This window comes from Narcine bancroftii, chromosome 2 (genome assembly GCF_036971445.1).
Source record: "Narcine bancroftii isolate sNarBan1 chromosome 2, sNarBan1.hap1, whole genome shotgun sequence".
Lineage (NCBI taxonomy): Eukaryota > Metazoa > Chordata > Chondrichthyes > Torpediniformes > Narcinidae > Narcine > Narcine bancroftii.
The window spans coordinates 49,383,329-49,613,543 of NC_091470.1; the positions used below are offsets into that span (position 1 = coordinate 49,383,329).

General features: G+C 40.1%; 1 protein-coding gene and 1 long non-coding RNA gene across 6 annotated transcripts; one reads left to right on the forward strand and one right to left on the reverse strand.

Annotated features, from left to right (window-relative positions):
• Positions 1 to 39,088: 39,088 nt before the first annotated feature.
• LOC138753518 (RAS guanyl-releasing protein 1-like) lies at positions 39,089 to 214,904 on the forward strand. Of its 4 annotated transcripts, none has more exons than XM_069916636.1 (17): positions 39,089 to 39,245; positions 127,902 to 128,075; positions 164,784 to 164,889; positions 170,215 to 170,277; positions 180,843 to 180,974; positions 183,180 to 183,333; positions 186,517 to 186,690; positions 192,582 to 192,698; positions 194,631 to 194,906; positions 198,295 to 198,375; positions 202,664 to 202,768; positions 203,539 to 203,648; positions 206,961 to 207,105; positions 208,023 to 208,059; positions 209,731 to 209,874; positions 213,798 to 214,168; positions 214,660 to 214,904. In XM_069916636.1, exons 2-17 carry the CDS (start codon positions 128,000 to 128,002, stop codon positions 214,816 to 214,818), a joined length of 2,250 nt encoding a protein of 749 aa, XP_069772737.1. In that variant the 5' UTR covers positions 39,089 to 39,245; positions 127,902 to 127,999; the 3' UTR covers positions 214,819 to 214,904. The 4 variants fall into 4 exon arrangements, with proteins under 4 accessions (XP_069772737.1, XP_069772734.1, XP_069772739.1 ...); XM_069916633.1 differs by lacking the exon at positions 39,089 to 39,245 and adding an exon at positions 117,573 to 117,720; XM_069916638.1 differs by lacking the exon at positions 39,089 to 39,245 and having other exon boundaries at positions 127,856 to 128,075.
• Positions 130,447 to 169,047, reverse strand: LOC138753519 (uncharacterized). Of its 2 annotated transcripts, none has more exons than XR_011351214.1 (3): positions 168,748 to 169,047; positions 133,188 to 133,291; positions 130,447 to 130,753 (listed from the first exon to the last, which is right to left on the reverse strand). It is a non-coding gene; the product is annotated as an uncharacterized lncRNA (long non-coding RNA). The 2 variants fall into 2 exon arrangements; XR_011351215.1 differs by lacking the exon at positions 168,748 to 169,047 and adding an exon at positions 144,958 to 145,020.
• Positions 214,905 to 230,215: the final 15,311 nt, after the last annotated feature.

The window sequence follows — 230,215 nt, forward strand, 5'->3', positions numbered from 1 at the left end:
AAATAAATTACCAAATACCAAAACTAATATTGACGCAAAATAAGCTACTCCCTTTTACAATAGACAACCTTGCCTTTAGAAAATGGGAAAAAAAAGGGATTAAAAGAATAGAAAATTGTTTTTCAGGAAGTAGATTCTTATCCTTTGAACAAATGAGAGATAAGTACAATATAACTGGAGATACAGCGCTGGCATATTACCAACTGAGATCCTACTTGAAAGATAAATTAGGAAGCAACTTGAGTTTACCAGAGGGAAGTAACCTTGAATATGTGATTACAGATACAATGTTAATCAAAAGATTTATAAAAAATATGTATATTAAACTGCAAGAAAAGGAAAATGAGGAAACAAATGGTAAAACTAAACAAAAATGGGAACAAGATTTAAATATAAAGATAAAAAAGGAAACATGGGAGAAGTTATGCTCTGGAACGATGAGAAATACAATAAATACGAGGCTGCGTATGATACAATATAATTGGTTACACAGACTATACATTACACCGCAAAAGTTAAATAAATGGGACCCAACAGTATCTGATAGATGTTTTCGATGTAAAAAAGAAAGGGGAACAACAATTCATGCAATCTGGACATGTGGGAGAGTAGAAAAATTTTGGGATGATCTCAATCAGATATTAAATAAAATAACAGAAAACAATATACCAAAGAATCCAGAGATCTTTCTCCTAAGTAACATAAAAAATAAAGAATTTGGAATTGACTTGGAAGATGCACAAAAAAGATTTGTCAAGATAGCCCTAGCCGTAGCAAAAAAATGTATTATGTCAACCTGGAAATTGGAAGATAATTTGAAAATACAACAATGGTATATAGAAATGAATAAATGTATTCCATTAGAAAAAATAACATATAGTTTAAGAAATAATATTGAAATATTCGAACAAGTATGGGAGCCTTACATTAAATACAATAGCGAAAACCTACCGGGAACAAACATTACCTAAGTTGATGGAAGGAGAAGAAAAGAAAAGAATGGACTCAGTAGAATTTCTGGTGTATTTTTGTTGAATGACAACATTGTCTAACTGAATTAATGCAACCTAGATTGTATACCTAAAATGGATGAGAGGGGGGGGGTGGGGGGGTGGCTTGGGAGGAGGGAGGGGGGAGGGAGAAAAAGTCACTGTAAAGGTGTGGAAAAGAAAAAGTGTATATCATGGCTATTGTGATTTATGGTGTGAAAAATAAAAAATTAAAAAAAAAAAAAAAAAAGAAAGCAGCTTCTATCATCAAGGACTCTCATCACCCAGGCCATTCCCTTTCCTACTGCTACCACCAGGAAGGGGTTACAAGAGCTTGAAGCACACACTCAACATTACAAAAACAGCATCTTCCCCTCTGCCATCAGATTTCTGAACGGTCAATGAACCTATGGACAATAATTTGCAAAAAAATTATTTTTAAAATCTTCTATTTACAGAATTGTAATTTATAGCAATTTTGCACCTTGTTCTGAATAATACTGCTGCCACAAAACAATAAATTTCGTGACACATGTTCACGATAATAAACCTGATTCCAGTGCATCATGAGAACCAAATTATCAGGCAATATTAAAACAACCCATGTAGATTTTACACAAAAGTTCAAGCCCCAATTAGACCAGCATGTATTCTACATTGCAAGATGGTGCAAGCAGAAGAGATATTTACATAGTGTTAATACAGTTAAAAAAAACACTTCCATTTGTGAATATCTTTCAGAGGATTCAATGTGTTTATGAGCTGAGTATGCAAAGTTTTAATGGCATTTTTCAACATTACTCAAAGAATATAAACAACACACTGTAGGATGCTTTTCAGAAACTCGTACAAGCAAAATACTAGAGATAAAAATTAAGAGGGGCAGCTACTTGCTTAGGCAAAGAGGAGAGTTTAAAGAAAATGCAGACTGGCAGACTTTCTGGGCTAATTCTATTAATACCCCAAGATACTTTTAATTCACTATTTAAAAAAGGCATTACAAAGTAAGGTATTAAACGTATACATTATTGGTATGCTGAGAGAGGGCACAGAAACCAAGGCCTCACTAAGTTAAAATGGGCCATCGGAAACATGCCCAGAGGCTGATTCATTTGGAGCAAATTATTAGAACTTTTTTTTGCAAGTCTCTCAAAAGCACGATAAATTTGCTCCAACCATTCAATCCAAAATTTATCTTCATTGCTCTCTCACACACATCCTCTTCCAGTAGGATTCAGTATTCAATTTTGTGCAGAAAAAACAGCTCTATTTACAATGACATGACACAAGGTCAAGATTTTAAACAAGCTTGAGGTTCAGATCTATATTCCCAACCAGACATCCAACTACTTTTAAAAATCAAATCACTTCTCTAAGATGTTGTGACATTTCTTGAGCAACAGTAGGCATTCTAACTCTAACCTAATTGCAAGTGGAATAGCGAGGGTTGAAGTTCCCCCATTTATCTATAAAGGAACAGCAAGCCAATATTCCAGATCAAAATTCTAATCCACTATATTAGCTAACTCCTCCATTTCAACCGGTGAATAATCTTGGCTTTCAGCATTTCCATACCACGTCTAGGGAAAAAAAATTGGATTTGAAGTAAAATTGAAAATAGTTTCTTGTAAAGGCGGATCGCATACCTTGGTTAAGGTCATGAGTACTGTACAAGGATGAGGAAGTCATGTTGCAGCTCTGTAAAAATTTGGCGAGACTGGACTTGGAGCATTGTGTGCAGTATGTGGAGGCTTTGGAAAGAATACATAAATGATTTACTGGATTGGAGGGTACAAGTGATGGGGAGAAATTATTATTTTCTGGAGTGAAAGAGGCTATAAAATTATGAGAAGCATTAACAGGGTGGACGGTCAAAATTTTCCTCTCCCCCTGGGTAAAAATGTCACATACTTGGGGAATGCATTGGCAGATGGGGTGGATAGAAGAATGTAAAGGAGGTGTGAGGGGCAAGAGTTATTAATATAGAGTGGTAGGTGCCTGGATTTGGCTGCCAGGAGTCCTGGTGGAAGCAGATAATCATAACCATATAACCATTTACAGCACAGAACAAGCCAGTTTGGCCCTACTAGTCCATGCTGTAACAAATTCCCACCCTCCTAGTCCCTCTGACCAGCACCCGGTCCATACCCCTCCAGTCCTCTCCTCTCCATGTAACTATCCAGTCTATCCTCAAATGTAACCAATGATCCCGCCTCAACCACGTCTGCCGGAAGCTCATTCCACATCCCTACCACCCTTTGCATAAAGAAATTTCCCCTCATGTTCCCCTTATAATTTTCCCCCTTCAATCTTAAACCATGCCCTCTAGTTTGAATCTCCCCACTCTTAATTGAAAAAGCCTATCCACATTTACTGTCTGTCCCTTTTAAAATCTTAAACACCTCTATCAAGTCCCCTGTCAATCTTCTATGCTCCAGAGAAAAAAGCTCTAGTATGCACAACCTTTCCCTGTAACTCAAACCTTGAAATCCTGTCAACATTCTCGTGAACCTTCTCTGTACTCTCTTTATTTTGTTTATATCTTTCCTATAATATGGTGACCAAAACTGTACACAGTACTCCAAATTTGGTCTCACCAATGCCTTGTACAATTTCATCATAACCTCCCTACTCTTGAATTCAATACTCCGATTTATGAAGGCCAACATTCCAAATGCCTTCTTCACCACACCATCTACCTGAGTATCATCCTTGAGGGTACTATTTACCATCACTCCTAAATCCTTTTGTTGCTCTGTATATCTCAATAGCCTACCATTTAATGCATATGACCTATTTAGATTTGCCTTTCCAAAATGTAGCACCTCACATTTATCTGTATTAAATTCCATCAGCCATTTCTCAGCCCACACCTCCAGCCTTCCTAAATCACCTTTTAATCTACGGTAATCTTCCTCACTGTCCACAACACACCAATCTTTGTATCATCCGCAAACTTGCTTATCCAATTCTCCACCCCTACTTCCAGATCGCTAACATATATATAACAAACAATAGTGGACCCAGGACCGATCCCTGAGGAACTCCACTAGTCACCGGCCTCCAATTGGACAAACAATTTTCTACCACTACTCTCTGACACCTCCCATCCAACCATTGCTGAATCCATTTCACTACCTCCTTATTTATACCTAATGCCTCCACCTTTTTTCCTAACCTCCTGTGGGGAACTTTGTCAAAAGCTTTACTAAAGTCTAAATAGACAACATCCACAGCTTTCCCTTCATCAACCTTTTTTGTAACCTTTTTTGTAACTCAATCAGGTTTGTCAAGCATGATCTATCCATGACAAAACCATGCTGATTACTCCCTATCAATCCCTGTACCTCCAAATATTTGTAAATACCATCCCTCAGAACACTTTCCATCAACTTACCCAACACAGACGTTAGACTCACGGGCCTATAATTCCCAGGTTTACATTTGGACCCTTTCTTAAACAGCGGAACCACATGCACCACCCTCCAATCCTTTGGCACTATCCCCGTGACCAGTGACATTCTAAATATCTCTGTTAATGGCCCCATTATCTGTCCACAAGCCTCCCTGAGTGTCCTTGGGAATATTTTGTCTGGTCCCAGAGATTTATCCACGTTTATCTTTTTCAACACAGCCATCACTACCTCCTCGGTTATCCTTATATGCTTCATGGCCTCCCCACTATTTTTCTTTACTTCAACTGTTTCAATATTTTTTTCCCTAGTGAATACCGAGGAAAAGAAATCATTCAAAATTTCCCCCATTTCCTCTGACTTCTCACTCAGCCTACCTTCGCTATCTACAAGGGGCCCAATTTTATCCCTCACTAATCTTTTACTTTTAATGTACCTATAGAAACTCTTTGGATTTATTTTTACTGTCTGCCAAAGCCTCTTCGTGCCTTTTTTTTGGCCTTTCTAATTTCTTAAGATTCCTTCTACACTCCTTGTAGTCCTCCTTCAAACTCTCAGCTCCCTGCTCTTTATACCTCTTGTACACCTCCCTTTTTCTCCTAACGAAATGTTGCAATATTCCTCGAAAACCAAGCATCCCTACGATTTCCAGCCTTTCCTTTGATCCTCACTGGGACTTATCTACTCTGTACCCGCAAAATTTTTTTTTTGAATATCCTCCATTTTTAATTTACATCCTTACCTTAAAATATCCTATCCCACTCAATACTCCCCAAATCCCTTCTTATTCCTTCGAAATTTGCTCTTCTCCAATCCAGAACCTCAACTTTATGCCCCTCCTTGCTCTTCCCTAAAACTACCCGAAAACTAACAGAGTTATGATCACTAGACCCAATTTGTTCTCCAACATTAATGTCCGATATCTGACCTAGCTCGTTCCCTAACAGGAGATCTAGTATTACACCGTCCCGAGTCGGTTCTTCTACTAATTGATTTAGAAAACAATCTTGAACACATTTAACGAACTCTAGCCCATCCAGCCATCTAACTGTATGGGTATCCCAATCAATGTGAGGGAAGTTAAAATCTCCCACGATCACTACCTTATGATTCTCACACATATACGTTATCTCCCTACAAATTTGTCCTCCTTAACAAGCAGAGCAACTCCTCCCCCTTTTTTACCCCCTGCTCTATCACATCTAAAACAAATGTATCCTGGAATATTAAGTTGCCAGTCCTACCCCTCCTGTAGCCAGGTCTCACCAATTGCCACAATATCATGACCCCAAGTATCTGTCCATGCTCTAAGCTCATCTACCTTGTTCACTATGCTTCTTGCATTAAAATATATGCATTTCAGAGAATGACCCTCACCTATACATGGTTAGCATTTAAGAGGCTGCTAGATAAAACAATATGCAGGGAATTTTTAGTTTAATTTAAGCATTCGGTTTGATGCAGACATCGCGAGTTAAAAAGGGCCCGTTCCTGTGCTGTACTGTTCTATGTACTGAGAATACTCAGCAAGTCAGGCAGCATTTGTGGACAGGGAAAATTAGGTGTGACATGTGAAATGCTTTTCTCTCCACAAATGCCACATTGACTTGCAAAGTATTATCAGTGTTGTATTTTTATTCCAGATTGCACATTTGCAGTATTTTGCTTTTGGACCAAAATCACATTTGAGCTCCCGTCATTTCCAGGTATCAAACAAACGCAAAACTAGCTCTTTTTCCAATGTTCACTCACTCTTTGCACAATTTCTTTTGGTAACCACAGATATTGCTGAAGAAAGCAAAAAAGAAAATAATGATATTGATTTCAAAGCACAATTCAGCCAGAAATTTGACTGAACCAAATTGGGGACATACTTGTCCCACTCTGAAGTTAGGTTTACAAAAATGTAATTTCATGCATGTTTAAGGGTCCCATAATTTCCAAAGTGGTTGCCCTGTCACTGCTTTTCAAACTTAGTCAAGTCTGCCGTGAGCTTTAAAAGCTAATGCCTCAAGACAGTCTACCCATCGCCCAAAAAGTAAACAATGTGCAAAGTCTGTCTTTCGGAGTGTGCATTTCTTTAGATTTTAAAAATTATCACATCTTTGATAGTTCTTACTTTTCCTTTTAACTTTCCCTAAACGGTCCCTTTAATTACTTTTCTGCATCTTATTTGGCATTGAACTCACCCACACCAGGATTAATTTCTTAGTCTATGCATCATTAAAAATTCAAAGAATTCAAAGAGATATGCTGTTGTCTCATTGGTGACCAAGATCATAACCTAGGGGTTGAGTTTTGTCGCATTGTAACAATGGGACAAGCAAAAATACTTTTGAACATAAATATGCATGAACTAGTGTAACAAGCTAGACCAAACCAAGTAAAAACAACTAATTAATAATCTAGATAAGAACAATACTAAAAAATTGGTCTGTTACCTCAAGCAAACAGATAATATGGGAAGTTCTTTAAAAACCCCTCCAGTGGTTGGTCCAGTTTGTTATTTACTAAGTAGGCTGAAACACTGAAAATTATATAACCAGACGGAAAGCATGTAAGGAGGAAAAAAATAAGCAAAGTTTTAGTTTTTCTTTGATAACCTTTCCTAACACTAGCCACTTTCAGGTGCATCCTCTGCCTTAGGGGCGGGTGCAGGAGCCGATCTCAGCCTGAAGACTTGCCTTTCATGTGGCAGCCCAACTGAAAGGGCCTGTTTTCCAGTGACACCTCGTAGCGCCTCTGCATCTGAAGGAGGCGGGGTGACTGGTGCTACCCGTCATAAATATGCGGCATAGCAATGGCGGTCTTCCTTACCCATAACCCCATGCAGGTGGAACTGCTGTGTTTCCCACACAGTTCCCAGCTGTGTGGGAGCTTATGGGGAGGCAAGACCACCATTTCTATGCCGCATTTTGAGCAGCACCAGTGCAGGAGCGGCCAGCCAGGATGTGACAGCCTGCACCAGCCACTCCTTGACATCCCCTGCCCCTGCCCCACTGTCTGACAGACTCTGCCTTACTGGGGAGGGGAGGTCAGCGGTACATCAGGGCAGGGGCAGCAGACGGGGGACACCGGGGCAGTGGCAGCAGGGAGGGGGGCTATCAGGCAGCAGGGAGTTGGGTCGCCAGCTGAGAGGGTCATCAGCCCGTCCCTCAGCAGCTGCTTTCAGGCGGCTGCATTCAGGTGCGTTGGTGAGTGCACCTCGGAGGTGCGTCAGCCTCTTTCAGATGGATAGCCCGACAGCCGCATAGGGGTAGAATATGTGACTTTACATTGGGGTATTCTGGCCACCTGAAAGAGCCTATAGATATGCCAGAAGAAACCAAACAAAAAAAATTAAGACATAAATCATACATGTGCAAATCCACAACCAAGATCAATTACTGTAAATCAATATACACCAGCAATTCAACATTTTTGTCTTAATGGCTTTTGGCTAGTGTTATTCATCTGCTGAGGAATTAAAAATATTTATCTCAAGCTCTTTATTATTAATACCCACTGTTCTGCAATTTTGTGAATCATGTAACAACTGTCAGATTTCTCAATTTTGAACCTATGTAATATTCAAAGAATAGATGCCAGCAGGATTCAAAGTTCTTGATGAAGATACAGCATACACATTTGAGTTGCATTCTGCATTTTTTATTCTCTGTGAAACAGGATCACCATTGTGCATTAGTGTTGAAATACAGTACACAGCTCAGGCAGATCATCTGAAAAGGTTGAAGCAAATCCACATTTTTTTTTTAAGCGTGCATATAAACACGACTTTTTGAAGCAGAAGCTTGAGGCTGGAAGACGTTTAAGAAAACAAAAAGAAATTGGCTCAAGCATGGAAACGAAAGCCAATTTAAGTTTATTATCATTTATTATCCACAAAAGAGATCAATAACAAACTGGTTATGTTAATTTCTTTTTTAACAAGTAAAATTAATATGGATTTTTTTTCCTTTAAGCCTTGTGCAGCTCCTTTGTGATAGTACAGATTCTATCACCAATGTGTATATGTACAGATTGTAATGTAGGATGACTGTGATTGACTGAGAGTGTAGCCACACCTACTGGCAGGTCTTAAAGGATTGCTCCCAGCCAGACCAGGTCATTCTGGACTGGTCGACCTACTTGTGATATGCTCCAGTCATTTAGTTAATAAAAGCCTTGGTTTGGATCAACAAGTCTTTGGTTCTTTCGACGTGCATTACATCCTGTTTATTAGTTGATGCATGAATCATGCTAAATTCATCAGAAAAGGACATTTTATTTGTGTGATCTTCTCACACAAAAAAATACAGTTCTCAATAAATACCACACATTTAAAAAAATATTTCTAATTTGTACAGCAGAAAACACAAAACAGAACAATGCGAAGATCTCATTGCCTCTTAAATATTATTCACTAAAGAACTTTGAAGTAACAACATGGTTTAAAGTCAACAGCCAGTTAAATCTAAAATGCAGGTCATATTTTTCGTTTAACATGCATAAAATTTGACTTGCTTACAGTGTAATCAGACAACATTCAATAATCCAAGCATTATACAGATTTCCAAAACAGAATTAAACAGTAAGTTTTAAATGATGTGACTCTATGGCCAAGGATTAGTAAAACAGATAACTTTAAATGGAATTTGTGACAGGAGGGCAGCCATCATTGAGTGTTTGATTTCAACTACACTAATCGTAAAGTAGCACCAACACCTCCAAACAAACATCAAGTCAAAAGAGCAGTGATTGAATAATTCTCAAAGAAATGTAACAAAAAAAGCAAGAAAACACAAATTACATACCAATGGCTTCAAAATGGTCAATCAGTATGTGCACTGTTGCAGCTTGAAGGTGAAGGCGCTTCTCCGCCAATGAGGTTAATTTTTCACTTCCATCTACAGAATGGAATAGATTGGGTGCAAACACTACAGCAAGATTACTGGCATCCATTTTGTTATCTTTTGACCTAAATCGGTTGGGGGAGGTGGTGGGGTTTGGAAGAAAACAGTTCATTATATTGGCTTTAAATATTTGTTAAATCGCTACTGCCTTTCTATTCTAGTGTTTTGCATTTAATTACCTCTTCACAGCCAAAACTACCTGTGAGACCAAGTTCAAAGCAGTGTCATAATAGAAAACACCATATAATACATAAAATCTGCCCATAATCAAATGTGGCTTCTTTTATCTGAGTACAGTATATGTCTCTTAAATAGAAATCAAAAAATAGTGCAAATTAAATCTCAATTGGCCATAATATATTTTCTAGCAGAATATATAGTGAGCTCTTTGCCAACTTGGAAAGGAAGTACAACATTTGTTCTATTCATAAGTCTATATCTGTGGATTTTTATCCATCCCAAAGCAACTAGATTTTATAGACAAAAGCATTGCATAAAGAGTACTTAAGAAATAGACTACAATTGTACAATCACAAAAGTCAACAAATGGCCAAAAAAAGATGGCAGCCAGTGTTATTTTTAAACTAAATGGGTCAGAGCTTGTTGGCTTGCAACAAGTTTCAAATAGAACCACTGTTAGGATTTGACTTAATTTATCCATTTAAACATAACGAGCCTGGGACTTCCAGCCACATGGCAAACACAAAAAAAACAGTTCTAATGAAGAATCTTCAACCTGAATCAGTTTTTATCCCACAAATCTGCCTGCCTTGCTAAATGCTTCCAGCAATCTCTGTTTTATTTTAGATATTCTGCACTTGCAATGTTTTGTCTTGGTTTATTAGCTGATTTGGAATGTTGAATCAGGCAGAACATGCCCCTTCTGGACTCCTAAGACAGCTCAGAATAATTTCATCCTCCGCCAGGTTAGAGCAAGAAAGGTAGAATCAGAAACTCCATTGATTTGAAAAGATGATTTGTGGGTTATGGATCAGCAAGTGGAAGCAACAGTCCTTATATTTTACACTAATTTAGTGTTTTCAAATTGCATAAAAGTGTACTTAAGTCTAATATTTTAATTATTTATTTCTCTTAATAGTTTGCAAGTGTCTGACACTTGGAAACATAGGAGTGGTACGGTCCAGATGGTACCAGTACAGATGTTAGGCCACAATGGATGCAGGTTCAGATTGAGGGTAACAAGACAGCAACATTTAGTCTTTTGTCCTTGACAGAGAATTCTGAAACACAACATAGAAATGATCACGGTCAAATGAGACCTACAAAGTCAAAACTTCATTCATTCAAGAAATGGCAAACTATAGACTTTTTTTTTTTTTAAAAATCCAATCATCCAATTTTAAATTTAGAATCCTTTTGTTTTTTTAAAAAAACTCCCTCACACACCTGCCCCTTTCAGAGTCTGTAATCTCTCAGCCATTTGAGAAATTTACAATAACTTAAATATCAAAATCTCCTTGTCCCCCAAGCATAACATTCTATGTTGTGCCATAAGATTTACAAGGTATCCTCAAACTTTTCATCAATCCTTTTAAAAGTTCCACCAAAACTTGTCACTGATACAACTTTAAGGTTTACTTTGCCATTTTAGAAAGTAATTAAGAGCAAACTGTAGTCAGTCTGTTATCACATGGTTATGCAATTAACGTGAGCAGATTTTCCTTAGGGATATCAATTATTCAGATTTAATAACAGGGTACAGTTTCACTTCATACTCAATATGATCAGCATTGAGATAGGTCAGTTCTACTTGCCATCCTTGAAGCCCTATTTTTCTCTTGCTGCTGATAATGCTGCATCCCCCCCCCCCCCCACCCCCTCACGCACATTGGGACTGTAACCAGGGATTAGATATGCAGAGACCAATGATCCATGGGCCAATATCATGTGTGTGGCAGTATTGATGGACATAGATCCATTAGGACTGAAGTGGACTGGCAAGGGAGCTGCAAAGTAAATGGCATTTATATTTAAGCAAGGCTAAAAATATTAGTATCTAGCTTTGTAATTAAAATTGCATTTCTCAGTAAATGCCCACATAAGTGGTCCTCACTGTAAAAATTATTAAGGCATCTAGATTAGCTAGCCAACTCATGTTACTGACCTCTTGTATGTCTAAAGGAATATGTAAATGGCTGAAAGACAATTTGTAATGTACAATGCATATAATTTTGTACAAACTATTCTATCATCGCTTTCAAGGTTGACCAATTTAGTAGCAGTAATAATCAATCGGAGCATGAAGCAGAACCATTTTATCAATAAAGTTTCAATAATATTTCATAAAAAAGGTGCAGATTAAGAAAGAAATTCATTCAGAGAAATCAGTCAACCAAATATAGTGCAAGATTAAGGGGATACAAATACTATTATCCATTAATGGACCAGAAGAATTTAAAAAAATTGTTCCCAGTCCTTTGCTAACAAAGCTACAATTCACCTTAAGACCTCATGCTTACAAAGGATGCTCAGTGCTAAAATAAAGCACTCAATAATAAGACAATGCATTGAAAATGAGGCCCATGCAATAAAATTATTAATTTCTCAGTGATGTACCACACTTATCTACAATACAAACCTGAGGGACACATTTTTAAGGAAATTCAGAAAATAGTGCAGTATATCAACAGTTTGCTCAGGTAGCAAACAGGAAAGAAGAATTGTGGCAGAAATGCTTTCCTCATTTCGTAGTTGTTGTGCTCTGAAGAAGGCTTCGTGCAATTCAACTGGAAGCACAGGCTCAGGCAGCTCCCGAAAAAATTGTTTTATGAGACCTGCCACATCACAAGGGGGCGCCAGAGTAAGACATTTTTCACCTTGGTCTACTTTAGTCTGTAGAAACAGTAACATTGTACTTATTATTGTGAACTCCAAGAAGTCAATGGAACAGAATGACCACAACAACCTAATGCAACCCAACCAAAAAGAATGCACTCTCCTTCCTTCTCCCCACCACCACCCCAAGAAAAATCACACTAGTTACAAAAAAGGATTTTAAACATGCAAGAATTTTAAAAAGGCCAAACCCATTTCTGAAAATATTACATTCAGCAAGAAAATTAAATGCACAACTTGTACTTTAGAAATACATTACTTTTTTTGATACCAAAACTGGCCAGTATCAATTTAATTCTTAAGTTTAAAATAAGTGCTTGATCACCTATCAAAATAAATCCAGTTCACTTTTAAAATGGGCTACTTAAACAAATGTAACTGGAATTCAATCAGTAGACTACATTTTAAAAAGATTATTACTGAGCATTGCTTCACAAGTTTAAGAAAACAAAAATCCATTACCATTGAGAAAGCAACAAGCAAAAATAAATGTAAAAATGAAGTTTTAAAAGTTCATTGAAGGAAATCAAAGAAATGGGGAAACATATTAAAATTTAATATAAAGAATGAAAATTCTCAACCTGAGTTGGCAATTCATTATTTCTTAACCTCTGTAAATTAAGGGGGAGAAAGCTGGAGAAATTAAGTTTCCTTCTACTACTTCATTTATACATGCTCTATATTGATTCATGTACTGACCTGAGCATATTTAAATATTTCTTTCAAGTACAAATTTTAAAAATCTGGGTTAGAAATATGGATAAACTCAACAAAAATCATATTATGGAGCCAATAAGCAGCTTTAAAGATAAAAGCCATCTCAATATTTTACCCATGTAGAATTATAAAATCCTAATACTGTTGTCTTTATAATTCCTCACTGATCTGGTATCCACTTCATTATTTTATTTCTCATTTTTCCTACTTAATGTTGAAATAGAAATGTAACAGAAATATATGCAGGTTAATTTCCTTATTTCTGCCAGATATCAACATTCTCCAAGGACAGATGAGAGACCACTTTAAAAATCTGCACACATTCAACCACATCCACAAAAATTTAACCGCTTGTAATTCCTTTCATGCCATTCATTTACGAGTATTAAATAGAAATGATGTTTTACACAAGTTTATTTCATTGGTAGAAGTTACTATTAACCCAAAGTTTAACTGATCCTTCTCAGAGCTATGCATTTAATGACTTTGAGATTAAATCTATAAAGTAATGGAATCTGAATCTTACATATATTGTTGCATTGCAAGTAAGAAATAGTGGAATTCTTTTACATAAATAGGTCTGATTCTATTTGAATCTCATATTTTATTATCCTCAAAATGGATGGAAGAAGGTACTTGCACATTTTGAACAGTGTGGAAGAAGGAGTACTGAAGAAAAGCTTTCATTTTACAATTACATTGTTCATTTGGCAAGATTGGAGAACCCAAGATTCTTTGGTCAAGGAAAAAAAAAAGAAAAAGGCACATATCAGTGCTAGGGATTTGAAATCAAACTGCTTGAGCAGTGCAGAGGATGTAGTTTACACAAGATGAAAATAAGGAGTACAAGGAGAAGGTATGAGGTGGCTCTGGCAGATATACTTAAGGTGAAACCCAAGAAATTCACAAATACAGTATATTAAAGACAAAAGAATAATTAGGGAAATAGATCCACGTGGGCAGGGTGGGAGATGTGTATGCATGTGGCACAGAAAATAGGTATGGTCCTATATGAGCATTTCTCCTCTATATTTAGTGTGGAGAAATAGCTGAAGGTGATGAATCTCAAGGAGGTAAATAGAAATGTCTTGAAGGGGTTCAGTATGAAAGGAGGAGATGCTGAAAGTGTTAAAGTGTATCAAGGAAGGGAAATCCAAAATGCCTAATCAAGTGTATGCTAGGAAATTTTGGGAAGGTAGTGAAGAAATTATCAGAGTCCTGCTTAGATATTTGTATCACCATTGGGCATTGGCAATATGCCAGAAGATTGGAGGGAAGCTGATGTTGTACCATTATTTTAAAGGCTCCAAGGACAAGCTGCAGAACTCAAGGCTTTTTAACTTTTCAATTACAATTTCTTCAACTACTTGGTGAAATGGAGTCTTTTTTTGAAGAAAGTGACCTTGAAGATTGACACTGGCAACACAGGTCGCGTTTGGTAGACTGGTCTGGAAGGCCAGATCGCATAGTATCCAGAATGAATTAGCCAAATGGATAAAGAATTGGCTCGATGGTAGGAGACAGAGGGTGATGATGGAAGGATATTACTGTGGTGTGAATGAGGGATATCTGCTGAGTCCACTGTTGTTTGTCATTTATAATCAACAACTTGGACGACAATTTAGTTACATTGGTTGGTAGGTTTACAACTGATACCAAAATTACTGCTATTGTGATCAGTGAAGAAGGTTGTCCAAGATTACATTAGTATATAGGTGAACTGGAAAGGTGAGGTAAGAAATGGCAGATAGAACTTAACTCTGACAGGTGCACTAGGTGTTGCACCTGGTCGGTTAAACCAAGGCATGACTTAGACAGTGAATACATGTGTCTTGGAGAGCTTTGAAGAACAAGGACCTTTGAAAGTACACGAACATAGTTCCATGAGACTATCAAAGCAGGTAGACAAGTAGAGAAGATGGCATTTGGAATACTTGCCTTTATTGGACAAGGCATGTTAAAGATGATTTCAGATATATTGCCAGAGTACATACATGACATCACATACAACCCTAAAATTCCTTTTTCCATGCAGGCACAGCAGAATTATGATAATTGGTCGTATAAAAAATAAACTGTACTCCCTGATGGAGTTTGCTGTTGAGGAGTCTGATGGTTGAGGAGTAGCAGATGTTCCCGAACCTGGAGGTGCAAGTCTTGTGGCACCTATACCTTTTTCCTGATGGCAGCAGTGAGAACAGAGTGTGTGCTGGGGTTCATCTTTGATGATTGCTGTTACATTCCAACAGCAGCATTCCCTGTAGATGTACTCAATAGTGGGAAAGGTTTTGCCTGTGATATCCTGGGCAGTGTCCACTAGATATTGGAGGGTTTTTATGCTATGGGGTATTGGTGTTCTCATACCAGACCATGATGCAGCCGGTCAGCATACTTTCCACCACACCTCTGTAGAAATTAGGCAGGGTTTCTGGTAACATACCAAATCTCTGCAAACTCCTGAGGAAGTAGACACTGACTGGCTTGCATCACGATGCCACTAGTACGTTGGGCCCAGGAAAGATCCTCCGACATATCTACTCCCAAGAACCTAAATTTGCTCCACCTCTGATCCCCCAATGATCACTGTATTGTATTCAACCAAGTTTTCAATGCTGACTCATCCCCTTCCTTCACACAACCCACTACCGTAGTATCGCCAGCAAATTTGTAATGGTGTTATTGTCGTACCAAGCCACATAGTCATAGGTCTAAAGTGAATAGAGCAGAGGGCTAAGAACACAGCCTTGTGGTGCTCTAGAACTGACGGAGATTGTGGAGGAGAGGTTCCTACCAATCTTCACTGATTATGGTCTGGAGGTGAGGAAATTCATGATCCAATTACACAGTGGGGTGTTAACTCTCAGGTCTTGGAGTTGGCTCATCAGTTTTGAGGGGATGATGGTGTTAAATGCCAAAATGCAGTCAATAAAGAGCATTCCGATGTATGCATCTTTGCTGTCCAAGTGTTCCAGGACTTTGCATTGAGCCAATGAGATGGTATCTGCCGTAGACCTGTTTTATGATAGGCAAACTGGAATGTATCCATGACACCACTCAGACAGGAGCTGATATGCTTCATCACCAGCCTTTCAAAACATTTCACCACTGTCAATAGTCATTAAGACATTAAAGATGCCATGTTACAACTGTAAGACATTGATGAGAGCATGATGAAGCATTGTGCAGTATTGGTAATCCAGTTAGAGCAGTGGTTCTCAATCTTCTTTCCACTCACATACCACTTTAAGTAATCTCTATGCCATCGATTCTCTATGATTAGTAAGGGATTGCTTAAGGTGGTACGTGAGTAGGAAGGGAAGGTTGAGAATCATTTCTCTAGACCCAATTATTACTGAAATATTATGCTTGAGAAAAATTGTCATTGGCCTATTTCCTTTGGTTTCATGAAACCGTGTACATTAACGAGTCAATTAGGTTGGATTAAAACAGTGGTATTCAAATTTTTTCTTTCTACCCACATACCACCTTAAGCAATCCCATACTAATCATAGAGCACCTATGCCATAGGGAATACTTAGAGTGGTATGTGAGTGGAAAGAAAAAGGTTGAGAACCACTGAGTTAGAGGAAAGTTATTAAGGTGGAAAACATGCAGAAAAGATTCACGAGATCCTTTTTAGATGAATTATAAGTAGAGGCTGGATAAGTTGGAATGTATAAGGCTAAGGGGGAAATCATGCAGAAGTTTATTAAATCATAAGGGTCATAGAGAAGGCAAGTAGTCACAGTCATTTTTTCAGGACATGGGAATTTAAATCCTGAGGGTGTAGATTTAAGGTGAGAGGGAATGGATTAAAAGGGACCTGAAGGTACCATCTTCCCACAGTGGGTGGTAGGTGTATGGAACAAGCAGCTAGGGAAAGAGGTAGAAGCAAGGATATTTAGATAGGAATCAGGATAGGAGAGGTTTTGAGGGATATGAACCAAATGCAGGCAAATTGGACTTTGTCAGCATGGACAAATTGAGCTGATAGACCTATTTCCATGCTGTGTGACTTCCTAAACTATGTGCTACAAAAAGTAGCATTTACAATTCCAAAATTCTTCAGTTACTTCAATGAAGCAATGCGAAAATTAAACTATCCCGACTTCAAAATAAAGTAGCTGCAGGGTTAACAATTAAAATTAAGAAAAAAATGAACATTTATTACCGTTAAAACTTTAAGCCGACTCACAGATCCTGATTTCCTGAAGAGTCCTTCTGTGTGAATGTGCTTTTCCAAATAGCTACAGGCATCGACAAGAAACCTAGAAGTTCAGATCATGAATGAACAGTCACATTTACAATTCATTATATTTTCAAGATATTAAAAAAATATTCAAATTAATCATTAAATGAGATACAACCAGAATGAAAGTGGGCATCTGAACAATTTTCACTAAAATGCTAACATCAAAAAGGTTGTCTAAGGCTACAGCAGGATACAAATCCGCTAGAAGGTTGCAGAGCATGGTAGATGGATTTTAATCCACGGTGGTGCATTTGGAAAAGTCAAATAGGACATGTACAGTAAATGGTAATGCTTTAAGGATTTCTGATGAACAGAAACCTGGGGGTTCAAGTCCAAAACAGAAGACACATAGCATGCTTTCCTTTATCACTGGAGCACAAACTACAGATGGGACATAGTGTTGCAATTTTACAAATTATTGGTTGTCAGAAATAAAACTTCTCACACATGAGTCTCTTTAAAACTGATGACACGACAAGCGTTATTTACAAGTCTGCAGAGTTGGACTCAACTGGCTTCTCACCAGTTAAGCCCCGATACATGCAGTGCATTGATTTTTATACCCTTGTTGTTTGCCCTTCCCCTTCTTATTAATACTGTTTTAATTGGTTAGTATTGCAAAAGCATTCTAAGTACAACTGCATTTTTAATTATCACGTTCGTTACGTACGCTGTGAACTCTACATACACTAAATTCTGTTTCTCACCCTTCTTATCAATCTTTTGTCTCCTGCATGTCTCTCACTATGACCATGAAAAGATATGTTTAAAAAAACATATCCAGCTGAACTTTTTGTCCTTGGCTGCTAGTAAGCTCCCTGTCCATTCTGGCTTCCCTTTTTATGATTAATCATCACATTTTAACTTAAGCCATTTTAACCTAAATTCTCTATATATAACAATCCACCCCTTTCTCTCTTTAAAATGTGTGTATTATATGTATATATGAATGGGGATTTTAACTCGGGGAAGAGAAACGTTTCATGATAAATTAATCTCGTGCTGAAGTAAAATTCTAACGGGGTCTCCCAGTCCCCCTGGTTGCATAGCCTGTTGGACCATGGAAATCACCAGGCTGCGTAGACAGGGAATAATACAGGGCAAAACAAGTAGGAGGAATAAAATACCTCCGATGACCCACAATAAGGTACGCCACCAGGTTCCTCCAAACCATTTGTCTATCCAATTTAATTTTGCAAAAGGATGCCAGGTTTGAACCGGTACATGGGACAAAGTACGAATATTATCAGCGATTTTTCGAATGGCTTGGCCATTATCATCAATCTGTAAGCAGCAGTTAGTCAAATTAAGCTTTCCACATACACCTCCTTCTGTAGCTAGGAGATAGTCTAGGGCCAGACGGTTCTGATATATAGCAGAGCGCATTTGACCTTGCTGGGATGCAAGTAATTGCAGGGCTAGAGCTGTTTGATTTGTAACAATTTCAAGGACTGCTTGCAAGCGAATAATGCGATTTAACATATAAATAGGAGTACGATAACCCCAGGATCCATCTTGAGCCCATGTAGCGGGACCATAATATTGAATTATGCGTTCTGGAGGCCAATCATCTCCCCATTGTCCCAAATGTACCGTACTAGAGCGGGGCTGACGGTGTAATGTATCAAAAATCTTCACTCCTAATTTATGACCGTGATCGTGGGGTAGGAGGAAAAATTCTGGGCGGATTATTCCTAGGAAACAAGTTCCGCTCCACTGTAAGGGGAGACGAGTATAAGCTTTATTACCACATACCCAGAATAATCCATTTGGGGATACTCCATATCCCCGTTCCCAAACTCTTTTAAGAGTGGGGTTTGATTGGTATGGTCCTGTGATGGTGGAACTGGTACAATTCCAAAGCTGAATACTGCTATGAGACAGGGGCAGGCAATTAGTTTTAAAAACAGTGGATAAGAACCAAGTAAGGGGTTTAGGAAACCAAGTGAAAATACTAGGCGAAATGCGAATCCATACAGCCTTGCAGGGACTTTTTCCTACTGGGTATTTGCCGGTTCGTGAGAGACAATAAAAACCAGAGGGGACGTTAGAGAGAGACCAAGTTTCTCTTGATCTCGTTCGGTTAGTTGTCCAAATTCGGGAAATCATGGTCAATGAATTGAGGGACTCCCCCCACCAAGGCCATTGCTCTGACATCCGTGGAGCCCGCAGACCCAACAATTGGTTACATTAAAAGTTCCTGCAATTCTAGTTGCAAGATCAACAAAAAGGTTATCTCCCCCAACTGCGTGACCGAAACTTTCATGGTTATTTGGATGGACTCGAACTAAGTCCGGCTGTCTTAAAGGGGCAGGCACTTTCGAGTGTGGAGTGGAATTTCTTATTGGAACAGTACGCTGGTGTATGCAAAACCAGAGTCCATCAGGGCATGGTGGGCCTGAGTCACCCTTCCAACCGTTAAGAGGGAAAGGAGTGGTATTAGGAATCTGTATATAATGACCCATCTTATTTCCTTCTTTTTCCACACAAGGGGTATATGGATGTTGGGTGGTATTTTCTGCCCAGCATTTCTCAGGAACTGAGGTATGGGAAATAAAATTACCCTCCTTTCTTCCCCAGATGTGGTCCTGAAACAGGACCACTGTGTCTCTGCATTTCTTACATTTCACACCTGATAAAGACATAGGCAAACTAAGAAAAATCAAAGAACATAACAATAACATTGTGAATCAAGTCTTTCTGCGAAATCGCAAGGTAAGAGGTTTTTCTCCAGGAACACAAGTCCAATCTGAGTTCGTATCAGGGTCCTGAGGCGCCTCTACAGGTCCCTTAAATCTGGATGCGTGCGTCCACCCATTCTCTCTTGTTCGTGCTGCAGCCTCTGTAGTTAAGAGAACTTGGTATGGACCTTCCCACTGGGGCTGGAGTTTTTCAGTTTTCCAGGTCTTGATGAGAATCCAGTCTCCTGGTTCCACTTTGTGTAAAGAAAAGTCTAGAGGCGGTGTTTGTGCCAATAGTCCTCTCTTTCGTAAATCTGTAAGAGAGCGTGACAGTGCCTGTAAATAGTTCCTAACAAAAATATCCCCTTCCCCCAAGGTGGGACACCCCTCAACTGTACTCCAGAAGGGAAGTCCAAACATCATTTCATAAGGGGACAACCCTACATCTTTTCGTGGGGCAGTACGAATTCTCAATAAAGCCAGGGGCAGACACTTTATCCAAGGCATTTTAGTTTCCACCATTAATTTTGTCAATTGCATTTTTAGGGTTCCATTCATACGTTCAACCCTCCCTGAGCTTTGTGGATGCCAAGGGGTATGCAATTTCCAAGAGACCTGTAATGCATTACAAATCAATTGCTGGATTTTTGAACAAAAATGTGGACCCCTGTCTGAGTCTATAGAATCCATTATACCATATCTGGGGATTATCTGCTCTAGGAGGAGGCGAACTACTGTAGTGGCTGTAGCATTTACTGTTGGGAAGGCTTCCACCCATCGGGTAAAGTGATCTATTACCACCAACAGATACTTCCATCTTTGGACTTGAGGTAACTCTGTGAAGTCGATCTGGATACTTTGAAAAGGGCGTATGGCTAATGGTTGACCTCCCATGGTCCCTGTCCTCATTATCTTCTTATTAATTTTTGTGCATAGGTGACAGTTCTGCACCTCCTGTTGGGCCAAGGTGTAGATTCCCTTACACACATATTCTCGAAGCACTGTGTCACATAAGGCTTGGGTGCCCCAGTGGCTCTGATGATGCAGGTGTTTTAAAATATTGCGAGTTATTTCTTTATTTAGAACCATTCTTCCATCTGGTGTCTTCCATGTTCCATCAGGCAGCTGGCTTGCGCCCAGCTGAGCCATGTCCTTTTCTTCCTTAGCAGTGAAAATGGGAGCCTTCTTTATGCCTTGTCTTATTGGGATTAAGGTCAGCAAACGGACTTCTTGTTGCATGGCTGCCCTTTTGGCTTCTTCATCAGCCAGTCTGTTTCCAATTGCTGTCGGGGTATCTCCCCTCTGATGGCCTGGTATGTAGACCACTGCTATTTCCTGGGGTAATGTCAAGGCTTCTAAAGTCAGAGTAATCATCTGTTCGTGTGCCAATTCCTTTCCTCTTGATGTAATTAGACCACGCTCCTTCCAGATCTTACCAAAGGTATGCACTACCCCGTATGCGTATTTGGAATCAGTGTAAATCGTTCCAGTTTTCTCTGCCAGTATTCTGAGGGCTCTCTGCAAGGTATATAGTTCACAGGACTGTGCTGACCAGCTTCCGGGTAGTCTCGTGGATTCTACTACTTTCCAAGTATTTCCTTCTATTATAGCATACCCACTTCTTCTCATTCCGTCAACACATCTGGCGGAGCCGTCAATGTAGAATTCATATCCTTCTCCCAGAGGAGTATCGCAAAGGTCTTCTCGGGTCTTGGTCTGAAGATCCGTCAACTCGACACAGTCGTGCTCCACCTCTCTCTCTGTTTCACTGCCGTATAAAAACTGAGCTGGGTTGCAGCTATTAATCTTTGCAAACTGTAGATCTTCTCCGACCATTAAAATGGTTTCATACTTTAATATGCGAGAATCAGTCAGCCATCGATGGGCAGTTTGTGTTAATAAAACTCTCACAGAATGGGAGGTGTACACAGTCATCTTTCCTCCAAAAGTAAGTTTACGTGCTTCCTCTACCAACAGAGCAGCAGCTGCTACTCCCTGGATACACGTCGGCCATCCGCGAGACACTGGGTCCATCATTTTGGAAAGGAAAGCCACTGGGTGTCGCTGACTGCCTTTTTCCTGTGTTAAAACTCCCACAGCTGTTCCTTGGTTATGAGTGACAAATAGCTGGAAGGGCTGTTTTAAAGAGGGCAGAGTGAGTACCGGGGCTCGTGTCAGGCAATGCTTCAAGTCCTCAAACCATCCCTCCTCCTCCTGGGTCCATTTCAATGGATATTCATTTTCATTTGTCAGCTTTTCATACATAAACTTCACCAACGCTGAGTAGTCCTCTATCCATAACCTACAGTAACCTAAGAGTCCCAGGAATTGTCTTATTTCCTTCTTATTACGGGGTAACGGCATTCTAGTGATTCCCGCAATCCGTTCAGGGGTAATCCGTTTCTGTCCTTTACTTATCTGGTGTCCCAGATATACCACAGTTCTCTCAACGAACTGTAACTTGTTCCTGGACACCCGTAGACCCTTTTTCCCCAGATAATTCAAGAGTCTAATTGTATCTCCCCTCATTTCTTGTTCCTTGGGTCCTGATAATAGTAAATTGTCCACATACTGCATTAGTTGGGAATCATCAGATTGTGGATAGTCCGCCAGGATTTGTTCTAGCATTTGTCCAAACGGGTTCGGAGATTCAGTGAACCCTTGGGGCAATACAGTCCACCGAAGCTGTCTCCGACTACCTGTCCATGGATTTTCCCATTCAAACGCGAACATATCTCTACTTTCCTCTTCTAATGGACACGTCCAGAAGGCATCCTTCAAGTCGATAACACTAAACCACTCATGGTCTGGGGGAATCCGACTCATAATAGTATAGGGATTAGGCACCACTGGGTGGCGGGTCTGAACAATAGCATTCAAACTTCTTAGATCCTGAACTAGGCGATAGGATCCATCTGACTTTTTCACTGGGAGTATAGGGGTGTTATAAGGTGACATGCATTCTTCTAATAGTCCGTCTCGTATTAGAGTCTCAATTACCGGCTGTAGCCCTTTTCTCCCTTCCAAAGAAATAGGATACTGACATTTCCTTACCAGCTGATGACCTGGTATTAATGTGACATGTAAAGGTGGGATGTCCAGACCTCCTCGATTTCCCTCCTTATACCAGACTCTCTCGTCAATCTGCCGTTCATCCTCTTCCTTTAGAGCACAGAGGTGGACTCGCACTTCTCCGTCCACAGGGAGAGCACCCAAACCTAGGAGAGCCTGTAAGTCCCTTCCTAGGAGGTTAAATCCAGCCGACGGTAACAACAAGAGGTCTTGTACCCCTTCTCTTTCTTCCAGTTTCACTGTTACTTGGGGAATTATTGATACCATTCTGGGAGCCCCTTCTATCCCAGAAATTTTCAAATTACTTTTTACAGGTTCAGTCCCGATTGGCACAGTTATTACACTACTTCATTCCGCTCCTGTGTCCACCATAAACACCACCTCTTCTCCCTTGGGACCAATTTTTAGTTTTACCAGGGGTTCCCTCTTATACTTGGTCCCCAACATTTGGAACCCCTGACCCCCCTAATCTTCTTCCATAAGTTCGAGGGCACGCAATTCCCTCTTGTATCGGGGGCATTCCCTCTTAAAGTGTCCTTCCTCATTGCAGTAATAGCACTTAACGAACCTCCGGGGTCTTCCCTCTCTTGGATATCTTGGATTGTTTAGAGGAAGGTTCTGTTTTCTTTCCCCTCTGGATTCGGCATTCATCTGTCGGATAGTCTGTACCATAACCTTTGTCGCCCTCTTTTGATCTTCTTCTTCTCTCTGCACATATACTTTTTGCGCCTTTTTTAACAGGTCGCTTAGGGGTTTTTCGCTCCAGTCCTCCTCCTTTTCTAGTTTCTTTCTAATGTCCTGCCATGATTTGGAAACAAATTCAATTCGAATAAGCTGTTCACCCATTGGTGTACTAGGGTCCACGCCCGCATACTGTTGGACATTCTTTCTCACCCTCTCCAAGAAATCAGTAGGGGACTCGTCTTTCCCCTGGTGGTTCCCAAATGCCTTGGTGAAATTGTGACCCTTTGGCACAGCCTCCCGTATCCCTTTAATTGTCCACTCTCATACTTGCCAATCCCTCGGGTGTTCGTTTGTCCCACCTGGGTTCATTTAAGGGATATTTTTGTTCATGGGGTCTGGGGTCCCCAGGTTGTTCATATTCCCACATGAGGAGGGCAGCCCGTCGAATCATCTGCCTCTCCTGGGGTGAGAATAATGTTCCCATTATTGCCTGCATCTCTTCCCACGTATATGTGTTTGGTCCCAGGAATTGGTCGAGCTGTTCGGCCAGTCCTATAGGATCTTCCAATAACGTTTTCATTTCTTTCTTAAATCCCCGCACCTCTGTACTAGTTAGGGGAACATTCACATATCCCGTTCCCCCTCCCGATCCTCCCATAGGAACTTCCCTCAGGGGATTTAGGCTTACTGAAAACTTTGATGGTCCTGGACCAGTCTGGGATCTTGTCCAGGGTCGGTTTACCGGTGGAAGTTTAGGGTCCGACTCCCTTAATTCATTCTTTTTTCCCCGGCCCCTTTCGGGGCAATCAGATTCATCACCTTCCCCCTCCGGTAATGAGCTTTCCTCGGGCGCAGTAGGCACCGGGGGAATACAAGGAGGGGGAAGGTTGTCCAGAGGTTCCCACTTCTTTTCTCCCGCTACTCTCAATTTAAAACATTTTGTTAAGGATCCTGGCCAGGGAACCCAACAAAATGCATATGCTGACTCTTCTTGATTCACCTTTGGTCTCGAATTTACATATATGTTTAATGCTTGTCTAACCCAATCCTCATCAGATCCAAATTTCGGCCACCAGACCGAGGAACCTTTAATAGGTTGCTTCGACCAAAGAAGACAATATTGGACCATCTTTTTCTTGTTTTTGTCTCGCTATCTTTTACTATCCCAATTTTCAAACATTCTCCCCAAAGGGCTGTCAAGGGGAACTCCCAGGAATTGTCCTGAATTTTCAGACGAGCCCTTAGATTTTGATCCTCCCATTTTCCCAACTAGATCCGTTTATCGTTGCTGAGGATCCTCTCGTTCTGGACCCTACTCCCTTCTTCTCAGACGCCTCGTCGGAGGTACTGTCCCTCCTTCGGTTACCGCTGAGGTTTCCCTGGGGTCGACCCCTCTCTTCTCGGCACTTCGTCGGAGGTGCTGTCCCTCCTTCGGTTACCGCCGAGGTTTCCCTGGGGTCTATCCTAGAGTCCCACGACAGGGTCCTCACGCCACGACAAAAGCTCTATACCTGATCTATTACGTTAGGTTTTTTTATCCAAACAGGTGTATCCCGTTACACCTGTTACCCAATCCCCACACCACAATCGTAAGTCGTCACTTACCGGTGTCTTCCCGGGGATTGAACCGTCACCCTTCTCCTCTCCGTCTTGTCGTGTCACCTTGTCCGGATACCACTCACTCAAGCCGCCCGAAGCGACGAGCAAGGGACTAGGAGCCGCTGAACTCAGCGGGGTGCACCACCTCCGATGTCCCTCTTCTCGCCTCCCCTCACGGCCGGAGTGTAGATCCCGGACGATCCCCCATTTGTCAGAAATAAAACTTCTCACACATGAGTCTCTTTAAAACTGATGACACGACAAGCGTTATTTACAAGTCTGCAGAGTTGGACTCAACTGGCTTCTCACCAGTTAAGCCCCGATACATACAGTGCATTTATTTTTATACCCTTGTTGTTTGCCCTTCCCCTTCTTACTAAAACTGTTTTAATTGGTTAGTATTGCAAAAGCATTCTAAGTACAACTGCATTTTTAATTATCACGTTCGTTACGTACGCTGCGAACTCTACATACACTAAATTCTGTTTCTCACCCTTCTTATCAATCTTTTGTCTCCTGCATGTCTCTCACTATGACCATGAAAAGATATGTTTAAAAAAACATATCCAGCTGAACTTTTTGTCCTTGGCTGCTAGTAAGCTCCCTGTCCGTTCTGGCTTCCCTTTTTATGATTAATCATCACATTTTAACTTAAGCCATTTTAACCTAAATTCTCTATATATAACATTGGTTAGTAAAATATAGAGTACCATTCTAGTCAACAAATTTTAGGAAAGATGAGAATGTACTGGAGAGGATGCACCAGGGATTCAATGAGATGTTGCCTATATTGAAGGTGTTTATATATACTTTTGAATAGAGGTACAGTATATGAAATTATAAAAGCTATTGATGAGGAAGCTAGTTAGAATCTTTACCCTATATACAGACATAGGTTTAAGTTGAGGGGGAGAACATTTAAAGGAGTCCTGAGAGAAAATACTTTCCTGAAAGTGATTGGTGTCTGGAGCGCATGGCCTGAAGAGATGGAAGAGACAGATGAATTCATAACATTTGAGACATTTAGATAAACATATGAATGGGCAAAGCACAAGAGGAAATGGACTCAAATGAAACAAATATAGATAAGCACAATGGTCAACTTGGATTTAGTAGATTAAAGGGTCAATTTTTTGTGCTGCCTAACTCAGATTCTCCACGACTCAATTGGCCAAATGATCCACCAAAACATAATCCATTGGGATTTGGAGTAAAAGTTTCCCAATGAATATATCCAAAGCTATTTTACCTTTGTAAACAAACAAGTGCAGTACTCAGGTCATCCAGCATTCATAGGAAGTAACAATTAAGTTTGCCCCAAGTTGCTCATCAGAAAATCTAGACAGACAACTGAATTAAAAAGGTGGGGGGGGGGGGCACATGAAAAATCTGGACCACTGCAATTTATGACACAAGTCATATAGCTAATTTGTATCAACTATACAATACAATACACAAAAGTGCTGGAGAAATGCAGGTGGTCAATTTAAAACAGAGATGCAGTAAAATTTATTTAGCCAGAGGGTCACAAGTCTGTGGAGAGTGTTGCCACAGACAGCTGTGGAAGTGAGGTCATTCCTGTATTTAAGGCAGAGATTGACAGGTATTTGATTAGTTACAGGGAAAAACCCAGGCATTAGAATGGTGGAGCACACTGGATGGGCCAATGGGCAAACTTCTGCTCCTCTATCTTGTGATCTTCTCATATAGTGTTGATATGAAGCAAAGGGATAAGCCTGAAACATTGGTTTTATCCCTTTGCTTCCCATAGATGCTGCATGACCTGCTGAGTTTCTCCAGCACTATCATGTATTGCACTTCATGAAATCACAGCATCTGCAAACTTTCCTATTTAACATATGGTTCTTCATTGGCTGTTCTTATTCTTGATTTCCAAATTGGCTAATAGTGTACCACAGACTAAAAGTACCAGCTTAATCATCATTTCAACATTAATTTGTTCCAAAAGCAATAAATCTTGTAAACCTTACCCATGCCTGATAATTCAGTCATTGTTGCACTAAAGACTGAAGGGATGTAAATCAGGATTAAAAAGTTTAAATTATCTGGCAACCAAAAGTAAATTGGATTTTTAAACAAGTAGCCCAAGTACAAAATGTAGGAAATGTTTTGATCCAAAATATTCAATAAATAACATTTTGAAACATTTCAAAAATACAAACTTGAAAAATAACAAAATTCATATTCTGAATTTTTCAACCATGTGAAAAAAAATGATTTAGACTTCTGTCTACTTACTGGGGAATGCTGACATGATCAAGGAGAGTGCATTGTGGTAGAGCATGGAGAGGGGTGCCAAACACTCCCTCGTACGTTATTTTCTTGTCCTAAATGCAATCCAAAACAAAACACGTGAGTTCACAATTCCCATCACATTGAACAATATCTGTAGGATCATAATGGAGCAGAAGACCATTAAGCCTTCTCCACTAATGAGAAGATTCAGGGGAGCAGATTTAAGTCTGAGATAGAGGAACTGCTTCATCCAGAGAGTAGTGAATCTGTGCAATAATCTGTTCAAGGAAGCAATTGCAGGATGGCTCATCTGGCTATGGACAGCTCCACTTATCCACCTCTTCCCCACAACCCTTAATTTACCTATTATTCATGAATCTATGCCTTGAATATGTTTAACAAACCATCCTGCAATTGCTTCCTTGAACAGATTATTGCAGATTCACTACTCTCTGGATGAAGCAGTTCCTCTATCTCAGACTTAAATCTGCTCCCCTGAATCTTGAGGCTAGGTAATCTAGTTCTAACATCACTGGTCAGTGAAAACAAACTCTGTGCATCTATCTTATCTATCCCTTTTATAATTTGACATGTTTATACAGTATGTCCTTATCCTTCCATCTCCAATGATCAAAGTCCCTGATCACTCATCACTTTTCATAAGCTATCTACCAAATTTCCAGAATCCACCTAGTAAGCTCCTCTGCAGTGCTTCCAAGGCTTGCTTTGAAGTCAGACACCAGAATTGAACACAGTACTCCACGTGTTGCCAAATTGGCGTTTGCACTGCACGAGTGTGGAGAAGAACGACACACACACACACCAAAGCCTTGGAATCGAGGGCCCCAGGCACTGACGTCACAGCCCCGCATCATCGGAGCTCTGGCTGGGGATTGGCCAGCATTTCCGCCATAGTTCCCCATCTTCTCGTCATGAAGGAAGTCACCTGGGATGACGGCCGGTATTACCCCCAGGTCTGTGTGGTCGCGGCAGTCATCTGCCATTTTGTGGGCCGGTCCGCATCTCTGTGCGTGGGCCACTACACCAGGAAAAATATTTATTTAGACCTATCCATCCTTTCCACCATCCACACCATTACAATTTAATGTTTTCCTCTCTCTGACCCAATTTGACAAATGACCTTCAACCTGAAACACGTTTTCTTTTCACAGATGCTACCTGACCTGCTTAGTATTTCCAGCATTACTGTTTGTTGTGTTAGACAGTCTATTCTTTGAATTGTAGCTAAAACCATCAAAGTAAATGGAACATACCAATTTTTTATGGCACCAGGCTCAACTGAATGCCAACACTGACAAGTTTTCTACAAACATATGCGAGAAGGGCATTAGACTCACATTTGGAATATATTGTGGCTGTCATTGGCATTTGGCACAAAAAAGGTTATTTTTGATAAAAGATCAGTCATAACTCTGTTGACTTACGAGAGTCCAAATAGTTGATTCCTGGTCCTATTTCTTCAGTTATTATGTTATGAATCTGACAAAGACTGCATGAAAGAAGATAGGCCCTGCAATAACTGAATGAGATCTGGGTGTTCTTAATAACACATGGTCTTGTATGTCTAGTCTGTTAGCACACAGGACCACCCACCATGTCTCTTTGTAGTGGATACTTTAAAAACTGCTGGAGCAAGCATTTCAGCAACAGGATCATGGAATCATTCCTCTGCTAATAAGTGCACATAGTCCTGCAAAGGAGGGTACAAGGATTTAATTAACTCATTACTGAAGCATCATGCTGGGATCAAGGATTGGAGTGGGCAAGTGAAAAAGTCGGCAAGTAAACAAGAAAATCTGCAAATGCTAGGGTCTAGTGATGTGCACAAAAAGTGTTGGAGAAACTTAATAGATCATGCAATATCCATGGGAAGTCAAAGGCAGTCCATTTTTATACACATATATACCTGGAACATTCCAAACTAAAGCAAACCAGAGATGAACATAACTTGATTGGCAAAATAGTTTAAAGAACCATTTGAATCCCAGCATGATTTCACCCACTTTCATAAATGACTACCGCCCAAAAGCACTGACCTATGAAGTGTTTTGAGATACTGGTAATGGAACACATCAAATCACACCTTTCAACTACATTGGATCTGTTCCAGTTTGCCTACTGTCCAAACCAGTCCACAGATGATGTAATTACCTTGACCCTGCAGTCAGTCCTGACCAGAGGCTGGTGAATAAACAGTCCTTGCTGGATCTGAACACCCCTCTCTGCAACTGGATTCTGGACTTCTTGACCAAAAGATCTTTGGCAGTCTGGGTTGGTAGCAAAATCTCAAGTCCCATCACACTGAGTACTAGTGCACCTCAGGCTGTGTGCTCAGCCTGCTACTTTTCACACTGCTGACTCACGACTGCTCTGCCAGGTTCAGTTCACACAGAATCAGCAAGTTTGTGGATAATACAACAGTAGTTGGCCATATTGGCAACAGTGATGAGTCAGCTTAAGAGAGGAGATTGGAAGGCTCATCAAATGGTGTGAGAGCAATAACCTACAAGTTAATGTGGATAGGATAAAGGAGATGATTGCGGATTTCAGGAGGATGAAGGTCAACCACTCTCCATTACATATCAATGTACATCAATGGTGAGCACAAAGTCCTTGGTGTGCATATAACAGACAACCTATTCTGGTCCCACAACACCCTCTCTCTTTAGTCAGGAAAGCTACTCTTCCTTAGGAGATTGAGGAGGGCAAAGCTACTAGCCCCTATCTTGACATTTAGAGCATCCTGTCTTGCTGCATCATTGCGAAGCACAGCATCTGAAAAACATCAGACCAGAAGTCAGAATAGTGGATCATCAAAACAGTTGAGATAATCACAGGGATCTCCCTTTTTTTCCTGACATTCACTAGTTTTGCTTGAACAGGGATCAAAAATGTATTGAGGAGAGCCTTTTCCACCCAGAACTCAGCATCTTTGAGCTACTAACATCAAGCTGGTGGTACATGAGCATCAAAATAGGGACCGCCAGGCTGGGAAATAGCTTCTTTCTGCAGGCTGCGAGATTGAAGAATCAAGTATATCATTCCAAATTATTTATATTTATTTTAAATTATGCCTTATTTATATATGTGCTGTGTACACTATGTGCTGTGTATCATGTATGTGTGTATACCGTAGTCCAGAGAAACACTGTCATCACATTGTATATGTACTATCAGATAATAATAAACTTGAAATTGAAACCATAAACATAAAATTTTCGGACTCCTCCTTCCTAATATAAACAGTGTCCTGATGTAAGACCATACAGCATAGGAACAGAAATAGGCTTTTCAGCCCATTGAGTCTGCCCTGCCAATCAATGAGCTGATCCATTTTCCCACTCAGACTCATTGCCCAGCCTTCCCATAATCCTTGATGCCCTGGCTATTCAAGAATCTATCAATCTTTCCCTTCAATACATCTAACAACTTGGCCTCCACAACTGCCTGTGGCAACAAATTCCACAGTCACCACCCTCCGCTTTTTTGTTCTAACTGGATGCCCTTCAATCCTGAAATTGTGCCTTCTTGTCCTGGAGTCTCCCACCATGGGAAACAACTTTCTACGTCTACTGTCCATGCCTTTCAACATTCAAAATGTTTCAATGAGGACCCCTCCCCCCACCATTCTCCTAAATTCCAACTTGTACAGACCAAGATCCATCAAGCTGGACAGGTAAATGGATGAGAAGAAGGTGGAGGGTTATGGTCATTGTGCAGGTAGGTGGGACTAGAGAGGAGTGTTTGGTTCGGTGCGGACTAGAAGGGCCTAATGGCCGGTTTCCGTGCTGTAATTGTTATGTTAAAAGTTCCTCATATGACAATACTCATTCTCAGAGATATCCTTATGTACCTCCTCTGAACCCTCTCTAATGTCAGCACATCCTTTCTTAAATTAAGAATCCAAAACGAATCACAATATTAGAAGCGAGGCCTTATAAAGGCTCCACATCACATCCCTACTCTATTCCTCTTGAAATGAATACCAGGATTGCATTTGCCTTCTTCACCGCTAACTCAACCTGCCAAGTTTAACTTCATGAGGACTCCCAGGTCCTGTTGCATCTGGGAATTCTCTCCCCCCCCCCCCTCCCCCTCCCAACCACACGAGAAAAGAGTCTGCCTGCTTATTTCTTCTACCAAAGAGCAGGACCATGCACTTTCTGATGTATTTCATTTGCCACTTCTCTGCCCAATCTCATCTTCTGCAGCCTTCCTGTTTCCTTAAAGCTGCGACAAACGCTCAGCCCCGAAACAGTGGTATTTGCTTCCCATAGATGCTGTATGACATGCTGAGTTTCTCCAGCACTTTAATCACAGCATCTGCAGACTTTTCTGTTGAACTTGTATTAACAATGGCTCTCTTATTCTTGATTTCTAAATCTCCAGTCGTGTACCACAGACTAAAAGTACTGGCTTAATCATCAGTTTAACATTAAATTTCTCCAAAAGCAACAAGTCTTGCAAACCTTAGCCATGCCTGATAATCCAGTTATTGTTGCACTAAAGACTGAGATACACAAGCAATCCAAATCAGAATAAAAATGTTCAAATTATCTGGCAACCAAAAGTAAAATAGATTTTTTAAACATGTCACCCAAGCAAAAAATATATCAAAATAGTTTTGACCCAAAATATTCAGTAGATGACTCCTCTTTGGAGTTTTCTAGAGGGTCCTTCAGTAGGACCTTCCTGTTTCTTCAGCTCTACCTGCCCTTCCTTCTATCTTTGTATCATCTAAATCATTAAAATACAACATAAAAAGAAGTGGCCCCAACACCAACCCCTGTAGAATACCACCATCAACTGGCAGCCAACCAGAAAATCAGCCTGCATTCCGACACTCAGCCAATGCTCAATCCACACTCATATTTCCTGTTATACCATGGACTCTGATCTTGTCAAAGGCCTTCTGAAAAATCAAACACACATTAATTGCATCTTCTCTACATAACCTGCTTAGTCACTTCTTCAAAGAATTCCAATATGTTTGTCAAGCTAGATTTTCCTTTAAGGAAAGCATGGTGGTGTAAATATATTCTAATATTGAAGATTTTATTATGTATATTTAAGAAAAAAATTTAAAATATTTAAAAAAAGGATATTGTAACGGGCTGCACCACCGCTTGGGTGGACGGGCTGAATCGCCAAAACAGTTGGCACTACTCGGAGCGGACTTCCTTCAGGCACACGGACTGCTGCTGGACATGATGTGATGCTGGTTAGTGAATGCTACCACATTCCAGTCTTTCCCCCTCACCCTGCAGCACTGTTCCTTTCTGCTGTTAGGGATCAACGACCCGGACAGAGATGAGTGTGCCCATCTACTGGCCAGGTATCCAGCCTTACTGGCTCAAAATTTCCATGACTCTAACCCGCCACATGGCGTGGAACACCACACAGAGACCCAGTGGATGGCAAGGGCCTGGTGCCTCCCACAAGACAAGCTCCAACAAGCCAAGGCTGAGTTTGCCACCATGAAGGAGCTGGGGATTGTCCACCGTTCAAACAGCCTGTGGGCCTCCCCACTCCACATGGTACAAAAGAGCTCTGGCGGTTGGCACCCTTGCGGTGACTACAGACAGCTGAACGAGGAGACAGTCCCAAATACTTCATCCCACATGTCCCTGACTTCACCACGAGGCTACAAAGCTGCTGAATTTTCTCCAAGGTGGACCTCGTCAAAGGATACCACCAGGTCCCGGTACACCCCATTCCGAAAACGGCAATAATCACACCCTTCAGCCTTTTTGAGTTCCTGTGGATGCCCTTTTGACTAAAAAACATGGCTCTCAGATGTTCCAGCGACTAATAGATGTGGTTGGGAGGGACCTCGATTTCATCTTCATCTACTTAGACAACATCCTCATTTCCAACCCTGACACCAGGACTCACAGGACTCATCTGACCCTCCTGTTTGACAGACTGCAGCAATTCTGTCTCACGGTGAACACCTGGCCAAGTGCCAGTTTTGCCCAGAGACTATAGACTTCTTGGGATACGCATCACTCCAGAGAGAGCCACGCCACTGCCCGACAAGGTAGAGGCTAATGAAAATTTTCCCAAGCTGAGCACAACCAAAGGCCTGCAGGAGTTCTTGGGGATGGTTAACTTCTACCTTCGCTTCCTACTGGGAGCAGCCACCCTCATGCAGCCCATTCAACCTCGCCAACAAGACACTCCAGTAGATGCTGGATGCCATACCATGAAAAACCGCACTGGCAAGGGCCACAGTGCTGGCGCACCCAGATTCGACCTTCCCACCCCTCCAGCCCTAACAGATAAGTCAGTGGGCACAGTGTTGGAGTAATGGGTCGACAAGCACTGCCGCCCCTTGTTTTCATCAGTAAGCACCTTCGAATGCCAGAGCTAAATACAGCGCTTTGACCGCAAACTGTTGGCACTGTTCCTGGCACCACATGGCATTTCCAGTACATTCTAGAGGGAAGGGTTTTCACAGCCTACATGAACCACAAACCATTAACCTACCCACTCAGCAAGGTCTTGGACCCATGTCAGCGAGACAACAGTGGCACTTCTTCTACACCTCAGAGTATACCATGGACATTCGCCACGTCACAGGCAAGTCCAACAGTGGCCGACGCACTGTTCAGACCCACAATCGCCACAACCTCAGGATGGCTTAACATCGCCCAGCTCGCCAAGGGCCAGACAGAGGACACGGATGTCTAACCCTACCGGACGGCCATCACCAGCCTGAAGGTCAGTGATTTCTGCCCCTCACCAGGAGGCCTGTCCCTGCTGTGCAACGTCTCCACAGGTTTTCCCAGTCTTATCCTACCCGCGACCTGGTGATGGTGGGTTTTTGACCAAATCCACGGCCTATACCACCCATCCATAAGGTTCACGGTCCTCCTGCTGTCCGACAAGTTCATGTGGCATGGCCTCCGCCAACACTTGACCCTGTGGGCCCGAACCTGCTTACAGTGCCAGCATGCCAAGGTACACGGCACACGAAAGCCCCAATCCAGACTTTCTAGGCGACACAACACCGGTTCAAGCATGTCCATGTTGACATTGTTGGCCTACTCCCTATGAGCCAGGGAATGTGGTACTTGTTCAGGACAATTGACCGTTTTACCCACTGACTAGTAGGTTTTACCCACTACCTACGCCTGTGTGTGACATGGAGAAATGTGTCAGAGCTTTCCTATCCACCTGTGTCACACGCTTCAGAATCCCGACCCACATCACCTTGGACTGAGGGGCACAGTTCACTTCCTCTCTCTGGTCCAACCTGATTAAATTCTGCAGCAATCAAGTACACCACACCACGGCCTATCACCCCCAAGCAAACGGCCTGGCTGAGCGTTTCCACCACCACATGAAGGCTGTCTTGAAAGCCCAGCTGCATGGCCCGAACTGGGTGAATGAGCTACCGTGGGTACTCCTAGGCATTCTCATGGCACCGAAGGAGGACCTGCCAGCCTCGACTCCAGAGATGGTGTACAGTTTCACACCAACCATTTCCGGGGACATCCATTTCAACACCACCCCCCCCCCCCCACCCACAGCCCAGTACCTTAGACATCCTCCAGAGGTTGAGGGTGCAAACGGGTGAAGGCCCCCAACCCCCCACCACCATCTCGACACAGCTCACCGCCTAGCCACATCCCCACAGACCTGCAGTCCTCCCACTACATTTTTGTAAGGAGGAATCAGCAGGGAACTGTGCCCGTACGGAGACCCATTCAAGGTACAACAAAGAGACGGTGTCGTGTTTATACTGGATATTGGTGGCCGACCAGACAGATTCACAGTTGACTGTCTCAAAGCCGTGCACCTGGACTCCGACCTGCCAGCCTCAGACCCCCAAGTCGGATGCAGAGGCCGATTGCCCAGAGACTGTAAGCTAAACTGCTCAGGGGGGAGCAGGGTGGTATAGCAGGCTGAGCGACTGCAGGTGGATGGGCTGAATCGCTGCAATAGTCAGCGACTCAAGATGGCACGGGCCCTCCTTCATTACAAAGAAGCCCGTGGTTGACGTCACATGCAAGCTAAGGGAACCCCCCCCCCCCCGACCCCCCGCTTCCATGTGGTGTACCACCAGCTGAGGAGTGTCGCAGCAAAGCACTAACGTCACTTCCAGAAACCAGTGCATACGTCACCGGAAGTGGACGTTCCCCGCGGGGAAATGCAGCGATTTCAAATAATAATGTCAGTTTTTGGTTCACTCCCGTATTGTGCGGACATCCCTTCATTTCGTAGTACTGCCGCAGCAGTCACTACAATATCATGCTATCTTTGGCCTATCTTGTTTACAAATTGCATAGAAATATTCCATAACCTCAACACCTTCCCAACCACCGACATCAGGCTAACCAATCTACAATTTTCTTTCCACTGCCTCCCTCCCTACTTGAATAGCAGCCAGACATTTGCGTTTTTTTTTCAATCCTCTGGGACCATGCCAGAATCTATTGATTCCTGAAAGATCAATGCCTCCACAATCTCCACCTCTACTTCTTTCGGGATCCAAGGGTACAATCCATCTTATTCACACTTAGACCATTCAGCTTTCTGAGCACCTTCTCCTTTGAAATAGTAGCTGCACTCATTTCCCTTCCCCCATACCTTTCATTTAGTTCCTCTGCCATGTCCTTAACTCCAATTATTAATTTCTCCAGTGTCATTTTCTAGAGGTCCTATATCTACTCTTAATATTCTTGAAGTTTTTTTTGTATCTTTTTGACATTATTTGCTTGCCTAGTTTCATACTTCATCTTTTCCCTCCTTATGTTTTTTTTGTTGCCCTCTGCAAATTTTTAAAAACTTTCCAATCCTTTATCTTCCCACAAATATTTGCTTCTTTGTATGCCTTCTTTTGCTTTTAAATTGGCTTTGACTTCCCTAGTCAGCCACAGTTTGTGGCAATTTTCCATTTGAATACAGGTACACCCCACTTTACGAATACTCGAATTATGAAAATTTGCTTATATGAAGAAACCAGTGTTTGCTTTTTAAAGAAATTATAAAAATGGGCTTTCACTTTTATGAAAATTCCCTCCAATAGTAGTCAATGGGTGTTTGGCTTACGAATTTTCCGTTCATGAACGGTTTCTCAGGAATGCTCTACTTATACCCAACTTTATGAAGTTAAACCGAAAACCCATCGACTACCATTGGAGGCAATTTTCTTAAAAGCGCAAATCCATTATAATTTCTTCATAAAAGCAAACATGGGTTTCTTCATATAAGCAAATTTTCATAAAGCAAGTATTCATAAAGTGGATTTTACTTGTATTTATCTTGCACCTTCCTCATTTTTTGCAGAAGCTCCATCTATTGCTGCTCTGCTGTCCTCCCTACTAGTGTCCCTTTCCAATCTACTTTGGCCAGTTCCTCTCTTATTCCACTGTAAATCCCTTCACTCCACTGAAATACTGATACATCTGACTTTAGTTTCTCCTTGTTAAATCTCAAATAGACCTCAAGTAGATTGTGATCAATGCCTCCTAATGGTCTCTTTACCTTAATATCTCTAATCTCCTCTGTTGCATGACACAACACCCAATCCAGTAGTTCTGATCCCCTAGTGGGCTCATCAACAAGCTGCTCCAAAAAGGCATTCTACAAATTCTCTCCCTTGAGAGCCAGTTACAACCTGGTTTTCAGAATCTACTTGCTTATTAAAAATCTCCCATGACTATCATAACATTGCCCTTCTGACATACCTTTTCTATTTGCTATTGCAATTTGTTGTCCACATCCCAGCAACTGTATGGAAGTCTGTATATACCTTATATGCCAGCATATAGGACAATACTCAAAACTTAAAAATGTCATCTTTGCCATCTTCCCACCAGCTCCAATGCAATCTTGTCAGTGTCCTGTTAGTTATCAACTAAATCTCAGCGCACCCCATGGGGTCCATTTGCCCGGTCCAACTGCTGTCAGCTCCATACTGGCTTTAAATGGCCTGTTACAGCAGCCGACAGTGGTTTTCTTTAAAATATGTTGATAAAATTAAAATCTTTACAGGGTAATTTAGTATTAAAGTATTGTGATTTGCTTTTAAGTGCCAGATTTTTTTTTGGGGGGGGGGGGAGGGAGGGTGGAGGAATTGTCCTATACAGAGTCATCCAACATGTCAGCATATATTGTAACTATCAACATTGTTGTTTTACCCATGTCATTTCTTAACTCAACCCACTGTGACTCTTTAACATCTGATCCCATGTCACTGCTTTCTAATGATTTAATGCTATTCCTTACCAATAGTGCCATACCACCCCTCTGCTTACCTGCCTATCCTTTCGATACACTGTGTATCCTTGGACATTCAGCTCCTAATATCATTCATCCTTTCACCTTGACTTTGTGAGGCACCTGCCAAACTGTTGCTGTACTACAAGGTCACCCACTTTATTTCTATTTCTTGTGCTGTATGGATTAAAATACAAAACCTTTAGCCCTGCATTTGTTACTTTTTAAAAAAATTTACTGTGTCCCTATTGTATTGCAACTCATCCCCATGGCTGCAATTGTGTCCCTTCTGCTTGGCTTTCCACACAAACTACCCACCAGCTGTCTCTACTTGTTTGCCAGCTGTCTCTCCACTTTGGCTCTCACCCTCCGCTAATGTAATTTAAACACCCTCGCCCAAACATCATCAGCAAACCTCCCCTCGAGTTAGGGTGCAAGCCGTCCCACTGTACTCTGCAGCTGCAAAAGTTCGGCAGCGTCTTACCCGGCCCAGCGGACGACTGTGGCAGTTCATCCTGTTCCAATGTTTCACTTTGATCCCGTATTCTCTGAGGTGCTGCACAACTGCAAGCCTCAGCATGTTCCTGTCGGTCTTCATTCTAGCGCTGTGATCAGTTGGCGTACCCTGCTCCGGTTCCCAATCCCCCTCACCGGTTCCCAATCCCCCTCACCGGTTCCCAATCCCCCTCATCGGTTCCCAATCCCCCTCACCGGTTCCCAATCCCCCTCACCGTTTCCCAATCCCCCTCACCGGTTCCCAATCCCCCTCACCGGTTCCCAATCCCCCTCTCCGGTTCCCAATCCCCCTCACCGGTTCCCAATCCCCCTCACCGGTTCCCAATCCCCTCACCGGTCCGTTGTCCCTTCGCCCACGTTTCTCCGGTTCCCAATGCCCCGACCCACCGGCCTGTTGCCCTTTCTTTCATCCACCCAAACCACTGTTCAGGACTCCCGGCTGCTCCTTGGCTTGACCCCCCCCCCCCTACCCCTACCCAAATCCCGGCTCCCTCTCCTCACTCAGTGCCCCTTCCTCGACTTCCCTCTCCTCACTCAGTGCCCCTTCCTCGACTTCCCTCTCCTCACTCAGTGCCCCTTCCTCGACTTCCCTCTCCTCACTCAGTGCCCCTTCCTCGACTTCCCTCTCCTCACTCAGTGCCCCTTCCTCGACTTCCCTCTCCTCACTCAGTGCCCCTTCCTCGACTTCCCTCTCCTCACTCAGTGCCCCTTCCTCGACTTCCCTCTCCTCACTCAGTGCCCCTTCCTCGACTTCCTTCCCCTCACGTCCTCTCCCATTCGAACGGTGGCGCTCTCTGAGCGCGCTCCTCATTGGTCAAAGCTATTTCAAATGTGGGGTCCTGCCGACCGAAGGCGTCTTCGACGTTGCCTGTGGTGTTTTGTGCGCATGCGCCTGTTTGTGTCTCGCTGATTCTGCAACGGTCGGAGCTCGGGGGACCAGCGAAAGGCGGGTAATCCAAAGTCAGGGAGGTACGAGTGCAATGGAAATAGACGACGGTGGTGCTCAAGTTCTATAAAAGAATTACTGAAAGAACCATAAGCAGCTCCACTTTTTCCACGGTTTGGAATTGGTTAGTTGAAGTCAATTCGAGTATTTTATTTCTTCAAACATCGACGATATCCTTTTCCCCATTACATAAAGGGGACTCCACCAAATTGCTTCCTACTCACTGTGGTCCGACCTTTGGGGATTGTTCTTGGTCGTAAAAGTTTAATTGTGTGTTGTTTAAACGCAGTTGTAGATGGATTTGGGATAAATCGCACCAATTTAGTCAATGGAGTATGTTAAAGGGTGGCTAGACTTTGCTGAGGCTTTTCCTGCCACAATTTTATTATCTTAAATTTAGAAATTCCAAGGTATTTTTGCCAACTCACAAATGGTTCCATATTGAGAAGGGTCATTGGACAAGAAGGCAGCCAATAACCTTAGAAAAAAGGTGCAATGGACTAATATATTACAACAGATTTAATATGAAACACAAAGATACATGGTTACTTCATCTATCCTGAATATGGTTTCTCAGATGGAAAAGCAACGGGGAATTATCACTTGGTGCTAAATGCGTTCATTTAATGCAGAGGAGCAATTGACGGAGTCACGAAGTGCTGGTGTACCAACAGCTAGTTAAATGTTGCAGAAATTAAATAAAGTGTCACCTGCCCATCACTTTGAGTTTGAGATTAACAAGGTTTCCAGCCCACTCTGGCCTCTGCTGTTATTAAGACAGAAGATATTTTATGAGGGAGGGGTATGGGACCATATAGATGGGTCATGTACTCGTGAAGAAAAATAAGAACTGTAGATTCTAGAGTTGGAAGGAGTCAACAGTACAGGCAACAGCCATGGAGAGAAAGGGATAGTCAACAATTTGGGTCCGGACCCTTTTTCAAGACTCAGTCAATGTTTTAGAATGGGACCCTTTTTGATAAATGGTCTTGATCTGAAACATTGTTCATTATTCTCCATGTATGCTGCCTGACTTGCTGAGTCCCTCCAGCTCCTCTTTGATTACGTGCCCTTCTGTTTTTACTGGGCTTTCTACATTCATTAGATCAGTGGTTCTCAACCTCTTTCCACTCACATTCCACCTTAAGCAATCCCGATGCCATAAGTGCTCTGTGATTAGTAAGCGATTGCTTAAGGTGGTATGTGAGTAGGAAGGAAAGGTTGAGGATCACAGTCTAGTCCCATTTATTACTGAAATATTTTGCTTGAGAAAAATTGTCATTGATCCATTTCCTTTGGTTTCATGAAACTGTACACATAATGAGTCAATTAGGATCGATTAAAACAGTGATTTTCAAACTTTCTTTCCACCCACATACCACCTTAAGCAATCCCTTAATAGTCACAGACTAGGGAATACTTAAAGTGGTATGTGAGTGGGGAAAAAAGGTTGAGAACCGCTGATTTAATCTTTGTCTGGGTTTGTGAATTAATTGTGGAAGAAAATAGCCACATTTGCTGTCTTTTTGAAGAGGGCAGATTTTTCATATGGAAAACCTGATTGTGAGGATATAATCTTTAAAAGTGCTTTATAATTATTTATGAACTGAGAATTTAAGACCTTCAAGCAAGACTAAAATGATGCTGCACTTTTAAAGATTAACATCTTAGAGTGGGGCTTTAAATCACACTCCCAAAGTTTAGAGTTAAGTATGTTTAGAGATAAGTAAGTAATGTTATGTTGTTAGTAGTTTAATAAAAAAAATTCCTTTGAATTTGCCATTTGTGATAGTACAGATTCTATCACTACAACCAGAGTGGCAATTGGGCTTCACACGAGGCACTGTGTTTGACAGTGGCCATTTTGGAGCGAGACTAGAGCAAAGTGGCCGTTTTTAAGGCACTTCTGGCACCTGGCTTTTCTCACCGGGCACTGGGACCTGCTGTGCTTGCTCCTCCCGCAGAAATAACACTTCAGGTTGTAGTGTAGGATGACTGTGATTGGCTGAGAGCATAGCCACACCTACTGCAGGTCTTAAAGGATTGCTCCTAGCCAGACCGGGTCATTCTGGACTGGTCGACCTGCATGTGATATGCTCCAGTCTTTTAGTTAATAAAAGCATTGGTTTGGATCAACAAGTCTTTCGACGCGCTCTACAATTTTATTAACTAAAAAGCTTTGAAGGGTTGGAGCATATGCTACGGCTAGAATGCCTCGACATCAACCCACAGTCAGCTACAGCCTCGAATAACTTTAAGCACTGGGTGAGATGCTTTGAAACATACTTACAGCTCTCTGACCCTGCCGTGATAGAGGACAGCCATCGACTACTAATATAACCATATAACCATTTTGATGACTATGGTCTCCCCGAGAGCCTACCAGAGCATCCAGGATGCGACCACTTATGCCGCAGCCATGAAGGTGCTGAAAGGGCTCTACGAGCGACCGGTGAACAGGGTCTATGCTCGGTACAAACTTGCAACAAGGAGGCAACAGCCCGGTGAGTCCTGTAGAGCTTATATTCAGTCACTAAGGGCAATGAGCAGGGACTGTTCCTGCTCAGACAGAAGTGCTGTGGAGACCACAGAAGATCTCATTCGGGATACCTATGTGGCTGGGGTTCGATCGATTGAGGTGAGGCAGCGCCTGCTAGAGCATGGGGGAGAAAACCTAGAGGACGTGATCCAGATCGCAGAGACAATGAAGGCTGCTGTCTTAAGTATGGATGTGTACTCTCGGGGCTGGACCCCATGCTCTAATGTGAGTAGGATGTCCTCCCTCTACCCTACTACCCCCCGGCACACCGACGGCCTGTCGGCTGCCGCTACGCTGCCTGATGCGACCCTGAAGTGTTATTTCTGCGGGAGGAACAAGCACAGCAGGTCCCAGTGCCCGGCGAGAAAAGCCAGGTGCCAGAAGTGCCTTAAAAACAGCCACTTTGCTCTAGTCTCGCTCCAAACACAGTGCCTCGTGTGAAGCCCAATTGCCACTCTCCATTTCAAACACTTCTTCCTCAGCTCTCATCCAATGAGAGCGAGGACTCCATGGAAGGTACAACCCACCCTTGCCGCAATGACGTTCACTGTCCCTCACGAAGCAACTTCTGACCAGGCCCCAGCCCCGACCTCAACGGCCGCTACCGCTGAGCCCGCCATCACCGACCGGGGACCCGCCACCACAGAGGCAGCTGACCTAGTACCCGCCGCTACGACCGACACTAGCGACCCGGTACCCACCGACACTGCCGACTGGGGACACGCTTCCATGACCGACACTACTGAGCCGATACCCACCGCCACGACTGCCCAACTGACCACCCCACCGCTGACAGCAAGCGGCGACCCCCAACACTTACCTTTGGCTGGCTGACACCCCCAGCAGGCTGCAGACAGCAACACCAACTCAATGCTGTCTCTTCAGGCCCAACTGTTTGTGTGACATCGTCACGCAGGACTCCACTGTCCCCATTACAAGTCTCTGCATCAGTAACCCTAGACTAGAACTTCCCCCATCCCCTCACAAAAGCAATGGAACGGATTAAAGTGCATGGACACTATACCAATTGCTTATTTGACTCGGGGATCAACTGACAGTTTTATCTGCCCAGACCTTGCCCACCGTTGCAGACTGGGTATTCTCCCCACTGCCCAGAGGATTTCATTGGCGACCAGATCGCACTTGACTGGGTTGAAGGGGTTTTGCGTGGCGACTCTGAAAGTCCAGGGCATCACGTTCAGACTTCAAACTATTCTTCTTCTTCTTCTTCTTTGGCTTGGCTTCGCGGACGAAGATTTATGGTGGGGGTAAATGTCCACGTCAGCTGCAGGCTCGTTTGTGGCTGACAAGTCCGATGCGGGACAGGCAGACGCGGTTGCAGGGGAAAATTGGTTGGTTGGGGTTGGGTGTTGGGTTTTTCCTCCTTTGCCTTTTGTCAGTGAGGTGGGCTCTGCGGCCTTCTTCAAAGGAGGTTGCTGCCCGCCAAACTGTGAGGCGCCAAGATGCACGGTTTGAGGCGATATCAGCCCACTGGCAGTGGTCAATTTTGGCAGGCACCAAGAGATTTCTTTAGGCAGTCCTTGTACCTCTTCTTTGGTGCACCTCTGTCACGGTGGCCAGTGGAGAGCTCGCCATATAACACGATCTTGGGAAGGCGATGGTCCTCCATTCTGGAGATGTGACCCACCCAGCGCAGCTGGATCTTCAGCAGCGTGGACTCGATGCTGTCGACCTCTGCCATCTCGAGTACTTCAACGTTAGGGATGAAAGCGCTCCAATGAATGCTGAGGATGGAGCGCAGACAACGCTGGTGGAAGCGTTCTAGGAGCTGTAGGTGATGCCGGTAGAGGACCCATGATTCGGAGCCGAACAGGAGTGTGGGTATGACAGCAGCTCTGTATACGCTTATCTTTGTGAGGTTTTTCAGTTGGTTGTTTTTCCAGACTCTTGTGTAGCCTTCCAAAGGCGCTATTTGCCTTGGCGAGTCTGTTGTCTATCTCGTTGTCGATCCTTGTATCTGATGAAATGGTGCAGCCGAGATAGGTAAACTGGTTGACCGTTTTGAGTTTTGTGTGCCCGATGGAGATGTGGGGGGGCTGGTAGTCATGGTGGGGAGCTGGCTGATGGAGGACCTCAGTTTTCTTCAGGCTGACTTCCAGGCCAAACATTTTGGCAGTTTCCGCAAAACAGGACGTCAAGAACTATTAGTCCTTCCCCAATTGTGCGCCCCTGCACTGCTGGGACTGGATTTTCAGTGCCAGTTTCAAACCGTTTCCCTGCAGTTTGGGGGGGCCTCACACTCCACTCTCTGTCTGTAACCACTCCACCCGGAAGCCTCCTGCCGGTGGCAGCCCGAGCCACCCACCCCCGCGCCCCAGGGCCTCATCTGTAGCCTCTCCACCCTCCGAGTTGCTCTGCCTGCGCTCTTCGCAAATCTCACCCCTGGCTGGAAGCCTGTGGCCACCAAAAGCCGGCAATATAGTTATGAACACAGGAAATTTATCACAAGCGAGGTATGCAGACTGCTGGACGAGGGCATTATCGAACCTAGCTCGGGTCCCTGAAGGGCCCAGTTGGTGGTGGTTAAAAACGGGGAGAAGCTGTGAATGGTGGTTGACTACAGCCAGACAATCAACCCCTTCACGCTTTATGATGCATACCCCTTCCACGGCTCACGGATGTGTTGAATCAGATCACCCAATACCCCGTATTCTCCACCATTGACTTGTGTTCGGCCTATCATCAGCCCCTGATCCTCCGAGAAGACCGACCTTTCACAGCGAATGGGCGGCTGTATCAATTCCTCAGGTTACCATTTGGGGTCACAAATGGCATGGGGGTCTTCCAACGGGAAATGGACTGGATGGTGGACCAGAACGGGCTAACAGCTACTTTCCCATATCTGGACAATGTCACCTTCTGCGGCCATGACACGGAGGATCATGATGCCAACCTTGAGAAATTTTTTCAGACTGCAATTCGGCTGAATTTGACCTATAATTTCGACAAGTATGTCTTCCGGACCACTTGGCTCACAATTCTAGGCTGCGTGTTAGAGAAAAGGATGGTCATGCCAGACCCTGACCGCATGCATCCCCTCATGGACCTCCCACCCCCACACCCAGAAGGCACTCAGACACATTGCCTGGGCTTTTACTCCTACTATGCCCAATGGGTTCCACGCTATTCCGACAAGGCATGGCCACTCATCAAGACCACCTCCTTCCCCCTGTCAACCGAAGCCAGAGTGGACTTCGACCCCATCAAATCGGACATTGCTTCTGCAACGCTGCATGCCGTCGACGAGTCCATCCCGTTCCGTTGAGAGTGATGTGTCCGAATTTGTACTGGCAGCCACTTTGAACCAGGCCGGCCAGCTGGTAGCCGCATTCTCCAGAACCCTCCAGGGTCCTGAGAGCCGACACTCCTCTGTCGAGAAGGAGGCCCAGGCCATAGTTGAAGCAGTACATCATTGGAGACACTACTTCACTGGCAGGCGCTTTACGCTGCTGACCAACTAATGCGCGGTCTCCTTCATGTTTAGCAATACCCAGCGAGGTAAGATCAAGAATGACAAAATCGGCAGGTGGAGAATAGAACTCTCCACCTTTAATTATGACATACTGTATCAGCCTGGTAATCTCAACGACCCACCAGATGCGCTCTCCGGGGAACTTGCGCCAACATACAACTGGACAGACTGCAGAGACTCCACGAGGAGCTCTGTCATCCAGGGGTCACTAGGTTCGCGCACTTCGCCAGAGCTCACAACCTGCCCTACATGGTCGAGGAGATTCACTCCATGACCCGAGCCTGCCCATTGTGCGCTGAGTGCAAGCCCCACTTCTTCTGTCCGGAAAACACCCACGTCACCAAAGCCACCCACCCCTTTGAGTGTCTCAGCGTAGACTTCAAGGGGCCCCTACCGTCTACCAACTGTAACACCTACATCCTTACGGCCATCAACGAGTAATCCTACTTCCTGTTCGCTGTGCCCTGCTCGGACATGACTGCCTCCTCAGTTATGGAGGCCCTGCACAGCATCTTCGCCATTTTCGGGTACCCCAGTTACATCCTCATTTATGAGCTCAGAGTTGCGGCAGTACCTTCTGGAGCGTGGTATTGCTTCAAGCAAGACCACCAACTATAACCCACGCGGTAATGGGAAGTCGAAAGAGAGAATGCCACCATCTGGAAAGCAATTACGCTTGCCCTCTGGTCCAAAGGTCTCCCCACCTCTCGCTGGCAGGACGTGCTCACTAGTGCCCTACACTCCATCTGCTCCCTCCTATGCACCACGACCAATGCCACCCCCCATGAAAGGATGTTCTCTTTCCCAAGGAAATCCAAATCGGGAACGACCATACCGGAGTGGCTCACGGTTCCCAGTCCGGTCCTCTTACGACGCCACATCCGATACTCAAACAACAACCCCTTGGTTGACCGAGTGACTCTGCTCCATGCAAACCCAAATTATGCCTACGTTGAGTATCCGGACAGGTGGGAGGACACAGTCTCGGTAAGGGACCTAGCCCAAGCCGGTTCAGGCTCAGCAGTGCCTTTAACCCAACCTCCCCCTATTCCTTCTCCCCCAGGTCATGTGCTTGAACAGAGGGACCAGCACCACCTCACCAGCTCAGGCCAGACTGTCGACAATGCCGTTGGGGAATTGAGCGAAGCAGTGGGTGCACCCTACGAGCCTGACGGCAACACGACTCCAGCGAACCCCAATCCTGGCACCACGGCGGTCATGCCGGATGGTCAGGCGCCCTGACCGGTACAGCCCCTAACCTCCACTGGGCCCTTTTTGTTTTGTTTACAGCCCTACAACCACTCCGGGGTCAGTTCTCAAAGAAGGGGTGAATGTGATAGTACAGATTCTATCACCAATGTGTATATGTACAGATTGTAGTGTAGGATGACTGTGATTGGCTGAGAGCTAGCCACACCTACTGGCAGGTCTTAGAGGATTGTTCCTAGCCGACCAGGTCATTCTGGACTTGTCGACCTGCATGTGATATGCTCCAGTCTTTTAGTTAATAAAAGCCTTGGTTTGGATCAACAAGTCTTTGGTTCTTCCAACATGCATTACAGTCCCTTAAAAGGTTTCTGATCCAAGATGTTGACTGACCTTTTCTGCCTAAAGATGCTGTTAGACCTACTTGAGTTGCTCCAGAAGTTGTTTGCTTGCCTCTGTTCTAACTATATTTTGATTTCTGTGGTTTGATATAACTTAAAAATTTGCTGGGCTATTTGAGCAGAGCTGAGAATCAACCATGTTGCCATAGGTCAGAAATTACACAATCCAGGCCAGATGTACTCAATAGTAGGGAGGGTGTTGCCTGTGATGTCCTTGGCTGTGTCCACTACTTTTTTAGAGGGCCTTGTGCTCAGGGATATTTGTTTCCATATCAGACCACACACTTTTTAACCACACCCCTGTAGAAATTTGTCAGGATTTCTGATGTCATACCAAACCTCCACAAACTCCTGATGAATGAGAGGCACTGATGTCCTTTCATCATGATGCCATTTGTGTGTTGGGTCCAGGAAAGATCCTCCAAAATAGTGTCTCCTTAGAAATGTGCTCAACTTCTCCATCTCTGATTTCCCCATTAATCACTGTATATGCCTGGCTTTCTCTTCCTGAAGTCAACAATCAGCTCCTTAGTTTTGGTGAGATTGAGTGCAAGGTTGTCGTTGGTGCACCATTCAGCCAAATTTTCAATCTCCCTACTATATGCTGACTCATCCCCTTCCTTTATACAACAACTACCATGGTATTATAAGCAAATTTGTAATGGTGTTATTGTCGTTCCAAGCCACACAGACGTAGTTGCAGAGTAAGTAGAGCAGGGGCTAAGAACACAGCCATCTGGTACTGATGGAGATTGTGGAGAAGTTCTTACCAATCTTCCCTGATTGTGGTCTGAGGTGAAGAAATCCATGATCCAATTACTCAGTGGGTTGTTAACTCCCAGGTCTTGGAGTTTGCAGATCATTTTTGAGGGGATGATGGTGTTAAATACTGAACTGTAGTCAATAAAGAGCATTCTGATGTATGCATCTTTGCTGTTCAGGTGTTCCAGGGCTTTATGTTGAGCCAGTGAGATGGTATCTGCTGTGAACTTGTTACTATGGTAGGCAAACTGGAATGTGTCCATGTCACTGCTCACACAAGAGCTGATACGCTTCATCATCAGCCTTTCAAAACATTTTATCACTGTTGATGTAACTGCTGCTGGTTGATGGTCATTAAGGCAGGTTACTACACTCTTGGGCATCAATATGATTGATGCCTGTTTGAAACAGGTGGTACCATGCCCTGCTGGAGTAGAGTACTGAAGATATACATAAATACTTAGAAAGTTGTTCTGCACAGATTTTTAATATTTGGCCAGGGATTCCATCCAGACTGGATGCTTTCCTTGGATTCACTCTCCTGAAGGCAGCATGCACATCATCCTCAGATACAGACAGGATTGGATCATTAGGGGATGTGGGGGTGTAGAGGGGTGATTCTTCACTCCCACAGTCGGCAATCAGGTGTTGAAGATGTTGTCTTCCTCTGGGAGAAGCTTTGCTGTCTGATACCTTACCGGTTTTGGTTTTGTAACAGGTTATGGCATTTGGCTTGTGCCACAGCTGTCAGGTGTCCCCTATTGTTTCCATTTTCATCTGGAATCTCCACTTCGCCCAGGAGATAGCTTTCTGCAGGTTATGCGTATTCCTGGTGTACTGATCTGGATCTCTGGACTTAAATGCTTGTGATCTGACTCTCAGCAGATTTCATTATTTATCCAAGATTTCTGGTTGGGTAAAACCCTGAATGATTTGGTGGAGATGCTCATTCACAGCTATTTTGGTAAAGTGTGTGACAGCCTCGATGTACTCATTGAAATTCTCAGCAGAGTCCTTGAACACCTCATAATCTGCTGACTCAAGGAAGTCCTGTAACTGTTCTTCAGCTTCCTGTGACCATGCTCTAGCTGTCCTGACTTCCAGAGCCTCCCTTTTTAGGCTCTGTCTGTATGAAGGCAGAAGGACCATAGCCAGGTGATCCAACTTGCCAAAGTGTTGTCTTGGGAAAGAACAGTTGGCCTTCCTTATCTTGGTGTAGCAGTGTATATAGTAATGTTGTAAGATGGTTATAATATGAATATTTGAACTATGAATCTCCTGCAAACACTGAATCTCATGGATTGTTCATTATTATAAATTCTGATTCTGATCAAGTGTGCTGGAACCTCTGGTACAGCAGGTTACATGCTGGTGGTAATTAGGCAGGATTTTCTTGACACAGGCCTGGTTGAAGTTGCTGACTAGGATTTGTAGTGCATCAGGCTGGGCCGTCTCTTGTTCACTGATCATCTCATGCAGCTCTGCAAGTGCCTGCTTGTAATTGGCATTAGAAGGGATGTAAACTCCAGTGAGAATCACAGATGAGAACTCTCAGGGTAGATAGAAGGGTCTACATTTAATTATTTTATTGAAAAAGTGAGAGGATATGGATAAATCAGCAGAAGTGGATTGTGGCAAGTCAATGACAGCAGGACTTACAATTGCCTAATCTGTTTTATTTTCATCAGCCTGGTCCCATTGCAGTAACTGAAATGCTGCACAAAGGAGTTAATAAGGAAGATATCCAGGATCCTGAAAACAAAGTTCTTTTCAAATGGTGCCTCAAAGACAAGCTGATGACTTCCAACAAACAAGAGCTGGGGACATTTCACCCTAATTGGATGGTTCTAATCCCCAGGATAATCCTTCTCTGCGTGGAAAAGCAAAACTAATTCTTGAGAATTATCAGGAGTAAATGAATAATTCCAAGATTGATTTGATCTAGAGGAGGAAAAAACCCAGCTCTTCAGGCATCTAAAAGCTGAGGAACTACCAAAAAAAATTGTGACCTAAAGAAAAGTGATGGATAAAGCTCAGGATGTTTTGCTCCCAAGTCAGATTATATGGTACTTGTGTCAGGGGGGAAAAACACCATGATTTCTTTATCTAGATGTGATTAATTAGAAATTGGAGAGATATCTAGGTGGTTGTGGTAGTGCAGGAATAATGATGTGAATTTTTTTCAGGGGTCAAATGTAGAAACAACAAGAAAGTTGATTCTTCTGTCTGGAAAGAATTTGCAGGTGAAGTTAGCATATAGAAAAGAGTAAATGAAATTGAAAATAGATTTTTGAATAATAAATTTAACTGGCAATATGATTTAGGAGGCTTGCAGCTCCCCAAATTTATGAATTATTATAAAGCAGCTGAGTTGATATTTATTAATTTAATGTATAAATTAAATATTGTTCCAGCATGGGTAATTATAGAGCTTGATAAAATAGGAGAAACAGATTCAGATTTTATATATAAATAGAATGCAAGATTTTTAACAGCAAACAGAGAAACACCCATGCTGAAACATTTAATTGAACTTTGGAATAAAATTGATAAAGGGATTGGAGGAAGGAAGTTTACTGTCTGGAAGAACACCTTTATTTCAAAATAGACTTATTCTATTTTCTATGGAAAATAATATTTTTTAAAATTTGGAAAAATTGCAGTATTAAGAAAATTAAAGATTGTTTGAAAGATTTATTACTTTTAGTAGAATGAAGGAAAAGTTTAAGATTGGAAAATACAAAATGTTATTAACAAATTAAGAGATCTTGTGAAATTTTTGGTCAAGATTTAGTGTTACCAGTGGAGACAGAAGTAGAATTAGTAAGTACTAGGATGTAAAGAAATTCATTTCAGGAATGTATAATTATAAAAGAAGGCTCGAAAATGAGTTCGTAAATCAAGACAAAAATGGGGGGTAGATTTAAATAAGCAAAAAGAATATAGATCGATTCAGATATGTAGAGAGAATGAAAATTACATTAAATGTGAGATAGTGGTTAGTTCAATTTAGTTTTATTCATCAACACAAAAATGTCATAATATGAATTATATTTATTCAGATTTATGATTTAGATGTGGCAAGAAATTGGTACTTTGCATTTGAGTTGGCAATGTTCCACAATTAAACCTTTTTGGCTTGATTTGGGTAATTTATTAGAACGAATAACTGGAGTAAGATTCCCACAGGATCCAATGTTATTTTTACTGGGAGGTGTTGGAGGAATTACACCTAAATTAAAACTGAATATGCTTCAAGTAAAATTTGTACATATTGCCTTGGCAATAGCTAGAAAATTTATTGCAATAACTTGGAAGTTAGATACTGATTTGGGAATGGATAGATGCCATGCAGAAATTAAGAGTTGTATTCCACTTGAGAAAATTACTTAATTTAAGAGATAAATATCATACATTTTGTGAAATATGGAACCTATATTTACAAATTGTTTGTATTAAAATTTAAATGAATCTCAAACATAACCTCTTAAACATAAATATTTATAGAACACTATAAAAGTATCAGAAAGTGCAGTACTCCTGTTGTGGTTTAGGGGGGTGGGGGGGATTTATAGGAGGTTTTTCTTTCTTTTGTATTTCTTTACTTTTTTATAAAATACCACATGTATTTGGATTAAGTTTGAAATATTGTGATGTTTGCTAAATGGGTTTATATTAAATAAAGTTTTTTTTTAAGTTAAACTCTGACCAGTCAAAGCAGACATTAAAGGTAATTTTAGGATAGAAGATGTCTTCACATTAACATAAGAACTTGGAGGAGGCAGAAACTTTAAGAATTTTAATAATTTAAGAAACAATTTTCACTTTATGATGGGGGAATATAAAGCTTTTATAAATATCTTAAAGTAGATCTCAAAACAAGAGCTGGAGTTAATTCTACACACCAGAATTCCCTCTACATTGTCAGTGTGAAAGCATAATTAATTTTGCTGCTGGTCACCAACTTTGTTTAATACGCTTGTGTTTATGTACATGTGCTGTCAACCTATTCTAAACCATGTACTGTGCTTCAATGATACATATCTAGAAACTGAGAGATCTAGATAGAACATTGCTATTGTTAATGAATCTAAAATAAGAGGATGCTGGAAATACTCAGCATGTCAGGCAGCATTTGCTGCACAACTCCCTGTCCACGCTTAACAGTCATATCCCACCTCTTGATATGTTCCTGTGCAACCCTTGTTCTTTTATCTCTGATACTCAGGTTCAAAAGTTCCGTTGAGTAAAGCAAAAATTCATGGCATACTTGGTATACTGTAGTAGTGTGTGCTCGCAAGTGCAGTGTGAAGAACAAAGACAACCAGCTGTAAGCTCGTTAAGCACAACTAGTTTACTTAGTTTCACGCTGTTGCCTTGAAGGCCCTCTGGTTCGCCGCTACAAATATGTGCTGCCATACAACCGTGTGAGGTCTCCTGATTCTATGGTCAACCCCTGCGTCTTGCCAGTGAGGCTGTCACCGGCTGTGACAAGTCCAAGTGTGCTGGTTTGAAGCGGTCCAGGGTGAAAAGTTCTTTTTTTTGTCCCCATTGTCAAGCATGAAAGTGGAGGCATTCCTGTGAAGTACTTTTTAGGGTCCCTTGTAGGGACGCTGGAGGGATGGCCTGTGTGCGCCTCTGTGCACGAACACATAGTCGCAGATATCTAGGTCAGTTGGGAAAGCTGAGGGGGGCGGATCACAGTGTCATGATGGCAGTGGTGGTTTGAGTGATCCCAGTTTCTATCTTTCCTGTACAATTGCGGTGCTGTTGTTCTGCACTGGTGATGAAGGCAGGATGTGTCCAGAACTGCTAGGGGTTCACTGTAGACCAATTCAGTTGAGGAGGCTCGCTGGTCATCTTTTGGTGCTGTGCAGATTCAGATGAGGACCCATGGCAGTTTGTCCACCCAATTTGGCCTCTCTCGCCTTGCCATCAGTGCTGACTTAAGGTGGCAGTGAAAATACTTGACTAATTCATTGGTCTGGGGATGGTAGGCAGTGGTGTGGTATAGCTGCGTGCCCAGGAGTTTGGAGAGTTCATTCTAAAGGGTGTAAGTGAATTGGGCCCTGGTTGGTTTTTATGTGCACTCGGACTCCAAATCGGGAGACCCAGGCAGAGAGCAAGGCCTGGGCACAAGTGTCAGTGTGGTGTCTGGGATTTGGATGGCCTCTGGCCAACTGGTAAATCTGTCCACCATCGTGATTAGGTAGCGTGACCCTTGGGAGACTGGCAAGGGTCCTACTATGTCAAGATGGACATGCTGGAACCTGCAAGTCAACGCATCAAACTGTTGAAGGCGGGGCTTGGTGTGCCAGTGGACCTTCGCAGTTTGGCAGTGCATGCAGGTTTTACACATTCACTAACCTACTTGTGTAGCCCATGCCAGAAGAACCAGGAGGATATCATGTGCACTGTCATTCAGATGGAGGGATGAAAAAGGCCATGCAGCGTGTCAAAAACTATTCGTCGCCATTGGATAGGGTTGACCGGTGGAAACATTGCAGAGCAAAGTCATGCCATTAGTGTCCAGTGGGAAGTCCTGGAGCTGCAGACTTGTGATCGCTGTCTTGAAGCTGTGGGTCTCGGTGTCATCTTGCTGGGCTTGTGCCACTATGTAGTAGCTGATGCCTTGCAACAGGGTGTGAACACCTGGCCTGGACAGTGCTTCAATGGCTGTTCTCTTCGCCAGAGAGGTGGCGGATGGAGGTGGTGAACTCCGAAACATAGGATAAGTGCCACTGCTGCTGGGCAGGCCATGGGTCAGAGGACTTGCAGAAAGCAAATGTCAGCGACTTGTGGTCCGTGTAGACTGTGAAAAGCTGCCTTTCCTAGAAGTAGGAGAAATGGCAGACAGCGAGGTAGAGGGCCAGCAGCTCTCTGTCGAACACACTGTACTTCAGTTCAGGCGCTCGTAGGTGATGGCCGAAAAGGGCATGGGGGCTCCAAGAGTTGTCCATGAACTGTTCCAGGACACCGTCCACCGCTGTGTCGGATGTGTGAATGGTGAGGGCTGTGGTCATGTTCATGCATGGGTGGACAAGAATAGTTGCGGCAACCATAGCCTCTTTGGTTTCCTGGAATGCAGCCTGTGCTTCCTCAGTCCAGTTGAGGTCTTTCTTGGAGTCCAACATTAATGTTAAGAGTGGATACATGATGCTGGCAGCTGCGGGGATGAACCTGTTGTAAAAGTTCACCATGTCCACAAATTCTTGCATTCCTTTCAGGGTCATTGGCCTGGCGAACTGTCAGATAGCCTTCACCTTATCGGGTAAAGGAGTGGCGCCGTCCTTGGTGATCTTGTGGCCCAAGAAGTCTATTTCTTCGAGGCCGAACTGGCACTTCGCTGGGTTGAAGGTGAGGCCGTATTCAGCTTGCTGGTCGAAAAGCTGGTGGAGGTGGTGAACTCCGAGACATAGGATAAGTGCCACTGCTCCTTACATGCCTTGCTCGCTTCTAGGGTATCATCCAGGTAAATGAAGAGGAACTGTAAGTCTCTGCCAACTGCATCCATGAGTTGCTGGAAGGTCTGGGTTGCATTCTTTAGGCCGAATGGCACGCAGAGAAACTCAGTCGAAGGGGATGACGATAGTGGTCTTCTGGAAATCTGGTTGAATGGGGATCTGGTGGTATCCCCAGATCAGGTTGACTTTGGAGAAGATGCGCACCCCATGGAGGTTTGCAGCGAAATCCTGAATGTGAGGGATTGGGTAGCGGCCGGGCGTCATTGAGGCACTTGTAGTCTCTGCAGGGTCTCCAGCTGCTGTTGGAGTTTGGCAGGAAGTGGAGGGGAGAGGCCCATGGACTGTCAGACTGGTGGACGATAGAGTTCCTCCATGTGCTTAAACTCTTCCTTGGCGAGGATGAGCTTGTCAGGAGCCAGGTGTCAGGCTCGAGTCTACAAGCGGGCCTGTGGTGGCAATGTGGTGCCAGACATTTGGTCGAGGAATGCTTGCTCGAACCCGAGGCTGGGCTTGTGTCCCTCTGCCAGGGTGAGCATCTTGTCCCCTCGGCTGTCCAGGTGGAGGAAGCTGGTGGCCCTTTCGTGTTTTAAAAGTCCGTAAGTGTTTATGAGGAGGGTCTTTAGAGCCATATATTTACCTTCCTCTGGCAGCAACTGGATGAGGTCATCGACTCGTGCGGTGGCCTCCTGGTCCAGTGAATTGATGACATGGAAATATTTTGTTGAATCCGAGGTAATCTGTTTGATTTGGAACTAGGACATAAGCAGGGTTTCCCTGTACTGCATTAGGTACTCATGATGAGGTTTCCTTGATGTTGAATAAATCAAACACTGCTTCAGAACACACCTGAATTTCAGAAAGCCTAGATGATGCTGAGCTCCAACTTCCTGTTACTTTCATTCTCCATTCCACTTCATTTGTACCTTAGATTTATGCACTCTTATAATGAAGATCAGCATATACTTGAGGAATAGCAACTCCTTTTTCATCTTGGCATATTGTAACTATCTGGACTGAATATTGAATTCAGCAATTTTAGTTGACTCTTATTTTCTGATTATTCTGTTGACTTAAATTTTAAATTTAGACATACAGCTTGGTAGCAGGCCATTTTGCCCCATCTCGGTATGTTTTGAATGGTGGGGGGAAACAGGCCCCTGGGGGAAACCAACACAGACACTGGAAGAACATACAAACTCCTTACAGACAGCTTGGGACTCAAATCACAATCGCTGATGCTGTAAAAGCATTGCACTAACCTCTACACTAGTGGTTCTCAACCTTTTTCTTTCCACTCACATATGCCAACCATGCCGCCCCACACTTGTTTGTCATCCAAATCGTTATAGCCAACAAAGTTATAAATGTGACTGCTAAATTTGCAGATTACCCCAAAAGTGGTTTCCTTGTAGACTGAGGAAGGAATGTAAATTTACAACAGGATTTATATCATTTGGGAAGTGGGCCAAGGAATGGCATTTCCGATTTATCTCTGCCAGTGTAAGATGTTGCACTAGCATCTAAATGGTAGAGTGTGGTGGAAGTGAGAGACCTAGGAGTGCAGGTTTTTTATCCGGAAAGATGTTCTGCTGGCTATGGTGGTGGAGGCAGGTGCAATAGGATCTTTTAAGAGGCTACTAAATAGTGGAATTGAGGAAAAATAGATTATCTCATAGGGAAGTTTTTAGAGTAGATTATTAAGTCGGCACATGGCTGAGGGCCTGTACAGGGTGGTAGATTTCTATGTTATATGGAAGAGAGGAAACCATTATTTGTGGTTACAAAAAAAATGATGCTGGAGCTGCTGCAATGGTAGTGCTGCAGCTGATGTTAACCTGCTGAGATTTAGGAAAGGAGACACAGGATTTCTCCACAGGGTTTTACTGCCCATTCCAACCACCGACAGCTCCATACAAGCTTTAAAAGGCCTGTTAAAGGAGCCAACAGAGGTTTATTTTAAAATTCTGCAATTGTGGGGTCTGGGCCTAAGATGGTGGTGCCCATGTTCAATTGCAGCCTTGAGTGCTTGCAGACTCTGGGGAAGCAGAAGACTGGCACAGGGCATCAGAAAGCATGGAGTCCACCCACCCCCCACACTTTTTTTTTTTTACCCCCCCACCCCCCCCCACCACCCCCCCCCCCCCCCCATTTGAGAAGTAGAAGCAGAGGAGACAATCCATTGGATGGTACCTGTGGTGCCGGACCAGTAAGGGGCTTTGCAGCTGAAGAACACACAGGTGGCAGTGTGTTGGCGTTTCAAGGTCAGGATCCCACACAGGCTCTGGCCTGCTGGAGACTGGTTGAAGGGGCACTAGATATCGGAACCGATATGTGAGAGGATGCTGAGGGCGCTGAAGGCTCCCTGATTGTGTTGAAGGTACGAATCTGGAGCTCGGGTTACCGATGTTTTGGACCGTGGCTGTGGAAACTGCAGGAATGCTGGAGGTGAATCCATTGACGCTCGTTGACTCTGGAAGTCTCTTTTACTTTCTCTTGACTCTAAGAGGTACCTGGTAATTTCTGGTGATGGCAAATCTGTCTGACTTGTGGCAGACTAAAGCAAATTTCATATAATATTACACCTGTTTTATTACATGACAATAAAGGTATCTTGAATTTTTAAAAAATATGTAATTGGGCACACATGGGTGGCAGGTCAGAAAATAGATAGAATATTTTTAAAAAGCATTGAATAGCTAAATGGTTAATAATGAAGGAAAAGTCAGGATGCAAGATAAAATAATGAGGATTGTAAGAATAGTTAGTAACCATTTCTAGAAATATTTAAACCAAAAGATGAACAATTAATAAGAAAATGAGGAGATGGCAGATGAATTAAACTGAGCCCTGGTTATTCGAGTAAATGGTTCACAAAAAAGCTAGTTTGCAGTTGGCATTTCCTAATTACTTTATCATTTACTGTTAAGATGACTGAATACAGGTGGGAAGTAAGAGGAGTTGAGAGGACAGCAGAGGTTGCAGCAAGCAAATCTGAAAGGAAGGAATGGGCAAATGAATACAGGTATTGAGACTGATAGGCTGAAGTATGTTTGTTTCAATGCAAAGAACATTGTAGGTAAGATGGATGAATTTAGAACCTAGATTAGTGCTTGGAATTATGATGCTGTGACCATTAGAGACTTGGTTACATAAGGGACAGGACTGGCAACTTGATGTTCCTGGGTTTTGTTGTTTTAGACACGATAGGAAGGGAGGTAAAAGAGTTGGAGCAATTGCATTACTAATTAGGTAGAGTATTACAGCTGCAGTCAGAGAGGATGTAATGGAAAGCTCTTCTGAGACACTGGGTAGAGGTAAAAAATGAAAATGATAGGGTTATACTATAGGCCTTCCAATGGTCCTTGACAGAGAGAGAACAAGAGATGAGTAGATTCTGGAAAGATAATAAAATCAACAGGGATGATATAATGGAAAACTTTAATATCCCCAGTATTGACTGGGATGTCCTTCATGTCTGAGGGTTAGACTGAATAAAATACAAGTAAAAATTGAGAAGGGTGCAGGATAAATACATACCAAAAAAGCAGAAAAATTCAAATGGAAAAATGTCATAACTGGCTGACAACAGAAGTCAAAGCCCATGTAAAAGCAAAAGGAAACAAAAATTAGTGGGAAAATGGAGGATTGGGAATTTTAAAATCTCGTGGAAGGTAACAAAAAAACTTAAGGAAAAGTATGAAAATAGGCTTGCAAACATATCAGAGGATAGAGAAAAAACTTCGTATATAAAAAGAGGTGAGAGTATACAGTATATGGGGCCGCTAGAAAATGATACCAGAGAAACAATAATGGGAGTCAAGAAGATGACAAAAGAGCTCATTGAGTATTTGCGTCAAGCTTCACTGAGGAAGACATTAATAGTGTGCCAAATGTCAAAGGGTATCAGGGAACTGAGTGCAGTTACTATTTCAAGGTAGAAGGTGCTCAGAAAGATGAATGGTCTCCGGATGGATAAGTCTTCTGAACCAGATGGACTGCACCCTCGGGTTCTTGAAGTAGTAGTGGTAGAGATTGTTGAGGATAATGATCTTTCATGAATTATAAGATTTTGGACCCAGAGGAATAGTAAATTCCAAATGCTACCCTACTATTCAAGAAGGGAGGAAGACAGCAGAAAGGAAATTATAGATTAGTTAGCCTGATGTCAGTGGTTGGGAAGATGTTGGAGTGAATTGTTGAATATGAGATTACAGAGTACTTGAAGGCACATGACAAAATGGGTCAAATCCAACATGGTTTACTTCAGGGAAAATCTTGCTTGACAAACCTATTGGAATTCTTTGAAGAAGCCACAGGCAGGTTAGGTAAAGGAGATACAGTAGCTGTTGTGTATTCGAATTTTCAGAAGGCCTTCGACAAGGTGTTGCACATGAGGCTACTGAACAAGAGCCCATGGTCTAACAGAAAACATACTAGCCTGGGTACATAATTGGCTGATTGGCAGGAAGCAGAGTGAACACGGGGATCATATTCTCATTGGCTGCCAGCTACCAGTAGTGTTCCATAGGGGTTGATATGGGGGGGGGGGGGGGGGGGAGGGGGGCAGCACTTTTTATGTTGTACATTGTGGATCAGTGTTATCAAACTTTTTAGTTCCATTCACATACCACATTAAGTAATCCCTATGCCTTAGGGCAGGGGTGGGAAACATTTTTTTTTAAATTTGCATTCCACTTAAGTATTCCCTGTGCCCTAAGTGCTCTGTGATTGGTAAGGGATTGCTTAAGATGGTATGTGAGTGGAAAGGTTGAGAACCACTGTTCTACACCCAATTGTTACTGAAATATTTTGCTTGAGAAAAATTGTCATTGGCCCATTTCCTTTGGAGTTATGAAACCGAGCACATAACAAGTCAATTGGGTATGATTTAAAAAGAGAGGTTTTCAAATTTTATCTTTCCACTCACATACCACCTTAAATAATCCCTTACTAATCGCAGCATCTATTACTTAAGGTACATGAGTGGAAAGAAAAAAAAAATTAGATTATTGGAGTGAATGGCTTTGTGGCCAAGTTTGTGCATGATATGAAAGTAGGTGGAGGAACAGGTAGTGTTGAGGAAACTGGGAGGCTGCGGAAGGACTTTAATTAGGAGAATGGACAGAGAAGTGGAAAATATAATGTCATGGAAATACAATATCATGAAAGTGTATGGTCATGCACTTTGATAGAAAAAAATAAACGGGCAGATTATTTTCTAAATGGGGAGAAAATTGAAAATGTCCTGATGCAAACAGACCTGGGATTTCTCAGCAGAATAGGCTAAAAGTAAACTTGCAGGTTGAGTCAGCAGGTGAAGGAGGCAAATGCAATGCTGGCATTCATTTCACGAGGAATAGAATACAAGAGTAGGGATGTGATGTTAAGCTTCTGGTGAGACCTCACTTGAAGTATTGTGAGCAGTTTTGGGCTCCTCATTTAAGAATGGATGTGCTTGGAGTGTAGTTTCTTTCACTTCCCTTATTCAGAGGAGGTTCACAAAGATGATTCTGGGAATTAAATAGTTATCGTATGAGGAGCATTTGAAAACTCTTGGCCTGTACTCATTGGAATTTAGGAGAATGGGGAGGGATCTCATTGAAATATTTTGAATGTTGAAAGGCATGGAGAGAGTAGATGTGGAAAGGTTGTTTTCCATGGTGGGAGAGTCCAGGAAAAGAGGGCAGAACAGTGATGCTTAATAATTTCTTTAGAGGGTAGTAAATCTGTGGAATTTGTTAATGGGTAATTTAGCAAGTCTATGAGGAATAAGTGAATAAACCTGTTTGTTGGAGATGTGATCCAGAATATTGTCTCAATTTTTCCACACTCAGTTATGGGTTGTTTGATCCTCTAATAAGATGAAAATAGAATATCATGAAATGTTTTGGATCAAAATGTCAACCATTCTTTTTTTCATATTGATGCTGGTTGACTTGTTGAGTACCTCCAGCAGGTGGTGTTTGGCATCACATTCCAGCATCAGTAGTCCCCTGTGTCTCCTTGTTCATGCTGTGGGTCTGGTGTGAATTATAGAACAGGTAATGCTGACATATTTACTTCCCTGAAGAATATTAGTGAAAACTGATGTTTTTTTAGAAAAAATATTTTCTGATTTCCATGATCAGAGTAAACTTTTTAAATTCAATTGTAGGCATTTTTAATTAACTAAATTTAATTCTTCAGCTGTCATGGTAGGATTAGAATGTGCATGTCATATTGTAACCTAGATTAAAATAAATATATTTGTCTGCTGTGGTTCAGAGGTAGGGTCCCTGATTTTAGATTATGTTGGAAATGTGCTGCACCCAAATTATGTATTTGAATTTTCATGTTTATAGACTGAATGTTGATCGCTGAACTCTATTATGAATCCCATATAGTTTCTTTCGCTTCCCTTATTGCTGGACGATCAATATTGATGAGATGGAAAGATGCTGTCCCTCCTACTCAGACTCAATGGTTATATGACATGATAGCATGATAGCATGTCTAACTTTGGGGGTGGGGGGGGATCAGAATAACTTCAGAAGGGAAGGGGATAGAATTTGTAGTATTGTATCAATTTATTTTTTTCTTTGTCAATAGGCCATATGTTATAACTGATTAAATAATTAATTGATTATTTTTTCTTTGATATATCTAGTTTGCATGTAACAGATTTTCTTATACAAGTATTTCTTTTGTATATTTCCTTTTTTCATATTACCTCTATATTTAGATAAATATGGCTTCTACTTTTATTATTGTAAAATGTAATAAAAATATTGAAACCGAATTCTATGGTGAAAGATGTGGTTTACATCTATTTTAACAAAAAATAGAAAAGCACATAAAAACGTCGGAAATGTGCACCAACGACAAGCTGCTTGCAGCTGCTACACTGGCTGATTTGAAACACACCCAATGAAGTAAACCTTCTATTGCACCTGTGGTAAATGATGAAGACCTCCAGTCTCTTCTGACTTCCTGCTTCAGCGAAACAAATCAATAAATAACTGCAGTATTTTTGAACTGAGAAAGACATGGTTCATTTTTGAGTTTTGAGATTTTTAATGATGTGACGGTGCTGCTTATTTTAGTAAAAATGTTGATGCCTCTTAAGAAAATTGCTATGCATTGACTTATTTGGCAGTGTTGAGTCATGGGTGGAACATTCAGTGACAGAAGAAGCCTTTGGGGATTATAAATAACCACAGTGAATCATGGGAAATCGACAACAGTGTCCACCAAACCCAACTGTTCAACATTATAGACAGTTCAGAGTTCAAGATTACATTTGGATTGACTCAACATAATTTAAAACTAAATGTAGTTGTATGGAACTTTACACAGGTCAAAGGTTTTAAACCACAGAAGTGCAGAGTCTTACCACAGACTGAACACCTGACTAGTTTTATTTTGCAAGTAATCGGAGTTAGCAGAGCAAAGAATGGAACTGTAAAAAAAAAAGGGTAAGAAATCTCTTCAAAATTGATAAAACAAGAACTTGTTCTTAAAAGCTTCAGTTTTTCAATAGATTTTGACACGAACTGCATTGTTTCTTTTACTATTGACAAAGGTTCCATGCTAAATAACCTTTACATAGTGATGTAGATGCATTTTATTGTGGTTGTCTAAAATTAAGAACACACATGTAAAGACAAAAAAGTGAAATAAACTATAAAGATCACTCAAATTGGTAAATGTTAAGGCATGTAGAGACCTTCCACTTTTGGATGTTTTGATTCGGCTCCTCTCTATAAGCGAATGTAATAGAATGAGCAGAAGTAAATATAAACAAGGTATGTGTTTAGAAACATTTGATAATTATTTTCAAATTTAATTTCCTTCGTAAGTTACAGCTAAAATATTCTGTTTCTGAATAAATCCTGTAATGAAGTCCATAACAAGTTCTTGAATACACAGGCAGCTCAAAACACTTGTGTTGAAAAATAAGTTTTAAATACAGCTTGAATCAAGTGCGATTTTGAATATCTTTATATGGCTCCACCTTGGAATGGCTCACTGGGATTTTTTTTAAAAAGCGTATTAATTTTGTAAAGGATAGTTAGGGCTTCAGTCTCTCGTTGATCAATGATGTGTGAATACATTTAAAGCCAGAGTCTGCATTTATTGATCAGGAGATGAGGAACTTCCGGAAGACTAGGACAATCAGCTCCTCATTCCTGCTCTGTCATTCATTTAGGATTATAAATAATTTGCAGCTCAAGTTGTTTTACCAATGTTTGTTATATATCCCTTGGAATTGGAGAAGAAGAATGACTACCTTAACAGGCTGAATTGTGCATAGGCATTGAATCAGTTTTTTTGCAGGAAGTGTCAGCACTAATATGAGTAGACTGATCTGAGAATAACTTCCATGTTCATATATTCATATCTGAATCTAACAAACACAAAGCACAAATAGTATTCTATCTTTATTTCAGCAATTTAACATATTTGGATTGCTATTAGCCATTGAGATCTGAAATGTTTCCTGTCTGAAGACTGGATGGGCTTGGCAAACAATTTTCAAAGGAGGTGTAATGAATGTCTGTGGAAACCAAACTTTATTCTTTATTGAAGTGATGTCAGCTTTTTCAATTGGATGTGAATCTCTAGGTGCTAGTCATAACCATTAGCCATTTAATTTTATACTCCACTGATTTTTTTTTCTAGAATATTGTGTTACGAGCCCAGAGGACCCATAAACCCAGCAGCAATAGATATTCACCAAGACAAATGGTTACTTAAACAAAAGTTGCTTTTAATTATCTTTAAACATGAAAACAGAATCATGCTTTAACTATTGACTTAACTAACCTAACTTAACTCCCTTCTAATTCTAAGCGCATGTGTATGTAATCTGTGTAAATTCACAGTCCAATCTCACTTCTCATTCCTCCAAGTTCACTGGTTGCAGGCAATTCTTATACTGTGCACAGAATTTAACATTTATAAAGTTCACCAGGGTTTGGTGCTTGAAAGGTAAATGGTTACCACTCAGGAAAGTTCTTGTCGGTTTTCACAGAGAGATTAGTTGTTCCAGGAGATCCACAACTGATTCCTTTTTAATCAGCCACTCCAGTGTCTTGCTGGCTAAACTTGCCCCCTCAGGGTTCTCCAGTTGATTAACCTTTTTCTTTCAGGTCACCACAGAGTGCCTTTTTGTTTCTGTTATTCCAAGTGAAACATTAGATAGCCAGTCCTCTCCTCTTGCATGAACCACAAGGGCTTTGACCAGGCTGAAATAAGAACCCATCTTCCAAATTGGGTTTTCCACAAGCTTGTCAGCTTGTCCTGTTCCAGTCCCAGTTGCTTTTGCTGACTGTAACACTGTAGAAGTGATCTCTCTCTCTCACTCACCCTGTTTTACTCTCTCTGCTTGAAAAACCACCTGACCCTCTTAGAACAGCAAGTTCCCTTCCAGACAGAAGGCAGCTCCGACAAGCTCTGTTATCTGTTACCTTTTTGTAAACAACAATGCATTAGTGAAGTCTCTTGGGCACTCTCCAAAGCTCTTGCAAAGGCTGTGAGGCCGATATGTCTAGCATTAGCAGAGCTCCAGAATTTCAAATAAGATCCGTTTTAAGTGTTTGTATGTGACCTACTCTAACAAACCTTTCCCAATTTATCTCCCAAAAAAAATACTCTGTCAAATTGATGGTTTAAGTTTTGCTCTTCCAGAAGTGATGTGTCAGTAAATGTTACACAGGTGGATATCATTGCTTTTACATAAGATCTTGAATGAAATGCCCCCAAATCATTTTGTCAATTTGAATAGCTTTTTAATGACTTTAATATCTAGTTTGATTTCTAGATATTAGCAACAATGAAATCCAAAAGGATTATTTTTGATGTGCAATTATGTGTCAAATATTTAATCATTTACTTATGATACCAACATTTCCAATTGTGAAATAAAAATAAACTTATTAGTATTAAAATACTGAAGAATGTAAAACTTGCAACAAATATGAAAAAGTAAGTCAACTTACTTTTATTCTGTAACTTTTATATTATGTAATTCCAATGTAGTTAGCAAATTCACAATGTTGTGCAATAGAGTGAGTGTTCAATTAGCATCTTAAGAGGCATAATTGTGAAATATCCCCCAATGCTAGAAAATGGATTCTAACATGTGCCTTGACAGTACTAGTGAAAAGTGAGCTATCTTAAAGGGTTTATGCAAACATTCCTAATTGACAGCACCCATGAAGTGGGTTAAAATGCTAGTAATAGAAATATGCTAATACTGACATTTTTGAACTGTAGAAAACACTGAAATAAAAATAAAAAAAAACAATGCTGGAGAAATTAGAAGTCAAACAGTGTCCTTAATATAGCAAAGGTAAAAATACATAACTGACGATTCAGGCTTGAGCCCTTCATTAAAGACAATGCTGAATGTTCTTGACCTCACAGCTATCACAATGTAAAATGGAGAAAAACTAGAACAATTTAAATAATTTATAAACTAATTGCATGTTAGTTGGATATTTATTTCCTCTAGATGATCTTTGCAACCTTTCCATATTTGAATTACAGTTTGAATAGTTTAGAGTGGTTTGGCTGGAACTGAAGTTCTATTCTATTAGAAGTTTGTACTGAAATTTAAAAATCTCAAAACAGACGGTCAACATTGTGGATCTAAATATTTGTATATCTGGTGCTTTTCTAGTCAGTAATAAATATATAGATAACATCTTGAAATTTGAGTGTGAAGGTTGCATGACAATGAGGTTTACCATGCAAAGTAAGGTGATTCTCTTCTCCCTTGCCAGAGAAAAACAGATACACAGGTTAATAGATTGCAATCTTTCCATTAGTCCAAAGGAGGAATTGATTCCAGTCACACATCTCATTAATTGTATGTTTACATAATTTAAATTGGATTTAATTTGAATGTACAACTATTCTGTAACCAGAGACAGCATCTGTGATGTTGATACAAGTATCTGACAATTATGTAAATCATGACTCCAAATGAGGAAGAAGACCAAGTGTCACGTAGTGTGTTGAAACAAAAAGGAAGAGAAATCACAATGTAGAGTTTTTCTCCCTGAGCTACACGCTATCAAAATATTCATGTGCTGTTACCAGCTTCAGCTTCTACCAGTTACAATCATACTGACGGTTCAAAAACAAAATCAGATGATGGCTATCTCATACAATAACTTGAATCACTTGTTTAAAAATGTCACCCTTAGCTTCCTATAGATGCAGTATGTCCTGCTGAGTTTCTCAGCACTTTTGTGTATGCATTAGTCACAATGTCTGTAGACTTGCCAGTTTAACTTCATTTATTCAGCTTTGTGCACTTCCATAGATCCTCTCATTGTGCCCTTTCCTCTTCTAAGGTCCACATAAAGTACTTTCCTTATAGGTGTAGAATGAATGGTAAAAAGCTACTGATCTTTAACTGTGGAGGTTGTAGATATTTGTTAAGCATTATTTTGAACACATCTGAGCTCATCATCTCTGGCTTTGGATTCCTTAATCTCTCAACTAAAGTAGCAAGGAATTCTTGGCTGACTTGACAGCAAGAGCAAGAAGGCTAGTATTTACAGGGTCCTCTGTCATCCCAAGCTCCACAGATGCTGTTCTTTCAGGATGGTCCTTTAGCCCTGGCTGAAAACATTAATGGAATGTTTTGGTATCCAGGAACACAGAAGCAGCAACTTGATCTTGCAAAGCAGATTACATCATCCAGACTTTTGCTGGACACTTGTGCTAGCTAGATCTGGACAAGATATTGCAATCCATGCCTATCCCAAAAGCAATGGTTATAGAATTGAGACCACAACAGTACTGACCACAGATCTGCTTTTCTCATGACACCAATAGCAAGGATGATAGTGGGGATTGAGAGAAATCTGGTCTTAATATGACCATGACATAGAGGAGAAAGCATTTGGCTGGGATCCTGAAGTAATTGATTTGTTGATGATGCACTGTAATGATACTATTTTTTTTTAAATAGGCAGAGATGATGATGATTTTCCCCTTCTAGCAGTAGAAATAGCAGGACAGGAAGACATTACATGTTCTTCCTCATAGTCTCATTGTACATTGCGTCCACCTTTCCATCCTCTGACCAAAAACTCTGGTTCCCATCCCCCTGACAACATAGTTTAAGCCCTCTCCACCTTTGCAAGCTGAATTTAATGAATCTGCTCATTTATATTCTAAACCTCATAAAAATAGTATAAATGCAGGAGGAAATTCTCTGAGACAGGTTATGCAAGTAACTCCAGCTAACTATTATTCTCTGCGGGGTACTGGCAGTGTTCCAAAAACTCCTTTGTTTGAGCACTGTATTACAGTCCATTAATTGGCAGGTGAGAGAGCAAGTGGTAGCATGGAAAGGCTCACCAAGGATGGGATCTAACTCCTTCATTGTGGCGCTTGTCTCATCCCAATGACAATATGGATGCTGATTGTTTGCATTCCTGCAGTGAATCACAACTTTTATTTTTCTCTCTGCTCTATAGAATGTAGCAATGTACAAAGTTAGAATTGGGAGCAAAATTGCTTTTGATGATGGTGCCTACTTTGGTGTTTCATTACACCTTTTTGCCTCTGGCAGCGTGGTAATGGGGGCAGACTCCTCGTCTAATCTTAAATGCTGCCTTACAGTTGTGTATTTGATGGAAAGAAATAAGCAGAAGCATTTTTTTGTTAATTCATCAACAAAAAAATTTCAACAACCACCCGTCCTCTCTTCTGCTGTTCAAAAATACAAAATGCCAAGAGCTATTTGGAGACAACCATCAATAATAGGAGAAGCAATAAAGTTCAAGTGCAGAATGCTGTGTCTTGGAGGTAAAGCACTATATTAATTAACCAGTTGCTTTAATATCCATTTTTAGCAATGATGTTCATTGCAAGGGTGATGCAAAATGAATAATTTCATCAAGGTGCTAGTAACTGTTTAAATATGGGCTAAAAGAAACAGGGTTTTAGGACCAAAGGACCAATTCAAACCCCATTAGATCATAACCAGCTTATTCCTTTTTCAATGTTTAATAATCATTTAAAGAGATGGAATTCTCAGGGCATAAAGATAATTTAGGACTGTTTTGAAGAAGGCCAGTTTCTTTTATTCAATTGAGGGAGAAATTTGATGCATCTGTAAATTCTCTGTTTGTATACTATCAACTCAGCTTTGATAAAAGATAATTATGGTGAAGAGATGAATTTACCCATGTTGATGAAATTTGAGTCTTTGATTTCTTCTGTACCTAAGAAAGATTATGTTTCAGATATGTACCAATTATTACAGGATAGTATGAATAAACCAGAATTGGAAAAATCTAGGCTTAAATGGGAAAGTGATTTAACCTAATTTTTCCAGAAGATAATTAGGAGGTTATGTGTTCTGATAGTGTAACTAAAGTGACGGATGTATGTTATGGAATGGTTAATTATAATTTTTTACATCAGTTAGATTTGACTCCAGAGAAATTGAAAAAATATGGATTTAGTAATTCGGATTCTTGTTTTAGATGTGGACTATGTACTGGAACTTTTTTACATTCTGTTTGGTCTTGTTTTAAAGTAGAACCATTTTGGGAAGGACTTAGTTGGTTTTGGAAAAATTATTTAAGATTAAATTACCGTTAGACCCATCAATCTTTTTGTTGGGATGTATGGTTTCTTTGAAAGGACTAGGGTTGATAAATTTCAAATTGCATTTGTATGTCTAGTGTTATCTGTAGCACGAAAATGTGTAGCTAGTACGTGGAAGGATAATGTGGAGGTTAATATAACATATTGGCATATTGAGTTGAGAAATTGTATTATTATGGAAAAAAATTACATATAATCTGCATGATAATTATTCATTTTTTGTTAAAATATGGTCTTATTTGGAGTACATGAACTTTGAAATACTTTGAAATATTCTTTATAATCACTATTATCTTTATATTTGGCTCCCTTAAGGGCGCTGCCTGAAGGGGTGGGAGGGTGGGCGGGGTTTTTTATATACAAAAAAATTGTTTTTTTTTTCCTGTTATGTTTGATTGTAAGTTGTCTAAATTCTTTTAAATAAAGTTTTCAAACAAAAGGTGCTATTAAATGCAAGTTTTTTAATTTAAGTAGCAATATTTTTCCAGTACCATTAAAACAGAACAAGTTGCGCAATATCTGATAAAGAGGGACAATTTTAAGAAATACGCATTCAGAATAAAAAACAAATATGTGTGGGTGTTTCCATATGGCCCTGCTTTCTATAGGCAATAGGTGCTGGAGTAGGCCATTCAACCCATCGAGCCAGTGCCATCATTCATTTAGATCATGGCTGATCTTCCACTATCAGTACCATGTCCCTGCCTTCTCCCCATAACCTTTAATTCCCCTGTCCACAAGATCCTTATCTAACTCCCCTCTTGAACTTACCTAGAGAACCCACCTCTACCACCCTTTGTGGCAAAGCATTCCATAGACCAACAACTCTCTGGGTTAAAAAAAATTCTCATCTCTATCCTAAACGACCTTTTCTGTATTCTTAAACTATGGCCTTTAGTCCGAGTCTCCCCAACATCAGGAACATGTAATCAGTTTATATTGTGTCCAATTCCTTAATAATATATACATCAATTATATCTCCCCTCATCCTTCTAAATTCCAATGTATGCAACCCCAGTTGATCCAACCTTTCGGCATAAGTCAATCCTGCCATTCTGGGAACTAACCTTGTGAATCTATGCTACACACCCTCAATAGTGAGAATGTCCTTCCTCAAATTAGGAGACCAGAAGTGGACACAATACTCCAGGTGTGGTCTCACCAGGCCCCTGTAAAATTGCAGAAGGACATCTTTACTCCTTTACTTTATTCCCCTTTTTATGAAGGTTAACATGCCATTTGCCTTTTTCTCAGTTTGCTGAACCTGCATGTTAGCTTTTAGTGACTGATGTACAAGTACAACTAGATCACGTTGCACTTCCCCACTCCCTAACTTGACTCCATTAAAAAAAAATAATCCGCCTTCCTATTCCTGCCACCAAAGTGGATAACTTCACATTTATCTACATTAAACGGCATCTTCCAAGCATCTGCCCACTCACCTAACCTGTCCAAACCCTCCTGCATTCTCCTAATATCCTCTCCACACTTCATACTACTACCCAGTTTTGTCATCTACAAATTTGCTGATGCTATTTATAATTCCCTTATCTAAATCATTAAACAACTAAGGACCCAGCATCGACCCTTGTGGGACTCCACTTGTCACATCCTGCCATCCCAAATGTGACCTGTTAACCCCACTCTTTGTTTCCTGTTTGTCAACCAATTTTCTATCCAAGTCAACACCCTACCCCCAATACCATGCTCTCTGATTTTGCCTACTAATCTCCTATGTGGGACCTTATCAAAAGCCTTCTGAAAGTCCAAGTACACCACATCCATTGGCTCACCCATGTCCACCCTCCTTGTCACATCCTCAAAAAAATTTCAGAAGATTAATCAAGCATAATTTGCCCAGGGACTTATCAGCCTTCAGTCCATTCAATCTACTCAAAACCACATGCTTCAGAATCTGGATTTCCATCATTACTGTTGTTGGAATTTCTATCAATTCTTTCGATACCACAGGACCTCTACCCCCTATCTGACCGCTACCTGTATCTTCCCTGGTGAAGACAAATCCAATGTTTCTGTAAAACTCTTCAGCCATTTCCTTGCTTCCCATAATAATTTCACCCGTTTCTGTTTTTAAGGGCCCACTCTTGGTCCTAACAATTTTTTTTTCTCTTTACGTAGCTAAATAAGCTTTTATTATCCCCTTTAATATTACTTGCTAGTTTACTCAATTCCTCATTTTTTTCCTCCTGTATAGCTTTCTTAGTTATCTTCTGTTGCTCTTTGAAGATTTCCCAATCCTCTAGCTTCCCACTCCTCTTTGCTATTTTTACTTCCTCTCCTTGGTCTTGATACTGTTCTTGACTTCCTTTGTCAGCCACGGTTGCCCTTTGCTCATCTGAGAACCTTTCTTCGTCTATGGAATGAACTGGTCCTGTACCACCTTAAAAAATGCCCAGAAATTCCTGCCTTATTTATTCCACAGTTCTCCCAGCCTTCCATTGTATTTTGGTGAGCTCCTCCCTCAAGGCTGCATAATCCTCTTTATTCAACTCTAATACTGATACTTATTTCTTCTCCCTTTCAAATTGCAAATTAAAACTAACCATATTCTGGTCACTATTACCTAATAGCTCCCCTATGTCAAGGTCCCTTATCAAATCCAAATTGTTACACAACACCAAATTCAGAATTGTCTTACCCCTGGTGGGGTCCATCACGAGCTGCTTGAAGAATGTATCCCAGAGACATTATATAAACGCACTTTCTTGCAGTCCCCCACCAGCTAGATTTTCCCAGTCTACCTGAATTTTGAAATCCTCTAAAACGAATGTATCATTTTCTGACATGCCAATCTTAACTCTTGACTTATTCTGCCTCCTATATCCGAGCTACTGTTTGGGTGCCTGTATATGACTCCCATTATGGTCCTCTTGCCCTTGCAATTCCTCAACTCAATCTAAAAGACTCTATTCCACCTGCTTTTATGTCGCTCATTTCAAGGGACTGAAAATCGTTCCTCACCAACTAAGCCACCCCACCCCCTCTACTCACTTGTCTGTTCTTGCAATAGGAGGAATACCCTGGAATATTAATTTCCCAATCCTGGAACTCCAGCAGCCATTTCTCCATTATTCCTATAACATCATACCCTCCAATATGCAGTTGAGCTTCAAGCTCATCCATTTTATTTCTCGTACTCCGTGCATTCATGTATAATGCCTTTAATCTGTTACTCCCCACACCCTCACCTTGTTACCTAATGCACTTGGCCATACTCTCTAATCCCTTTCTGCTCCTTCTGCCCTTTTAATTTCACTGCCTATCTGAACTTTTCCTATTTTCTCTTTCCTATCCCTCTTCCCCCCCCCCACCAAATTAGTTTAAACCATACCCAATAGCTCTTTTAAACCTGCCCGCCAGGATATTGGCCCCTTTTGGGTTCAGGTGTAACCCGTCCTTGTAGAGGTCATGCCTCCCCCAGAAGAGATCTTAATGGTCTATGAATCTGAAACTCTGCCTTCTGCACCAGCCACACATTCTTCTGTCTGATCCTTTCATTTTTGCCCCCACTTGCACTCAGCACAGGTAGCAATCCAGAGAGAATTACCCTGGAGTTCCTGTCTCTTAGCTTCCATCCTAACTCACTGTAATCCCTCTTCAGGTCCTCATCCCCTTTTTTATCTATGTAATTGGTACCCATGTACCAAGACATCAGGCTGCTCTCCCTCTCCTCTCAGAATACTCGACCCAATTTGAGAGATCCATATTTGATTCAATTTCTAATTATTAAAAAACCTGTTTATTCCAACTACTGTACTCGAGATGGCAGAGGTCGACAGCATCGAGTCCACGCTGCTGAAGATCCAGCTGCGCTGGATGGGTCACGTCTCCAGAATGGAGGACCATCGCCTTCCCAAGATCGTATTATATGGCGAGCTCTCCACTGGCCACCGTGACAGAGGTGCACCAAAGAAAAGGTACAAGGACTGCCTAAAGAAATCTCTTGGTGCCTGCCACATTGACCACCGCCAGTGGGCTGATAACGCCTCAAACCGTGCATCTTGGCGCCTCACAGTTTGGCGGGCAGCAGCCTCCTTTGAAGAAGACCGCAGAGCCCACCTCACTGACAAAAGGCAAAGGAGGAAAAACCCAACACCCAACCCCAACCAACCAATTTTCCCTTGCAACCGCTGCAATCGTGTCTGCCTGTCCCGCATCGGACTGGTCAGCCACAAACGAGCCTGCAGCTGACGTGGACTTTTTACCCCCTCCATAAATCTTCGTCCGCGAAGCCAAGCCAAAGAAAAGATATACACTATATAACAGTGTAGTATTCAATCTTATGAAAAAAATTTGACACCACCTTTTTTTGGACCAAAAATAATGTATTTTTGTATATCCTGTGTAAAAGTTGACCAACACCACCCCCCCCCCCCGCTTATTTTTGCCCTGCCTACTGCCCATTTGAACTCCCAACGCCCTGAACGCGAACCCTCACCTAGGCTGTCTGCCCATCTGAGCTTCTGATGCTTGTCCACGGATCGTCACTCGGCCTTCTGTCCGTCCGAGCTCCCGGTGCTCCGAATGCAGACTTGCCATGCAGTCCCTGCCATCAGAACAACACAGGTATGTACTGTAGACAAAAGTAGTATGTGTATAAAAGTCAATCTGTCCCCCAAAATTTGTCCAGAAAACTCTGTTACATAATGGGCAGTAATCAGCAGGACGACACATTGTTTCCTGACTCTTGACCTATTTGGGACTTGTCTTCCTTCTCCACTTTCTATCTTAAGAGCTTGATTTTTTTTTTTGGTTTAGTATACTGCTTTCCAAAATGCACAGGTTATATTGCTGCCTTTGCTGCAAGAATGAAATCACAAGAATGAAACTTCCTATCAACTGGAGAAATGTAAAGATCTCTCACAATAGTGCATCTGCTTAATTCATTGTTAGATCAGCAGAAGGAAAAATGGATTATGGATGAGAGAAAGGGAGAGGAAATGATTGGTGATTAAAAAGAGGGGCGGGGGAATTACAAAGTGTAAAAAGGCAGAAATTTATATCAATGACAAGCAAATACCTGACTAGCGTTCCAGGTATTTCTTTGAAAGAAGGTAATGTTACGAGCCCAGAGGTCCCCAAAACACAGCAGCAATAGATATTCACCAAGACAAATGGTTACTTAAACAAAAGTTGCTTTTAATTATCTTTAAACATGAAAACAGAATCACGCTTTAACTATTGACTTAACTAACCCTAACTTGGCCCCCTTCTAATTCTAAGCGCATGTGTATGTAATCTGTGTGTAAGTTCACAGTCCAATCTCACTTCTCATTCCTCCAAGTTCACTGGTTGCAGGCAATTCTTATACTGTGCACAGAATTTAACATTTATAAAGTTCACCAGGCTTTGGTGCTTGAAAGGTGAATGGTTACCACTCAGGAAGGTTCTTGTCGGTTTTCACAGAGAGATTAGTTGTTCCAGGACCTCCCACAACTGATTCCTTTTTTATCAGCCACTTCAGTGTCTTGCTTACGAAACTTTCCCCCTTGGAGTTCTCCAGATGATAACCTCTTTCTGGTCACTACAGAATGCCTTTTTATTTCTCTTATTCCAAGTGAAACATTAGGCAGCCAGTCCTCTCCTCTTGCAATGAACCACAAGTGCTTTGACCAGGCTGAACTAAGCACTCACAACCCGTCTTCCAAATTGGGTTTTCCACAATCTTGCCAGCTTGTCCTGTTCTAGTCCCAGCTGGTGTTGCTGACTGTAACACTGTAGAACTGATATCTCTCTCTCTCACACACACACACACACACACACACACACACACACACACACACACACACACACACACACACACACACACACACACACACACACACACACACACACACAAAAAGCCGGTTTTAGTATTTGTATGTGACCTACACTAACAAACTTTCCCCAATTTATCTCCTCAAAACATATCTATATTTTGTCACACCTTCCCCCTTTAAAGTAATTTTAACTCTCAAGGATTGTGGTCAGTAAATATCACAATTGGTTCATGAGAAGTGTCAAGATGTACATCAAAATTCTGCTGAGCAAATATTATAAACAACAGTTCTTAATAGTGGAATAGTTCCTTTGATGAACATTTAATTTTTTTGAAAAGTAGGCAACTAGATGGTCAATTTCATTGTTTTTGTAATAAAACTGCACCTTCTGCTCCCTCACTGGCATTCACTGCTGAAGAAAATGGTATGTCAAAATCAGAAGATTTTTAACACAGGGCAATGGCATAGCATCTCCTTTAAATTTTCTAAAGCTGTCTGACAAACTTTAGTCCACACAAATTTCTTTCCTTTCTTCAAAAGATTGGTGAAAGGAATGGCAACCTCAGCAAAATTTCAATATCCTGCCATTTCTATAAACCTTCCCACTCGTTTCTTGCCATTGGGAATGGGAAACTCAGAAATTGCATTCACCTTAGCTTAAATAGGTGCAACTTTGCCATGACCAACTACATGACCCAAGTATGTTACAGTGGCTTTTGCAAATTGAATTTTTGCAAAATTAACGGTTAAGTTTGCTTTGGATAATCTTGTGAACAACTTGTCCAATTGCCTTAGATGTTCTTCCCATCTGTCACTTTTTGTGACCAAGTTATCAATATAAGCATCTGTATGTGTTAACCCTTGGATTGCTAAATTAATCATCCTTTGGAATGTTGCAGGGGCATTTTTCATGCCAAAAGGTAACACATTATACTCATATAAACTGGATGGAGTAACAAAAGATGAAATATTCCTTCCTCTCTGTTAAAGGCACACACCATTAATCCTTCAACAAATCTAATTTAGTAAGAAATTTAGCTTTCCCAAGTTCTGTCCTTTTCCACCTTACTTTCAATCTTTTCTCTTAACATTCTCCCCATATTTAATTTCAGGTTTACTAGTCTGCTCCACATTAACCTTCTGAACACGCTTACTAATCTGTTCCACATTAACTCAGGCTTACTAATCTGTTCCACATTAACTCAGGCTTACTAATCTGTTCCACATTAACTCAGGTTTACTAATCTGTTCCACATTAACTCAGGTTTACTAATCTGTTCCACATTAACTCAGGCTTACTAATCTGTTCCACATTAACTCAGGCTTACTAATCTGTTCCACATTAACTCAGGCTTACTAATCTGTTCCACATTAACTCAGGTTTACTAATCTGTTCCACATTAACTCAGGTTTACTAATCTGTTCCACATTAACTCAGGCTTACTAATCTGTTCCACATTAACTCAGGCTTACTAATCTGTTCCACATTAACTCAGGCTTACTAATCTGTTCCACATTAACTCAGGTTTACTAATCTGTTCCACCTTAACTCAGTCTTACTAATCTGTTCCACATTAACTCAGGCTTACTAATCTGTTCCACATTAACTCAGGTTTACTAATCTGTTCCACATTAACTCAGGTTTACTAATCTGTTCCACCTTAACTCAGTCTTACTAATCTGTTCCACATTAACTCAGGTTTACTAATCTGTTCCACATTAACTCAGGCTTACTAATCTGAAATGTATTTTTGTGAATTAAGGCAAATTCGTCCACTAATCTAGCCATTTGCCGTTACGTTCCCACATTCCAGGTATCATTTAATCTCATTTGGAACAGACATTTTTTAATTCCTCAATTAATATCAATTTCCTCAATCTATCAAAATCATTATTTATTTCCTTTTGAGGTGCACCAACAGTCAAAACATTGTTTTTTTTGAGAACAAAATTCATATAAGATTCATTCCATATTTTCACCAAACTCCTAATTTTTTGTCTATATGCTTCTGGAACTAACTCATAGGCTTTCAATACTGAAGGTTTAACAGTATCATAATTTTCCACTTGCTCTGTAGTTAAACTAGAGTATGCAATTTGTGCTTTTCTTTTAAATACACTTTGGAGCACGAGGCAATTTTGCTTTTGGCCATCTTGAGCACTCAGCAACCTCTTCAAAAAGCTGGAAAAAAAATATATATATATATCTCCCTCATCAAAAGGAGGAACTAGATTTACCTCTACTAGCCAAAAACCTCTCCCCTGGAGTTACAGCCTCAATTTTCTTTCTTCTCTCCATCTCAATTTTTAACTTCTCTAATTGAAACCGTCTGTTCCTTTCAATTTCCTCACTCCATCTTTCAGCCACCTCTAACTCATATTTCCTCCATTTTTCAGTTTCCTCTCCCTCAAATATCCTCAGTTTTTCTCTTTCTTCTTCCACCCTCAATTTCTCCAATTAAAACTCAAAAGATCTATCCTCCGGAAAATTATCTGTCTTTCTCAGCAAATTTCCCTCACCTCCACAATGTTTCACTACAATCCTCTGTATTTGAATTTTCCTCATCCAATACTTGACTTTAGTCAGCTTTAATGCCTTCGAAATAACCATCGGTTTCTCTTTCTCTGCAGCTGATGGTTGTGACAAAAATGTATCAACATCCATTGCTGCTGATTTTCCAGCTTTAAATTAGCTTGAAAAAAATTAACGAATAAATCATAAAAACTCCAATTTTCAATCCGAAAGGGCGAGCCCCCATAAAATGTTACAAGCTCAGAAGACCCCAAAACCCAACAACAATAGATATTCACCAAGTCAAAAGGTTACTTAAACAAAAGTTGCTTTTAATTATCTTCAAACATGAAAACTGAATCACACATTAACTTGTCACTATTGACTTAACTAACCTCACTTAACCCCCTTCTAATTCTAAGTGCACATGTATGTAATGTGTGTGTAAGTTCAGAAAAGTTATTTGGTTCACAGTCCAATCTCACTTCTCATTCCTCCAATTTCACTGGTTGGAGGCAATTCTTGTACTCTGCACAGAATTTAACATTTATAAAGTTCACCAGGCTTTGGTGCTTGAATGGTAAATGGTTACCGCTCAGGAAGTATCTTGTCGATTTTCAGAGAGAGATTTGTTGTTCCAGGACTTCTACAACTGATTGCTTTTTTTTTAAAATCAGCCACCAGTGTCTTGCTGACAAAACTTGCCCCCTCGGAGTTCTCCAGATGATAACTTCTTTCTTTCAGGTGACCACAGAGTGCCTTTTTGTTTTTCTTATTCCAAGTGAAACATTAGACAGCCAGTCCTCTCCTCTTGCATGAACCACAAGGGCTTTAACCAGGCTGAACTAAGCACTCACAACCCATCTTCCAAATGGGGTTTTTCCACAAGTTGTTCCAGTCCCAGCTGATATTGTAGCTCTGTAGAACTAATCTCACTCACATAAAGAGAAAGCTTGTTTTAAAGTGTTTGTATGTGACCTACACTAACAAATTTTGCCCCAATTTATCTCCCAAAAACCTATCTATATTCTGTCACAGTAACACTACTTTGGAGTAGTGGGCAATAGGGGGAATAAGTGGGGGAATGAACTATGATACAGACAGAAAAGCTTTTATAACTGTACATTTACTGTATATTTTTCATTGTACACTGCATAAATCTTTTCCAAACTTGAGACAGGATTCCTAATGGTGTAGCAGAGGAACATTTATTACTAGCTTGCAAGAAATTAGGGCAAATACTTGTTGTTTTTCTTTGTCTACAATTAGTGCTGTTACCTTTGATCCAAGTTTCTGAGTTCAATTCAGAATTTGAGATCTGTATGTGTGGAATTTGTATGTTGTCCCGCTGACCACTTGAAAGCTCCATGGAAAAGGTTGTGGGCGTATAAAAAGAGGGGCAATTGGAGATATTACTCCATGCAAACCCAGCATGAACCTGTGGACCAATTAGATGGCTTTTGCATCACGATTAGAAATTACCATGATAAAGTGGGTACAAAATAGAGATTGGCACAACTGGTCTCCCATTATTTTAATTAACTAGCATCATTGCTGAAACATTATTCACGTAAACCTTTTTTTATTGTGTATTAATTCCAGAATATGAAAGGACTATAATATACAAAATAAATGTGATATTCTGAGGGAGGGTATCTTTAAATCTGTCTTACTAAGGGCTGTACGGAGTTGAGGTGAACTTCAACAAAAATTTGCATCTGAGTTGTGGGCGAAACAGACAAAGTTAAGGAAAATACTGACTGTTAGCAGAGATAAATTACAGAAATCGGTAGAGATATTCATCAGGGAACTGTATAAACATATTGAATGTATTTTAAAAGCATTTAACCAAAAGCATAACACACCAGATGCAGAGAACAAGCAGCTTCCTTAATCATTACCCATCATTCCTCAATGAGGGCATGGAATTGAGTGGAGAAATACACTATTTGGCACTGATTTCTCAGAATGAGGCTGCTCTACTCATCACTGGAACAGGGAAGACACTACTCAAACTCAATCAAGTAATGACACCAGGACAGCAAATTGCCAGCTGTCTCTTGCTGGCATGATGGGTTAACATCTAAAAACTTTAAGCAATTCTCCATTTCCAAAAATGTATCTGCTTTCTGGCCACTGATTCATGACATAGTCCTGAATGCATTCATCCTTCTGTGTACTTTCTCTTGCAACCTTAGCACTCATTGTAAACAGGACATTCTAAACAGGACATTCGGGACAGAGAATCTGTGCAAGTGCGTAAGCATTAATGGCTGAGGGAAAAAATATTGTGCTGGAGAATCCATAATTTCCAGAAAATCACGATGTCGAGTAAAACTTTGTGCCTTTCCATATTTGTATGTTTAATATTTAGATTTTTTTCATGCTATCACACTTTCACTTCTAAGAAAACTTTCTACCATCCATTTTATGCTTAGTCAGTCACTGGCACCAACCTGTCAAAAAGACAGCCACCATCATGAAGGATTCCCATTACCATGTTGCTAATCTCTTCTTGCTGCTACCTTCAGGTCTCTGGTGCAGAAGCCTGGAGCCTGGCACCTCTAGGTTCAAGTATAGTTGTTTTTTCTAAAACTATCAGGCTCTTGAACCTCCTTGTTCTAGCAGAATCATAAACTACCTCACGACCACCAAAAGATCTTTCGAGTCACTTTTTTGTTGCACTATCTGCGCCTGGTAATATTTATGTATATATTTCAATTTTGGGGATTTTATGGCATTTTAAGTTAATTTCATTTAATACTTATTATTGTTGTTATTGCAACAATAGTATTAGATGCAATAAGTAATAATTTCAGTGCATATATACTTTGGACATGGCAATTTATGCATATTTTTAAGATTTTCATTGCATGTTAACTTCCTGGTCAGCTGTATTGTTATGAATTAGGTATATTGTTGGTCTAAGCTAGCTATAAAGTTCTAGAGTATAAAGAAAATAAATCTTGTACAACGCACCATTGAATTGGTCTTGAATCCAAATTCAGATTTCATTTATGCTTCCATTATCTTTGGATCATATCGATATGTAGAGGATGTGCCTTTGGCTTGGGAGTAAAGAACTAAGAAATACAATGGCCACTATGGGTCACTTTCTTAATCAAAGATGGCAAATCTGAAATTCTCTACCCCACAGCTCTGTGAAGATTCAATTATTGATTATTTAAAGAAATGGATAAATTTTTTACACACTGAAGTAATTCAGAGATAGAGGTCGAGCTGGAAAATGTGTGAGAAGCCATGACCTTGTTAAATGGCCAAGAAGGCTCAAGAGGCCAAACGTTATCCAGTTTGTGTTCAAAAGGTTGAGTTCAGGAGATTCACCAGGCTAATACCTGCAATTAGGGGGTTGTTCTAACAAGAGAGGTAAAATAGCTTGGGGGTCTATTCTGCGAGGTTTAGAAAAATGCACAATTGCTTCATTCCAGTAGGGTAGATATTGAGATGTTTCACCATTGGGAAGTCTCAAACAGGATAAAGGGCCAGTCATTTTCAATTTCTCACAGGAGTACTCAATCTCTGAAATTCTCTTCCCCAGTAGTTTGATGGAAGCTGGACCATGAAAAGTATTCAGTATATAAAGTGGAGATAGTAATAGATTGAAGTAATAGATTGAGGAATAGAGGAGTATGGAATAATGATGCAAAAGAAGAGGTAGGCCAGTGTAGATCAGCCATGATCATCTTAAATGGCAGGTTAGGCTTGAAGGGCCATTTCCAAATGTTGAGTAAAGGAAGGAGCTGTACTGTATGCAAGCAACCTTTTTCCCTCTGCCCTGCTCCTTAAATCATACTATTTTTTAATTACAAAATTGTAATCACTGTACAGGCCATTCCTGGAGTTTTGTGTGCACTTCCTTGCTTGATGTACTGGATTTGCAAGTAGTGGAGAAGAGGTTCACCAGGTTGATTCTAGAGATGCCAGTAGCCTATGAGAAGAGATCGAGTCACATAGGTCTGTGCTCACTGGAATGCAAAGGAATGAGAGGGGGTCATCTAGAAATGTATAAAATTATGAAAGGGATAAATAAGATAGAGACAGGAAAGTTGTTTCCATGGTAGATGAGACTGGAACTAGGAGACTGCTTCAAAATTCAGAGTAATTGAGAATTTCCATTGTGGTAGTGAATCTGGAATTCTCTGCCCAAACATCCAGAGACTGTTTCATTAAATATATTTAAGGCAGAATTAGACTTTTGCAGAGAAGGGGAATTGAGGATTATGTAGAAAAGGTAATTAGGTGGACTAAAGCCCATGGTCTGATCAGCTATGATGTTATTCAATGGTGGAGCAGACTCAACAGGCCAGTTGATCAACTCCTACTATTGTTAAACAAGTATATCTGTGGATGGTGGAGTCAAGTGCAATGCACAAATGCCCTGGAGCAACTCAGCAGGTCATGCAGCGTCCATTAGGAAATGGCGTGTGAAATTAAAATAACCAAGCATTTTATTCAGGCGTATACCTGTTTTTTTCCTTATTCCTGACGAAGGGATCAGGCCCTAAACCAGGGGTGTCAAACTCAAATTCACGGAGGGCCAAAATTAAAAACTTGGACTAAGTCGAGGGCCAAACTAAATATTTATTGAAAATTTTCAACAACATCTGCATGTTTTCTCTTCTTTCAACATATGTCATGTTAAACTTTTTCTTATTAAAATAAATGTTTAATAATAGTTTGGGATAAACTCTTTCCAGAAGCATTAACAAATGAGAAATAAAATATTCAATAAATAATATTTCTCTATAGAGAATTTGTCAAATGTTGCTAGTGTGCTGTCGAATAGTAAAATCTGAGGGCTATTGAGAATGTGGGAGAATAACATGATTCCTGAAACAATCAAATGGGTGACTGATTGTGGGCATGAACTCTAGCAGGGTTATTTGCCATGCCCTTTTTCCATTGGTACAGATATCCTTTGATTTACACACTTTTCAAGTTTTATGCCTAATGAGCTTGTATCCAGGTGCAGGACCATTTTTAACCAGGAATATATTTATCACTGTGACATGAAACTATTGGAAGATCGTTTTATCGTGAGATTAAAGTTCATAATACTTACTCAGGTCTATGTGCGGGAGGGCGGGGTTTGCGGGCGATCGGGTTGAACAACGACAGTGCGGGGGCATTGGCTCTCGCTGCAGGGTGGCATCTCAGCGGATCAGCGGCCCCGTCACCGTGAGTCGCTGGTTGGCCTGCGGCAGGGAGGGGGAGTGGGCAACGGTCCTGGCGAGGTCAGGCCCCCCCTGAGTTTCTGCCAGACCCCCCTTGACCTGCTGAGTTTCTCCTGGACCCCCCTTGACCTGCTGAGTTTCTGCCGGACCCCCCTTGACCTGCTGAGTTTCTGCCGGACCCCCCTTGACCTGCTGAGTTTCTCCCGGACCTCCCTTGACCTGAGTTTCTCCCGGATCCCCCTTTGACCTGCTGAGTTTCTCCCGGACCCCCCTTGACCTGCTGAGTTTCTCCCGGACCTCCCTTGACCTGCTGAGTTTCTCCCGGACCCCCCTTGACCTGCTGAGTTTCTCCCGGACCCCCTCCCCCTTTTACCTGCTGAATTTCTCCCGGACCCCTCCCCCTTGACCTGCTGAGTTTCTCTCGGACCCCCCTTTGACCTGCTGAGTTTCTCCTGGACACCTCTTGATCTGCTGAGTTTCTCCCGGACCCCCTTTTCTTTCCCAGGACCTTTCCAGGGCAGTCTCCGCACTCAGGACCGTGCTGGGATCCTGGTCAGCGGTGGAGGAGCAGGTGAGCGCGGCTAATCCCGATCCAGCGCACGCCACTCCCGAGATTGGCGGAGGGTTCCACCCTACCTGCCCGACCAGCCTCGCTCTCCACGTGTACTCTGGGCACCCGCCGCTGGTCCGGTGGGAAGGTGCAGGGTGGCCGGCACCCCCATCACCCGGCGGGGAGCCCCAATCCCTCCGGCGTCCCGACTCCATCTGCAGCTCCAAGAAACGCTGTGCCACTGGGGTTCCGGGCGCTGGGAAGCGGCCTTGGCTTCCCCTGACACCGGCCAGGCCGCGCTGCGGTGGGGGGGTGGGAGGGGGGACATGACAGCGTGTTTATAAAACCACCCACCACTACTTTTCAAGGACCAGGATTTTTCTCTCTCACCCTGGGACACAGCGGTTACTGTGCATGCGCTATACTGGCGCGGCGGCCAGCGGGCCACCTCTAATACATTTTTGATATGATCTTGCGGGCCAAATATAATTATATCCGGGCCAGAGTTTGACATGTATGCCCTAAACGTTGGTTATCATTTGCTTCCTACAGATGCTACATCACCTGCTGAGTTTCTCTAGCATGTTGGCCTACTCCTGCTCCTTGTCATGTATTTTATACAGTTCAGTCTCCTTGCTTCAACTAATAGAAAATTCCCCATGTAAATTTTTAATCATCTTTTAGTCTTATGTCCCATTGTTCCTTCACAACATTTAAAATATCACCTCACACTTTTTGCATTAAATTCTTTTGCCCTTTTTCTGTTCAACTGATCAGACCATTTCAGTTGTGTTTATATAAATGAAAGCAGTGGATTAACTTCAAACCTAGTTTATTAACTATATATATCTAGGATGCAAAGTAACAGAACATGTGTGCCAGCATAAAGAACCCCTCAGAACCCTAGTAGCCTGGATATACAGGATATGAACACAGTGATTGATCTACAATTTCTATTTCTGCAGTCTTCAAAAAATATCAATCACGGAGCCATTTTTTTCTATTTGCGAACTACTTTACCATGCCCATCTTGTTGACGCCTGAACCCCCTAAGTATATAACAAAAGGGTATAGAGCCATATACAACCTTTTTTTTTTAGGTAATTAAGTTTAATAACTACTGTATAGCTTTACAGGCCTTTGGAAATGTACAGTTGACCCTGCAGCTAGATGTCTGGATTTTCCTATTTGTTAAAAAGATACACATGCCTCATGAAACACAGAAACAATACAAATCTGAATATTGAATGAGGATCTTTGTTTGTTTATATATCCTTCGTGATCAAATTATATTCTCATTATCACCGTACACAGCGTTCCACTGCAATCATGATTCCTAGCCTGCAATCTCTCCCCAACTTGTAAGCCCATAACAAAATTTTTGTCATGAAATTTCTACTTGCTCTTAATACCACCACAATGACTCCAACTTCCAAACACTATTTCTCCTGAGCCATGATCTTCCAAAACCCAAAGATTCATGAACATTTGATAAACTACAGTCTTTCCTTCTTCTAACTATTAAATCTTGTTTAGATTAGACTCACAAGAAAATATATTTGTAGCTGCACTTTAATCAGCTCTTTATGGATTTGGGTGGATTTATCACACATCTTTAATGAAGCCATTGTATTTTTGATTGCATGGCTTTTAGAGTATATGCAATGCATCATCAGTTCAGACCAAGCTTTTAAAACATCATTATACTGATATCATGGTGTTACTAATTGGTGAGTTGAGAAACCTTGTTTGATGTGGAATTTAACTCTGCTTTCGTTTTTTTTAAAAGAAAACTAGTAGCCATGTTGATTTAGATCATTGCTGAAAGCCAATAAAATTATTCTATCCATTCCGCACATAAAAAATATAGAACACGAGTTTTCTACATTTTTGTTTTGGTCTTGATAGTGTCAAACATCATGGAGGAATGTACAGTTGTACACTTTGGAAGAAGAAATAAGCAGATTATTATTTAGATGGGGAGAAAATTCAAAATTCGGAAGTGCATGGGACTTGCGGGGAGGGGGGAGTCCTCGTGCTGGAAACCCGAAAGGTGAACCATCAGGTTGGATTGGCAGTAAAGAAAACAAATGCTATGTTGGCATGCATTTCAATAGGAATAGTGTATTAGAGTAAGGAGGTATTGATGAGGCTCTGTTGGGCAAAGCTGAGACCTCACTTGGAGTACTGTGTGCACTTTTGGGCCCCTTATCTGAGAAGTGATGTACTGATGTTGGAAATTGTTCAGAGAAGATTTACAAGGATGATTCCTGGAGCGTTTATCAACTCTTTGACTATATTCATTGGAGTGTAGAAGAATGAGAGGGGATGTCATAGAAACATTTTGGATGCTGAAAGGATTGGACAGAGTAGATGTGAATAAGGTATTTCCTTTGGTGGGTGAGTCCAGGACAAGAGGGCACAGTCTTAGAATTAGAGGGTACCCATTTAAAACAGAGATGAGGAGAAATTTCTTGAGCCAGAGGGTCATGGATTTGTGGAATTCGTTGTCACATACTGCTATCATGGTCATTGGAGGAGATTAATAGTTATTTAATTAGTCAGGGTATCAAGGATATGGGGAAAAGGCTGGAAATTGGAACTAGATGTGAGAATGGTTGTGGCTTATGGTGGAGAAGACTTGATGGGCTGTTCCTTGATCTTGTGAATTTCATGTAATTTTTAAATTTCATATAATAAAGGTTTTTGATATTTTTCCTTATCTCATCGTGCATTACAATTCTCATTTTTTGGAGGGAAAAACAAACTTTCACAAACTGGTTAACCTGATTGCACAAAAATAATAATTTGATGGTTTGCAACTCTAATTTTCATTATGCCAACGAGCCATTAAAAGAGGAACGCAATGTTTGTTTTGACCGAGGAAAATGCAGAACAATCACTTAGTATTCCTGTACCATGAATTCCAGAACGCCGCAAATATTCAATGAGGATAAAAGTGTCTGTTTTTGATGGTAAAAATAATATTTCAACAGTAATGCTTTCAATTGAATGTAGAATTACTGAGTCACTTGCATGTGGTGTATTCGGAAGAAAATATTCAATCCCCTTAAATATATCCTTGTGTCCAAAATCAATTTGTACTGTTTTAACATCCACTAATTCCTCACAAATTCCTCACAATAGTATGTTAACCTGGTTCCCTTGCTAAATGTTCTGGTTTATTTCACTTTGTCTTTTCCTACCCTTGATCAAATTACTGTAATGTTGAAATACAATATTGAAAATGCATGTAGGTTTGCTGAGAGGTTTAATCGTACCAAAACACAAAAACATCCATGTAGTACATCCTGTATATAGATTAACTTATTTTCACTTGTCATACGATTTTGCTAAAGTTCAAGAAATTAATTTCTATTTAATTATCTCGGATAAATTTGTCCCCAGTTTAATCTGATTGTTCTATTGCCAAAACCCTATGTGGCTCTCCACATGAGCTCCATCCATGCAGTGCAAAAGGCTAAAGAATATAATTTTATTGCATATGAAATGAAATTCCTATTGTTCACTAATGTTAATTGACTCTGCCTTAAAATTAAAGAACACAAATTTCTCAACTATTTCCAAGGCCCAAACAACTTCAGCTGTCTCATCAATCAAATGTTTTTATTATACATTATAATTGTGTTGCCCATTGTTACTTATGACATGTCCTGTTCACCTGTGTTTGAATTGAAATATTCCTGAAAAGCCTAATTTCAACTAAAGAGGGCATTTAGTGGAATTCTGCTCTCCTGTGCATTCCATCTGATGTATACTGTGATTTTTAAGTCATGAGATTTTCTGCAGGGAGAGTGATAATTCCCTGAATCACTAAAGCCTTTCGTCACCACAATGCACAAATCCGGAGTGTCATGGCATAAAGCACAGTTACTTCGATAAAACGAACTCCAATAATGTTCATAATGCTAGCACCATCTGAGACAAAAAAAACTATTTGATTGCACCCAGTGCTTGAACAACTTATCCACAATCTTAAACGTTCAGACCTTCACCTCTGCTTATGTGATGGTTTCTTTAACAAACCTCACAAATTGACAGCATCTATTATCTGGAAGGATCAAAGATCCATAAAAGTAACAACATCTGGAAGTTCACCTTCCAAATGATGCAACTTTGACATTTTTAAGAAATGCAGCATGGTAACAGGCCCTTCCAGTGCATGAGCCTGTCCTCCCCAAATATACCAATTTACTGACAAACCCCACACCTTTAGGAGGATAGGAGAAAACTGGAACACCTGGGGGAAACTCGCATGGTTACAAAGAGATTGTACAAACTCCTTACAGACAGCGCTGGAATCAATCCTGGTCACAGGTGCTGTAATGGCTTTCCGCTAACTGTGCCCCCTTAAATCAAAATCTGTATCTTCCTAGTTAACTGAATTACCTTCACACAAATTGCAGTGGCTCAAGAAATTGATTCGCATTTGGGCAATGGTAATAAGAACATGATTGTGAAAAATAGGAGCAATAGACCATCTGGCATTTGGAGCCTGCTGCACCATTTCAATAGAATCAGGGCTGATCTGGCCCCCTATATGCCTATTCCCCATAACTCAAAATACCATTACTATGCAAAAATCTATCTAACTGTGTCTTAAATATTTTTAATGAGACAACCTCTACTCTTTCCTTGGGCAGAGAAGTCCACAGATTTGCTAGTCTGGCAAAAGCATTTTTTCATCTGAGGCTCAGTTCCCTCTATCTAATCTCACCTACTCATGTAGACCACTTTCCAGCCTCTACCTTATCTATGCCTTTCTGTTTTATATAATTATAAAAACATTTACTATCAGTTTTTATATTTTGTGCTAATTTATTTTCATAATCTATCTTTCCTTCATTGTGTGATTAAAGAAAATGGAAGACCCCAGTGAGAGATCTTTTTGAGACATTTATATTAATGTGGCAAAGTCCCCATTCTATTGCTGGCTTTTTTTGTCCCTTGGTTCCAATAGATTTCTGTATATCCAAACTTTCTCATCAACCACCACAATCCTGAATAGCCAGAGATGTAAGATTTTTGCTTTTTGCAGATACTGTCTAAAAATTATCCATTATCTTGACTCTTCTGTGCTGAAAGTCTGTCTTCACGAGGAATTAAATTTAAAAAGTTCTTGAAATATTATGACATTGAATTGATCGCACATTATACACCATTTTATTTTCCCCTTTCAATAGAAAGGAAGATTGAATGGAGTATAAATTGACCAATTCTCTTTTGTCTGTTTATACCCTCACCAGATCTTTCATGAGAAATTGAATGGGAAAAGATGAGTTAATTTTAACCACAAATAAACTTGGACAACAGAACTGAGAAATTTGTACTGGAAGAAATGAAGTATTACAGAACATGTAATATTGCACAAAATTGCCTTTCGCCTGCCGTAAGGCAGAGTCACCATTTAGTGTCACTTAGCACCCTGAATAGTAAGAAAGAGAAGTGTAAGAGAGACCCTTCAGAGTCAATAACTGCTGTGGATTTGCCTCCAGCTCTCCCACAGTCATTGCAGCCACACAGATTCCAGTCCGATTCACTGGCAATCCAAGCTCCAGATCCAAACCTCTGACACTACCAGGAAACCTTCAGTGCCTGAGGCCCTTCTTGCCCTCAGCATCCTCTTGAATCCTGGCTCCGATCCCTGGTTTCTATGAGCCAGTCTCCAGTGGCCCACTGCTTATGGGTCCTTCAACTACAAATCATCCTCAGCCCCTGTGTTGTGCTCATATCATGAATGTATTTCATGTAGAAAGTAATATTGGTCTATAAAACCATTGCTCCCCATGGTCAATGGTTGCTTAGAATGTACATGTACGAAATAAGCTCCTAGAACAAATTTCTACAATGAAGCTACCTCTGGGCAGATCAGCAAGACTGTATAATACATGGTTTTTTGCCAGCCAGGCATCCCTCTGCTGTAAGAGATAAGTTGCACTTTGGCTAAACCAGCTGTGAAATCCATCTAAGGACTTCAATGTTTCTGTATATTTGTATTCCATTTTTATTAAAGTCTTTCACACTTATAGTTATCAATACTGTCAGTTCATAACCCTGCTGGGAAAAGATATAAACATTATCATGGATTCATTTGTTAAATTTATGCATCTCATCAAATGATCAAAGCATTCTGGGTTGGGCTTGGAACTGAACAGATGGTTTGTTTATAATAAATGGCATGTTCACAAATTAAGCCATTAATTATAAATCAGGTCTTTTGGTGAATACAATAAATTCTATCCATAGCATTGTCATTTAATTCCAAATCCTCAACTTTCTTCTTGTCAGAGAGCACACTTTTTGATCGCTGACACATACAATTATAATGGGAAAATGCAATTGCTCAGAGAAATGGAGAATAATTTTATTCTCAAGCAGTACTGGATGTACATAATAAACTGCTACAAACATGATATCCAGAAACAAAATCTGAGTTCACTCATTAAAAAATAATCATGAATTGAAACCTCATGTTGCATTACCAGTAGTGTAGTGAGAAGGAGCTGAAGACACAAAAAAAATCATTGTTTTTATACATCATTAAACAGATTCCTTTCCAGTAGCATCTGTTGGAATGTTCATTTGTGTAGCTGTCCGAAATTTGACTTTGGTATAATGACATTTTTATGAAGTGAGCATTTCCCTAGTATAGGGACAGGGGAATAGTACATCAGGATCAACTAGAAGTTTAGTCAGTCAGTTTAGCACCTTCTTGATGTATGAGAAACAACAAATGGCAGCACAGGTTGACGTAGTGGTTAGCGCAACACCTTTGCAGCACCAGCGATTGGGACCGGACTGGAGTTCGAGCCCTGCACTCTCTGTAAGGAGTTTGTGCACTCTCCCCATGTCTGCGTGGGTTTTCTCCAGGGGCTCCGGTTTCCTCCCCAACGTTCGAAATGTACCGGGGGATGTAGGTTAATGGGGTGTAAAATGGGTGGCATGGACTCATGGGCCGAAATGGCCTGTTAGCATCCTGGATGTCTAAATTTAATACTTTAAAATTTAAAAGGTTCTTAATAATAGCAGCACAATCAAGGGAAACCCATAAAACTAAAATGAACAATGAAAGCTGGTCAGAGTTAAACAAGAAAGTCTGCAGATGTTGTGATTGAAGTTTAAGACACAAAATTGCTGGAGCAACTAAGCAAGTCATGCTGTATCCATAGAAAACAAAGATACATAACCAATGTTTCGGGCCTGGGCCCTTTGTCAAAGAATAAGCAAAAAGCAGGCTCCCTGAATGGAGAGGGAAAGGGGTGGGGAGCTGGAGGAAAGGAGACAGAGGGATTGAGTGAGAGAGAGACACAAAAACTAGAGAAATCAATGCGAATGTAAGCTAGAAGTAAAACACGTATTACGAAATACAAGCTAGTCTATTGCAATTAAAAAACCATTTTCATTTTAGATGATATTAGTGACATTTATTGTATATGGTGGCTGGAAAAAAAAATTGAGCCTCTCTCAATGTCAACTTTTTTTATAAGCAAACAATGAGAAACTGGAGGGATAGCAGATTAGGCTGCAGCCAAAAATAGAAATAGTCAAACTTCATTTTCAGTCCTTTTAATGCAAAAAATTGGAAGTGGTGTTATCAGGTATATCAGGGAATGGGGAGAGTGGGAAATAAGCAGGGGTGAGTCTAAGAAGTGATAGGGTGCTAGATAAAAGGTGGGAAGAGATCACTGGGAGAGGGGAAAGCTTAGATAAAAAGTTAAGAATGAGTAGTTAAAGAAGAGATAGAAATAATAGAACGTGAAAGAAATGGGAGAGGTACTTAAAATTAGAAAACATACTGTGAGTTGACTGTCCTGGAGGAATAAGTTTTTTTAATGTCTGACCTCACCCTGGCAACGTATGAGGCAAAGGACAGGCACGTCTATGTGGGAATGGTAAGGGGAATTAAAATGATTGGCAACTGAAGTCCAAGCTTGGTCCCAATGACAGCGTTCAGGTCTTCAATGAAGAGGTTGTGCAATATATGTTTGGTCTCATCGATGTAGAGGAGGCCACATAAAGTCCAATGAATAGAATAGATTAAGTTGGATGACATGCATTAAACGCTTTGCCTCAACATTTGTTGGGGCCCATGTGGGTGCCCACAGCTTCAATGCGGATCTGGAGTAAATAGGAAGAGTCCAAGGGAAAGTTTCTAACTGTGGAGTTCTTTCTGCATGGAGATAGAAGCTGGTAGTTCAGAGATGGTTGACTATCTGTTGAGAGGCATTGACCAGGGAGATCACTTGAAGCTTCAGTGATGGTTTGGGAGATGATATTCTGATGAAGGTTAGTGAGGTTTTGGTCTTGGGGTAGATACAAGGAGGTGTCCAAGAGCCAAGTCTGATTTCTGCAGCATAGTGGCTTCTATATCCGACCCAAAATTCACAAATTGAACTGTCATGGCAGATTGTTTCTGCCTGCTCCTGACCCACTTCACTCATTTCCTCATCCCTCCACACCATCTCCCCCCCCCCCCCCCCACTTATCCAGTCTTTTCCCATTGACATCCAGGATGCTACTCGTGCTCTCAAGCTCTCTGAAGAATTCCAATTCCACAGTCCCTACCACCTCATCTTCACCCTGGATATGCATCCAATCCCCATCAGGAAGATCCAGGGAGTTTGGCTTCTTTCTTAAATGAAGAGGCATTCACTGTTAGCATTCTTGTCTGCTTAACAGAACTTGCCCTTGCCCATAGCAATTCCTTTTTGATAATGGGTCCCTGAAACTTTGCCTTACCATTTCTACCCATTGATCCTGCCTGACCTGCTGAGTTCTTCCTATTTCTCATTGTTAGTTAGGATTTCAGCTGCTTCTCTAGCAATCTGTTATGCACTATTTTGGATGTAAATAGCTTTGACAATGTTGCACAGTTTTTTTAATGAGGGACTTGCCATAACTACTACTAAATAACTATTCTGGGCTTTGAAATTTATATGTGAAGTATATTCCCTTAAAATAATTTCAAAGTTAGTGGTTAGCACAATGCTATTACAGTGCCAGTGACCCAGGGTTGAATCCAGCACTGTCTGGAAGGAGTTTGTATCTTCTCCCCACGTCTATGTGGGTTTCCTCCAGCATTCCAAAAATATACTGTGTTAGTAGGTTAAATGGTGGCCTGGCCTCAAGGGTCGAAGGGCCTGCTACTATGCTGTATCTCTGTTTATTTTGCCTTCTGTAAAATATTTGAAGGTTTTTACATTTTTTTTAAACTTCCTGGATTCCTATCAGAATTATTTACGTTGCTTGGTTCTTCAGCCAATCGAATCTCTGGATTACTCCCTGTGCCACGTGACAGTGTGAATAGAAATAGAATGAGGTGGAGGATTAACACGTGGCTGAAGGGGTGGAGTAAGGGGCAGGGTTTTAAGTTTCTGGATAACTGGGACCTTTTTTGGGGGAGATGTGACCTGTACAGTAAGGACGGGTTACACTTAAATCCCAGGGGGACCAGAATCCTGGCAGAGGTATTTGCTAGGGCTACTCAGGATCCTTTAAACTAGAATGGTTGGGGGGAGGGAACAAAATAGTACAGAGCAGTAAGGAGAAGGTTAGAATGCAAACAAAGAAAGTTTGTAGTAAGTATTTGAATATGGATGGGCAGGCGATAGAGAAGGGAAATGCTCTGGAAGAAGATGAAGGGCAATTGGCAGGAAAAGTAAATAATGTTGTTCTTAAAGATGAGGGAAAACAGGGATTAAAAATTGGGAAATCTCTGAAATTCATATATTTTAATGCCAGGAGTATTGTAAAAAAGGTGGATGAGCTGAAGGTGTGGATTGATACTTGGAAGTATGATGTGGTAGCGATTAGTGAGACATGGTTGCAGGAGGGATGTGATTGGCAACTGAATATCCCTGGGTTTCGTTGATTTAGGTGTGATAGAGTCGGAGGGGCAAGAAGGGGTGGGGTTGCATTGCTTGTCAGGGAAAATATTACAGCGGTGCCTAGGAAGGATAGATTAGAGGGCACATCCACGGAGGCTATTTGGGTGGAACTGAGGAGTAGGAAAGGAGAGGTTACACTTGTAGGGGTGTATTATAGACCACCCGGAGGGGACCGAGACCTAGAGGAGCAAACCCTGTGATAAGCACAGGGTTGTAATTATGGGAGATTTTAATTTTCCACATATAGATTGGGAAACACATTCTGTGAAAGGACTGGATGGGTTAGAGTTTGTGAAATGTGTGCAAGATAGTTTTTTACAACAATATGTAGAGGTCCCGACCAGAGAAGGAGCAGTGTTAGATCTACTGTCGGCAAATGGGATGGGTCAAGTGACGGAGGTTAGTGTTGGTGAGCACTTCGGGTCCAGTGATCATAATGCCATCAGCTTCAGTGTCATTATGGAAAGAGAGAAATCAGGGCCAAGGATTGAGGTTTTTGATTGGGGAAAAGCTAGATTTGAGGAGATGCGAAAGGACTTGAAGGGTGTGCATTGGGACAATTTGTTTTATGGGCAGGATGTAGTAGAGAGATGGAAGTCTTTTAAAGATCAGATTTTGAGAGTGCAAAAGCTTTATGTTCCTGTTAGGTTAAAAGGAGGGGCAAAAGGTTTGAGAGAGCCGTGGTTTTCAAGGAATATTGGAAACTTGGTTCGAAGAAAAAGGGAGGCGTACATTAGATATAAGAAGCATGGAGTTAAGGAGATGTTTGAAAGATACATTGAATGTAAGAGGAATCTTAAGAGAGGAATTAGGAAAGCTAAAAGAAGGTACGAGAAAACTATGGCAAGCAGGGTGAAAACTAATCCAAAAGAGTTCTACAAATATGTTAATGGTAAGAGGAAAGCTAGAGACAAAATTGGTCCCTTAGAAAATCAGAGCGGAGCCTAGAGAAATGGGGGAGATATTGAACAGTTTCTTTTCTTCAGTATTCACTAAGGAGACGGATATGGGGAGATGTGAGATAAAAATGCAAATTGGGTAAATATGGGGAATATAGAGATTACAAAAGGTGTAGTTTTAAGGCTTTTTAAGAATATAAAGGTGGATAAGTATCTGGGACCAGACGGGATCTTCCCCAGGACATTGAGAGAAGTGAAGGAGGAAATAGCAGAGGCTCTGGCGGTAATTTTCCAAATGTCATTAGATATGGGGATAGTGCCGGAGGATTGGCGCATTGCGCATGTGGTTCCGTTATTTAAAAAGGGTTCAAGGAGGAAGCCTGGCAACTATCGGCCTGTAAGTTTGACGTCTGTGGTAGGTAAATTAATGGAGAAAATTCTTAGAGATAGTACTTATAAACATCTGGATAGACAGGGTCTGATCAGGAGCATTCAACATGGATTTGTGGGAGGAAGGTCATGTTTGACCAATCTGATTGAATTTTTTGAAGAGGTGACTAGGAATGTGGATGAGGGTAGCGCAGTGGATGTTGTCTATATGGACTTCAGTAAGGCCTTCGATAAGGTACCACATGGAAGGTTAGTTAGGAAGGTGCAGTCTTTAGGTATAAATTTTAAGATAGTCAAATGGATTGAACATTGGCTGAAAGGGAGAGGCCAGAGAGTGGTAGTGGATAATTGTCTGTCAGGTTGGAGGCCGGTGACCAGTGGTGTGCCTCAAGGATCTGTATTGGGCCCATTGTTGTTCGTTATATACATTAATGATCTAGATGATGGGGTGGTGAATTGGATTAGTAAATATGCAGACGATACTAAGATAGGTGGAATAGTGGATAATGAAGAAGGTTTTCAAGGATTGCAGAGGGATTTGGGCTGCTTAGAAAAGTGGAATTTAATGCTGATAAGTGTGAGGTGCTTCATTTTGGTAAGAAGAATCAGAATAGGACATACGTGGTAAATGGGAGAGCATTGAGGAATATAGAAGAGCAGAAAGATTTAGGAGTAACGGTACATCGTTCCCTGAAGGTAGAAACTCACGTGAATAGGGTGGTGAAGAAGGCTTTTAGTATGCTGGCCTTTATCAATCATTGCATGGAATATAGGAGTTGGGAGGTGATGTTGAGATTGTATAAGACATTGGTGCGGCCTAATTTGGAGTTCTGTGTGCAGTTCTGGTCGCCTAATTATAGGAAGGATATAAACAGAGTGGAGAGAGTGCAGAGAAGGTTTACCAGAATGTTACCTGGGTTTAAGCATCTAGAGTATAGGGAGAGATTGGACAGATTAGGTCTTTATTCTTTGGAGCGTAGAAGGTTGAGAGGGGATTTGATAGAAGTATTTAAGATTATGAAAGGGATAGACAGAGTGGATGTGGATAGACTATTTCCGTTAAGAGGAGGAAAGATTAAAACAAGAGGACGTGAGTTAAGAATTAAGGGGCAGAGGTTTAGAGGTAACATGAGGGGGAACTTCTTTACTCAGAGAGTGGTAGCCGTGTGGAATGATCTTCCGGGAGAAATAGTGGCGGCGGAGTCAATTGTATTATTTAAGAAAAGGTTGGACAGGTATATGGATGAGAAGAAGATGGAGGGTTATGGGCATTGTGCAGGGAGGTGGGACTAGAAAGGGGTGTTTGGATCGGTGCGGACTAGAAGGGCCTAATGGCCTGTTTCCGTGCTGTAATTGTTATGTTATGTGATTCTGGGAGAATATTCTCGGCGACACTAGGTATTATTCTATTTAGGAGAATCCTAGCGAAGATTTTGCCTGCAATGGAGAGCAGCGTGATTCCCCTGTATTAATATTAATGTGTGCTAAAAGGTTGAATTATCAGAAATTTAGTATATACTGGCACCAATAAAAGTATTTCAGTAGACCTTCCTGGAGCAGCCTAAAAATTCAAAAGTAAAAACAAAGTAATGTGAGCAGTTGTCCGAAGTAAAAGAAACATAATTTCTTCAGTTAAACAAGAAATTTTCCCACTGACCACACAATCCTTGAAACAAAGATTGTATTCACATTTTTGATAATATTGCAAAAAAAATATTTTTTGTTAAATAATTTTTCAAAAAGCATTTTAATTTAAAAAAAAACTGCATTATGTAGTTGCACAACCGATTTATCAAAAAAAATGAAGTGGCTTTAAAATAACTTTTTATCAATTAAGTAGATTCAAATAGTTTATAGAAAATTAACAGATGACCTAGTGAATCAGGACAAAATAAAGCATAAAGAACATATGGAAGGATAAAATTAAAAAGAACTTCCTCATTCAAATTGGAATTATTCTCAAGCAATGGGAGTAAATGTATTTTTTTAATTGTTTGACCTCCATAGATTTTATCCATAGGTTTGTGGATCTCAGCAGGTGAGTTGGGGAGAAGGGAATGCACATTGAAGAAAAGTTAGTATTTTTAAATGCTTGCCTATGAATCGTCATTCTGGTCAGACTTGAAGATTAACAGTTTAGCAGCTCGTTCATTGAGAGCTCTTCCTCTATGGTTCACTCTCTGGTCACAGAATTTGAGAAGACCTGAAAGGATATACATTGAGAAATAAAGTTGCAAAATTGATTTTGATAAACCGAGTGTTATGAGCCCAGAGGACCCCCAAAACCCAGCAGCAATGGATACTCACCAAGACAAAGGGTTACTAAAACAAAAGTTGCTTTTAATTATCTTTAAACGTAAAAATGGAATCAAACTTTAACTTATCACTATTGACTTAACTAAGCTAATTAACCCCCTTCTAATTCTAAGTGAACGTGTATGTATTGTGTGTGTGTAAGTTCAGAAAAGTTATTTGGTTCACAGTCCAATCTCACTTCTCATTCCTCCAATTTCACTGGTTGCAGGCAATTCTTGTACTGTGCACAGAATTTATTTAAAGTTCACCAGGCTTTGGTGCTTGAATGGTAAATGGTTACTGCTCAGGAAGGTTCTTGAGGGTTTAAAGAGAGATTTGTTGTTCCAGTACATCCACAACTGATTCCTTTTTTTATCAGCCACTTCAGTGTCTTGCCAAAGAAACTTGCCCCCTTGGAGTTCTCCAGATAATAACTTTTTTCTTTTAGGTCAATACAGAGTGCCTTTTTGTTTCTCTTATTCCAAGTGAAACATTAGACAGTCAGTCCCCTCCTCTTGCATGAACCACAAAGGCTTTGACCAGGCTGAAATAAGAACCCATCTTTGAAATAGGGTTTCCACAAGCTTGCCAGCTTGTCCTGTTCCAGTCCCAGCTGCTGTTGCTGGCTGTAACACTGTAGAAGTTTCTCTCTCGCCGAGAAAGCCTGTTTGACTCTCTGCTTGTAAAACCACATGACCCTCTTAGAACAGCAAGTTCCCTTCCAGACAATATGCGGCCCCGACAAGATCTTTCATCTGTTGCCTTTTTGTAAACAACAATCCATTAGTGAAGTCTTTTGGGCACTCTCCAAAGTTCTTTCAAAAGCTGTGGAGCCGATATGTCTAGCATTAGCAGAGCTCCAGTATTTCATCTAAGATTTGTTTTGAAATGTTTGTATGTGACCTACTCTAATAAACCTTTCCCAATTTATCTCCCAAAAACATATCTTTATACTCTGTCACACTGAGGGATAATTAAAACAACCATTTTTTTAAATATTAATCATTTCTAGCAGAGTAAGAGAGTTATTTCATGTTCAAGTAAACAAGTCAGTTAGTTTGTATAGTAAAATTGAATCAATAATGAAATAACTTGCAACTCCACCACTCGTCCTGGAATAATAAAATCCACAATTAGTTGCAAGGCATAGAGCAGGCAGGAGTGTACAAAATTGCGGATCATGAGCCACATTAGGCTCTTTGACATATAATGTGTGACTCACAGAAATATGCTGGCTGAGACTGGAATGGTACAAGCCAGTGTTCACAATGCTAGTTTTAGTGGATGTGACTTGTGAATGAAAATATTTGGTATGTATTCCATATATACTTGTGTAATGCCATGTAAGAGTCAACCCCCTATTTTTGGCCTTGGCTGCCCATCCACCCAAGCTGAAGCACTGAACTTGAACTCGGTCCCAGCTGCCCACCCATCTTAGCTTCTGAAGCCCCGACCGTGGACTCTTTCTTGGCTGGCCGTCTATCAAGCTCCTGATGTCCCAACTGCAGAATTACTACCCAGTCCTGGCTGTCCATTTGAGCTCCCAATACCCTGAACATGGACTTACCACCTTACTGCAGTCAAAAGTAGTATGCATGTCATAGTTGACCACCCCCCCCCCACCCCCCCCCCCCCCCACACACACACACACACACAATTAGTTTCCAAAATTGGACTAATTCTGAGGGCATATATATGGTATGTGTACTTTTTGATTATTGAAACTAATACAAATTAGCAGCTTAAAAATGACATACATGAATAAATATTATTAGATACATATAGTTCTTAATAGTTATGTAAAATATTTGTAACAAAATGTGTAAACATTGTATGTAATACCTTTTCATATCTCGCCACACTCAAGCATCTGAAGTTTATCGTATGTGGTTCTTATGTTAAGCAAGTTTGGCTACCCCTGACATTGAGATGCAGTATTGAAATCAAAGGTGTTCTATGCATTCATACACACACAGTATGTTTTTTTTTAAAATAACATTTTATTAGATTTGGTATTGCAAAAACAACAAATGCGCACACACACACACACACACATAGAGATAGATATATATATAGAGAGAGAGAGAGAGAGAGAGATATATACATACACTTGCTACCATTGAACAGGTACTTTTTAAAAAAATTACAAAACAACTAATATTGTACAGTATTTAATTGAATTAGGAGACAATAAATACAAAAGAAAACTTGTCCATTTTCCTGTTTTAGGCCCATATTCCTCTAGACCTTTCCTATCCATTGAACTATAGAACACTACAGCACAGAAAGCAGGTCATTTGGCCCTTCTCGTCTGTGCTGACCTGCACCCATTCCACAGCCCTCCAGACCTCCTCCATCCATATATCTATCCAATTTATTCTTAAAACTTGAGAGTGAGCCTGCATTTACCATGTCAGATAGCAGCTCGTTCCACCTCCCACCACCATCTGAGTGAAGTTCCCCCTAATGTTCCCCCTAAACCTTTCCACTTTCACCCTAAAACCATGTCTTCTCATATTTATCACTTCTAATCTCAGTGAAAAGAGCCTTCTCACATTTACTCTGTCTGTACTTCTCATAATTTTGTCAACCTCTATCAAATCTGTTCTCATTCTTCTACACTCCAAGGAATAAAGTCCTAACCCTGTAACACCACTCCTGAAGACCCAACAACATCCTAATAAATCTCTGCACTCTTTCAATCTTATTGATCTCCTTCCTGTAGTTAGGAACCAGAACTGCATACAATACTCCAAATGTGGCCTCATCAATGTCTTTAACATGAAAAGGGATTGGGAAAGTCAAGAAGGTACTGGATCTCGGGAGAGGGTGTTTGTAGAATGCCTATGTGATGGTTTTTTTGGAGCAGCTTATCGATAAGCCCACTAAGGGATTGGCAGTTTTGGATTGGGTGGTGTGTAATGAACCTGAGGTGATTAGGGAACTAAAGGTAATGCAGCCCTTATGAAATTGTAATCATAATATGATTGAGTTCAGTTTGAGATGAGAGCCCATGGAATTACAGGAAAGGTATTAGATTGGGTGGAGCATTGGCTGATAGGCAGAAGGTGGGAATAAAGGGATACTGTTCTACTTGGTTACTAGTTACTAGTGGTGTTCCGCAGGGGTCGGTTTTGGGGCAATTTCTTTTTTCAATGTATATCGATGATTTAGATTATGGATTATCTGGTGTTGTGGGTAAATTTGCAGATAACACCTAGATGGATGGAGGAGCAGGAAGTGTTGATAAAACCGAAAGGTTGCAGAAAAACTTGGACAGTTTGCAGTTTGGGAGAGTGAGAAAAGAAATGGGAGATGAGATACAATGTTGAGAAATTTACAGTTGTACATTTTGAAAGATGGGGCGGGGGGTAAATTCAAAATTCAGAAGTGCATAGGGACTTGGGGGTCCTCGTGCAGGATATCCTAAAGGTTAGCCACCAGGTTGGATTTGCAGTAAAGAAAGTGAATCCTATGTTGTCATTCATTTCAAGATGAACAAAGAGTAAGGTGGTGTTGATGAGGTTCTATGTGTCACTGGTGAGACCTCATTTGGAGTACTGTCTGCACTTTTGGCCCCCTTATCTCAGAAGAAATGTTCTGATGTGGAGAGAAGATTTACGAGGATGATTGCTGGAATGCAAAGGCTAACATATGAGAAGCGTTTATCGGCTCTTCGACTATATTCATTGGAATGTAGAAGAATGAGAGGGGATTTCATAGAAACATTTTGAATGCTGAAAGGATTCGACAGAGTAGATGTGAATAAGATTTTTCCTTGGTGGGTGAGTCCTGGACAAGAGGGCTTAGTCTTAGAATTAAAGGGTATCCGTTTAAAACAGAGATGAGAAATTTCTTTAGCCAGAGGGTTATGGAATTTATTACCACATATAGGTGTTGATGCGAGATCATTGGGCGAGTTTGAAGAGGAAATTGATAGGTATCTAATTAGTCATGGTATCAAGGGATATGGGGGTAAAGGCTGGAAATTGGAACTAGATGTGAGAATGCTTTTAGCTCAGGGTGACAGAGAAGACTCGATGGGCTGAATGGCCTACTTCTATTCCTTTATCATGATCTTTTACAACCTCAACATAACATCCCAAATCCTATACTCAATACTTTGATTTATGAAGGCCAAGATGCCTAAAGCTTTCTTTACAACCCGGACACCACTTTCAGGGAATTATGTATCTATATTCCCAGATCCCTTTGTTCCTCCACACTCCTCAGTGCCCTACCATTTACTGTGTATATTCTTCCTGGTTTGTCCCTCCAAATTGCAGCACCTCACACTTTTCTGCATTAAATTCTATCTGCCATTTCTGGCCCATTTTTCCAGCTGGTCCAGATCCCTCTGCAAGCTTTGAAAGCCTCCATCGCTGTCCACAATGCCTCCAGTCTTAGTGTCATCAGCAAACTTACATTATCATCCAGATCATTGATATAGACAACAAACAACAATGGTCCCAGCACCGATCCTTGGGGCACACCACTAATCACGGGCCTCCAGTCTGAGAAGCAATCATCCAGTACCACTCTGTCTTCTCCCATTCAGCCAATTTCAAATCCAATTTGCAACCTCTCCATGGATACCTAGTGTCTGAACCTTCTGAACTAACCTTCCATGTGGGACCTGGTCAAAGGCCTGACTAAAATCCATGTAGCAACATCCACAGCCTTTCCTTCATCTACTTTCTTGGTAACATCCTTAAAAAAAACTACAAGATTTATTAAAGACGACCTACCATGCACAAAGCCATGCACCTGTCCAAATATCTTTGGAATGTTACAATTGTCTTTGTTCCTACCATTCCTGGTAGCCCATTCTATATACCCACTAACCTCTGTTCAGAAGGTGTTGGCCAGATCCCTTTAAAATGTTTCTATCTCAACTTAAATCTACACCTTTGGATTCCTTTACCCTGGAACAAAGATTTCTCCCATGATTTTACAGATCTACACAAGCTGCCACCACCATCCTTGCCACCCTTCGTTCCAGAAAGAAAAGTCCCGGCATATCCAGCCTCTCCTTTATAATTCAAGCCAACCAGAGCTGGTTACATTCTTGTAACTTTTTTCTACTCCCTTTCAACTTGATGATCTTTCCTATAGCTGAGTGATCAAAACAGCGTACAGTACTCCAAAGTACAGTCTATTAACCTCTTGTACAATTGAACATGATGACCCTGCTCCTATACTCTGCTCTGACCAATGAAGTCAAGATTGCCAAATGCCTTCTTCACCGTCCATCTGCGGCGCTACTTTCATGGAACTAGATACCTGTATCCCCGAGTCTTTGTTTTGCAACTCTCTCCAGAGCCCCACTATTCACAGCACGAGTCTTACACTGTTTAATCAAACAAAGTGAAATACCTCACACGTTGATGTTAAATTACATTCACAATTCATTGCCCCACTTTTCCAGTTCATCTAGATTCTGTTGTATTCTTGGATAATGTTCACTGCCCACTATACCACCAATTGTGGAGTCATTCACAAACATACCTACCTTACCAACTACATTATCATCCAAGTTATTTTTCAACATGCTCTTTCTTTAAAGGTTCCATTATTTTAATTTGTCTTGACATCATCTTGGATATATTCTATTATGATGCTATCTAACATACAACTTCAAACTTCAGCCTTTGTCAATTTCTTTGTCATGCACATGCTGTACCATCATTAACAGTCAAATGATAGTCTCTGTTCTGTTAAGTCTCAGTGTATAATCTACCTTGATATCTGATCTCAAGATTTACAAAACCTTAAAGACATAGGACTTTGCCATCTGCCCTTTCAAGGCTGCTCAACATTCATCAAAATCATGGCTGATATTTCATCTGAGTGCCATTTGTGACAATATAGATGTTTTTGGGAGATAAATTGGGCAAGGTTTGTTGTGTAGGTCACATACAAACACCTTAAAACATATTTAAAATATTGGAGCTATGCTAATGCAAGACATTTTGGGGCCTCAGAGCCCTTTACCAAAGCTTTGGAGAGTGTCCAAGAGACTTCACTAATGGATTGTTGTTTACAAAAAGGCAACAGATGAAAGATCTTGTCGGAGCCACATATTGTCTGGAAGGGAACTTGCTGTTCGAAGAGGGTCATGTGGTTTTGCAAGCAGAGAGAGTAAAACAGTATTTGTGTGTGAGAGAGAGAGACACACACAGATCAGTTCTGCAGTGTTACAGTCAGCAACAGCAGCCGGGACTAGAACAGGACAAGCTGGCAAGCTTGTGGAAAACCCCATTTCCAAGGCGGGTTGTGAGTTCTTAGTTCAGCCTGGTCAAAGCCCTTGTGGTTCATGCAAGAGGAGAGGACTGGCTATCTAATGTTTCACTTGAAATTTGATAAACAAGAAGGAATTCTGTGGTGACCTGAAAGAAAGAAGTTATCATCTGGAGAACCCTGAGGGGGCAAGTTTCTTTGGCAAGACACTGAAGTGGCTGGGTGTCCATTGTACAACAAATCTCTCTCTGAAAACTAACAAGAATCTTCCTGAGTGGTAACCATTTACCTTTCAAGCACCAAAGCCTGGTGAACTTTATAAATGTTAAATTCTGTGCACAGTATAAGAATTGCCTGCAACCAGTGAACTTGGAGGAATGAGAAGTGAGATTGGACTGTGAACTTACACAGATATGTGCTTAGAATTAGAAGGGGGTTAATTTAGGTTAGTTAAGTCAATAGTGATAAGTTAAAGTTTGTTTCCATTTTCATGTTTAAAGATAATTAAAAGTACCTTTTGTTTTAGTAACCATTTGTCTTGGTGAGTATCTATTGCTGCTGGGTTTTGGGGTCCTCTGGGCTCATAACACATTTCACAGTTTATTCCAATTATCCCACATTCCTTCTATTTTGAATGAATGCAATGATTGTCCAGAGTAAGAATGCCTAAAATTCTAACTATCTTTCCACTGAAGAAATTTCTCCTTGTCTCCATCCCAAAGAGTCTTCCCCTTATTCTTCTGTTCCAGCCTCAGTTAGAGCAAACATTCAGCCTGTCATTGCAGTATAGTTACATTACTCTTTATGAATCAGTGTAGCATCTTGAATGCCTCATACCTATTAATTATTTAAAATAATATCAGATGTATGGAAAATGTAAACTGAAAGAACATCACCCAAATTGCTTTACTGGTTATAAAGTCATATAGCATGGAACAGGCCCAGTTCAAGTAACATAAAAAACAAAGAATTTGGACTCGATTTGGATGGTGCACAAAAAAGATTTGTTATGATAGCCCTAGCTGTAGCAAAAAAATGTATTATGTCAGCCTGGAAATTAGAAGATAACTTGAGAATACAACAATGGTATATAGAAATTAATAAATGTGTTCCATTAGAAAAAATAACCTATAATTTAAGAAATAACATTACAATATTTGAACAAATATGGGAGCCATACATGAAACATAATAGAAAAAACCTACCGTGGACATCTACCACCTAAAATGACAGAAGGAGAAGAGAATGAAAAGTACTGACTCAGTGGAATTTCTTGTTTATTTTTATTGAGTGACAACATTGTTTGACGGGTTTAATGTATCTTATATTCTGAACTTTAAATAAATGGGAGGGGAGGTAGGGAGAAAGGGAGGGGAGGAGGGAAGGTGGGAGAAAACAACACTGTATATATTTAAGAAGGAAAATGTATGTATCTTGATCAATATGGTTTATAGTGTGAAAAATAAAAAAATTTTTAAAAAAGAACAGGCCCAGTTGGTTCCAACTAGATCATATTTTATCAATATTTCTTTTTTGACATTGATGATGTCTTCACAGGGCTGTGATGGAGAAGAGAAATTAATTGTTTACTTTCTATGTAAAAGCACGAGTACAAGTTTGGTGGTTGGGGGAAATTTACTGATGGGCTATTTTAAGAACAAAGGATTGATGATTTTGTATTTTTTTGCAGTAAGTCTTGCAAGGTCATAGAAAAGAGTACATATTCTGTTTAATGTTGTTGATTGAGATAAAACAAGGACTGGCCAGGTCCGTCAGGGAGAACTCGGCATCTCTTCATTAAAATGGGATAATTTAAATGAACCTGAGAGAAAAATCAAAGCCTCATGTTAGTTTCTCTTGTAAAAAAGACGTCATCAACAATACAGCATCTCCTTCGGCACTATGCTGGAATATTAGCATAATTTTTTTCATCTCAAATGATCCCTTTTACTCAACTGCATGAATGCTACCACTGATGTTCATTTGACCCATGGAATCTCTCTTTCTCTTTGGCTTGGCTTTGCGGACGAAGATTTATGGAGGGGTATGTCCACGTCTGCTGCAGGCTCGTTGGTGACTGACAAGTCCAACGCGGGACAGGCAGGCACAGTTGCAGCGGTTGCAAGGGAAAATTGGTTGGTTGGGGTTGGGTGTTGGGTTTTCCCTCCTTTGTCTTTTGTCAGTGAGGTGGGCTCTGCAGTCTTCTTCAAAGGAGGTTGCTGCCCACCGAACTGTGAGGCGCCAAGATGCACGGTTTGAGGTGATATCAGCCCACTGGCGGTGGTCAATGTGGCAGGCACCAAGAGATTTCTTTAAGCAGTCCTTGTTCCTCTTCTTCGGTGCACCTCTGTCTTTAAAGAGAGCTCGCCATATAACACAATCTTGGGAAGGCGATGGTCCTCCATTCTGGAGACGTGACCCACCCAGCGCAGTTGGGTCTTCAGTAGCGTGGATTCAATGCTTGCGGTCTCTGCCAGCTCGAGTACTTGGATGTTGGTGATGAAGTCATTCCAATGAATGTTGAGGATGGAGCGGAGACAGCGCTGATGGAAGTGTTCTAGGAGCCGTAGGTGATGCCGGTAGAAGACCCATGATTCGGAGCTGAACAGGAGTGTGGGTATGACAACGGCTCTGTACACGCTGATCTTTGTGTGCTTCTTCAGGTGGTTGTTTTTCCAGACTCTTTTGTGTAGTCTTCCAAAGGCGCTATTTGCCTTGGCGAGTCTGTTGTCTATCTCTTTGTCGATCCTTGCATCAGATGAAATGGTGCAGCCGAGGTAGGTAAACTGGTTGACCGTTTTGAGTTCTGTGTGCCCGATGGAGATGTGGGGGGGCTGGTAGTCATGGTGGGGAGCTGGCTGATGGAGGACCTCAGTTTTCTTCAGGCTGACTTCCAGGCCAAACATTTTGGCAGTTTCCGCAAAACAGGACGTCATGCACTGGAGAGCTGGATCTGAATGGGCAACTAAAGTGGCATCGTCTGCAAAGAGTAGTTCACGGACAAGTTGCTCTTGTGTCTTGGTGTGAGCTTGCAGGCGCCTCAGATTGAAGAGACTGCCACCCATGCGGAGGCTCTAAACAGCGTCTTCATTGTTGAGGTCTTTCATGGTTTGTTTCAGCATCATGCTGAAGAAGATAGTAAAGAGGGTTGGTGCGAGGACGCAGCGTGGCTTCACGCCGTTGTCAATGGAGAAGGGTTCAGAGAGCTCATTTCTGTATCTGACCCGACCTTATTGGTTTTCGTGCAGTTGGATAACCATGTTGAGGAACTTGGGGGGGCATCTGAGGCGCTCTAGTATTTGCCAAAGCCCTTTCCTGCTGACGGTGTCAAAGGCTTTGGTGAGGTCAACAAAGGTGATGTAGAGATCTTTGTTTTGTTCTCTGCACTTTTCTTGGAGCTGTCTGAGGGCAAAGACCATGTCAGTAGTTCCTCTGTTTGTGCGAAAGCCACACTGTGATTCTGGGAGGACATCTCATCAGTGTCTATGCTCCAATCCTTCAGGCGGAACCAGCAGAAAAGGACAAGTTCTATACTGATCTGCGCAGCCTCATCCAACGCACCCGTTGGATGACAAGGTTGTCATCCTTGGCGACTTCAACGCTTGCGTCGGCAAAGACTCAGGAATGCTTGGCAAGCATGGTGTTGGCAAGTGCAATGACAACGGGCGCCTCCTGTTGGAACTCTGCGCAGAACAGCAGCTTGTCATTACTAACACCCTTTTCCAGCAGAGAGACAGCCTGAAGACTACCTGGATGCATCCCCGATCCAAACACTGGCACCTCCTGGACTACGTTCTGATGCAAGGAAGAGACAAACGAGATGTGCTCCATACCAGGGTCATGGCCAGCACGGAATGCCACACTGACCACCGGCTTGTTCGCTGCAAGCTCAACCTTCACTTCAAGCCAAAGTTCAAGAACAGTGGAGCCCCCAGAAAGAGGTTCAATGTTGGAAAATTGCAGTCAGACGTAGTGAGAAGAAACTTCCAGGCACACCTCCAAGCAAAGCACGAGGATGCAAACTGCCTCACGGACACGTCTCCTGAAACCCTCTGGGATCAGCTGAAAATGGCCATACTGCAATCCACTGAAGAGGTACTGGGCTTCTCCTCCAGGAAAAACAAGGACTGGTTTGACGAAAACAACCAGGAAATCCAGGAGCTGCTGGCAAAGAAGCGATCTGCCCACCAGGCTCACCTTGCAAAGCCTTCCTGGCCAGCGAAAAAGACGAGCCTTCCGTCTCGCATACAGCCATCTTCAGCGCAAACTCCGGGAGATCCAAAATGAGTGGTGGACTAGCCTCGCCAAATGAACCCAGCTTAGCGCTGACATTGGTGACTTCAGGGGTTTTTATGAGACACTAAAGGCAGTGTACGGCCCCTCACCCCAAGTCCAAAGCCCTCTGCGCAGTTCAGACGGCGAAGTCCTCCTCAGCGACAAGATCTCCATCCTCAATCGATGGTCAGAACACTTCCAATTCCTTTTCAGTGCCAACTGCTCAATCCAAGAATCCGCCCTGCTCCAGCTCCCTCAACAACCCTTGAGTCTAGAGCTAGATGAGGTCCTTACCCGGGAAGAGACATATAAGGCAATTGAACAACTGAAAAGTGGCAAAGCAGCAGGTGTGGATGGAATCCCCCCAGATGTCTGGAAGGCTGGCGGCAAAGCTCTGCATACCAAACTGCATGAGTTTTTCATGCTCTGCTGGGACCAAGGAAAGCTGCCTCAGGACCTTCGTGATGCCATCATCATCACCCTGTACAAAAACAAAGGCGAGAAATCAGACTGCTCAAACTACAGGGGAATCACGCTGCTCTCCATTGCAGGCAAAATCTTCATTAGGATTCTCCTTAATAGACTAATACCTAGTGTTGCCAAAAATGTCCTCCCAGAATTACAGTGTGGCTTTCGTGCAAACAGAGGAACTACTGACATGGTCTTTGCCCTCAGACAGCTCCAAGAAAAGTGCAGAGAACCCATAGAATAATATTCATGTATTTAACTATCATCAGTTAAAACAAAAAAAAAGGAATCTTATCAAGCACAATCATTTTATTTATTCTCTTTTGCATTTCGCCTCAGGCAATTCATTTTTTTTTTCATTGATGTCCTGATCTGCTCTTTAATTAAAGGCTATACAAGGCAAATAACAATGTCATTATTTTAAAGGAATTGATCTTGGGTTGCCTTTCAGATCTCAGACTTCAGGCTATTCGAGCAAAATTATGCAGTTTTTACTGAAAGGTGTCAACATTAGGTCTCCGTTTAATGCACTTAGAGAATAATATAGTGAGTAGCGCAGCCCATCTCAATTCATTCAGTCATTTTTCTTATTACCCAATGATTTCAAATATACAATTGAAATAAAACATTGAGCTACTTTTCATATACATTTGCATAGTTATCAAAATGAAGCCCTAAAAGTGAATTTATAATATATTCTATATTAGTGTAGATTATATCATGATTGTACAAGACCATAAGATCTAGGACCTGATGTAGACCATTCAGCCCATCAAGTCTGCTCCCCCATTCTATCATGAATGGAAAACAGATTCTGGTCTCTGAGTGAAAACATTGTAAATGTATTCATATAAATGTATTCTTGAATGCTTTTAGAGAAATTGAAAACTCCTTCTTAAATGCTACATAGTTTGAGATAGTAATTAGCAGCTACTAACTGATACAACCGACATAAAGATTGAATGTTAAATATTGGCTGGGACAAGGTCTTATCTTGTCATTAAATGGATTTTGAAGCAAATTCAGTTCAAGCATTTGTTGGAGAGCAGCACCAATCATCAAAGACCCACACCACCCAGCGCAAGCTCTGTTCTCACTGCTGCCGTCAGGAGAGGGATATAGGTGTCACAAGACTTGCACCACCGGGGTTCAGGAACAGCTGCTGCCCCTCCACCATGGGATTCCTCAATGACAAACTCAATCAGAGACTCATTTAAGGACTCTTACTTGTGCACTTGATTGATTTTTCTTTTTTCTGTATTGCACTGTCAGCTTGTTTTCATTCATTATTTGTTTACATGTATACATTGTGTTGGTTTTTTTTTTGCACTACCAGTTAGTGGTAATTTTGCTGTGCCCACAGGAAAAAGCATCTCAGGGTTGTATGTGATGTATGTACTCTGACTATAAATCTGATTTGTGCTCCATACCAACTTTCTTTCTGAAGGATGACTTCATTTTACCCTTTTGGCATGTCTATCTTTCGATTTCTCCTTCATATCCTTTTTGAACTTCTATTTAAACAAGTATGAACAAGTATTTTCTGGCTGATCCCTCAGAACAGTATCTTTATCACAATACCTTAATTATAAGATTCGACTGTGACTGGCTACCTTTGTAAACCAAGAACATGACTGAAGAGATTGAATAATTCACAATAACAACGTTTGTAAAGACTAGAGGCAAGAGTGTTCTTTTCTATTTTATGCTTCCTAATCCTTTTCTTAAGTTGTAGCAATTTTATAGCTTTGATGTTTCACAAGGCACAGAATTTATCAAACCATATCATATGATATTTGAATCATATCAAAGAAGGTCTGTGTGGCATCATTCCTTAACATTTAGATATTAAGGATACCTATAATTAGAGGACTATTCATTAGACTACAGCTCTGCTTTCAAATAGACCCAAGTTAACACATCCCCAAAATTTGGGATCTAGGCCATTGTATACCCCAACTCCTTCTTCAACTGTCCTTGACTTCCTGCAATTTACTGAAGATGGGTAACAATATCTCCTCCATGATAACGCTCAACACTGGTGCTCCTCAAGAATGGGTTGTAAGTTTCCTGTTATGCTCCTTCTATTCTCATGCTTGTACAGCCAAATACTGATCCAAATATATCTTCAACTTTGCCAGTGATGCTACATTGTAACCAGGTATCAAATAATCCTGAAACCGAATACATCAATGAGATTGAAAGACTGGTGGCTTGGTGTCAAGATAACACCTCCCTCAATACTAATAAGACAAAAATATAATCATTGAACAGGAGGGGAGATGGAGACCACATCCTTGTCCTCACCAAAAGCACTGAGGTGGAAAGTATAGATAGCTTCAAGTTACTGAGAATAAACATCTCTAGCGACCTGCTCTGGTCTAAGCAAATTGATGTGATGGTTAAGAAAGAACATCAATGGCTTTAATTTCTTTTAAAAAACTTAGTAAGTTCAGAAAGTTTTTCCTCAATCACTTGTCCCTCAACAACTTTTAAAGGTGCACCAATGGAAAACATACTTGCATGGCAAAAAAGCTACTCAGTTCTATGATTGGAAGTTGTGAATGCAGCTCAGAACATCATGTAAACTTCCCTTCCCTCCATGGACTCCATCCACTTCTCCTGCCTCCTATGAAAGTCAGGCAACTCAATGAAGGACCCATCAAACCCCAGACTCACTTTCTTCACCTCCTTCCATTGGGAAGAAAGCTCAAGAAAATGAAATTGCCCACCCACAGACCGAAAGACTGTTTCTTCTCCAAAATCATTTTAGTCCCTTGAATGAACCTCACATCAGTGCTACCATGCTTGGAACAAACCAATCTTTTATTTTCATTGTAACTCTATAATTGTGCTCTTGCTCTTTTTCTTCACACAGCTGTGTGTATGTTAGAAATAACCTGTTAGACTGCTTGCAGAAGAATCCTCATTGTAGTTGGGATGATGTGAAAATAAAACAAACTCCCTTGACATGATTAAATAGCAGACATATTTTGATCCCTACCATGCAAAAAAAGATTGACATCATTTTTTTAAATTATAATTTTTGTTCCATAAACAATTTTAAAATTTGGAGAGCCAACAGCACAATCGTTAGGTTAATAAAGTTACAAGCTGAGGAAATTCCAAATAAACTGCAGATGCTGGGAATCTGAAATAAAATGCAGGAAACAAAAATAGCAATTGTGGAAGGAAAAAAAATTAAAATGTTTCAGGTCAAAGTGTTGATGTCTGCTGGGTGTATTCACCATTTTCATTTTTATATTTAACTTTTCAAGCCATCTTGAATAAATAAAACTGGAGCTGAGAATATTCCTTCAACCTTTTGAAACTGAGAGGCTGCGGTGTGGGTAGCAGCGTCGTGTCGAGCCCGGGCTTCAGCGCGTCGCGGGGAAAAAAAAATTAAGAAAACATTTTGAAATTGTTCTACACAATGAAACACCCAGTTTCAGCACAGTTTCATCAATCTGTATAATTGTGCCCAGATTCAACCAATTTCTCTATTTTATAATGGGCCAAGTTGAGTTTTAACCAGCATTCAACCATTCCAATGCAAAGCAAGTCCTGCTGTTGTTGACCACCACTGCTCAACCGATAGACTCCACATGGACCCTTCCAGCAGAGTCAAGGCAGCTGTGCTGTCAGTTTTCTGCATTTCATGATGATTGTGTCGCTTGTTCTTCTAAACTTGCCGGTATGAGGCCCAGTATTGTTAATATCTCTTTGTGGTGAAATCCGAGTTAATTTAATTGAGACAAACAGCACGGGAACAAGCCCTTGTGGCTTACAAGCCCATGCCACCATAATACACCCATTTCATCTGCATGTTTTTGAAGGGTGGGAGGAAACTGGAGCACCCGGGGAATTCCCACGCAGACACGGGGAGAACTTACAGACTGCATGATTTGAACCCCCCATCCCAGTCACTGGTGCTTTATGAGCTTTGCACTAACGGCTACGCAAACTGTACTACCCCTAACAATATTTAAGAAGTGTCTGGATGAGCTCTTAAATTACTGAGGCATAGATGTCTATAACTAAAATGCTGGAAAATGGGATTAATCCAATTGGATGACTACTGGGTTGGCATAGACAGGATGACTAGGATCAACCTGTAATTTGGGGAATCAATCTGGCAAACATTTGCTGCCCTTCCTCATTTGGAAGCGTGCCCTTCCTCAAGGAGAGAGGCCAGATTGCTGCACAATATTTTCAGAAGTGCCTCTCACCTCATTCTATACAATGCAGTTACATGTCTGTAGTATTGTACTCAAATACTCTTGCAAGAAATGTCATTTTTATTTTCCTAATTAGTGGCTGTACCTGTACAATAATTTTCAGTGATGTGCATACAAGGAACCCCCTCTGTTAATATGAAGATATCGGTATGGAAAAATATCCTAATTTTTAATTGCTTAATTACTCAACCTCGATTGGAGTTCATGTGCTACAAGGTACTTAATTTTACTTGTGAGTATTTTTTGTGTAGGTGTGGCAATACTACTTTAAATAATGCAGGATACTCCTACTATTTGAAGGTAAAGCAATGACATTAATAAAATGGAAAGTTTGTGTCATTGTGTGAAGAGTTATGGAAGGTTGAGTAAAATTGTTTACCCTTAAACACATAGTAGGCAGAAAATGTCAGTCTGCTTTGCATAAGCAATTCTGTCAACATTTTATGTTCCAATGATCTATTTAAAGGTCGAGTGAGAACTAAAAAAAACAGTTAGCTTTCAATAATCAAGTAAACCACTTGAATAACTTAATTGCATTTTTTTGTAAAAAGAAAGCAACAATTTATTATTATTTTCCCAAATATCTTCAGAGCAAAATGATTGAGCAGCAATGAATCATCATCCTTGATAGTTTGGTTGATTCATCAAGAGCACAAAATATTTTCAAATCGAGCTGATGAAATTTTCCAAATGTCCTTTAAACCAGTTGATCAGATACACAACAGCTCTAATGGAGCCACAGTCCTACAAGACGATGTGAATGATTTGCGTCATCCTCATTCATGATGGGTCAAAATATTCAGAGATTGATTGCAATCCTCAATTTTAAATTGTACAGCAGCTTTAAATAGAAAATAGATACGTGACTGGAAGAGAGTATGTTAAATGCTGTCCAATTTGTACTGCTAAGCCATTAGCTTTGAGTAGATGGCAACTTGATGTATGCCTCACATACATGAAGCTGAAGATTCAAACTAAATACTGCAGAAATATTTTGTGCCCAGTAATTAATTGAGCACAAAACTATTAATGATGTGGTAATTGACCATTAACACATCAGATTTTGAATTTGAGACTTTTTAAAATGTTTCCAGTTTTTACTTTCTGACTACTGTTTTTATCTTTTTATTTCTGTTTTGAAATTGACTTTAGCCCCTTTTGATAGCCCTCTAACTGTTCACAGACTGCTTTTTATTGCACTGGTATGCCTTGTCCAATTTCCCAATTTTCTTTGGTGCCGTAAACATCACTTTGAGCAGTGTTGTGAAGAGTGCACGATACATTGTTAAGTAATGGTAGAATATTTGGCCCACTGTACCCTCATTGAGAAGGATGTTTCCACAAGGAAATGGAAAATTGCATTTGCATGAATAAAATGCATGGGGGATTTCCACGATAAATATGTAGCACAATCATGTGTGTGTGTTTCAAATGCATTCATACAAAGCTCAAATAAATAAGTTGGATTATTCTGAGAACTATTAAAAGCTCGCAACAATGCTTTTGGTTCATATACTCTTAACAAAATCATCGCAGGGCGAGACACTGAAAGAACTTTTGGTTTTCATTGTGACTGCTATCCCTTTTAGTGTAAGATATGCATTTGATTTTCTGAAGCTAAAGTTAAGCTAAAATCACCACTGGTCACTGACTTCCATTGCAAAATATAAACCATCTACAACTACCCTCTGCCTTCTCTGGGCAAGCCAATAATGTACCCACAAAGCATTGGATTCTTGGATTCCATGCCTTCTTACTTTCTGAATGAGCTTTGCTTGTGGAACCTTATCAAATGCCTTACTGAAATTCATGTACGCTATATACATTGCTGTACCTTTATCAATGTTGTTTGACGTGACCTTCCCCTGATGCAGATTATGCCTCAAAGTGCTTGTAAATCCGGTCTCTTGGAATCTTCTCCAACAGCTTGAAGTAATATTCACTGGTCTATAATTTCTTGGATTATCTTTACTTCCTTTATTGAATAGAGGAACAATATTTAGAACCTTCAAATCCTCAGGTACTTCTCCTGTCCGCAGTGATGACATAAAGATCTTCACCAATAGCTCAGCAATCTCCTCCCTCACTTCCACAGTATCCTTGGGTAAATCCTCTAGTTCTGGTGACTTATTTAACTTCATGCTTTTTCAAAATCTCCAACACATGCTCCTTCTCAAGTGTCATGCTCTCAATTTCCAAGGTCCTTTGCTCTGGTGAATACTGAACCAAAGTTTTTGTTAAGAACCTCCACTACCTCCTCCAGCTCTACTCACATTTCCACTAACATCCATGATGGGTCCTATCCAGACACGACCCATCCACTTATTCTTCACATACTTGGAGAATGCCTTGAGGTTTTCCTTAATCCTGCTCGCCAAGATATTCTCATGGCCCCTTCTAATTCTCCTAAATTCTTGTACCCTTTTCTGGCAATTTTATAATTTGTAGAGCTCCATCAGTTCCTACCTTCACAAACATCTCGTAAGCTTTTCTTAATTAGATTTTCTACTTCCCTTATACACCATGGTTCTTTCTCTGTACCAAACTTTCCATGCATTCATTAAATATTCACGTTCAGAGTGCCATGCAAATATTCTCTGAACATTTGCCATATTACTGCCAAACTTTTCCCTGAGTATTTCCCACTTTATCCTCCCAAGCTACTGCCTAATAGCATAATATTTTCCTCTATTCCAATTAAATGTGTTCCCAAATTGTCTATTCTTATCCTTCTCTAGTGCTATGCCATTGAGAGATCTGACACCTGACCTGGTTTATTTTACAATATCAAATCAACTATAGAATCTGTTTGGATTTTCTAATGTAGAGGAGGCAGTATCATAAAACTTGATTGAAAGAAGTGCAAATGAATTACTGCTTTACACCGAAAGATGTGTGTTGGGTCCTTGGATGGTGGTAAAATAGCAGGTCGAATTTCTCTAAAAGTGCCTTGAAAAGTAGAGTATTTGCTGAAGATGGAAGAATGAACCAGAGACAGGCAAAAGTAACTATCCTTTTGGAATGATGGGAGGGGAATATGTGACTGATAGTGGAATCTAATGCAAGATGGTGCAAATTATGGATGATCTGAAAATGGAGGCTGGTGCACTGAGATGAGATGTGGAAAGTAAAGGCTGGAGAACTCTGTCCATGTTGCATCCAGGAGGAAATGGTGTGAGAGCAAAGTTGTGGGAAATAAATGGGACATACAGCACAGTAACAGGCCATGTCAGTCCATGAGTCCATGGTGCCCAATTTACACCCAGGTACATTTTTTGAATGGTGGGAGGAAACCAGAGAAAATCCATGAAGACACAGGGAAAATGTACAAACTCCTTTACTAACAGCAGGGGATTCGTACCCCAGTCTGTTAGGACTCTGCTGATTATAATTATTTCCTCCTTCATCAATGCTGTTAAACTGCTGAATAACTCCAGAATTTTGTATTACCCACAGGTACATTCTTAATTTTCTCCCTTAAATAATGTTTGTGAAAGGAATTTCTATTGAATTAGACTATTCCAAATGGACATTACCAAGTCCATTTGGTAATGTCCATTACCAAGAGCAAAAAATCAGATATGGAGTTACCCTCTGATTTTCCATCCTTATTTATTAATCTCCTTGCAACTATCAGAAAGTTTAGATGAAAAGAATCAGATGGAAAAGATCATAAGGTAACAAGATAAAGGAACATAAGTAGACCACTTGGCCCACCAAGTCTATTCTGCGACTCTACCCTAAGCTGAACTCTATTCACACCTAATTCCAATTTCCAGCCTTTTCCCCATATCCCCTGATGCCCCAACCAATGAGATACTTATCAATCTCCTGCTTAAACTCTCCGTTATCGGGCCTCCAAAAGGTGCTGGTGATCCCAGTTGAAGCAGAGTGCAGGTTCAGTTTACCCATACATAACGATGCTCAGTGGTTAGTCCACTGGCTGATAGGCTGGTTTCTAGAGATAGAGTGATCCAGAAGAAGAGGGAAGATATGTTCCTAAGAAAGTGAATGTTACAAAAGTAATAGAACCTGGCAAAGACCCTCTCTCCCATTCATTAAGATTGTGACTGAACTTTGCCTCAGAATCAGTTTTCCTGCTTTAAACCCTTATGGCTTAAGATACTCTTAATGGCCAAATATCTGTCAATCTCTGACTTGAAAATGGTGATGACCTCGAATGCCCCCTTGGGTAGAGTATTCCAAAGATGTTCTGCCCTCTGATTGAAGAAATTTTATCCATCTAGAATAGATGTCTTATTTTGAGATTATGACATTGAGCAACTGCAATTTGCCAAAACTACATGGGATTCTACTTTGAAATGTGTTCACTTCTCTTTGTGCTAGGCATTCATAATACAATTTAAAGAGGTCCATCGGGCCACTTTACTAAAGTTCAGATAGCTAAATTTTATCCTAATATTTCTACTAAATGTGATAAATGCATAATGGAGGAAGGTACTTTGTATCTTATGTTTTGTTTATGCCCTTCTCTCTTTAATTTCTGGAAAGGGGTATTTTGCACTTTATCATTTGTTCTTAATAAGACGTAACACTAGTGTCACCCAGTGCCCCTTACAGTAAGAGAGAAAGAGAAGCAAAAAAGGGTCCCTTCAGAGTCACTGAGTGTCCGTGGATTCACCTCCAGTGCTTCTGCAGACACACAGACCCCCCCTTCTATCTGTTGGCAATACGAGCTCCAGATCCAAATCCCCAACATGATCAGAAAGACTGCAGTGCCTGAGGCCCCTTGGAAGCCCTTCTTGCTTTCAGCACCCTCTCGAATCTTGGTGCCGAAACCTGGTCCACATGAGCTAGTCTCCAGCAGTCCATAGCCCATGCGGGACCCCCAACTGCAAATTGCCCACAGTGTGGGTGGGTCCCTCAACCGCTGATCCCCTTGCTGGCCTACTAACATAGTCACCATCCTGTAGGGTCATCTCCTTCACAATGATGGGTGGGGGGTGTAGAGGGGTGGTGTTCTCCCCTTTTCTGGTGCCCTGCACCGAGTTACTTGCTTTGCTGCCTTGTTATAATCAATTCCCACCATCACTCCTTTACCCATTCACAATGAACACATTGCTTTGTTATCTGAAAATAATCTGTCAAGGTTGTGCTTGATAGACTCTGATAGCTCAGTGGTTAGAGAACTGGTCTTGTAAATCAGGGGTTGTGAATTCGGGGCTTCATTTCTGTGAGGGGCACTGAAGAAAGTGGTGACTCTGTCTTCCTTATGGCAGACAAAATTAAAGAATTTCATATATGTTACATTCTAAATGTAGTATTACGTGACAATGGAACCTTTACCTTTCTTTCTTCTTGGATTCTCATCGTTCATTAGCTGATTGACTAAGGGCTGCCTGCTGATGACTGTTGATTGGATATTTTAAAATTCTACTCCAGTGAGAACTAACGCAGAGTATACATTAAATTTACTAGAACAATTATAATGAGGCCAAGGGCCCTTTACTAGGTATGTCATGAACTTATCTACATTTTATCTACAGAATACTGATTTATACATGATCAAGTATCCTCCACTATTGTCATTCTAAACCTCAAAAAGTTATCAATGTATAACTTGAATCAGTCTGGATGTGACAAAATTTTAAACAAGATTCAAATGGGATTGCACATTTAGAACTCTTCAGCAAAAGCAATTTGTGTTTGGATGCATCATTTACTTATATATCATCCAGCCATAGGATGAGAAGTGACTAGAAATATTCAACGCAAAAGTCCTCAACAACTCTTTCTATCCTTAAGATTCAAAGACATTACCAATGCCCACTGCCCACCAGAAATACAACTGGACTAGTTGCATAAATACTGTGACTGCAGGGGCGGGACAGGGGCTAGATATCTTGTGATGAGTAACCTAACTCCTGACCTTACTAAGTATATTTACTGTTTACAAATGTAAGCTGATCGTGGTGGAATATTCTCCATTTAACTGGAGGTGCTCCATTGATTCTCAAGAACCTCACTAATGAAGCATCTCCCATTCACAAAATGCATTGTCGGCTACTTTGACTACATCTTCCAAGACTGCAAGCTTTGCCACCAAGAAGAATAAAGAGGGCAAGTGCATTGACAACATCACAACCCATGGTTTCCCTCCAAGTTGTGTTCTATCCCAATTTAGTATTGTCTTGTCAGTTCTAAATTCAAAAACTCCCTCTCTGGCTCGTCTTCGCTTTCATGTGGTAATTGTGGATAGAGAATAAATGTTGGTCTTGAACATGAAGTCTAGAACCGAAAAAAAAATAAAAAAGGAGACATGTGGCCAAAAATTAAGCCATTCTATTTGCAAACATGATTGGATAGCATCTGAAACTCTTAAGGTTATAATAACTACACTCAATAATAAAGTGACAAATGACATTAAGTAAAATAGGATTGTAGAGGAGACCTTTTTAAAAGAATGTTAAAATCTAATTGTATCCTTGAGGTAAACAGATGTAGGTCTTTTGGAAACAATTCTTAAAAATAATTATTTCCAATAAATCTTCATGAGCTATCTTCAGGCTAGACATAGTTTATACTAAACTTACTTCCTCATATATTTTTATTAAACACCATTTGTGCATCCATCACTTTAAAACCTCTTGTCAAAGTTTACAAAAATAAAGCATGGTTGGCATAGCGGTTAGCACAACGCCTTTTACAGCGGCATCGATCAGGACTGGGGTTCAAATCCCACACTGTCTGTAAGAAGTTTTATATAATCTCTCCTTGAATGCGTAGGTTTTCTCCAGGGGTTCTGGTTTCCTCCCACTGTTCAAAATGTACTGGCGGTGTGGGTTAATTGGGAGTAAATTGGTCAGCATGGACTCATGGGCTGAAATGGTCTGTTACCGTGCTGTATGTCTAAATTTTTTTAAAAATTAAAATTTTAAAATTTAAATTTAGATGAAATGAACTTCCATAATATTATATTTAATACAATGATGTTCAATTTCACTGAATATGATAATGCTATTCCATCTTGTGGTAGGAGCTTAAGTATAGATGATTATCTCTGCTTGTTAAGGCATGTTTTCTTTCAGCAGGCTTATTCGCATATCAAGGTTAGAACAGGACTGGTTAATAGTTCTCCACCCCTCAGACAAGCAGTTACCTCCTCACTGTGGAATGATAAGATCTCAATTCATAGGTCGGAAATATATGCCACTCATAAAATAATGCATTTCCTTTCAGAGACATTTATAACAGCAGTGGTGTGACAGAGAGTAGTTGTTGCACAAGAAGAATGAAATGAACATTTTTTTAAATGTTTCTGGTACTTTGTGAGCAATGAGATATCGACAGAATGCAGCATGTCAGCCTTTGGACAATATACAAACATTAGTTGGAATCAAAGAAACTCTGTGAGTCACAGTTTGCTTGTATTTCATGTAATTTCTTATTTAAATAATTTGACTTATTGTTGTTTATCTTTCTAGCAACCATTTTACATTTACTATTTTTTTCTGTCTAGTATTATCCTTTGACTAGTTTCTCCCCCCACAGCTTTATAGTGGCTTTTCGTCAATATTCTACAAGAATATTTTATTGTCACCCTTTTCATGCTTTAGAAAAATAATTGCACTTATGATGACTTACACATTGCATAAGAATGAGAGTGGACCATTCCAGCCCTCGAGTCTTCTCCAAAGTAGTCAGATCAAGCCTTACAGTATATCTCTATACACCAGGCCTATTTGGGAGTTTGATGGTCAGTATGGAGTGCCTCTTCATTGATGTTCCATTGTTATTTTAATTTACTGTGATCTGTGTGAGTTGTTCCCTTCAGACAAACTCAAAATTTAATTACACGTGCTAAAGCTCCAGGCAGTGCCTTAGATGGGTATGTTTGAACTTGGTGAGAGTTAAAGGGCCTCTCTCACTGGCCTGATGACTAGGTGGAGACCTGCTGGCGACTCGAGTCTCCGCTGGTTGCAGAGACTAGCCGGGTCTCCTGGGAGTCACTGGAAAAATGAACATGTTCGATTTTTCTGGAGACTTCTTCCAGTCTCCAACAGGTCTCCACGTCGTCTCCATCAGTCGCGGTGACTAATGTTGTCCGCGACTGGGGAGACGTCTCCGCAGCGTTGCCGCAACCTCTCCACAGTCTCCTTGGTCTCCAGCAGGTCGTGGCGATGTCTCCCCAGTCGCGGACAGCATTAGTCGCCGCGACTGATGGAGATGTCGCCCTGGCGTCACCTTGATGAGAGCAGAAGCCATTTTTTGGTCGCCAGAGTTGCCGCGACTGATCACAGCGGTGACGTCTCCACCAATGAGATACTACCTTTAGACACAGGCAGCAAAATTTTGCATGACCACGTTTTTGGATAAATGAAGTTGATTTTAGTCATTAAAAAAGACATGGATAAGGATTTTTGGCTGTAGATGAGCTGGTGCAAAGCTAATATTGAAAAGAAGGAAATGGTAATCATGATCATGCAATCTGAAGCTCTTCATAGAACCAAATATGAGGATGATATTATGCACACTTTGGTTAAGTGTCTCAATGTTTCCATGAACTGGATTGCAATTACTCATTAGTGAATGAAGTTTGTGTTGCAGGAACTAACATTGATGAGCGAGCTTTTCCCTATTTTTTAAGAAATGATTTCTAGTATTAACGTCTTTAGAAAAATTATGCCATTCTTTCAGATAATGTTACCAGAATCAGCACGTAAAAGAGAAAGGGAATGGGAAGAGATCGAGGGCATATCAGTTGTTAGGGATACAAGAGCATCAGTTGTAGATGGTTCTCTATCATCACAAGTTAAGTGTAAAATCAGATGAATGTGGATGGACCTAACAACTGGAGATGTATTGTTGAGGATATGTGTCAATTCTGTTATAGGCTGCAGATAACTGAAAAAGCACAAGGAGGAATTTATGTCTTGATCAGTTTGAGATGAAATGTCAACAATTCCTCACCAAGCCTCCACCACCACCCTCCCCGCTCCCCCCCCCCCACCCCGTTTCTCAAGGAATTTTGTAACCTTTGTCATGTACCCAAAACATGCCATTTAAAATATTGTGTGGATTGCTTTGGTACAGTGCAGAGCTCGAAAATGAAACAAATTGTAGAGTTCAAATTATAAATAACTTGAACCAGCTCCCCCTCATAGTTCTGCTATAATGCAAAGATTTTTTTTAAAATTTAGACTATTTCCATAATTAGAAATATTTGCTTTCATCCATGTGATGTGGATATCACTGGCAAAGCTGGTATTTATTATCTGTCTTTTGAACTCGGTGATTTCCTGGACTATTTCAGAGGGCAGTTGTAAAGCAACCGCGTTTCTGTAGGTGTGGATGAAGCCAGATTTCCTTCTCTGATAGTGAACCAGATTGCTTGATACATGAGACACAGGAGACTGTAGATGATGAAATCTGAACACAATCCATTAGAGGAACTCAGTGGGTCAAGTAGCATCGAGGGAGATAAAAAATGCTCAACGTTGCAGGCTGGAACCCTTCGACAGGACTTACTACATTCCCGTTTTGTTGCTGATACTATTTTTTAAATTTACAATTAATTAACCAAATGAAAAAAGTCTTGCTAGGGTTTGTAACTAGGCTTCTTGGTTTATTAATAAAATTATGTAACTATTATGCTTCATTTACTTTTCAAATCTATCCCAACCTTAAAAACTCAGTCTCTTACACTGAAGTAGAAACAAAACAAACAGCTCTATGTATAATTCTAATATCACACAACCAACTGCTCCATAATTTAGCTATCACAGCCTATTGAGTTTTGTAAATTTTTCATAATGTATAGAAATTCCATTGCTTAATTTTGAATGTTTACTTTTAGTAAGTCTCAGTATAAAGAACAGTATGAATTTCTGTTTGGTTAGCATATCACGGCAATTATTTTAATGTTGTACCAGAGTTCAATGTTTTTTTTTTCTATAAAGCATCTTGCTAAATTTGTTTAGTAATTTTACTTTCCCTGGCAATGGTAATAATGATGTTAGTCAAGGCTTTGTGGAATTTCTGCCATCTTGCAATTGGGTTTAATTTTACCAGTCGGCAGAATTTCTTGCACTACGTAGGAAATGGCTGAGCCATCTGCAGTTAATATGTGAGAAGTGTGAACTGCACCTTCATTGTCGCATTTGGGGGTCAGTATTTCTTCTCCACCCCCTGGAGTGGTATTCCTTGATTATACTACATGTGTAAAAGGCTGATCTCACTGAAGTTTGAATACTTTCTTTAGAGACCAAGTTTAAATTAAATAGTAGTCTGATGATAGGGGTGATTTCTGCGGTTTTTTTTTGATCAGTGGACAATGCTTATTGTTAGCAATGATGGTCACTTGAATTTTGCAGGTGCCTTCTTGGTCATGTTGTTCGTTCTGTATTTTTTTTAAAAGGGCTCTGGAGGAGGTTACTTCATGTACTGTCACATGACTAATATCTAAAAGATAACATCAACTTAATAAACTGTGGTACTCTATTTAGATGTCACAGTGGGTTAGATGTAATACATTTCCCCTTGAGAATATGAAATAATTTATAATATAACAAAAGAATAGGTGCAAAAAGGAAATTATCTGTACAGAAATGCTGGAGGAACTTAAGGGGTGACCGTTGTCTATGGGAGGTAAAGATATATAACCAACATTTTGGGCCTGAGCCCTTCTTCAAGGAATGAGGAAAATGCAGGCAGGTGCCTGAATAAAAAGACTGAAGGAGAAGGGAGGAATAATGAGAATTGACTGGGGAAGGGGGTTGGCTCTGTGGATGAAAGGAGACAGAGGGAAGTAGTGAGAGAGACAGACAAACCCCTTTTATAGTGGGGGGGGAAGCAATTGTAAAAGGACTTCCGCTGAATGCAACTCTAAAGGGGAGAGCTGATAACCTTGCGATGACGCCATCAGCCCGCGACCCAGGGGTATGGATTTTTTAAAACCCAAAGGTTAATAGAGACTGTTACATTGCGCAGGAGATTTGAATCAGTTCCAAGAATGCTTACACTGATCTCAACTAGCGCTCTTACCTTCTCTTCGGTCACCATTTTACAGCATAGGCTGATTTCCCTTCTCAGTGTGTATGTTTGAGGTCACGGTGCTCCTTCAGTTCTGGAAGCGGCTCCTGACTCACCTCTGCATAAAGGCATATGGGATCCACATATAGGTTATCTCCGTAAAAGGTTAATTTGTCTTTTTTTTAACTTGAGCTGGCTGCAATGCAGGGTTTCACCATAAACAGGGCTACACAAAGCTAGAGGAAAGGAGAAATATGAATAGGGGAGGGGAGGGGGGAATAATGGGAACCAGAGAAGTTGATGTTAATGCCATCTAGTTGAAGGGTGTCCAACCGGATGATGAGGGGTGTTGTTCCTCCAATTTGTGGGTGGTCTCAGTCTGGCAGTGCATGAGAACATGGACAGATATGTCGGCTTGGGAATAGGGAGGAGAAATGAAATGGGTTGCCATTGGGAGATCCTCACTATTGTAGTGGACAGAGAGAAGATACTCAATGAAGTGATCTCCCAGTCTGTCTGATGTAGAGGCCACAATGAGTGAAAAAGATGCAGTAGATGACCGCTTTGATTCACAAGTGAAGTTTTGCATCACTTGGTATGACTGTTTGGGGCACCTAAAGGTGCCACTATAAAAGGGGTGTAGGTACAAGTGTAGCATTTCTTCCAGTCAGAGGGGTTGCTGCCAATGGGAAGGGAGGAGTGGTCAGGGAGTTATGAAGGAAGAGGTCCCTGCGAAAGATGGAGAGGGAAAGTTGTATCTGGTGGTAGAAATGGTGGAGGATGCTATGTTGGTTGGGAGGCTAGTGGGGTAGTAGGTGAGGAAAAGAGGAAGACGTGCAGTAATGGAAGATATGGGGGTGAGATGCCACCGTTTCTGTGAGTATATTAAACAAACTAACGAGCCTGCAGCTGACGTGGACATTACCCCTCCATAAATCTTCGTCCGCGAAGCCAAGCCAAAGAAGAAAGAAGAAGATAGTTCACCTATCCAAGTCAACAATACAGTCAAACATCAGTTTGGGTGGTGCATCTCTAACTTAATTGAAGTTGGGTTGCTTACTGAGAAAATCATGGGGCCTACTGTGCTGGTGTTACGAATCCAAAACCAAACAGCAATAGAAATTCACCAAGACAAATGGTTACTTAAACAAAAGTTGCTTTTAATTTTCTTTAAACATTACAGGATCAAACTTTAACTTGTTACTATTAACTTAACCCCCTTCTAATTCTAAGTGCACATGTATGTAATTCTAAGTGCACATGTATGTTCAGGAAAGTTCTTTGTTTCACACTCCAATCATTCACTTCTCACTTCTCCAGGTTCACTGATATCAGGCAATTCTTATACTGTGCACACAATTTATGAATTCTCACTTGGCTCTAGTGCTTCAAGTTAAAAGGTTACTGCTTAGGAAGGTTCTAGTTGGTTTCAGAGAGAAATTTGTTGCTCATTGGACACACACACAAACTTCAGTGTCTTGTTGAAAAAACTTGCCCTATCATGGGTTTTCCAAATGATAACGCAGGTCACCACAGAGTTCCTCTTGTTTCCCTTATTTCAGGAGAAACACTCTAGCCAGCCACTTCCTCTTGTAAGGACCACAAGGGTTTTCAACAGGCTGAACTCAGAATTCACAACTTGTCTTCAAAATGGGATTTTCAACAAGCCTGCCAGCTTGCCAATTTGTAGCTTCAGCTACTACTGTAGAACTCAGTTCTCCCTCTCTCTCTCTCTCTCTCTCTCTCTCTCTCTCTCTCTCTCCCTCCCTCCCTCTCTGAGAGAAGAATCCTGTTTGTTTTCATCTCTCTGTCTGCTTGTAAAAACCAAATGCCCCTCCCAAGGCTCCAAACCCAATCTTTGAAAGATCTTATCAGTATGTGAGCCTGGACTCTGTTCAAATTTGCACCTCCTTTTGAAATTCTTTCCAAGCAGTTCCATTGGTCTCTGCAAAATGAACTGGAGCCTTAATGTCTAGCTTCAGCAAAGGTCCTGCATTTTAAATAAGGTCTTTTGTGAAGTGCTACTCTGTGAACTGACCTACAGTAAACCCCCACCCCCCACAATCTATCTCTTATAAAGACATATTGATCCATAACCATAATAATATAACCTGTAGCCTATAACCTATAGCGTCTAAAAAAAAATTTTTAAAGATTCAAATGAGGCTTTTTTTTAACACTAGAACTTTAGTTATAGATGCACAGGTAATGCAGACAAAAGGAACTGCAACGCTAATACAATTAGATTAGACAATGATAGTACAAAATTAACAATGATCTCATTGGTGTAGTAGATCTGTAGATAAAATTAATTACTCATACATCCATTAACCCCATTTAAAATAAATTAATCCATAGCTTGTTATGATTGGGGTGGAATGTAACAAAGATGGCTGTTCAGGTGGGTTTCTTCTGCTGTTTTTTTTATCCCTCTCACTCTTTGTATCTAAGCTTAATCTTTTCTTCCTGCAAGTGAAAATTTCAGGCATATGTACGTTTTTCATTGTGGACAACTAAAACCTTACCATTCCAATGAAAGCTATCGTCTTGAAATGTAATCTTTACTTTTTCTAATGTTGTTATGTGAAGTGGTGAGTTTTTTAAGCACTCTACCTTTTTGTTCCAGGAATTTTGACTTTGAAGAAACTCTTGCTTATTTTTGCCAACATATTTCTCCTTGTCTTTTCATGCATTGCTTTGCATAAAAAGACAAGTCACCACTGAATATAGTGTTTTAAACAGCACAAGGCCCTTTTAGATAGGGCAAAAGTCCAAAATGCATAATGTACCTCTCTGAATGTGCGGAAGCCATCTCCAAGCCGCATAATCCAACCCCTCTTGGAGAGGGATAATTGGCAGAGCGCAGCGCTCTGCCGATTGATCTGAATGTACAGCCATGCTAAGCAGCTGTTTAGGGCGGGCTGATGATTCCGTCAGCCTATGACCCATCTCCCCACTCACCCCTCTCTCTTCTAGTCAGGGGTAGGAGGGACTGTTGGGGCAATCAGGGCAGTGGGAGCTGTCAGTGGTGTCTGTTGGGGCAGTGGGGACCATCGGGGTAGTCAAAGCAGCAGGGGCTGGCTGGGCAGCAGGAGCCGGTAGCGGGGGGCCATCAGGGCAGTAGGAGCCGTCAGAGGGCAACCGATGCAGACTGTGACAGCCTCACCATGTCGCTTCAGTTTCAGTGCCACTCTCTGCGGCTCAAAATGGGGTAGAGCAATGGCATCTTCTCTACCTATAATCCCCCACACAGCTGGAACTGTTATGGGTACCACAGGGGAGTTCCAGCTGTCTGGGGGATTATGGGTAGGGAAGTCTGCCGTGTTGTTATGATAGGTTGTGCTACGGCACCAGTCTCACCACCTCCTTGGAATCTGGAGGGTATGATGAGGTGCCTCTGGATTTGAATGGGATGCTGGAGCAGCCTTTTAGGGTTGCTGTCTGAAAGGTAAGTTCTTAGTTTTCCATCGGCTCCTGTAGCCGGCCTCAAGTTGGAGGCCTGACATGAAATAGCCTGCAATCTCAGTTTCACAATACCCCTGGTTCAGTTTCACTTCAACTTTTGCCTCAGCTCATAGTGACTTAAAATCCTTTCTCTTACCAGTTTCAAAGATTTTACTTCTGCCTGATATTTCAGTCTATTCTTGTCCCACATTTTCTCCTATTTGAACTCTTATTTCCCCCTACACAGTTTTATATCTATAACTGTTAAGATAAACTCTGCCATTTTAAGTTTCCAGTTTCTAGCCCTGACTTCTGCAAAACCCCTGTTATCTGGAATTCATGTAACTGGCAGCCTCAAGCAACCAGCGAAAAATATTGCAAAATATAAATAGGTAAAAAAAATACGGATGTTTAAAATTGGCACGCCTCACTGTCAGTTTTCCAATCGTGCAACACACAGTCTTAAGCAACTGGAAAATTCACTTATCCACCATCTATCAATGTCCACTAACCAAGTCCCTGGGTGTCAGCATCTGACTCCCAAATCATATTCAATAACATTGATAAGAATACCTTCATTTTCTGGGTCAGATTTTGATTACTATCTGGAAGCCTTTGAAATCAAGTGCAATGCATCATAATTTAATAATGTACTTAAAGCAAATATCTTGAAGGTTATTTCCCTTTGGAGAACAAGAGCAAAATTACAAAAGCTTAAATGATTAAAGCGATATGAAAACATCCAGGAAATGTGCCTTTTGTGCTCTGTTGTTCTATGTTCTACATAATCTCTGAGTGTAAGGTTTAATATTTATGTTCTTCTCACCTCTATTTCCTTTCTTCCAAATACTTTCAGCCTCCCTCCCCCTTTATAGTCGTAAACATCACAGACATTTAACGTAATATTCATATTAGCATTAGTTACCGCACCTCATGTTCATCCAGCACAACAAAATACTGCAGATGCTGGACAACCCTCATCAAAGCAAATTATAGAAATGCATAGGTGGCCAGTCTGCATCTGTCGAGAGAGAAAACAATCTTTCCTGTCCACGACCTTTCACAGATCACATCTAGATCACATCAGCGTCAAGTATAAATGATCATAGAAATACAAAATCTGGGTTACGTAATATAGTAAAATCCCTGTTATCCAGAATTCAAGCAGCCGGCAAAAGAAACTGCGGAAAATAAAGAGGTAAAAAATATCAAAGTTTAAAGGTGGTGCCCCCTAGCAGTAAGGCACACCTCTTCCTTTTCATCCCATGGATGCTGGTTTCCAATCACGTTTCTATGTTGAACAACAATCACCAACTCTGAAACGGTGTTTTCATTCTCCAGGAATTTAGCATTAGTCACCAGTATATTGTTCCCAGAAACCTGGGGCATTTTCATTTTCTCTGAATACTTTATTTGTTATTAAAATATGAATATGGTATTATAGACAATATGACATTCAGAAATTAACAATTTGGTTAATGAATGGTGTGCATAAATTGGCTTTGCATTTGCATTTGTCCAGCTATGTATTACAAAAAAAAGCACATCACCCAGCTGAGCAACATCATGTAGACTTTAAACCATTGGCCAGCATTTACCACAGCCATTTGGAATATTTGAAATTGAGAATGAGACCATTTAAGTCAAATCAGGCCACCATGTAACATACGTTAAACCTAAAATATTTCCTTATGCCTACAAGGTCAACATCAAGACATAAAATACCAGAAACATTCTGGAAGGAAAATACACTATTGGTCAAACCTGCTCCAATGTCTAATGCTGCTTGATCCAATGAATAGTTCCAGCTATTTCTGATGATTGCCACTTTGATTATTTCTGAATTTATTTTATTTTAACTAGGTGATTTTGAAAAGCGTGTGCAATTCTGATCTGTCACATTCTAGACAAAGTTAATGGTCAGCATAAATGAAGGAAGCTGGACAATACATTTTCATATCTTGATTATAATTATCTTTATTTCTGAGGTCATCATAGGAGTTATTGATTCCTGAATTATGCTTAGAATTTACACCATAAATTGCACTTGCCAATAGCTGCCTGCACTGTAAGAGGACTGTTAAATATGATTTGGATCCCAATCTGGGGATTTCAAATCTTAGCCACTGGAAAGGTGGAAATCTGTCAGAACAGTAAAGACCAATATTTTAAAATGTAAATATCTTTTGGTGCCTGGCACATTGACCACCGCCAGTGGACTGATATCGCCTCAAACCGTGCATCTTGGCGCCTCACAGTTCGGCGGGCAGCAACCTCCTTTGAAGAAGACCGCAGAGCCCACCTCACTGACAAAAGACAAAGGAGGAAAAACCCAACACCCAACCCCAACCAACCAATTTTCCCCTGCAGCCGCTGCAACCGTGTCTGCCTGTCCCGCATCGGACTTGTCAGCCACAATCGAGCCTGCAGCTGACGTGGACTTTTACCCCCTCCATAAATCTTCGTCCGCGAAGCCAAGCCAAAGAAATATCAGTTATTGACTTAAAAAAATATTTCCTGAAAATGTTTGAAAACTTATCATATTAAAGAGATGAGAGTCAAATTTAGATTCTCCATCCTTAAAACGTAAATACTTTGGAGCAGCCTCCACAATGCTTCACTTGATAGCTTAAATATCAACAGCTGAACAGTTAATTTCTCACCTTTTGTGCTGGATTATCGGTTGCTTAAATCTTGGCTAAAAAAAATTGCACAATTGATGTGTGAGTTGTGACTTTTAGTGTGTCATTAATTGCTTACAACAAAGGTCTATATTTTTAAGACCTCAAAATTAACAAATGTTTCATGAGAATCATACAGTACATAAGGTCTCTGGTGTATAACCGGCGTTGTACACTGCTACTGTTTCTATGGCTGGTTAGTTTGAAACAACACGTCTGTGTTCACCGGTTACAGAGAACTTTTTTTAGAGTGGTTTAATTTGCATATGAAATACAGCCTCCACAACGTGTCTTATTTGCTTCAGTTGCCATTGGGTGATGGCTCCTACCAGTCCAGCTCGAGGGGGTTTTGCTTTTATCTTTTCTGTTTGGCCCTGATGAGATTCAGTTGAGCAACCTGACACCTCTCCAACTGCTACTGTTTCATCTTCCAGGAAAGCCCAGCAAGAATGCAGAAATCTTGAAGTTGCCACTGCTCCTCGGCAACCACGGTACATCAAGCTTAAATCTTGCTCTGATCACTCGAGTAAAAATGATGATGTCTCTTGGTCAGCTCACCAAAGGGGCCAGCCTGGATGAACTATTAGAGACCTGCATTCAGTCTTTTGGTAAGATTTACTTTTGTTACTGTAGAGTTCATTGTTCTCAGCAGATATGAACTTCATCATTGTACCTTTGCCCCTGACAACAGTTATTTTAAAATGAATAAATGTTGAATTTATTGTGCAGACAGTGGATTTTTAATGTTTCAAATAGTCTGAGTTTTAGAATGCATTTTAGAAGATTTAATTCTACATGTATGAATAAGGTGCCCATCACAATATGTTTTGAAATTTTGCAGAATAAACTAGTGGGTTTCTAAAATGAAGAAAGCCCTGATTTATTCTCATTTTAATATACCTATACTGTTTTAATATAGTCAGTGTAAGACTATCTGAATCTGGTTGCACATAAAAGCCCATGCAGTCAGTTTAAAAAAAACTAAACTTAAGCCAAAAATTAAAGTGTGTGGATTTATCACTAAAATTCTTGTTTTAGTCTCACAAGAAAAATGTAGGGATTTAAAAATAAATGAATTTTTCATACCATTTCATTTATTTCTCCTGATTCAAAGAAGACTCGAAAGATTTTGTCTTGTTTTTCCTTCATGTTACTAAAGGCTAAAGAATTATTTTGAAAATGAAGGGTTGTAATTAAGTGTTCATGAAACTAATGAGGCCCAACAATGTATTTTGCCTGAGCTTTTTGAGAGAATTATTTTGTCTAGTGGTAGAAGAGTATGGGAACTATTTATGAATCCTATTTTTGTGTTAGGTTAATCGGACAGAAGTGAGTAATTGACAGTGATTTTAGAAAATGCAGTATGATCAGCTCACAAGAGTTCATGTTTCACTTTTATTTTTACTTGTCACTTTAGCTTCCTTCCTGTGAGGGTTAATGATGAAATATTTTAGCATTGGGGGTAAAATGCATATGTAATTATTTAAGAACTTTACCCATAATCTTCTGCACTGTGTACCTTGATATTGTAAGCCATCTTATTCTTATCAGCTTCAATTTGATGGACATAGAAGCCAAAACTTTTTATGAGTACATTAATTGTCCTAGACATTGATGACATTTTAGCTATTTTTTGAAAATTGTGCCAAAGACATTCACACCATGGAAGTGAAGTTTACTTTGTATGGGTCCTTTCAAGATTATTCTTACATTATCCCCAATTCCAGCAAACAAGATGTACCAATTTGGATTACAACTTCAGACTTTAGAAATAATCCCAGATGTACATTAGACTCATGAAGAAAATGATTAACAATTAATGTATAATTTTAGCTAAATACAAATCGCAGCAGAGCATTCTTCAAAGAAATTGATCACAGAACTTCACCCTAATTAATTATTCCAAGTCTCTCACCTTTTAACATTTTTTAATTACCCACTTTTGGGAAGAATTTTCTTTTGCTCCAGACAACATTACTTGTTTTTATTGCATTATTTTTCTACTTGATGGCTGCATATTTACCTCATGATGTACAACTACCCCACATTCAACATTACCGCATTTCTTTGTACTATTCAACTGTTAAAATTAGATTACCATTTACTTCTATTTTGGTAAGATTCTTTCGGTAACAGGATGATAACATACGTGAAACAAAAGATGATTTCTGAATTAGCCATCAGACTTTACTGCTATTAATACAAAGACACCTGCTGCAAACCTTACAGAGACTTTTTTTTGATTGATATGATTTTCAAAGCATCTTTAGCATTTAGTATGGGTAAATAGCAGGATTTTCATTGTGGTATGTTGATCACATTTAACATAGTGCTGCCATACTGATTAGCTGCTTCAAGATTGCTGTATCTGAAATAAAATTCCTGTTTTATCCCATAACAGCATTTCTCGAAAAATCCTTCCTTTTCAATGTTCTTTAGTTGGGATGTCTTCCAGTTGCATTCATACTATTGCAGCCAATCTTCTCCCTTCTTCAACTGCATTTGGTTAATTACACCATTATTTACGTCTTGATATGACTTCTTTCAGAAGTGTGAATTGCACAAAAAGTGTCTTGGCTAATGAACTATATAAGACCAACAATGGATGAGACTATCTTCGATAACTATAAATTATAAGAAATCAGCTTTTGTTATTCTTCTAACTTTCATAATTAGATGGTGCTTAAATTGGATTTTAACTTGTGTTTGGGGTTTTAATAGCATGGTCTGGCAAGAACAAAATCCAATGTGACCTAGTTCCAGAAATTTGACTATTCCTGTTTGCAACTAATTTGATACAGAGAACAGTAGTTTCCCTTTTTGTTCTCCTATGTAGGTTGATTGTAAAGGAAACAGAGAGATTTTATTCCACAGCTCCATTTATCCAATACACTGTGACTTCATCAATCATTCATTGCATTATTTGATGGAATATAAACCAGAGCATAGTTTGCACTAACAAGCCAAAGATTTCTCCAGAATCACAGTTTATCGGATTTTGTCAATCAGATTACCTGATTAAGATAGTTTCCATGATATATTCACTGAAGATGGCATTGTGTGGTTTCCCCTTGTAGAAACGAAGCTCAGATTTGGATATTGCCAGGCAACATTTTGCCTGATTTGCTGGTCTTTTTCCAACTCATTTGCTGAGCATAGCACAATAGCGTAGATAAGGACAAAAGCTGTTCATCCCAGTTTCCATCTATGGACACCCCCTTCTGATGGCAACCATAATATCATGAAATTCTTTGAATAATGAATTAAGGGTGATGGTCCTTTCATTCTACAAGCAGAAGATAAATATTAACTTGTCAAGAAATTGATAAGATTGAGCATATTAGATTAATTTAACACCCTGGCAAACTTTATGCTCCATTGAAGTAAATGAAGTGGTGAGGCATCAACCAGTTCCCAAATAGCAAGATAGTTTTTAAAAAAAGTTAAATCCCCTAAAGCCAACTACGTCTTATTACTGGATAATTTCTGGGTCATTAAGGAAACAAAATGCCTGTTAGTCCATAAAAAGATACTGTTACATTTTTGAATTTTAAGAATTGATAATCTATTGGAGCATTGCATTTTTACTGAGATTAGTTGCATAGATACTCTTATCTATATAGCATTATCGATTTTACTTAACTTTCAACTAATATCATTGAAAAATTTTTAGTTATCATCATGTTCGTATTGCTGCACATAAATTGAAAGTTATGTTCCTTCCATTCATGAATTTTGGAAAGTTTTGTCATGAAAACAAGCAAATTCTGTGGAATTCACAGCAATGGGCACTGTACACCACTCCAAAATCCTCAAACAGGATTGACCTGGAAGAGCTATTGTTTCTGCCTCCTCTTGCCACACCACACTTATCTCCACAACTCAACTCTGTTATCTCTCCCCTTGACCATCCAGGACACCTCTCATGCCCTCCACCATTTTGACAACTTTCAATTCAATGCACTAACCACATCTTCACCATGGACAGTCTTTATACACATCTGTCCCCTATCAGGAAACTTGGAGGACCACACCCATGACTGTGTGGCCAGGCACAATTCCAATGCCATCTACAACTTTGCCGATGACAATCGATACGAACATGATGATGACTAAAAATGTTTCAATGATATTAGTTGAAAGTTAAGTAAAATCAATAATGCTATATAGATAAGAGTATCTATGCAACTAATCTCAGTAAAAATGCAATGTTCCAATAGATTATCAATTCTTAAAATTCAAAAATGTAACAGTATCTTTCTATGGATTAACAGTTGTAAGCAGAATCACAAATGGGAATGAGGAAGCGTACAGGTGGGAGATAGATCAGCTCGTTGAATGGTGTAACGACAATAACCTTGTGTTCAATGTCAGCAAAACCAAAGAGATGATTGTGCATTTCAGAAGGAAGTCATGGGAACACAGCCCAGTCCTCATTGAGGGCTCAGTAGTGAAGAAGGTCAAGAACTTCAAATTCCTGAGTGTCAACATCTCTGAGGATCTGTCCTGGAGCCTCCATATTGATGCATTCACAAAGAAGGCTCACCATCAGCTATACTTTGTGAGGTGTCTGAGGTGGTTTGGTATATTACCAAAGTTTCTCGTAAACTTCTACAGGTTGCATCACTGCCTGGTATGGAGGCGCCAACTCTCTGGACAAGAATAAACTCCAGAGAGTTGTTAACCTGGCCTCCAACATTACAGGCACCAGACTCCACTCCATCGAGGACATCTACAAGGTGGTGTCTTAAAAAAGCAGTCTCTATCCTCAAAGACCCCCACCACCTAGGCCATGCCCTCTTAACTCTGATACCATCAGGAAAAAAGTACGGGAGCCTAAAGATGAGCACTCAGTGGCACAAGGACAGCTTCTTCGCCGCTGCCATCAGATTCTTCAATAATCAATGAACCAAAGACACTGCTTTACTTTTCATGCACTATTATTATTATTTTATATTTTTTGTTTAGTCATGTCATAAGATGATTATGATATATATGTTTAAACCATGATGCTCCTGCAAAAGACCAAATTTCATGACTTAATCATAGCAATAAATTCTGATTCTTCTTTCTGGAACAAAGTCCCAATCCGTTCTCCACCACTAACACTCTCATCTAATTAGCAGAACTTATTCTTACCCACAATAATATTTCTTTAGATTCTTCCCATTTTCTACAAATTAAAGGTATTACATAGCTGCCAGTTATACCTACTTTTTGTTGGCTATGTTAAATAGTCCTTGTTCCAAAACTACCCTGGCACCCCTCCCAACTCTTTCTCCACTATATTGATGACTGCATTAATACTGTCTCCTATTTATGCGTGGAATTTATCAAGTTTCTCGCCTTTGTTTAAAACTTCCAGCCTGCCCTCAAATTTACTATTGACTATTTCTTCTCTCCTTTTTCTGGAATTCTTGCTATCTGCACCTTAGGAGATATACTGATAATCTACTATAACATTTATGTATTGCCTTTTATTAGAGGCAAACACATTATTTATTCCCACAGTTACCTGGACTATACCTCCTCCAACAGCATATCCTGCAAGGACATCATCCCTTTCTCTCATTTTCTCTGACTATTGCCAAATCTCTTGATGAGTCTTCCCATTCCAGGACTTCTGAAATGCCTTCCTTTTTCAGGAAATGTGGATTGCCTCTACCACAATTGATGGAAGCCCCTCTCATATTTCCTTCGTTTTAGTTATCTGCTCTCACCTTGCTCATATTTCAATGCCCAGCACTTGGTAAACACTCTTTCAATTTCATTATAAGATGGTTCTTTCAAATTTTGCTGTTGTTTCTTCAGCAAACCAAGCACACTAGAATTAAAATAAAGCTTTGTGAATTTATACTTGAAGCAAGTGAAAGGATGCAAATACTACATATACTACATAATACTACATATACTACATAACGTTCGAAAAACACATGGCAACCAAAATATGTAAATACAAACCTTTTTCTGAGAAGAAACAACTATGACAACATAATTGAAACAGCTATTTTACATTGCTTGTGCTCTGTAAGGCTCTAATTAATATTTACATACCATGATACACAGTGATTAAATCTGAGAGAACAATTAATGTTCATTTGGGATTTGTTCAGCTTTTCAGTAACCTGTTTTAATTAATAATACAAGTTAACTACCCTGACTTTGCTCTGTTATTATAAATCATAAATGTTAAACATTCTATTTTCAAGTCATATGGCTATACGGCACGGAAACAGGCCCTTTGACCCACCAAGTGTGCAACAACTATCAAACACCCTTTTATGCTAATCCTGCAGCAGTTCTATTTTATTCTTTAGTAAAGCAAAAAGTCTGCAGACACCGTGGTTGAAGTAAAAACATAAAGCTGGAGAAACTCAGCAGGTCAAACAGTGTCTTTTATGTAGCAAAATTAGAAATACATAATTAACGTTTTGGGCTTGAGCCCTTCATCAAGGTATGGAAAAAATGTCGACAGGCGTCTGAATAAAAAGGTAAGGAGGGAAGCGTAGGGGGAGGAGCACGGTAGTAAAGGCAGGAGGTAATGGGTGGAGAAGGGAGGGAGGGCACAGCAGCAAGCAGGGGGAGGAAGGATGGCTAGGTGAATAGGGAGGGAAGGAGGTGGAAAACTGAGTGAAAGAAGACCAGAGGAGGGGGAGAGCAGGTTAGTAGAATCCGGAAAAGTCAATCTTAATTTACTATTTTATTCTCTCCTCATTTTCATAAAATCCTCCCAGATTTAACCTCTCACCTACATATTATGGATCATTTTTAGCGGCCAATTAACTATGAACGAGCACATCTTTGAGCTATGGGAAGAAATTAGAGAGCATGGAAGAAAATCTTGCAGTCCATGTGCAAAGTCCATACTGACTGAACTGGAGGTCAGGATTGAACTTGGGATGCTAGAATTGTGAGACAGCAGTTTTGCTAGCTGCATTTTTGTATAATCCCAATGAAATTTAAAGCTTTGTTTCCTTCCAGCAGAAGTTGTAACATTTCTAAAATTGTTTTTCTACCATTAAGTAGGCCTCATCATCTGACTCTAGTGTGTTGTGGAATTGAATTAAGTTTTGATTCAGATCTTTAATGACTTTCTAGCCCATGAAAATAATGGGCAAAGAAACTGGTCCTCAAAATATTTTAAATAATCTATTTGAAGCTCCAAGAAAGTGCTTAATATCAGTCCACAGAGGATGTTTGTAAGTTTGATCATGGCTGACACAGGTATCATTTCACCTGAACTTTATAAGTATATTAATAATGCTGTTTATATTATGCAGGGAGGAATGGGAACAAAGGAAGCCATAAACTAAGACAACTTTATAATTTTCAACTTTATTGTTGAACTAATCTTGAATCAATATTTAGTACAGACCCACCTTCCTTTATACAGTTTGCACATTTTATGTGGTCAATTTTTATCAATTTAATTTAATCAATTTAATGCAACCTCAATGGAAAGATGAAGCATTCTGTTCCCTGCATTTTGCAGATCTGCAAGATTTGTTTTTTCCTGCTGGAAAATTTCGCAGTTCTTCTGTAAGATTATCTGTGATTTTGCAGGCAGTTTATGAGGACGGGCAAAGGGAATTGATTAGGCTGCTTGTTCAACATCCATTCCAGGATGAACCACGATTTCCTGTGATTAAGTATTGGGAAGTTATTTTCAATCCATTCTATAATTCTTCTATGCAAAAAAAAATGTCAGGAGAGCATTAAATACATCGCAACATCTTGTCAACACCTGTATTAGAAGAGAAAGTGGCGCAAATGCTTTTATGTTGCTTTTCAAGAAACTGGAAAATTAATGTTCTTCTGTTCTCTAAATAATATCCAAACATCATCCAATATATGAATGTTCTATGGATCTCCTTCTAGGCCTCTATAAGGAAAGGGAATTCAGTTATATATTCATTCCAGCGTGCATTTCCATTCAATGCTCACTTTGGAGACTGATGCAAGATTTTTCTAATATTCCTCTGCTTCTCCCAGCCATGCAACTCCTATTTTCCATCTGTTGTGAGAGGAACATTGAGCTACGAATTCTTCTTTAACCATATATTGATCTGTAGCAGAAGGAATGGTGTCATAATATGTTGAGCAGAAAATTAATTCTCATCTTGCCAGTTTCAACTGCCTCAATGTTCTGTTGCCTCATGTCTGACAAATCGTTCAAAAGCCAAATGGGCATATGTGTCAATAAGAGAGTTTGAAACACTTTAAATCTGATGTTTAAAGTGAAACACTTTAGCCATTAGAAGCATCAACCAGGTACTCTTTGGAAAGGCCTTGCTTGATGAGAGCAAACAGTTAAGAAATAAACAAAATAACTGACAAATAAATACATGACTATTCTTAAGAGGAAAATGTTCCTGCTGTGCTGCAACACATCAGAGCTGGCCTCTGTGGTCCTGGGGATAAGCTGTCTTTGGATGTTGAGATCTACACAGACTCCAATTGCTACTTATTTATGGGGAAAATGCGCTAACACATGCAGAGCTGAAATGTCACTTCATCAAATGAAGCTTCTGAGGAACGTGTTCTTTGCTTTGAAATATCAAACACTTTGAGAGATCAAAAATATTTGACAGAAAAAACCTGCACCATGCACACTCTGAACTTCAATAACTTGGTGGATGATGACATCCATTTTGACCATTAGAATGATGGGACAATCTTTGTTTTAAATCTAAGAGAAAATGATGCAATTTAATACAGTCTTTTAGGTCTTCAAGACCAAAGCTGCATTCCCATTTCTTTCCAAAAACACATTTTGTTTTGTGCAATAAGAACTTTATGTATAGGTGTACATAACTTGAGATTAAGATGGGAAGTTGATTTGAATAGATAAATAGATGCAGCTATATTTCTTCTTTTCTTTGGCTTGAAGAAATATAGCTGCATCTATTTATCTATTCAAATAGATGCAGCTATATAGAGATAATATGAAAAAGGCTATTAATGTTAGATATAATGTTTTGCATCAGTTATAATTATCCAACTCTATCAGATTTATGATTTAGATGTGGTCAAGAAGTTGGATCTTTTCTGCATTCTACTTGGGAGTGCCTAAAGTTAAACATTTCTGAATGGAAGTGTTTAGCTATTACTTAGGGATGGAGAGATGGCATGCAGAATTTCGTAGCTGTATTGCACTTGAGAAGATTACTTATAAATTACAAAATAGATATTATGGAAAATATGGCGCCCACATTTGCAAAATGTAGGTATGAATGTTTAACAGGCTCTCTGAAGACCCCATTGGTTGGTGACTTCAAGCATCATTACATTGTTTAAAAATTCTATGTTAAATTGTTTATTCTTTTGACATTCTCCAGTTTTTCTTTCTTCTATTTCTGTTTATTCTTTTTCTTTTTATATTTTTTTGGGGTGGGGGAGGGAGGAGGGAGGAAGATTTTGTATACCACATATAATTTTTGAAACTTTTTATTGAAATAAATGTATTTATGGTTGTGATTTTAAAATTGTTAAGTAAAATATTTTTTTTAAAAACTTTATATATGTAAATCTTGCTGCAGACAGTAGTTAATTTATCCAACTTCTTTCAGAATGCTTTGTCAGAATGTTTGGTTCAGCTTCGTTACAAAGGTTCAAGTTCAAAATTATGAAGGTTTGTTATAAAATGTAGAGAAGTTTAAAGCAATGTACTTTTTTAAAAAAAATGCAGTCACAAGAAAAATGTTTGTAAATTAGTGCAGTATTTTCCTAGTTTGACTGACTCCAATTGTAAACCGGTCACTTTGTACATTGTTCTTTCATCATACATTGCTCTTCCAGTGCCGTCCCACTGTTACTACAATTGATACTTGATTCATTCTTTAGCTATATGCAATACACTTCACATACAAGGTTGATTGTGTGTTGGAGTACACTATAATTTGCCTATCATTTCAATGGGTCCACAACAGATGCCATCCCTGTGCCTCTGCACCTTGAAACAACAAGGCAAAAAGGATACCCAAGTCTGACTCCTATTTATTGAGCACAGCTCTGCCTTCAGTGCCATTATCCCAGTCAAATTCATCTCAAACTGAGATATAGTATCAGCAACCTCCACCCTCTGCAACTGGCTCCTCAATTTCCTGATTTGTGGACTATAAACAGCAAGAATGAGTGGCAACCTCCTCCTCCACAATAATCCTCAACACCAGTGTCCTGCAAGGCTGTGTAGTTAGCCCTTACTGTACTTCATATACACTCATGACAGGGTGGCCAAATACTTCTCCAACTTAATCTATGATTGCTAGTACACGATCATTTTGGGCCAGGAAAGAGATCGGCAGAACTAGTGGTATCATGTCAGAATAATGTGCCTCCCTCAATGTCAGCTGATATCAATTTTGGGAAATGGAGAGAAGAACATAACCCAGTGTATGTCAATTGTGCTGAGGTGGAAATGGTGGAGAGCTTCAAGTTCTTGGGAATACATATCACCAGTGACCTATCATGGTCTAATCATCTTGTAATGGCAACAAGAAAGTGCACCAGAGGCTGCCCTGAAGAAATTTGGCTTGGTCCTGAGGTGTCTACCAACCTTTACAAATGCACCATAGAATGTATCCTGTCTGAATGCATCACAGCTTGTTATGGGAATTGCTTTCCCAAAGACCGTAAGATATTACAGAGAGTGGTAAATGCAGCTCAGTACATAGTATAAACCAACCTCTCCATTGACTCTTGTCAATACCTCTCGCTGTTTCAGGAAAGATGCTGAAATATTAAGAGACTTATCCAAACCCAGTCATACTCTCCTCACCTCTTTGTCCACTTGATTTAGTACACTAAATTTAACATGTTCACCATGTTGAGTCCTACCCTGGTTTATCTTTCCAAAGTGCAACACCTCATACTTGTCAGTTAAATTCCCTTTGCCATTCCTTGGCCTATCCTTCCTCATTGTAGACCACACAACTAATTTTGATGCTTTCTGCAAATTTAATGATGCTAACTATGTTGCCATCCAATTCGTTAATAAACAATAGGGGACCCAGCACCAACCTCAGCAGCCCACTGCTAGACATGCACCTCAAGTCAAACATTCTCCCTCCCTATGACTTTCCACAAAGCCAATTTTGATTCCAATGGGCCGGCTTCCCTTGGATCATAAGTGATCGAACCTTCCAGACTAACATGCCATGCAAGACCTTGTTAGAGGACGTACTAAAGTCCATATATACATTATCTATGCTCCTACTTTCTTCAATCCTCTCCATCATTTCTTCAAAAACCTATCAGAATTGTGATACACAACCTCCCGTGCACTAAGCCATGCTGACTACCTCCAATCACTGGGAGAATCGTCTCTAGCAAATTTTGGATTCCTGACATCAAGCTTACTGGCCTGTAGTTCCCTGCCTTGTCTTTGCTGACCTTTTTAAATAACAACACAGTATTAGCCACCCTTCAGTCTTCTGGCACTTTAAGGCCAGAGATGATGTAAATATGTGAGCAAGAGCCTCCACATTTTCTTCCCTAGCTTCCCACAGGTGTGAGGATGTGAAGATCAAGCCCTTTAAGGCTGCCAAGACCTCCTCCCTGCCATTAAAATGGTCCAGGACCTTGCAACTTGTTTCTTTCAATTCCTTAGCTTTCATAATCCTCACAGTAAAGAATGATTAAAAAATATTCGTTAAAATCTCATCCATCTCCTGTGGTTCCTCACAAAGATGGCCATGTTGATCTTTAATGGGACAGATTCTCTCCTCAACCATCCTTTTTACTTGTAATATACCTCCCAGGGTTGATTTTGCTTTATTCTAACTGCCAGCCTAGCTTCATCTCATGTCCTCTATTTGCTTTTCTGGTTTTTCTCTTTAAGCAATTTGTTTGATTTCGACTGCTTAAGTCTGATCTATGCCACTTCTGTTTTACCTGACCAGTACCTTGTATCCTTTATTAACCAGGGCGGCTTCAAATTTCCACCCAGGCCCTTCACCTTAACAGTAACATGCAATGCCTAAACTCTTGTTCTTTCACCTTTTAAAAATTGTCCCATTCTCCAACCATCCCCGGACATGTAAACATCCTCTCAATCAACTTGTGCAAGTTCTTGCCTAATTGCTCGAACATTAACCTTGTCCCAATTTAGGACTTTTACTTCTGAACCAGTCCTGTCTTTCTCCATAATTATTTTAAAACTTATACAGTTGTGGTCACTGGTTCCAAAGTGCCCCCCCTCCCTCCACCCCTCAATTTAATTCCCTAAGAGGAGGTCCAGTGTTGCATACGGTCTAATAGGGGCTTTAATACTCTCTTGGACACACTTAACAAACTCTGCCCCATCCAAGCCCTTAGCACCATTGGTTCCTCAGTCAATAATAGGGAGGTTAAAATCTCCCAGTAATACTACTTTATTATGACAGCTTCGAGAAAGGATCTCACACTGGCAAAAGATTAAGGATTCTATGTATTGTCATAAACACAAAATGCAAAAAAGTCTTTTTCCCTTGAAGCCCTTGCACTGGCTTTTATAATTGTAATTTTTCTGTGGCCTGCCATGTTTTTTTGAACATTTTCTATTCCCTGCATTATTTAAACCACTGTTGTGCTCCTTCCTACATTTGTTGTCTTATTTATTTGCCTATTGTTTTGTTTATTTTTTGAATTATTATTGAACTACCTGGTGTAAAAGTAGTATTTCTTGGATATTATGGAAACAAAACATTTTCCTGCATTTTTGGTACATGTAACAATAAAATAATTCATTCATTAGATTGTCTGGAGAGATAGACAACAAATTGCATTGATAAAATACATATAACCTTTCTCAAAATAACAAATAAACATCTTTGAGTTTTTGATGTTAAATATTTCAAAATATTATGATCAAGGAAGAGTAAAAAAAAGTAATTCATTTCTAGATAGTTCAGAAGCCAAAATGCACCCAATTAAGACAATATATGTTAATATTAATATAATCAAGGTCCTGTACATTTTTTGTGTCCGATTTTTTAAAAAATATTTTGCAAATAGATCTATTGCCTGATGGGGCAAAAACAATTGCTTTTCTTTGTTTCCACTGTGAGCCTAGAAGTGTTCATCTCAATTCTAAATGGGTGGAACATTTGCTTTGTCTCTGGTGTCCATAACTTCTCATCTTAACCCTGTTAAGATAACCCTGTTAAGACTTGCGAACAGTTGCTCAGGTTCTCGGTGCAGATCTTCCATGGCTGAAAACCATCCTTTTGGATGCAGGCATGGGCTTATGTAAGCTACCAGGGTTCCTGTTGCTGAGTTAAGACTTTGAATGGAGGACTGATGGCTTCCTTGACAATTTCTGCTGTGCATTAGGATTTGCTTAATTTACCATAATAAAAATTTGGATCTACCAGACTCTACCATTGCTTCACCTCCCCAAGAGATGACAGTTGAAATTGCAGTCAGTAAGCTTTACTGCCAAATGTGGGCTTTTCATTCACTTGAATAAAATCATATCCAGGGCAGAAAATCAAATTGGGTAATCAATTCTCCCAAGAATAAAACTTATTTGATTTATGATGTATGTGTTTGCTCTTCCACCCCACCAATCCCTGCATACCTGCTTAGACCCAGAGATTGTATAATATCTCCTTCACATGTGCTTCCATAACTGTGACAACAGCCAAATGTGCAAAATACACAACAAAATTATACAAAAGGCTTGATTTTTAAAAAAAAAATCAGGGTTGATAAACTGAAAATACTGGGAAGCTTCACCTTTGAATAATTATAATTATTGCAATATATTTTTCTGTGAATATACAAATAAATTTATGAATATTTGTAGAAACAGGAGTAAACAGTATGACTCCTTACCTCTTCACACTAATTAATGGGATGTTGACTGATGTGGCTTATGGGTTAAAGTCCATAATCCTTGATTGTCCTGTTCACCTTCCATTCTTCTGAACTCCATAATGTAGAGGCCCAATATGCTCAATTATTCCTTATAAGAAAATTGAGGAATGGGAAAGGGGAAGTTACAATTATAGGGGTGTATTATAGACCACCGAATGGGGAATGCGAATTAGAGAAACAAATTAGTAGGGAGATAGCAGATATTTGTAATAAGCACAGGGTAGTGATTGTGGGGATTTTAAATTTCCGAATATTGATTGGGAAACCCATTCCATGAAAGGGCTGGATGGGTTGGAGTTGGTGTGCAGGATAGCATTTTACATCAATACGTGGAGGTACCAACTAGAGAGAGAGCTGTGTTGGATTTACTGTTGGGGAATGAGATGGGTCAGGTGACAGAGGTATGTGTCGGGGAGCACTTCGGGTCCAGTGATCATAGTGCCATTAGCTTCAAGGTAATTTTGGAAAAGGATAGGCCTGGGCCCAGAGTTGAGGTTTTTGAGTGGGGGAAAAGCTAGGTTTGAGGAGATGCGAAAGGATTTACAAGGGGTGGATTGGGACAATTTATTTTCTGGGAAGGATGTAATAGAGAAATGGAGGGTCTTTTAAAGGAGAGGTTTTAAGAGTACAAAATCTTTATATACCTGTTAGGTTGAAAGGTCAGGTCAAACGTTTGAGAGAGCCATGGTTCTCAAGGGATATTGGAAACTTGGTTCGAAAAAAGAGGGAGTACTACAATGAATATAAGAAACAGGGAAAAAAGGAGATGTTTGGTACTATATTGAATGTAAAAAGAATCTTAAGAAAGAAATTAGAAAAGCTAAAAGAAGGTATGAGGTGGCTATAGCAAGCAGGGTGAAAATAAATCCAAAGGGTTTCTACAAATATGTTAGTAGCAAAAGGAAAGTGAGAGATAAAATTGGTCCAATAGAAAATCAGAAAGGACAAATGTGTGTGGAGCCAAAAGAGATGGGGGAGGTCTTGAACAATTTATTTTCCTCAGTATTTACTGAGGAGAAGGACATTGAACTGTGCAGGGTAAAGGAAGCAAAGGGGGTATATATGGAGACTATAGTGATTAAGAAAGAGGTAGTACTGGAGCTTTTGAAACATATAAAGGTAGATAAGTCTACAGGTCCTGACAGGATTTTCCCCAGGACCTTGAGAGAAGTTGGTGAGGAAATAGCGGAGGCTATGGCAGAGATTTTTCACATTCGAGACGGGTATAGTGCCAGAGGATTGGCGTACTGCACATGTAGTTCCTTTGTTTAAAAAGAGTTCAAGGAGCAAGCCTAGCAATTATCGGCCTGTAAGTTTAACGTCGGTGATAGGTAAATTGATGTAAAGTGTTCTTAGAGATAGTATATATAAGTATATGGAGGGACAGGGTCTGATCAGGGACACTCAACATGGATTTGTGCGTGGAAGGTCGTGTTTGACCAATCTTGTTGAATTTTTTGAAGAGGTGACTAGGAATGTTGATGAGGGTAGAACAGTGGATGTTGTCTATATGGACTTCAGTAAGGCCTTCAATAAGGTTCCGCATGGGAGGTTAGTTAGGAAGGCTAAGTCCTTGGGTATTAATTTGGAGATAGTCAAATGGATTCAACAGTGGTGCCAGAGAGTAGTAATACTAGATAATTGTTTGTCTGGATGGAGGCCGGTGACAAGCGGTGTACCTCAGGGTTTGGTATTGGGACCGTTGCTGTTTGTCATATATAATAATGATCTGGAGGATGGGACAGTAAATTGGATTAGTAAATATGCAGATGATACTAAAGTAGGGGGAATTGTGGATGATGAAAAGCGTTTTCAAAGATTGCAGAGGGACTTAAACTGCTTAGAGGAGTGGGCAGAAAGATGGTAGATGGAGTTTAATGCTGATAAGTGTGAGGTGCTTCATTTTGGAAAGAATAATCAAAGCAAGACATATGTGGTAAGTGGGAGGGCATTGAAGAATGCAGTGGAGCAGAAAGATCTAGGAATAACGGTGCATTGTTCCCTGTAGGTAGGAGCGCATGTGGATAGGGTGGCGAAGAAGGCCTTTAGTATGCTTGCCTATATAAATCAGTGCATAGAATATAGGAGTTGGGAAGTAATGATGAAACTGTACAAGGCATTGGCGAGGCCAAATTTAAAGTACTGTGTGCAGTTCTGGTCACCGATTTATAGGAAGGATATTAACAAGATAGAGAGAGTGCAGAGGAGATTTACAAAAATATTGCCTGGGTTTCAGCATCTGGAATACAAGGAAAGATTGAGCAAATTAGATCTTGATTCCTTGCAACGTAGAAGACTGAGAGGGGATTCGATAGAGGTGTTTAAGATAATGAGAGGGATAGATAGAGTTGATGTGGAAAGGCTTTTCCCATTGAGAGTAGGAGAGATGGATACAAGATGTCATGAGTTGAGAGTTGACGGGCAAAGGTTTAGGAGTAACATGAGGGGGAACTTCTACTACTCAGTGGTTACTGTGTGGAATGGGCTTCCGGGAAATGTGGTGGAGGCAGGGTCAATTTTGTCATTTAAGAAAGAATTGGATAAGTATATGGATGGAAGGGGGATGGAGGGATACGGGCAGAGTGCTGGTAAGTGGGATTAGAGGAGGGTACTTGGATCAGTGCGGACTAGAAGGGCCAAATTGGCCTGTTTCCATGCTGTAATTGTTATATGGTATCATTCCAATCAAGCCTTTATTGTATTTGCTCTATCCTTTCTTAACAAAGAAGACCATATCCGGGCACAGTTCTCTGGATGTAGCCTTGACAAAGCTATGCCCAGCTGTTCTAATGTTACTTTATTCTCATTCTTTTCCCACCAATCTCCTCTACTCTGTTTTATCAATATGAATTATAGGCTTCTAAAATTATCCAATCATTGCATTTTCATTCAGTTTAATACAACTCTTAATCATGGATAAATCACTTTTCCCATTAAAAATGTTTCTTAATGGGATTATAAGCTATTTCTTGAAATGTGCTAATCTACCATCATATATAATTTAATCTAATTTTTCAACCTATTAATTCACCCCATTCCCGTATTGTGTGACTTTATGTTTAATGATCTTGCTTTAGATTTAAATTTATCACAGTCATATTCTATCATATTTATGAGCACCTGCCCCAGAGGATCTTTTCCCCTGTACTGGAGCTGATGATTGAGAAGTGAACACCTTATCTCCCACATTATCTTTCAAGCCATGTGTAAAACTCTCTGTTATGTTAGATCATATGCTAAAGATATAAAGGATATAATGCAGATAGTTTTGCCCTTGTTGTTCTTGTTAATTTAAACATTAGTTCCTCATGTTTAACACTTCTGCTTTGAAAATTCTATGAAGTTTGTTGGTTCTCACAGCACCATGATATGGATCCTATCCTTCCACCAAGTTCTTCCATGTCTTGAGAGATGCTGTTTGCCCAGATCTTCCTGGCTTGCAGCTGCAAATAATAGCTTTTGTCTCCCTGACAATACTTTCCCCTTTCACTACCACTTTCCTTTGGACTACTGTCTCTAGAATGTTCTCCTGTGACATTGTCTACTTTCTCCATCCCTTTAATATTTGTTTGGGCAGAAACTACCTAGTATTTAAGACATACTTCACTAAATCTTTGATCTCCATATACCTACTTTGCATTTTCTGTTCTTTTGTTGTTGACCATTGCCCAAATTCAGGGTGGCATTAGAAGTGGCAGCCCTAAGGTAGAAAATGGGGACTAAGACAGTTAACTGGATCAAACTAGACAAATAACTGCACTCAACAATTTTGCACAGGATGTAAATGCTGCAGTTGCGGTTGCTGGGGTTTTCTCTTATCTCTAACATGTTGTTAATACAACATTTTACCTGTCCTAACAGCCCAATTAAATTTTGTTTTGAATATACAATTACCGGTAGTTGAACTTTCCATGTGTTTCATACCTAGATTGTTCCAACTAGCTAGTTTATCTCTTAGAAGTTAAATAGTTCACATTACTAAAACCCACTTTTCAATTGTTAGTGGAAGTTAATGTGTTTTTCCATTAAAACTCTACAAAGTATTAGAAACATTTAAATTTTCTTCTTGAATCTGTTGCAAACTACCATGAGTGTTAGAAACAGAAAACAAAGCACCTACCCATCACCTTGCTATCTCAATTCCCATGCTGACCCTTTGTACCTTCTTAAATCTGCATGTTATTTAATCATTTGTATGGGAGTGTAAATAATTTTGGAAGTCCAGCAATTGTGTACGATGTTTCCCAATGTTAGTAAAACTTACTAGAGTTTTAAATAATTTGAAATTAATTTCAGTTGGCAAACATTAAAAGGCTTGCAGGCAACTACATTGATAGAAGAAACATTTTTATTGGACAGTTAAGACTGAATAAACAGCAAAAATAAATCTCAATTCTGAAGTAAAACCTAGAGGGATTTAAATTCTGTTGAGTGGTGATTTTTAATTAACAGGTAAGGAACTCTTGTTCTAGTCTAATAGATTTGTTTATTTTTAAATGGCTAACTTAATTGAAATACCGCACAAAAAAAAATTTGTCCAAGTGGTTTAATCAGTAGAGCCAAATATTATTTGGTATAAAACTAATCTTTAAAGCATGCAAAAAAAACATTGTAGGGTCATGAAAAGAATACCTGTCTAAACTCTATCATGGTCAAGCAGAATCCTTTTACATCTTTTACATGATAGAGGAATTAGGGGATATGGGAAGAAGGCAGGTAGGTGGAGTTGGGTCATAAATTAGATCAGCCATGATCGTATTGAATGGCGGAGCAGGCTCGATGGGCCATTTTTGGCCTACTTCCTATGTTCCTATGTTCCATTAAAGCAATTCTCTGTCCCAGCTTGCATAAAAAGGCCAGCCATGGTACTGTGAGTATCTAAAGAAGCATAATATTACAATGACAAAGGATGACAAACTTAAATCTGTGGATTGCAAAAGATCTTATGGATGATGAAATTAAGTTTGAAGTACAGTTGGAATTGATTTCAAATTGAAATGAAAAAATGGTCCCAATTATGCATTACAATTTTGAAGTTATATAACTAGGACTTGGAAATTATTTATATCTTGCAATCACATGGGAATTCCCATTATAAAATATGTGATTTATGTCTTAGTATCTGTAAAACATTCACTGTCCAGTCATTATACTGATGTGCTCCTAAATGCTATTCAAAAACAATTTTATCTGTACATCAATTGTCAGTACCTGAAGAGATAACTACATAATCTATGGTTTATAAATGTAAAATACTAGACTCTTTCAGATTAAAATGCATCCAAATTGCCACATTGACAATAGTTGAGGTTGTCATGGCAACTTGCTTTTTCTGTGATCCTTGGATATAAAATGCTGTACACAATTGTTCTTATGAATTTCTGCATCAGCCTTTATTGGCATTATACCCTGACATAGATTTCCTGAAGTGGGAGACTTGCAGCTATTACTGGACTAAAAGTCTCTTGCCATTATTCAGTTCGTGAGGCAGCTGGAAGTTTCATCCAAGTGATGAAAGGGATGGAAAAAATGGCAATTGCTAAAGGTTACCATGGTGACAAAAAGCAACCATTCAAGCAACATGCTGTGGCCAGCACAATTATTGAGAATGGAGTTGAGGGCATCAAAACTGAGATCAAGTCTTGTAGCTAAATTTCCATTTCTGTTCATTGCACTAAACTTTGAGCTTTGCTACTCAATGGAATTCTACAACTGAATTAACAGTTTTATTAAAAGTGTAGATGAAATACCTGGAGAGCATTTTCATACATTAAAAAAAATCTTTTCCAAATAGCATTTTTATGACATCACCCTCAAGAGTACAATAAACAAAATTTTAGGTCATCTTATTTGTTTTGCATTCATGAAAAAAAGTTTAAAAATGCTTCATCTTTTACTTTCCATATTAATTTGTCTTGCAATAACATCTTGCTAATATGCTTCATAGAATATGTATCCCACCCAAAAACAAAAATTCATCGGATTCAACACAACTAATTTCTGGAAAGGCTCCATTTACAATATGTGTGTATATGTAATATTTCAGTTTTCATTCTGGAAAGTTCAAAGATTGGTCAACTTATTTGTGCTAAATTGACCTCACCAGAGGAAAGGTGGGAGCATTGTGTATGAACATGCACACAAACTTCCAACTCAGGTGTGAGGACAGGACTTAAAGCAGAGACTGCGTTGCATAATAGTTGTGCAGAATATGAAAATATTGGGGATTATACACAGCAGTTTCCTCCAGTGTGATTGTTCCTTTGTTGAAAAGGAGAGCTATATTAATGCTCCTTTAAACCTTTGCCAAAAAATGGAAAGGACCTACTATGTCTTAAAAACATTAAAAATAGTGTGATTTCAAATATGTTTCATGCAGGGAATGCAAAATATGTAGCCTTCCTAATGATATTAAATCATCTGGATGTAAGTTAGTTGGTTAAATCTGATGTTGCAATCTTTATGCCAAATACAGATAAATCTTTGATGGTGTATGGATCACAGTATACATTCTCTGGCCAAACTTATCACAATTTTTTTTCCCTGATGAATCCAGTCAGTACTTGAAGTCTTTAAATTTCTGATTGTTTTCCATACAGTTCATTATATTTATGATAGTAAAGCAATAAATTAGTTGGTCAACACATTATACCTTTAAATAATATTTTCTTATTTCATGGGATGTCTGTGTCACTAGCAATGACTTTGTAATTATCAGAAGAGGATAAAAAATCTGATTGCTGAAATATGAGATACAGGACAAGAATAATTGATTATGTAAAATTGCTGAGTTCAGTGTTAAAAGTTCAAATACTTTGTTTTTCTTGATTACAATTTGTTTATTAAGTATTTTAACTGATCTAGTGCTATAGCCAGACTGAAGAGCTTCACTATCTTAACCTGTGCCATCATCCCTATGCATGGTTTTTGGACCCTAAGGAAACATTTGTGTACCACTCTGGCGTCAATGTATGACCACAATCATCCCTCAGCACTGATAACTCACATCCATTAAATTAAACACTTTGTGGTATAATATTATGTAGTCAATGAAGATGAAGTTTTAGATATTGCTGCTAAACAAATTAAAAGAATATTAACACTCAGTGGATGGAATAACTAAATTACAAGATTTCTGAATCACTACAAACACTTCAATTGTAACTGTCCAAGGAAGACAGATATAATTCTGATATTAAAAAAAATTCTTGGTCAGAGATAATCCACCTTGAACCATTAACTCATTTTCAGCAAATGTAGCTTTTTGCCTTTAGATATTACTTAGATCTTCCAATATTTTGTTACTTTGTGATGCCTTATTGCCACCAGCATTGTCTCCGCTCTATCCTCAACATTCATTGGAGCGACTTCATCTCCAACATCGAAGTACTCGAGATGGCAGAGGCCGACCGCATCGAATCCACGCTGCTGAAGATCAAACTGCGCTGGGTAGGTCACGTCTCCAGAAAGGAGGACCATCGCCTTCCCAAGATCATGTTCTATGGCGAGCTCTCCACTGGCCACCGAGACAGAGGTGCACCAAAGAAGAGGTACAAGGACTGCCTAGAGAAAGCTCTTGGTGCCTGCCACATTGAACACCGCCAGTGGGCTGATACCGCCTCAAACCGTGCATCTTGGCACCTCACTGTTCGGCGGGCAGCAACCTCCTTTGAAGAAGACCGCAGAGCCCACCTCACTGTCAAAAGACAAAGGAGGAAAAACCCAACACCCAACCCCAACCAACCAATTTTCCCTTGCAACCACTGCAACCGTGTCTGGCTGTCCCGCATCGGACTTGTCAGCCACAAACGAGCCTGCAGCAGATGTGGACTTTACCCCTCCATAAATCTTCGTCCGCGAAGCCAAGCCAAAGAAGAGATTGCCATTAGATTGTGTCAAAATCAAGTGCTCCTCATGCCAAAGGCAGTCCAGAGATCCTGAGCTATTAAGAGCTGGGTACCAAAGTGGAAACCACTTTGTTATACGTTTGAAATTGAGAAAAAAATTTGCAATAACTGTAATGGTGACACAAGTGGCCTCAGATGCTAGGGTCTGGAGCAATCTATTGCCTTTGAACTTCAAGATCTACCAATAGGCAGAGAAAGTATCTTCAACAAGTAACCTCAAGATAGAATGACTAAAAATACAAGATAAATTCATCCTGCATTATCTCTAAACAGCACAAGCCAATCTAAGATCTTACAACAATCAGGCCTTAGATTTTCTATTTATTGTCAGAGTACATACATGACATCACATACAATCCTGAGATTCCTTTTTTCTTGTGTACATGGCAGAATTACCACTAATCGGTAGTGCAAAAAATAAACTGTACACAGCATAAATATGTCAATAAATAAAAGAACTGTAAACAGATAACAAATGGACTATGCAATACAGAGAGAATTTTAAAAATCAATAAAGTGCACAAGTAAAAATCTGATGGTGAAGGGGTAGCAACTGTTCCTGAACCTGGTGGTGCAAGTCTTGTGGCACCTATATCTCTTTCTTGATGGCAACAGTGAGAACAGAGTACTTGCTGGGTGGTGTGGGTCTTTGATGATTGTTGCTGCTCTCTCACGGCAGTGTTCCCTGTAGATGTACTCAATATTGGGGAGGGTTTTGCCTGCGATGTCCTAGGCTGGGTCCACTTATCTTTTGGAGGGCTTTATGCTCAGGGGTATAGGTGTTCCCATATCAGAGTGTGAAGCAGCCGGTCAGCACATTTTCCACCACGCCTCTGTAGAAATTTGCCAAGTTTTCTGGTGTCATACTAAACATCCGCAAACTCCTGAGGAAGTAGAGGCGCTGATGTGCTTTCTTCATGATGCAATTGATGTATTGGGTCCAGGAAAGATCCTCTGAGATGGTGACTCCCAAGAACCTAAATTTGCTCACCCTCTCCACCTCTGATTTCCCCCAATGATCACTGGATCATATACCTCTGTCTTTCCTGAAGTCAACAATTAGCTCCTTAGTTTTGGTGCCATTGAGTTCAAGGTTGTTGTAGGTGTACCATTCACCCAGGTTTTCAAGGTGTACCAAGCTACACAGTCATAGATGTAAAGTGAGTAGAGCAGGGGGCTAAGAACACAGCCCTGTGGTGCTTCGGTACTGGTGGAGATTGTGGAGAAGTTCTTACCAATCTTCATTGATTGTGGTCTGGAGGTCAGGAAATCCATGACCCAATTACACAGTGGGGTGTTAACTCGCAGGTCTTGGAGTTTTCTCATCAGTTTTATAGGGATGATGGCATTAAATCCCAAATTGTAGTCCATAAGGAGCATCCTGATGTATGCATTTTTGCTGTCCAGGTGTTCCAGGGATTTGTGTAAAGCCAGTGAGATGGCATCTGCCGTAAACCTGTTTCTACAATAGGTGAACTGGAATGGATCTGTGTCACTGCTCAGACAGGATCTGATGTGCTTCAACACTAGCCTTTCAAAACACTTCAACACTGTTGATGTAAGTGTTACTGGTCGATAGTCATTAAGGCAGGTTACTACACTCTTCTTGGGCATTAGTATGATTGGCAAGAAGGGATTAAATAAATGGCTGAAATAAAAAAAATCTTCCCACATTAAAGCAAACTGATGTAAGAATAAGGAATATACTGACAAAAATGAGAAATCAAAGCTGATTGTTTTTGTGTTCTTAAGGGCAAGTATGGTGGGCAGATGAAAGAGAGACTAGAGGGAAAAGGGGGATAGGATGGGAAGAGATAAGAATGAGAGTTTAATGTCCAGTATATTTTGAAGAGTTTGAATTGACTGTTTCAGTTATGTGGTTCATTTTATAATGGACCTTGTTAGCGTTGAAACCACCACATGGACGAAGAGCATCGTCTCTTCTCCCATCTGATAGACGCTCCAGGAGCCTTTTCTCTCGAAAGAAGAGTTTTTTTTCCCCGAGGCTGTGACCCTGCTGAACCTTAAATCACAGTGCTGAATGGTACTGCACTCACATTATACAGTCAGTACTTTTATAATTGTTTCCTTGTTGAATGTGCTTGTTTTTATTTGCACGTAGTTATTTGTATTTAACTTCTGGTTGGATGCTAATAGTATTTCAATGGCTTTGTATTTTTCTTGGCACAATGACAATAAAGTTGAATCTAATCTAATCTTAAAAAAAATCAGAATAGAGCATTCATAAAGATGTAGAACAGATATAATACAGCAGCTGTCTCATGACTCCAGCCACTTTGGTTCATTCAACACCTCCAGTGCTGTCTTTGAATTTGCATGCTTTCCCCCTTTTCATACATATTACCCCCAAGTGCTCTAGTTTCCTCGCTTTTCCCAAAAAAGTGTGGGTTGACCATCTTAAATTTACCTTTAGGCTGTAGATGAGTGGTTGAATATAGGTTGATTTGATGGGAATTTAGGAAAAATAAAATGGGTTAGAGTAGGATGAGGGTAAAAATGGGGGTGCCTGATGGGCAGTGCAGACATGATGGGCTAAAGACCCTGTTTCCATGTTGTATCTCTTTGACTTTAAAACAAGGTTTAATATACCACACAAGAACGATAAAAAGCAATTAAAAAAGGAGGATCTTTAATGAAGGAACTGAATAAAGGCTGGAACAACAGCTGTAATTCAGTTCCTGCTCCAAAGATCCTAATTTTTTTCATGAATAAAGTTGTTTTGAACTGCATTTGGATATGCTTTTAAAGAACCTGTCAGACTTTTAGTATTAATTTATTCTTGAACATGGTTTTAAAAATAATCAAGATCATGAACAAGATATTTGGAAAAAATATTCTTTTTTTTGTTCTCTCGCTGTAGCAAATGTAAAACTCAAAAAAAACCAATGCCTGTTAATATTAATGAAATCCAAAAGTACTGTACTCTTTGAGTCTCACTGCTGAAAGATAAATGCCATGCCCCAGCATGAGTCACGTGACCATCACTTGTGCAACAATGACAACCTATTCACTCCCACATGATACTCAGCTTTCTACTGACTCTCGCTCTCCATTAAACCATGAAAATACCAAAAGATTGACTAGAATATTCTGGATTCTCAGCGAGCATAATCTTGACAAAACAAAAAGAGGTATTCATGACTTTAAATAGACAGTGGTATTGCATCCTTGAGTCTCAGAGACACTTTATAGCTTCTACATATTATGGTTTATATTTTTTTCACACGCTCTGTAATGTATTTCTGTTTGTTTTATCTTGAAAGTAATTGTATGGATCACAATTTTTTTGTTGAAAATTTTATTTATAATTTTACAGACTCATACTTTACAATATTATAAGGGATCAATCCTTCCTTTTTACAGATCATTCATTATGAGTCTTTCTCTCACCCCACCCCCCAACCCCTTCACCCTCCCTCCCACTCTAACATCCACAAAGGCAAATATATCATTTACTAAAACATGAGAAAAAAAAGGGCGGGGGAAATACCAGTCAGATCTCCAAATTATCTCCTTATTCTCAGCATTTCAGAACTTGTGTGAGCCACTATTGTCACACTTGATCAATGTATTGTAATTATGGCTGCCACACCTTAACAAATGTGTCGAACCTCCCTCTTAAATTATGTAATTTTCTTCAGGGGAACTCGGCTTTGCATCTCCATGTTCCATCATGCTGTGCTTAACTGGGAGTTAGATCCGCCAAGGCTACTTTTACAAATTGGATTTGGTGCTTGAACAATCTCGGATTCAAGTCCATAATAATCTCCAACAGAAACAGCGCTGGATCCTGTGGATATCCCACCCCTGTAATTTTTTTCCAAAATGTCCCCTAACTCTACCCAAAATGGTCTCACCTTGGGGGAAAATGCACCTTTTGATGATGGTCGACTGCTCCACAAGGTGGCCAGAAGCTGTTCCACTGGTGGAATCAACTATTGAGACCTGTGGCAGAGGATTGATCAATACCTGGGTGGCAAGGTGTGGAGTGCCAGAGCATATGATTTCTGATAGGGGTGCACAATTCACTTTGGGGCTCTGGGCAGCACTGGCCAACCTTCTAGGAACCCAACTCCACCACACAACAGCATATCATTCACAGGCCAACGAGTTGGTTGTCCAGTTCCACAGACACCTGATGGCAGCTCTGATGGCTCAACTCAAAGGACTGGATTTGACAAATGAACTACCGTGGGTCCTCCTGGATATCCGCACAGCACCAAAAGAGGATTTTAACGTCTCGGAGGTGGAAATGGTGTACAGCGCTCCATTGGTCTTATCAAGGGGGTTCTTAGCCGCTGCCAAGGTCCAAGAAGAACCACCAGCAGCAATGTTGGATAAGCTAAGGGAGTGACTAGGCACCTTAGCCCCAGCACAGCCCTTATCACACAGCCAACTAAAGACATTTATCCCCAAGGACTTAAAGACATAAATACGACTTTGTACAATAGTGAAGTTGGGTTCCTAGAGGGTTGGTCAGTACTGCCCAGAGCCCCAAGGTGAATTGTGCACCCCTATCAGAAGTCATACTCCAGCACTCCACACCTTGCCACCCAGGTATTGATCAATGACCATATGAGGGGCCCTACCAAGTGGCCAGGCACAACGGGTCCATGTGCATGCTGGATATCGGTGGTAAGGAAGAGACTTTCACTACTGACTGTCTCAAGTCAGCACACATAGACAGCAGCTAGCTGGTCACTACACAGGCCCCATGACGCAAAGGCAAAGGTCAATACTCGAATCACCGATTCTGAGGGGATGCAGGGTCATGTAGTGGCCTGCTACCGAGAAGCGGCCTGACACACAAAATGGCGGTCGAACGCGGCGATTGCACAAGGCCTGCACGGGCTAATGGCCTTTTTCCTTGGCCGACTGCCTGCACAACGGGAACATCAACCAATCAGTGACTGGAATGCTGCTGAAGTTATTTCCACCAACAAATGCAGGAAAACTAGGCCCAGTGGCAGAAAATTGGGCCTATATGAGCCGAGGTAGAGAGTGCAATAAACCATATCGAGTGTGTCGATCTTCCACTCTGTTGTAGCAACATGCTACAATCACATTAATATGACATTTTCAAGGATGCTCTCTGATTCTTAATTTTTTATTCCTTGTTTTTAAAAAAAAAAGTACTTACAATGTTCCTCAAAAGCTCATTTTCAAAAACTTCGAAAATCAAGTTGTTTGTATCTGACTTCCTTAGATGATAAACACCAACTAATTGTTATCAGATATTTAACCAGCATGGTTTAGTACCATGCTGGGACGTCTATTTTACATACTTGACTCATTTTCTACTCAAGCCATTTTTCTAATGGTGATTAAAGCTCATTTATGAAGAAACAGCTGTGAAATCGGGCATATTTCCATTGCAGAGAGATCACAATGTAATGTTCTCATAGCTATAGATGTTAAAAACATGCCTATTAGTATTCTATTTACAGTTTAAAGTTCATACTTCATTTTAAAGTGTTTGTGTTTATGGAGTAATCTAAATCAACTTTTTTTCTAAGCTAACTTTGTAAATTTTTAAAATCTGACTTGTGCTAGTTTCTTTATTAGATCAGAATGCAAAATATGAAAAATTCTCTGGCTACGATTCTCTGCAGCAGGAACAGCATAAATGAGCAATATGTATTCACAGTGCATTAAAGAACCATTCCTTTCAGACCAGAATGGCAAACTCAAAGTTATTCTGTACAACAGAAAGGAATTTTTTCATGACTAGAGTTTCTACAGGTCAAATATGTAAAAATAGAGATTTTATTGTCTGAAAGACCACGCCAAGGTTCAGGCTGATCTGCATTTAGACTGTACTGTGGCTCAGTGTACCTATTAGCAATGGTGACAATAGCGGCTTCACAGATAATTGATCTGGTCAGGCTCTGATGTGGATATTTTGTTGCCAGGAGCATTGCTACGATGCTCTTTTTTATTTTAAATTTTTAATATTTAGCACAGCACTGTAACAGGCCCGACCAGCCCTCAAGCCCGTGCTACCCAAATATGCCCAATTAACCTACAACCCATGTACGTTTTGAAGTGTGGAAGGAAACCAGAATACCCAGAGAAAACCCATGCAGACATGGGGAAAATCTTAAAACTCCTTACAGACCATGTAGAAATTTGCCAGGGTTTCTAATGTCACACCAAACCCCCACAAACTTCTGAGAAAGTATAGGTGCTGGAGTGCTTTCTTTGCAATGTCATTAGTGTATTGGGTCCAGGATAGATCCTCCGAGATAGTAACTCCCAAGAACCTAAATGTGCTCACCCTCTCCACCTGTGATCCCGCAGTGATCCCTGGATTGGACACCTCTGGCTTTCCCTTCCTGAAGCCAACAGTCAGCTCCTTAGTTTTGGTGACATTGAGGATGAGGTTGTTGTTGTTTTCAATCTCCCTCCTGTCTGCTGACTCATCACTTTTCTTTATACAACCCACCACCATGGCAGAGTCAGCAAATTTGTAGATGGTGTTATTGTCGTAGATGTAAAGTGAGTTTACCTATCTCGGCTGCACCATTTCATCAGATGCAAGGATCGACAACGAGATAGACAACAGACTCGCCAAGGCAAATAGCGCCTTTGGAAGACTACACAAAAGAATCTGGAAAAACAACCAACTGAAAAACCTCACAAAAATAAGCGTATACAGAGCCGTTGTCATACCCACACTCCTGTTCGGCTCCGAATCATGGGTCCTCTACCGGCACCACCTACGGCTCCTAGAACGCTTCCACCAGCGTTGTCTCCGCTCCATCCTCAACATCCATTGGAGCGTTTTCATCCCTAACGTCGAAGAACTCGAGACGGCAGAGGTTGACAGCATCGAGTCCACGCTGCTGAAGATCCAGCTGCGCTGGATGGGTCACGTCTCCAGAATGGAGGACCATCGCCTTCCCAAGATCGTGTTATATGGTGAGCTCTCCACTGGCCACCGTGACAGAGGTGCACCAAAGAAAAGGTACAAGGACTGCCTAAAGAAATCTCTTGGTGCCTGCCACATTGACCACCGCCAGTGGGCTGATAACGCCTCAAACCGTGCATCTTGGCGCCTCACAGTTTGGCGGGCAGCAACCTCCTTTGAAGAAGACCGCAGAGCCCACCTCACTGACAAAAGGCAAAGGAGGAAAAACCCAACACCCAACCCCAACCAACCAATTTTCCCCTGCAACCGCTGCAACCGTGTCTGCCTGTCCCGCATCGGACTTGTCAGCCACAAACGAGCCTGCAGCTGACGTGGACTTTTTACCCCCTCCATAAATCTTCGTCCGCGAAGCCAAGCCAAAGAGAAGAGAAAGTGAGTAGAGAAGGGGGCTAAGAATGCAGCCCTGTGGTGCTCTGGTACTGATGGAGATTGTGGAGGAGATGTTCTTACCAATTTTCACTGATTATGGTCTGGAGGTAAGGAAATCCAGGATCTAGTTACACAGTGGGGTGTCCAGTCCCAGGTCTAGGAGTTTGCTAATCAGTTTTGAGGGGATGATGGTGTTAAATACAAATGGTAGTCGATAAAGAGCATCCTGATGAATGCACCTTTACTGTCCAGGTGTTCCAGGACTTTGTGTAGAGCTAGTGAGGTGACTTCCACTGTAGACCTGTTACTATGATAGGAGAACTGGAATGTATCCATGTCACTGCTCAGACAGGATCTGATGTGCTTCAACACCAGCCTTTCAAAACACTTTATCACTGTTGATATAAGTGCTGTTGGTCGATAGTCATTAAGGCAGGTTACTACACTCATCCTGGGCGCCGGTATGATTGATGCCTGTTTGAAACAGGTGGGTATCACGCCCTGCTGGAGTGAAATATTCTTTCTTTGGCTTGGCTTCGCGGACGAAGATTTATGGAGGGGGTAAATGTCCACGTCAGCTGCAGGCTCGTTTGTGGCTGACAAGTCCGATGCGGGACAGGCAGACACGGTTGCAGCGGTTGCAGGGGAAAATTGGTGGGTTGGGGTTGGGTGTTGGGTTTTTCCTATGAATACCTTAGTACGTTGATCAGCACAGATTTTTAATATTCAGGTGGGTACTCTGTCTGGGCCTGATGCTTTCCTTGGATTCACTCTCCTGAAAACAGGGGATGCACATCATCCTCCGATTATGGACAGGATGGGGTCATCAGGAGCAATGGGGGTGCAGAGGGGTGGTTCTTCGTTGTTACTGTGGCCAAATTGAGTGGAGAAGGCATTGAGTTCCTCTGGGTGCAAAGCTTTTCTATCTGCTACTTCAGCAGATTTGTTTTTGTAGCAGGTTTGTGACATTTAGGCCTTCTGTGAAGGCATTTAATAAAATGCTGCATCGAAGGTTATTTTGGAAAATAGTGCAGGATGTCACCTATCGGCATGAATGGATTGTCTGACCAGAAAAAAAAAGCTATAAATCTCTTTCTTCTGGGGAGGATGCCATGAATATGTGCCATAGGGATCTTTGCTAGGACTCGATGGGTTACAATATGAATAATTAACCTAGATGAAAAGATCAAAGGACTGGTTGTTAAATTTACGGTTGACAGAAAGTCAGGCAGTAAAATAATCTATGAAGAGAACATAAGGATTAAGTGCTTGAGCAAATATCTGGCAAATGTGGAATAATGTGAAATTGTTCACTTGAGTTGGAAAAATTAATAAAGCATTAAAGTTCAAACTTCAGATTTATTGTCAGAGTACATATATGACATCACATACAACTCAGATTCATTATCCTGCAGGCCAGGCTAAATTTCTACTTATTGGTAGTGCAAACTGTACTCAAGAAAAAAAAATGTATACAAAGGATAGAAATATAAACAAAGAAAGAAATGTAAACAGTCTGTTCAATACAGAAAAAATAAATATTCAGTAATAAATACTGTGCAAAGTCAGAGTCCTTAAATTAATCCCTGATTGAGTTTGTTGTGTAGGAGTCTGATGAGTGTTGTGGGACTTGTACTTCTTTCCTGATGGCTGCAGGGAGAACAGAGCATGTCCTGGTTGGTGTGGATCCTTGATAATTGCTGCTGCAAGCACCGAGAACCAGAGAACACTGATTCGTTGGGTTGTGCTTGTGCAATCGGAAGACAATAAATTTGACTTACTCTCCATTAGCTGCGTTCCATGTAGATATTCTCAATGGTGGGGAGAGTTTTGCCTATGATGTACTTACTGGGTTATGTCTATAATCTTTTTCAGGACTTCAGCTCAGAGATATTGGTGTCCCCATTACCAGGCCTCGATACAGCCAGTCAGCTCACTTTTTTCCACTGCACATCTGTAGAAGTTTGCCAGTGTTTCTGATAACATACCAAACCACTGCAAACTCCTGAAGAAGTAGAGGTGTATGATGACTTTAGTATGTTGGGATCCAGGAAAGTTCTTCCGAGATAGTGACTCCTACAGCGATGTAAGATTGCAAAGCTTTGAAATAGAGTGCGATCTGGGTGTCTGAGTATAGAAGATCAAGAGTCTTGGAAACTCTCTTCCTCAAAGACATAGTTTATTTTAAAAACTGAGATAGACGCTTGATAATCAAGGGGGTAAAGAGTTACCACTAATAGACAAGAATACAGCATATAGGTATCAGTCAGATTTTATCAAATGACATTGTTGGCTTGATGGGCTAGGTGGCTGTGGTGAATGTCTGCCAAGCTGCCTGTCTCCCCTCTGGCGAGCCTTGCTGCACTAACATTGGCTGTGCATTATCTCTACTGTTAAGGACACTCCCCTTGGGTATAACTGTGAATGCACCTATTGTCTTTCATTATTGTACCATGAGTTTCTGCTAATAAAAGCCATGATTATTGTTTGACCATATCGTCTTTATCTACTTCATCAACTGGCACTTCAATTTTATTAGCAGAAATGAATGCAGCACTCAAGCCAGAGCGGATGATAATCGACCAGTCTGCCCCGAGGGCCAGAGAAATTTTCAACCACTGGATTGCTTGTTTCGATTACTACATAGCTCGAAACAACATGGTCGATGAGGCGTTACAGTGGGGCCACCTGAACTCTCTTCTGGGTGAGGTCCCTTTCGCCATAACACAAGGAGCTACCACTCTGGTTATAGCCCGGAAACGTCTGGCTGCTTACTATGTAGTGCCACGGATTGTGGTGCTTGCCCGACACCAGTTGCTGACTAGATGCCAGAAACACGGGGAAAGTGATGCTGCCTATGCATTAGCCCTCGACTCGCTGGCAAACGAATGTGATGTCAGGGCAGTCAATGTGCAACAACACTGCAATGCCTTGAAGCTGGATGTTTTTGTCAATGGGATTGACTCCAGTTACATCCGACAGAGGCTGCTGGAGACAGAGTCCTTAACCTACGACCGGGAAGTCACTCTAGCCAAAACACTGAGAAGAGCCATGCGGTCCAGTGAAATGGTAGAAACCGAAAAGGAAACATCCAGGAGGGCTGGAACCCCGAAGGAAAGAGAAGGGCGAACTCCTGAAAAATGCTACTTCTGTGATGAGAGCTGGCACCTCAGATAGAAGTGCCTGGCTCGATTTGCTACCTGTAGCTATTGTGGGAAACTCGGCCACTTCGCTAAAGCGTGTAAGGTGAAAAATACTCCCACTGATAAAAAGAAGAAGAGAAGCACCAAGAAAATGCATCCTGGAGCTGCAGGAATGGAAGATAACTGTGAAAAGGGGGAATCTTCAGACGATTCAATCTTGAATTGACTTCAAGTGACAGCGAGGTGAGATCCCCTGTGATGGCTCAATTGACTGTAAAGCTTGGGGGATGTTACGGACTGAAAAGGTTGACTATGAAGAGGGAGGTGAATGGTGAGACTCTTGATTGTCTAATAGACTCGGGGAGTACTGACAGCTACATCCACGAGAAAGTTGCCAGAGCCTTAATTTGTGGAGATATCCAGCGAACCGAAAGATATCGATGGCTTGTAGTGAACTTACAAAAACTGTACGGGACAAGTGTAAAGTTACTTTAAATTTGCAGGGACATTGCCTTGCTGATGTGTGGCTCTATTATGCTGGAGCTCTGCGCCCCTTTGTTACTGGGGTTAGATATTCAATCTCAGATGAACAATGTAGTGTTAAATTTCGGTGGGCCACTATCCACACTTACCATCCCCCACGCTAGTTACTGCGGTCTGTCCGTATTAAAGATCAAAGCTCCTTCCCTTTTCAGTGATTCATCCCCTGAGTGTCAGCCGATTGCCACTAAGAGCTGTTCTTACAGCAAAGAGTATCGTGAGTTTATCAAAGCGGAGACCAGAGACTGCTTAAAGAGGGAGTAATTGAACCTAGTAAGAGTCTGTGGCGGGCCCAAGTGGTAGTCGTGAAAAATCACTCTAAGGGATGACTGGCTATTGACTACAGGCAGATAATCAACCATTACACTAACCTGGATGCCTACCCCCTGCCATGCATCAATGAAATGATTAATCAGATAGTGCAATACAAAGTGTACTCCACTATCGACCTCAAAGCAACTTATCACCAAATCCCCATTAAGAAAAGCGAATGGCCCTATACGGCTTTTGAGGCTGATGGGGGGGTTATACCAATTTAAAAGGGTACTTTTTGGGGTCACTAATGGTGTGTCCATGTTTCAGAGGGAAATGGATAAGATTGTTGGGACGTATGAGTTACAGGGTACATTTCCTTATCTGATAAATAGATTTGTGGAAAAACACAGGCTGAGCACGACTACAACTTAACAAAATTTTTAACAACAGCTAAAGAACTCAACGCAACAGAGCTACCCATCCTGGGCTACATTTCGAGAGAATGAAAGCTGATATTGCCAAAGCTGCATTCTCGTCCATTGATGAGGATGTCCCATTCCAAGTGGAAACTGATGCCTCAGGTTGTGCCTTGGCAGGAACCCTTAATCAAAAGGGCAGACCTGTGGCATTCTTCTCCCACACATTAGGCGGACTTAAACATCCTGCCATTGAAAAAGAAGCCCAGGCTATTACTGAAGTTGTTCGCTACTGGAGACACTTTCTAGCCGGCAGAAAATTTACTCTTGTCACTGATCAGAAATCTGTAGCCTACAAGTTCAGTACTAAACACAAAAGTAAAATCAAGAACGATAAGATGGCACGCTGGCGAATAGAACTCTCAACTTATAATTAAGAGATCCAGTACAGACCGGGCAGGTTAAATGATCCCTCTGACGCATTGTCACGATCTGCTGCTGGTGCTCAGCTGGAGGGGCTAAAAGAGATCCATAACAGACTGTGCCACCCAGGAGTCACAAGGTTCTTCCACTACATAAGGGCTAATAACCTTCCTTTCTCTCTGGAAGAAGTCAGGAAACTGATTAAAAGCTGTCCCATTTGCGCAGAATGCAAACAGCAATACTTCAAAGCTCTGGAGGCCACTCTCATCAAGGCAACCCGACCTTTTGAGAGGATTAGCTTAGATTTTAAAGGACCGTTACCTTTCAACAACAAAAATGTATATTTCCTTTACTGTAATTGACGAATATTCCAGGTTTCCCTTTGTGATACCCTGCCCTGACATCTCGTCAATGTCTGTCATTAAGTCACTTGACAGAATTTTCAGCATTTTTGATTTTCAAAATTACATTCATACACCGATAGGGGCTCAGCATTCATGAGCGCTGAACTGTGGCGAGCCCTGCTATGGAAGGGGATTGCCACCAGCCGTACCACGAGCTACAACCCACAGGGCAATGGGCAGGTCGAAAGGGCTAATGCTACAGTCTGGAAGACTGTTAATTTTGCTTTAAAAACACATAGTTACCCTGTTACCTGGTGGCAGGAGGTGCTGCCTGAGGCGCTACATTCTGTTCAGTCATTATTGTGTACTGCAACAAATCAAACACCTCATGAACGTATGTTTGCCTTTTCTAGGAAATCAGGAACTGTGATGGACTGGCCAGCCTGTTTATCTGAACCTGGAACCATGCTGCTGAAGAGCCATGTTTGGGCATGTAAAACAGAATCCCTCGTCCAACCAGTTCAGCTACTGCATACTAACCCCAACTACGCTCATGTTAAATTCCCAGACGGGAGTACTGACACTGTACCCCTAAGAATCTGGCCTTGCCTGGTTCGCCCCTTCCTCACACCCCTATTCAGAGTGAGCCTGAGAGTTTGGGCTCACACTCCCAGCCTGTGACCCCTAGTAAGCTTTCAAATGCCCATGCTAAGGCTCCACTGTCTCTCGCTGGCGATTCTGGAGCGGGTTCAAAAGTCAGTCCTCCCCACACTAGAGACCCAGGAACTGTACCAGTTCCCAAAGTTGCAAAGGAGCCACCTGTTTTGAGAAGAAGCACCAGAATTCGTAAACAACCTGATCAGCTGACATATTCATAAAACATCTCATTATATTTCGATTGCTTGCTAGATACTAGCGTATTTTGACTGTTAGAGTATTCTCAATGCCAAGCATGGTATCCATGTAACGCTTGTTTCAGTCTTTCCTAGCAGCTGTCCTTTTGATTTTAACCCTTCTTCTGCTGGGGGGGAGACTGTGGTGAATGTCTGCCAAGTTGCCTGTCTCCCCTCTGGCGAGCCTTGCTGTACTAACATTGGCTGTGCATTATCTCTACTGTTAAGGATACTCCCCTTGGATATAACCGTATATGCATCTATTGTCTTTCATTATTGTACCATGAGTTTCTGCTAATAAAAGCCATGATTATTGTTTGACCACTTCGTCTTTGTCTACTTCATCAACTGGCGCTTCAGTGGCCTTCTCCTAATTTGTACATCCCTTACATTCATGTGGATTTATTTATGTCTAACCTGTTTCAGTTAAATAGGCTGCAAAAAAAATCATACTTAATAAAGTGATTATTCACAAGAAGACGCATGTTAATTGATGGTGACAAATATGGCTTATGAGTCATGTACAAATGAAGCTTTATTCTTTTGCTATTGAAAAATAATTGCATCAGTGACCAGTATAATACTGTATTAGCATTTGATAACTGAACATTTTCTTTAATTTTGCATGCAAAATGCCCAGTTGACAAATCGACAAAGGCATGGTGATAAATGCAGTATACCTGGACTTTAGCAAGGCCTTTGGCAAGGTCCCATGTGTAGGCTTGCCCAGTAGGTTAAAGCACAAGGAATCCTCACTGTGTTAGTAAAGTGGATCCAAAATTAGCTTGGTGTCAGGAGTTAGAGGGTCATAGTGGGGGGTGATTTTTTTTTTCTGTCTGGAAGTCTATAACCACAAAGATCATTGATGGGACCTTTGTTATTTGTCATAACTTGGATGAGAATGTAGATAATCTGATAAGTTTGCTGATAACATAAAAGTAGGTAGAGGTGTAGGTAACAAAGAAGCTTGTGAAAGGAAACCAAGCGACATTGATCACTAGAAGGTTGGCAAGGCAGTGGCAAGTAGTATTTAATAACTGACAAGTTTGAAGAAATGCATTTTGGGATGATAAGATGAGTCTGGACCTTGTGAAGACACTTGGGGATGCAAGTTCGTAGATTCCTGAAAATAGCAGTACAGGTGGATAAGGTGGTGAAGATCACATTTGGCATGGTTGCCTCATATGCCACAGCATTGAGTACAAGGATTGTGATATCATGTTGCAGTTGTACAAAACAATTATTCAGCCACAATTAGTCCAATGTGTACTGTTCTGGTTGCCTCGCACACAGAAAGATGTAATAACATAAGAAAGAGTACAGAAAATATTTGCTAGGATGTTATCTGGAATAGAGGGCTTAGATTACAAGGATTTGGCTGGATGTGTTCTTACTGGGCTAGAGGAGGGTTAGGAAATAACCTGTTAAACAGTTATATTAAGATTATGAGGGATGTTAACAGGATAAATGGTCGGAGTCTTTTTTTTTATCCAGAATCTAAAACTAGAGGGCATAAATTAAAGGTAAGGGGGGAAAACATTTAAAGGATATCTGAGGATGGTGATTATTGGAATGAGTTGCCATTCATTTTTAAGTTTTGATGTTTATTATCTGTTCCTAGTTGCCCTTGAGAAAGTGGCGATGAACTGTTTTCTTCAGTTGCTGCTCCTCGTCCACCTGTACTGCTATCCAAGATTTAGAATCGGTGACATTGAAGGATGAATATATTTCCAAGTTAGGATAGTGTGTGACTTGAAAAAGAACTAATTTTCCTTGTGCTCGTGATATCTTTTGGACAATCATGAATTTTTTTTAGAAAATAGTGATTTCAGAACACACAGCAAAATACCGAACCACGTTAAAAAGAAACTTTGTGCGGAGTTAAAATAAAACCAGGCTTTCTCGTTGCATGAAATCTTGTTCACTTTTATTTACAAGTCCAATTGTCCCATATGATTATATCATCTATATGCAATAATACTATTATTTTTCTCTACAATTATTTAGCAGTTTGGAATGGATCTAATTCCATGTCTCTGTCTTTGTACTACAGCTAAGCATTTCCACTTGAGCAGCAGCATCTCTCCTATTAGAATGCACAGAGCATTGAATTTAATGAAAGGGCATACCAAAGATAAATACCTATTTGCATAAATTAAATGGAAGATCTCATTGAGCCTGTATTTCAATTCATGAAGCTCTTCCCTCTTCCAACAGATGCAGATGGGAACCTGTGTCGAAGCAGCCACCTGTTGCAGGTGACTCTGTCAATGCACCGCTTCAATGTATCGTCAACGGAGCTGCTGCAGAAGCTCATCACATTATATCCTTTTGCTTAAAGCAAAAGCTTTAAAGCTTAATGCTTAAATTGCAAAGCAGGCATTGCCACTGGAACATAAACAGGATGAGCAGGCAGGATAAAATTTACTTTAATGATTTCTCAAAAATCCCTTTTGTTTGTGAAATTAAGAAGTTGGAAGTATGTTCTCCCTATCTTCACCCTACCCCTTTAATGTCAACCCTTGTCTAGCAGGTAGTGCCATAAGATAGAGGAGCCATAAGATAGAGGAGCAGAATTTGACCATTCAGCCTATTGAGTCTGCTTCTCAATTCAAATCATAGCTGATGTATTTTTTCCTCTCAACTGCATTCTCCTGCCTTCTCCCCATAACATTTAACACCCTTACTAATCAAGATTAAAACACCAAAGTCCGCAGAGATCATGGTTGAATTAAAAACACAATCCTGGAGAAACTCAGCAGGTCAAACAGTGTTCTTTATATAACAAAGATAAAGATACTTAACAACGCTTCAGGCTTGAGCTCTTCATAAATAGACTCAATGATTTGTCATTCATCTGTGGCAACATATTCCATAGATTCACTACTCTCTTACTGCAGGAATTTCTCTTCGTATCTGTTCTAAAGGGACATCCTTTTATTCTGAGGTTGTGCCCTCTGGTCTCCCACACTGGAAACATCCAGACTTTCCCATGAAAGAAATGTCTTCTCCACATCCACCCTATCTAGCTCTTTCAATGTTTGGTAAGCTTCAATGAGATTCTCCCTCTTCCTTCTAAACTCCAGTGAGTACTGGCTGAGTACCATCAAACACTCTTCATAAGTTAACCTTCTTATTCCTGGATCATTCTTGTAAACCTCATCTAGACCCTCTCCAATGTCACCACATCTATCCATAGATTATGGGCCCCAAAACAGCTTCCAGAACTCCAAATGTGGTATACCAATGCCTTATAAAGTTTCAGCATTACATATTTACTTTTATATTCTAGTCCTCATGAAATAAATGCAAACACTACTGCAAGTTAACCTTTATGGAATCCTGTATTGGGACTTGCTGAATACTTTCTCTGTTCAGAAAATAGTTGTCTTTACTCCTTCTTCAAAAGTGCATGACCATACATTTCCCCAAGCTTCATTCCATCTGACACTTCTTTGCCCGTTCTCCCAACCTGTCTAAGCCCCTCTGCAGGTTCCATGCTTCCTCACACTACTTGGTCTTCTCCTTATCTTTGTATCAACTTCAAACTTGGTACCAAGCCATTAATTGCATCACCTATGTTCAACGTGAAAAGTAGCGGACCCACACTGACCCCAGCGAAACAGTCACCTGCAGCAACCAGAAAAGCTCCCTTTATTCCCACTCTTTCCCTTCTGCTAATCAGCTCTTCTTCTATCCATGCTACTATCTTCCCCGAATTACCACGGCTCCTATCCTGTTTAGCAGCCTCGTGTGTGGCGCCTTGTCAAAGGCCCTCAAAAATCCAAATAAATCCTAGTCAAAAGGTAGAGCTCAAACCCCACTTCAGACTACAAAGATCAAGACTGAACATGCAGTGGAATGCAGAGGGTGATTCAGACAGTTCAAGGTGGATGTAATGTTTAATTGAGGGTGAATTTGGCCTCTTGGCTACATTTAAAATAACCCCATTATATTTATTTAAAAATAGTTGGAGTTTCCCCAAGTGTAATGTCATCACAGTTTAGGGGTTACCATTTACCTGCACAAGCTCCATACTTTGGCAATTCAAATAGTTGTCCGTTTGTTTAAATGTTGTCGGGGTACTTGCCTCTGGCACCTTCTGAGGCAGCACATTCCAGAATGAGGCTAACCTCAAGGTGAAAAAAATCTTCCTTAAATTCCTGCTAAACCTCTTACTTCTCACTTTAAACATACCTTTGCCATGGATAAAGGATTTTTAAAAAACTATCTACCCTATCTATGCCTTTTCTAATTTTGTATACCTCTGCCAGGTCCCCCCTAAGTCTGCCTCTAGAAAACCAAGGCCAACCTCTCCTTCCCAATCTCTCTTAACTGAACCATTTCAATCCCAAGAAACACTCTTTCCAGTGCAATTGCATCCTTTCTATACAATAGTAACCAAAAGTGCACTTAATGTTTTATACAAGACATCTCTGCCCTTGCTAAAGACGGCAAACATCCTATATGCAGTCTTCACTGCCTTACTTAACAGTGCTGTTACCTTCTGGGTTCTCTAGATTTATACACCAAGGACCCTTGTTTCTCAACACTAACATTCTTGTTCCACTCTTATGCCATGTGCACAGAATGGATCAACGAAATCTGACAGGAGTAAATTGCTATTTTCATGTTCAATTCATATTATTCTGTATTCTGAGACTACCTTTCCACAATCAACATGACTTTTTTTGTGTGTCATCTGCAGACTTACTAATCCGACTTTTTATGTTGACATCTAAGTACATGTAATAAACTACAAAAATCCCAATGCTTCTCCCTGATATTTGATATCTCTGATACACAAATCACAAACATTTCAAGTATATGTATCTGTATTTATCCCAGCAGCTGAGCTCTCCTGATGATTTCAGTCACATTCGCTGAAATAAAGAAAGCACATAATGGAGGTGAACAAGGCAAGAGTAGTCTTTCACTCTTCGATTTAATGACAAATGACACCAAACTGACCTTTTTCTGTGTACTGTAAACATCTCATGAATATTTATTCTTAAGTAGTTCTCATGCAATTTGTTATACACTTAACCTGGTCCAGCATTAGTACAAAAATTTCAATTGCATCAGAGTTGCAATATTGACCCTCACTCAACTAACAAAAATACTAAAAACTCAGCTGAATCTGACTTTAATGATAATCGTATCTGACATGATTAAGTGGAAACAATAGTTTTTGATCATCAAACAAACTAGAATTGTCCAGTTTCAATTTTAGAACATTGTGAATACCCCATGTAAAATTCTTATTGTCTCAGCCAAAAGCTGGATAGATGGACAATTGTGCAGAAATCTTGCAATCGAAGCAAGGTTGTAAATAGTAAAATGAGAACTATATAGTTGTAATATTGTCTGTCAGTACTGAATAAGAAAGAAAAAAATTATAACCTACCTTTGCTTAGAATATACATTATAATTTCAATTTCTGTTCACATTTGAAGAGTTAGCAAGCATTTTAATTTAATATCCCTATAGTACTCTATTGAGTTGCAACAGTTTAAAAATAGACTCTAATCAGTGAGACCATGTTTAAAATAACCCAGGCAACAGAAGCTACTTCAGAAGACACATTAACTATTATGATAATTAGTCTGTCATCTGAGAGAATGAACAGCAGGCTTGTAGAGAGATGAAAAGCTTCCCAGATACTTGAAAAGGGCACACCAGTGGACCTATTCAAAGTGAAGTATGAGTGGCACTGCACGCTATTTGGTTACATGACAGGCACCATGTTAGAACAAGGATTTTTATTCCCCCTGTTGCTCTCACACCAGATTAGAAAAGAAATAAACCAACAGTGCCAACATTTTGAGAAGACAAATGTTATATAATCATTAACCATTTTCACCCTAGAGATTGGAAGTTAATGCAATTTTGTCAAATTATTGGTTCTGCATGAAATTGCACTTGTTATTATCAAGTCCATCACACACTTCCAAAGTCATCCTTTTAGCCCTTTTAGTTTTCTGCAACTACCCCAATCCCCAACCACTCGCTTGTAATTTGATGGTCAGCAACACTTACTTGCAAACCAGCATGTGGTCATTGCTTAATTGTAAGCCTGCATTGCACTGTGAACAAGAACAGGTCTGTTGATTACACCCAATGTTTAAAATTGTTCATTCAGGAAATAGTGGATCACAACCACATGACCAAAAGTCCATACCTCAGATGATATTCTTCTCTCTTTCAATTGAAGCAACCTTCATTTTGCTTGGTCAAATTCTACAGACTAGCCCTTAAGACCTTCAACGTACTCTTGGATATATGATCCATTAAAATTTTAAAATAATACAGCAGAAAGGCCTAAAATTGTGACAAATTAAATGAGCAAGTGCAATTGGGGATGGATAATTAAATGTTGACTCAGCCTACAAAGTCCATAATCCCTGAATTAATAAAAAAAGATAAATTTATAGTGAGGTTGCTAGCTCAGTTATAAACACTTATTTGTAAGTAGCAACATTTGACAATACTTGTTAAGGAAAAGCTTCAAAACATGAATAAATTTCAACAATTTGGTTGCATAGTGTTTGTGATGTCATTGGCACTTTTATCTTTCTGTCACCCTGCCTGAAAACTTGCTTGGCTCCTGCATGCAGTATGAATCTAATCCTACACGCCACCACGTCTAAATCTCCTCCCTCCAAATTGTCAAACTACTTATCTGATATCTAATTTGTGGATAAGGAGAAGGTTCCCTCAACTAAACATTGGAAAGCTGTTGTGTTTTGTGTCTTCCACAAACTTCAATCTCTTCCAGTCAAGTGACTGAATCTAAACTGTATTGTTTGTAACATCAGTCATATGTGTCGCTAAGTTTGTCTTTTTCTATATCTGTCTCAGCTCCTCGGTTGCTGAGATGTTCATATATGGAGATAAGCAGGTAAAGTGGAGTCACCTTTAAAATTTGTTTAGTATTTTTAATTATTCCCAAATAATTTCATGTGTTTTAATTAATTGTTTAAATAAATTAAGCTCTTATAGTTTTCTTCATATTACAAGTTTTCAATGTCTGGATGTGGGAAAATAAGTTTATGACAGCTTGGGTAGACTCCCAACATTGCCTAACATCAAAGCATTGCAGGGTGTAAACAGGGTCTCCATACTATGCTACCTGAGGTTGAGCTGCCTTGACTGAAGAGTGCAGTGAGGCATTGCAAATCCATATTAAATACATGTGTAATTTTGTGGAGACTGGGCTGCAGGTACAGCAAAGTTTGGCTCAAAATCTTCCTGCCCAACAATACAAGGGTGGGGGGGGGATAAAAAGACATCAACTAAAGAGTCAGCTTAAAAGTGGCCAGCTGTTCAAATACCTAAATGCCACAGTCTTTGTCATAATGAGTCATATCCAGTATAAAATTAATTCTTTTGATCAGCTTCTCATGACTGTAATTCAAATCCATAGTAACATATTTATTTTTGTTTAATGGTTGTACCTCTTTAGAGCTCTGAAATAACAGTTGAGAGGAACATAGGTGGTGTGATGTTCAAGACAATTTAAAATACAAATGGCTCGTATCTTATTGAGCAATTGTCCTCCAGAAAATATCAATAATGCTCTCACCAAATATAAGTAAGGATAGTTGGAGACTTCAGATAAGAATGGTTTACCTTAATTATGACTTACATATCAGAATGCTTTAGAGCGAAATTGTGCTGCAGCTTGCCTGAAGATCTGTTACTTCATAAGGTGAGGCTGTTCCTGGAAATGACAACCACAGCTAAGTAAAGACAAAAAAAAACATGACAACCTGGAATCGCACATCTCAATTTGAAATACTATGCTCAAGTCTGGCAGTCCTTTTCCTTTAAATTTTTATTTAAAAGTGATAATATATATTTTACACACTTACAAATGCACGCTCACACACACACACACACACACACACACACACACACACACACACACACACACACACACACACACACACACACACACACACACACACACACACACACACACTTCACTGAGAATTGTCTGAAGTTATATGGCTTGATGATGCATGTCTAATATTTCAAATGACAGTGCAACAAATAATATCTTGGAGAAAATACTCCTCTTTACAAGTTAAGCACACAAAAAAGAAAGCAAATTTTAAGAAATCAATATAGAAAGATATTATTCTGCCCATAGGCTAGTTCTTTGAAGTGGCAGATGGCTGCTGCTTTTATTTAGACATGAATTCCTTAGAGATGCTGCATTTTATCCGAACTGCTCATACAAACCCTCTGTAGGGGTTAAAATGTGTTTTATGCTTGCATTTGTCTGTAAGTAGTTTTTGTTGACATATTTCATGCTGAGTCCTGGTAAAGGTCATTCTGAAGGTCAAAGAATGCTTTCTAGAGCCAAATATGCAGTTCAGTTTTTATTTTGTTCTTTAAAGATGGAGGGTTTTGAAATGGTCTGAAAACTTTTAGTGACCATTTTAAGTATCATTTAATAGTTTAATCATAGTTTTAGTACTGAATAATGTAGTAACCTATATAAGATTTAATAAAATGTGGAAAACTCAACTCAACTTTGATATAGATCTCTTTTTTGAACGAGTCATAAACAACGACATTCTAGTCTCTACAGGTGATAGTCGCAACATTTTAGTCAATAAAAGAGGAGCTATTGACTTGTTAGTGAATAAAGGATGGAATTTAAGATGATAGAAAGTTGGAAATTGCATTTAGAATTCAGATTGGATCAATCGGACTCTGTTTAGAGCATTTCGAACAAGGAAGTATGATCATTAACAGCAGCACCAAGGCCATTGAAGAAGCAGTAAGCCTTACTAAAGGATTCCTTCTGTGTGTTTATTGCAAGTTAGAACACAGTTTGGAGAAACTTCTGCTTGTCCTTTGAGGACTGTTTTGGTTTTGGAGTTATTGTTGTCAATGTTTGACATCTGAGTGCCACGGTCAGCTGAATAAATGAGATGGCAGCAGGCCACACCTAAGGAGCTATGTGTTGAGAAGATGAAGGTCATGGAACTTTAGAATTGCAAAGGCGACAATTAAATACAAATGGAAACAAAATGGCTCTTCAAGCAAGACTGAATGAGGAAATAGCAAAAGGTTTCAGCTGCTGAGGATACAGATCCCACAAAATACCCTCCTCAACAGGAACTACTGCAAAAGACATTAATAGAAACTAAGATCAGCCACAAGAAAATGGCTGAAGCTGTGCCACAAAATGGTGGTGAGGAGGATGGCCAATCCAAAATGGAGACGAGAGTCAGATATTAAAGCAACATCTGATTCACAGGATGAAATAGGACCCAGCGATAATGTGTCAAATGCTGGAAGTAGGAGAAATAAGATTAGTTCTAGATCAGACTCCAGAGCTTCAAGTACTGGATCTAAATGTCTAAAGATTCAGGCAGACACTGCAGCTCTTTAAACGGGAAAAAACAGTGCTTCAAATTAAATTGGACAGAAGAGTGGGAGGAGCAGATAAGAATAACATGGGTCCAGCTATGGAGAGAAGAGGAGCAGAAATGGCAGCAGCTGCAGATGGAGAAGGAGCTGCAGGAGGAGCAGCTATGAAGGGAGAAAGTGTGGCTAAAAAGGCAAAAGGAGCTACTGGAACTGGACAAAAGAAATGTTAATCAGGCCAGGTCGAAGGCATCAGAAGGCTCAGTGGTATCTGGTGCTCAAAGTAAATTATCTAAGGCATCACATTTTTTTTAGGAAAAAAGAAAATATTTGATACCAAGGCTGAGATAGTGCTACGGTCAAAGGATGTATATGGTCATGAACTAGACAGGGTAAGGCACGGTGCTGAGACAGTGCTATGGTAACAGGATGTGTATCGTCATGAACTAGACAGGGTAAGGCACGGTGCTGAGACAGTGCTACGGTCACAGGATGTGTATCATCATGAACTAGACAGGGTAAGGCACGGTGCTGAGACAGTGCTACGGTCACAGGATGTATATGGTCATGAACTAGTCAGGGTAAGGCACAGTGGTGCCAGATCTCAAAACCCAATGATGACCCCATTGGACAGATATGTGAGCCTACTGCCTTCTTATGTAGGAGAATACCACCCACTACCAGCAGGTAATAGAAATCCAGGTGAACAAAGTAACCATCTTCCAGGCATGAATTGGGTGTGTCATTAATTTAGTTACAGACTCTCTTTGTCCAAGAGAAAGATTCAAGTTTTTGATGGTGACCCACTTGAATTCCAAGCATTTATGAAAAGCTTTGAATGCAGTATTGAAATTAAGGGTCAAAACTCAAAAGATTGTTTATATTATTTGCAGCGATTCACAAGTGGACAACCACAAGGTCTTGTAAAGAGTTGCCAACATATGGCTCCTAATGAAGGATTCAGATAGTATAGTTTCTAAAATACTATCTGGGCTATGAATTATAGATATATATTTACAATTTACATTTGTTTTTGATATACTAGTTGTTTTATTATGTAATAATATCATCTTTAATTCATATAAATTCATGATAATTCATATCATCTCATTGTATTTTATAATTATTACAAGGTCTTAATTAAAATCAATTAAAAATTTTTTTTTAAAAATAAAAGAATGGATTCAAACAGGCTGTCACTACTAAAGAAGCATTTTGGCAATAACTATAACATTTCTACAGCTAATGTACAGAACGCTTTTTCATTGTCATCAGTAAGACCGGATGGTGAAGGATTTACAAGCTTACGCCCTCTTTCGAAGAGGATATTGCAGTGTCATGACGGAGATTGGCCACCTTCAAGAGCTTGACAACTAATAATATGCTAATCATTTAAATAAATTACCCTTACAGATGAGAGACCTATGGAGAAGTCAAGTTGTTGAAAACCAGAAAATAGGTGATGAAATGACTACTTTTAAGGCTTAGGTGGAGTTCATTGAAAGGCAAGTGGACATTGTCACACATCCAGTGTGTGGAATTATCAAAGGTACTCAAACAGTAAGTAAAGAAGTTGAAAAATCCATATTGTATCCTCAACCAAAATTTTTAAGAAGTACATTTGCCACCTCACTGACAATGGCGGATAAAGAAATTGAGGAAAATGAAAATTTCCCTGTTGTGAAGAAATGTTTGTTCTGTAATGAGAAGCACGATTATGAAAATTGTTCACAGATGGAAAAGAAGATGTATAATGAGAAAATCGCTTTCTTGAAGGAAAATGGAATATGTTTTGGCTGTCTGCATAAAGGACACATCAGCAAAAACTGCAAAAAGAGACTCAGCTGTGACGTATATAGTCAAAAGCATCCCAAAATGCTACACATCTTCCAGGAAAAGAAGAATATGGAAAAGGAATAAATGACAAGAAAAGAAGCAGTTGAAAACCATGCTGAAGCCTCAGTATTGACAAATGGTCTTACTGGGGCCGGTGAAAATAACTGCAACCTTTTGATCTTACCTGTGCAGGTCAAGGCCAAGAATGGAAGTGCAACAGTGCGTACTTACGCATTTCTTGACCCAGGAACCACTTCGTCATTTTGCACCATGTGGTTAATGAATAAGCTTAATCTTCAAGGAAGAAGTACAAAAATTCTATTGAGAGCTATAGTTCAAGTTAAACACATTGAAAGCAATGTAGTTTTGGGCATTTCATGCTACCTCCTGGTAATAGCCATTTTTTTTGTGAACTCAGAAGATTATGCCTGTGCATAAAGGAAACATCCCACATCAAAACGACACTTAACCTTAGACGCATTTGAAAAATGTTCGTTTCCATGAAATCAACTCTGAGGTGGAGTTGCTGATTGGTTCATATGTACCAAAAGCTCTGAAACCACTAAAAATGATAGAGTGTGGGAGATGGCCCATATGCGGTCAAAACTGCTCGGTTGGATGATTAATGGACCATTGGGAGAAAGAAAAGAGATTCAAAATTAGTTGGCTATAAGTATCAACAAGATATAAGTTGTTAAGCTTGATAAGCTGAGGGAGCAGCAGTTCAAGAATGGCTTTCCCAGGTGCACCAGGGATGACCAAGTACCTTCAAAGGAAGACCAGCAGTTCTTGTAATCGGTATCAAAATCTGCCAAGCTAGTTAATGATCATTATTGCTTTGAATTACCTTTATGCCTGATAATAGAAGTGTTATTGAACAATATACACTGAATTTAAAAAGATTCAAGAAAGATTCTTCTTTTCATTCAGACTATACCAAATGTGAGTCTGATATGATGTCCAAAGGATATGCAGAGAAAGTGCCAAATAATATTTTGGAACATCGTGATGGCAAAAAATGGTACTTACCACACCATGGAGTTTTGCATCCACAAAAGAAGAAATTGTGGAGCAATCTTTCAGGGAGTTTCACTAAATTTTCAACTTTTACAGGGTCCTGATTTACAAGACATTGATAGGAACTTTGACTAGATTCCATAAAGAACCTGTTGTCATCACTGCAGATATTGAAGCGATGTTCCACCTGGTGAAAGTACCGAATGAAGACCGTGACTTGTTACGTTTTCTTTGATGGCCTGATGGAGACTACGGTCAGGACATGGTGGAATACAGAATGACAGGGCATTTATTTGGTGTGACTTTATCACCAAGTTGTGTGAATTTTGCCCGTAGGAAGTGTGCTGAGGGCAATATGAAACAGCTCTCAAGCTATAAGCATCATCAGGAATAACTTCTATGCGGATGACTGTCTCACTTCTGCAGCCACTGTTTAAAAAAAAAGCAATATCTCATTATTATGAGTTAAAGGTGATCTGTTTCAAAGGGAGGCTTTCTTTATACCTACCAAATGGACAAGTAACAATCACCAAGTATTGACTGCCATTCCTGAAAGAGAGAGGGTAAAAGAAATGAAGAATTTTGACCTAGACCATGGCAACCTTCCTATTGAGAGGGTGTTAGGTGTGTTCAGTGTAATGTTTTTAAGTTCAAAATCACTTTGAAGGACCGACCTCTCACAAGAAGGGATTCTATCAAGAGTCGGTGTAAAATATGATCCTTTAGGGATGTTGGCACAAGTTGTCCTGACTGCTAGGAATCCTGCAAGATTTGTGTCAGAAGAAGATTGGTTGGGTTGATGAGATACCAAAATCCATTGTACAATCTTCATAAGCTAGGAGTCTTCAAGATTGACAGGTGTTTCAAATCCATAAATTTTGGAACTGTGGCATCTGCTTAATTTCGTCATTTTGCTGATGCACGTGAAGAGGGTTACGAAACTGTTGTTTACCTGTTACTGCATGATGACCAGGATCAGGTACATTGTGGATTTGCAAAGGGAAAGACCAGAGTGACTCCATTAAAGCCAGCCACTATTCTACAAATGGAGTTGATGGCTGCTACCATGGCGAGCAGAATGGACACAATGTTGAAAAAAGAGTTGCAGATAAAACTAACAGATGCCATATTTTGGACTGATAGCACCTCTGTGCTCAAATACATCAACAATAAAACAGAATCACTGAAATTGATGAAGTCTCATGTTCAGTACAGTGGAGGTACATTAACACAGTTAACAATCCTGCCGATCTGACTTCCTGAGGTTTAAAAGTCTGACGAAGGAAATGTGGGTGACAGGGCCTCGATTTCTTCTACAGCCTCAAAAGGAGTGGCCTGAAAAATCGTGATAAATCAAAATAATTTTTACCAGAAGACCCTGAATTCAAAAGTAAGACTGCAAATGCTGTTCAGATAATGTCTGAACAAATGGATTCAATTAGCAGCTTAATCCATTACTTCTCCTCGTGGAATAGTTTGAAAAGGGTAACAGCATGGATGCTCAGATTTAAAAGATGTCTCCCTGCTATCATTCCGAAACCAAGTAATCTTGAGACTCAAGAAAAGGTACCTCTTACAGTTGAGTTGATTGATTAATCAAAAGAATTGGTTAATGCTGAGATGGAGATAATCTACTTTTGCCAGAGGAAGAGATTTGAAGATCAAATTTGAAAAAATGAATGAATATCAAGAGGACAAGCCACATTTGTAAACTCAATCCTATTCTTGAGAATGGCGAGGACCTTAGTAGGGCAGCAATGCCAGAAGAAATTAAACCTCTTGTTATTTTGGCCAAAGATTTTTTGCATTTCCAATCTTAATTCTTAAGCACAAAGAGAGAGATCATGGTGGTTGCCACCACTTGTTATCTAGACTACGAGAAAAATATTGGATTTGTGGTGCCACTAGAATAAGCAGAAAGATTGTAATGAAATGTGTTATTTGTCGGTATGTAAATATTCATTCTGGACAACAGCTAATGGCAGATTTGCCTTTGGACAGAATCTTTCCAGATGGATCTCCGTTCACTTATGTGGGAGTTGATTATTTTGGTCCTTTTGAAGTGAAGCGTGCAAGGAATGCTATGAAACGCTATGGTGTTATTTTCACATGTTTAGCTATAAGAGCAATTCACATCAAAGTGGCATCAATCACAATACAGATTCTTTGATTAATGCCCTTCAGCATTTTATCATGAGACATGGACAAGTGAAGGAACAACGATCTGACAATGGTACTAATTTTGTGGGAGCTCAACGTGAGTTAGGAGATGCAATCGTAAACTGGAATCAGACTAATCCATAATGAACAAGTTCAGAAAGAAATTAATTGAATCTTCAATCCCCCTTCTGGCTCACACCATGGAGGTGTATGGGAAAGATTGATAGATCAGTGCAAAAAAGTTCTTAATTCAATCCTTGATGGATGAAATCTTAATGAGGAGGGTCTTCAGACAGTTCTATGCAAAGTTGAAGCTATCCTCAATGGTCATCCAATCACTAAGACTTCAACAGATCCAAATGATATTGAAGCTCTTACCCTGAACCATCTTTTGCTTCTTAAAGGTAAACCTTTGTTGCCACCAGGACAGTTACAGAAGGAATATATGTATATGTGCATCACAGATGGAAGCAGGTACAATTTGTATCGGATTTGTTCTGGAAAAGATAGGTGAAGGAATATCTTCCACTGTTGCAAGAGTGAGAGAAATGGTTTAAGATCAGACACAGTTTCACAGCTGGGGATGTTGTGATAATCATCATTCATTCAGTGCCTTGAAATTCCTGGGATGGGGAAGATTATTGATACCATCCAGGACAAAAGAGGACTTGTATGTCAAGTTCAGATTAAGACTAAAACTGGCTTTCTGAAAGACCAATTACCAAAATCTGTCTTTTACAAGAAGCATAAAACTTTGATAATTGACTTTCACTTTCTTTTGAATATTTTAACAAAAATGTACTACTAAGTTTGATTATTTCTTTATAATGGTAATTATTATTTTTTAGATAATAATTAGGGGTGGTATTGTAGGGGTTAAATGCGATTTATGCTTGCATTTGTCTGTAAGTAGTTTTTGTTGACATATTTCATGCTACCTCCTGGTAACAGCCTTCTGAAGGTCATAAAATGCCTGCTAGAGCCAGATAAGCAGTTCAATTTTTAGTTTTTCTTTTGTTCTACCAAGATGGAGAGGTTTAAACTAGGTTTGACTATTTAAAATATCATTTTAATGATTATTTAATTGTTTAATCATAGTTTTAGTACCGTATATCAAAGTTGTAATAATGTAATAACCTATATAAGGTTTAATAAACCTTGGAAAACTCAACTCAACTTTGGTATGGATCTTTTTGAATGAGTCATAATCAATGACATTATGGTCTTTCCAGGTGATTATAAAGGATGATAGTCATGACTTGTCTCAACTATTTATTTAACAATAATATTTATTTATTTTAATATTTATAAATAAGTTCCGTGCATATGTATTGTTTATCTAGATGTGTGTTATGTCCAGATGCATGTTTGCAGTGTGTTCCACTGAGGACTGGAGAATGCTGTTTCGTTGGGTTGTACTTGTATAATTGGATGATAAATAAATGAACTTAAACACAAAAAGGTGTCATCAGAAAAAATGATAAATTCATATGCACTCACTGTTCTGACGTTTAGCCATCTAAAAGCTGAACTGTGCATTCACAGCTCACAAAGTGGAATGAGGGAAGAGAAAAATTTGAGGGAAGGTGTTAAACTGTTTAATGGCAATGAACCCATTCCCCAGTTACCCTTGTACAGTGGAGTTGCCCAGCTGGACCATTTTACTATGATATTCAAGATTTACATCACAGAATATCATATGCAGATGCAGAGATGTAAAAAATATAAAAGACAGATTGTTAACTTCAGTGTTTGGTGGGGGGGGGGGGTGTATGAGGAAATTGCTGAAAACTAAAATGATGTCCCACTGGGGACCCACTAATTCACATGTGGTTCCCACTTTTCTGTATGATCTACTTGTTCGCTTATTTCACTGGAGGTTATCTAAGAAGATTGCAGGTCACAAGCTTTTGAACTATTGGTAATCTCTGTTCCAAAACAGATGTGACTGTGTCATTACATGAGTGAAATTCATTGGGGAGATGATGGCCACATTCAAGTGTATTAGGACAAGAAATGCCTGATATAATTTCCAAAAGGACAGGGCTTCAACAGAAAATGTGTGTAAACTCATCAAAATATGCAAAACACTTTTTGTAATTTATGCATGAAAATCAGGCATAAATAATTTTCAAATTGATTTCTGGGTAAAATTGTGCTGGAAGGTAAGAAGTCGAAGTTCATGTTTATTTATCATCCAATTGTATCAAGTATAACACAACAAAACAGCATTTTCTAGTCCTCAGTGCAATATACTACAAACACGCATACAGATATAACACAAGTTCAGACAAATGATGCATATGCACAGTACAATACAGTACACAAATATTAAAATGCATATTATTGTTTTATAAATGGGTGAAGATTAATATTTAAACATCAAAATAGTCCTAATAGTTTTGAATCCCTGCAAGTCGATGCTATAAATACTAGTAACTAGTAAAATATATGATGCACAGTTTGGTCTCTGTTTTCAAGGAATATTTGTCTTCACAAGCAGAGCGGTGAAGGTACTTTGCTAGATTATCTTACAGAGAAAGATTGGGCAGGGAACTTATTTGGATATTTATGATTCTTGGAGGGATTTTGCAAGGGTAGATACAATGAGATTTCTACTGATTGGAGTGTCTGGATCTCAGAACACAGTCTCAGAATAAAGAGTTGATAATACTGAGATGATGTGGAATTTCTTCACTGATAGCCACAAGTCTTTGAAATTCTCTTGATACAAAGTTGGTAAATTCAAGAAAGATTTTTTTGAATACAATGAAATGAAGGGCTACAGAGATTGGATAGAAAGTTAATTATTTAGGTCAGATCAACCAAGATATTAATGGCAGAGCAGGCTCAAGGGGTCACTTCACCCACTTTTGCTCCTTTCTTCGAAATTGCTTCATGTAAAGTTAAGTTGTGTAATAAATTGTAAATAAAGAAAATAAAATGTTATGTATGGTTCCAATAGAATTCAACATTGGAAATAGCTTTCAGATCCTGCACAAGGTTAGAACTGATACAGGGTCCTTGACCGCATTAATTTCAATGGGGATTGGAGACTAATGGAGATGTACAAAATGATGAGAAGCTTTGATCATGTTGATGGCAAGAGGCTTTTTTTTTCTCCCCAGGGCTGAATGGCTAACATGAGGGGGCATAGTTTTAAGGTGCTTGGGAGGAAGTGCAGGGGGGGATGTAAGAGGTAAGTTTTGACAATGGTAGTGGAGGCAGGTAGGTACATGGAACTTCAAAAATGGAGGATTATGCAGTAGGGAAATTCGAGGCAGTTGTTAGAGTAGGTTATTAGGTCAGCACAAAACTGGGCTGAAGGTCCTATACTGTAGATTTCTATGTCTTAAAAGAAGACTGGGAGTTCATTTTCAAAATTATCTATGTTTTATATGATGTTTCTTATCACAGAAATTTTTTTTTAAACTTTTTTATTTTAATAAATCCTGGCAGCCATGACAGCTGGAGAGAGGATTCAGTCACTTGTCAATGCTTTCAAGTTAAATTTGGTGATGAGGCTTCTCGAGTCCATGCTCATGCCAGTCACCTCTCAGGCCTCATTTCTGGTTTCCAGGGAACTTCCAGAGAGCAGCAAAGCCTCTTAGGATCAGGGTTAAAATAGAGGTGAACTGGGATGGCCATTGCAGGCAAAACCCCCATGTCAATAAAAATCCAATTTGAGATTAGTATCTGTGATGTAGCTCAAAGTCCAGTTATGCTGATACCAATACATAGAGTTATTTTCTAAATCATGTTGCAACTTTCAACGAAGTATGGTAACCCTGACATAAATCTGAGTCATGCTGATATACTGATACATGTTCAAATAAAGTCATTATTTGTGCTGATGGGTAATTGTTGGTTATGTTGCAGGTACTGGATTACAGAGTTCTGGATTATGTTTAAAATAGACAATAGTCTTTCGGAAACAATGGAACATTTTCAAGAGCTGGTGAGAAAGAAGGGTGAAGAGTCACATTCCCAATTTATCGATACCTCACAAATGTAAGACATAAGTTTATTGTCCATTTCTAAAAGAAAAATATGATGAGTAAACCATCAATATTATGAGCATAATCATACGATCTTAAGAATCGATATTTTAGAAAAGAAGAGAAATACAAGAGGGAAAATTGGGAAAGTGGGGGATTTTTCAACCCACAATTAGAGTCCATAAAAATTCTCAACTTATGAAAGATTCAAGATTATTTTATTGTCATGGAACTAAACAGATCTTGCATTACATGAAACTGCCTCATACATCATACAAAATTATTGCATTTTTATTGAAACATGATTGTGTGCTTTATTCAGCCTTTTCTGAGGAAAAGAACTCTCAGTTAAACAACAATTTAATTGTCTCAAGTTTCCATGAAGTCTTCATTGCCAAGGAAATAGTTCAGCAGCTTTGTGATAATGGCAAACTAACAGCAATTGCCACTGACTCTGTTAAATGAATGTAACCCTGATTTTTGCAATTTGCCCTATAGCAAAAATTGTGAAAATTCTCTTGAGTGAGGCATTCTGAGTTGTAGAGGGGCAGATAGATGAAAACAGTATCCACTCAAATAACTGTTATTGGTCCTGCGTACAAAATGAGAGAAAAAAAACAACTTTTGGCCAAATTTTCTAGTTTCTTTTGCAGATTTTAAAAGCAGCTTAATATTTTTGAATGACAAACCAAAACTCAAAAATTAAAATCTTTAAAAAGAGAGACTGCAAAAAACTGAAATATAGATCAAAAACTGAATATTAGAAGAAATCCGTAAGGCAGGCAGAATCTGTCGCGGCAAAACTTTTAAGTCAATGTTTTAGCCTGAAGGATGACCACACAAGTTCTGCTCAACCTGCTGGATTTTTCCAGCATTCTATTAATGTTGCAGTTTATATCAATTTTAGCTATAAATCATGGGAAAAACAGTTTAAGTGAATACCATTTATTTGAATATTTTGTTCTTGTTCTATTGAGAAGATTCATTTGGAGTTTCATTCCTTAAAAGTTTTAATCAAATCTTTTACAGCATTTAATGTGAAGCTTATTATCCACAGTTTATCTACTTTGTAGGCTCAAACTACTTCTTCACCTCCACACAAGCATATTATTGAGTAGGCTTGTTTTCCTCCTGTATAAACAGAGACTGACTAGCCTCTAACAAAGTTTTTTTTTTGATATTTGATGTGCTGGCATTATATTGTTATCCTTGTAAAGTTGTAAAATTCCACCACTTTAGATAATAGAAGAACAAAATTGCAGCATCATAGATTATGTAATAGGCAGTAACACTGAGAGAGTTTCCTAGCATTGGGTCCTTTGGCTTGGCTTCGCAGACGAAGATTTATGGAGGGGTAATGTCCACGTCAGCTGCAGGCTCGTTTGTGGCTGACAAGTCCGATGTGGGACAGGCAGACACGGTTGCAGTGGTTGCAAGGGAAAATTGGTGGGTTGGGGTTGGGTGTTGGGTTTTTCCTCCTTTGTCTTTTGTCAATGAGGTGGGCTCTGCGGTCTTCTTCAAAGGAGGTTGCTGCCCGCCGAACTGTGAGGCGCCAAGATGCACGGTTTGAGGCGAGATCAGCCCACTGGCGGTGGTCAATGGGGCAGGCACCAAGAGATTTCTTTAGGCAGTCCTTGTACCTCTTCTTTGGTGCACCTCTGTCTCGGTGGCCAGTGGAGAGCTCGCCATATAACACGATCTTGGGAAGACGATGGTCCTCCATTCTGGAGACGTGACCTACCCAGCGCAGATGGATCTTCAGCAGTGTGGATTTGATGCTGTCGGCCTCTGCCATCTCGAGTACTTCGATGTTGGTGATGAAGTCGCTCCAATGAATGTTGAGGATGGAGTGGAGACAACGCTGGTGGAAGCGTTCTAGGAGCCGTAGGTGATGCCGGTAGAGGACCCATGATTCGGAGCCGAACAGGAGTGTGGGTATGACAACGGCTCTGTATACGCTAATCTTTGTGAGCATTGGGTAGAATGCAAGAAAAAGTATAAGGAGGCTCCTATCATAAGGGAAGAGATTATCAGACAAGAATATATGTATTTTAATGGAACAATAAGAGGAAGCAGGTGAGGATATTTGGTTATTGTGCTGCAACAAGGAAGATGAATCAATCATATATGAGAAATGGCAAGTCGTTGCCATACATGCCCCACTATGATAAAACATTTTTGGAAGCAGCGCCTAAACCTTTTTTTGTTCTCTGGACAGAAGTACACATGAATGGTCACGGAAAATCACTCAACGGATAAAACCAAACTGCAGCAAAAAACGAAAAGTTTCCCTTCTCTTTGATCACTTGGAGCCAGAAGAGCTGGCTGAACACCTAACCTACCTCGAGTTCAAGTCCTTTCGCAGGATATCTGTAAGTCTGATGCCAACTATATTAGAAAAAGGATAATAGTCTGATTTTTTTTTAATATTGTCTCCTTTTAAGATTCACATACCTACAAATAAACTATACAGTAAGCAATTGTGAGAGTTCTCTAAATGCTTGGGAAATTAAGTACTGGCAACAACAAAAAATCTGAAGACAATTATCTGTTTACAGTACATTCACACTCTGATCATCAAATCTGCAGTAAATGTGCCCCCACCTCACTTAGGATTTCAAGGATTGCTTTATATTGCCACTTCTAAAATCCCATTTGAAAAGCTAACAATTTGTTATTGAGGTGATCTCCATGGTGAGAACTAGATCTGCACAAATAAATTTCTGATAATTTTGCTGCAGTGAGAAATGCCTTGACCATTCTTTCCAGAAAATACACAGAGCCTATAATATTTCTAATGCACATTGACACCCAAAGCAAAGACAATTGATTTTTAAAAAAATAACCTCAATAATATCGTCTCTATTGCAATATGGATATGTTAGCATACAGCAATCTCCGATAAATAAATTATATTATCAGATAATCTCTTTGTGGACTTGATCTGTGATAAATGTACACCAGGTCATAGAGAGCTTCCTATTTTTAGTTTTGAGTGGAGTCTTGTCATTTTCTCTGACCACCTAAACGAGCAGCTGGTGCTTTTGTTCATCATCTCATTTGAAAGGAATCTCCACTGACTGTGCAATCCATTTTTATGTACCAACGAGTCTTCAACATTTTATGTTCTGGAAAGGGCCTTGTGCCTAAAATAAGTAAGAAATAAGAGCAGGAATGGATTCCTTGGCCTCACAAACCTGCTCGACCATTGGCTGAGGTGAAAGCATTGACTGCCTTTTGCTCTATATGGATTCCGCATGATGTACTGATTGTCGCCAGCAATTTTGTGTAACCAGACTAGATCCCAGCATCTGCAGATCTTAATGTTTACCTCTCTTCAGCAACAATTTGCTTTCTCATCTGATCCTCGACTTCCTTAGATTCCATAAGTCTGTTCATCTCAAATTCTGTTAATCATCTCTGTGATTGAGCATTTACCATCCTTTTTGGGCAGAGAATGCCAGTGATTCACAATACTGAGAGCTGCAATTCCTCTGTCCTCATTTCTAAATATATGATCTTTTATCCTGAAACCATTCTAGATTTTCCACCCAGCGGAAACAACTTTTCAGCCTCCACACTTAAAGTATATCAGGCAGTTGTTTATTTCCCAGGAGTCAATTGAGAAAATATATATTGCCTTGTATCCAGTGCTGTCATACTTACAGAGATAAACCAAATTTGTACATTGTCTTTCACAGTGTCGAAGTGTCTATAGGTGCTTTCAGAATTGCCGAATGTAAAGCCGCCTAAATTACCCAAATGCGGCTCTCAGGTGGCCACCTGAAAGTGGAGAACCCGGCCCGAGGAGCCCTTACCTAACCTTCCTCAGGGAGGTATATTCTCCGGCTCGGAGCGCTCCCCCAGGCACCTGAAAGCAGCAGGGCAAAGCGGCTAGCAGGCTGCTGACAGTCAACTGGCGACCCGCTGATAGCCACCCTCCCCGTTGGTGACAGCTATCCTCCCCACTGTGGACCGGGGACAGTGTGGGACAGGAGTCACCGTTTGGACTGGGGACAGTGTGGAACAGGAATCCCCGCTGCATACACCTACCCTTCCCTCTGCCTGACAGTCCCCTGGCGGGGTTGGGGTGGCCAGCGGGGGGACTGCAGGGTTGGGGCGGCCGGCGGGGGGGACTGCAGGGTTGGGGCGGCCGGCGAGGGGACTGCAGGGTTGGGGCGGCCGGCGGGGGGACTGCAGGGATGGGGCGACTGGCGGGGGGACTGCAGGGTTGGGGCGACCGGCGCGGGACTTCAGGTCCCGCAGTCCCCCGCCAGCTGCCCCAACCTCGCAGTCCCGCTCCGGGGGGCTGTCAGGCAGCAGGGAGGTGAGCTGTCAGACGGCTGCCCCGCCCAGACTCAGGAGTCAGCATTTGCTCCAAGGCACCTCTCCACACTTCAGACCTTTGAGGTGGCAGAACACCGCCTTCAGCGCTGTCACCTGAACGTCCCTTCTCAGACACCTGCAGCCACTCTGGATCCGTATTCTCCAGGCGATTCCACCTGAGAGCGGCTTATAACTGTGTCACGACTTACTTTCTCATGTACTCCAATGTCTTGCGGTAACGCTCAACTCTGTTTGCCTTTCTACTTATTTGTGAATACTTGTTTTCTGTTTTTAAAGTGTTCTATATGTTTTTTTTCCCCTTCCAAATTTGGTTTGTTTGCATTTACCACAATATATCCCATCTGCAACTTTCTTGCTCACTGACTTAAGCTGGCTGAATATTCTCTGGCAACCTCTTTGCAACTTTGTAAATTACTTTCCCACCCAGCTTTGTAACATCAGCAGATGTGGATACATTACAAACAATTCCTTTGTATTTGTCATTAATGTAGATTATAAAAGCTGAGAACCCAGCACATATCCTCACGGCCCTCATTACTTACAGCCTGCCCATGTGCCAGTGTGCCAGCCTGCCAATGTGCCAGTGCCCGTGTGAAAACTCTTCCTCCTTCTATTTTAGTCGACTAACCAATTCTGGATCTGTGCCACCCAATTAAATTAAATAATTTTAAAAATAAACACCCGATTCCATATTGATAATGTATTTTGAGTAATAATTTTTAGTGTGCAATTTACCAACTGCCATAGGAAATTCCAAATATCCACTCACTTCCCTTTACCTACCCTGCTAGTCACATTCTTAAAAATCTCCAATTTATTAAACTGATTTAGAAGCACAAATGATGAAACTAAGCCTCCGTTGACATTCAGCATTATTTCAACTAAATAATATACATGAGATGCTTTGTGGGCAGTGACTAATTAAGTTTTGCCACTGACACCAAATATGACTGTCCTTGACTGTGCAGAAGCCGTCCATCTGTATTTACAGGTTGGTAGAATCCTTAAAGTGCAGGAAGTTTAATTTGCACATTTTCATTTTAAGTTTCTGTCATCTAAAGGAAAGTTATGTCTAAATAATTAACAGTAATTGTGACTTCAGCAATTACCTTTCTTTCAAAGGTTGTCTCACCATTTAAAGGTAGGATGAGACCAAGTAGATGAAAACGGATAACAATCAGAAAATGACTAGATTTTTCTTTACCCAGTTTTCAGATTATCAGAATTATATATTGACTGGCTGTGTAAAGGATAATCCCATGATGGAACGCTCTGTTGCTTTGTGTAATGGCATCTCACAGTGGGTCCAGCTTATGGTTCTCAGTAGGCCTACACCACAACTACGAGCTGAAGTCTTCATCAAATTTATTTGTGTGGCTCAGGTATGATGGTGCTTGTGTTCTTGTGAAATCTACAAATAGTTTTGTCAGAATATTATTGTCACGGTGAATGATTAGAATGTTTGTAAATGGTGCAGATCCTAATTGTACAGTAAATCCCTTGGTATCTGGCACCTATAGAGATTGGTAGATGTATGTTGTATTTTCCAGTTTCTTGTGACTTACTCTCTCATTGCCTACATTAAGAATAAACAGTTTAAAAAAAACAAAAATACTATACTGTACTTATACTGAACAAACTTCACTTGCATGAATATATAAACATTAAAGCATTTTACTTTATTTTCAGCCACATTCTTTGAAAATATTTAATCATTGCTGCATCTGCAGGTTCCTCCCCCCTCCACAGAGCTGCCCGAAAGATGAAAGTTAACCTCCACCCTTTCCCCAAGCTTACAGATAAAGCCCCTGACAGGGGCAACTCTTACTTAGCAACCAGGGATAAGGATGCACTTTAAAAGAGTCACCTCTGCAGGGAGCAACATCAACCATCTTTTCATCCTAAGCGATGCATTGCAGTTTCATACAACTCTATTTAAACAGCTACTACAAGCAATAGACAACAGACTCGCCAAGGCAAATAGCGCCTTTGGAAGACTACACAAAAGAGTCTGGAAAAACAACCAACTGAAAAACCTCACAAAGATAAGCGTATACAGAGCCGTTGTCATACCCACACTCCTGTTCGGCTCCGAATCATGGGTCCTCTACCGGCACCACCTACGGCTCCTAGAACGCTTCCACCAGCGTTGTCTCCGCTCCATCCTCAACATCCATTGGAGCGCTTTCATCCCTAACGTCGAAGTACTCGAGATGGCAGAGGTCGACAGCATCGAGTCCACGCTGCTGAAGATCCAGCTGCGCTGGATGGGTCACGTTCATTAAAATCAGTGTCAACTTCACTCCTCTGTGTGTGTGTCTTCTTTCCGAGCTAGAACCTCAAGATATGCCACAGTGGTGACCCCGAGTGGTCCAAATGGCATTTTTGGACCCAACGTTGGATATAGAGATTGAGGACCAACCTTCAATCATCGCAGTCTCCCTGAAGCTGCTGAGCTTCTGGACTTTGCAGCCATGGGTGTGGTTCCAGCAAGCCGAGGCACAGTCCGCCAATGACTGCCCTCGACGAGGACACCATGGCCTGGATCACTGATTTTCTTTAGCAGACCCCGGAGCAAGGGAAGTAGCTACTAACCTGCACTTTCAGGCTCTCGAAGCATGAGCGTGATGGCCAACTGTTGCATATGGACGGTTTTGGGGACAGAGCCCCTTGCACCCTCATGAGCAACATGCTCGCTCTCAATGATGGCCACACCTCATGCCCACTGTTTCAACAAATCTTCCTGGAGTAGTTCAACAAGTGAGCAGCCAGAAAGCCCGCCGATGAACCCCACCAGTGAGCCGTACTGGGGTTCAGAGGCTCGTCAATGCTACTCCCCCTCCACGTTCCTGGGAAATGCCAGAGCCGGCCATTGTTGATGGCTGCCTCGGCCGGCATACGTCAAAGCCTGTTTCATATATGAGACTCCTTGTCAGGCCGCCTGTTCCTGGCTGACACTGGGGCTCAGGTCAGTGTCCTTCCCCCACCACCCCCGCCTCCGATGTCTACAGCTGAAGGATGAGCTGAGAACTGAGGGCTGCCAATAATTCAAACATATGCATCTTCAGCACCTGCACCATCCCCCTTCTTCTCAGCAACTGCCATTTTAACTGGACGTTCGCTTTGGCATCCATTCGACAGCCACTCCTGGGGGTCAACTTCCTCCGTGCCATCTGGTGGACCGTAAGGGGCAGAGGCTGGTACACTCAAAGTCTTTCCCGTCCCTTTCACTTGGTGGCAATAGGCTCACTGTCCCGCACCTACATTCTGAGACTGCCACTGACAATGTTTTTGCATGCATTATTGCTGAATTTCTTTCCATTTCAATGCCACATTTCACCTCTACAACACCCAAAAATGGGGTGTGGCACCAGATCCTCACTAGGGGACCTCCCCTCCATGCCAGGGTGCGCCGTCTGCCACTTGAGAAGCTTCACCTGGCAAGTGAGGAATTCCGTAAAATGGAGGAGCTTGGCGTTGTACAGTGGTCTAAGAGTCCATAGGCCTCACCACTCCATATGGTGCCCAAAGCAGCAGGAGGGTAGAGACTACTGAAGCCTCAACATTACCACCATGACTGACAAGATTTCACTGTGAACCTTCAGGGGGCCGAGTATTCTCAAAAATTGACTTAATCTGGGGCTAACATCAAATTCCAGTCCACCCGGATGATATCACCCCCTTTGAACTTTTTGAATTCCTCCAGATGCCTGTCAGATTAAAAAATGCAGCACAAACCTTCCAGAGGTTAATGGACCAGGATCTCAAATTTGTTTTCATCTATCTTGATGATATTCTCTGACCACGCCACTCACTTTAGACTTTTGTGCACTTCCCTGAGTGAGTATGGGTTGACCAGTAACATGGCAAAATGCCAGTTTGGCCATGAGACTATTGTCTTCTTGGGGCATCAGATTAATAAAGGTGGGGCCAGGCCATTGCCTGAGAAGATGAAAGCCATTCAGTCATTTGCCAGGCCAAATACAGTCAAGGGCCGACAAGAATTTGCCAATATGATTAATTTTTACCATCGATTCATACCGGCAGCGGCCTGCATTTTGACACCATTATTCTCCCTCATTTTCAGTCACAAGAAAGACATTATATGGATGAATTGAGGCAGCTGAGGCTTTCCAATCTGCTCAGGATGCTACTGGTGCACCCTATATCTGATGCCCTGACGGCCCTCACTGTAGATGCCTCCAATACATCAGTCGGGGATGTGCTCGAGCAGCTGGTGCATGGACAATGGCAGCTACTAGCCTTTCTTAGCAAGCACCTTCGGCCACTGGAACTGAAATACAGTGTGTCCAACCGTGAACTGTTGGCCCTGTATCTGGCAGTGAGGCATTTCCGATATTTCCTAGACAGCAGGAAATTCCAGATCTTCACCGACCATAAACCACTTATCTTTGCTTTCAGCAAAGTTTCAGATCCATGATCAGCCAGGCAAAAGAGACACCTTTCTTATATTTCAGAATTCTCCCCTGACATTAATCACATCGCAGGAAAATCCAAATGTGGTGGCTGACATATTGTCCCAACCCACCATTTCTGCCATACATGCCCCAACCCCAGGCATCGACTACATGAACCTGGTGAAAGCACAATAGGCGGATCCCAATGCCCCTGGACGTCGGACTGCAGTAACTGGCCTGCAGCTGGAGGACATCCCAATCGGTCCAGGTGAAATGACTATTGTATGACATAACTACCATTAAGCCACACCCAATCATCCCAGCCAATTGGAAAATAGAAATTTTTGACATGGTCCAAAATCTGGCACACCCCTCCACTGTCAGAATGGTAGCTGACCGATTCATCTGGCATGGCCTCCAAAAAGAGGTCAGCCAGTGGGCAAGGACTTGCACAAAATGTCAGTCTAAGATCCAGACACACATTAAGGCCCCTTCCCAGACTTTCGAACCACCATGTTAAATGTTCAGCCACGTACACGTGGACATTGTTGGCTCACTACCGGTGTCATGGGGTGCCTGATACCTGCTCACTATTGTAGACCTTTCGACCAGGTGGCCTGAAGCAGTCCCATTACCTGAGGTTTCCACCGAGACATGTGCTAGGGCCCTGCTAAACAACTGGGTGGCACACTTTGGAGTCCTAGAACATCTCACCTCCAATAGGGGAGCCCAATTTACCTCCAGTCTATGGACAGCCTTGGCCAATGCCCTGGGAATCTAACTCCATCAGACAATGGCATATTACCCAGAAGCCAATGGATTGGTGGAGAAGTTCCATAGGTACCTCAAATCAGCCCTCATGGCCAGACTCTCAGCATCCAACTGGACAGATGAACTGCTGTGGGTCCTCCTGGGCATCTGAACTGCACCCATGAAGGATTTCAACACATCTGCAGCCAAGATGGTGTACAGTGTGCCCTTAGTCATCCTGGGCAAATTCTTGATTAGTACCCCAGAAGACCCACCAGATACTGCCTTAGCCAGATTGTGCAAATGCTTGGGAATGCTCACCCCAACACTTCCCAAAATGCATTGCCATCCCCAATATATGGTCTCCCAAAGACCTTAAGAACTGTAAATATGTTTTCGTGAGGCGCGACGCTCACCAGCCACCGCTCCAAAGATTATACAAGGGGCCATATCACATCCTCTGACTCAATGAGTTCATCTGCATTCTGGACATCGGCGGTAGAGAAGAGACTTTCATGATTGATGGACTCAAACTGGCACATTTGGACAGCAATCAACTAATCACACTCTCAATGCCTTGCCGCAGGGGCAGGCCCTCCAAAGGTAATAATACCTCTCCTATCACCGGTTCTGGGGGGGGGTTGTCATAGTGGGCCACAGCCATTGCTGCAGACCGACGTAGAAGACGCTGTTCAAACACAGCAATCAAGTGGACTCTCACGAAGCGTCAGCGACCTGTTTCCATAGGCCACTGCAAAATGGGCTCTGCCAGCCAATTGCCAGCGATGGATTGCAAAAGAGCCAATCGGCGTCCAGGGCGGCACAAACCACACCTGTCAACAAACTGCAGCAAAACAGACCAAACCCACCAATCAGAGCCTGAAGGGGCACGGGTTACGCCTGTCGATCACATGACAGCCAGGGTCTTCCACACCACCTAAAAGAGAGCAGCCAGTTCATTAAAATCAGTGTCAGCTGCATTCCTCGCTGTGTGTGTCTTCTTTCCGAGCTAGAACCTCAAGACATGGGGAGTGTGGAGACACAAAGGGATCTGGGAATACAGATATATAATTCCCTGAAAGTGGTATCACAGATAGACAGGGTTGTAAAGAAAGCTTTTGGCATCTTAACCATATAACCATTTACGGAGCGGAAACAGGCCATGTTGGCCTTTCAAGTCCACACCGGTTCACTAGAACAACTGTTAACCATCTTATCCTTCATAAATCAAAGTACTGAGTACAGGAGTTGGGACGTTATGGTGAGGTTGTACAAGAATTTGTGAGGCCAAATTTGGAGTATTGTGTGCAGTTCTGGTCGCCAAACTACATGAAGGATATCAGTAAGATTGAAAAAGTGCAGAGGAGATTTACTACAATGTTGCCAGGTCTTCAGGAGTTGAGTTACAGGGAAAGATTAAACAGATTAGGACTTTGAACCTTGGAACATAGAAGAATGAGGGGAGATTTGATAGAGGTTTATAAAATTATGAGGATATAGACAAAGTAAATGCGAGTAGGATCTTCCCACATAGGTTAGGAGAGAAAAAAAATGAGAGGACATGGTTTTAGGGTAAAAGGGGAAAGGTTTAGGGGGATCTTCTTCACTCAGAGAGTGGTGGGAGTGTGGAACGAGCTACCATCTGGCGTGGTAAATACAGGCTCACTTTTAAGTTTTAAGAATAAATTGGGTAGATACATGGATGGAAGAAGTCTGGAAGGTTATGGACAGGGTGATCAATGGGACTAGCGGAATAATATTTCAGCATTCACTAGATGGACCTCTTTGCTGTAGTGTTCTATGTATTCACACCTTAATAAAGCAGTGGATCACAGAGTTTCAATCTCATGCAACCTTGAAATTCAAGATCAAACAAAATCTCAGCAAAATCTAAATGATTGCTCTATCGTCAGTTCATAATTGGTAAGGGAATTTTTTTTTAACCGTTAATATGTGCCAATAAATATTTCAGATAACATTTTTATGTTTTGAATCTGGGTGGTGATTATAATTATGGGTTACAGTACAGTAAATTGAAATCATACGTAGCTCTGCCATTTCTCTCATCTGATTCAGAATGCATTGTTGTTTGGTTTTCTCCTCAGAAACTACAGCAACTGCAGAACTTTAATACACTAATGGCAGTGGTTGGAGGTTTGTGTCACAGTTCAATCTCCAGACTCAAGGAAACAAGTGCCTGTGTCCCCCATGAAGTTAATAAGGTTGGTGTTTCTCTTGGAGTGAATCTACACAAGAGCTTGTGATGTTGCAGGACTGATAGTAACTTTATTACATTTGATAAAAGTTGCAACCTGGACCTTACTACCATGGGGCCATCATCCCTTCTTGCTGTCTGTGGTCAAATCTTGCCTGAGCTTCATGTTACCTGAGAATTGGTGCTAAAGACCTGACTCTGGGTTCTGTTGCCAGTCATTTGCATTCCACACTGATACATTCAAGAAGTAGAATGATTGAGGCCTCAGACAATAGAAAAGAGGGGAACAGTATCTGATTGCAGTAACTTTCAATCCCCTACTCCCTATGAAAGGTGCAACTCATTCTGGGCAATAGTTAAATGTATCTAACATCTTGTACATGTATGACTTTATAAATCTTCACATGTAATCCTGTATATGTTAAAGACCATTTGATTGGAGAACTATACTCTAGTGTAGCTGTTAGGGCCGCTACCTCACAATACCAATGAACTGGGCTCAGTCCTAAGTTGTTGGGCTCTCTTTGTGGAACTTGCTTTGTTCCTTCAGTTCGTTTTTCCCCAGTTTCTGCTAAGTTCTGATTTTAGTAACTTCCACAGAAAGATGCTGATCAATACATGCACAATCACATACTGAACAGTACCTCCATCGTCACATGCTGGGCAAAAGCTCCACACACAGCACATGCTCTCTAAAATGTTGCATTTTCGCCTGTACATTTACAATTTTTCATGTGTGAACCTATATAATGTATTTGACTGTGAGAGACATTACTAACAAACCCAATGAAGTCTTTGGCAAATACCCACAAACATGAAACTTTCAGCAGATATCATTTTGTGAAAAATACCAATTGGAACTCCGACTGATCTATTTTTGTTCAGGAGTTTTTCTGCTATCACCCAGTCGAGAACTTTGCACTAATGTCTGAAAGCCTCATTCCAAGACATCACAACTACTTTAAATAGTTAAAATGAGTGGGTTAAATGTTCTTCCTCCGTGTTTTAATACAAGAGTAAAATGTGTAACATTTCCCCACGTCATGCATCCTTTTTGAAAGATGATACCTTATCAAAGATTTACACTATCTGCTTGTGCCATCAATTTCAAATTATATTTTTGCACTGGAGAATTACGATGTGAGATGAAGAATACACAAATTGAATGAATTTTACACTGTAAACTTTCTGTAATTCTAAGAAAAAGACTATTTTTCCATACAACATTAGCTGACGTAATGAAGGCAACCTAATTATAGTTCTATAAAAGTAACATGTACATATTGAGAAAAGTCTAATTAGCTAGCTCCCCAAGAAACTTTTCAAAGTATTATCTCTTACATATTTTTTAATTATTAAGACTGACCATGCTGTTATCTCTTCAAAATCCTGCAGCATCTTCTCAAAACTTTTCTTGTCACTTTGGCAGAAGTGATTCAAAATTAAGTCCTGATCCTGGAGGATTTCTCTTTTAACTCTGGATCTTATTGTATCTTACAGCCAAATCTCACATCATAAGAGATCTGTCAGACCAAATCCCATTCTGAACTGACAGATCAATACCTGCCTGTGAACAGAAAGAAAGTAATGAAGGTTTTAAAATGTGTTATCAAGAATAGAACAATCACTGATTTGACCATTAAATAGGAAATACATGATTCCTGGAGCCTCAGTACCAATGGTAGTTGACTCCAAGCAGTTTACAATCTCACATGAACAAGCTGCTTTTGTAAATGATCAAATAGAGTGTTAGACAACTCCAGCCAGCTAATGTAATGCTGAATCCGGTATTTTGCATTTATATCAACTTCTGTTGTTTTTATTCCTAACATTTTATTCTGTTCTCTCACAGCTATAAAATGGAAATAATATGGTTAAGCAAAATTATTCATTTAGGTAAGAACAATCAAAATGTGCCATCTTGGAATTTTCAATGCAGGTAATGAATGAAATGACTGAGCTGCTTTCATCCAGTGGAAACTATAACAGCTATCGACGAATGTATGGTGATTGCACAGACTTCAAGATTCCTATTCTGGGTGTCCACCTGAAAGATCTTATCTCATTACATGAAGCCTTACCAGACTATGTAGAAGATAGCAAGATTAATGTACACAAACTACAGATTCTGTACAACCACATCAATGAGCTTGTCCAGCTTCAGAACACTGTACCACCTCTGGAAGCAAACAAGGACCTGGTGCATTTGCTCACTGTAAGTTGGTCTTTACACTTACTGTAATAAGACTGATGCTTGTGCTATGACCTTCCCAACAATGAGGCAATCAATCTCAAAAATGAAATAATAAATGCAAACAAATTGCATAATTTATATAATTAAATGATAATCTAAAGGTGTTCACAGTTATTTCAGTGCAAGGTGTTATCGTTGAAATAATCTGATCCAGACTAAATGGCAAAATGCAACTATTGTGATTCTTCAGGGTAAATGCTGACGTTTCAAGATTTCAATGCAAGTTCTGAACCTTTCTAGCTGAGCTCTGATGGCACTTTCCTGGCTGGTGCTGACAATGCCCTTCACATGGAATCCAGGGGTAGAATAGAAGCTTGCTCAGATAATCCACCATTAATGCTGATTTGGGCCCAGAATTAAGTTCACTCTTTTGATTGAAAGCTGAGGCTCAGTTTGAATGATTTGCTCTCTCTGGTGATTTGAATGAGGCAACACAAGTTTTGATGGATGTAATCCTCTGGTCTGGTAGAAATTGACTTCCATTCCAAGTTTGCAACTCGCTTCAGATGCAGATCCTGTGATGACTAACCTTTGCCCTGAAATTGAAACCATATCTTCTCAGTCTATCACAATCATCAACTTCTGGGTCCAAACCAAATTAGGACTGGACCAGGTTTCTTGATAATGACAGCAACCCCATAGAGAGATCTACACACAGTAGAAGTTATAAATGTTATCGATAAAGATTATAAAAATTAAAGATTTTCTATTAAACATTCAAATTTGGAACATAAAAAATATTGGTACAATTTTATTCCTTAAGTGTGATTAAAGATGCCATTAATTCAAGTTAAAAAATGTAATCACTTGACAGCCTTAAATTGGATCAAATAGCCAGGTTTATCCATAAGAATGAAGTCTTATTTATTATAATTTTTTAATTTAATTTAATAAAAGCACTATGATTTTGAATGTCTCTTACATGGATCCTAAAATAGTATTGAATGCTGTTAAAACATGTCCATCATATCATCATGACCTGATTATAACTAATACTATATTGTACCAGCTAACCCAGACAGTTCAGAACTTTTGACGTTTTTTTTTTTCTTTCTTCTGAAGGCTTCTGAAATTTTCATCTATTTGAGAATAAAACAAAATTTTTACTCAAGTTAAACTTATAATGTAAGAAACTTGTAATTTACCTGGTAATCATTTCCACATAAATTTAGACCTTATTTGTGATAATGCACCACTAAAGTGGAAAAAGTAAAACTTTCAGCTGCCATCTTCTAGATGGCTTTTCATTCATTAGTTTTTATCTACACAATATATCAAATTTAATTGGAAATCATTTGCACAGTTTACTTCCGAACAAAGTAATAAACAAAACAAAGAAATGACTGTAAGTAACAAGTCTTCTGCCCTTAACTCTTGAATCCAGTGCTAATACCATTGTGGTTATTACGATTCTTGTTTTGAATCACTGTACAGTTAAAGGGCAAATTTGTTTTGAAATTTTGGAATTAACAAGTATTTTTCTCCTCCTCTTTTCCCTCTGAAACCCCCCACTTCCACTAATCTCCTGTTTATAATCACTGCCATTTCTGGTAACAACTCTGGCAGTTTCCACTCACCTGATATTTATGTCCGCCATCCATGGCCGATAGCTCAGCAGTCTTCCCCCAGTTCTTATACTGCGCACCAAATTTAACTTTTATGAAGTTTCACCAGGCTCTAGAGAAAAGGTAAATGGTTACCACTCAGGAAGGTTCTAGTGGGATTCAGAGAGAGACTTGTTTCTTGTTGGACACACACAAACTGATTTCCCACAATCAGTACTTCAGTGGCTTGCCAAAGAAACTTGCCCCATCATGGATTTTTCAAATGATAACCTCTTCTTCCAGGTCACCACTGAGTTCCTCTTGTTTCCCTTATTTCAGGAGAAACTAGTCAGCCATTTCCTTTTGTAAGAACCACAAGGGTTTTTCAACACAGGGCTAATTGAACTCAGAACTCCCAACCTGTTTTCAGAATGGGGTCTTCAATAAGCTGCCAAAAGCCATTGCATGAGTCATCTCTCTCTCTCTCTCACACACACACACACACACACACACACACACACACACACACACACACACACACACACACACACACACACACACACACACACACACACACACACACACACTCTCAGAGAAATCCTGAACAATTTGTATTTTCATAAATTGCTGAAAGAGCTTTTGGATCTGAGTCCTTACTAGCAAACAATTTGTGCATCTCCTAAATATCCAGTTGAGCAGCATTAATGGAGGTATTTCTACTCTCTATATACTTGTGCCTGTCCCGCATCGGACTGGTCAGCCACAAACGAGCCTGCAGCTGACGTGGACTTTTTACCCCCTCCATAAATCTTCGTCCGCGAAGCCAAGCCAAAGAAAAAAAAATACTTGTGGCATAGCTGCTGATAGGGCAAAGAGTTTGGGATGGTACTGAGGCTAGCTAGTGATGAATATGAAAAGAAATATGTTCTCACTTAACTTTACGTACCAGGGGAACTGCTTAAGCAATGAAACCAATGTCAGTCCATTTTGATGCAGCATTGATTTAGGGAAGAGATCTATTTTGATTAGATGCGCATTAAATAGTTGCACAACAATTTTATTTAGTGCCTATGCAGTACACTAATTTTCATTTTGCAATGCCAATTTAAAATGTTTTGCCAGTTTTTACAGTAGTATTCTTGGATTAAACTGTATTCATTTGGTGGCAAGTCAACCAAACGTATTCTTCGGTGATCTTGTAGAGTAACTTATCCACAATGTTTCTGGATAATCAGCGGGAATATATAAATAATGTTTCTGAAATGTTAAAGCATTAATCAACATCTGCTGAAGATGGAATAAGGGGAGACTCCAATATTATCTTCATTTATGTAACCTATTGGTCCTCAATGTAATGAATAACACTTGTTGTAGCAAGATATATGTTCACGGTGAGGATACCTGTGTAATCTTTTCCCAGTAGGATTGTCAGAAATAAGTGAGAGAATCGGAAACAATGTACACAATTTAGAAATTGGATCTTACTCTAAAATATTCTGTATCTGGATTTCTTTAAAAGGCTTTATTGGTGAAGTTGGATCAAGTGTGACTGAAATAACTACTACTTTAATGGAGGCCATGTGTAATCAGAATTACCCGTGTGCTCTGGAGTTATTTGCAATGGTTTGCATCATCAATAAATCATTACTTAAGCTGGAAGAGTATAATATTTCTTATTAGTGGATCTATCAATGTTACAATAAAAGGGACTTGCCAAACATGGGTCACTTGTGTAATGTAGCAAGTGAAAAACAGAAACATTTGTTGAATGCATTTTGGATAACAGATATTCTGCACAATTTCAGCTCTCACTGGATCTTTACTACTCAGAAGATGAAATTTATGAGCTTTCATATGCACGTGAACCGCGAAACAATAAAGCTCCAGTAAGAAAGTTTTTTTCATTTCTATTTCTGTCACTTGATATTGTGATATGCATCGCCACTGATTGTAGCTGCAATCATCTTGTCAGATTTCCAGATAAATTATATATCCTGAGATTGCGGGTGGTGATATTTGAAAGACAATCTGATTTGTACATGATCATATCTGGAGTATTATAGCTCTTTAAGCAAGCATGTAATTGATTTTAGTCTGAAGACGTATAAAATATCTGTGACTCTCTGTTGCAAAAAAATCCTCCGGTATATATAAATTAGATTAAAAGTAATGGACTTTTGTTGATGTTTATGTACAGAGGTCAGTGCTGTTGAGATTGTTAAGCCAAGTTGACTTGAACTGAAAGTGTGTTTTATTTGTAAAATATTTGTGACCACCTTTATTTTGGTAAATTTGGTAACAACCAATTAGCCCTGTGTTCATCTCACTTGGCAACATGCTTAATTTGGGGGAAGTATATTGGCATGGATTGAGGATTGGTTAACTGAGAGTCAGAATTACTGGGTGTTTTTCTGATTGGCAGACAGTAGTAAGTGGGGGGGCTGCAGGGGGTCGGTGCTGGGCCCGCAGCTGTTCATCATTTATATTGATGATTTGGAAGAGGGGACAGAGTGTAGTGGAGCCAAGTTTGCAGATGATACTAAATTAAGTGGAAAAGCAAATTGTGCAGAGGATGTGGAGAGGATGCAAAAGGATATAGTTGTTAGGTGAGATGGGAAAGGATTAGCAGATGAAGTACAATCCACTTTGGTAGGAAAAATAGAAGAGCAGATTATTATTTAAATAGTGAAAAACTGCAGCATGCTGATGTGCAGAAGAACTTGGGAGTGCTTGTGCATGAATCACAAAAAGTTGGGTTACAGGTACAACAGGTTATTAAGAAGGCAAATGGAATGTTGGTCTTCATTGCTAGAGGAATTGAATCAAGAGCAGGGCACTGGTGAGGCTGCACCTGGAGTATTGTGTGCAGTTCTGGTCTCCATACTTGAGGAAGGATATACTGGCCCTGGAGGCAGTCCAGATGAGGTTCACCAGGTTGATCCTGGAGATGAGGGGGTTAACCTACGAGGAGAGATTAAATCATCTGGGATTATTCTCACTCAAATTCAGAAGAATGAGAGGAGATCTTGGTTGGGAAGTTGTTGGAGTTGATTGCCAAGGATGAGGTTACAGAGGATCTGGAGGTACATGACAAAATAGTCCAAAGTCAGCATGGTTTCCTTAAGGGAAAATCTTGCCTGGCAAACCTACGGCAATTTTTTGAAGAAACCCCGTGCAGGCTAGACAAAGGACGTGCACTGGATGTTGTAAATTTCGATTTTAAAAAGGCCTTTGACAAGGTGCTGCACATGAGGTTGCTGAACAGAAGGAAACCAGGAGTGGGAATAAAGGGATCCTATTATGGTTGGCTACCGGTTACTGCCGTATAGCACAGGGGTCAGTGTTGAAGGCACTTCTTTTTATGTTGTATGGTAATGATTTGGATTGCAGAATAATTGGCTTTATGGCTAAGTTTACAGATGATACAAAGGTAGGTGTAGGGGCACGAAGTGAAAAAATCAAGAGGGTGCAGAAAGACTTCGATTAGGAGAATGGGCAAAGAAGAGGCAACTGAAATAGTGTTGGAAAGTGTATGGATATGCATTTGGGTAGAAATAATAAAAGGGCAGACTATTATTTGGTGGGGGAGAAAATTCAAAATTTGGAGGTGCTAATGGACTTGCGAGTCCTTTTGAAGGATATCCTGAAAGTATCCCTCCAGGTTGAGTCAGTGGTAAAGAAGGTAAATGCAATGTTAATATTCCTATTCTTGAGGAATAGGGTACAAGAGCAAGAATGTGATGTTGAGGCTTTATAAGGCACAGGTCAAGCCTCACTTGAAGTTTGGGGTACAGTTTTGGGCTCCTTGTTTAAGAAAGGATGTGCTGGCATTGGAGAAGGTTCAGAGAAGATTTACAAAATTGATTCATGGAATGGAGGGATGAGCATATGATGAACATTTGACGGCTCTTAGAATGTACTCCTTGGACTTCAGAAGAATGAGGGAGGACCACATAGAAGCATTTTGAATGTTGAAAGGCCTGGACAGTGTAGATGTGTCAAAGTTGTTTCCCATGTTGGGGAAGTCTAGGACAAGAGGGCACAACTTCAGGATTGAAGGTCGCCTATTTAAAACAGAGATGCGGAGGAATTTCTTTAGCTTGAGAATGATGAACCTCTGGAATCTCCTACACCGGGTGGCTGTGGAGGCCAGGTCATTGGGTGTATTTAAGGCAGAAATTGACAAGCATCTGAATTGCGGGAGTATCAAAGGTTATGAGGAAAGGGCAGGGCAATGGAGTTGAGTGGGAGAATGGATTACCTCATGATGGAGTGGTAGAGTAAACTCGACAGGCTGAATGGCCTTCTATATCTCATTGTTTTATCCAATTAAGTCAGTTTGGGATCATTTGGACTGAATATATAGAACATGGAACAGTACAGACACTTTGGCCCACAATGTTGTGCTGACCTATAAAATGTACACAACAAACTAAACCTATCCCATGTCACACCCTCTATTTTGGTTTCATTCATGTGCCTAAGAGGCTTTTAAATGTTCCTTTTGTACCCATCTCCACTGCTACCCCTGGCAATACATTCCAGGCACTCACTTCTTTCCGTGTTTTAAAAAAAAACTTGCTCGAGAAAAAGGTGCTGGTTGTCCACCTAATCTATGCTTCTCCTAATCTTGTAGATGTCTATTAAGTGGCTTCTTATCCTCTTTGCTCCAAAGAGACAAACCCTAGCTCTGTTAATTTTGCATCATAAGACACGTTCTCCAATCCAGGAACCATTTTGCTAAATCTCCGCACCCTCTCTATAGCTCCCACATCCTTCCTGTAATGAGGCAACCAGAACTGAAACCTTTCTATCGTTTGCTAAAATGTTTCTGCTTAATTGGGCTGGCAGTTTATCTACCATTGAAATGGTCCTTTTAGCATCCTTATTGGGTGGTGTGGCAAATACTGCAGAAAAGGTGGTTTTGATGCTTCTCAATGGAAGAAATGTGACCAAACAAGGTCTGATTCTTTGTCCTACTGTAGGGTGTGAGCTCTTACTTTCTAGGGATGTAGAAATTGTGTGCAAGAACTTCAGTTAATCACTGGTTGCGATTGTTGAATCATTATTACTTGAACATGTAGAGCTGGAAGCTTACTTGTGTAACTCTGCCTAGTCTTGAGTGATTCTGACAATCTGATGGAATAAAATCTTGTAATGCTGCAATTTCTGTCCCTCAACACCCAACTGAGAAGTTCGCTAAATTGATCTTAGAGGCATCGTCAATATATTAAATGTCAATGGAGAGTATTTTCATCATTGAAAGAGCCCGATTGGGCACAACAAGTTCCAAAGAGTATTTGTGCTCCAGAGAAACCTTCTTCCATCCTTCACATAATTCCGTCACCATGTCCTGTTCTTTACTTAATCATGAATTTCACCAGCATGCCATCTGGTCACCTCACATATTCCTGATGGTAATGACGTCCACATTCTAAAGTGCAGCCTGAATAGTTTCTTGTGTACTCCCTATTGAATTTATTATTGACAGTCTTGTATTTTAGTCCCTCATTTTTTAAACATTTATTCTATAAATTATTTCCTACATTTAATCTGTAAAGTTGTCCAATCTATCTTAGTAAATAAAATCTCAATTTAGTCAACTTTATATTCATCTTCATTTTCTCTCACTTTATGTTATGAAGGCTAGGTCTATTCAAAGTGCTTGCAAATGAAAACCATTGCAGGTGTTGGAAATGTAAGAAATAGAATATGCAAGAAATACTTAACAGGTCAGGAAAGAAAAACAGATGAATGTTTCAAAGACTCTTCAGTTCTTGTCATTACCCATGTTTGTATCCTGTATATTTTTTGGTGGCTTTATCAAAATCCTGACTTTTCAAATACTTATTTTATTATGGTAGGAACTGTTGTGAGACAAGTTCACAGATTCATTTATTATTTAGCAATGAATAAAAAAATGCTTGACATGAAAATAAATGTCAACATTGTATCTTATCAAAGAGCATACTGTTTGAAGCAGTGAAAGCTAATCATCCTTAGCATATGTATTTTACACAAAGTTAACAGGCAGTTAAACATGAGGAAATTGGATCAGGTTGTAAGAATTTCTTGATGATTTAAGTATCCAACAATTGTATCAGAATCAGGTGGTTCTTTTCTCCTCATGAAAGCTTGCAGATGCAAAGTAACTTCTAGATCTGTTTCATTCAGCCAGCAACTCCTTGCAAACCTCCTGTGGTAGCAGACTGGGCCCCTGGAATATCCCCAAAGCCTGATCCGAAGACCGTCAGCAAACATGTTCAACGGATGGTTGATGTGAGTTTTTCCCTGACCATTCCAGATGATGTTGTTATTATTTTCCTATCATAGTTCCAACACAATGAAGCTGGAGAATTTTAACACTGCTCAATACATTTCTAGGACATCTTAAAAAAAATATAGCATTTACCAAGAAGACATAGAAATCAACCAAATCCTGTAGAGCAGGTGAATGGCCTTCCCAAAATGAATTATATGAGCCATTAACAATTGTATGGGTTAGTCCTCCCCTCATTGAAGTTCAGAAGAATAAGAGGTGATCTCATTGAAACACAATCAGTTCCAAAGCAGGAGGTGTTGACAGAATAGATGCTGAAAAGATGTTACCTTCTTGATGTCATTTATTGAAGATGAGGAAAAAGTTCTTCTCACAAAGGGCTTTAATATTTATATTCTTGAACATTTTCAAAACTAGGTAGACAAAATTTGGAATGAAAAGAGGATGAGGGAGCAGGCATAAAAGTGTTAAGGCAAGATCAGATCAACCATGATATTGAAAGGGAGAGTAAGGTGAAGAAGCATTTTGGTTTTACTGCTGTTTCTCTTTTGCACAGATTCCCTCCTCACCTAGTGGACGAACACTAAGTTCAAATAAGGATGATGTCCTGCACAAGGAATTTCTTCTATTTATCAACTTGTGATTTTAATATAAAATTTGGCAAAACGATTACCAAAATTGGACTTTTTCAATCTTTATATAATTACTGGTACCTTTCAAGGCTGTTTATTATTGCAATTTGAAGGTGTTTCGTATGCTCTTTTTACAGTCAGTCTTTAAAAATTACGACCACGATCAGGATGGCTACATTTCACAGGAAGAATTTGAAAAGATTGCTGCCAGCTTTCCTTTTTCCTTTTGTGTGATGGACAAAGATTGGTAGGTAAAGCAATTTAAGTATAAAATGTCCCAATAGTGTAACAGCAGATTCCAACAGAATCCAATGTTTTTTGAATAATTGAGAGTTATGGTCATAATATCAGATGGAGTTTTCATTGAATTTATGTATTTTTGCATACACTTTACAATACCGAATGGTAACATATGTTAGGATGTATTGGTTTTTTTGAAAGCATTATCCATTATTCCTTCTTTGTGCTCTTTCCCAAAAGATTTTTCTTATTCATGCAGAGCATCAGTTCCCTTTTGGAAAGTGAAGTGTTTTGCGAACCTATTATTAAAATCACCCGCTACCTGTAGAAACTTCTTGGCTGCCAACTCACTTGAGCTCCTGACCCTCAGCCCCCAACTCAAATTCTGGCCCTAACCGCCCACTTACTGGAGCTTCCGACATCTTATCCGCAACCTCTAGCCTGGACTCCAGCTGCCCACCTACCAGAGCCCTTAACACCTTGAACATGACTTCTAGCCTGGACCCCTGCCGCCTGCCTACCAAAACTCCCGATGCCTCGACCGCGAATTCTCACCTGGCCACCCTCAAGCTGCAGCTACCAACCAATTTTCCATCTAATTTTTAGTAGTCAGTGTGCGAAAAAAATCTTGTTATGCAAATTTTTTTCCTGTGACAAAAGTATGTGGACTGAATGCTTATGCAAATGTAAACTTGAAATTGTTTCAAGGTAATTTTGGTACAGCCTATCTCTCATGACTAATAAAAATTTAATATAATACAAGTGCAATTGCATTCTTCGAAGCAACGTATTTAGTTAAGATTTAACTGACTAACTAGTTAACAGAAAATGCTAAGAGATTATTTTCAATAAGTATAATTATTAATTTCTACATTATTTTAGGTAACCTTTTGTACACTAGTTGCAAAACATCTGTGCACGTGCTCAGCTTTAAAAGGAACAGTGCTTCCAACACCAACTTTCACCACGCATCTCCCAGTGATGCACTTACCACAGTCCCGACCTTGCTGTTGGATCCTACAGGCTCATTCCCCCCTGCTCCCACCCCCACTCCTTACCCTTTCCTTTCCCTATCCACTGCATTTCTCATTACTGCCATCTCTGCCTCCAAGCTCCCCACTTCTTCCCCAACCCTGTCATCTCACCCCTACTTTCCATTGACCCACCAACCTCCCTACCCTCCCCTTCCTGACCTCCCTAACCCCCAACACCACACTGAATCCCACTCTGACCTTCCCCTCTCTGAGATGGAGCACTCTGACTCAAGCAGAGCCCTTACCTTCATTCCCCTCCACATTAATGAGTTCCACACATGCCATGATGCTGAACTCTTCTTCCATCGTCTCTCTCTCCTAGTCTACTTCCATGACACCACCTACCCAAGATTGCTTCTTCCTCCTCTTGAATATCTTGTCCTGGCCTGCTGCCCACTTTGGATCTTTTTTTGCCAATTGCCCCCGAGACATCAACTGTCTCACCACTCCCCGATTTTATTCAAATCTCACCTCCTCTGAACGCTCTGCCCGCCACACACTCTCTGCAATATATTTAAGAATTTTTTAAGCATACCTTGAAGGGCTCAAGCCCAATATGTCGGTTATGTATCTTTATCTTTGATGTATGAAATATACTGTTTGACCTGCTGAACGTCTCCAGCAGTGTGTTTTTACTGTAGAAACTCCAGCACTTTTTTTTACAAAGAAGGGTTACAGCAGTGTTTTCTTAAGAGTTCATTCTCAGGCTATGGAGAGGTTTCAATAAGTTCAAGATTATGGTCTGAAGTATCTGAACTTAATCCATTTGTATATCAACAGCAACCATTAAAATAAAATGATAAATTATTGTGTACTTTTGTCAGTTTAAAAGTGTTATTAATCACAAAACTTACTTCCTCATTCATATGGGCAGTCTGAAAGCTCCTTGTCCCCCAATGAACGGACCTCCTGCACACTTCCCGAAGACGCTAAACCCAATTTACCTATAGAAGAACCATTCCACTGATGATGCTTTAGCTTTGACTCTTCACTCCACCCTGTCCCACCTGGAGAACGATGCCTCATATACCGGACTGCTGTTTATTGACTTCAGCTCAGCATTTAATGTGATCATTCCCCAGGGGCTGGGGGAGAAGCTGTCATCGCTGGGACTCAACATCCTTCTCTGTAACTGGATCCTGAACTTCCTAACTGAAAAACCTCAGTCTGTCCATGTTGGTAGCAGTACATCGAGCACTGGCACACCTCAGAGCTGTGTTCACTCTACTGACCAACACCTGCATCACCAGATCCAGCTCCAATAAGGTCATCAAGTTTGCAGATGATACGGCAGTAGTCAGCTGTAACAATAAGTTGCACTATAGGTGGAAAATCTTGTGATATGGTGTGGGAGTATCAATCTGAGTTTCAATGTGGACAAGAGGTGGATCAGAGGTCAATCCACAGGGCCATAAGAGTGGCAGAGAGAATCACAAGAATCTCCTTCTCCCAGCATAGATGTAATCTACTGGGAATGTTGTCGAGAGGGTACGCAAAATTGTTGAGGTTCCTTTCCACCCTGTATACAGCATCTTTCAACTGCTCCCGTCGGGAAAGAGATAATCAGACTCAGCACCACCAGGTTCAGAAACAGCTTCTTCCCATGGAACTGCTCACACTAACCATCTGAGATAGTCATATTTATGAAACATTATCTAGTTTTATATATATGAATACTGGAGCCAGTGATGTCGTGGGCTGATTTAACAACCCTCTGGAGTTTTTAATCATGTCCAGAGCATTTGGTACCTCTGTACCAGACAGTGATGCAACCAGCCAGAATGCTCTCCTTGGTAACATACCGAATCTCCTCAAACTCATCAGAGTATAGCTGCTGGCAAGTCTTATTCATGACTTCATCGACTGGAGGCTCCAGGACAGATCCTCAGAGACGTTGATAGCCAGGAATTTGAAGTTCTTGACCTTCTCCACTGCTGAGCTCTCAATAAGGACTGGGTCACGTTTCTCCTGATTTCCTCCCAAAGTCCATAATCATTTCCTTGGTCGTCATTGTGACACCACTCAACTAGCTGATCTATCTCCCTCGGATTGCTGAATTACATGTTTGGCCATAATAGCAATTTTAATTATATTATTGTTGCATGTGAATTATTTAAAATGTTACAGAATATACAGCTTATGATGATCATTGCAGAATGCATGATTTGTAACAAAGCCTGAAATTATCTATTTTGCTTTGACCACCACTTTAACCAGAATAGCTTATATTAAATCTTATACAATGTGTTATGAAGCTTTAGTAATGAAAATCTCTTATTTTACAGCGAAGGACTAATAAGTAGAGAGGAAATTACAGCCTATTTCATGAGGTCGAGTTCCATCTTCTCCAAGTCAGTCCAAGGCTTTCTCCACAATTTCCAAGAGACAACCTATCTGAAACCTACCTTCTGTGACAACTGTGCTGGATTTGTAAGCAATGTTCACCTATCATTTCCTGCCTTGTAAATGCCACTGGATTGCATATAAAATAGCCAAAAAATTTATGACAAATAATTGTTCTGCTGCAGTTATGTAGCATATAAAACATTTTAATGTTAATCATTACTTGGTTTATAATTTCATTTTAACACAGAGTGAACATGAATTGGGTACGTTGGTGCTTCATTATCACAGCGCCAGCAACCTGGGTTGAAATCCAGTGCTTTCTACTTGGGCTTTATCCAGGTGCTCTGCTTTCCTCTCATATTCCAATGATGAACAAGTTTAGTAGGTTGTTTGTTAGTATTTGGGTGGAACAGGCTCATAGGCCTGTTACCATATTGAATCTCAAAATTAAATCTCGTAACTTAAACTTCCGGCATATTACCTAGAAAATTATGGAGTTGCCACATTAGGGGTCTCCAAAGTGGTCGCTATTGACCCATGTGGACCCAGGGAAGTCCCCTTTCTGCCCCTACATTTGTCCTCCATTCGGGGGTGTAGGGCCTATACCCCCAAATGGAGGACAAATTAAAATCTGGCTCGAGGTAATACTGGATGGAGGACTCAAAAGCCAGACTGGCCTAAACCAGTACATCCAGCTATCCAGTGCCCCTCTTCCCCCAGTCCAGCACTCTCCTCACCCAACCCTCCCCCCCCCATCCAGCACCAGGATTCCAAGTCTGTGGGTCGATGAGGGACCTTTTTTAAAAAAGTTTGGGGACCCCTGTGCTACATCGTTATGTAAGCACAACTAGATTTCCTTTGGGGAAATTGTCAATCCTGTTGCATTTGGGACATAAGCAATTCTGCACTCATGAAAGTGTTGCTGATGTTAATGTCCACAGGGCAGATGGACAGTAACTTGTTGGGCCACTTCACAAGTAATGGTGGTTTATTCTTTACAGATCTGGGGTGTCATAAAACAGGGGTACAGATGCAGAGGTAAGTGACATTACTTTAAATAACTACGCCAATTATGCTTAAGGATTGTCGTAGTCTCTCAATTTTCACAGAAGCTTATTCAGATATATTGGTGAAATTGTTGCCTTAACAATATTCTATGTTCTATTTCAGAAACAATGCTAATTGAGAAATCTCTTTCTGAATATTTTTGTAGCAATCTGAATTTTATTGAACTCAAGCAATTTATAGCTACAATGCTATCAGTGTACAGCTTGTTACATGAATGTTTGACATAATCTCATCTCCAGACTTTAATGTTGCCAGTTGATATACAACCAACACAATCCAAAGTGTTTTATGATTTACATTTCAAAGAAGATTTGTTGCAATGGTCTTTAAAATTATCAGGCTTAATCTATTTCATATCTTAATACCACTAATTCAGGTCAACCATTTTGATTTAAGAACATGAGAGGAGCAGGAGTCGGCTATTTTGCTTGTCAGGGCTGCTTCACCATTGCTGATCTGGCCGTAAACTTGGCTCCATCTTTAGAAACTAGTTCATTATGCAGTGAAGTCACAGATTCACTGCATTCTCTCCTCAAACCCCCAGTTCTGGCATCTGAGTCCTCTGTGCCTCACAAAATGGGTCATGAAACACAGACCCTTCAGGTCAATGGAAAGCCAATGGCAGCCATGGGTATTGTGCAGGGACTGAGGACAGACTAGGGTCAACTCATTACAAAGATGAATTTATAATTTAAATTTTACCTTTTAATGGAAGGCTTTTTTTACAAACCTATGGTGGCTAGAACTTGAAATTTAAAAAAAATATGGTGTTGTTGCTTCCCACAAGATCAGAAAAAATATTATAGTTATAGAAATACAACAATATTTCAGGTAAATTACGTCTCAGCAATGGGTCTCATTTGATCCCTGGCCTTGTAAATTGAACCAGACTGCTTGCAACCTTGAGTGTCCTACTTGGGCTTTGGACAAACCCACAAAATCCTAGGGAAAATCATAGCTAGCTGCAATGAAAACCAGCTCCCTTTTACCTCTAGAGATTAATAATTTCCAACTGCAAATTTGGATGCGCAATTTACTTTTATTGATGAAACAAAGATCACCAAAGATTTTGGAAAAAGAGGTTCAAGATCAAAGGTTACTTAAGAAATAGAAAACACAAAACATCGATTCAGTGTAGGAATCATTTTTAGTATCAGGCATCTGAAGAATATGCAATTAGTTCCTACACATATATCCACTAATGACATCAATGAAATGTTAACTGCCAGCAGGTTTTTCACTTGTCATCCAGACTGGCATTGCCTGTTAATGCAAAAAATACATTTTAACAATGTAATCAGAAAACCTTGACAGTTACATGCACTTTTGCTCCATGTTCCCCAAAGAGAATTATTAGTTTAAGTATCCCGATACTATGAGGATATTTATTATTTAAACTAATTACATGTTCAACATTTTAACTGTGAAATGGTTAAAATTTTCTGATCACAAATGAAAACTGTGCAGCATTTAACTGGGGTTAATGGCTGCCCAAAGCAGCAGATCAGAACTGGTACCTGCTGAAGGTAGAAATGTTTCACCCTACCTAGCTCCTCTGAGAACTGTCAATTTTCTGTTTGTAAATTTCTTGGTGGTTGCAAGATTTTGCTCGTATACTATCATTTATTTTTCAACGTACAGACTGCGGCATGGACTGTCACAAACAGTGTAGAGACCTGGTGGTCCTGGAATGCAAAAACAGACCCAAGGCTACAAACTCAAGCCCAACATCCAGCTCCACTCCCACTGCACTCTGTCCAGCTGGAACTAAAGGCCACAATATTGGTAATATTACCATACTTGCAATATTAAAATATAGTATATATTTAGAAATTGTTTTGGATTTTAACAATTAAAAAAACTGTATAATATTACTCCAGTACTTCATAAGTTTGTATTTTCATTTATTAACTACTTTAAAAAATAATTTACATCAATAATGAATAGGATAAAAATCATTTTGATAAATTTTATTGCAATGAATGTTATCTTCAGAAATAATTTGAAAGTAGCCTAATCATTCATCTGCACATTAGTTCCAATCAAGCCAATAATTTTGAAACAAACAGCTATGTGGTGTAAAAGTGGTTCTCTCTTCTCCCAGTTTTCTTTCCCTTTTTGAAACCAGCAAATTGATTCCATTCCAAGATTTTACTTGGGAGGACTAAAGGATAATCACAAATAACATTAACTTTGAGTGTTTCACAAGCTGGAAGAGCATGTCAAAAATTTTAGATACCACCCACCCTTTGACCTTCATACCTGAAACAGATTTCATAAATTATTCTGCAATTTATGTCAGAAGATTCAAGTATTCTCCACCTATCCAGACATAATTAGGTAGCTATTTCAGTGAAGTACTGAACTTTTTGATTTTAAGAATTTGGAGTAGATGGCTGAACCTCAGTGAAATACATTCAGGCACATCTGCAACACAAATATTCTGAACCCTTCCTCTTGGGATGAATATATTACTCAGGGTGCATGTTCCATAGTTGTATCACTGCATTGGTCTAATCAGGGCTATGCAAAGTTATACTATTACTTCTCTATTCTTCTACTTAAGTCCTTTAAACAGAAAGGCTTGCATTCTTTCAGCCTCTCCTCGATTTCTGGCTTCGAAACACTTCAAATGTCTTCTGTTTACCTTTTCTTAGGATCAAAGTGAATGGCCACTATTTGCCTCTATTAAGAAATTTCGTGAATCAAATAATATCTTGGTTATTTTCTATCTGCACAAATGAGTAAAAATGTAGATGTGATCTATTTGAATTTTCATAAGATCTGTAAAAGTGTAATTATGAATGATTACTAAAACAATTACTGTTGCTTACAATTTAGAACTTTAAGGAAATATTTAATTGATGTTTTAAAGATATTGGAAAGTAGCAAGAAGTTCAGCTAGAATTCTGAAAACAGCAAATGTATATTTTAAGTCAGAATATAATTGAATTTTGACCATAGGTCTGAGATGAGGGGCAACTGGGTTATATTCATTTAGCGAGCTGTTTTCATAAATCCACGTTAACTCTACCTTATTCTCAGAACTTTCCAAGTGCAACGTCATCACGGGTTGCAGTATTTCTATTTCCAATTCCACCATACTAATTACCATGTGGTTCTCTGTTTAGTCTCCTTCCATTGAATGGTAGTATTACATTTGCTGGCTTCGTTTGTTCTATAATTAAGGAGTTCAAAACCACTGCAATCACTTCTTTTAAAAGTCTACAATGTAGGCCATCAAGTCTGCGAGCTCTACTGACTTCTAATCCAAGCCCAGACTTGCTTCAATAATTTTTAAAAACTCTTCATTTTCAAGAATGTTTTCTTTAAAAAAAAGCATTATTTGGTGTTATCCTTCCTGCAACGGGTACTTTACACACTGTATGCCCATGATGTTGTGCCTAACATATGTAAATCTACTCCACAACCATCTAAGTGAAAAACTAAAGTCTGCAGATGCTGTGATTGTAGCGAAAATACAGAAATACTGGAGGAACTCAGCAGCTCTCAGTGTCCATAGGAGGTAAAGGCACCTTGCAGAAGGCCTCAGGCTTGAAACATTGGATAAACAATCATGCATTGCTTGACAGCCACGATATGTTCTCTGAAATAGGATGTTTAGTCCTAACTTGAGGAATTCTTCTTTTCCTCCCTTGGTTCAAGATATTGGTTTTTATCAATGGTCTAATTTAGGCATCCAATCTTTCTTCAACCTTTTTAAATCGACCATAATCTTGCCTCTTTCGAACAACTATCTGTTAAATTTAATAAACCTAGCTACCATTTTTTTCAAAATTACAGGTTAGGAATTTTTTGAACTCATTAACTTTTGAAACTTCCTCAGGCCATGTTATAGGAAAGATGTATAATTTTCATCCAGACCATAAATGGCTGTTGTCTGCCCTGTATGAACTACTTTTACTCTCTAAGGATAATTCCCTGGATGGAATTAAAACATGAGAATATGATTTACTACAAATATTTTGAGGCCACACGAGATTCTATTTTGAAACGTATTCATCCATCGTCTCTTTGTGCGAGACCCTTGCTATTGCAATTTAAAGTAGTATATCGTGCCCACTATTCCAAAACCTGATTGGCTAAATCCCAACTTAGCTTCTAAATGCAATAAATGTAAAACTGAAGTTTTGGTTATAACCATATAGCAATTACAGTACAGAAATAGGCCATCTCAGCCCCTCTAGTCCCACCTACCTACACTTTGCCCATAACCCTCCAATCCCCTCTCATCCATTTACCTATCCAACTTTTCCTTAAGTGACAAAATTGACTTTGCTGCTACCACCTCTTCCAGAAGGTCATTCCACTCAGCCAACACTCTCTGTAAAGAGGTTCCCCCTCATGTTACTTCTAAACTTTTTTCCCCAACTTGTGACCTCTTGTTTGAATTTCACCTACTCTCAAGAGAAAGAGCCTATTCATATCTACTCTGTCTATCCCTGTCATAATTTTAAATACCTCTATCAAATCCACCCTCAACTTTCTCCGTTTCAATGAGTAAAGACCTAATCTACTCAATCTATCTTTGTATACTAGATTCTGAAATCCAGGCAACATTTTAGTAAATCTTCTCTGCACCTTTTCTACCTTATTGATATCCTTCTTATAATTTGGTGACCAGATTGTACACAGTATTCTAAATTTGGCCTCACCAATGCCTTGAATAGTCTCAACATCACTTCCCAAATCGTATATTCTATGCTTTGATTTATAAAGGCCAGCATACCAAAAGCTTCCTTCACCGCTCTTTCCACATGACATTCCATCTTCAAAGAACGAGGAACCATTATTCCTAGATCTTTCTGTTCTTCTACATTCTTTAATGCCCTCCCGTTTTGATTACTTTTTCCAAAATGATGCACTTCACACTTTTCAATATTAAACTCCATTTGCCATCTTTCAGCCCACTCTAAGCGTCCAAATCCTTCTGCAGTCTCTGAAAACCTTCTTCACTATCCACCACTCCAGCTATCTTTGTATCATCTGCATATTTACTAGTCCAGTTTACCACTCCATCATCCAAATCATTAATGTAATTGACAAATAACAAGGGACCCCACACTGATCCCTGAGACAAACCGCTCGTCACCGGTCTCCATCCTGACAGACAGTTATCCACCATGACTCTCTGGCTTCTACCTTCTAGCCACTGTTGAACCCATATGACCATCCCAAAATTAATACCTAGTGCCTGAACCTTCCATGTGGAAACTCTGTCACTCCAAAGAGAAAAGGCCCTGCTCTATCAACCTTGGTTCTCAAATCCAGGCAACATCCTGGTAAATCTCCAACTCATTTACATCCTTTCTGTAATGAAAAATACTCATGAACATAATACTCCAAGTGTGACATTAATGGAATAGAAATCATCCTTTAGAATTTTAAGAGACTTGATGGATGAAAACATTTGGGAGCCAATATGACAGTTACTAAAATACACTTGGGATTAGAAGAACGAATTTGAATTGCTGCTTTTTAAAAATTTTCATTTACCACCTCTGTGCACTGTACGAGATATTCTAGCACTGAAGCATTCTGATGTATGATTTGGGCATGTTGAAGTTAGCTAACTGCTGATAGTAGGACAGATCATGGAATCTTTGTCTGATGAGAATGCAGAAAAGGCCACCTGTTAATGGATTCTCTAAAGATTGCTAACACTTATCACTTTACAAATATTGCAGGAAATGAGGATGGACCATTTACGCACTTTAATGAGGAAATGCCTGACCACTCTGAACGCAAGGATCGCACTATTGTACTAATGGGCAGCTCGGCACAGAAAGTTTCAGTAAGACTGAAGCCAGTTGTAATGCACAAGGCTTCACAGACAGATACTTCTAGCTCAGACATAGATTCCACTGGGAATCCAACTGCTTCGCTGGGAAAAATGAAGCCAGACACCTCTCTGCTGTCCCCAAATATACTTCCATTATGTCCAAGCCCTATTCCAACTCGCAGAAGACCGTGTGTTAAATGGGAAAATATGGCTTCCTTTCACAAACCCAAAGGAGATGATTTTAGCAAAGACCATCAGATATTTCAACTGGAAAAGGTATATATGGTACTTAAGAATATAAGAGGTAGAAACTAGGTAATATATTTTCTTCAATGTACTTGTTAAAATTAAATCTCATCCATTTCTTTACCATTTGTTTAAAAAAAACATCAGAAATCATTTTCCTTGTTGTATCTTACTCACTCATTTATTTCAATAGCACCATTCACCAGATTAAAACAGAAGATCCCAGAAAGTTCTACTGTGGCAAATAGTAAAGCTGGAGCAGAAAATGTAGGAATGCTTACAACCTGCATTTTTGTTTCATTCCATCAACATTATCTGCTTCCAAAGATTCCAAGGATAGAAAAGTCAATTCAACACAAGTTTTGTTGTTAGAGGGATAGCATTCAATTTCATTCCTCTGTTTATAACTATAGTTACATTGTCTAAATTATCAAAATTGTTTAACCTGCGTAATATCATTAGTAAAGTAGGGATTCAGAACTATTTGAAAAGTTGTACATAATTATAGCTTGTTATTTTAGGAAAGAAGTCTGCTTCGAGAAGAAAAAGAAAAGCTGCACATTGAAAACACGAATCTGCAGACCAAGTTATTAGAGGCACAGCGAGAGATTAAAGCTCTCTCAGAACAACTTGATTCATTCCGAAGGAATATGATCGTGCATACAAGCAACTCTTCATAAAAAAAGATTAAACATCTTACCAACTGTCTGTGAGGTGTTGTAGGATAAATACAGAGAGATAAAGAATTGAGGATTTTTGCTGAAAATTATTGGACATTTTCCCCATTATTTAATTTTTTTTCTTGAAAACAAAGTTTTTAGATTGCAAAATCAAGCATTAAAATACAAACACTAAATAGAAACAACTTTATGAAGAATCTAGTGTACCTCTAAGCAGGAGGCTGCACTTGGGTAGATATTTGATGAAAAATCACCTTTGGTAGTTCTAGGAACCAATTTTGTAGGAGCACAGAGTCAAATTTGAGCTGTCATTGATCACAAAGGTTTTGAGCAATGGATAAAAGGCAGCTTATCATCGTTATTACCTCCTATTGTTATTAGAAGTTATGTGCCAAAAAACAATGTGAATATTATAATTATGATCACATGTCTTAACAATTCATGCAAAAAATTGAATGTAATTCGAGAAGCAAAATTGTCAGCATTTGTTGTTTTGCTTTCAGTTCTTGCTGAGGGACATTTTCTAGTTGCACATCAATCATTATATCAAAATTAAACAGCTATGTCCACTGCAATGAAATAGCCATGGTGACCCACACACCTTTAGGTAACAATTGTACCATTATTTTCACATTACTACATTACCATGGAACTTCACTTCAAAGCATTTTGCAAGCAGGCAAGAAAGGGGCCTAAGTATGTTTCTTTTGTCCAGAGAGCCTTATAAAACACAAATATTATTATATAAATCTTTAACTGCATGTGACATTATTACATTACAATATGAAGCTTTTATATAGCATTTATGCATGACAAAGCCAATCATTTGACAGTCATCAAATTGCATTTCTCCAAGACAACCTACTTAAAAAAAATTAATAAAAAGTACTGGTGTAATCAGTACTTAAATCATTGGAGATGAATCATAATGACTCAAGTGTCACCCAGAATTACACAGAAGTTTCACAGTTCCAGGTTTTAAAATGCCATATGGCTTCTCAACTAACATATTAAATAGCAGTTTTCAGAACTGAGCAGATAACCATTTGATTTATTGCAATATCATAGAGGCAGGGTTTGTTTTCTTGTAAAGGCCCGCATTTTTCACAAGTTCTTGTGTTTGTGAGAGAATGTACAAAGCATGTTTTCTAATTTTTATAATTAATTAAATTACATAGCATTTTGTACATCTCCCTGAATCATTTCATTATACATTTTTTAGAGATACAACGTGGTAACAGGCCCTTCCAGCCCACGCCGCCCAATACAACTAATTAACCTACTAACCCTGTACTTCTTTGTAACGTGGGAGGACACCCACTCAGGTCACGGGGAGACAGTACAAACTCCTTACAGACAGAACTAGATTTGAACCCAGTCACTGGTACTGTAATAGCATTACACTAACCATGGCACCCTAGCCCATCATCCATAGCTTTTTCTAGATTATACAAACCATGAAAGATTTATTGATGCTTTGATGTAAAATAGCCCTTGAATGTTAGCAATATAAATATAATCTAAAACAACACCTGTAATCCCATCAAAAGCCTGCATCAGAAATTTTCCATGTTTTTATGACAAATGGTCATAAAACAAAAAAATGTTAAAACGTTGTTGACATGAAACAGCTGTCACAATTTTTTCTATCTGTCTGTATCAACTCGTGTAAGAACACGGAAGCTAAGAAATTTGAAAACTACTGTATAATGTTCAGTGTCATAAAATATATTTTCATTGGTTTAGTAAACCTCCACTTTCTGTATGCATTGCAGACTTTATCAGACAATATTAGTCATGCCTCTAACGCACCAATAAATTAGATCAGCATTTGGACAACTACAAGATTCCTCGTATACTCAGAGTAATTTAAAATTCAAATCAGGCTGTAACAATAAAAGCTGTTAGTTGAAATTAAATCTTTATGTACAATTGCTTAATGAAGCAGTTAGAATCAAAATGAGCTTCAAACCTTAGGTAAGTAACTTCTTTTACAAAGTCAACAAAAATGTGCTTTTCAATAATTGTATATATGTATAATTGTATGATAAATTTGTTTTTGAACACCTGACTTGTTTGTGATGGGTAAGTAATCTGTAGCATGATGTAATGATGTAATAATTAAAAGATTTATTTGTTTAAAGTATCAGATATTAAATGACATCCTCAAAATACATTTTCCTCTCGTCCATTATTTTGAAAAGGCCAGGGTCTACTAGTTTACAACCTATCTTTGATCTCAGCAATAATATGTTCCTTATTGCCTGAAGATGGGATTTTTTTTCCCCTTAGAAGGTCAAAACCTCAGGTGATAAAGTAGACTAGTGTATCTGGATTTGATGAGAGATCATCATGGTTGCTAACATGACTACTGTCCATTTAGTTTAATAAATTATGAGATAGCTTATGCCTATTTCAATGAATGGAGAAGTCAGTAATCACATTTTTTAATAGTTGCATCAAAAATTATATTTAGCAGGTGTATTTTCTCCTCATACGGTTCTCTCTCCAATAATCAACTTACATAAACATAATGACATAGTCGACATTGACCCTGTGCTTGCCCCCTTTTTTGAACATTATTAAAGACATTAAATATGTTGATGGGAAGGGCAGTCCTTTAAGCATATGGGCCTGTGTACTTCAGTTTCAATGACAGAATGAGCAGTAACTAGAAAGCAAATTGGATGACAAGCTGAAAATTGAGAAGTTCCGGTCAATTTCTACCACCTCTTACCCCCCCCCCGCAAAATCAGGTCATCCCAATTTATGGTCTCCCCACCCTCAATTTGGACAGGGAGATCTGAACAGTGAATTTCCCTAAAATACCCATGACATACATTGGGGGGGAAAACAAGGCTGGGAGGCAGGGCTTTGTCTCCAGTCAACAGATTTTAAATCACAAACATTAAAAAAAATTTCAATGTTTGATTAACTATTTAAATAATAATATATAAGCCTGGAATCCCACTGAAATTAAATGGGGTCTAAGCCCCAGAAATCAGCAATGATGTATTGTGAAAGAAGCAATCTCATATGTGCCTTTGTAGGCCTTAAATTTCTGCAGTCAACCAGATTAAGTAGCTGAATTCTAGCAGTTCCAATTGGGTCTGCCAACTCCAACCAACAAGATTCATCCTATAAAATCAACACACGGCATGATATGATACCAGTTATTCAAGTAGCTATGATGTCACTGTGATTAAATATGAAATGTTGATTTGTGAATCCATTCAAATAACACTGAAGGCAACATGACTTCCAAAGTGCAAAATGAGGTTGGAAAGCTTGTACTTTAAACATACATGTTCAAATATAGTTCCAGTAATTGGAATATACCATGTCATAGGAAAATAACTTGCAGATTTGTTGGCATTCAATGTGATGCCATAAAACAACACAATGCAACTTAAACAAGCTGTAAATAGCTCAACATTTTCAATTTCCTCCTCTTCCTGCACTGGAGGTACTAATTTTTTTTTAAACTGAGGAAACTGCTGAAGGGCTCATTTTAATCAAAACAGAAGCAGAAAGCCACAGGTCCCTCGTAGAAACAGATAAAACAATTTCATTGGTTTTGAATTAAAAATGCATAAATTAATTTGGCCTCAGTTTACCATTGAGGAGAGCTCCAAATTTCTCCCTTGTCTGCATATAGTTTTCAATCTTGCACATCTTGGCCCTTAATTTTTTAATTTCCCAACCAGCAAAACATGTCTTTACATTCCACTTTTCAGTTTCCTAATGTCTTCAATGGCACTATGAGGAAAGTGTCTAACATCAGAGCACATAAAGATATGACAAAGTCAGGGAATCCATAGAGCTGGGCAATAGGGTGGGAGAAGAACCAACATGCTAGTGGACAACCTTCCCACAGGGGTCAAATCCACTAATCTAATGAAGGTTTTCTGGTTCACCCTATTGGCTTCAAAAAGAACTCTTCTAATGTTTGCATGGGCCCAAATTGAAATCAGTGGCTATCACACCCAGGCAATGTTTCTTTAGACCTTTTGTGAATGACGTATTGGAGGCTTGGCCTTTTTGATGCGCTGTTAGACAGAATCAGACACACACAAGGTCAAGACTGAACAACAGGCTTTAATCCACAAAGACCTCCACAGAGCCAGGCTGGCTGTGGCTGCAGCAACTCAGTGTGAGGCCTCTGGAGGCCAGTGCAGGCTTATATCCTGGAGGGTGATTGACACCCGACCGGGTGAGGCTTAATCCATTCAGGCCGACTGATTGACAGGAGAGCTGGAAACCAAAAAAAAATGGAAACTAAGTTTGTTATGTGGATCTCTTAGCTGCTAAAAGCTAATATTGTGGCAGCTTTTGGAAAGGATGGACAAGAGTATACTCAGGAATATGAGGCAAGTTAAAGAAAATCAAATACAGAGACAACATACGTAACCAACAGGCAAGTGATTAAGTGTCCATGTGACTGCAGAGTGGCAAGTCTGCTGCTTCAACAGAAAGGCAGCAATGTGACCTGTCTACTATAAAGGCCAAGACGCTATTGCCCACAAAGACCCAGGTTACAAATAAGATTCTGTTATAGGATCGTAGTCAAATTGTAGCAAGAAAGCAAACTTTCTCATTGGCTCCTCACTAAATCACCCCTCAAGTGCTCTGCATCTCTTCTATTTAAGTAAATAGGATCAATATGATAGTAGCCTTAGCATCCTTTATGAATGACTAGATTTTATAATCTTCTCATTAACACAGGAAAAGTAATCAGGCAAAGCAGTCATCCAGTTTGTACCTGGTTTTCAAATATTCATCTCACAATTAAACAAATGTAGTTTTTTGGCCCAAATTAACATGCAGTGGTTAAACCACAGCAACATCCTGGTGTTTTCTAGTAGAGAAGCCAAGGCTCTCCTTACATTTGCTAAATTGTGGTGGGCTTCAGTGCAGTCCAGATGCCCTGGAGATTTCTCAGCTCTAATTAGGATTCATTGTGTGCAATAATTCCTGCTTCGATATCGAAAGTCTTCAAGAATTTTGTGCGAGCAATCACTAATAGTAGCTGCAAAGTATACACTGTATCTGGACTGTACTGAAGCCCTCTATAATTAGCATCCATGAAGAGACCCCTGGATTCTCTGCCAGAAAACAACCAGGACTGACTAAGAAATAAACAAAAAATTTATACACATTCTGGATCGGATGTTCCACTACACACAAGATGCACAACAAAAAAAAACCTTTGACCTTACGAGCAGCAGATGGTAGAGACGACACTTTCCAAATTCTAGTATTTTCCAATTTCAAAACATGTCATTTTCAAAGAAATGTTAGTGACGATATTCCGAATTACTATCTTATTAATTTAATAAATCAAACTTTGTAGTTGCATCTGTAAGCACCTTTAATTTGTTGATTTAAAAAAGCATTTTGCATAAGTTCACAGTGAGATGTTCACTATGAGTAAGAAAGGATACTGTATAAAGATAACAATATTCAACTTTAAACAGATATAAAAGAAACAAACAAAATAAGATGAAATTAAGATGAATTCAAAGAAAAGGATCTCAAGAGCTTACATCTGTGTCTTGAATATTCAAAGAATGAGATACAAACTCTCGGTCCACTCGGATATTACGACATTATGATGTCATAGTAACAATGGTAACACTACAAACTATTTTTCTTATAGGAATAGGCACAAAATTAGTTAAAAATCAAAAACACAAGGTTTCAACCTTTACATTCCAACACCTAATTATTAAAATAGACATTAATGGCTAATATATAACTAGTATTACAGATACAAAAGTAAATATGGTAAGTATAAGATTAGAAATCAAAACTTTCTGATTCTTGTAAAAGACAGATTTTAATAATAGGTCATTTTAAGTAACCAGTCTTGGGTTTAACATATAACATAAAAACATAACATAACAATTACAGCACGGAAACAGGCCATTAGGACCTTCTAGTCCGCACCGAACCAAACACCCCTTTCTAGTCCCACCTCCCTGCACAATGCCCATAACCCTCCATCTTCTTCTCATCCATATACCTGTCCAACCTTTTCTTAAATAATACAATTGACTCCGCCGCCACTATTTCTCCCGGAAGATCATTCCACACGGCTACCACTCTCTGAGTAAAGAAGTTCCCCCTCATGTTACCTCTAAACCTCTGCCCCTTAATTCTTAACTCATGTCCTCTTGTTTTAATCTTTCCTCCTCTTAACGGAAATAGTCTATCCACATCCATTCTGTCTATCCCTTTCATAATCTTAAATACTTCTATCAAATCCCCTCTCAACCTTCTACGCTCCAAAGAATAAAGACCTAATCTATCCAATCTCTCCCTATACTCTAGATGCTTAAACCCAGGTAACATTCTGGTAAACCTTCTCTGCACTCTCTCCACTCTGTTTATATCCTTCCTATAACTAGGCGACCAGAACTGCACACAGAACTCCAAATTAGGCCGAACCAACGTCTTATACAATCTCAACATCACCTCCCAACTCCTATATTCCATGCAATGATTGATAAAGGCCAGCATACTAAAAGCCTTCTTCACCACCCTATTCACGTGAGTTTCTACCTTCAGGGAACGATGTACCGTTACTCCTAAATCTTTCTGCTCTTCTGTATTCCTCAATGCTCTCCCATTTACCACGTATGTCCTATTCTGATTCTTCTTACCAAAATGAAGCACCTCACACTTATCAGCATTAAATTCCATCTGCCATTTTTCAGCCCACTTTTCTAAGCAGCCCAAATCCCTCTGCAATCCTTGAAAACCTTCTTCATTATCCACTATTCCACCTATCTCAGTATCCGCACTTGCCAAATGAAACCTTTTTGGTCCGGAATGGTATCCCCAGCAACCAAGAATTTCTTGCTGCAGGATTGTCCATGATAATTACAATGTGTCCACAAACAAAATTGTGTTTAGCTTTAGATCATTTTTCTTTCTTGTAATAATGAAAGATATTTTTTAACCCATCTTTTCCAAAATAAATCCACAATAAATTGCACTTGTCTCCATTTAAAGTTTCGACGCAAGAAATAAGAGATTATTCGGTGCAAGTGCCTCGATATCATTTGAATCGACAAAAATTTTCGTTATTAGATGATTATTTAAAGGAGCTTCGATCTCACACAATACTGTCTGAAGATTGTCATCATTCAGTATTTGACCATTCAAAATGAAATTAAGAATTTTCTTAATTGATCTAATCATTATTTTCGACAAACCTCCATGAGGTGATCCTGTGGGTGGGTTAAATATCCAATTAATTTCCTTTTGAAGTAATGTAATATGAATTTGATGTTGATTCCAATTTTTAATTGCTTTTCGTAACTAATTGAGGTCTTATAAAATTAGATCCATTATCAGAGCGTAATTTGTTTACTTGACCACATCTGGCGATAAAACATCAAAGAACATTAATAAAAGTATCAAGTGATAACGCTATTTCAATATGAATTGCTCTCATAGTCAAAAAGGTAAAAATAACTCCGTATCATTTTTCAACACTTCTTCCTCATTTTTCTTTTAAAGGACCAAAATAATCAACTCCCATGTATGTAAATGGGGGTTCATCAAGTCAAACTTTGTCTCATCTATTGTTGTCCAGGTTTAGCATTCGCATGCCGACAATAAATGCATTTTGATATAATTCTTTTGATCAATGTTGAAGCACCAAATATCCAATAGTGCTGGCATAATTCTGACAACATGTGATTAAAACCACCATGACTTGTTTTTTCATGTACATGTTGGACAATCAATTCAGAAATATGAAATTCCTTAGCTAATATAATTGGATGTTTCACTTCTTCTAGCATTGCATTTTCAAATCTTCATCTTACTCTCAATACATCATTTACAAGAATAGGATTGAGCTTGTAAACACGACTTGCCTTTGTAAAATTCAAATTCTTCTTCAACTTTGCTATCTATTATCAAACACCTTTCTTTCACAAAAACAAATCATCTCCAAATCAGCATTCACCAATTCATCAACTGTTAGGTAACAGCTCTTTTGAAATTTCAGATTCCTTTTCTTGGTATGAATGCAAAAACAGTTTTTAAATCTAAGAATCCATGCTACTGCCCTTTTCAAACAAAACCATGAAGAATGATAGCAAATTAATTGAATAACTGAATAATTCTCATTAGATACTTGGATAGCATTCACATTAACATTTTGGATTTCTGGATCTTCCATAGAAACTTCTTTTTAACTCTTCTGGATTTTGAGGCCATTCTTCTTGAGATTTTGAAAGAAATTGAGGACTGAACATCCAAGCGTTGGTTCTTTTCAAAAACAATTGAACTTTTGATTTTTGTGAAGCCATGCCAGCTGGATTATCCACTGTTTTAACATATCTCCATTGACTAGCATGTGAAACCATCTCAATCTAACTAATTTTGTTAGTCACAAAGGTATGAAACTTCATGCTTTTGTATTCATGTATTTAAGCACTGATGTACTATCAGTCCAAAATATAGAATCTGCTAACTTCATCTGTAATTCTCTTCTTAATACAGTGCCCATTTTACTCGCCATAGTAGCGGCAGTCAATTCCATTTGCGGTATGGCGACTGACTTTAATAGAGCCACTCTGGCTTTTCCCATCACAAATCCACAATGTACCTGATCTTGGTTATTTTTCAGTACTAAATAACTGACACTACCATAACTGAGCAAATGTGGCAATTTCAAAGTCTGTAGGTTTAAAACATCTGCTGACTTCAAAATTTTCAAACATTTCAAGACTCTCAATCCAATTCATCCAATCTTGTGTGACGGAATCTGGTATAGTTTCATCCCATCCAAATATTCTTTTGCACAATTCTTGCAGAATTTTCTTGGCTATTAATACTACTAGTGCCAATATTCCCAAAGGATCGTATATTGAGCTTACGGTTGAAATAATACCTCTTCTTGTAAAAGGTTGTTCTTTCAAAACAATTTGGAATTTGAAAACATCAGATTGAACCACACTATTGCACACCTAGAATTCTTTCGACCAGTAGAACATCACATTCTAAATCAAAATGCTTTATCTCCTTTGCACTTTCTGCCTCAGGAATAACAGCCAACACATCTCAACTGTTGCTAATCAATTTCATAAGGAAGAAGCCTCCTTTATTACAGACCTCTTAACTTATGGTAATGATCTATTGCTTTTTTTTCTGAAGCCACTGAAGTAAAAAAAAAATCAACATCGCAATATTTCTGATGATGCTTATAGTTGAGAACTAAATTACTCTTCATTATCTTCAGCACATTTCCTGAGAGCAAAGTTTACACTTGGTGACAAAGTTGCTCCAAATAAATGAATTGTCATTCTGTATTCAATCATATCTCTACTGTAATCTCCATTAGGTCACCATAATAATCATGGAAAATCATGATCTTCTGATGGTACTTCCACTTGATGAAATCTGTAGCAATTACATTAGGCTCTTTTATAAAATCATATCAGAACACCTATTAGAGTACTGGTTAAGTCTGGTAAAAGTTGAGAATTTAATGAAACTCCTTGAAATGATGCCCCATAATCAAATACTACTGTTACGAGCCCAGAGGACTCCAAAACCCAGCAGCAATAAATATTCACCAAGACAAATGGTTACTTAAACAAAAGTTGCTTTTAATTATCTTTAAACATGAAAATAGGAACACACTTTAGCTTATCACTATTGACTTAACTAACTTAACCTCCTTCTCTAAGCGCACATGTATGTAATGTGTAAATTCAGAAAAGTTCCGATTCACAGTCCAATCTTACTTCTCATTCCTCCAAGTTCACTGGTTGCAGGCAATTCTTAGACTGTGCACATAATTTAACATTTATAAAGTTCACCAGGCTTTGGTGCTTGAAGGTACATGGTTACTGCTCAGAAAGGTTCTGGAAAGTTTTCAGAGAGATTTGTTGTTTGCTGGACACCCACAACTAATTCCTTTTTAATTGCAACTTCAGTGTCTTGCCAAAGAAACTTGCCCCCTCAGGGTTCTCCAAATGATAACCTCTTTCTTTCAGGTCACCACAGAGTTTCTTTTTGTTTCTCTTATTTTAAATGAAACATTAGACAGCCAGTCCTCTCCTCTTGCATGAACCACAAGGGCTTTGACCAGGCTGAACTAAGCACCCATCTTCCAAAATGGGGTTTTCCATAAGATTGCCAGCTTTTTCTGTTCCAGTCCCAGCTGCTGACTGTAAAACTGCAGAACTGACCTCTCTCTCTCTGAGAAAAAATTGGTTGACACTCTCTGCTTGCAAAACCATATGACCCTCTTAGAACAGCAAGTTCCACTCCAGACAGCCCGTGGCTCTGACAAATTCTTTCATCTGTTGCCTTTTTTTGTAAACAATCCATTAGTGAAGTCTCTTGGGCATTCTCCAAAGCACTTGCAAAAGCTCTGGGGCCAACATGTCTAGCATGAGCAGAGCTCCAGTATTATAAATAAGATCTGATTTAAAGTGTTTGTATGTGACCTACACTAAAAACCTGCCACAATTTATCTCCCCAAAACAGATCTATATGCAATACAAACACAGCACTATCTGTCACACTACAGTTTTTCCTTTTGTGGATGTACAAGTCAATGATGAGGTAAATACCATTTTCTACCATCTTTACATTCCAAGATATTTTCTGATACTTTTTTCACATAACCCTTGGTTATCATGTCCAACATAACATTGATACGAAATGAAAGGAAGAATTTCTTTTTTAATTTTCTCTTCAAATTCAGCATACACTGTTCTGCAATTATTTTATTATCTGGCATACAAACTTCTCTTTTCTTCAAGGGTAATGCTGTACAGTAATGACCATAAACATGTTTTACAGAATTTTAAACTAAATCCAGAAACTGTTTGCAACAGACATGGAAATCAATTTTAAACTGTTGTTCCCAAAGATCATTAAGTTTGAAATTCTGTTGACATTTACATTCAACAACTCCTGATCATTATACATTTTTCCTCCTAATGAATTGTCCATCCAAGTCATTTTGACTCATTAATTCTAAAGATTTGAGAGAATTTGGTATACCTAATCCAATTAACATCTCAATTTTAGCAGCAATCTTGAGTAAGCAAATATCTTTTAGATGATCCCACTGTTTGATATCATCCTGATAGAGAATATTCCCCTCATTCACAGGCATAGTCTTTTGAGTAAGTTCACAAAATTCATTGCTATTCAATTCAGCAATCTGTAAACCTGAAACTATATTAGTTTCAATATTCATTATCTTCAATGAGAATTGTGATCTTTTACCATATTAAGTTTATTCATCAATTCAACAGTACAATATGATGTGGTACTTCCTGGATCAAGAAATGAGCAAGTCTTCAGTATGAAGCTTCCTTTTTTTTAAGCTTTAACCTGTACAGAAACTATTGCAAGAACTTTGTCACAGGCCCCAGTAAGATGGCTTCTGCAACTTTAGTTCACCATAATTTCCTCATCTTATAAGGAAATTTATTCATGATAATTGACAAATTAACAAGCACAATTAGCTCTTGCAAATATACACTTCTTACCATTGCATTACAAATCCTCTGATTTTATACTGCTGGCCAAGAAAGAATCTGGGCCCTTGCTATCTTATGTTCATTACCATAATGATGTTACAATAATTCTTTTGCCCTTTTAAAACCTTGGACTGGCTTCATATATTGCAAACTTTTGACTTACTCCTTCACCTGTCCTCCAGTATACTATTCCAGCTAATACAGATGATTTTTTAGCATTTTTAGTATTACTTTCAATGTGATATTCAACAGATTTCATGATTGCCAGGTATTGTCATGGATCTCCATTAAAAATTGGAATTTCTTTCTTAGGTAAACCATTTGAACTTTGTTGCTGTGCTAACATAGCAGAAACTTTATTTTGTTTTACTATGAGTGATAATAGATTGCCTTCTCCACCATGGCTTGTGACAGGTTGCCTTGTTGTGAATGGAGCATTGTGGAATTTGAACTGGTGCCAGAGATGAAGGACCTTGAGTTGTCACTGATGGGATCCTTGGTATGTAAGTGATGGCATTAGTGGAGATTCTTGACTTGTTATTGGCTCTTCAGCAACACGAAGATATATCATTTGTTGAGTATGATAAATTTGCATGGTTGAACCTTTTTGAAATGCTCTCCTTTCTGGAAGATTCACAAATTGTTCATCCGCAAGAGATTGAATGTCGCTAACTCTTTCCACAGGGTTAGTCATTGACATTTGAGCCCTAGCAGCACCACCCATAGCTTCTTGCTCGAGTATACTTTATTCTTGTTGCTGCGGTACCCGTTGATCTTCCAGAATGTTAGATGCTAGCACCTTGGGTATTTCATTTTGAGTGATAGCCTGAGCTAATGCTTTTACTTTGGCCATATTCATAGCAATGAAGACGCTGTTTACATCCGGTACCGCACGGATGGCAGTCTCTTCAATCTGAGGCGCCTGCAAGCTCACACCAAGACACAAGAGAAACTTGTCCGTGAACTACTCTTTGCAGACGATGCCGCTTTAGTTGCCCATTCAGAGCCAGCTCTTCAGCGCTTGACGTCCTGTTTTGCGGAAACTGCCAAAATGTTTGGCCTGGAAGTCAGCCTGAAGAAAACTGAGGTCCTCCATCAGCCAGCTCCCCACCATGACTACCAGCCCCCCCACATCTCCATCGGGCACACAAAACTCAAAATGGTCAACCAGTTTACCTATCTCGGCTGCACCATTTCATCAGATGCAAGGATCGACAATGAGATAGACAACAGACTCGCCAAGGCAAATAGCGCCTTTGGAAGACTACACAAAAGAGTCTGGAAAAACAACCAACTGAAAAACCTCACAAAGATAAGCATATACAGAGCCGTTGTCATACCCACACTCCTGTTCGGCTCCGAATCATGGGTCCTCTACCGGCATCACCTACGGCTCCTAGAACGCTTCCACCAGCGTTGTCTCCGCTCCATCCTCAACATCCATTGGAGCGCTTTCATCCCTAACGTCGAAGTACTCGTGATGGCAGAGGTCGACAGCATCGAGTCCACGCTGCTGAAGATCCAGCTGCGCTGGATGGGTCACGTCTCCAGAATGGAGGACCATCGCCTTCCCAAGATCGTGTTATATGGCGAGCTCTCCACTGGCCACCATGACAGAGGTGCACCAAAGAAAAGGTACAAGGACTGCCTAAAGAAATCTCTTGGTGCCTGCCACTTTGACCACCGCCAGTGGGCTGATATCGCCTCAAACCGTGCATCTTGGTGCCTCACAGTTTGGCGGGCAGCAACCTCCTTTGAAGAAGACCGCAGAGCCCACCTCACTGACAAAAGGCAAAGGAGGAAAAACCCAACACCCAACCCCAACCAACCAATTTTCCCCTGCAGCCGCTGCAACCGTGTCTGCCTGTCCCGCATCGGACTTGTCAGCCACAAACGAGCCTGCAGCTGACGTGGACTTTTACCCCCTCCATAAATCTTCGTCCGCGAATCCAAGCCAAAGAAGAAAAAAAAGAAGATTCATAGCATGTTGTTCCTTCAGATCTAGTTTTCTTCTCTCTCCAATTTTTTTTGTTCTTGTTGTCAGCTTCATCTTCTAGAGCATGTCTTTTCTCCAACCACTCAAGTTGTGTCTCAATAGTAGTCAAGTCTGCTTGCGCCTTAGCATGCATAGCTGATATGCTTGAAGCAAGCGAAGCTGTACTTGCTCTAGATGCCTCTGAAGATCTTCCTACACTCAATCCTGGAAATACTATCATCAGGATTCACATCCGATCTTTCAGATACTGCTGATTGAGTCTCTATCTTCAGCATTTCGCTTGGTGCAGCTCCAGTGGGGCTTTTTCATGTTTCAGTTCCACTAACCTTTAAATCTGCTAATATGAGGCCTGCAGTGCCTTATCAGAATCTTCTTGCTTGGTACTTGAAGCCGTTTATTCAATGGTGGCTGGCTCCAATCTTCTGCCAAGCATTGTCAGTCCGCCATGCTGGGTCAACTCACGATCAGTTCTTTGAGAGGACCTGTTTACTCGAGCTTTTTATCCTGATGAAACTTCTTCTTCTCCATCTTGGATTCTTCACACTGCAGCCCGTCTTCTCCTGGCTTGGTTCCTGGGAACTATAAACAAATTTGTATCTTGTGTGGTCCCTTTAAGAGGATTTCTCTAGCTGAACATCTGTTCTGCACACAGGTGTCTTCAGTTGTTTGTAGAACAAATACTTCTGGGCTTCCTGCCAAATCCTGGCTGCTAGCGGGCTTATCTGGTTCCAAAGTTAAAGGTGTCTGCAGTAAGATAGACATGTTCTCATGGAGGCTTCTGGAATCTTCTTACAGACAACTAGACTTCTTTAAAGCTTAAATACTTAATAAATAGTGTTCTTTCAGACAAAGTTCACAATTATAACTTTCATTTTAATAATAGATGACACTTTCCAAGTTCTAGTATTTCCCAATTTCAAAACACGTCATCTTCAAAGAAACATTAGCGACGATATTCTGAATTACTATCTTATTAATTTATAAATCAAACTTTGTACCTTTAATTTATTGATTTAACAAAACATTTTGCATAACTTTGCATTGAGATTTTCATAACTATTAGTAAGAAAGCATATTGTATAAAGATAATGATATTCAACCTTAAACAGATATAAAAATAAACAAAATAAGATGAAATTAAGATGAATTAAGTTGATTTCAGAGAAAAGTATCTCAAGAACTTACACCTCTGTCATGATTCTTCGAAGAATGAGATATAAACTCTTGGTCCGCTTGGATATTATGATATATGACATCATTGTAACTATAGTAACACCACAATCAACAATTTTTCTTAAAGAGATAGGCACAAATTAACTACAAATCAAAAATGTAGTTTTAACCTTTATAGATGGCATGTGAAAAAAGGGACAAAGTCCAGCAACTTTCTGATAGCCATGAAGTGCACAAATTTGTCACAATAATGTGCCTTTATTTTTTATCTTGCATCAAGGTGAGATTTTCTAAGCATCATCATACATTCCTAGCTTGTAAATTAAACCACTTTAATGATATTTAACAGCCTTTTCATTAGAATTTACCCTTTGTTTATATAAAGGGATTATTAATTTTGTCTTATCTATTTTCTATCCAGATGGGATATATCATGAGAAAGGGATAAACTGTTAAATACCATATTTATAGAACTTGATTTATAAAGAAAGTCAAATAAACAATTACAGATAGGTTTTTGAATTACATTATATGTTTAAAATGCTATATGTATATATGACCTGTTGTTTGTTATTATTAGATGATTTTTGAATGTAGAATTTATTTATTAAGCAATAAAAAATATTTTAAAAAGAAAGAATATTAAGCAGTCCACCTTTTGGATGATTTTGAAAGTACATTTCATTGGGGTAACATCCATAGATTT

Bases quoted from the DNA above. Each gene is read 5' to 3' on its own strand.
- LOC138753518 (XM_069916636.1), top strand. From the start codon at position 128,000: ATGATGATGTCTCTTGGTCAGCTCACCAAAGGGGCCAGCCTGGATGAA. The intron at 183,334-186,516 runs GTAAGTCTGATG...TTCTTTACCCAG, and splicing joins AGTCCTTTCGCAGGATATCT to TTTTCAGATTATCAGAATTA. The intron at 209,875-213,797 runs GTAATATTACCA...CAAATATTGCAG, and splicing joins AACTAAAGGCCACAATATTG to GAAATGAGGATGGACCATTT.